General features: G+C 38.1%; 8 protein-coding genes across 15 annotated transcripts; 3 read left to right on the forward strand and 5 right to left on the reverse strand.

The window, feature by feature from the left end:
* Positions 1-9339: 9339 nt before the first annotated feature.
* On the forward strand, positions 9340-49621 carry map3k4 (mitogen-activated protein kinase kinase kinase 4). Of its 5 annotated transcripts, none has more exons than XM_081350191.1 (27): positions 9340-9692; positions 20687-20865; positions 21363-22675; positions 24451-24708; positions 25299-25451; positions 26187-26344; positions 33111-33227; positions 34040-34139; positions 34234-34317; positions 34396-34665; positions 34993-35142; positions 35605-35766; positions 37167-37300; positions 37877-37955; positions 38037-38115; positions 38505-38604; positions 38965-39090; positions 41764-41864; positions 41948-42028; positions 43378-43569; positions 43652-43722; positions 44995-45111; positions 45200-45359; positions 45516-45638; positions 46697-46803; positions 48004-48183; positions 48822-49621. In XM_081350191.1, exons 1-27 carry the CDS (start codon positions 9670-9672, stop codon positions 48840-48842), a joined length of 4638 nt encoding a protein of 1545 aa, XP_081206317.1. In that variant the 5' UTR covers positions 9340-9669; the 3' UTR covers positions 48843-49621. The 5 variants fall into 5 exon arrangements, with proteins under 5 accessions (XP_081206317.1, XP_081206320.1, XP_081206318.1 ...); XM_081350192.1 differs by having other exon boundaries at positions 9485-9692; positions 21366-22675; XM_081350193.1 differs by having other exon boundaries at positions 9532-9692; positions 20687-20814; positions 21366-22675.
* Positions 49070-57934, reverse strand: agpat4 (1-acylglycerol-3-phosphate O-acyltransferase 4 (lysophosphatidic acid acyltransferase, delta)). Of its 2 annotated transcripts, XM_081350197.1 has the most exons (10): positions 57626-57814; positions 55179-55397; positions 54578-54747; positions 53983-54144; positions 53651-53804; positions 53356-53458; positions 53042-53117; positions 51954-52152; positions 51709-51731; positions 50059-50329 (listed from the first exon to the last, which is right to left on the reverse strand). In XM_081350197.1, the coding sequence occupies exons 2-10, from the start codon at positions 55354-55356 to the stop codon at positions 50306-50308; spliced, it is 1089 nt and encodes a 362-aa protein (XP_081206323.1). In that variant the 5' UTR covers positions 55357-55397; positions 57626-57814; the 3' UTR covers positions 50059-50305. The 2 variants fall into 2 exon arrangements, with proteins under 2 accessions (XP_081206322.1, XP_081206323.1); XM_081350196.1 differs by lacking the exon at positions 51709-51731 and having other exon boundaries at positions 49070-50329; positions 57626-57934.
* Positions 57935-60644: 2710 nt separating this feature from the next.
* On the forward strand, positions 60645-67627 carry erlec1 (endoplasmic reticulum lectin 1). 3 transcript variants are annotated; one of them, XM_081350199.1, is made up of 16 exons: positions 60645-60756; positions 60963-61123; positions 61836-61989; positions 62560-62664; positions 62757-62837; positions 63084-63161; positions 64006-64060; positions 64144-64202; positions 64346-64569; positions 65308-65461; positions 65686-65847; positions 65930-65989; positions 66101-66225; positions 66335-66412; positions 66501-66576; positions 66751-67627. In XM_081350199.1, the coding sequence occupies exons 1-16, from the start codon at positions 60649-60651 to the stop codon at positions 66820-66822; spliced, it is 1752 nt and encodes a 583-aa protein (XP_081206325.1). In that variant the 5' UTR covers positions 60645-60648; the 3' UTR covers positions 66823-67627. The 3 variants fall into 3 exon arrangements, with proteins under 3 accessions (XP_081206325.1, XP_081206326.1, XP_081206327.1); XM_081350200.1 differs by lacking the exons at positions 60645-60756; positions 60963-61123 and adding an exon at positions 61663-61745; XM_081350201.1 differs by lacking the exons at positions 60645-60756; positions 60963-61123 and having other exon boundaries at positions 61728-61989; positions 64009-64060.
* On the reverse strand, positions 67208-71160 carry gpr75 (G protein-coupled receptor 75). Its single transcript, XM_081350207.1, has 2 exons — positions 70914-71160; positions 67208-70358 (listed from the first exon to the last, which is right to left on the reverse strand). Exon 2 carries the CDS (start codon positions 70243-70245, stop codon positions 68584-68586), a length of 1662 nt encoding a protein of 553 aa, XP_081206333.1. The 5' UTR covers positions 70246-70358; positions 70914-71160; the 3' UTR covers positions 67208-68583.
* A 203-nt stretch (positions 71161-71363) lies between these two features.
* psme4a (proteasome activator subunit 4a) lies at positions 71364-104954 on the reverse strand. The gene is made up of 48 exons (XM_081350198.1): positions 104415-104954; positions 102692-102832; positions 102344-102460; positions 101073-101129; positions 99150-99194; positions 97692-97841; positions 96853-96916; positions 96680-96754; positions 96406-96528; positions 96214-96306; positions 94873-95138; positions 94518-94704; positions 94015-94104; positions 93864-93928; positions 93626-93776; positions 93289-93387; positions 93135-93204; positions 92969-93036; positions 92448-92663; positions 89702-89859; positions 89182-89277; positions 88509-88564; positions 88344-88400; positions 88130-88185; positions 87930-88028; positions 87792-87854; positions 86935-87030; positions 86709-86840; positions 86378-86587; positions 86016-86152; positions 85849-85902; positions 85531-85660; positions 85329-85437; positions 83674-83827; positions 82841-82910; positions 82559-82684; positions 82208-82360; positions 81952-82056; positions 80632-80723; positions 80370-80501; positions 80041-80249; positions 79850-79935; positions 79642-79770; positions 79374-79529; positions 75948-76110; positions 73289-73422; positions 72944-73078; positions 71364-72509 (listed from the first exon to the last, which is right to left on the reverse strand). Exons 1-47 carry the CDS (start codon positions 104663-104665, stop codon positions 72944-72946), a joined length of 5625 nt encoding a protein of 1874 aa, XP_081206324.1. The 5' UTR covers positions 104666-104954; the 3' UTR covers positions 71364-72509.
* Positions 104955-111966: 7012 nt separating this feature from the next.
* thbs2a (thrombospondin 2a) lies at positions 111967-139998 on the reverse strand. Its single transcript, XM_081350228.1, has 22 exons — positions 139653-139998; positions 138589-138660; positions 137676-138229; positions 136793-136877; positions 134361-134557; positions 132223-132363; positions 132060-132153; positions 130586-130756; positions 125305-125481; positions 124946-125119; positions 122803-122930; positions 122437-122589; positions 120664-120882; positions 119333-119440; positions 119091-119250; positions 118734-118852; positions 118411-118645; positions 116965-117192; positions 116597-116868; positions 116413-116510; positions 116192-116331; positions 111967-113104 (listed from the first exon to the last, which is right to left on the reverse strand). The coding sequence occupies exons 2-22, from the start codon at positions 138653-138655 to the stop codon at positions 113097-113099; spliced, it is 3528 nt and encodes a 1175-aa protein (XP_081206354.1). The 5' UTR covers positions 138656-138660; positions 139653-139998; the 3' UTR covers positions 111967-113096.
* Positions 139999-153368: 13370 nt separating this feature from the next.
* Positions 153369-210754, reverse strand: wdr27 (WD repeat domain 27). The gene is made up of 24 exons (XM_081350569.1): positions 210590-210754; positions 209638-209782; positions 209356-209480; positions 208835-208948; positions 207546-207597; positions 207364-207434; positions 207146-207272; positions 206921-207023; positions 204728-204816; positions 202172-202230; positions 201608-201741; positions 201250-201323; positions 199068-199152; positions 198264-198335; positions 198075-198184; positions 197554-197643; positions 196851-196972; positions 194978-195120; positions 193447-193544; positions 192268-192389; positions 186343-186440; positions 180950-181052; positions 177630-177728; positions 153369-154856 (listed from the first exon to the last, which is right to left on the reverse strand). Exons 1-24 carry the CDS (start codon positions 210743-210745, stop codon positions 154791-154793), a joined length of 2457 nt encoding a protein of 818 aa, XP_081206695.1. The 5' UTR covers positions 210746-210754; the 3' UTR covers positions 153369-154790.
* A 3114-nt stretch (positions 210755-213868) lies between these two features.
* Positions 213869-225549, forward strand: memo1 (mediator of cell motility 1). Its single transcript, XM_081350972.1, has 9 exons — positions 213869-214224; positions 218223-218304; positions 218389-218457; positions 218566-218678; positions 219081-219192; positions 220967-221109; positions 222806-222882; positions 224347-224451; positions 224717-225549. The coding sequence occupies exons 1-9, from the start codon at positions 214164-214166 to the stop codon at positions 224846-224848; spliced, it is 894 nt and encodes a 297-aa protein (XP_081207098.1). The 5' UTR covers positions 213869-214163; the 3' UTR covers positions 224849-225549.
* Positions 225550-232562: the final 7013 nt, after the last annotated feature.

A 232562-nucleotide genomic window follows, 5' to 3' on the forward strand; every position in this document is an offset into this window, starting at 1 on the left:
TGGTCCAGGCACTTCGATGATTTTCAGGTCTACAGGAGGATTTTTATTCTTGATCAAACTTGTATTTCAGCTTACCGAGATCCCTGCAAAGTACAAAATTTACTGTTAGTAAGGTTATTAAACTGATAGTTGTGAAATTTAAATAATTTCCTCAGCCTTGTGACGTTCCAAACCTGTTTGACTGTCTATCTGTGGAACCCAAAAGCAGATCTCAGGCATAATGCAACCCCAGTCACCATTCACTTTCACTGCATGAAACACAAGCAGAAAACAATTGTGTAAATCATTCATGAAACCATTCTTATGCACACTTGTCTAGTTCAATTCAATGCAACAATTTATGTAAAAATGGTTAAGCTCCAAAAATTTCCCAGAAAAGATCCTAAAAATAATCAATGAGTTCACAACTCATGTGTTATGGGTTGTGTTGCAAGTCTTCTGAAGCCTAATTGCTTTTTCCTATTTATTTATTTTTTTTGTCGAAAAAGACTAAACTTGAAGTTATAATTCAGTTAAAATGTCTATAGCATTTTTTGTGAATCAAACCTGTGATATTATTTTTCTGAGTAACATGAATGAGATTTGAGATCATGAGAAAAGATTTTCAGAGAGTATCTGATTAAAAAACACAAGTACACAGTCAAACAATACAATTTCACACAGAGAAAGTTCATAGTAATAAAGTACTTGCATGTGGTGCAGGTAACTTACTGTAATTCAATGTTGCCACTGAAATGTTCAGATTATTTTAGAAATGTAATGGTTGTTCTGGGGAAACAAAAGAACAAAGCTGATTATTCACAACATAATATTTATTGACCAGTAAATGGCTTTAAAATGGTATTTGAGAGAATGAGGGCACCTGTAGTAAAGTTAGGCTAAACAAAAACAGACCAAACTATAACCTGTTTTTGTTATTCATAACAAACGCCAAGAATCAGAGAATTTTCTAAATTAGTTAGGCAATATCAGCAATTTGAATACACAGTTGTACAAAATATGTTGAATTGAATGACTAAATCAATCTAAGACAATAAGTCAATCATTTCCATTTGTTCATTAGATCAACGTAGTTAGCATCGCGGCTAAAACCTTCATACCAGATACTGTGCAATAAACGAGTGGTAAACACTGTAAAAACGTAGTAATGTATAATAAATTTAGTTTATATATATGTGTGTTTAAATATATAGTGAGTAGACTCTGTATTTATATTTATTTGGCGAGTTTACAAACCTTGTAATGGAGAGCCGAATAAACGGCGGAAGCTTTGATGAGAGGAGCCGTTACTTTCCTGATGACGATCAGCTGAGCTTTGTTGCGCGCGAGCAGCGCGAGGATCACTGAAGCGACGACAGCGGAGGAATAGCAGCAGTTTCGTGACAGAATAAACTCTTTATCCTCCTGGTTCTTCTTCTTCATATAATATTATTATTATTTAGTGTTGTTGTTTAAGGTTTAAATGACTTAATAAAATAGGCCTATACTAAATATATGTAAGCTACCCAAGTGAAAAAGACTATAGTTACTGTTAAATGTATTAAAAATGCATTAAAGTATATTTGTATTGTAGGTCTACTAAAAACACACTCAAGTACATTTTTAATACATTTAATAGTACGTCTTTTTCACCTGGGTATGTATACTGAATCAAAATTAAGTAGCCTATAATAATAATAATAATAATAGGATAATAATAATAATAGAATAATAATCTAATTCGGGCCTCACTGAACCATTGGGTTCCTCCAGATGCTGGCTTTAACATAAGAGATCTTCCAGGAACCACTTAAATGTTAAAAGATCTTCCAATAACCCTTTTATCGCATTTAAGTTCCTCTATTTTCCCCCAAAGCACTTCGAGGTCTCATGGTAATGAAAAGGTGACTCCAGAACCTCTGAAGTAAATACAAAGTGCTTAAAGGATCCCATAAGTTCCAGCAAGAACCTCAAAGATTGTCAATGCTCCTCCAGTAACCCTACTATAGGAAAAAGAGCTTTGAGGCACCAAAATTACATTTTGAAGTTCCTTGAGTATCCAACAGGATACTTGAGGCTCCTTTAGTTGTTACAGTGTAGGGTGCTTCTCAATAATCAAATTGAGGTGTACTTGTACTCCAGCCCGTGACCAGGAAACCAATCTAACTCAGCCATCTTGAAGGGCATCTCAAATTGCACCGCGATAAGGTGAGGAGAGAGGCTGCTTACTGCAGCAGAGCAAACGTCTCCCCCTCGCTAGATGTCCAGCGAGGAGGAGAGAATGTAACTTGGGTCTAATGGGTGGAGCTAGAATATTCAACCACACCCCAACCCACAACTCTATCCCTCCATCCCGTCCAGAGAGGTGGAGCTGGACGTCATTTGACTGGTGAGCACCACTTGGGCGAGGAACGGCGAGCAAGGACACTTTCTGAGGAGTCATGAGTGAGGATGCACAGGTGTATCCTTCCTTCGCATCCTAAGGGGGTGGAGCTAAGATGTTTTGGAAAGAAAGCAAAAAAAAAAGGAAAAGAGAATGCGCAAATAAGAAATGAGAAGCACCCTTAGGCTGCATTCGAAGTCGCATACTTTCCTACAATAGTAGGCGAAAAACAGTAAGTTACAAAATAAGTTTGTCCGAATTCAAAGAGTAGGCTAAACCAAACAAAATAATATAGTAGCTACTCATAGTACGTCCGGATTGCATTCATACTACACACATTCATACTAGAACCTATAGTACCTTCCAAAAAAGTATGCGATTTCGGACACAGCCCTATAGAATATTATACTTTCCAGAATCGGACTACATCCGTGGCGCTGCATTTTTGATTCACTAAAATGAACCGACTCGTAAGAGTCATTCTTTCGAGAATCAAACTACTGTAAATCTCTGGCGCTGTGTTTTTGATCTACTCAAATTAACCACCTAATGAGAGTTATTCGTTCAGGAATCGGACTGCATTGGTGGCACATTTAGTTTTAGTCTAACGGTTCAAATTACTCACGGTTCGGTTTGTGCCACTGTTTTAGGATCATGGATTTGTTATGTTATGTTCAGGGGAAAAATGACTAGTGTCAAATAATAAAAAAAGAAAATAAGAACAAAATCTAACTACAAGCAACAGCACAAATAAATACAATAGAGTAATAAAATAAACAGTGATAGGTATAGGTCTAACAGTAGTTTTCAGGTACAGTAATTGATTAAAATAATCAAATGTAAAATGACACCGCATATAATCTTCACTGTATAAATCAAATAAATATGAATCATTGAAATTAAAAAAGCTAGCAGTGGGTAATTTCTTTGTCTTTTGTTGTTTGATTAACATTAAAAACACAGACAGCAGGAATATTAGGCTGCTGTCACTTTAAGAAATAATGCACGGATTCAAAATACTGATACACATGCGTTGTCTTTCTAAACTTTTTACATTAACTTATGTTTGCTAGGATACTCACCAAGACAGGCATGTTGACAATTTTTGTGTGAATTTTTCCATTCAAGCGCAAGACTTGAAAGAGAACTTTATATTGAGTGCACAAATCTTCTCACAGCGCGCCCGAATTCTCTTTCACGTGCGCTCGCCCGCCATCAACACCTGGGTGATGGCATTCCTATTGAACAAAGTTTACAAAGTGACTGTTTGACCTCTCGTTTCACCATTCAGTCTAAACTTTAACCCTATGTGGTAATAAAGATATATAAGTTTAGTGATAAACACAATCTAACCTGTCCCACGCTACAGAATATGGCCCATATTTTCTACACAGTGACAGTTTCATTCTTATATGGCCTTGTTTCTTGAATATGATGTAGACACATGCGGGCGACTGTTTCCAAGGTAACAGCCTGTGTGAAGTTGGTGAGGTAGTGAAATCTGGGCTCTTGTAGGCCAGTTGGGAAAAAGCTTCCCTTTTCATTCACCACTTTTAGTTACACTTTCTCACAGAGGGGTGGACATAATCGTTTTTCAATGCCTTGAAATTAAGTGCATCAATGCAGTGATTTTAAGCTGCTAAATGGCACAGCCACAATGACTTCAGGATAGAATCAGCTTCTTTTGGACTCATTTTTAACAAACACGTTAACTTTATTTCAAATCTGTTTTTCAGAAGCCATTTGTATAAAAGAGATAACCTGCGTAGGACTGCAAAACCAGAGAGACGCATGCAGTACTACTTTCTTGTAACTGATATCTGGCCTTTCACTTCTTTAGTGGAACATGCAGTTTTAAAGTTGGCAGGATTTTACCAAAACTTTAAATCCTGAACAAAAGCAGATATGCCTTCTGTGACTTTTCAATATTGCTTTTTTATATCATCTTGCCAGGCTGTTGAGACTCTGTGTGATATTTCAGAATTCTGAATTGGGAATTTAAACCTCTGAGCAGTAACAGGAGGTGGATTGCTCAATGTTTGTTTACTGCTGGTACAATAAGTACAGATTATCATTTTGCACAAAGCAGGATTTGATCTGTGTGGTGCCATCATAGACTTTGAAGGGGACTCGTATTCAGTAAGAATAGGCTTTATTAGTGACATTAACAATTAGACTGCAACAGTGTTTCTAATAAAGTAGACATATATTGTCTACCTCAAGCAACGTTTATGTAACAGTGTAAAATAGCAGCATGGAAAAATGGCGCCACTTAGTGGGAAAACTTGATACAAGACTTATTGTTATTGACGTATTTTACTTCTGTTAAATAGGTTTTTTTTTTCTGAACAATTTTGAACTCCAATTCAAACCAAAGCAATACGTAATTGTCTTTGATGTGGTGTGGTGATGAAGCAGGAATTCCTTCTCAACTGGTCTGAAATTGTTTTAAAAACTTATTTTTATAGGGATTATGCATGCTTTAAAAGGTCAATATAATTGACTAACAAGGTTGCAATTATTATAGAATTATCAAAGACAAAACAATGGAGCATTCAAAAAAATATTTACATTTATGACCACATTGGTCTGTACACATTTTCCTATTTATTATAGGTTTAGGTAAGTAACCTGGTTGCCTTAAAGTTAAAATTTAAAATTCAGAATGACATAGTTGTGATAACAAATCTTGAAAATAATTTTTTACAGTGTCTATCTCTGTTTTCTCTAACAAGTTTAAGATTTTTCATTTGACCATACATAGTTACAGAATCCAGAGAAATTACAAATATTAGACCTAACGCTCATCAGATACATTGTCAAAATTATTTTCATGATTTATCACAACTTTTTATCTTTTGTCAAATCAGCTTCAATAATTAGTGTGTTTTAGATAACAAAATAGAGTTTTTATTAAACCGATCTCCATTGTATTAATTCACATTTTTTAATTTCAATCACCTCAAAATTAAGGCAACCAGGTAACATTTTGTAAGTTAAACCAACAATAATTTTTTACAGTGTAAAATTGTAAATTCAGTCACATAGTCCTATGATTGGTGAATGATACATCCTACGGATGTGCTGGGACGTATCATCAGTGATGGGTTAACCGGGTGTTTCGGGTCTCACAACATCATACACCCTCACCCAGGCGACCCAGCCGGGGTTGATCAAGCCCCGACTTGCGTCCCAGCAGCGTTAGCCCACGGATCTCCCCTCTTTATCCACAGCCAGCTAGAAGCTCTCTCTGCTGCTTCTGTTGCAGCCCTGATGGCTGTTTTCTTCAACGGCCCACTCATGCCCAGCTGGGTGTAGGCTCTGTAGAGAGAGCGTCCATCAAAACCTCTACATCCTACTTCTACTGGGTGGCAGTGTGCTCTCCAATGCTTCTTCCAAGCGGTCTTCCAAGGACACAGTCAGTTCTATCAGGGCAAGCTGTTTGTGGCCTCTGACAGAATGATGTCAGGTCGCAAAGATAACACTGCGATATGTGTCGGGAACTTGAGTTGTCTGCCTAGATCGACCATCAGCTGCCAGTCCTGTGCTGTAGTGAGCAGGCCTTCAGCAACTCTTGGCAGTGGTTTGGGCTTCTCTCCTGCCTTTATGAATGACATGTACTTTCTGGGGGGTGGTGGTGCCTGCACTTTGTTATGGCTGTGGAGACATACTCGGCCACTACCTTCAGCACCTGGTCGTGCCGCCAGCGGTATCGGCCATCCCCCAGGGCCTTTGGGCAGCTGCTCAGGATGTGCTCAGAGTTCCTCTCCCAGAGCAGAGAGGACAAGATGGTGTGTCAGCCTTGCCCCAGAGCTGGAGGTTTTCCGGGCTAGGAAGGGTATCATAAACGGCTTGGATCAGGAATTTTATGTGCTGGGGCTCTGCTCGCCAGATGTCGGTCGAGGTAAACTTTCACTCCATCGCACTCTCCCATCTCATCCAAGCCCCCTGCTGTCTCATACCTGCCATTCTACTTGATCTTATTTCTCCCACAGCTGCTCTCACTTCCTCCTGAACAAGCCACCTTCTCTCCTTGCCCTGGGCCTTGCTGTACTTAGGCGATGGAAAGCTGCCGAAGCCTGCTCTTCCCTTCGCCACTCTCCCCACCACTGCCTTGTGCCTCAGCCTCACCTCTGCCGCCTCCAGCTCCCTAATGTCCTTCCTAATTTCCTGCCTGTGCAGATTTCAATGCTTGCCGCTGAGACTTTTGGGTCTTTTGAGTCTCGGTACTGCAGTGCCTCTCTAGTGCGGGAGACCTTGAATTCTTCTGTGATGCTTTTAAATGAAAGCTGCAGAATGTTGTCCGTACAAGCTGCGCTGCTGATGCTGCGTGGCAATCCTAGCCACCTGTGAAGGTCCCTGCTGATCTTCCTCTCCATTGCCTCTACTGATGTGACTGGTACATCATACACCAGCAGAGGCCAGAGAATGCGGGGCAGGATGCTGTGTTGGTAAATCCAGGACTTAAATTTTCCTGGCAGCCCTGACTTGTCTACTCTGCTGAGCCAGGTCTCTAACTCTGTATAACTGGACAGCTGCCACATCTCTATGTCTCTGGTCAAAAAGTTTTCCCAAACTCTTGATTGGCTTCTCAGTGATGGATGGTATCGTGGTGCCATCTAGGGCGAAATGGAACTTGTTGGACACCCTGCCTCGCTTCAAGACAAGTGACCTGGATTTCATTGGTTTGAAGCTCATTCACGTCCACTTGTAATCCTCTCAAGACCTTGAAGTATCCATCTACTGCCTGGTACAGAGGATGTAGTGATAGTGAGGTCATCCATAGGCCCTGATAAGGGGCAGCCGCACGCCAGACCTTGTTAAGGGGCCTCTGCTCTCCACCTCTGCAGCCTTCACTACCATGTTCATGGCGAGGGCGAAAAGAGTGACTGATATTGTGTACCCGGTGATAATGCCCTTCTCCAGCTGCTGCCAACTTCATGTTTTTGGCACAGATGTGACTTTCAATCTGAAGTTGTTATAATAGTCCAAGAGGAAGTCCTTGATCTTGCTGGGAACATGGTACCGGTTCAGCGTAGTCTCTACCAACTTGTGTGGTATTGAACCGTAAGTGTTGGCCAGGTCTAGCCACAGCACAACCAGATCTCCTTTCCCTTCGCGTGCGTCTCTGATCAACTGTGTGACTGGCATCCCTGGAGTCCCTCCCTTCTGCATTGATGTGTCGATATAGTTGTTCTTTAGCAGGAATTCTGTCAGCTGTCGAGATACGATGCTGAAGTAAATCTTCAACGCTGAGCAAAGAGATGGATCTGAACTGCTTAAGATTTGTGGAATTTTCTTCCTTAGGAATCCACACCCCTTCAGCATACCTCCATTGCTTGGCAATGACCCCTCTGCGCCATATTGTACACAACAGTTTCCAGAGGCATTGGAGCAGTTCTGGGCAAACCTTGTAAACCTTGTACGATACTCCGCTCGGTACAGGAGCTGAACTGGCTCTGGCTGCTTTCACCACTTCTTGGATTTCTTTCAGGCTCGGCTCCCTCATATCAAAGTCGACTTCTGGGGCTGGTTGATCCAGAAGGGCCCTCTGGTGTTCCAATTCCTGGTTTCGCTGAGGATCCTGCAGTGTGGCGTGGAGATATTGGTCAACCTCCTTCTTGGAGCATGTGAGGCGTCTGTTTCGCTTGCTGCCAAGCAATTCCCTTGTAAAACCAAAGGGGTTAGCTATGAAAGCAGCTCTTTTCCTGGCTCTCTCCCTGCCCCGTCTCCACTCTGTCCTCCGCAGTGTTATGAGCTTTTTCCTGAGGATATCCGCAAGTGGTGGTTTCTCTTCCTCCTCTGCGCTCTTGAACCGCCTTGTGAGGGCCCGGAGCTCTTGTCGCTCTTCGATTCATGATGTAAGGCGCTTTGCCGGATTTCTCCTCCTCCTGTCAAATGCTCTGCTCCATAGCTCACAATGACTGCGGACATAGCTTGCGGGTGGCTGTCGACATCCCCCTTCCACATGCTTGATTTTATACGGGCGGTATCCTCCCCAAATTGTGATTTTATTTACTGGCTGGGGGCCATTTCACTCACGCCTTTTGGACGACTCTGCCCGGTGGAGGAGCTTCTGGTGCTTGGAGGAGCTGGGCTCTGTGGGGTGACTCCGGGCCGGGCTCCTCCTGTGTCTCACCAGGGACAGACCCTGTGCGCTGCACTGTGGGCTCCTGCACCAAACACTTTGTCCGGGCCTGATGTATTTTTAGACCGCGCAGGTTTTGATGCATATGAAAATATTTGCATCAAAATTTAATGGTATTTCTAACTATGTCAGTGTATACTGTAAAAACTTGTAAGACTTATTGCAAGTTTTGCACCCAATTTTTAAAGTAGACTTAGCAACTGTGAAACTAAGTAAAATCTATACTGTTTATTTTAGTAAATTAATCAAAAGTTGTAGGCATTTTTATTTTATTTTACATGTTAAGTAAATCTCAAAATGTGATTATTTAAAATAAATTGGAAGTTATGCATGCATATCATTTGTTAATTTTCTATAAAATTAAAATGTATGAGTAAATGTAATTTGATCATTTTATGAAAAACAAAATCATTAAAAGTGAATAAATCCAACTTTGATAATTTAGCAGTGGCTATAAAACAATCAACCCTTGTTAAAAAAAATTGACGGAAAAATGTCAGATTTTATTCAACCTTTAATGTGAAATAGAAACCAACAAACTACAAATAATAAACTAAAAGAAACTTGTACACATGAAATTAGATCATGTAAAATAATGCGAATGCGTTTCATTAGGCTACAAAATATAATAAAAATTAACTATTATTATTAAAAACAGAAAATAGTTATTACTATTAGTATACATTTTCATCTTGTGTCGCCTACCGAACTTTGAGCAAACGATATGAAACATGTCCTTTAAATGTGTGCTGTATAAAAGTGCATTATTATTATTTTAGCACTCATGCGCCCCATGTCCTAGAAACGTCAAATCTGGGATCTTTTGTGAGGGGTTTTTCTCTGCAGTTCCTGTGTGCGTCTGCACGGGGCGGCCGTGATCCGGTTGGTGGCAGCGGGTCTGGTGTACTGCACGAGCTGCCGTAGAGTGTGTGTGTGTGTGTGTGTCTATGTCACTCCCTCATCAGCGGCTCGCTGCTGGAAACATGGCGTCAGTGCACACACGGGCGAGCCTCAACTCTGCAGACGGATAGAGAAATAAAGTGTGCACCGGGACTCATATCATACACTAGTCTTTGCAAAGTCGACCTCTATTGTCCTGGACATGTTCTGATTCATGCACGGGTGAAAGGAGAGCCATCCCGTCAATTCATAGCCGGTTATGGAGCCTCCGGATGAGATCAGGTAAGAGAAGCGAATCGGAAACAGTGGGTGCGTGTTTGAGTCTGTGTCTGTATGCATATAATATATAAATATATATGTGTGTGTGTGTGTGTGTGAGAGAGAGATCACGCAACTATACAGCCGGGATTCAGGACACGCCGCCAAATAGTGCACCCATTGAGACCGTATCGGAGCGACTAGAGCGCATGCGCGTAACATCTTCAAACCGCTAGTGAGGGGAAAACGAGTCATTTCCGCGAATCGTTAATTTCAACAGAACTAATTTAGAAACTGATTCAGCAGTCTTTTTTATTACACTTTTATATGTTTTATAAACAAGCCATGTTTAATATGTTTTTAAAATAGATTTATTATGTTTATTGCAATTGTACGTATCACAGTTCAGTTTGTTGCTGCCATGATTTAGCTAATCAAAATCTTGGCTTGAAACGTTTTCTCACGTTATAGTAAAATGCTGCTCATTAAAACTTTTTTTTGTATGTGTGTTGACAAAACGGACATAAATTATAATTGTTAACATTTCTGCTATTAAACTTACTTTGTGCTCCATCAGGCGAACCCTCTGTTCATTCCAAATGCTTAAATTCATCTCAGTAGGAATCACTTATTGGGTGCTTCTCATTTCTTATTTGTGCATCCTCGTTTCCTTTCATCGCTTCCTGTCCTCGCGTCTCAGCTTCCAGAAAATATATATTTTTTTACTGAATACAAAATCTGAATACAACAAAATGGTATAAACAGTCAATATACAGAGAAGAAAAAAAAACGCATGGAAGGCTCAACAACACAGAACCATATTGAATGCAAAATAAAATAATAAAATAAATTAATTTCTGAATATAGTAATAAACAAAGATCACTCGAGCGTCACAAACGTTGTAGTTTGGTTATTTTAGAAATTAATACATATTTATTACTATTGTTATTTTTAATTTTTTTTTGTAACAGTTGTAATTTAAAGACAGAGACAGTTGTAAAGGGGGAGGAGAATTTGTCAGGTTTCTTGACAACAAAGACTTCCGCATGCATGAGATAGCCTACACCTGACCTGTGCATCTTCACTCATCGCTCCTCCTGAAGCTTCCTCACTCCTCGCGGTGCACTTGGAGAATTGAGACGTCCTTCAAGATGTCTTTCTTTGATAGGTTTGAAACGAGGAAGCATCAATTTTAGTATTGAGAGGCACCCATTATGTATTGATACCTTACGAATCTGAAAGGTTCAGTTAATTAATGAGTTGACTTGAGAACAGATTCAGTCCAGTTCATATCGGTTTCGTGAGCGGTTCAACCGAATCATTGAAAAGATCCGACTCACTAGAATGATTTGTTCACGAATCGGGCATCGCTGCAAATCGCTTCCTGCCACAAAGTGATCCTCCTTTGCAGCGCAACACTAAGCAGAATTTCACATTAAAGTTGCAAACTTTTATTGAATTGAAAACGGTTACCTCACAGCAAGCGTATGCATGATTACACCTGTTCCTGAGGGGAAAAACTCAGTGTTAATGGAAACAAGCAGACCTGTGGGAAAGGTAAAGAGACTGTGCGTCTATGTGCAAGATCATTGTACTCCGCTAGCGCGCGAGTTATGTACGGCGTCTCTCTCTCTATCTCTCTCTTTCAAATTCGGCAATGTGCCTTTTAAAGTTTCAGGGTTGTGACATTTTTTTTTCAGTGTATTGTTATCCGAACTCGATATCTGGGTGTGATTAGAGATATTGAGACTGTCGGTTCAATGTTTATTTGCATCATTCCTCGAGTGCAGCTTGAGTTGCACAGAACTCTGAACAAACATCACGCACAACGAGTAAAGTTGGAAGTTAATCCCATATCAGGGATGAAGTCTGATTGAAAATAAAACATCCAGTCGGTAAACCACGAGTCCTGGGAGCCAGATTGACACACACTCCCTTAGTGAGTTGGTGAAATGTTTGGTTTGCAATTCCCAGAAATCACCTGTCTGCGCTCAACTGAGCTGAGTTTCTTGGATTTGACGTGCAGCATCTGATTCTGGGAATTGTTTTTTTTTTAAAGCATTATTTATTCACTGATGTTCGTGGTTCTTTTGAGAGAGATATGTGCACTGTACAGATTGTTCTGCCATCTTATTTTCCCACATATCTCTTGTTGGCCTGTGGTCAAATGCCTTTTTTTTCTTTTCTTTTTGCAGTGCATTATTTGCTGTCATAAATGTGTTAAACCTTAATGTCTTCCTGCATTTGAGCCCTTCTGTTTAAGATAAGGTTCAGAAAGTTTTGTTTTCCCACTGCCATGTGCACAAGGCTTTAGCTGATAAAGCCCAGTGGAATGTTCTGGAGCGTTTTCATACTTTTGTCTCTTATGACCCCACGCAACGTCACCGAAAGCGTTTGCCCTGAACGCCCGGCGACAGCTTCTCAAGAATGCCTTGTTGTGTCTCTCTTCCTGCTCTCCCCGCCCTTCCTAGCAATTCTTTGTGATAAACTGCTTTCTTTGGTAACTGTTAAGGATAGAGATAACTTGTTTAAAATGCAAGATCAGAGATTGTGCATTTAATTTCTTGTTTACTGTGTGTGCACTATATATGAACTGGGAGATCTATGAGGTGAACTTTAAAATCAGCATGCATGGCTTTTAGGGTGAAATTGCTTAGTGCGGCAAGAATGTATTTCTTGGCCTTCGGTGGTGACTTAAGGTTAAATTGTTGCCTTGGAACATTTTGGAATCCTTAGTACATAACGTATGTTATTCAGAAATCTCACGGATCACTCTGCAAGTATGCTATTCTTCAGTATGGTTGCTGAACATGCACAGTTGACATTTTGACGTTTTACGTCATTGTATAGCACGCTGTAAATCCTATCCCTGCTCATTTATGACCACAAGCATGCCTCAATTCCAGGATGTGGTGCACTAAAAGAATGTTGACCCCACGTCCTGGTGGCACCCATGGCTGGAACTCATTAATTTATTTCTTTGCACAATCCATGGTCCAATGCTTCAGATTGCTGTCAGTCCCACGTCTTTTCTGACTTTTGTAGAGCTATCATTTCAGCTCTGGTTACCAACAAGATTCATAGATTCATTGGGCCTCATTTACGAAATAAACGCATGACAGAAAAATGCGCAAAACTTGGCATTTATCAATATGGACGTGAGCGGTGATTACGATCAAATCTCACATCAGGTCTCAGCTCGTGTACGCAAGTTTTTAAGTTAATGTGAACTTGCTTGCAGCGTAGTAAATCTGGTGGAGAGTTGTAATGAGAGCATTTTGTTAATTTAGATTGGTGGGTGTCTGTGACACATTAAAAATGACCACAAATGTTTTTTTCCCCAGAGGTTTAGCTTTACATGCACAAATAGCAGCATAAACAGCAGAACATGAGGATTCACAACATCGTCACATCACGCACCTGCAGCGCTTCTGTGAACCGAGAACAGCAGAATAAAAATAACTATAAAAGGAATAAAATAAATAGGACTACACTAAATATTTCACTTAAATAATTTCTAACTTTTATAAGATACTTTGAAAAATATCGATATTCAATGCTGTTTTCGATACCATGGGGAAAACTGCCACACATACTGCCATACAGATAATTTATCTCATGTTTTTTTGATAATTTGGGTAATTTAGCTTACACACAGCAGAGGGGGGCTATATTTGAATCGTTAAACTAAATTGACAAAAAAAAAAAACAGTAGACAGTCTGTAATAAAATAAGAACAAATAAACAAAATGCAAACGATTGCACAAATAAATACAATAGAATAAAGAGACATCTCATGCACGCACGCACACGCACACACACACACAGCATATCAGTTCTAGCGTTGCTTGCTAACTAGACACTACAGATATTCATCATCAAATCTTGCACAAAAAAACCCCATTATATTGCACTTAATTTTAGCGTTTACTCTCCCTTTCGAGCACCATGGGCAAAGCATGCTGGGAAATAGAAATCCCAGCCCAGTTTCAGTTAAAGGTATAGTGGAGGATCTTTCCGAATTTTAGATAAGACCCGCCCTCTCCACTTTTTGAAAAGTTTGATTGATTCACCAGAATGATTGACAATTAGGAGGACCAATAGTATAGGTGATCCACCCGGAAGTAAAAAATTCTCCGCTATACCTTTAAACTTTAGTTCGTCTAAATTAAAAGAAATAATTTCATAAAACTCAAAACAAGAAAACATTAAGAATAATAAGTTGATAATAATGCAAATGATTATTAATAACTTAAGTTTAATTTAAAATATTTAAGTTTACTTCAAATATATCAGTTCTGTGAACTTGAAAGAAAAAGTAAATTTGACTGAACTAGTTAGTTTAAGTTTGTCCTACTCAAGCCAATTTATTATTTTGAACATTAGAGTTTACAGTGTGTAGTTTATAATATAGTGTTATTTCACAGCCAAAATAGTATAGATTATGTACGAAATATTGGAAATGTGATCAGCCCTATTAGCTCACACAGCTGTTCTCTTAAGCCAAATTGGATACACTTTTGGTTTATCTGCGTTTTTCTGATTTTTCTTTCCTCTTTGCAAGGTTAGTATTTTTGGTGTGTATGTTGGCTGAGCACCTGCATCTTTTTGGCCAGCTGAGCTTCAGCCCACTGTGTCCTCTTTTTGACTTCAGGAAGGAAGTGCCGAGATGTAACGCATATCATCCTAAAGCGATCACTTGTCTAGCTAAACTCTCAAAACAGTCTTTAGTTTCTCATGTAATATCTTCAATTATGCTTTCAATTGTCCAGAGAGGGTGTGCACCAGGGGTGGAAGTTAGAATAGTGACTTATGTTGAGTCCTTCATGCAGAGGTATTGGCTAGACAAGGTTGGTGGTTTTTCATTGGTCCCTCATGCAACTCTCACTCTCACTCCATTATGGTCCACATGCTCATATCTTAATGTAACACACACACACACAGTCATTTTGCCTTGCGGCCTCAAATGGTCATTATGTGGACACAGGAAATGACATTGTACAAATCTGTGGCATAGTGATGGGAAATAGAGCAAAGCTTGTTTTAAAATTAGAGGAAGTCTGCTTTAGCATTCCTGGAACTCACTTTTCATAATGTGACTTTGTGCTATTATGCACTTCATTCATCCACAGCCAACATCAGTCACTCCATGCATAAGTTGTATAGGCTGCAATTATAGCAATGAATCATAGATCTAATTTGTGCCTATCGAGATCTTATTTAAGAGGCCAACATTTAACTCAACAAGCAACATTACTTTTATCTAGTTTGAGTCATGCAATTTATAGGAACCATGAAGACGTTTTGTTTTCTTCCAGATATATTCTTAGCATGGAAGTATGCATATGTTGAGACGAGGATGCAAATCAATAAGTCCGAAACCTCAAAGTGCTGCTTTTACAATAAGGAAAATGTGCAGGAATGGATGTCTTCTGGATCTTGATAGGCTTGATAATACAGTTTAGTAATGGCCTGAGTGCATCACTCTTGACTGCGCAGTACAATATAATTCTGGCAGCTAGGTCAGAAACGCCAGTTTACACATTAGTAGACACTTATCCAAAGCAGCAACAGTGCATTCGATTTACATATTATGAATATTCACAAAATAACTGTTTTTGCAATGTTACAAATCTCTAGTGTAATATCTGCACCAAAACACCAGCAAATAAGGTTGATTAAACTTAAACTTCAATCAACAGGTGATCCAATGTTGTTCTCTTACTCTGGTTGTTCAGAAAAATGGTTTGCGATTTAATTTGGTACTGCTAGTGACGCAGAAATTACCCAGCTCACTTTTAAATTTGTTTGTTGGTTCAAAACCAGCATATGCAAAAACCCAAACCAGAACCATTACACTTGTTCCTTACATTGGAGGAGATTGGACCTTCATGTCTATGAGAAAATATTGAATGTCAATTCCAAGAAACCACGAGCTCAGAGAATAACACTCAAGGGAACATCACAGGCCAGTGGAGTTGTTTACCAACAACATTCTGGATACTTTATTTCTAGTGCTTGTGGGGAAAGGTCATACGGGAGCATGTTTGGTGCCTGGGCTGCAACTAACAATTTTGATAATCGATTAAAACATTTTCATTTCAAACTATGCTGTTCTTTCGAACTTTAGTCATCCAAGAAATCTGAAGAAACGATTCACGGTTTCCATGAAAATGTTAAGCAGCACAACTGTCGACATTGATTGTAAGAAGAAATGTTTGAGTGCAAAATCAGAATAATATTTTAAATCGTAATAATATTTCACAATATTGATGTTTTAAACTTCTGAACAATTGTGTAAGTGCTCATTTTACCGGAATAAGAATATACCATTAAAATGTGAGTGCATATGCTATTTCCGTAAAAATTCACTTCATTACTTTAAATCTTTGTGAACAGTGCATAGAATGGTTGATCAATAACATTGTTTTGATTGATAACTTGTTGCAACACCTCTTGGTACCAAACAGAAGTCTGGATGGATGATTGGTCTTCGGTTACCTGTGTGTCAGTGGTGACCTATAGGGTCCAATCAGGCTTTTGTTGTGTTTTGCACGGCCTCAATCAATAAGCTCAGAAGGGTTGTTGTCTGCCTGTTAGAGAAGGAAGTGTGTGTGTGTGTGTGTGTGTGTGTGTGTGTGTGTGTGTGCACATGCCAGCGATACCAAAGCATTGCTCACAAGGCCTCATGTCAAAGGTAGTTTCTGGCATGACTTACTGGTTGTTCCTTGTCATTGGTAACATGATGTCCCTGTGGGTTTTGGCTGAATCTGTGAACATCCTTTGAAAAACTGTTCTATTTATTTCTATTCTCTCCTTTGTTCATTGTTAGTTCATGTTTCCTCTGAAAATTTGTTGTATTTAATTTTTTTTCATGGGAAAACTAGTCAGCTTATTGCTTTTCTGCCTGAGTTAATCTTACAAAATCTTGTCAATAAATGACAAAGGAAAGAAAAGAAAGAAAATTTGAAAGAAAATAAAGCTGATTTTAGGACAATTTATGAAACATTCATTTAAGATGATTTTAGTAAAAAAAACAAATGTGTACAGACAGGATGATTTGTTGCTGTATTACAGTAATAATGAGATTTTTTTATATATATATCATGCATTGCAGTATTAAAGGACAAGTTCGGTATTTTACACTTAAAGCCCTGTTTACAGATCGTTTCTGATGAAATAGAACGGTTAAGATTAAAATTTGGACACATGCTGCTGTCCCGAGAATTTTAGGTTTCTTTCGCATTCCCCCCCACCTACAGAATGGCTGCATAGGTGCACTGGAACAATCCTTCCTAAAACGCATTAAACTTTCGTTTACAAAGATGTGAAACTCACCGAGTGGTCAGGGGTGTTTACTGATATGTTCACACAAAAATCGCTGCAAAAGATGCTTTCCAACAGGTTTTATCGTAGTTTTTGTCCAACTCCATTGACTTGTATTGGATATGCTGTGAGGTACGGTATTACTCCGCCACCAACTGGGCTGGAGTGTCTATTATTCAAGCTCTCAACGGAAGAATCTACGGGTGTGAGGCGTTTGGAAAAATAGGTCCACAGTTTTACAACGAATGGTAAAACACCTGTTGGAAAGCATCTTTTGCAGCGATTTTTGTGTGAGCATATCAGTGAACACCCCTGACCACTCGGTGAGTTTGACGTCTTTGTAATCTAAAGTTTAATGCGTTTTTAGGAAGGATTGTTCCAGTGCACCTATGCAGCCATTCTGTAGGTGGGGGGGAAAGCGAAAGAAACCTAAAATTCTCGGGACAGCAGCATGTGTCCAAATTTTAATCTTAACTGTTCTATTTCATCAGAAACGATCTGTAAACAGGGCTTTAAGTGTAAAATACCGAACTTGTCCTTTAAGAAAATGCTGTCATTTGCAGGAAAGGGTTTGCTCAATTGTAAAATGTTTTTGAAAGAAGTCTCTTATGCTCACCAAGACTGCATTTGTTTGATAAAATGCACAGTAAAAACAATATCATTGTGAAAATTTTAATTTCCAATTATAATAACTCTTTTTCTATTTTAATATATTTTATAGTGCAATTTTATTCCTGTGATGGTAAAGCTGAATTTCCAGCATCATTACTCCAGTCTTTAGGGTCACATGATCCTTCAGAAATCATTCTAATATGCTGATTTGGTGTTCAAGAAACGTTTCTTAATATTATCATTTGTAGCTTAATATTTTTATGGATTTTTTTAATTTTGATGAATAGAAAGTTCAAAAGAAGATAAAAAAAATATATCTATCTAAATAATATAGTCACTTTTGCTCAATTTAATGCACCCTTGATGAATAATAGGATTTCTTTAAATAGCAAAAAAAAAAAAACACTGGACCCAAGCTTTTGATTTTTTAATTCTTTTAATTTTGGGGAGAAATTTTGACTTAACATTGCAAATTCAACTGTCAAGTTCTAATAAAGAGTTATACACATTTTCTTTACTGGGAAACTTCATGGGTCCCGGGACCTTTTTTTATCTTCTTCTTTTTTTTGAGTGGCCCAACTTGTAAAGGGCCTTAGACAATGTTTTCCCCCTGCCTGACAACACTTCTTATTCTGATTTCGGAATAATTACATTAAAATATCTATATACAAAATATGTAGTGTTGTTGTCAAAAGTCTTAAACATATGAATAGTTTCAGCAATATCATCCATTCCTATCACCAGCTGCAACCAGCCATTAGACGTCGAGACAGTTGTTCCACGTGCCGCTCGCACACAATGAAGCGCTGCGGGCTACAACAATGACTCCAGTGGCGGGAGGGGTCAGAGGTCACGGCCCTCTCTTGACTGCAGCGAGGCAGATGTGGTCAGCTCTGTTTATGGCCCTCGTCAAAGGCTGTAACATTCCTCTGCTGTATAGTTTGTTCCTGATAACCTTGGATGAGCTATTCAATGGACCTGAGCTCCATATGCAGCCGTAAATCAACAACATGTATTGCTTTTGTGGGTTATGGGGTTGCACTCGGCACTGCCCTGGTGTTCCTGCGGGTCGGGAGCCTTTGAATGGGGTGATAGCAGCACAGAGGCGGAATTCTCTAGACCTTTCCACTCTAGTGCTCAAGCAGCGTTCAATGAAGATACGTCATGACAACCAACCAAACAAACAGCCAGAGCCTGGGTGATTTCACCATTTCCTGTGTCATTCCTGAAGGGTTTGGTAACAGTTAGACTCTGCCCAGGGCTGCACCTTCAAACACAAACATTCTGTCACTCTCCCAGCAAGCTTTTCAGAGTTTTACTAGGCTGTTTGAGCCTACATTTTTGCACAAAAACAACCTGAAATGCATGCAACTAGTTTGCTTTCTGTAAATGTAACTGCATATATTTACTCTCAGAACTTATGGGAACTCTTATTTCTTGTGTTGGTGGGGTTTTTATGAATTATAACATTTGCAATGTTCATTACTGAAAAACGCACATCAGTTTGCAGTGTCTGTAAATGGTAGGACTGCATAATTGTGATATGACTTAGTGCGACTATCAAATCGTAAAGGTTGCGATTTAATTACATATGTGCTGCATGTTTGATGCATGGTTTACAGTAATTGCTGGTCCACACAAACTCATCTCTGCATGTGCATTTCGGGTTGCTTTATAATGTGCATTTGGGAATGCTATATGCGCCAAACATCTTCCCAAACTCGTATTGAGAAGCGATTAGAAACCACCTGTTGTCTAGTAAAGATAAGGTTTAAGTACTTGCGGTTTTCCATCAAAACAAAAACTCTGTGGTTTAGTGTTTGAAAATGAAGAAATTAAGACGGTCATAAATATTAGTACTGTAATTGTACATTTGTACTGTAAAATAAATTGGTATTATTATTATTATTAATATATTTTCTCAACTCAATTGTTTTTTTTACAGTGAAACGTTACAATAGTAATATTTCAAATTTTAATTATTTTATAGTCATATCTGATATATTATCAGAAAATGTTTGGCCAAATTGTGTAGCCCTATAAATAAGAACGGCAAACATGGAGCTTTAAAATAAAATTCTTTTTTGTGATGTGAGTAAGCTAAATGTAAATGATGGGTCTTGTGGTGGTATCCATATGTTAAGTGGCGGCAACGGTGGGGTGCGGGGAGTCGGGCCGTCTGTGTCTGAATGTTCTGGCACGAGGACCACAATACCCTGCAGCAGGTGTCTGGGAGGACTTTTGGTCTGCCTGGAGACTCCCTGGGGGATTGTGGGGAATTGATGTATGTGTGAGGGGCAGATGGATGACTTGGGCTTTGCTCAGAGTGGTCTTTGTGAGTGAAATCACAGATTAAGTCAACCAAAGTCTGACCCCACTGTGAAAGTGATCCTTTCCTTCTTTGCTTGACAATGGCCCCCGTATCAGTATCATTTTCCTCCCACACAAACACACAGACATGCACGTGTCCAAATACACCTACATACACAGTTTGTCTCAGCATGGTGGGGAGTTTTGCACCAGTTTGCTCCCTCCCACTAGCAAATGCAGTCCTTTTTTGTTTGTTTCATTGTCTATGGGATGCATGTCCTCTACCGATACTTTTTGTAATCCTCTTAAAATACTTTTATTAGCTCATGAATATATTTCTTTTAAACATAGGCCTAACTCAAGTGGTCACCCTCAGAGTTTTTTTTTTTTTTATTAAAATTTGGAGACAGAAGACATTGCACGTTTGTATTTTTTTGTATATCTTGTTGTACATAAGAGCTGCTATTTTGAGGCATTTTTTCCGTTTATATCCAAATCTGTATTTAAGCCTTAGCAATATGAAATGTTAAATGTTGATCTTATGACAGTTTAAAGCGCAGTAATCAATATATTTGAATAATTCTTGCAACTCTAAGGGTCAACTTAGGTTTTCCCTAAGATTTCCTTAGCTATGTAGAGAATATAACTTGCTTCTTGACTTTGCAATGGATATCTGTTCTTAAATTATTCCAATTATTCTGAAATGTGGAGTTTACCAAGGCTATTCATGGCCATAATCATATTTTGGATTGTTCTGATTTCTGTTCAGGCTCAAGGACTCGTCCAAAGATGTGCCCCAGCAGAATACTGAGGTGGATGAGTCTTGGGACGAGCCCAGCCAGGAAGAGGAGAATCTCTACAGCACCTCCCCTCCCCGCACTCCTCGACAGATAAAACGTATGTCCAACAAACACCAGAGAAACAGCCAGGGGTCAGCCAAGGGCAAAGGTGAGAGCCCTTAATGTGCAAATATCTGAAACATATGGTGTTAGGGCCCCATTCTAAAGTGACATTCAAGCGCTTGAGATCACGTTGAATGAAAATCGATGGATTTGACGTTTAAATGAAGAAAAGCCACTGAAGTTAATTCATAAGGGGGAAAAAAAAATATGAATAAAAGATGATATTATTCAAGAATAACAACTTGGGCTAAAACAACTAAGCCAAATTTAAATAGTCAACAAAAATGAAAATTGTCAGTCAATAATTGTCAGGTTTTTGCACTATGCACAGATATATCGGTATATAAATCAGGGGACGGAAAAGTAAACTTTTTTTATATATATATATATAAAATAAAAAAAGGCATGTTATAATTTTATTTAAGTTCTATTGAATTGCTTGTAAAAAAAAAAAAGAGCGGAGTAAATGAAGTAGATATAGAAATAAGATTTATTGTAATAAATGGGTTTGGTTATGTCACCAACTTTCATCTCTTTCATCAGCAGAGAAGCCGTGTTCCTCCAGCCCGTTGTCTCAACGAGAACGTGAAGGAGCCAGATCAGCCGAACCTCCTGAAGAGCACAGCTACAAGCAGGAAAAGAAGCAGCGCTTCAACCAGCGCACCAACGAGCGGGACAGCAAGTTCGAGGGCACCTTCATGCTGGATTCGGTGTCCAAGTCCAGTACCATCGGCTCTAGAAACATGGATCCCCGCAAGCCATACCTGAGCCTGGGCATGCTGCCTGTGCGCACCCACCGGCAGACCTCACGCACAGACTGTCCGGCAGACCGTCTCAAGTTCTTTGAGACTCTGCGGCTGCTGCTTAAACTCACCTCCATGTCATCCAAGAAGAAGGAGAAGGAGCAGCGCGGCCTGGAGAACACTGCCTTCATGGGCCAGAACAACGAGGTCATCTGGCTGGAGTTGCAGGCCTGGCATGCCCGCCGTAGCGTCATGGAGCAGGACCTGTACCTGTACACTGCCCGCCAAGCCATACCTGACATCATCAACGAGGTTCTGCACTTCAAAGTGGATTATAGCAGCCTAGCCGGGCTTGAGAGCAAAGTCTCGGTCGAGGAGAGCTACTCCTGTCCCGGTGAAACCAACTGCAGGAACGATCCGTTTAGCTTTAGCACTTGTTCCATGTCTTGGGGAGAGATTGACGCTGCTGCTCCGCTTTCTTCAGCACTGGAGTGCCGGGAGCACCTGCAAAGGCAGCGAGTAGCTTTCGATCAGGTCAAGCGGGTCATGTCTCTGTTGGAGTCAGTGGAGGCTCTGTTCCCGTCTCTGCAGACCTTGCAGAAGGACTACGAAAAGTACGCAGCTCGGGATTTCCAGGGCAGGGTGCAGGCGCTCTGCTTGTGGCTCAATATCACTCAGGACCTGAACCAGAAGCTGCGTGTGATGGGCACCGTGCTGGGCCTCAGGGACCTTTCCCGCATCGGCTGGCCCATCTTCGAGATCCCCTCTCCTCGCTGTTCCCGCGGCAATGAGGATGACGAGGATGAGACGGAGTCCACGGCTACCTTCACCGCCGACAACGACGGGGAGGAAAGGACCTTGAGTGAGGCGACTAGTGATGGGGAGCAGTCGCCCTGCCTCACGCCAAAGTTTTCACGCCTCATGTCAGAGGAGGAGTTTCTCCCACGGGACAACGAGACCTGCTACTGTCCCACTGCCATATACAGGCCGTTTGTGGATAAGGCACTTAAACAGATGGGACTGCGTAAACTGATCCTCAGACTGCACAAGCTGATGGACCGCTCGCTGCAGAGGTCCAGAACTGCTCTGTTGAGTCACATGCCGGCTCAAGAGGTGAGAGAGCAACTGTGGTGCTGACAGGACTTTAGATTGGTTCTAAATGTGTGGAATATCGGAGGAAAATTCGAAAACGTTCCTTTTGGCTTCATGGCAGTTTGGAAAGAATGAGAGAAGTTCTTTTAAAGAATTAGTTCAACCCAAAATGAGAATACTTTCATCATTACCTCACCTTCATTTTGTTCCAAACCTGTATGACTTTTTTGCTTCTGTGGAGCACAAAAGGAGAACTGTACTGGTTGCTCTTTAATGCAATTGCTATAAATGAGAATTGGAGCTTCAAGTTCCATAAAGGTCAAAAGGTCACTGTAGGGGTGGGCAAAATACCGGTAGACATGATAAACTAGTACAAATTTGACCACCGGTAGAGATTTTGCATTCTCGTCTGTTCGGGGTTATACTCACGTGATGTTGAGGTGCTGTGCCATTTAAGCCTTGCCAGTTTAAACCTTTCTAACAATTTTAAACCTTTCAAGCACAATGAGACACAAACGGAACTCAATTTGGTTCTTGCTTGCTGTTCTGACAGACACCCGAAGAATGTGCACATACATTTCACCAGGCTTGATGCATTGCCAACAGATGATTGCTGTCAAGACCAGCAACATGATAAATCTGATGAAGTACTTGACAGTGCACAAAATAAACTTAAGAGCATAAGGTGGATAAATAGGATACTTGCCCCACAGACATGAAAAATATGCCTATAGAAGCTTGAAATGTCTACTTTTAAACGAACCAATTTGAATCGAAATCTAATACTCTCTGATTATGTAATAATCCAAATGAAAGGTGCAGAAATGCACCTTTCATTTGGATTATTACATAATTACTCTATAGGCGCGCGCATGCGTTCACAATACTGCAGAGATGACGATTAAGCGTCGTCAACTTCATCTTTGCAGCCACCGACTCAGAAAACTAGTTTATTAATAAACAATTAAAATGTCTCCTTGCTATTTTTTCTCGACACATTCATAATCATTAGGCTACTTTTGCCAGTGCTTTAAGGCCAGCTTTATTTGTGCTGAGCGCGATGCATATATCCCGCCCCCAATTAGCCTATATTCAATTCAATGCACATTTATTTGTATAGCGCTTTTCACAATACATATCATTTCAAAGCAGCTTTACAGAAAAGGCATGTCTACATTACAATTTACAGTGATCTGTTATCAGAGGTGACTCTGTAATGCATTTCAGAAATGTACATATACAAATCACGCGAACAATATATTAATTTAAACAATGTATTAATTTAAGGCAGAAACAATGAGCTCATTGAAGTAAAGAATACATGTTGTTAAATGATTAGGATATATATAATGAGAATTAAAATGAAACGATTGTGATATAAGATTTTGTTAATATTGCCCACCCCTAATTCAGTGATTATCTTTTTGCTGTTTACCTCTACTGTGTCAGTGAGTTCGAGAAATTAATTTGTGAATGAATCATCCTAACCAGTTTTGTAAACGGGATCAACGGATTCATAAATATTTATTAACCTACTGTTTTACTCACATTCGAAAAAAGAAAATTGTTTGGGTTTGGAACAACATGAGAGTGAGTGCATAATTACATAATATTTATTTGCATGAACCCTTCCTTTTATGGAATTGATGTCAGTGTTCTGTCTTTTTCATTTTTTATTATCAGTATTGCTGCAATATTTTGTGGTTTTCTGTTTTCTGTTCATATAATTTAATTTTCATGCCCATATTCTCTCTGTTCCTGTTTTCCATGTCCATATTCTGCTTTGTTCCTGTTAGTTGTCAGCGGTCCCAGGTTATTCTTTGCAGCACTGTGACTACCTTCCAGAGCTATCTCGTCACGTATCTGGTCAGGTAGAGGAGGAGGAGGGGTCGGGACGAGTATCGTGGAAGGAGCTAATGGATATGGACCTGCCCTCATTCCGACCAGCTTTCTTGGTGCTTTGCCGTGTGCTGCTAAATGTTATTCACGAGTGCCTAAAACTGCGCCTTGAGCAAAGGCCTGCAGGGGAACCGTCCCTGCTCAGCATCAAGCAGGTCATTACTTGCACACATATTGTACTTACACTGTTTTTCAAAAGTTTGCTGTCAGTAAGATTTAAAATGACAATTAATTACATAACAAATTGCGGTTAATTATTTTTTAATCGGTTGACAGCACTATACATAAATGTGTGTGTGTGTGTGTATATTATTCATTGCCAATATATTATTCATTGGCACTTGACAGCTATTGATTTTGGAAATGACACAACATGAACTACGACTACTGGTCTAGTAGACATGGTTATCAACCAATACAACTGGCAAAGCCAGCATATGAGTCTATCAATAAAATATCTTGGTTTATATGTCATTACTTTTTTGATTGCTTAGTTGTGAAACTAATTGTTAGTGTTTTTTGTTGTAGATTTTGATTTATTGATAATTATGACTTTTAGGAATTATGACTTTTAATTAGGTGTTTTGATCTGTGATGCTTATTGGGGGACGTTATGCTCTACTCTCTTAGAGAAGCATAAATTCTTAAAAGCTATTCTCACATTTGGCATAACTAAATTAAATCCCATGAAATGATTCCTAGAGGCTACAACAATGGCTGAGTTGTGTGTTTATGTGTATTGTAGTTGGTGCGTGAGTGTAAAGAGGTTCTTAAAGGAGGGCTCCTGATGAAACAGTACTACCAGTTCATGCTGCGAGGCGTCGTCACTGACCCCCAGGGTCTGCAGACTAACACCAACATCGACGAGTTTGAGGAGGATCTCCATAAAATGCTAGAGGTGGGATTTGGACTGACTAGTGTTGTAATCTTATCAACTTTTTTTTGTGCAAGTACATTTACATTCGTTACAAAGTGACTGTGATTCATTTAAAAAGTTACTTGTGAAAAGTGAAAAGTTACTTATAGTCAGTAGAGTGACTGTTCGGGGACCATCAAATTAAATTGTTAGCACATACTGTATTAAAGAGAGAGTTCACCCAAAAATAAAAATTCTGTCGTAAAATTCACTCTCAAATTGTTTCAAACCTGTATATATGTCTTTGTTTTGCTGAACACAAAGGAAAAATGTTTGTAACCAAGCAGATCTTGGGCCCCATTGACTACCATAATATTTTTTTCCGCTACTATGATCGTCAATGGGCCCCGAGATCTGTTCTGTTACAAACATTCTTCCAAATATCTTCCTTTGTGTTCAGGAGAACAAAGAAATGTATACAGGTTTGGAACAACTTGAGGGTGAGTAAATGATGACAGAATTTTCATTTTTGGGTGAACTATCCCTTTAAGCAGACAGTTTACTAATACTCTAATGAGAGTTATTTGACATGTAGTTGCAAAGTTACTTTTAGTTAAAAGAATGTCAAAATGTACTGTCTAAAGTGGACTATTGAAACAAAGTGTTAGTCAGAAGAATCCAGCAACATCTCCATCATGAACAGCAGTGATCTGGATGAGCTTGATATAGAAAAATCAAACAGACAAAAACATGTCTTCTGTGTGTCTGTGCATGCAGGTGTACTTTGACTATATGCGCAGCTGGATCCAGATGTTACAGCAGCTGCCTCAAGCCTCCCACAGCCTGAAGAACCTGCTGGAGGAGGAGTGGAACTTCACCAAAGTCATCACTCCATACATCCGGGGTGGAGAAGCCCAGTCTGGGAAACTCTTTTGGTTAGTCTTTTCTCTCTGTGCACTAGCTGTTTCAGTTACATTGCTCACTGGATGTGTTTAAAGAATAGTATTTCTATTAGTGGTGTAATGGTTCAAATTACTCACGGTTAGATTTTTATCACGGTTTCAGGGTCACAGTTTCAGTGCGGTTTGGTATGTGCTATGTTCAGGGGAAAAACTGCTGTCAAATAAAAATAAGAACAAGTAATCAAACTACAAGCAAAAGCACAAATAAATGCAACAGTGCTTTTCAGGTTATTTAGACATCTAGTTCTCTTTCATAGGTTCACTCAACGCTGCGGATAGCGCAGTGGGATATTCTCTGAATGTGCCGATTGTCTGAAGCCCTGTAGAATCACGCCAATTCATTGGCTGATGGCGCTCGCGCAGTCTGGCTCCGCCCCTACGCTCTTACGTTGCATCATTACATATTCGCGCGCGCGCCATCTGTCCTCAGATTTCTCTGCCTTCAGAACGAAGCGGTCACGTTGCCCTTCGCTCTTGATTTTTCTAAGCTCATACGATTTCTGGATTATTCTCGGCGCTTCTGCGACTGTTCAAGCGGAACTCTGTTTCTCCTTACGGTGAAGTTGGCATGGAATACCGACGCTGTTCTCCGCCATGTGCTCGTTACATCGCTAACGACGACCCGCACAGTAAGTGTGTTAAATGTTTGGGTTTTTCACATGCGCGCGAGGCAGTCATAGGATCGTCTAAATGCAAATTCTGTGAAAATTTGTTGCTCAAAACCCTCAAATCGCGGCTCGCGGTTTTTGAGAGGGAATCATTCGTCCCCCCCTGTCGCGCTCCCGAGGCCTCTCGAGGATCCGCGACTTGGGGTTCGGATGTAGAGCTTGAGGATGTGGAGTTCGAGCAGACGAGCCCCGCTCTTTCTCTCCCTCCCTCCCCTCGGCACGCGCGAGGCATGCCAGTCGAATTTTCTTATGATTATTTGCGCCCCAGCCCGGGAGCACGCGACGCGGTTTCTTTCGGGCTGGAAGATGTACTTTTTACCGAGGCTTCTGACTCCGAGGATTTCGGGCCTACTCTCGCCGACGAGGTTATCCCGCCTAGCGGCCAGGAAGCGCGGCCTACTGCGGCCTACGCGGAGCTCGTTGATGTACTTTCGCGCGCTACGGAGAAGCTCGCTATTGATTGGCCCGACGAGCCCCGCGAATCTCAGTCGTCGAAACTCGACGAGAGACTTCTCAGTGGCCCTAATTCTAGGCCTCAACGGAGAAAGCTGCCATTTTTCAGTGATCTGCATCACGAGATTTCCAGATCCTGGAAGCAGCCTTTCTCTGCGCGCCTCACTAATGCGGCAGCTGCTGATTTCACCAACCTAGTAGGTTCTGTGGAACAGGGCTATTCCGCCGTTCCGGCGATTGAGGAGACTTTAGCCGACCATCTTGCTCCGTCCTCGGCGCCGTCCTGGAAATCGCGCCCCCTCCTCCCCTCTAAAGCATGTAGGACTACCTCCTCTCTAATTGGGAAATCCTACATGGCGGCTGGGCAGGCAGGCATGTCCCTGCACACTATGGCCATTCTTCAGGCCTACCAAGCAGACGTCCTGAAGGAAATGGACGAGGGCGATGGCATGACCCCTGAAGCAGTCAAGGAGCTTCGTAAGGCTACGGATTTAGCCTTAAGAGCCACCAAACATACAGCACGTGCTATAGGTCGCTCTATGGCTGGTTCCGTTGCGGTGGAGCGCCACTTGTGGCTTAATCTCACGGAGATCCGTGACAAGGAGAAGGTTTTCCTCCTGGACACCCCCATTTCTCAAACAGGTTTGTTTGGTGAGGCGGTTAACACAGTGGTTGAGAAATTCCGCTCCTCCAAATCCCAATCGGCAGCGTTCAGACAGTTCATGCCCAGGAGGGCTAGGGAACCTTCTGCTCCCTCCCCTGTTCGACCCAGAGAACGTCCCTCTTTTAGACCGGAGTTCTCTTCCAGGAGGAGCGAACCGGTGCATCCCCCACCTACCACGGTTTGGGGAGCCCGCGGTCGCCCGTTTCCCCGTCAACGGCCTCACAAGCGCCTCCAGATGAAGCGGTCCGACAAACCGACCGCTCCGGCGGCCCAGAGCCGTTCCTGACCCTCCGGTCGGAAAAAGGAGAGCTCCTCTGCTTCCTCAAGGTTGGGACAGACCGCGCAAGCGTTTCTGCCCACCTCCCAGCTCTCCTTTCCTTGCCCTGTCACCTTCGCCACTCAGAGTGTCTCGAAGTGCAGGCCATTTTTCACCATCTCGACTCAGCCCGGCGCGGGAGGAAGGAGACGCTTTTTGCTTTCTCCCCTCACCCCCGACACTCTCTATAACTGCCGGTCGCATCCTCGGAGGCACTTTTCGCTTTCCTCCGGAACAGGCGGACCTGGTCACCATGACCCCAGCATCGATGCCTCCCATCACGTGCCAGGACGCCAAGGGCTCTCCTGCACGGTCAGCTTCTCTACCCCACGAACGTCAACACGGCACCCTCACTCAGGTATGTCTTCTGCATTACAACATCCCTCTTCCTCTCTCACATTTCTTTCAAGAGTGGGAGCGCTTACCAGGGGTATCGTCTTGGGTTCTTCGCACAGTTCGGTTCGGCTACACTCTTCAGTTTTGCCGCAATCCCCCTTGTTTCTACGGGGTCTTTCCTACCGTAGTAGACAGCGCCACTCAGGCTTCTGTACTTCAGCAGGAAATTTCATCCCTCCTTCTCAAAGGAGCGATAGAAGAGGTTCCTTCAGGGGAAACCGAACGGGGCTTTTACAGCCGCTATTTCCTGGTCCCGAAGAAGGGCGGCGGTTTGCGTCCCATACTGGACCTCCACCGACTGAACTTCGCCCTTTACAAAGGGAAATTCAAGATGTTGACGCTGAAAGCTATCATATCTCAGATTCGGCCAGGGGATTGGTTCGTGACAGTAGACCTAAAGGATGCTTATTTTCACATCCAGGTTGTACGGCGACACAGGCAGTTCCTCAGGTTCGCCTTTGGAGAAAGAGCGTTCCAGTACAGGGTCCTTCCATTCGGCCTCGCTCTGGCCCCGAGGACATTCACGAAGTGTATGGATGCAGCTCTGGCCCCATTGCGGCTCCAGGGCATCCGTATTCTAAATTACCTGGACGATTGGCTCATTTTAGCCCAATCCAGGGAGTTAGTGACCCACCACAGAGACATCGTCCTGAGTCATATCCAGTCTCTCGGTTTGAGGTTGAACTCGGAGAAGAGTGTTCTTGCTCCGGCTCAGAGCACCGTTTTCTTGGGAGTGAACATGGATTCCGTTCTCATGCAGGCCCGATTGGCTCCTGCACGGATTTCCAGTCTGACGACATGCGTGGCCCGTTTTTTGCTAGGCCACCATGTGTCTGTGGGCACTTGCCGCAGGATGCTGGGCCTTATGGCCGCGGCCTCCTCCGTGCTACCGCTGGGCCTGCTCCACATGAGACCTTTCATGTGGTGGATGAAGCTCTCAGGGGTTCGGCCCTCCGGGCCAACCCTTCGTCTATTGAAGGTATCGCGCAGTTGCTTTCGAGCCCTGTCAGTTTGGCGGGACCCTCTTTTTCTTTGGAAAGGGGTCAGCATGGGTGCGGTATTTCGTCGCCAGATGATTACGACGGATGCCTCTCTCACCGGCTGGGGAGCAGTTTTCGAGGGCAGACCAGCATGTGGCGTCTGGACTGGCGAGACTCTCTCCTGGCACATCAACTGCCTGGAGTTAAGAGCCGTTTTTCTGGCTCTGCATCATTTTCTCCCTCTTCTGGAGGGACACCATGTAATTGTCAGGACAGACAACATGGCAGTGGTGTCTCATGTAAACCGACAGGGGGGTTCTCGGTCACGCACCCTGAACAGGCATGCGCGTCACCTTCTCCTGTGGTCTCAGAGCAGATTCCTTTCTCTGAGAGCAGTTCATGTCCCAGGGATTCTGAACCTCGCAGCATACTTTCTGTCGAGGCAGAAACTCAGGTCGGGAGAATGGATGTTGAACCGCCAGGCAGTGGCCCTGATCTGGGAGGTTTTCGGAGAAGCGGAAGTGGACCTCTTTGCATCTCAAGAGTCGTCCCAATGCCCGCTTTGGTTCTCCCTGAGTCCCCCGGCTCCATTAGGGATAGATGCGTTCGCTCACCCTTGGCCAACGCGGAAACTCTATGCCTTTCCGCCCATCAAACTGATCCAGGCGGTCTTGGCCAGAGTGAGAGAGAGCGGAGTCCGCCTCCTCCTGGTAGCTCCGTTCTGGCCGTCCCAGCCATGGTTTTCGGAGCTAATTCCTCTGCTGGAATCTTCTCCCTGGAAGATCCCGGTCAGGGAGGACCTGCTGTCCCAACTGCAGGGCAGGATATGGCATCCTCGCCCGGACATGTGGAAGCTGTATGTTTGGCCGATCAGAGGCTGTTAGCATTAAGTTCTGATCTCCCATCTGACGTTCAGGAGACCATTGCGAGTGCTAGAGCCCCTTCTACAAGGAGGCTATATTCTTCCAAATGGAGGGTGTTTGAGACATGGTGCTTAGCACATGATAGGAGTCCAGTTAACTGCCCTGTTGGTTCAGTATTGGAATTCCTGCAGGAGAAGTTTGCTTCTGGAGCAGCTGCTACCACTCTCAGAGTTTATGTCGCAGCTATTGCAGCGCATAGGGAATCGGACGAGATTCCCCTGGGGAAACTAAGGTTAGTTTCGGCCTTCATGCGTGGGGTTAAGCGCCTGAAACCGGCTCGCTCCCCTAGAGTTCCCTCATGGGACCTTTCTGTTGTCCTAGAGGGTTTGACGAAGGCTCCCTTTGAGCCCTTAGAGTCAGCTCCGGAGCGGATTCTAACTCTCAAGGTTTCTCTTTTGTTGGCTTTGTCATCATTAAAGCGTGTAGGAGACTTACAAGCTCTTTCTGTTAGCGAGTCTTGCTTGGACTTTGCTCCTGGCTTGGTCAAGGTTTCCTTGAGGCCGAGACCAGGGTATGTTCCCAAAGTTCTTTCCACAACTTTCCGCTCGCAGGTGGTTAACCTTAACGCTTTCCACCCTCCTCCATTTTCTTCTGAGGAAGATAGGAAGCTTAACTTGCTCTGCCCAGTTCGTTCTCTTAAGATATATGTAGACCGCTCAGGCGGTTGGAGGAAATCTAACCAGCTTCTGGTTTGCTTCGGTGCTGGCCGCCGTGGGCTTGCTGCATCAAAGCAGAGGATTTCTCACTGGGTTACAGAAGCTATCTCGTTGGCTTACGAGGTGCGTGGCCTTCCTTCACCTCTTAGCATTAGAGCACATTCCACCAGAAGTGTGGCATCTTCTCAAGCTCTTTTTAGAGGAGCACTTTTGGAGGACATTTGTGTTGCGGCAGGCTGGTCCTCTCCGCACACTTTTGTAAGGTTCTATAATTTGGATCTTGACATGACCCCGGGTTCCCAGGTTCTTTCTGTTTGAACTCCTCTTGGTCGTTGTCTATTTTTGTACCAGTCATGGAAAGCGCTCTAGCTTGGCGAGTTTGGTAGTCCGTTCCCACTGCGCTATCCGCAGCGTTGAGTGAACCTATGAAAGAGAACGTCTCTGGTTACTTGCGTAACCTATGTTCTCTGAATAGGGAACGAGACGCTGCGTTAGCTGCCAAGCTCCTCGCGCTGCTGACAGTTTTCTTTTCGGCAGAGAAATCTGAGGACAGATGGCGCGCGCGCGAATATGTTATGATGCAACGTAAGAGCGTCGGGGCGGAGCCAGACTGCGCGAGCGCCATCAGCCAATGAATTGGCGTGATTCTACAGGGCTTCAGACAATCGGCACATTCAGAGAATATCCCACTGCGCTATCCGCAGCGTCTCGTTCCCTATTCAGAGAACATAGGTTACGCAAGTAACCAGAGACGTTTTCAGGTACAGAAATTCAATAAAGTAGTCAAATGTAAAATAGCATTGCATATTATCCTCACTGTATAAATTAAATAAAGATGAATCATTATTAAAGTTACAAAGCTATTCAGTCAAGAGCAGTGAGTGATTTCCTTGTCTTTTGTTGTTTGATTAACATTAAAGACACATACCGCAGGAATATTAGGTTGCTGTCACTTTAAGAAATAATGCACAGATCTAATATACTGATACTGTACACATGCGTCATCTTTCTCGGCTGTTTAAGTTCACTTAAGACAATAACCTGCTATGTTTGCTAGGATACTCAACAAGATGGGCTTGTTGACATCTTTTTTTGTGTGAATTTGTCCAAGCACATATATTTGTGATTTTTGAGACCAATTTGGTCTGTCTGAGACCCGGCTTTCGCGTGCGTGCATCGGATGAGTGCAAACACAAATCTTCTCACAGTGCACGCGAGTTCTCTTTTGCGTCGTCTTGCGCTTGAATGTTTAAATTGACAAGGCTTAAATGAGTTTAGTTTAAACACAGATAGCAACGTGTGCTGTTCAGGTCTCACCTGCGCAGTAAATGACTCGTCATATTGCACCATATGGCACTCGCATTGAACAAAATTTATAAAGAGTGAGAAGCCAGAATGCTTATCCATCGACAGAAACATTGGCTGAACACTGTCGGTCTGTTTTACATTTATTTTCAACAATCCGTATTGCATATAACCATGCAAGTGCGTGCCGAACCGTGGGTGGAGAACAATACGGTTCGATTTTTTTTAGAGAACCATTACACAACTAATTTCTATGCTATTTTATTGATGAAAGAAGAAAAATTATTAATCCTTGTTGTGTTGGAATTTAGATGCAAATCTACAGCCATAACAAAAGTAAAGTGCACAAAAGCATCACTGTATGCTTGTATTTTTCAGTGATATTGCTGGCATGCTGCTTAAATCCACTGGAGACTTTCTGGATGCGGGCCTTCAGAAGAGTGGCAATGAGTTCTGGGAGTGTGCAGATGATAGCACTGCCTCAGATGAAATCAGGTGTGTATGAGAGAACACCTGAGGAGTAATCTGCATTAAAACAACTATCAAATCTGATGTATTCATTACAGGAAAAAATGTTTCTCATCTGAAATCTGTTGAACATGGGTTTGGTTATAGGGAGAAGTGATAGAATAGAATTTAGATAAAAAATGTAATTCTGTTGGTGCCGCTAGTGTCAAATGTAGGTTTTAATATCTACGGTTGCTTCCACAAAAAAGTAGTTCCCCCACAGGTGACTTGTTTCTGTAAATAGCGAGTTCATATATTGTTCAAAGGTTTGGGGTCAGTAAGACTTTTTTTTTTTTTAAGAAAATAATTTTTTTCAGCAAGGACACATTAATTTGATCAAAAGTGACAGTAAAGACATTTATAATGTTACAAAAGATTTCTATTTCAAATAAAAGCTGCACTTTTGAACTTGAATATTCTTTAAAACAACTGATTTCAAAATTTATAATAAACATTTTTTTTCCCAACATTTTCAATCATGTGACACTGAAGACTGGAGTAATGCCTGCTGAAAATGTTACCATCGAAGTAATGTTATATTTTAAAATAAATATTTTAAGGATATTTTAATATACTTTAAAATAAATTGTAATATTTCACAGTATTACTGTTTTTACTGTATTTTTGATCAAATAAATACAGGTGAGCATTATAGAAAATTCATACCGTCACCTAACTTTTGTATGTATGTATGTGTATATGTATGTGTATATGTGTACCCCAATGATGATACATTTTTCTAAATATTATTTTATATTATATAATATGCATTTATCCCTGTTTTTTTCTTTTTCCTGCAGGCGTTCAGTGATTGAGACAAGTCGCTCGCTCAAAGAGCTCTTCCATGAAGCCAGGGAAAGAGCATCTAAAGCGCTGGGCTTTGCCAAGATGCTGCGTAAGGTGAGTTCACCAGTAGACCCACTTTCACCTGTCTTTACACTGTGGTTTGTCACTGTGACGGACAGTTTTAACATTCTGCTTTACTCCCACTCAGGATCTTGAGATTGCTGCAGAATTCAGCCTAACCAGTGGAGTACCCTCTCTCCTCCAAGCTCTGAAGGCCAAGAATTACGTCAAAGTAATAACATGTTTCTCTATATTAATGATAGGCTTCTATTGACAGATGCTAAATAACTTTGAATGTCTCTTTCCTTAGGTCCAAATCCCAGGACTGGAAGAGCTCCAGGTGTTTGTCCCTTCTGATCTGATGGAGCAGCGGCTGGTTATCTTACAGCTCTTAAATGCAGCAGCTGGAAAGGACTGCTCCAAAGAGCCAGACGAGATCCCAGAAGACGAGGCCTACCTGCTCATGAGCAAGCATGGAGTCGGGGACTCACCCGCCGATGGCGTCTGGGCTGAGTGGGACGGCCCTGTGCTCAAACTGGTGCCTCAGATGGAGACTGTGGACACGTTACGGGCCATGAAGGTATGGCCCGTTTAATATGCATTACATGTAATGTATATTTAGATATGGTCCTGTTTAATGTATTATTCTGTTTTAGGGGGAAATATAAAAAAAACAATTTATATAATATATGTGTATTACATATAAGTATATAATTTAAGAAAAGTATTCGTAAAACATTTTAATGATAAAAAAAAAATCCAAAAACAATAACAAATTAAAAAGGTGTAGTTGTAATTGTAAAATACATTTATGTATTTTTAATCTGTCTTTGGAAGAAAGAAACGTATAGCTCTTCTCAGTTTAACTGTTGAGTTCTGCGTCTAATATGTCATTTATTATTCCTAGGTGGACAATCTCTTGCTGGTTGTGATGCAGTCGGCCCACCTGATGACACAGCGCAAAGCTTTTCAGCTATCAATGGAAGAAATTCTTACCCTCAGCCGAGAGCAGACATCCAGCCAGCCGCTTATCGTCTGCGCCCTGGAACAACTCAAGGTGATGAAAAACAAACTATATTTTGTGGTCCCAGTTTGTTTTCTGACATATCAGCTGATGTGTACTTAATTTGTTACATTTATATAGCGCTTTTCTCTGCACTCAAAGCGCGTTACATATGGAAGGGGGAATCTCCTCAGCCTATTGGTTTTCTGACTCTCATAGGAGTTTTTGGAGACCCACTTTCATATCACATCAAGCAGGAGTTTCATTCTGTGTCACTTGATGCTGATTGCTGATGTAGCAAACAAATGGAGTATGCACTTGAATCTTCTCACACAATACGAAGACACATGGAAATCCCAGGTTTAAGGAGCGCAAAGATCGGTTTGACTCCGTAGACATGAGTAACATTGTTATGTGATGATATGAAAACCCATAACTATGCATCAGCGAACCGGATGTTTGCAAAGCAAATTTTGTTTGAGCTGCTCTTTTAAAGAACATTTTCTGTCCTTTCAGAATGAGGCTCTCCAGCTGTGCATCAAGATCAACACTGCAATCGACCGTGTGGAATACATGTTCATGTCGGAGTTTGAGGCTGAGGTGGAGGAGACCGAGAAGGCCACACTGCAGCAGTATTACAGAGAGGCCATGATTCAGGGCTACAACTTTGCTTTTGAGGTCCGAGTCCAATGGATGTCCGTTTATATTTTTATTTGAAATGCTTCACAGCACCATGAAATCAAAATGGACAATTCTTATTGTTTCATGGAATGTTGCAGTTTATTATAGATGTTTTTTTTCCCATGTGCCCTACATAATCTTTAATCAAAAACATTAATGTCCCCTCCCCCTTGCAATGACATATTTTCTATGATGACATGTGCAACGCCGATAACAATCCAATCAGTAGACCATTTAGGAGCAGACGTCACAGTTATGTCACTGCAGTTGCCTTTGCATTGTGGTGGCAGAAAAACATGGGTAGCAAGTGAAGGAAAACATGCAAGATCAAATAAGAGAAAAAAGGTCTTGTTGTGCTTTTGAATGTCAGAATCGGAATGAAAAAGATGGTCTTTATTTTTACAGAATACCATTGTCGAAGACGCCCTTTAAAGTGAAACAGACATTTATGGTTGCAAGCCATTGAAAACAGACAGACTGGACTGATGAAACCTGTTATGATTAGTCTACTATTAAAGCATTAATTTAATGTAAACAGTAGATTTATATAATATTCACATGCTGTTCATATGAGGGCATAATGTATTAGCCCTAGTTACAGCCTGAAATAATATTTAAACCTAAAACATTTTACATAGATAACATTTAAGCCTATAACATCTCACAATTCTGACTTTTTTTCTCGCAATTGTGAGATATGCTAATTAGTAATTAGCTAGTTAGCCTTAATTCCCTTAAAGGTGCAGTATGTTATTTCTCGAAGTCGTTGCTGAACATTGTTGATATTTGAAATCAATCCAAACAAACACACTCCTCTCTTCACCGCCTCCAAAACTCACCCTCCAATCCTAACCGGCCTCCTCCGAGTCGTTCTTGAACCCCGATCACTGGCATGCGAGGCTGGTGCTCTAACACAGTGGTTCCCAATTCCAGTCCTCGTGACCCACTGCTCTGCACATTTTGTATGTCTCTCTTATCTGACACACTCTTTCCTGATCATTTTCCAGTGATTTTCTTATGAGCTTTTCTCTTTTGTAATGTCTCTCAGCCACCTCTCTCTCTACAGTCTTTCTTGAAATCTCCCTCTTGTTCGTTCTCTCCTCCACCGTCATCCGGCCCCTGGCTACACCTTTGTTGCTGTGTCGGTCCAACCAACTTTCAAACCGTGTTTTTCAAATATCGCTTACCCCACCTTTAAGTGCTGTCTTTATATCAGTGTTTACATTAATTAGGCATGTGAGCTAAAACAACACTGGACAAAAGGAAGTTCAGGGGCGATAAACTTCAAAGCAGTAGCTTCAACTATGAAACAAGCTAACATGATGAACATAGTTTTCTTGAGTCCATCTGTTCAACACGTTTTTTTTTTTTTTTTTTTTTTTTTTGCTATCCTGCAGTACCATAAAGAGGTTGTTCGGCTGATGTCTGGAGAGTTCAGACGACGAATAGGGGAGCGCTACATTGCTTTTGCCCGCAAGTGGATGAACTTTGTCCTCACGAAGTGTGAAAGTGGAAGAGGCACTCGTCCAAGGTGAGTAGGCTCCATTACAAAAAAAAGTAGGGTGTCATGCAGTCTTACTTCCTAGGTAGCTTCCTTTTGAGGAGTCTGTCATTGAGCTCTAACTTGGAATCGACTCTCAATTGAATTTGTTCTGATAAGCCGAGAAAATATAGCACACAAATATTGAGTAAAATTTTTTGTAGACCGATGTACTTTTGATACTTCGCTTTGTTCTCCATCTTGGAATGAATTTTTGAGTTTGTTGCAATGCATTATAGGATTGCATTTTCTGTATTTTCTGAAACATGCAACGTTTCCTTAGAATTTGGCTAAAATAGCCTGATCTTAGAAGCCTGCATTATCGTGCTGCCTACCTTTTGGATCAGCCTTTGCTTAGGAGATGTGTCTATGTTGTCTTAAAATGCTGCATCTTTAGAAAGCTTACTAGGTTTTGGAGCAGAGCCAGTGTATCATCCCACAGAGATACTAATGTTCAAAGTAAACATTTCCAACTGTTTTCTCAATAAATGATATTTCCACCTTGTCCTTTGAAGCATGCTCGCAAATGTTATTTGAAATTATATTTTAATAAAAAAATTTCTCTAGATGGGCGACACAGGGCTTTGATTTTCTTCAAGCGATTGAGGCTGCGTTTATATCAGCCTTGCCAGAAGATGACTTTCTGGTGAGATATCCATGTCCTGCTGTTTTAATATCTGTTTTGGATTGCACTTGAGTCTGGAATCATTAATATTATGTCTTATAGAGTCTGCAAGCCCTGATGAATGAATGTATCGGGCATGTTATCGGCAAACCGCACAGTCCTGTCAGCAGTATGTACTTCGGTAAGTGTTAAAGGTTTCTGTTTATGCTGTCAGTGTCTGTAATTTATATGAAACGGCGCCAATCGCCAGTTGGCCGGTAAAATTTGTATGTATTATAACAATGCAATCTTGTGAGAACGTGAACGAGCCTCGGGACAGATGGCAGGCCAGTGCGGCATCGTCATGAAAGCGCAAGAAGGCGCTAAAGGGAACTCAATTAGTTTCTCACCGTTTCATTTCACAGTCAGCGCACGAACACTGAATTGAGCTCTTTCACGTCGTCTTGCGCTTGAACAGACATATTCAAGTACTGTATTCTTGTAGGAATAAATATCTTGCCTATCTTGACCATTGTATGTTTTTCTTGTATAACAAATTGATCATGACATCTGATGTAACTCTTTCATCAGGCCCACGAAATAGTCCTCGACCTGTCAAAGTCCCCCGTTGCCATAGTGATCCTCCAAACCCATACCTCTTCATCCCTTCCTCTCATGCCGAGGGCTTCAGGTAGGTTATGTTCTGGGTCTTCACCAGTAGCACATCTTGTAATTCTAGTGGTGTTATAATGCTTGTGAATATGTGCTTCCTTTGCATGCCCTTGTGTTTTGTTGTTTTAATCTGGAAGGAGGGTTTAATTAATTGAGTCACGCTTCTATTAATGCTGTAGTGTGTAATAATGCTTTAACCACAATCTGTGCTACAAACCATATAGAGCTTCATATGGGTGTGCGTTGTTGTGTGTTTTGTCTGTATGCTGACATTAGAACATGTGTAAAGCTCTGCCTTATTTAATAATAAACACTTTCACACATGCACACACCATCCAAAGCAGAATGCTGAGGCCATCAGTCTGTTTTTCCATCACAGCTCTCGGAGTCTCCCGTGTGATCTGCGTACCCAGTTGTGTCCCCCAGGTCAACGCCCCCCTCCATTACCCTCAGGGGAACACGGCCACGCCACCAAATCGTCCGGCGGCGTGCCCAATGACATCAGGTAGTCAGGACATCCCGTTCTCAACCCAAAACCGAGCTCTGCAACATTTTCAACGTCTTCAGCATTGCATCCTTGTCAGAACAGCATCTCTCGTGGGTTTTGGGTTCATAAGTGAATTGGCAAAAATCTGAAATGTATTTTGAAGATTTAACAACAAGATGATGTAAAATATTCTGTTTTCTTACCCAAGTCCACGAGAAAAGTATGCACCGTCTGAGTAATGCTGCTTTTACACTGGATGTTGTGATGATAAAGGGTCATATAATCTATAATCAAATTTCTTTGATCGACAGTTATGTACTGTGAAAACGTACTGTTACGACAACTCAATATAAAAAGATATATATTTTTTAAAAACAAATAGCCAAAATAGAAACCGTTTTATGCCATAAACCCAATATATTAAAATGACCGGTTAAATTTACGTATCAGCAATGCCTACTGGGTAATCGGAACAATTACAGTGTGATAATAGGGAGGATATGTCATAGATTATTTTTAAAAACTAGAGGAACTGGCATTAGGAGTAACGTTTGCTCTGTGAATGTGGGAATGTTCACTAAACCTTGTGCTGTGTAATATAGTGAACTAAAAAAAAAAAAAAAAAAAAAAAAAAAAAAATTACTTACTAATGAGATAAATATTAAAAAAAAAATTTTTTAGAATTTCTAATTTTAATTTAGTTTAACTTGTACTAAATTAACTGAAACTAAACGTAATAAAATTATATAGACTAAAAATAAAAAAACACATTACTAAAATTAAACTGAAAATTTAAATTCTAAAAATGAATTCAAAATTTTAATAAAAATGATAAGGATATCAATGATACTAAAATAACACTGGTATGTAGCACCTACTGTTAATAATATTTACTTTAGTACGGAATTGTTTTGTGATCATGTCGCAATGTAAAAGCTGGTGTTGCATTATTGCAGGATGAGGCAGCACAAATTATATTAGACACAACAAACCCGCAATTCATGTGCATGTCAATTCACATGGAAATGGAGCAAAGTCAGTTTGGATGTATAATCAACCCACAGTACTGCCCTACAAAGCAAAAAGGCAGTAACTACGCAGAGTGCAGAACTGAGAAAAATGACTTTAAAGTTATTCTGTCATCCAGTCTAAGTAGTTGTAGGTAGATTATTGGACATGTGGCTGTTTTGTTACTTTATATTAGCTTATTCTTTGTATATATCAATCCTCATATTTAATTTGATATTTTACCCCTATTTTGTAGTTACTGTATTCTTGCTTTGTAAATTTGCTTTGTATTACTTACCAAAAATGTGGCACAATACCAAGGAAAAAGGCAGTAACTACAGATCCTCCAAAAGCTATTACCATTTTTCTCCAAAACGACACACATTTGAGATAAGATGTTTTGTCACATAACAAAGGATGCCTTGAATGTCATGAAAATGATAATAACTCATTTTTGACCAAAAATGCAGTTACTGCCTTTTTGCTTTGTAGGGCAGAGTAATTGTCTGGGTTTCACATGCTGCCCCTGTTTGAACCCTTAGCAGATGATTTGCTTTAATGACAAACGTTTAGTTGACCTATGACCTTTGCAACTTTCACAGTGTCCAGCGCTTCCATATTAATTAGCCTCTGTTGAAACATGCATTAGCATGCGTCATTGGCTTATACACCCTGTCCCGCTGCCATCAGGGGCATTGTTAAAACAAAGATACACATTGATCCAAGTGTATAAAGATTTCAGAGTTCTCAGCTCTATGTGTCTTTGTTCATTAGTATATAAAAAGGTAAAATTGTCTGATCCTAGTTCAGGACTCTGGCATACACTGCCTGTGTATGTCAGTGTGAAGCTTTTAATTTCTTAAACTACCATGTAGAAAGACATCATGGCCATATTCCAGGGTGACGACAATGTCAAGATTCGTCAGGCTCAAATTGTGAAAGAATGGTTGGGAGACCATGGGAGAGAATCATTTTCACACATGAATTATCATCTTTGATAATTAAATTCATTGAAAGTCCTCCAGATGTGCTGGAGTAAACTTAGTTATCCTCTATTATAGTTATCGTCCTTGTTGCGAATAGGCCTTAATAGCTTGACGACAGGAACCTGATTTCACCAATTGTGTACACTTATTGTGTTCCTTGATCAATGTATTTTTTTTATCCTGGAACAACATTCCAATCAACCAATCAGATTTGAGGGACAAGTTTACAGTTTATGTCAAGTGTAGGTTTACAACCAGCTTTAGGTGCTTCTACATCAGTGTTATTCACCTCTGATTTTAGGGATAACATATGGGTATGGTTAGGTTAAGAGGTAGGGATATGGTTAGGATTACATTTTCAGACAGGAATGTTGATCCAGGATCAAGAAAATTTGTTGACCCAGGGCGTGCAGCTTGACGTTTGGTTGACTGGTAACTTGTTTATGAACTTTTATGTTAAAATCAGAGGCAGAGGTTGTTGTATATGGTTTAAAAGAGGTCAATGCTGCTTATTTTGTGACACTAACACTGCTGCGCTTTAATAGAGCTTGCTTTCCCATTCGCTTTTGTGTTCTTATGCTTATCATATCTAACATGTTTCATTTGACCTATTTGGCTGCATGCAATGAGTCTCAACCGGGTTCTTTCCGAATGAAGGTGGTGACTATGTAACATTTAACTCTTTTCTGCCACATAGGGGCTCCAGTGTAAATGAGAATGACCGACTGTCATCTGTGGCGGCAGAGCTGCATTTTAAATCCCTCAGTCGCCACTCCAGCCCGACAGAGGACAGAGAAGGTATTGATGCATTTCTTGACTTTGTGTAAAAAAAGTGTTATGCTTAATAAACTAATTCTGTAAGTTTTCTCTTGTATCTCCAGAGCCCTCGTATCCTAAAGGAGACCCCAGCAGTACGGCCCGCCGCAGCTGGGAGCTCCGCAACTTCATCAGCCAGTCAAAAGGTAGAACACGTCAAAAATAAATGATGATGACGAGTCTGTCATGCAAGATGATAGACGAAATTAGGGCTTGGTTAAATAGATTAAATATATATGTATTTTTCAAATTATTTTTATTCAGCAAGGATGCATCGATTTGATCAAAAGTGATAGCAAATAAATTTATTTTGAATATAAGTTTTGTAGCATTATAAATGTTCTTTTTACTTTCTATTCTTGAAATGTTACTTAAAGGGGTGGTTGATTATGATTTCACTTTTCTAACTTTAGTTAGTGATTATTTGTGTTGTTTGAGCATAAACAACATCTGCAAAGTTACAAAGCTCAAAGCAAAGGAAGATATTTGCTTTTAAAGAAATAGTTTAAGGACTACAACAAATGGCTGGTAGGGACTACACGACATTCCTCCTGGGTTAGTGACATCACTAACCCTAAAATTTACATAAACTTGTGAATTTATGCCCCCGGTAACACGCAAACAGTGTTGAGAAGAGGAAGAGTTGTTGTAGTAGAGCACATTTGTGAGTCTGCTCAAGCTGTCGCATCTGTCTTTTCACATGCAATACAATACAGTACGTAACACAAATGCAATACCATGTCACTCTCTAGGCATCTTACAACAGTTCCCACACGAGCGATTTTATAGATTATCATGACAGAATATGCTGATCAAAGACTTGAAAATAGTTAACTCCACATCAGCAACATAAATTCATCAACTAACCAATCAGAAACATCCTGTTGCATTTTACGTTGTCGCTTCTTCTTGAGTCTCTCCATCATTGTCAGACTCCTGTTTGAACATAAAAGGCAGAACAGTGTCTGACATTTTCAGTGCGTGTCTGCCTGAGGTAATCAGAGCTGCTAACACACAAGCTCTTGTAGCTCCGCCCTCTGTGACGGAAGCAGCAGCTCATTTGCATTTAAAGGGACGCACATGAAACGACGCCTTTTTGATCACCATCAAAAAGGGACAATTTTAACATGCTACAAAAAATGTTCTGTTTGAGCTTAAACATAACATACACACTCTAGGGACAACAGAGACTTATTTTACATTTTGTAAAAAGGGGCAGTATACCACCCCTCTAAGCTCCAAATCAGCATATTAGAGTATAAGAGACTTCTTTCAAAAACATTAAAAGATTTTACTGGCCTCAAACTTTTAAAACGGTCGATTATATTTTAACAAAAATATTTTAATACATGAAATATACCACATTGAGACTTGAGTGATCGCTTAAACCATTTATTGACTGATTCTTACTGTAACAGCATTTTTATTTTTATTTATTATTGCAAATATAATGTGCATATTCAGTATATCAACCACTGCTCTGATTTTCCTACAGACACAGCAGCACGTCAGAGCCCTATGGAGGCCGTCTGGCGCTCCATAAGCACCTTCGACGAGAAGCACTATGCGCTCATGAGACAGCGAAACATCATAGGACAGGTGTGCAACACCCCTAAGTCCTACGATAACGTCATGCATGTGGGCCTGCGCAAGGTCACCTTCAAATGGCAGAGAGGCAACAAGATAGGTGAGTGGTCATCAGAATGTACATTACAAAGCAGAGGCTGTCCCTGTTGCATTTTCTTAACACTTTTTCTCTTTGGTTATAGGCGAAGGGCAGTATGGGAAGGTTTACACATGCATCAATGTGGACACTGGTGAACTGATGGCCATGAAGGAGGTATGTCCCTGAATTGTGATATTTCATGGGTTTTGCATAAGACGGAGTAGGTGGTATGCCCAAAATCTTATTTCATATATACATACCGATGAGCCAACACATTATGACCACCTGCCTAATATGCTGTTGGTCCTCTGCATGCCGCCAAAACAGCGCCAACTCACTGAGGCATGGACTCTACAAGAGCCCTGAAGGTGTGCTGTGGTATCTGGCACCAAGACATTAGCAGCAGATCCTTCAAGTCATGTAGGTTGCAAGGTGGAGCCAATGTGGATCTCGTTCGTCCATCACATCCCACAGATGTTCAGTTGGCTTGAGATCTGGGGGATTTGGAGTCTAGGGCAACACCTTGAACCCTCTTGTTCCTAAAACTATTCTTAAAACATGTGCATTTTCCTGCTGAAAGAGCCACTTCCACCAGGGAACACCATTGTCATGACGGAGTGTACCTTGTTTGAAACAATGTTTTGGTAGGGTGCACGTGTCCAATTTACGTTGACATGAATGACCAGACCCAGGGTTTCCCAGCAGAAAAATTGCAGAGAACATCACACCCCTCCACTGGCTTGTCGTCGTCCCACAGTCACTTCCCCAGGTAAACGGCGTACATGTACACATACATGACGTAAAAGAAAACACGACTTATTGGATCAGGCAACGTTCTTCCACTGCTCCAAGGTCCAGTTCCGACGCTCGTGTGCCCACTGTGTGCGCTTTCCATGGTGGACAGGGGTCATCATAGGCACTCCGATTGGGCTGGTTACAGCAGCATCGTGACACATTCCTCCCATAACCATCATTAAAATTTTGTGTGACTTGTGCCACAGTAGACCTTCTGTTGACTCGGACCAGACGGCATAGCCTCCGTTGCTCTCATGCATCGCTGGTTTGCCCTGCTCAGACCAGTATTGGTAAATTCTCTCCACTGCTGACTGAGAGCAACATACAATCCTTGCAGTTTCAGAGATACTTTGACCCAGTCACCTTGGCATAACAATTTGGCCCTTGTCAAAGTCACTCAGATCTTTTTTCCTGCCCATTTCTCCTGCATACAACATGTTGGTCACAAGAACTGATTGTTTGCTTACCATCTAATGTACCCAGACCATAATATGTGGCCTTGTTAGAGGATCAATGATATTCGCTTCACCTGTGACTGGTCATAATGTTTTGGCTTATCAGTGTATGTATTTATTTATTAGTGTATGTATTTATTTATTAGACACTCTGTGGTATAAGCACTTTGTAAGCTGTAACTAAATTTGCTTCCAGATTCGCTTTCAGCCCAATGACCACAAAACCATAAAGGAAACGGCGGATGAGCTGAAGATCTTTGAAGGAATCAAACATCCCAACCTTGTCCGCTACTTTGGTGTTGAATTGCACAGGGTAAAAGGTTTTGTGTGTTTGCGTTATGTCAATGTCTGCTTAACAGTTTTGGTTTATTCATCTTTGATTCTGTTGTTTGCTCCCGCAGGAGGAGATGTATATCTTTATGGAGTACTGTGACGAGGGGACGCTGGAGGAAGTGTCTAGACTGGGTCTGCAGGAACACGTCATCCGCCTCTACAGCAAGCAGATCACGACGGCGATCAACGTGCTCCATGAACACGGCATTGTCCACCGGGACATTAAAGGTCTTGATTTGTGCCGATATTTCCTTTCCTCAGTTACTCTCTCCTTCATGAGAGAATCAGATGTATATATTGGCTAGTCAGTTGGATGTCTTGGTGTCATTTAAGAATTTTTATTTCATTGCATCACTAATTATTTTTTATTTTTTTACTCCCCAGGAGCCAATATCTTCCTCACATCATCTGGTTTAATAAAGCTGGGGGACTTCGGCTGCTCAGTGAAGCTAAAGAACAATGCTCAGACGATGCCTGGAGAGGTGAACAGCACACTGGGAACAGCAGGTGAGAGGCTCAAAGTTGTGGTTTCCAAGTTTAAACACCAGAGGGCATGGTAAACTTTTTGAACGGGAGTGTGATGTGTCCTGAAGCCACACCTGGCATACCAAAACTCGTTACTGAAGATCTCAAAAGACTTTTTGTTGAAAAGCTCCGGGAAGCATGCAGGCGGTCTAGACTTTCTGGTTTTGACCTTCCGGTCTAGTCCACTGATTTTGCTAGTTTTAATGCGTTGTGTAAAAAAGGGTGTTTTTTTTTTAATCACATGGTGAGGCATCATATCTCATGATAAAGGATCACTTGGTAAACCAAAATGCTTCCTGGATGTCTTGAACAGTTTTACACTGTCTCCAAAAGTTTCTTTACAGTGTTAAGTTTATAGTATTTATTAATATTTTGAATAGGCTTTTATAGTTTCATTTTATTTTATTTTAATTCTGTTCTTTTCTCATTTTTATTAGTTTTAAATTATATTTAGATTTTGTAATTTTTGTACTTCAATTTTTTTTTCAGCTTTATTTCAATTAATGAAAACATTTTTTATAGTTTTAGTTAACTAACAAAACAACAGTTTACTTATAACTAGTAGTTTTAGTAAAATTAATAAGTTTAACAAATGGTAGAAATAGTATGAAATATAATTGTAAATTTGGAATATAAAAAGATATTTAAGTGTTAAATACTGTATAGCTTAAATGCAAACTGTCAACCTAGCATCTGTATGAACTTAACAAAATAAAACTATTTTAAATAGATTTAGTGTTAAACAAAATATAAATATAAATTATAAAATAGATGAAAACTAGAAATGTTGCCTTGACAACTAACTCATAAAAAAAGTTGAATTTCAATTACTTAAACTTAAAAAATAAAGCTAAATAGAACAAAACGACAAAAGCACATTAATTGACAAACTAAAAACATTTTTTTAAATAAAAGCAAATTTAAAATATGAATAAATAATATAATTGTATATAAATAATACTTGAATTACACTGTCTGGCATCTTTAGCATTGTGATGATTACCACAAAAAACATTGTTTTTTCCTCCCGTCATTTCTAGCGTACATGGCTCCTGAGGTCATCACAAGAGCAAAGGGTGAAGGTCACGGTCGTGCTGCTGATATCTGGAGCCTTGGTTGTGTTCTCATAGAAATGGTCACTGGAAAGGTAAAGCCTGCTATAAGTGCATGTTTCATGTCCATATTTGTTTGGTCTAATTCTTTATCCATCCATGTACCAGCATTTCCCCAAACTGGTTTGAGGATAATGTACTGTGAAAACACACCCTCTCGTCACACAGGGAGTGAGCGCCAAATCCTGAAAGGACATTTTTGGGCATGCCTACACATGCCCAAACAATTGTGTGAACAAACACACAGATAGGGTCATTTTAAAATTTGCTGATGATACTGTTATTGTTATTTTGCTGACTAAGGATGAGAATTGTGATGCAGTGGTGAGGGATTTTATGACATTGTGTGACAGTGCCTTTTTGCAAGTAAATGTAAAAAAAGACCAGAGATATGGTAATTGATAATCTAGTTCTTTGCCACCTCATCAACCAGAGAAAGGTCAAATGGTGGAATGGGTTAGCAGTTACAAGTACCTTGTGTTTATCATTGGTAATAAGTGTTGTTGAAGTAGTATGCAAAAAGGCCACCAACGGTTACACAGTCTTCAGAAGCTGTCTACTTTAAATATCACTCTTGTGACCATGTACTATAAATCTTATATTGAATCTGTACTTTGCTGCTTTATATGCTGTTGGTATGGGAATGTCAATGTTAAACATTGAAACTCATTGAATGGCATTGTCAATCAAGGTAGTAAGATTATTGGCATTAAGCAGACTGGGTTATCAAATAGTTTTGAATGGTTAGAGCGATTCTTGCAGATTGTACTCATCGGCTGTTCCATTCATTTAAAATGCTTCCTTCTGGTATACATTATAGTATGTCTAAACTTAAAAGCAATCGGTATAGACATTCTTTCATTCCCACTGCTGTAAGGCTTTTAAACTTGTAAGATTTCAGAACGTTGTTTGTATTTTGTTTGTGTGTTTTGTATGTTACAAATGTTATGCTGCACCAAAAGTCGACCTTTGGGCTCATAATAAACTTTGACCTTGAACTTGAAACAGCTAAACAAGTAATGCTGGAAAGGTCTTCCTGAAACATAATCAAATGTCCACCAATTACGACAAAACAGGATTCAGTTCGGATATTCACCAGTATTGAAGTTTATTCGTCTTGTAACACCATCATTTAGCAACAGTGCTTTTTTAGTGTGTAAACTGTAAAAAAAAAATCTACAAATATCATGTCATCAAGTAACTCATGTTCCTTCCTGTTTGATTGTGTAATTCAGAGACCCTGGCACGAATATGAGCATAACTTCCAGATCATGTATAAAGTGGGAATGGGCCACAAACCGCCCATTCCTGAAAAGCTGAGCACAGAGGGGAAGGACTTCCTGGCCCATTGCCTGGAGAGTGAACCGAAGCGGCGATGGACCGCCAGTGCCCTGTTGGACCACCCCTTTGTCAAGGTATGAACCCGCTCTCACCCAGCTTTCATCCTTAAGCAGATTCACGGGGTCACACATTTCATGGAAATGAGGCACTGCTTTGTGCCAAACTTCCAATCTGTTACTCAAATTAGATGCAAACAGCTCTTGTAGTACATCCACCAACATGTTACACACTCATAAAAGCATGAAACCAAACACTGACGAAACAAAATTCTCATTTTGAGCAATAAACCAGCAATAAACCATTTACTTTTGATATGAAAAGTTCTGCCAATTTTATAACAGGTCACATGTTGTTTAATATCTTTAACAGGCTATAAATCTGTCAAGAAACCAAATTATGACAGCCATTTAAATGTTCATATTTCAACAACGAATTGGAGTAGAAACATTTACATCATTAAAAAACGTTTTTTTTAAACTGCCATGTGTGCAATTTGAATGTTTATATGCAACTCAGATTCGAGTATTAGTTATTAAATACGTTTTACTTTTGGTTTCTGGCCAAATTAATAATTTAATTTTGGTTTGGGTGTAAAAATCATTTTGGATCATCACTACTTTACTTAGACAATCCATCACATGCTGTCACCTGATTGGCTGCTAGAGTGAGGTTGATAGAAATGGCACTAACATGTCAGTCTTTTCAATTGCAGGTCTGCACGGACGAAGAGTGATGGGAGGACCTGCATTCTCTTAACGTTTACAAAAATGCTAGCACTACTTCACACGGCATGGGGAAAGACGAAGGAAAAACAGACGTGCTCTGCTCAATATGAACCCCTTGCGACATTAAAGCAGGGCAAGTCTTACATGTACAGTAACATTAGCAAATGGGATGGAAATGTCGTTCAGACGAGTGTGTTATGTACATACTGTAAGAATAGGGTTAGGGTTTTTCTTTGTACAAAGCATATTGTAAAGCTGAAGTTTAATAGCCATTTTTTTGGTGAATGAGTCACAGGGAATACATGTTAGGAGACCAAGTACATTAATTCAAGGGACGTTCTCCGCACAAAGTATCAGAGAATGGGAGATGGAGGGAGAGTTTGGCATTGACCGTATGTACAATTTCAATGAGTGTTCACTGAAGAAAGCATACAAACCTGGGGCTGAAAGTCACAGTAGAGAAGGTTTTAATTTTTTGTTTTCTTAAAATGGTATTTTTGTTTGCCTTGCTGCAGAGCCCACTGTTAACAAGTCATATTTAAGCCTAAAAGTAGTTGTTGCGTCGGCTCAGCCTCGTGCTGGACAACGCTGTGCCTTTACGGTCTGGGTGTACAAGAGCATAATCAACCAATGAGAGGGGAGAGGCCAGTCTGACTCTGCCTTTCTGCTGCTGCACTCGGACGGGTGGACAAACATGCTCTTACGTTGGCATCAACTGCTGGTTCTCTGCTCCTCCAACAGTGTTTGCAATATTTAAAAAAGAATATTAATAAACAGACAGTTTTTTAAATGGCCTACTTGTCTCTTTAAAAACATGTAAATATAAATGGTGAAATACAAAGTTCTGGCATGAAACTCTAGATGGTGCAGGCTAATAGGTCCCTTTACTCACCTATTCATAATCACATCGGTATCTATAGGGCGCAGCTGATTGGTTCCTACCGTATCAGTAGCCAATAAGCTCGCTGCTCAACCTTCAAATACTTGGGTAGCATTTGCTTTAGCAGTGCAGCACGCTTTCAGAAACCCTCCACCTACCCCAGCTCCACCTGTATAGATCTGCTATGGGTAATTCATGTACTCTATATTGTACAGCAGCAGCTGGTCCATCTTGCTCACAGCAGCCTGTCGTGTATGTATTAGCAGTGTGTCACAGATCTATTCCGCCAAGACCTAACATACAACATTGTCATACCCATTACCATGCCAAACACTCCGAGAGCTGTCATGACAGAAGTGTTTTTAATGATTTAAATGTCTTTCCAAAGGCTTCATGTGACGAGTTCCTCAAATTTCACTTATGAAGGTGGTTTCACTTAGCTAATGCCAGTTCCTGTTGTGAAAGTGCCCTCATCAAAGTACAGTAGCATGATCTTGTTTTCCTGGTGGGTGACAGCAGTCTCTCAGTTATTGTTCAACTGCACCTCTTTATTCCCGTAGTTTGAACCCTTCTCAATCTCTGTCTGTCCGATCATCCAGCGGATTCCAACTGACACTGAAAGTAAAAGCAAAAATTGGTCAGCGCAACAGCCAGTCACATTAGCATGCTCCATAACTAAACTAGGGCTACAAGCACTGTCTATATCATTCATTAGATCAGTGGTTCCCAATCAGGGGGTGTCTGCAATCTTTTAAGGTGGCCACATATATTTGAATTATTTTAATATATTAATATGTTAAAATTCTAAAAAGTACTTTAACTATAGGGATGCATGATATATCGGCCACCATATCGGTATTAGCTGATATATGTTCATTTTTTATGTTATCATTATTGGCCCAATAAGAAAATTTGGCCGATGTATTAAAGCCGAGAAATAATGGATTATTTCCTTCAGCTGAGACACTGTTCGCAATGATGGTTTTGAATTGCTTGAAATATGATTGGAATCACTTCCAAAAAGGAAAATACAGTTACATGCAACATGCAGCGCAAGTCTGTCATAAAGGCTACATAAAATTATAATGAGAACATTATAATTGTGTGCTTGGGACATGGCTTTTAATGGATTTGTTTTTGTAATCAGGCTCTCAAATTATATACAAATTTTGATTTAGCACCCAATATATCGGTTGTATACTGTATATAGAAATGTCGGTTATTAGTATCGGCCAAAGTTTTCATGTCGGTGCATTCCTAATTTTTTTTTTTTAATGAAAAAAAATTTCATGAATCTTCTAGAATCACAAAATGAATATTTAACATGGTGATAATAAAGTTGGAAAACAAGCAGGTATGTCAATTACAGCAGAAATATGCTGAAAATGTTTGTATGGGAGGGACTTCAAATATTGTGTTGGGCAATGGGTGTAATCGAGTCAAAGGTTGAGAACCGCTGCATTAGATCATTGTCATAATAATAACAGGGTTCCCACAGACATGAAAAACCTGGAAACATCAGGGAATTTTAAGCCTGTGATTTTGAAGCCTGGAAAAGTCATGAAAACTTTGTGAATGTGGATGTTTTTAAATTTTATTTATGCTAGAGCACTTCTGAATCAAGTTACGCTTGGCTATCATCTACAAAATCATTTTAAAACACTTTTTGTCAGTAATCATGAAAATTCTTTGGTCAACAGGTGTGGGAACCCTGTACTAATAAGCAAAGGAGAAATGAAAGCTTCATTTGAACAAAATATCAATTATACATGATTTCTCATAGTATAACTAAGTCATGTAGTTCAAGATTTGTTTTTGTGTGCAATTGGTGTTTCAATGAAACTTTTACAGCTGAAATGAATCTCTAAAACTGTTCTCACACACGTGCTATGATATTTAAGGGCACTTTGAATGCATAAACATTTCATTTATCCATGCACTTATGAAGTGACCAGCATGCAGTAAATCCAGATAGAAATGGTTGATATACTTACTGCCATAGAACCTAATCGGCCTCCTTTATATTTTTATTTTTTGAAAGAAAAAACAGATTGGAGGAAAATAACAGCATTATATAATTCCTTAGTTGTTGGACCACAAAAATATCTGCTGCAATTTTAAAGGTCTATTTCTTTATTTTGCTATTTGTTACACCAGCTTTTTTATATCATAGCATTTTTATATAACCCTAACCCTAACCTATATCAGTAGGAAATGCCCATGCCCTTATGCCAAGTACCTGCAAAACAGAAGACAAATGTACAGACGATGGTGGAGATGGACCCTGACAGCAGCAGTTGCAGTAAGAGCCTGAAGAGAGGGTAGACCAGCAAACAGATCCAGAACAGCCAGTTCAGCAGGGCCCAAGGTCGGCGCGGGGGGCTCGTAATGGGACCTGGGAACCGGCCTGTCTGTGTGTAATGCTCTTGGAATTCATCCTGAGTGAGACAACACACACACAAAAAATCCCTTAATTTCCATGTTCAACCCTGATTACTCTAACTGTCCATCCTACTGTTCATGGGCAATTGCTTTACTAGCGCTAGTTTCTAGTTGGCTGTCATATTAATAAGCTTATAATAACTGAAATGCTAATACCAACACTAGGGTTTTTATTATTAAAGGTTTAGTTCACCCAAAAATAATTTAAATTCTGTCATTAATTACTCACCCTCATGTCGTTCCAAACCCGTAATACCTTCGATCATCTTCGGAACACAAATACAATTTTTTTTGATACAACTTTCTGAACCAGCCATAGGCAGCAAAGTATTTGCCACTTTCAAGGCCCAGAAAGGTAGTAAAGACATCGTTAAAATAGTCCATGTGACTACAGTGGTTCAACCTTAATTTTATGAAGTGATGAGACTACTCTTTGTGCGCAAAAACAAAATTAACGACTTTATTCAACAATTTCTTCTGCTGGCGCAGGAGCCGGCCAATAAGAAAGCTCTCGGATTTCATAAAAAATCTTAATTTGTGTTACAAAGATGAACGAAGGTCTAACGGGTTTGGAACGACATGAGGGTTAGTAATTAATGACAGAATTTTAACAACTAAAACAACTATTTTAAAAATGAATTGAAATAAAATATTAGATAAAAAAAGGAATGTTGCCATGGCAACATACTGAAATAAAATAGTTCTTTAAGTACTATAATTACTCAAACTAAAATAAAGCTAAAGAGAAAAATAAAGTAAAACATAAGTTGACAAAAGCATAACAATTATTGAAATAACAAAAATACTGAAACAAATCTAAATATGAATAATAATAATAATAATGCTATATAAATCACCTCCAACTAAGGCAGGTAGTGCACTTACTTTCTCCTGATAGAGTTTGTGGAGCCAGGCCGCACATTCCGACTCCTCCTCTGGGACCGAATCCAGAGGAATTCGCCTACAGACACAAGGAAATCCATGATGGTTTATCTTGATCTCGCAAAGGACCTAAGGTCTTGACTCACAACGCATTCATAAGTGAAACTAAAACATTTATAAATGATTATGGAGATTGCATGTTGAACTTTGTTAGAGCAGGAGACATAATCACAGAGCATTTAATGAACAACATGTTGTTAAATATTGCAGAAGGGCAGTGTTAAATTACTCTGAACGATTGTTTCTTTCATTCTTACCTCACATATAAATCAGCATGGTATTTTTTCCCATTGAGCACCCCTAGTAAAGTTGGCATTTCGTTGTTTCTGAAATTAAGTGTAGAATCGTACACAGCAGTAACTACAGAGGAGACACAAACCAAGTCAGAGAGCCAAATCCTTAGAGGCTTTGTCTGTCAAAAAGACGTTCATTTCATGTATTTACAGTCCTTTAAACAGCATCAAGAGAGTGATATGCCTTAACTCATTGGAAGATCAATAAAAGCACTGCTGTTACGGGTTTGTCATTACTTAATGGCCAAGAAGCTCTCACCTTTTCCCCTGAGGTTCTGGACCGTCATCCAAAAGCCCTTGGTCCGAGGAAGAAGGTGATACTTGAGTTTGGGGAGGCCTTTCTTCTCTGCCACCTCCATACTAATCTTGTGCTTCTTTTCTGTGAACCGTGTGCCCTCACAGTGCAACAGGAACTATAGACGAATCAAAAATGAACATCAGCCACCTTTTGCGGGCGAGTAAATCATTTTTGGGTGAACAGGTGAACTATTCCTTCAACTAATTGTGCATTAAGAAACTGTGAAATCTGAAATGTAATAAAATGTCATTGACACCAGAGCACAATGTGCAATAAGATTTTTACAAATATACCCAAAAGTTTTCTGGGTAATCACGAAGGTTGCGCAGGCTCTGCACTACTTTCTTGCGATCCACTTCCCAATTCCTTTGGCAGAAGACAATCTCCAGGAAGTACCACATCCAGCCAATCACAGGAACAAAGGAAAGTTCCTTTTTTGCCAACACCTTCGAACTCTGAAAACAGAATATGATGAAAAACTGTTGTGTGGCAGCACAACATATGTGTCTTATAACATAATGAAGATATTGAGTCTTAAAAATGAGTAATACTCATGTTTAAAAACATCATTCTCATTTAGAATCACACATCTGTTAACCCTTAAATGCATGAATGTTTTGCCAATCATTATTACATCTTCGGGTCTTTAGCTACCCGGGTCTATATCTAACACAATACAATTTTTACAAAAAATGTATGGAAAAACAGGCCATCTTTTATAATTGTATTCTTTTTTCTTGTTATATTGTTTATAATGAATCAATTGAGGAATACTAAGACGGTTGATGTATTACTTAAATGAAGGAGTGTAGTGAATTTCATATCGGGTCACTAATGACCCGAGGTATTAAAGGGTTAATGTGTGGGAAAGTTATGTTTTTTTCTTACCCCTAAAATACCAAACCTCTCACAGAAGGTCCAGCCGGCCATAAAATCGATTTCAAAGTTATGATTGAGGACAACAATGGCGCTTTCTTTGCCATAGAGTGAATAGCTTTCCGGATCTGTGTAAAGTGAGCATTCTGTCCCAGACCACCACTCCAACAATGCCACCAATTCTGAACAAACAGAAATAATATACAAATTGAATTATAATGCATATATTCATAATGCAGAGGGAATTTACATAATTATGAATCTGCAGTAGTCCAACAAGCTAATCATTCTTGTATGTATGTAAATAGACATTAAGGCAGTTTACAATATGCACTTCCTGTTTTGTTACCCTCATTGCAACACTGAGGTTTTCAAACAGGAAATAATGGTTTCTGGTTATGTATCCATTTGCTAAATAGTACAATACAGATTGGAACCAGGACATGATAATCAAGACTTCCATGACTTATTGACACTATTTTATGTGATTTGATCTCTTCATGCAGTTCAGTGAGGACAAAATAAATACTGGAAACTTGCTTGCATCATGCTTGGTTATGACAGTATCTTTCTTTGGAGGTGAACCCACAGGTGACAGCTTTGCAGGACTTACGACTAGAAATGGAATACCCCAATCTGCAGTTGATCTTGCGTGCGAGCTGCTTGTTAATAGGCCACAGTGGTAGAGTACAAAGCTGCAGCAGGTTGACAATAAACCCACTGACCAGGAACACATAACAGATGATGAGATGGCACAGCAACTGAGTTTTCAGCACTTTAATGATTCCCATCCTTATCGTGTAGTCTTGACTTCACCTGTCCCAAAAAAAACCTGTGCAGAGAGAGAGAGAGAGAGAGAGAGAGAGAAAAACAGATTAATATAAATAACTTTGGCAGCTCTAGCTTATTAACCAGAAGATTGTTTTAATAAATAAAGCTGGATGGTACCTCCCAAGATATAGTGCACATGTGAAAACTGTATTGAAATATGGAAATCTACCTGAGCCAATATTCAAATTGCATGGTTGCAACAACTGGGAATTAAGTTCCTGTTTTTTTTTTTTTTTTTTGGTTTCTTTTTCCACATCAACTCGAATGTTGTAGAAATTGTAAATAGTTTAGTTATTACAATGTTTTTTTTTTTTTTACATCTACATTTCCCTAAGGCTTCCCTAATGGTCGTGGATAGTTCACCAAAAAAGGAAAAGTGTAATTATTTATTCTCCTTCATGTTCTTCCAAACCAATATGCTGTTAAGATTTGTAACAAAAACAGACAAAAAAAGCACCATAAAAGTGGTCCATTTTGACTCAAGAACCTGTGTGAACAGATCATTGAGCCAGCGAACCTTTTATCTGATAAAAAATAAACCTCAGGAAACTTTTGGTTTGTGGTTCGGTTTGTTTTGGTTAGCAAGTTAATAAAATCTTGTAAAAAAAATTCTAGCACAGGACAGTAGCTTCACGTCTTTGTGAGGAATGTGCTCTTTCTTGCTATGTGCGGGATGCTCCATTTTCAAGAGTAAATAGTTCATTCAAAAGCAATGTTTGCAATGAAAACTGAGGAGAATATTAGGATTGCACAAAGAGCAAGATGAATCCTGTCCCTATCATTATTGCAAGCTCTTACACATGAAAGTCTCTCAGGACACAGGCCAAAGGCTGAAACAGAAATGTCACATTGTCACTTATGGGGTTGTATGTCTACTGTGTGTTTTGGCTCTGCTATTGGTGTCAGAAAAAAGTGTGAACTTTGAGTCACTATTACACATATTTGCGGTCAAACGTGTAGAGATGTACCAGATTATTTTTTTAATTTATAAAATGTAAAAACTTTTTTGCATTGGTCGTGAGGATTTGTATCCATTCCAGTGACTTTTGAATCGGTTCATTGATGACACTAATTCAAATTCGTTCACTGATTTAACCCTTTGATAGGATTCCCCATTAAATAAGTACCTGGCAACAAATGATTATTGTGTGAGTTAAAGGATTAGTTCACCCAAAAATGAAAATCATGTTATAATTTTAGTTATAATTATGGATATTTTTCTTACAAAAACGAATCGCTTTGCTTCAAAAGGCCTTTATTAACCCCCTAGAACCGTATGGATTACTTTTATGATGGATGGATGCGCCTTTTTGGGCTTAAAAAACTAGGCTACCATTCACTCCCATTATAAAGCTTGGGAGAGCCAGGATTTTTTTTTTAAATATATATATATGATTATGTTTGATTGAAAGAAGAAAGTCATATACACCTATGGCTTGTGTGTGAGTAGCCTAAATAATGGGATAATTTTCATTTTTGGGTGAACTGGCACTTTAAGTGAGTAATTGAATAATTTATTTGAACGGATTCCTTAACAACACAGAGTGACTGAAACATAATCATTCAGAAATCTTTTTTTTTTTACAATAATAAAATTAGGCTATTAATAAAATAATATCGAAATTCCAAATATCGATTAGATCATTGAAAGTGCGTGTTCGTTCAGTAAATTCAACCAATGTAAGCAAGTATATGTCATTTAAAACCAGTCTTGAAGCTATAGTTCGATAGTCAGTCTCCGAATTGAGCAAACATGACGGCACGCGCTTCAAAAGCGAAAAAAGCGAGAGAGAGTGAACGAAAATTGTGAGTCGAGAGAGAGAGAGAGAGAGAGAGAGAGAGAGAGAGAGAGAGAGAGAGAGAGAGAGAGACCACTAATCTGTTCTGTAAAGGTCTACAATCACTACAGGGTGCGCCTTGGAGAACCAGTTCAACCCAAACTTAAACTCACCAGCAGGTAGGCTACAGCTGTCAGTTAACCAACAAAAAAAGTATCTTAATTTTTTTAAAGAACTGATTCGGTTAGTAACATCTGATGTACATGTATATTTGTTACACTATCAAATAAAACTATCATATTTCTGTATTTCAGTTAAATGTTTCAATTTGTTTGCCTTGAGCATGAGTGAACAGAAAGACATTGAGAACATCGAGCACATGTGGATCGCATGCAAAGAACAGCACTTTATCTTTCAACAGAAGACAAAACCGCTGTTGTGTTAGAATTACCTTTTGTCCCTGGCTCGCGCGGTTAGTAGTAGAGCAGTCGTCTCATCATATGGTGATGATTAGTGAGCGCGTGAGAGATGTGAATCTGAAGGATGTTTAAGTTGGACGGGCTGATGTTAAGTTTTCAAGGTTGGTATATTGAGCTGAATATGAGAAAGACCACACCCAGCTCAGGCACCAAGACGAGACGCTGCCTGTGTGTGCGAAGACTGACTCAAGCGCTGGAGCGTGGCCAGTGTGACTTCAGAAGGTCATTATGTCATTTCCTCTGCTCTGTCCAAGGCCAACTCTTTCACACTGCTTCACACTGTTCACTTTGACCGGCAGATGAACATAATTGCCAAGCACGTTGGCAACCTTAAACGTGGGGTGTACTATTTATACTTATATTTATTTAACACACCATAGGCTACTTCTTATTTACATTCCCTTGCATTAACATATCTGTAGATGGGTCAATGACATGACGTGCATATTTTTGTGTCCAAGTGCATTATTTCCTAAATTCATGACATATATCACTTTATTATATAAAACCTATTTAGTTTTAACTCATTTTAGTATATTTAAATAACATTTGTTTTTGTTATCTTAAACCCCCAAAATGTCAGTTGGTGCAACTGTCCAAACAAATGAACAGACTATAGGGAAACTTTTTAAAATGGTGTCTTATAAAATAAAAAATAAAAAAATAAATACTATGGCATCATTTTAGGCTCGAAACCTTTCATATACATTTTTTTTTCCATATAAATGAGATAATTGAAAACCTTTAGTCCAGCAATCTGTATGTATTCTCAAATGTCAGGGTGGCACAACTTCTAAAATGGCTCTTTTATTAGGAATTGACAAGGTAATAACAGTAAACATGGTAATGTATTAGAATTAGAGGACCTTGTGGATTGAAAAGGTTTGTAGATCTCTCTCAAATACTGGTAAAACTGCTGATTTCAACGTTGGTACACTCTCCATGTCAGGTGGTACAACTACAGTAAATATACAAACAATTATTTAGCTGTACAGCCTGACATAAAATGTCACAAAATTAATTTAAAAACTTTCAATTTTATTTAACAATTGAAACTTATTCAAACACATTGTTCATGACAATATGCATTGCATCAGTTTAGATTTTTTTAAACACCTTTTATGAAGCTTTATTTGTCAGTGTCCCATACACATATATTGTCTATTTTGTATAGTGTGTATTTTGTATATTTTTATATATTTTAATTTTGTATTCACTTAATTATATTTTTTTGTATCTGTCTTGTCTTGCTTTTATGTGTAAACATACTTGGTAATAAAGCTCTTTCTGTACAATCCCAATCATCAGAACAGTTGCGCCCTCTACTGGATATGAAGGGCTAAGCTGGGCTTTATTTCAGAAACAGAAGAAAACACTGTTGAAAAGAAACTCATTGTTTTTTTTGTTTAGTTTTTTTTTATGAGAGAAACATACAGGAATGTTTTCTGAGGAGAGAAACACTTGATAGAATATTAGTACATATATATTTCGCAATAGAGAAAGAATTAACATGCTTTTTTTTTCTTGTCCTAACAAAAAGCCTCATAACACAGCTGTCCGAATTTGTATTCAGGCACAATGATGGCCTAAATATTAGTACAGAGATGAAACCTCAAGAAATACTTCCTGTTTGTCACAAAAAAGCTTCTGAAACAAAGATTCAACCATCAAGATGTAGCCTACCATGATTGCACTATGATTGAAAGCTCATACGTGAATACTGAGGTCCACTTTCCACTCAAAGCTCTTGGCTTTACTTTCCTTTCAAGCATCAAAAGACCTGCTATAACATGAAAATACATTTTACAATTTATTCAGTAATCCAAAAACCATGTGGAAAGGCTATTTAAGTGAGACACAGTCGACAGAAATAGCAACCTCTTCACTAGAAGGGAAATTAAACCAATCTTTGCCTGCCATTATTTTGGATAATAGACTATTCAGATTAAATTGGCTGCTTATGGAATACGTGTTGCAAGAACCAAATGAAAAATGTATTGTAAGGGCCCAAGCACTGAAATCCCAGTGGGTGAAGAAACGGCCCTGCATGGTGCAGATGTGAAAATGGCATGCCCATTTATGCCAGCTTTGAGAGCAATTTTTGCTTGATGGTTTTGAATGAAGACCCAGGAGAAATATGATGGTAGTTACCAAGGATGCCCAATCTGATGTAAGCAATTACTGAGGTTATCTGAAGCCTGTTGAGACAGCAGAGATGAGCAGAAGATCAGAGAATACCTCTTGAGAAGATAGGATTGAAATGCATGGTGCACGTTAAAAAGCTCAAAACGATTAGTCTACACTTATATTTATCATGCTGCATAATAATACAATTAAATTATTTTTAGAGCAAGCAAATACAGACATTTGGGAGCCCGAAAATATTTGAGTCGAAGTTAATCTAAAAGTGACATGCAGCATCCAAAATATTATGTTTTCATACAAGATACAAACTAATTCAAATATGGATAGGCGAATTATTTGAGTCCTAATTTGTTGGAAAACAGCAATAAATCAGGTTTCTGAGACATTTTGTAAAGAGGAAGGCTATGTGATGACTTTGCTTTTTTAAAACTGTATGGGAGCTTATTCTGCCACTCAATTATTGGAGAAAAATAATTTAAGAAATATATTAATGAATTAGGCCTGCTACATTTATAAACGTAAGGGGAAAAATGTAACTCAAAAAAGACGAGAAATTACGAGATTATTTGCTTATGAATACAGTTGTGCGAATTCTTAAAATATTAGTGACTAAGTTAGCACAAATGGACCATCTTACTAAATTTTTTAGGTTTAAAAAATGTTTTCTTAACCCTCTATTGCATAGCGTTGCCATATGGCAACAATTACTTTATCTTAATTTTTTTTAAAAGCTGTGATATAAAATCTATTTTTTTACAGTTAGTTGTGAAAAGGGGGCTTTAACTTTTAAGAAAATACAATTTATGAGGTCACATGACCAGGATATCCTGTTTGCCAGTCCTTTTTGCTCATGGACATTGACATGCAAACATCACTGTCTGGGGCTCCCGAAGATAGCCTTTTATTCAGAATTTTGAAAAAAAAATTATCAAATAAAAAAATTAAATCAGTATCTGGGGTAAGTAAACTTGAATTTTTTAACATTAAATTCAGTTTTGATTTTATAAGTTTTTTGTAATATGCTAAAATACATTTTTTGCCATATGGCAACTATATGCAAATATGGAAACGTCCTGGTGCATTCAACCTAATGGAGTCCCATTGACTTACATAGCATGAAACTACTCTGAGACTATGTTTACAACTTTTGCTTATATTTTAAAGGAAAAAACATTAGACCTTCACAAGCTGTTGTGGTGGGGAAAAATAAAAGAGGGCCCCAAAGCTTTGTCCCGCCAGATCCTGTCCGCAGAGACCGCACAGACCACTGGCCCTTGCATGCATCTGAGAAGGGCAGATGCAAAATGCCAGGATGCAAGGGCATTGTAAGAAGCAAGTGCTCCAAGTGTTTGGGTTTCCTCTGCTTCACTGACTTTCACAAGTCATGAAGAGAATTTAATGAAATGAAACAGCAAAAAAATGACTGAATGAAATGAATGAATAGTGTATTTCAGTGAGACAGGTTCCAGGTTCCTGGTTATTATTACCAGACATTTCAGATAACTGTTGAAATTATATAATGTTTTTACTGTATAAATGTTTGTTTAAACATTTCACTAAGTATGAGATGGATTTGTTGAGTCTTGTTTTAAATAAAATTAGTTTTTTTTAATTTATTTTGATTTTATGGTACTTTCCACGATTGCATATTGTTGCCATATGGCAACAATTTACCAACGACCACCCTTTAAACTTTTTTTTAGATTTTTTTTTATATATATCTGTTATTTAGCTCATGTTAAGTAATATAAACATGCAAAACATTTTTTACCATGTCTAAGTAATAATGCATGCAATAGAGGGTTAATCAGTGTTCAGTTGGTATCTCAGCGTAAACAGCGGCTCGCGCGGCTTCCTCGCGCTATTGGTTGAGCGGAACTTCCGTCTGATACCGGAAATGGACGTGGCAAGCTGCTGTTTCACTCATGTCAAACTATCAGCAGTGCAGTCAGTCATCTATTAGATCTCACTGATTACCTCTAGTAGTTGCGTTTCTGACCCTTCACTCCCTTCTGTCTCTTTCTAATGTCCGGATAGCGCTCTCAGAGGCTCAGCGGAGGCGATGGGGGTGTTTTGGCGCTGGTTTTGGGGCTTGATTTGGTTCGGAGTGTCTGCAAATCGTGCAGGATCTCCTGTGTTTTCTGATGAGATCCCCTTCAAAATCAAATGGCCCGGATCAGACTTCACCCTGGTGAGTCCAAACATCTAATAAACTCAGATACTTCGCATGACAGCTGTAAATACAACCTAACATAATCTGCTGTGTTTAATTGTCAGCTTGTTGGCTAAGGTCGCTTCATAACAGCTGGACGTGTCCTGTTTTGTTTTGAACTGTCTTGTAGTGTGTTAAAGGGATAGTTCACCCCAAAATGAATATGTTGCCATCATTTACTCACCTTCATGTTGTTCCAAACCTGTTTGAGTTTCTCTCTTCTGCTGAACACAAAAGAAGGTATTTTTAAAGAATGTTGGTAACCAGACAGTTGACGGCACCCATTGACTTCAATAGTATTTTTTTCTACTATGGAAGTCAGTGGGTGCCATCAACTGTCTGGATGCCAACAGAATTAAAGAAACCCCTACAGATTTGGAGCAAACTTCATTTTGGGGTGAACTATCCCTATTAGTATTCTCTCCAACAGCATTATGTAGTATTAAAGTATATAAACTGCAACAAGTATAACTGTCTGGTTTATTTCTTTGGTACTTTGGGCATGGATTTTGTTATTGAAATATGCAGTAATATCCCTTATTTCCACAGTCAACATCTGGAGGCCTGTACAGAAAAGATAACTATGTTATCATGACAACTGCGGAAAAAGAAAAGTACAAGTGTTTATTGCCATCTTTGTCCAGCAATCAGGAGGTGTGGTTATGCATGGCAATTTTTTTAAATTACTATTATCTGAAGCTATTCTATCATTTAGTTTAGTTTTATTTGATCAATTTCTTTTGAAGGGTGATGTGAAGGAGTATAGCGGACCGAGTCCAGCCATGCTACTGGAGCCGTTATTCAAACAGAGCAGCTGCTCCTACAGAGTGAGTTTCAGGTCTCACTTTCTGTATATCTGAGTCTGACTTTATAAATATGCTTGACTCTCACATATGTCTTGGTCACATTTCCCCCCAAAATTAGAAAAAGAGAATTGAGCTTGTTTTAACAAAAGGAAAAATGTTTGAATAAATCAACAAAATGAGATATTATGTTGCTTTGCTTTTGTTGACCTTTTCCTAGTCATATGATGTACTTTTATTGTTGCTACAATCAACATGTGTGTCTTGCAGATCGAGTCATACTGGACATATGAAGTGTGCCATGGGAAGCATGTACGGCAGTACCATGAGGAGAAGGAGACGGGGCAGGTAAAAGCACTGTTTTTGATGTATTCTGTTAAAGAACATGGCAGATCCTTATAACGTTCCTTATATTATGTTAGAAATGCGTACATTACCACTCAAAAGTTTGTGAAAGATGTCTCTTATAATCACCAAGGCTGCATTTATTTGATCAAAAATACAGTAGAATCAGTAATATTGTGAAATGGTATTTCAATTTAAAATAACTGTTTTCTATTTAAATATATCTTAAAATGTCATTTATTCAGATTCTTCAGAGATTATTTTAAATATGCAAATTTTGTGATTAATAAACATTTCTTATTAGTATGAATGAATGAGGCATTTATATAGTGCTTTCATATGTACTACTGTACACCCAAAGTGCTTTACAATCATATCAGGGAATCTCTCCTCAACCACTGCCAGTGTGCAGCATTCACTTTGATAATGCAACGGCAGTCACAGTACAACGGCACCAGTGCGCTCACCACACACCAGCAATAGGTGGAGAGGAGAGAGAGTGATTGAGCCAATTCAGGGGATGGGGATTATTAGGAGACCATGATTGGCAAGGGACAAAATACATGAAATATGATTGATAGTATCAATCATATTATCTAAAAATGTAAAAAAAAAAAAAAATTGTAACAATGTGAAATTCTTTACTATCCCTTTTGATCAATTTAATGCTTCCTTGCTGAATAAAATTATATCTATATATATTTAAAATTATATATATAGAATTTTCTTTTTTTTTTCAAACCTTACTGACCCCAAAACTTTTGAATGGTAGTTCATTTGTAGTATTTTAAGATATTTCTAAGTAAGATAAACATTTCAGTGGTCTTAATAGTCTCTGGTCCCTCAGAAGATCAACGTTCAGGAATACTATCTGGGGACCATGAATAAAAAAGAGAGTGCAGGTTGGGCAATTTTTAAGCTTAAGATGGTATTTTTTGCTTTACATGTTCTGTCAATTGTTTCATGTATTTTATCTGCTCCTTAGAATCAGAAACCGATAAATCCGAAGACTCTGAAACAGAAGCATCAGACACAGACACAGAGGTTTGTCACTGTTAGATATGCAGCTGGGGAAATGTGTGTGACATGAAAAAAAAAAAAAAAAAATTATATATATATATATATATATATATATATATATATATATACTTTTTTTTTATTTTTTTTTACTCTCTGTGGGTTCCCAGGTGCCAACAAAGAATATAGAGGGTCAGCTCACGCCATACTTTCCTGTAGAGATGGGACATGGGACTGAATGCTCTGTGAGACAGAATGAACCTCGCACTACCACAGTGCTGTACGTCTGCCACCCGGAGGCAAAGCATGAGATCCTCACAATCGCTGAGGTGGTCAGCTGTCAGTATGAAGTGGTGGTGCTCACACCTCTCCTCTGTCCTCACCCCAATTACAGGTACACACACAAACACTTTCAGCTCAATCAAGAATTCCAGTTTTAAAATCAGTTTTTCATAGTTTATCCTAAATAAGTGCATAAATAAATAGTTATTGATTTCTGTTGACTAGTATGTGCTCGTGAATATGTATGTCATCACTTGGACAAACTATCACAAAAAATATGATAACATAAGGCCTGTTCTCACAAAGAATCAAAGGAAAAAGTGAAACTTATCATTTGAAAGATGATGGAGCACAGAAAGTCAAGTATGATTATATTTCCCTTACTTATAATGTAGTTTAGAAAGCAAAATAATATATATATATTTATATACACATATATGCATACATACACGTACATACACACAGTTCACATAGTTTATCCTCCTACAAAATAAGTGCATTAATATTAGTTATTAATTCATTGTGTCAATGAAATATGATAATTGCATAAAACCTGTTCTCACCAAGAAACAAAGGAACTAGTGAAGCAAATCACAGACACAGTCTTTTCATACAGCAAGTGAAATTATAAAGCACTTAGATGCTCTTTCACATGCTTTAAAGCAAGATAAACCCATTTAACACTATTTTCAATCAATTTAATTCAAAATGCGACCGATATGATGATATAGATTTCACTCATTGTAATGTGTTCTGGCTTTATATGTTCATTGTGCTCCGAGACCAACAGTATTTGTTTCGACGAAAAACGTTGTTCGCAGTTTTAGTCCTTTGTGACACTTCTCCTCAGGTTCAAGTCCTCCCCAGTGAACGACATCTTTTGTCAGGCTCTGGGTGGTTCCCCTCTCAGACCTCAGAGTCTGACCCAGCTGGATCGTGAACAGGAAGAGCTGCTCAAACCACCGTTCAGCTCAAGCATCGAACGGGACTTGAGGGGATCCAGGGTGAGTCTGGACCTGCCCTTTATCTTCTGCATTTACACCAACCCACTTAGGGAATATGGGGGTGGTAATGAATAATTGAAAAATACTCTTCAAGTTGGTCTGTATTAAAGGACATTAACAATTATATGAAAAATGTTGTATGAAAAAAAAACGGTTCTTTATGTAAATTATATTGATGTACAAATGCTTAAAAATGTAATACTCTCTTTGTCTCCTTTGCTAAGGAGGACAAACCTCCAGTGAAGGAAGAGGCGTATACCTCTACCCATAAGCCCCTGACAGTGGGCGGCCAAGCCCAGGTCACCGTTGGCACCACTCACATCTCTCGTCTAACTGATGAACAGCTGATCAAGGAGTTTCTGAGCGGCTCGTACTGTCTGCACGGGGTGAGGATGGATAGATTTCTCTTCTGTTTCTGTTGATCTTTTAGTTGGGTTCCCTGCTCAACATATTTTTGTTTCTGTCTAGGGGGTTGGATGGTGGAAGTATGAATTTTGTTATGGAAAGCATGTACACCAGTATCATGAGGTAAGAGTTGTGAAATCATTGAATTATTTCGAAGATATAACAGTTTCCAGTATAGTGTAAATGTTTGGATTATGAGAGATGGTAAATTGCATGTTGTGCTTTTGGTTGAAGGATAAAGAGCAAGGGAAGAACATTGTGGTGGTGGGCAGCTGGAACACTGAGGATCACATGAACTGGGCCAAGAAAAACGTGGCACGATCTTATTATTTAAAAGACGATGGAGTGCAGAAAGTCAAGTATGACCTCACATTCAAGGGAGCATTTATTTGTTTATATATACTGTGTGTATATATATGTTACAGATTTGAATAATTCATGTATGTTGTCTTGCTGATTCCTCATCAGGATCGTTTCTCACTTTTATGGCCATGGAGATGTTTGCGACCTAACAGGGAAACCGAGACAGGTTGTAGTCAAGCTTAAGTGAGTTACCCACACGTCATGATGCCATGTGATTTTTCCTGTTTTGTGAATGCCGCCACTAACACCTCACCTACCCGTTCTGTCTCAGGTGTAAGGAGTCAGACTCTCCTCATGCTGTTACAGTTTACATGCTGGAACCTCAGACCTGTCAGTATATTCTTGGGGTGAGTGGCAAACAGAATGACATTGAGATTTGACTGCAGTTTTGATTTTAATAATTATGCTGCCCTAGATGTTTACAGTGATGAGCACTTTGTGTTTTGATATTAATGCTAAATGTTACAGAAAGAGATTGTTTCATTTGAATAACCCTTATCCTGATTATCATTCTGCCACAGGTTGAGTCTCCTGTAATATGCAAGATCTTGGACACTGCAGATGAAAATGGTTTTCTTTCAATCCCTAGCTAGCCTGCATGATTGGTACCGAGATGGAGGAATGAACAGTTGCTTAAAGAATGAACAATACAGAAGAAGATGCTCAGAGGGAGAGATAAAGTCTGGTTCAATAGATCATGATAACATGGACATGCTGAACCTCAGACCTCAACCTTTTGAGAAAGTCCCTCACTGACTGCACTTTCTCTTGTGAAGACTTAAGGAGATTTGGGGAAACTTTTAAACCTGGAGATGCAGCTAGGACTGAATTCTCAACGTTTTATCGACAAATCTCAAACCTGTTGACCTTTTTTTTTCATGCTTTGTAACATTTAGATGGCTGGCAGTTCTTTAAAATCTAATCAAATGATTCATTTGTTCTGTTAATCAATTAATTTACAAGATGGTCAGCTGTTTTAAGTATACATTATTTATTTTGTCCAACTTCCCATTAACACTGTGCAGCTGGAGATGGTTATTATAAAGTTTTTAAAAGTGACTGAAGAAGTCATTGGTCAATGCAAACTGCAATGGAAATACACTGTCTTATATGCAAAGGAAATTGAATGTAATTAAACTTTTTTTTTTTTTGGAAATCAAGGGTCATTGAGTTATGTACAGTATTTTTGATTACCCTCACTTAAATGTAATCACTCATGTTTTTCTAAGATTTCCTCTGGTAAGTTTCCTCTGGTAAGTAATAGTGTGCATTGTATTTGGTGAAGGGCTCCTCTTAAACAAATGTATATCAAGACAGATTATTTCATTGCATTGACTGCAATGCTGGTTGTTACTCAGCATGCACATGTTCAGTTGAATAAAATATGATTTCAAGTCATTTCAGAAAAGATTCATACTCCCATATAACATATATTAATGTATACACTTAGTATTTATCTCAAGGTACATTTACTTGAGAAGCATAATGACTTATTTATACTTAAAAAGAAGAAAAACCTGCCAATGAGGCAATAAAAATTAACCTTATTCAAAGGAAAAACAAGATGGCAGATATTTATTTTTTATTTTTTTTATATATCAAAAACGATTATGTTGTCATTTTGCTTCTCAAGAAAATGTATTTTGAAATAAGAATGTTTAGACCCATTTTTGTACAGGACCATTTTTTCAGTATTTTGCAGTGTAAATTAAATACATTCCTTCTTTTTCAATTTATGTTACAATGAAAATTATTTTCCTGGGTAGAATCATTAGGGCATTATTCATAATACAACAAAGAAAAAAAATATTTCTTATGGAGAAATAAACATGCCTCAGCTAAGTATTGGGAACTGGCCAGAAGGTCCATTTACCTACACTAGGTGGCGCTACTGTCTCTTTCTGTGGATAGGCTTTGTTCACAGAGAACTGTTCTTACATAACGTTCATCCTTTGCTTAGACGTGAATACCTAAAAAAAAAGATATGACTGACAAAGCAAACTACAGCATACATTAAATATCTGCTTTCAAAACATAAAGAGGGTGTCAAGATACACTTGCAAAACATTTAATAAGTTCATATATAAAATGTAGGATGTTTCACAAATACATTATCTGAGCGAAGACTATTACATGAAAATGCCATGTCAATGTAAAAATAGAACATCCTTTAGTCCAGAAAACAATAATAACAAATTTGGGGAAAGCGACAACTAGTTGTAAAAGTCCCATTTTCTTTTTATTGGATACTAGATGCACATTGTCTCTTGAGCAAAACACCACTAGCAAACCACAAGCAAACACTATAAATGCTCCCCTTTGGATGCTGAGCAAGCAGTATGACGTTCCACAGCTCACACCGATGGGATGGGGATCTGATGAGCCGACGTGCTGTCAAAGTCCTGCAGCGCCTCCTGGTGGGTGTGGTAGTGCATAGCCACGTAGCTTTTGGCAAAGGCTGTGGTTTGAGAGTTGACCGGCTGCAGGCTGTTGGGGGAGCTTGGTGCTGCTGACGGACTGCTGTTATAGATACTGTAATAGGGCTCTATGCGAGTGTTGATGGGCGTAGATGTGCTCGGGGGTCGGGGCTTGCGTCCAGCGGTGGCACAGGGGCTAGGCATGCTGTCCCGGGAGTGACTGGGTCCACAAGCCTGGTCAACCAGTTTCCTCAGGGGCTTCGGCGAGAGCATGTACGCCGAGTTGGTCTCGTGGTGCGAGGACTTGTTGCGGTTGACTTCCAGACTTCCCTTGCCCATAGCGTGCAGGCGTGTCTTGTGCTTGCAGCACAGGAAGCCCAAGGTCACCCACTGGAGGCAGCAGAGCACACGGCGACGCAGACCAGCACTGTTGCGCGAGTACACGAACGGGTTGATTCCAGACTTCAGGAAAATGAGGGCGAATCCGCAGAGCTCGAACTGGTAGTGGACGAAGCTGCTCTCCGGCGACACCATATCTTGCGCCAAGGAGATACCTAGTGGTAGACAGCACAACAGCACGGAGATGACGATCACCACGCATGTCACCACAGCCTTCGAATCCTTGGCCGTAGCCAAGTTGACGGTGGAGACCAGCTGGCAGCAGGTTGCTCCAGTGGCGGCCCCGGGCACGAGGGGCTGGTTGGTCCTCCTGGTGAAGGGGTGCGTCTGGACATGCTGGAGCTTGTTGTACGTCTGGTTGCGGTACAGCGAGGGCACTTGCACTGTGCACTGCATACCCTCAAAACCAGCTGCGATGAGCGGTGGATGAGAAGCAGGTGGACGCGTCGCATCAACCGTGATGATGGGACACTTCCGTACCTGTGCATTCTTCCTCAAAGCCTGAGCGATCATAAGGTAGGAAATCGACACCACTCCAACACAAAAAGCAAAGTCTGCAATGTATACATACAATACTAACTTGGCCTTGTTGCCAGTAAGACCAAAGTGAGGCAGGCAAGGCCCGGAGCTCCTGGGATACGCTCGCAAGGTGACCAACGCCGCCAGTGTGAAACTGGTGGTCCATAAGAGCGCCGTGAGGGCCAAAGTACAGGGGAACGAGGCCGTACGGTTGGGCTGCTGACCCAGGACCATGCGAAGCCGATGCAGGGCGATCACAGCCACCGTCTCTAGGGACATAATGATGAAGCCCGAGCTGGTGAGGTGGAAGGCAAAGCAGAAGCCTTTGGACACTCCGCCGTTAGCATCTCCAGCATCCAGAAAGAGCACCAGTGCAAACATGGGCGCAGTGACGCAGCAAATGAACAGGTCGCAGAAGGACAGGTTGAGGATCATGAAGTCAAAGTTGGTGCGGAACTTGCGGAACGCCGGGTCGAAGAAGGACAAGAAGACTACCAAGTTGCCATAAGAACCGAGACAAAATATGAGGACCAACAAGAAGGAGCAGGAGGCGAGGGTAGCCGTGTGGATCAAGGCCCAGCCGCTCGCAGAAGCAGACTGGCTCTGGGAGCTGTTGAAGCCCCGAGGTTTCACAAACTCAGCCAGGTCTAAAGGCCAGGCTGTGCTGTTCATGGTACACATGGGGATGCAAAGTGGTCACAGCCTCAGAGTGTTGCCCATCTTGCCTTTAGGTCACACAAGAGCGAGCTAATACTCCCATTGTGCAGTTAGTTCATGACAGACCCTTTGGATTGCTGCAAGGACACAAGGGATGAGGAAATATTGATTAGCAGTAGACAATATGAAGCATTGAGTAAGATAAGATAGGCCTAATTGTAACTCAGTAAATGAACAAAAATGTCAATGGCCAAGTGGCTTTTTATCCATTCGAGGAATTCGTTTTAATCTATGTGATATCTTTATCATCACTTGATGCACACATTATTTGGATTTTCTGACGATGACTATTGTACCCGATATCATCGCGCGCTCCCGTCATACAAATCTATCGATTAAGATGAATAACGTTACATGCTTGCAACAATCTACATAGTATCTGAAAGCTTTTATTATCCCGTTAAGAGTATTACCGCAGGTGAATGTGCAGCGCCTATAAAATCGTGTCAAAAATGCATCAAGCCCCCATCTTTCAAAGAACATACACACAAATAAATAAATAATCGTCATGCGCCATTAAAACAAACGTTCTATATATCTATAATACCAAATACACCGTTCATACACAAGGTCGCACATAATAATCATGCGGCTTTCTTGCTCCACTTGCCGAAAAATTATGAATTCCTTACCATGGATTCCCTATGTGTGCCATTTTTACGACGCCGCGTTTTCCACATTTGTATGAATCTCCAAAGTACATGAACGATAAAAGCATCCTAGGCGGAGAAAGAGTATCACAGCATAAATTGAGAATAAAAAAAAAGTGAATTTAATGCGCAGAAGGAGAGTGGGCGCGCCTCACTGGAAACATATTGAAGCCCTTGAATGGACAGCAAGCGCGTGCCCGCGAGAACAGGATGCTCACTCAGGAAGCACAAAGAGCCTAATTTTGTTTGCGATTAAATGATCTATTTAATGTTTATATAATATTTGAATGATATTTTATCATAAACATGACTCCATTATATTAAGTTTTTATTTATACACACGTCTGTCTGATTCTTATTGTTGATTAAATTGGATTATAATGATGTTCTCAGCATTAACACGGGAAAAGCACAAAAAAGATTGTATCTGCATACTTTGTCACACTTTCTTACAAACATCTCCTGTCTTTATTCAAATATTTGTAAAAGATATCAAGAAAACAACATTAACAACAACAGGTAACCAATTAATCAAGCATTGGCATAGCATTACTGTCTTCTAGTTTACCAACCAAAGTTGAACTCTATATTGGCTTTGGACATGATTTTGACAGCATAATTATACCTATGACACAAGCTTATCAACATAACATTGTATTAAATATAGTCTGCAATTGTTGCTATACTGACAGGTTCATCAGTAGAGCAATGAACAGCTGTAAACAAACACTTGGTAATTTGCATGTGTTGTATTTCTCAACACTGTCCCAGGATTTGCAGACAGTACCTTTAAAAAGCTTCTGATTTCAGGATATGAAAACACCCGGCTTAATGCAAAAAATGACAAACTGCAAACACTAAATGCAAAGGTTGAGCCAACTGACAAATCAGAGTCAAAGTCTCAATCGAATAAATTAATAAATAAACATTTGTTGACTGCAAAAATATGAATAGATAAAACGATGCATGAATTTTAAAATCTCATGGTTTAAACAGACCTAGTATTTTGTAACAGCATCCATTGTGATGATATTCTTACTCCATTTATGTAGGCTTACATAACTGTTCAAAATGCATTATGTCTTTATGAGGCCGGGGGGAAATGTAGTGCTACTTCAAAATATGGTACTATTTTATACACATATGTAATATTTACCAACATTACATGTGTACACATTTCAAATGGACTACTGCAAAAATGTTAAAATGCTAGTATTACAATAAAAACGCAATGCAAAGCAGTGCAGAAAACTGCTTTAACAATCCATACTGCACTCACACAAGCGAAAAATTTAAACTGTACAAGAACATTATAGATGCAGGTCAGCGATACCTGCAATAGGTTCTCCTTAAATATTAAGTGTATTCAAAAACATAAAAAATAAATAGTTTAGTAAAATATTCTAATTGTCTTATACTAGATGATTGCAACTATTGCTACATAAATTGTGTCTTTAAAAACAATCCCAGACATTAAGGGCAAACAAAAATGTAGGTTTCAAGCAGCTTTTTTCTTGTAGCCTTTCCCTCAAGACAAGTGTAAGAAACACTTCCCCTTCCCCAGAGAGTGCCATCATTCTGAAAAACAGAGTAGAAAGTATCATAAGAAGGGTGTGAAGGTGAAATATATCTGAACATGCATGCATGTATGTATGTGAATGAAGTATGTTCCAAAAGAGAGTTAGATTGCTTGCGTAGTCAGTATTTTATGGAGTCAAATTCATTCTAGAGTTTAATATTGAAAAAAATCTATAAAAAGTTGTTTAACCTAAATAATAAACAACTGTTTAACCCAATATTTGTGTGAGCTCCAGTAGGTATAGTGTACAATCTTATTGAATGAGTATTAATGATAGCTATGTGTATAATGCAAAGAGTTGCCTACAGTATGTAGATTGTTCCAAATCATTTATGAGGTTTCAGTTAGGATGCCGACTTGAAAGGCACTGTATGCGGCAAAGAAGCTCACTAGGTTTTGGAAGAGAGCCTGTGTGAGTGTGTATATCACAGACCTAAGCGTAGTAACAGGGGGAGACTAGCAGATCTGTGAGCACCAGCAGCTGGTCATCTGTGAACTTCTGCTTGTGTTCCTGCCAGTTATCATGATGAGTGCGACGGAAATCCGACAGTGTTTTCTTCACAGTCATCTAGAGAGATAGCAATAAATCTGTTAAAGATCTTGTAAGTAGTCTCGCAGTTTCATACATTTCCTTGAGTGCATCAAAATGCAGTTGCTTGATTCATGTTCAACTTCCAGAAATGCTTAAACATTTCATCTTTGCTCAGTCAACGCCTGATCATCCAACCTTCCCTTTCTCAGCATCTAACACACAAGTAAAAGAGATCGGGAGCTGTACCTCTATAGGCTGTGTGTCAGTGAGGTGGGCACTCAGGTCCATGAGGATCTGGGGCATCCAGGTGGGCACATCATACGGGCTGGACAGGATGCAGGCACTCAGACCTAATACACCCGCATGTCGCCGCACCAGGTCTAAACACAGAAAAAAAAAATAAAGAATCATTTATCATAAGGTACTGTATATAAATATATCTAGGGTGAATTTAGGAACATTTAATTCACCCCAAATATAAAATCAGTATTCAGTATTCAGAGCATATAGTCTTTTTTCCATATGTAATTTCTAGATCACTAATTGAATCTAAGATTTTTTCTATCTCTCTATCTACATAATAAAATACTGTATTTATTATACGGTATTAAACTTCTGCTCAGTATTAATTGCCGATATTAAAAATGTAAACTATACAATCTATGCAACAAAAAAACAGTAAAACACTAAAAACTAGAATTGTCTGATATTGCTACAAGTAAATGTAGGCATCAAATCAATGTAGAGTATAAAAAAGGATATTCATTTTAAGATTTGCTAATGGTGTTAAAATATTAACTTTGATCTACGGCAGAAATGGTAATTTAAATGTAAAAATAGGAGAAATGAGCATGCACAATTGAATATCTAAAGTGGACTATATATACACTGCATACGGAATGATACTGATAAATTGAAAATCTCTAAAATCGTCAGGTAACCGATATTACACCAGTATATTGTGCATCCTTAAGCCCAATTTATACTTCTGTGGCGAACTTACGCCGTAGATACGTCGTAGGCTGTGTGTAGCGCGCGTACCCTTCGGCGTACCCTGACGTGCACCTCTCCAAAAATGTAACAACGCGTCAACTCTACGCGGACGCAAGCGCTGTGATTGGTCTGCTAGGACCGCTCCCTCTGCGCGCGTGAACGCGGACAACGACGCAGAAGTATAGACCCCTTTTGCGCCGACGTCACAGTTACGTCACGGCGCTAGCTGGAGGCAAAACAAACGGAAAACTGGAGGCGGCCAATACAAACCAGCACAGATTCGGCGACATAATAAAGAGCTTAAATTATTCTTTTTATTTTTAAATGTCATCTTGTTGTGTTCTTGGGTGCAAGAATCAATGAAAATGAGTATGCTGTATCTGGAATTTTTATTTCTAGAAAATATTCATATCATTAAAATTGCACCGTAGTGTCACTCTTTACATTGTCGTCTTGGCGCTGGCTAGGCAGAACTGCGGATTGAACCACACAAGTCTTTACATGACCATTCAGCACATAGTTATATTAAAGCATCTAAATATATTTCTATGTCCTCAGTTTCTCTTTACCCTCGGTTTCTCTATCGGGTCGGTGTAGAAGTCAGGCCACTCAACCGGAGGGAGCGTTAACGTTAATCCTGTCAGTTCGTCCATTGACTGAGCGTGTATGGTCATCTGGTTCCGTCCGTTAAAATTAACTTTTGCAAATAACAATCGGCGTCCTGGACAGTGAGTGACCTTGCACATTAAGACAAAATCGGATTTTCTCCAGTCATTGTTAAAAAACAAGCTAACAAAACTGGCAAACTAGCGTTAGTGAAGCGGCCAGAGGGATCTTTCTGCCTCCAGCTAAGCTCCGCCCACACAAATACGTCACCGTGTTTACCAACTGTAAAAGGGTCTATAAATGAAAACCAACGCGTTACCTACAGTGTAGAGGCTACGGCGTGAGTTCGACGCAGAAGTATAAAACAGGCTTTAGTTTAGACTTTATGCACCAGAGAAACAAACGCGCAGCCATCTTTAGAATATTGTCTTTGAACTTCCGTTTTTGCGGTCGCTCTCACTGATCTATATAGAATGTCATTATATAGATCAGTGGTCGCTCTGTATATTTCTATGGCATTGCGGTCAAGGAGTAATTAGCTGGTGAAGAGGATTTACTTATTGGAAAGTTAACGAAAGTTATCATGAGGATTGTAATGTTTAAAGCAGATGACTTAACAAATGCCAGTAGAACGGGAAGATTTTAAACGAGCCGTTCATTCATAATATGCAAGATCGCTGTGAAAATACAGACCGGAAGACAAAAGACAACGAGCTCAGCGCTGAAGGGGACGGGGCTACATAAGGTCTTATAGACATAACAGTTCAAAAGTTTGGGGTCAGGAAGTTTTATAAATAAATAGTTTTATTCAGCAAGGATACATTACACTGATGAATAGAAAGCAATTAGCAAAATAACAGCAATTATTTAAAATGGAAATCTTTTGTAAAATTATAAATGTCTTTACGGTCAATTTTAATCAAAGTAAATAAATTATCACCATTTCCACAAAAATATTAAGCAGCACAACTGTTTTCAACATTAATAATAATAATAATAATATTAATAATTATTATTATTTCTTGAGCAGCAAATCAGCATATTAGAATGATTTCTGAAGGATCATGTGACACTAAAGACTGGAGTAATGATGCTGGAAATTCAGCTTTGATCACAGGAATAAATTACATTTAAAAAAATATTCAAATAGAAAATATTTGTTTTAATTTGCAATAATATTATTGAATAATAATATTTCACAGTATTACTGTATTTGTGATTAAATAAATGCAGCCTAGTTGAGCATAAGAGACTTCTTTCAAAAACCCCAAAAGTTTGAACGCTAGTGTACTTGTGTGCTCATTACCAGCAGAAGGGATTGTGTCCACCACGGAGCCCAGCTCTCTCCTCCTACGCTTGGGCAGACGGGTCTTGCTCAGGGACTCAAAATGGGCCTGCATAGGTTCATCAATGCTGAGAAAATTACACTGCAGTAATCCACTCAGAGTGGTGGCCGCCATCTCCCTCACCTAAAAACATGAAGAGAGAGCAAAAATTATTACAGAAGACTGTTACCTTTGCGGCCAAAGGTTCAGACAGTTTTTTCCTTTCAGTTATCTAAAGCGTGGGAGGTGCAGAGCAGGGACAGATGGGGTCTTTTTGTGTCAGAAGAACCTTTCTTTAAATAAAGAAAATACACAGGCCTGAAGAACAGAAGCGGTGGAACTTAAATGTAACGAGGCAAATCGGTGCAAACGGCATCACAGAACAAAACACAATGTTCCAGTCAGGGTGAAATGGGTGAATAAGCAAATTTAGAGCTTATTGCCAGGGATGTGCTAAACAGCTAGTCAACCAACCGGTCTCAAGGAAGCAATAATTAGGCTAAAAACTCCCTACACAGACACCCATAAAAAGCTGACTCAGCAATAACATTCTGTGTGTGTGTGACAAGCATTTGCTCTGACAAAGAATCGACAGCTATTGTTTTGAAGTCCCAAAATCTTGTGATCTTGACCCTATGCTCTGATCCTTAACCTTGAGATCCAGTCACTGTGACGTTCTGATTGGCTAGCACTAATCGACTGACTAGCTGTATTACAGCAGCAGACAGAGGGTCATATGCAACATGGTATCCAAAGTCATGTTTATTAAAGGGTGTAGTTTCCTTCCACTCATAACCCTAATCTTTTCGCCCACTTCTCTCCGTTTGCCGTACACTCCTCTCTGGAAATTTTAACATATATCACCATGGAAACAGAATACTGCTGCAGCTGGGAGTTGCTATGGTAACAGTAAGACGGATAGAGAGAGCATGAGAGAGAGAATAAAGGAAAACAAGAGTGCGCTACATCACTGCAAAGAAAGCATGGTGAAAGAGACACTTTCACCACAGCGGATTCCGACACATTTAACCTCTATGATTATACTCAATCACATTCATGAACAGAAGGATTAACAGAACAGAAAGACTTCAAATAAAGATATACTAAAGATATCTAATCTTATACAGTGATCAGGATTAATTCACTGGAGTCGAGTGAAAAATGTCTAAGGTGTGAACATCTAAGGGTGAAATCAGTATGAAAAGACAGAGCTCTGAAGACACTTGTTAGTTGTGGCATGTGAAGACACTTGTTAGTTGTGGCATGTGTATTTATGTTATGTATTATGAGGACCAAATATTTGTAAAATGTCCTCAAAAATGCACACTACTGTTCATAGATTTGGGGTCGGTAAAATGTTCTTGAAAGAAGTTTCTTATGCTCAACAAAGACTGGATTTATTTGATAAAAAAAATAGTTATACTGTGAAAAGTAAATCTTTTACAATAAAAATGTTTTCTATTTGAATATATTCTAAAATGTAATTTATTCCTGTGATCAAAGCTGAATTTTAGCATTTCAGCATCATTAGTCGGTGCGCAAGAAACATTTCTGAATATTATCAGAATTTCTTTTTAATATTAAATGTTGTGCTTCTTAGTATTTTGTGGAAAACGTGATATCTTTTAAACTCTATTCATCAAAATGTAAGCATTCATTTCAAATAGAATTTTTTGTAAAATAAAAAATCTATAATTTTAGATCAAATTAATGTACTCAAACAAATCTAACCAACTCCGAACGGTTAATTGTATCATAAGACTTTTAAGGACATTTTAAAAAGGTCAACACTAGTAAAACAGTAAATAAAAAAAATAAAAAATTCAATTATAATAATAAACAAATTAATATATGTATACTTGTTAAATAAACATTTGCAGTGCATGTCATGATATTTGTGTTAGAGCTGCACAATTCTGGATAAATTGAGAATCACGATTTTTTTTTGTTTAAAATAGAGATCACAATTCTGAATAGACTGCTAAACAAAATAACATGTATTTTACTAGAGGTTCTGACAAAATGCTAATTGCTGCAGTCTATTTAATTTTTTTTTTAAATTAATTTAAATTAATTATTAAAAAAAAAATCAGTTTAAATGAATGATTCAATGACTCACTCATTTACCGGATGAATCAGACTTTTTGAACGAATCTCTTGAATGAATAATTCAATGACAAATTTAACAGTCACTTGTCGCCATCTACTGGTGAAACGATGCAATTAATACAATATTTATTTAAAGCTACACTGTAATTTTTTAAGTTGATTCTTTGCAAAAAACACTTTGTTCTTTCAAAATGATATGTACTCATTAATGTGTAATTACTTATACCAACTAATCAAGTATTCTCGTAAGCGTAGAATCTGCCATTCAGAATACATACGAGTGAGTCACTCGAATGGCGGCAGCCATGTTGCGCCTCCATCTTGAAAATACATTAGCCAAAGAGGGACATACCTGGAAATCAAAGCTTCGCCTTTCCAGTTTTACACTCAGTGGCACCGTGACGAATGCAAGGGGGAGATTATTACTCGCGACTGCCGGCAGATTTGAAATAATACGGCCACCGTAGGAGTTAAAACGCCCTCGGAATGGGAAGGGCTAGAAAGTAATATTCAGTTGGTAGTCATAAACAATTTCACCGCTAGATGGGAGAAAATCCTATACAGTGTAGTTTTAAAGCGTCAAGTTACTTTCAAAAGCTGATTTACTCTATTTGGATCGCTTCCATAGACATCAATGTTTATATCCGAACTATAAGCTTTTATCCTAGTACTTCTGTGATAATCTGAATTATTGTAACAGCTTCACAACCACACAGTATCATTATTTCTATTTCATTCCTCTACATGACAACATCTCTGTCTGGGTCAGCGGCAACGAGAACACAGATTTGAATGTTCACTGTGATCGTACTAGTCAAAAGGTCTAATAGAAACAGCCGAATCGTTGGCTTTTAGGAAGAATATTGCATGGGTATTTGAATCGAGATCATGATCTTTTAATGATTAATCACACAGCTGATTAATACACTATATAAGATAAAAAAAATAATAAAAAAAGCTTAATCTCTCTTTATGCTAATTACAATGACACTTAATTTATCAACAGCCAGATCTTGACATGAAAGCCTGCCAAGTTTGCTGAATGAGAAATTGTTGTGCATTTCTTCACTTGCGAAGTGCTTTTATTCTAATTCTCGGCTGATTAGCTGTCATAGATGACGTCCTGTTGAATAAGTTCACCCAGTGATTTATAAGATTGTAGTTATAAGAATAGGCGTGGGAAATTATTGACTATATCCCACCAGAAACAAGGAGCCAGAGATGCACCTAGACCTCAGAAATAGTGAAACAAACTGTAATGTATGTGCGTATATCAGTCTGCAGATTTATTCACACACCTCTAGTTGTTCATCCTGTAGCAGGTGTAGTACCAGAGCTCTCACGTCACCGACAGCCTGGGCATCACTGAGGAAAGTGAAAAGATTGTAGAAGACCATAACCTGCAGGTAGGTGAGAACGGTGTAGCGTGCGTGCCACGAGCTGCTCCTTGAGATCTGTAACAAACAGTGCCAACTGCTGGTCAAATCACACATTAAACCCTCACATTCACACATGACTCATACTGTATGTGCTGAGTGTGTGTGCCTTATGGGCACTGACAGTCACCTCTTCAAGTGCACTGAGGACTTGTGGGATCTGTTCTGAGTACAGCAGCCCCTGGGACATGAGAGACAGACATGTCTTAGCGTCTCTCTTCATCTCATCATAGCTGTCGTCATTCTCCACAGGAGCAATCTAGAGAGAGAGTGAGAGACAGGCTTAAAAACACAAGACTTGCAGACAGTGAACTAAACTAGTCAAAACTGGGACTCACTTTGAAGAGGAGAGGGAGGAGACGCAGCTGTTCCGGGACAGCAGAAGAGAAGGAGTGTCCAGTGCTGGTAATCAACCACTTCAACACTAAAACGAACAGAAAACACTGTTACCCCAAATAGCCCTGGACCACAAGCACTTCTGCACACTTGTTCAAACACAAACAGAAAGGTATACAAAATAAATACACACCAGTTTTGAGTAATCTGATGGCCTGTGTCCTCTCATCTTGATCTGACTCCGTGTTTCCCTCCACTATGTGGTTTTGGATCTCCTCCTCGCCCTCGGTTAAAGGCTTGAGTCTGGCCAGCACACGCTCCGTGAACTCTCCGATGCGTGGGGACGTGGTGGGCTGAGTGTGTGGCAGGTTCACATCGATCATGAAGATGTAGGTGAGCACACTGAGAGATAGGAGAAGAAGAGAGAGAGACAATGAGTGGATCTAAATGTGTTGCTATAATACGGAGGGTTTTAATAAAAAATTTGCTCTGAAAAGTCTAAACATATGTTCAAGCACATACCTGCCGATGCGTTCGCGAACGTTCTTGTAGACCTGAGTGAGCTTGGGCTCGAGGTACTGCAGTAACCTGTGAAGCAGCTCTGGGACTCTCCACTGCTGCTGAGCAAGACCTCCCTGCAGCACATACAGACGGCTGAAACACAGAGACACGGACAAACTTAGACATGTAGCAATGAAATATAAAGAAGTCACAGTGATCATTTCCCCTCTTTAAACCATAACATTCAGCTTTCAGGAGATGAAGTGTTGCAGTGATGTCATACCAGGCGTCCATAAGCGAGCCTCCTTTTCCTGTGACCGGTGCTTCCATCAGCAACTCGAACAGCCAGTGGAGCTTTCGTGGGTCTCGGCTCTCCTGTACAACACACACATATGTACACAAGGAATAATTCAGCTGGGAAAATATGAAAGCATATACTACTGTTTAAAAGTTTTGGGAAGGTAAGACTTATTCATGTTTTTGCAAGAAGTCTTATACTCACCAATGCTGCATTTATTTACAAAATATTATTTAGATTTAAAATAACGATTTTTTAGTTTAATATATTTTAAAATGTAATTTATTCCTGTGATGGCAAAGATAAAATATCAGCATCGTTATTCCAGTCTTCAGTGTCACATGCTCCTTCAGAAATAATTCTAATATGATGATTTGATGCTCAAGAAACATTTATTGGTATTATTAATGTTGGGGAAAAAAGTTGTGCTGTTTAAAATTGTGGAAAAATTTTTTTAGGATTCTTTGATGAATAGAAGTTTTTCTTTCTTTTTCTGCTAAGTATTTTTTTTTCAAGAATCTTATATAAATAAAAAGTTCAAAAGAGCAGCATTTATTTGAATAGAAATCTTTTGTAACATTATAGATGTATGTAGAGTCATTTTCAATTTAATGCATCCATGTTGAAAAATTTTTATTCTTTAAAAATAAAAATAAAACTTACTGATGCTGAATTTTTGAATAGTACAGTAAATCCACAGATTGCCTGGTCATTAGCCTCATTTATTGTAGAATATGAGATAAAATTTAATCTACAATCAGTGTTGGGTGTAATGCTTTATCAAGTAATTAATTACTGTAATTTAATTACGTAATTAAGTACTCAATGTTTCTGTAATTTTATTACATTTACTTCTTATGTAACTGCATTAAATACGGTACATACTATAGAACAACTATATATAAAACAATAGTGGATTTAACATCAAAATTTAACATGTAATGTTTAAAATGTATTTTTTTTATGTAATTTTTTCACTTCAAATACTTTGGACAGTTAAAAAATAATTTATGCAATTTTATATTATTTATTTCAGTTTCATGTCTATCATTGTTCAACTGGTCGAGGTTGATATGGAATTTATAATGCAATACGTTTTACAGAGAGCAATTAGTACAGTAATCTACACTGTTGAAGATGTAATTAGTAGCTAGTAATTCATTACTTTTTTAGAGTAACTTACCCAAAACTGTCCACAATTTGAAATAGTTTAGCAAATATTTTTCCCAAAACCAAGTGATGTGAAGCATACCAATAATCATACATCCCAATAAAAGACAAGTACATGGTCAAAAATATCCTTACGCAGGCAGTGGCAATGCAGGTGCCCCAGTCCGCATACGTCTCTATGGTGATATTGGAGAGAGCTTTACGGAGGAGTGGACATAGCAGAGCCCACAGTTTTTCCACCTGAAACACACATATACAGACTCAGGCAAAGGGTGTTTAAACCATCATTCTGGTCCAAAGAGCCAGAGTCCAAAAAGTTGAGACCCAAGTGTTCAGGTGTGTAACAATGCTGATGTTGAGGACTCGTTGAAATGCACATGTGTGCAAATACCTTGCTGTAGCTCCAGTGTTTGGAGCCCCTGATGAGTCCAGAGATGATCTCCGCCACACAGCGCTGGGTGCTTTCATGAGTATCCGCAACCAGACGCTCCATATGAGGCTTCAGCAAGGGCAGGAAGGCATCATCAAAGTTCCGGAAAAGGCCCTTTTACAACACAAGACATTTTTATGAAGCAAGCGATCAATCATTTTTAATTTGGAGAATACTGTTTGTTTGGATGCCACTCAGATATAGACCCAAATTGGTTTGAACAAGCCTGAAAACCTGGCTCATAAACTTCTACAGTCTACATTTCACTGGGTTTGAAAAACAGACTGTAGACGTGCGTCTAAATACTCTCACCTTAAAGAGGCAAAATCGCCGTGGGCTGAATTTATCATTCCCCTTCCTGTCCTCCAGAGACAAATAGTGGATGAACTGATCGATGAACAGCCGGTCTGAGAAATGATCATATATGATCCGTTCACTCTACAACACAGAAAACAGGCATAAACGAACCTAAACAAAAAAGACAGACTGAAATATAAAACCTCTGAAATTATGAGGTGGTACAAGCATATTTTGAGTTTTGAGGAACAAAACTTGGTTTGGTTTAGATGTTACTAGAATTGAAATTGAGTATACCTCATTCATCTCTTCTCTTGTTTTGCCCTGTTTGGGCTGTTCCTCAGGAGGGGCATAGAGCATCAGGTTCCTAAAAAAAGAAATAAAATAATAACATATTTAGCAGTTGTTTTGTCTAGCTTTTGAAGATCAGCACAAAATGTGTTTTATATTATATACTACCATTCAAAAGTTTGGGGTCAGTAAGATTTTTATTTTAAAGAAATTTTTAACTTTTATTCAGTTTTGGATGAAAAGGATAAATTAAAGGATGAAAAGGAAAAATTAGTCATTTATCATGTTACAAAAGATATGAATTTCAAATAAATGATGTTCTTTAAACTTTCAATTCAGTCCTGAAAAAAAAAGGATTATGTGACTGAAGACTTTAAATTGTAATTATATTTTAGAATATTACGGTTTTACTGTATTTTTTTTATCAAATAAATGCAGCCTTGGTGAGCAGGAGAGACTTCTTTCAATAACATTTAAAAAATAATAATATTAAAAATCTTATAATGAAAGGGGAGATCCTTTGGCTTCAGAATGGTTTCAGGCCTTATTCAGAACTTTGCAGAGGGAAAATTCATTAGTAAACAACTTTTAATTTTCTTCACACAAAGCTATTATGTTTGGCTTTGGGAGATGTGAAATATGGTGAATGAGTCATATGGACCACTTTTACTGTGTTTTTTGGAGCTTGACAGCCTCTATGAACTGTTGATATATGGAAAAGAGCTTTGTAATGAGTCAAAACCTCCTCTTTTGTGTTCCACAGAAAAAAATGTATAATAACAGCAAACAGTTATTTTCCATGTGTGGGTAAACTCTTCCTTTAAGCACTGTGTGTGTACCGTGGCCATGTGGAATAACCCCAGTGGGTTTTCTCAATGAAGCAACATTCATCCCAGTCCTGTTGGGAGCGCGGCAACCTGCTGCTGTCATACTGCATCCACTGGTTATCAGGCCTGTCTCCCACCAGCAGAGAGCCTAGAGCTTTACCATCACCTAAATGAAGAACAGGAAATCACAAATCTCAGATATACTTTGATATGTGTCCATCTAGTAAGACTACAGATGGTATTCAACCAGAATGAGTTTTTCTGCCGCCAGGGGTAACGCAGCGGTTGCGGCAGGAAATGCATTTCTGCTCTTGACCGTAAGTGGCGCTATAACCAATAGCTGGAACATTAAGCACTTATATGATAAGTAATTAGGCAAGATTAAACATTATAATACAATATTATATTTCTGTTATTATTATTACCTGTAATTTATTTAAATTACTTTATCTTCATTTACAAGGAAAAACATAACAATTACTGAGCAATGTTACAAACGGTCTCTTTGCGCCATCTGGTGGTGATTTCACGAATGAGTGTCACATGTGACTGGGTTGTATTTAAAGGGTTAGTTCACCCAAAAATGAAAATTCTGTCAATAATTACTCACCCTCATGTTGTTCCAACCCCGTAAGACTTTCGTTCATCTTCGGAACACAAATTAAGATATTTTTGATTGAATCTGAGAGCTGGATCATTCCTTCATAGGCTTCTAAGACATTATAACTTGCTGCAAATGCATTAAAGGAACACTCCGACTTTTTGGGACTTTAGCTTATTCACAGTATCCCCCAGAGTTAGATAAGTCCATACATACCTTTTTCATTTCTGTGCGTTCTGTAAGTGTTATTTGACGCACCCGCTGCTAGCCTAGCTTAGCACAAAGACTGGATGTAAATGGATAAGGTAGCATACTAATCCCAATAAGTGACAAAATAATGCAAACATTTTCCTATTTACATGTTGTGATCTGTATAGTCACAGCGTGTACAAATAACAAGGCTATATGAGACAGAGACCATTTTTAATCGTATAAATACTGGGAACTATATTCTCACTAGGCGTAGGGGCACAGCTACTTGGGCGGAGTACTGTGAATAAGTCCCAAAAAGTCGGAGTGTTCCTTTAAAGATATCGATAATATAGTCCAAGTGACTCCAGTGGCTCAATCTTAAGTTTATAAAGCGACGAGAATACTTTTTGTGCGAAAAAAAAAAAAAAAAAAAACGACTTTATTCCACTTTTCATTTCCTTCTCTCTGGACCTCGAGTTTTTTCACGTAGTGCACATCGTTATTTTTTTTTTTTTCGCACAAAAAGTATTCTCGTCGCTTTATAAACTTAAGATTGAGCCACTGTAGTCACTTGGACTATATTAACGATGTCTTTAATGCATTTTCTGGGGCAGCAAGTTATAATGTCTTAGAAGCCTATGGAGGAGTGATCCAGCTCTCAGATTTAATCAAAAATATCTTAATTTGTGTTCCGAAGATGAACGAAGGTCTTACGGGGTTGGAACAACATGAGGGTGAGTAATTACTGACAGAATTTTCACTTTTGGGTGAACTAACCCTTTAACGTTGCAGTCTCTCAGCGGCGGGAATAGGCATTTTGGTTGACTACCTACTGTATATACTCACTTCTTACTGTACGGTTAAGTGTACTCACATGACTGAAGAGAGGTTTTGAGTTCAGAAATGTCATAGGGATTCACTGCCACTTTCTTGTGAGGTCTCTTGAGCTGCTTTAGAATTCCACTCACTGCGGATATTGCACCCTGAGCAATAAATAGCACAAAACAAGAAACATGTTTTTGTTTTTGCTTTCCTTTCACAGATATGTTCTGAAGTATAATTTTGAACAAACGCACATTGCGAACTAAGAGAGAGTCGTGGTTCAGGCTCTCAATGAAAAAGAGGACTGCAGAGGAAGGCAAGGGCTGGTCATCTCTCAGCATTAGAGAGAGGAAGCCGATCGCTATCTGCTCAAACTTCCAGGGTCTGCAAAATAAACCAGCATGGGATCAATGAACTTCCATTACCATCCAGTCTTTTGTAAATCCTTACAAATAATTCAGAGACTGCAATCACAAAGAACAATTTCAATAACAGCAAAATAAAGATATTTTAGCATAACTATTCCTGTAAACCCTGTAAAACAAAGTGCTGTTCATTCTAACCAGACGTACATGTTTCGGTCGTAAAGGCAGTCCAAAAGATCCACCACTAGCTTCTCATACTTCCTGTTAGGATTGATAAAATAAAAAAAATAGCTCAGTTTTTGAGTATATCCACAACTTAACCGGATATAAACTTGTGAAGCATATTTGTATGCAGTTTTTAAGCATTTACTCACTGCACTGAGTCTTTGTTTTTCTGTTCCTGTCTCTTTCTTCCCTCCAGTTCCTCCTGTTCAGAGGCATCACGTGGGGTCGGTTCTGGATTACTGGATTTCATAATTTTTAGGGCAACATCCACACAACTCTCCGGAATCTGAATACAAAACGAAAGATAAAAGTGTAAAGATACATATGTCACAAGAAAAACGGAGTTTGTATAGAAAGAAAAAGGTCAAGCTGAGGTGTGCAATGTCAACAAACACATTAGCATTTAAAGTTTTTAATTTATATAATTATGTTAATATGTTAACAGGAAAGCCTTTATTTATAATTCAGTTTATGCATCTCATTCATTTAGGCTGCTAATTGCTGAACTCACAGAAAAGTCAAAACCGATGGTCTCGTACTGGCGGTGGATCTTGTCGGCCAGGTCATCGAAGAGCCGCACGATTGAAGGCTTCTCCAGAGACATGGAGGGGCTCATGCCAGAACGAACAATGGCAGGCCATGTCAGAGCGATGGAGTCCCAGTACTGCAGGGTAGCAAGACAGACCCCAGTGTGGTTCCCTAACAGACAGTACAAGGCACCCTGGAGAAGAGTAACACAGACAGATCAAGTATGATCCTATTCAGTTTCCTATATCCTATATCAACAGAAAGAGAACAGATTTTTAGTTTCTTTCAGGGTGTATACATTGTGAGAGACCTACTTTGAATTGCTGCTGGGTGACGTCAGTGCGGCCTGGGTCCAGGTACTCCAGCACGGAAGGGATGATGTCTCTGCAGCAGAAGTTGTAGGTTGACAATGCTGTGAACAGCGCATTCTGAGCTTTACTCCTCACCTGAGGTAAGAGAGAGAGAGGCTATTCATGTTGCATTCATTGCGTTTGAATGTGAATGCATAAGTGTGTGTGTTTGTGTATGGTGTTGTCATACCTGACTGTATCTGCTGGTAGACAGTCTGAGCAGGTCCTTCATCAGGTCCTGATGAACATACCTGTAGCTACACCCATCTATGGTCAGATTTCTTAACTGAAACACAAACAGGCATAAACACACTCAAAACTACTGAAATCATAACTTGGTGAAGTCTTTACGATACACTTTTATCTAATGGGAAGCAAGTTATACATATTATAAAGCATTCCTCTCATAAAAACCTGTCCAGGTCATGCATTTTACCCCAAAATTTAAAGTTTTTTTTATTTTGAAGAAGAAGAGTAAAAAAAATTAAAAAATTTAAAGAAATGAATACTTTACTCCACAAGGATGCACTAAGTGGATAAAAAAATGACAGTTAAGACACTTATTAATGTTACAACAAATATTTCTTGAAAAAAAAAAAAATCCACAAAATATTAAGCAGTGCAACTGATTTGAACATTAATAATAATAATAAGTAATGTTTCTTGAGCATCAAATCAGCATATTAGAATGATTTCTGAAGGATCATGTGACAGTGAAGACTGGGGTAATGAGTGCAAAAAAAAAAATCATCTTTACCATCACAGGAATAAATTACATTTTAAAATATATTAAAAGAGTTATTTTGTAATGATATATTTAACAATATTACTGTATTTTATAATAAAAAAAGCAGCTTTTGGTTAGCATTAAAAACTTTTCAAAAACCTCAATCTTTTGAACGGTAGTTATACAAAACATACAAAATAGTTATTGAAATAAAAGTTATTTTATTGAAAAAAATGACCCAGCAATTTTCTTGACAGGTTTCATAAGATTCACCCAAATGCTCTATAAAATATATTAAGATTATTATTATTATGAGTTACCTCATGTTGCAGCATGACTCTGTCTATGAGTAGAGCTCTAATGTGCTGTTTACTGCCGTGAAGCTGGAATGAAGAGAGAGTGTCAGTATATTGACTACTTGTCAAATATAGAGAAGATGGACATTAAATGTGTCTCACCTTGTTCTCCATAGACCTCTTAATCAGACTGAAACTCTTCCAGCGGGAGTCGAACTCATGTTTGTGTGAGCCTTTAAAGTGGAGCAGGTCATTGATGATCTATCGAGAGAACACCAAACATAGTTCACGCCAATGCTTATTACCAAAAAAATAAATATCACACACACACAAATGTTGGAGAAAACCTGACAGTGGTTCACCTTTATAATGGAGAAGAGGGATTTGATGTCGTCTTCTGAGTGCTCTAGTGTGTAGTCTGTATTGATACATTAAAAACAGCTTTCATTTCACTCAATATGTAAGAACTTTCATTCATTAAATATCTTTATAGATGTTAAAAGGTTTGGAAACAAAACCTTAAAGTTTAAAACTAGAAAGGGTATTTAAGTATCTTAGTATGTTGAAGTAACTTACGTAGTAAAGGTCTAATTGTCTTACAGATGTCCTCTCTGTAGTTCTCTCTAGACAGGTCTGCCAATCAATCAATAATCAATAATCAATATAATCCACTGCAAAGCAATTTATTCATTAATCAATGTAGCTCCAGTACTGATTTAAAACAAGGAAATGCTCACTTACCATAGTCTACTCCAGTGTACACTTTTGTCTCGTTTAGCTGAACCATACTGTTGATCCTAAATGAGAAGCATTAAAAAGTTAAAATATTACCAAATGAATATATTTAAAAAGAAGTTTACCAGAGCATCAAATATAGTTGGACAATCCATGCAATGCTAAAATCACAGATGTTTGCAGATTTGTTGTTTTTAACTGTAGTACACTAGCGTTCAAATGTTTTGGGTCAGCAAGATATTTTTATGTTTTTGAAACAAGTCTCTTATTTTCAACTAGTCTGTATTTATTTGATCAGTAAAAACTGTAATATTGCGAAATATTATTACAATTTAAAATAGCTACTATCTATTTTATTATATTTTAAAATGTATTAAATCCAAATTTTCAGCATCATTACTCCAGTCTTCAGTGTCACATGGTCCTTCAGAAATCATTCTAATACGCTGATTTGATGCTAAAGAAACATTTCTTATTATCAATGTTGATAATCTTTGATTGATGAATAGAAAGTTCAGAAGAACAGCATTTATTTGATATGAATATAAATCTTTTTCAACGTTGTCACTTTTGATCAATTTAATGCATGAATAAGTATTAATTTCTTTAAAAAAACAAAACAATTCTTACTGACCCCAAAAAACGTTGCACGGTAGTGTACATTGTGTGTGTTACTCACAGCTCCGGGACGGGTTCTCCATTCATGGGGGGCAGAAGGGGGCTTGCTCCCAGAAGACAGTTATGAACAATAGACAGACTCTGAAGAACATCATCCCTAAAGAGACATAACACAAATTAGTAGAGCAAATTATTCTTTCTCTGATCTTTTTCCTTGAATGTTCTTTTGTGGATCAATGGCATCAAAATATCATTTGTCCATGAAAGAAACAAAAACATCTATAAGCTAATAAATCATTCTTGAATAATAGTCTTTGACTTCTGTAAATCAGTGAAACATGGTGTGTCTACCACAGGGTCCAGGGAGTATTTAAAAACATTTGGATTAAAAAAAAATATATGTATTTTTTTGCCTAATAAACACCTGAACACATTCAGCCCCCTTCTGAAGAAAGTATAATATGAATTTAAAGGATCAAATTTCTGGTTTGGTGTTGATACATAGGAACTTACTGATGGGGCTGTGTGGGTGCACAAGACAAAAAGAAAGAAGAGTTTTTATGAATTCAAACAAGGCTGACCTGCTCATGTCCTGTTCTCCCTGTGTGTGTTTCTGCAGACGCTGGAGTTCCGGCTTTAACAGCAGATCCAGCAAGTAGAAAACAATCTCTTTCTCTTCTGTGCTGGGTACGTGCCACTGGATGTCCAGCTTCCACAGGTCTCCAGGCCGACCCCAGTCCTGATCCAGAGAGGAGACAGAGATATCAGTGTAATATCAGCCTCCATTACATGATTTTTGAAGAGACAGTATTGAAGAAACAATACTATTGTTTTGTTAAATTAAGTTTACTGAATGTCATCCTTGTTATCTTATCTTGACCTTTCTTTAAACTGCCCATATTATGCTTTTTTGTATGTTACCTTTCAGGAGGTCTGTAATATACCTCTTTGTGAGTGTAAAAAGTCAGCATAGTTTCAGAGTTATTGTCACCCATTCTGAGCTGCCTGAAATGAGTCGCCAGTAATTCCAGTCTTACTTTCTGCACAAACCTACGTAGGTTTGTAACACCTTTGCTGAGAATGCTGAAGCAGAGTCAAGTTCAAATGAACCACGCATTAAGACGTCAGACAGTTAGGAAGAGTGACGTCTGTCTGTCTAAGAAAAGGTGCTTAGGCATACCAAGGCTAAAGAGGGTGACGGAGCTCCACTAATCCGTTCATTTACTCAAACATCTCATCTCTTCCTCTTCAGAGATATTTGATAGGATAAAAGTAAAGCCTGGTCACAGGTGCAAACACAGAAATATCCTAGTGGGGACTTCCCAGTCACTCTGTTGTTGTGAATGGTAATGTGCACATTTTGGAATAAATTTTTTTTTATATATATATATATATATATATATATATATATATATATATATATATAAAAAAAGTAAAAAAACATTTTATATATATTATATAAATTAAATTATAAAATTATAGTAGATGTCAATGAGATATATATAGTCTCATTGACATCTACTATAAAAAAATTTTTATGACTATACCTAATAATAATATTTTATAGAATATACATTTTTACTAACATTAACCCTAAAACATAACATTTGGCATTTTGAAATATAAATTGTTATTAAAACAGAAATTACATTTGATTGATCTCATTTGTTTCTCCTAGACATCACTTCTATTACTGCAAATTGGGAGCAATGGAGACTTGCTTAAATCTCCTTCTGTTTCTCAGATATTTCTCTGAGAAAAGACCTCAGTAATCAAACGCATATCTTCTCTAGAGTTTCAGAAGAGATTTCAATGATATCTCAAACTCAGTTTAGATTTACCAAGATAGATGTCAGAGATGTTTACTTGACATAAAACTGATTTAAGTTACCTGTATGCTTTCCACAAATGGTCTATACCAGGGCTATTCAATTAGTTTCATTCGAGGGCCGCATTATCAAATCGGAAAGTTGAGGTGGGCCGGTGAGTTGGTTTGGGGGTTTATCTTATTTATTGAAACATAACAGTTTCAATAAATAAGCTAAAATAACCCTAAAGAAGTGTGGTATTTACTTGGAAATGTGGTACCCAACAGTATGCAAATATATAAAACCATAATAAATAAAAACTTGATAATTTACAGCTGTGTACAACTATTTTCCTTGGAACAAATAAATTATTTATACAAACTTATAGCTGTTGGTGAGAAATAATAATTATTTTATTTATAATTGTTATGCTTAAATGAAAATATTCTGACAGTGAGACTTGTTAACCACAGGCTCCCACTGTATAAAAAATGCCTAAACACAAGTTAAAAACTGCACCTTTACAAAGAAACTGACATAATTTCATAACAAGCATTAAATATATATTCCTCTACCCACCTAATAAATCTAATGCAATATAAATCACTATATTTACTATTATACTATATAATATTATAGTATATATTTACTATATTTATTTATTACTACATAGTATTCAATATAAATATTGCACATTTCTGCCCAACCATGGTAAATTACTACAGTAAATGTGGTAAATGTTTGTAAGGGTGATTAGGGGATTTAAAGTCTTCTAATTTCGTTCATGCCACAATGTTTCTCCTGCTTTCCTCATCAGTCTTGTTGGGAATGTTGAGGCTGTTTCATCCGATTTAATACTAATTAAATCATCGAGTGATTTGTGGTTTGTAACAGAAATGTTTCTGTCGAACTGAAACGCTTCCACTGGTTGTCGCAACGCTGTTTAATATTAGTGTGTCCGGGACCGGGAGTAAACGCAACTCCGCGCTGGGCCGTGTTTAAACAACTAGTGAAACAACTGAAAACATCGCTATTTGTTGTAACTGTACTGAACGAGAAACCGCTTCAGATGATTCAGTGACGGAGCAGTCCGAATGAATCCGAATAGTTTTAGACCGTTATGCAAGCGCGTTTAGAAAGAATCGAACCAAAAGAATGAATCATTCACGAATGATTGGTAGCCTATCGCTGGTTCAGTCGACATAAATTCGGGACACATATAATAACTGCTGAAATATTCACACGTAAAACGTTTCTCAGGTCAATCGGAGCGAAAAGAGGAGGAGGGAGGTTGGTGCCGTCGGGCCGCATGGAGATGATTGGCGGGCCGCATGTGGCCCGCGGGCCGCCAATTGAATAGCCCTGGTCTATACTCTTACTGTGTCTCAATTTTTTTTTAAACGGACTCTTAAAATGGGTTCTTCAGGATTACAACAGAAGATTTCAGATTTTTTTTCTTAGCAGAGATGAGGCCTGTGTCACTATGAGAGGTTTAATGTTTTTTTCCCTTGAGGCTGACCTTGATTGGTAGGTATGTGTCAGTGTGCTGCTGGGCACCACGAGGAACGCTGCAGTACTCTCTGGGATAGATGAGGGATAGGGAACGCAGGGTGTGATAGAGCATCTTACAAGCCAGACTGTAGCCCGGCTTACATTTCAGGTGCAGAGTCAACTGAAGAATCTGCACTAGCTGAGACCTGTAGAGCAGCAGCTGATCGCCATCCACACGGGTCACCTACAGACAAAGACAAGGACTGTGATCTTATACATCTCTGTCTAGATATGTTTCTCAGAATCTAGAGTCAAGTTACAATTACAAGAGTAAGACAATTAATGTTTTACTTTATTTTTGATCAGATAAATGGTGAACATAAGAGACTTTATTTAAAACATTAAATAATCTTACCGATAGATATATATAAATAGAAATATATATATTTATATTTAAAATAGTAATTTCTAGCTATAGATTTCTATGATTTCAGCATTTACAAAGTTACACAGCTACTTATCTACGAGTTGTAGAATCGAGTGACTGACCTCAGACAACAGCTGGAGGTTCCACATCAGTTCTTTATCAAGCTCCTCTTCATTTAATACCTCTTCATCTGAGAACACATGGTATGTTAACAGGAAACGCACAACACATGTAGCAATCCATATACTGACATTAACACATTAGGTGCATGTGCCATGTGGAACTTACTGGATGAGATTTGTAATATGGCATTACAGCAGTGAGGCAAAAAGAGCTTCAGAGCCTTTGCTGGGTGACACTAAAAAGGAGAATAATCATTTGAAATTGTTTTGAGAAACGCTGTCAGCTGTGAATGTCTGTGAGTTGAGCTCAGGTCACTGACCTTGGTTGCAGCTCGGCACATGTCTGCTACCATTCGTCCAGCAACGTGAGTCTCAAAAATGTTTGTAGTGGCGAAGTTGAAGACTTTTCCAAGAGCCACCTGTGAAAATGAATGAAATATGTTCAGGTATCATCACATAGTCATAGCAGCCCTACAGAAATACACTTCAGTTTAAAAGTTTGGGGTCTATAATATTTTTTTTATGTCTGTAAGATTCAGAAAGGACACATTAAATTGATCAAAAGTGACAGTAAAGACATATATGATACAAAAAACACTTTTGAATGGTAGTGTATGTTATGACTAGCTCTAACTCCATGTGTGTGTTTGTAATGACCTGGAATATTTCCATGGAGCATTGTGTGAGGATAGTATAGAGTGTGGAGGACAGGCCCAGCTCCAACAGACTCTCTAGATGAGTCATTTTCTCTGTCTCCATCTCCTCCCGAGTCTGTTCCAGAGTACTGATGTCAATCAGTGCAAAACACCTAAATACACAAACATAAGAGGGAGAATGAAGATACAGAAAGAAAAAACACATGTACAGTATTTATTCGGTACTCTGAGTTCTGTACCTATCAATAAATTGAAGAACAAAATCCTCAAACTCTGCAGAGGCAGAACACAACTCTTTTTCCACCTGCACAAAGAAAAATCAAAGGAAAGACTGAGTCGCACATGAACTATGGCACGTAAAAATAATATAAGGACGGGAGGATATCTGACCTGCGTGAGGTCATTTCTTGTCTGAACAGCAGCAGAACAGTCCACCAATGGCACAAGAGTAACAAAAGTTGCTAATAACTGGAATGTTATCTGAAAAAAATAAGAGAAATATTTGAAAACATACACACCTCCACATGAAAAGCGAAATTTGTGTTTCGCTATGGGTGTGTAATTTACATTGTAGAACAAAACGCTTTACTTTACTCATCAATTGAAAAACTCTACTATAAAACCCCACAGCAAAATCTCGAGGTGAACCAAAGGGTAATTTTGTTATGTGCTTGCTTTTATTTATTTTTTAATGTTTCTATTTATCTTTAATTTATATTTATTTCATATTAATTTATATTATATTTCTTTTTAGTTTTAATGGTTCAATTTAAGCTCATTTATTTCAGTTCTAATTGTTTAGTTTATCATCTATTATTTATATTTTATTTCAGATTTATTTCCAACCGTTATAGTTTCAGTTGATAGCAACACTGTCTTAAACAGACTCTCACCATACACTTGCTGAAGTCATTGGGGTCGACCCCCGGCAGAGCCCTCATGAGGAGAGGCAGCATGTGTGTGGGGCCCTCTGGAAAACTCTTGCCCCCGGCCACCAGGCTCCGTGCCACACTGATCATACAGCTTAAAGTGGCGGTCAGCTGGTGAGGCTCAGTGAGGGTCTCCATGGCGGGATATGTCCTTAAATTAGAAAAGGGTCCCAAAAATGCTTTTATGTGATAATGATCAAGCAAACCATCAGCTGATCATCAATTTATGTAGTCTTAATGTAATGTAATGTTATTGTAAGTTGTTAACTTAAAAAGACATTAGCATGTGCTTTAAACAAACAAATACACACACACTTACTTCTCCAGCACTGGAGGAATGACCAGCTCGGGTCTGAGCAGGGCAAGGTTTTGCAGGGCCTGGGCAGCATCCAGACTGCCGGTTTTGCTAAACATGGCAAGAAGGACGGGCTCCTTCATGCTCTCGACAAAGTCTGTGATGTCCTGCTCACTGAGATGGTGGCTTTCGGGAACAGGGGTCAGCCACGTTGGCGTCCGGTAACGTTCTCGATGCAGACGTTTCACAACGCTGGCAGGTAAACGCTGAAGGAGTTTCATGAGTTTCATCTGGGGACGGACAGAGCAAAAAAAAATGTTTTTTGATTTTGAACAGGACTTAATATGGAACTTATATTTACATGCAAAATTTAATTATTATTATTTTTCTATTACAGTGAAGGGGAGGAGGAAGGAAATCATTGGGGAGAAAGAGGGGAAATGGCCTGGAAATGGTGCTCTGACCACAATGATATTATTACAACTGGGAAACGGACCGAATGAACAAAATTCCCACCCGGCACCCACATCTGTAATGGGTCTGTAATAATGAGATTTATTTTTCTAAGGAGACAAAGGGTCATTGAAGACTAAAATAAATTAAGCAAACATGGAATCGTGGATGGTTTCACTTTTTTTTTTTTTTTTTTTTTTTGTTCTGAGCATTTACGGTCAAAAAACAAAAACAAAATCCATTTGATGAAAGGGACGGATATTAACTTCAACTTCAGATTCCCATTTCAACAAGTGAGCATGTCGGCCTTCGACACATTCCTCACTGTCATAAAGCGTTCTGTACCCTGTGATGCCCACCACAAACAAAAATCACACAACTCATTTGCATCAAAGGAAGAACACTTTCTGTAAGCTTCTAAAAAACAAATCAGATGTTCTACAGACTGAACATCTCATCAACAATGTGGCGACAATAAAAGGACAAAGCTTTCGCAGGGTTTTACTGTGACAACTAGATGCCTCTCGCAGACAAAGCAAACACGCAACCCTGGAAAGATGAGCTGTCCTCGTCTATGAGGAGATGCTTCCAGGAAAAGAATGGCATGTATTGTTGATAGCAGCAGTGTTTTTGAAACGGACACAGCTGCAGGCTCTTCTAAAGCATTCTGGGAGAACGATTCAAATCTGGATGGCAACCCGACTCATTTTGCTCTTTCTTCTTGGTTTTAAAAATCATGTGGTAATGTCTAGATAATCCAGTGAATTTGTTTATTCTTATATTTTTAATTAGTTTATACTTATAAATACTATTATATCATAATTATACTTTATATTTGATATAACATTTATTTATAATAAAGTAGAAATGAAGCATAAATATCAGAATCAGAAATCCCTAGCAGTAACTCACCAGCCAGCGGCCGTGGTTAGAAGGGTGTAAAAACAAGGTGATACTGCTGAAAAGGCCACTGAGCTGGGTCTGGGTCTGTTTGCTTGGACCTCCCTAAAAACACATTAAATATAAAGCAAATGTATTACATCATAACTTGATGGTATTTCAATAGCATATTTTCATTGGAAGGTGCTTTTATTTAACACTGACCAGCAAAGCAGAAATCCAGGTGACCACATGACCGATGTCATAGGCATTCGTCAGATATCTGGAAACCAGCATCTGACTGGATCCTACAGGAAGATTAAGACTCCTCAAGATCCTGGTGAAGATCTGAAAACAGACACAGAATACAAACTGTAGAACCAGCAACACTGAACTAGCTCTGGATTTAATGGCTTAATGTGTACATGAAAATCACTTAAACAAGAAACCTGTTGGTAAAAACAGACAGCGGACTAAAATTTTGGAGCGATGCTCTCACCTTTGGTATATAAGGGTCCCAATCTATGTAACCAATGTTGTCATTTGCCAGTCGTGCAAAAAGACTGACAAGATTCTGGAAAAGACGAAATCGGGTTAACACTAATGTAATGAATCAATGAGGTTGTGAAAGAGAAATCCACAGATTTAACTTCGATAGTGAGACAATCATACCACTTCCCAGCTTGGAAGGTTCTGCACCGACACCCACAGGCTTATCAACTCATCAAACCAAAGTCTGTGGAAACACATAATTCAAATAAAGGTATTTCAGTGTATTTTTAACTCTGGAAAAAATATTATTTGTATTGAATGTGTGACAGTTACGTATTGTACAGTTTTGTATTTTCCAAAGCCAATATAAGTTCTATGATTTCAGCATTCCTGTTTTTTATGTTTTAACAGAAATTTGAGAAGTATGACAAAGTAAATAAAATTGTGTTTTCTTTAAGTTTTTACATTCTAGTTTGTATGAATGACTTTTCAAATTAAATTTCATTTAAAAAATAACAATGGCTATTCCACTCATCTCCATTCTGCAATATACACTACCATTTTAAAGTTTGGAGCCAGTATGATTTTCTTTAAAGAAAGAAATACTGGAAATTGTTGAAAATTCAGCTTTGCCATCATAGAAATAAATTACATTTTAAAACATATATCACAATAGAAAACAGTTATTTTAAATACAATATATATATATATATATATATATATATATATATATATATATATATATATATATATATATATATATATATATATATATATATATATATATATATATATGTATGTATTTTTTTTTTTTTTACAATATTACCATCACTGTATTTATGATTAAATAAATGTAGCTTCGGAGTACATTGGAGCCTTACTGACCCCAAGTGTTTGAATGATAGTGTGTGTGTACTAAATTAATCTTTTCTATCTATGATTTCAAGTCTAGCAGAAAGACTAATAGCACTGACTTTGCAAGGACTCAAAGTGTGTCATAAGGTTCAGACAGTGCTTACTTGTAGCCCTTATCATGCAGCTCTGGGGGGAGTGTGGTGGGCAGGAAGAGCTCAAAATATCCCATCGCCTTCTGCATGGTCTCGTCAAAAGGGCACATCAAAGGTTTCCACTCATCCAGCATCTCCTGTGTTGCTGATTCTGGGAAATAACTGCATGCATACAAACACAGACAGACAGAGAATGATTTTGTTGTTGCTGACACGTCAAGTGTTATGCACGCATATAACATTACTAAACCTTTGTGATGTTTCTCTTTTTTAATATGAATTTAACAGTACCTAAATATCATGTTAAACTGTATGCAGTACAAGTAAACTCTCATTAACTGAATAACATATGCTTTTGTAAAATGAACGAAGCCACTTCAAGAATCACGACATCCTGTCGATCATCTACTGGCCCATACATGAGCAATCTGCAAACAGTGCGTTATCTGAACAAGCTAAAAGTATGAGCTTCACTGACCGAGCGCATGACAACCTTTTCTGTAATCCAAGTTGAGCCGAGAAGAGCTCTGAACATGCAGCCTCACCTCACCCTAGATAACTTCCATAGAGTCTCTTTCTTTTGTGTCACTGTTTTTAAGTAGAAACAAGCCAATCATACGACTGTCTCTTTCTATGTCACTTACACTGTATTAAAACAGTTTTATCCTCATTTTAATAGTCTGTGGTTAAGTGATATTATGTCTTTTTTGACCTCCTGCTAAGGAACGGATTGCACTGATCCTGGGACACTTCGGTCTCTCAGAGACAGGAAACTCCAACAAAGCCAAATTAAAATAGAATTAAAAAGGATTAAATGACTAAGGAGAAACTGAAGATCTATGTGTATGTCTATGTACATTCCAGTCAAATGTTTGGACACAACTGCTCACTCTTTATTAGTTGTCATATACTAAAGACATGAAAACTATGAAATAACTAAAATGACAGTTTAGGAAGTAGTGATCAAAACTTTACATTTATCAGCAAAGCATGATTTCTTCAAAAATAATGATATTATGCTGCTCAAGAAACCGTCCCTTATTATTATCAATGTTGAAAATAGTTGTGATGGTTAATAATTTTGTGCTTAATAATATTTAAAGAATAGAAAGTCTAATTTCTGAAGATTCCCAAAATACTGATTGGTAGTGCATGTCTGGCATAACAAGTATTTGAGTAAATGTAATTAGTTACTGTACATAAGTATATTTTACTGAGTATCAAAGATATTGCCAAATTTTACCCTCTACTTAACTACATTTTTTTATATTAATTTATGAAGAGTAATGCAATTAAATGCAAAAATGCATCTAAAATACTAAAGTACTTAAAATAAGATACTCTAAGACTTTTACTCAAGTCATATTGGAATTTGTGACTTGAAATGGAGTCATTTTTGCTGTAGGATATCTGTACTCAAGTATGGTTTCCGGGTACTCTTTACACCTCTGAAGATATGCAAGTACTTACGGCCTGCAGTTCTTGATTAAGGCCTTCAGAACTCCTTCCACTGAGCTGCAAAAGGAAGAGAAACTTGAAAGTGTCCAAAACTACATATAATAACACTTTAATTCCATGCAAACAATTCTACAATAAACAAAACCAACACACTAGTGTTTGTTAGACCCATTCATGCATTACAAAAACTCCTCAGTCTCCTGTTATAATCCCCCAAAGGTGGGGATGAGTCTAGTGGTGAGGAACTTTTGGGAAGTAGAGTTTTTATTAGGCTGATTGTCCATCTGTGACCTATATGCTGCTTAAAAGCTGGTCAGCAAAGCTATTTTTAAAGTTTTATCAACCCCTTTATCGTGAGCATCTAAAATAGAGGGACTATTTCATGAGATTCTGTTCTTCAATACCAAAACATCAAATCACATTCATCACTCGCATGAAACCCATCAAACACATGCACCATAAAAATCACACAGCTAAACAAATGTAAAAAAGCCTGTGAGTGTCAACAAAAAATTGCAGATATGCGACACCCAGACAGGGCCTCTGACCCTGATGACCTTGGTTTTGAAATAGGCCATAGTAATCTTTCACCTCTGGACTCATTCAGAGAAAATAATGTGATCCACAGTAGGGATTTACTGCTGTAGAGGGAGCCAACAAGGATACTGGAGTATCAGATGTCTGCATTAAAGAGCATGGGTGAAACAGACGCAACAAACACGCTCGGCACTCAGGAACAACGTACAATACGCCGTGTTCAGTGTTGGCTTGGGAATTCCAATTGAGCAACAGAGTGTTATTGAATAGTGTGAGAGCAATACAGCATTGGATTTCACAGTGTGAGTCCAACAGCCTGTGTCGGGGTGCCAGTATTTTTTTTGTGCAATGTGACAAGCATCTCATTTCGCTGACAATCTAATCTAATCTAATCTAATATATATATATATATATATATATATATATATATATATATATATATATATTAGGGCTGTCAAACGATTAATCGCGATTAATCGCATCCAAAATAAAAGTTTTTGTTTGCATAATTTATGTCTGTGTACAGAGTATAATTATTTTCTATATATAAATACACACACATGCATATATATATTTAAGAAAATGTGTTATTTATATATAAAATATTTATATATAATATAAATTATATATAATATAAATATATATACACAGTATATACATGCAAATATTTCTTAAATATATACATGCATGTGTGTGTATTTATGTATAGAAAATAATTATACACCGTACACACACATGTATTATGTAAAAACAAACTTTTATTTTGGATGCGATTAATCGCGATTAATTGTTTGACAGCCCTAATATAATATGTATATGTATATATATATATATATATATATATATATATATATATATATATATATATATATATATATATATATATATATAATAATTATTATTATTATGTTGCTTTAAACACATTCCAGAATTAAATTACAAAAAACCTAAGTCATCTATAAAAAAAATTCCTGTTTGGTATTTTCTGTAATTTTCCCATTAATAAGGTCAAACACATCTGAAAATATAAGTCAGACAAGGAACCATTTTGGCGTAATTCAATTATTTGGCATAATTCAGTATTTCAACAAACAAATCCTTCAGGTGTCATCTTGTGAAACTTAATTTTTAATAAATCCAAAAACATCCATTTCATTTATGTGTATAGTATGAGATGCAGAATACGCATTGATGATCAACAAGGAACAAAAAGACAAACAGACGTTGTTATTGTACACCAGCAAAAATGTCATGCATCCACAGCAAACAGATGTAAAGACAAAAAGCGAGCGTAAAGCCAAAGACCACTGAGACGAAATGAGAGCCAGCGAAACATTGAGTGCAAAAAAATGATTTAGTGCACCTTTAAATATTAACATAAAATAACATGGTCCTTACCACCTCTGAGCAAGTTTAACGAGAACGTGTTTAGAGGAAGAGCGCGGCCGCAGAGAACTGAATATGAGAGGAGATAAAAAGACAGGCACACTCAGCACTTCCTGTCTACTCAGACAACATTTTTATGAGATTCTCAACATCAGCACCAGTTCTAAGATGTGTGCAAATTCCCTGTGACAGACATCAGGGGCCGTATTCACAAAGCATTTTATCTTACCACTAGGAGTACTCCTAAATCGCACTAAAAGATTTTAGCTAGGAGTTTTCTCTTAAAAGTTATTCACAACGCCTTTCAGACCTACTCTTAGTAAAGAAAAATGACAACTCCTAAACTAAGAGTGAGTCTTTGTTGCTATGGATGACGTCATTACTCATGCACGAGCTTGACTGAAGTGACCACCTTGATTGGCTGATGATTGTAACGCGGGAATGATTCCAAACCCCTCCCCTACGATGATGATTGACAGGTGACAGGTCTGAGAATGCGTGCGCTACACAAGTAGTGCGAAGGACGAAGATGATGAATAACTGAATAAATAGCCTAAATGAATAAAGAGTAAGGAAAAACAAATAGCCTAGTAGCCTAATGAAACATATGGATTGATGCAATATCTTTGCAACGTTATTGAATTAATCTGTCACTATATGCCTCTGCCTACGTTTGCAAAGAGAAGAACATTTTAATTTGATTCACAATCAAACGTTACAATTAGTTTACATGCAATGAATGAGTAGCCTAGTTTTGGTTGTTGTTGGTGGCGTTATTGCATCCCTAGTTATGCCTACAATGCAAAATTGTTCCCTCGCGATTGGAAGCTCCTGTAGCCGCCGCGCACGCATTTCAAAACATCGCAACGTGAAATGCCACAAAAAGCGGTTTGTGAATAGGTCTTAGTGAGTTAGGAGTCCTCTCGACTTCTTTTAAGCTGTCCCAGGCTTAGGTGCTACTTTTAGGGCTAAAATGCTTTGTGAATTACTCTTAGTCAAAAAAATTAGGAGTCCTAAAGTTACGAGTGACACGCCCATTATTTTTAGGAGTTGCTCCTAAATTCGCCAGTTAGGAGCTACTTTTAGCCTTAAAATTCTTTGTGAATACGGCCCCAGAAAAACAAAGCTGGGATGGAAGTTATTAAAGTAACTATATAATCACATTTATTTATCCGTTTTATTGAATTGCAAATATTTGGCAAAAATTATAAACCACAATCCCTTCCGAAATTTTTTAAAAACATGAATCCTCTTTTATAGTCTCTGATGAGATATGCACGTACCTGGGAAACCAGTTCAGGCCAAGGTGCTCGGTCTTTGAGTACAGGATCCTGTCCTGCAACTCATACAAGGGTCGCCATGGCAATTCTATGTCCTCTCTTGAAAGCAGCTCCTTCTTCCTGAAAGACAAAATAGGGGTCTTAGGGGTGGGTGGATATTCAAATCTCAAGAGCTGTTCTGCCAGTCTGCGATTACAAATCTGTGAGGGATAATGTACAGTCATAATTGCATTGATGTGAGGTGAAGAATCAATTATTACATTGCTACATAAATAATTATGTATATTTTAAATATTTAAAATAGTTTATTTTAATTATTGAACTATTGTATTATCTTAAAGTCAATCTTACTTCAGCAGGATGATGAGGAGACGGGCGAAGCTCTGCATCAAACTGGTCTCCAGTTTGGGGATGGTGACCAGCTCGTACAGCAGCTTGACGAAAAGCACATGGTCCTCTTTGCTGAACTTTCTTCCATATAATCGCATGTACCTGAAGGACAAGGATGTATTGTGGGGTTTATTCAAACTATATTGTGTATCTCTCTGATATTAACCGTTATGATGGTGAGTTGTATGATATGAAAAAGATTGGTGGTTATTATCAGTTTTAGAACTGACAGTGTTATTGTGCTAACCTTGTGCTGATTGGTGTAGTCATGTTAGATCATAACATCAACAATGTGCATCTAAAAATGATTCCATTTTTATGCGTTTTCAATTGCTCCATGTTGAAATATGAACATAAAAGCAACATGTGATACCCAAGTAAATCACTTTAGCAGATTTAGGTCAAGCTGCCCAAGCTTGCTTTCAATGAAAAGGAAGTGGACTCGTGGCTGACCTGACACAATCGAATAATCTAGGCCATACCTAGTAGGCCTATCTGTGCTTAGGCTGGCAATGCCAATACCTTACCAAGAGGGTTTTGTGCGGATGCTCTCTGGACTGGCAGTGATAAATAAAGCCATGTCCTTCACACCTAAGTGCACACAGAGACAATTTCTAACACAAACACTACTATGTGTGTCCCAATTTGTGTACTTATGCACTATTATATAACGTTTTGTAGTATAAATAGTGCGAGTAGTGTGTTCACAGTGAAAATAGGCTACCCGGTTGAGTACATAGTGCATACATAGTGTTTAGAGATTGAGTGCGACATTTGGGACACAACTACTGACTCTAAGGACATGTCCAAAACATGGACATACCATGCATTCTTAAAAAGACAGGCAATCTGGAGACCCATGAATAGATTTAGTGAGGAAGAATATGATGTCTTGGCTTACTCAAATGGCTTGGATGACATTGAGAACAATATTTCTCTGAATGTTTACAGACGAGTATTGCATCTCATAGTCACACGCAGTCTGACATCAGTGACAGTTTGTGCTTGTTGTGCTCTTAAAATAGCACTGAGTGGCTAAAACATGACCAACAAGCCATTTTGCAATCACTGACAAAATATGGCTTGTTAAACACCAGTCATTTCCTTACCTTCACTGCAATGAAGGCTCAAACAGGTAACTTAGCTCTATATTTGATACTTTTAACACCAAAACATAACGTTGTTGCCAATTGATTGTATTTGTCAGCAATGGGCTATCATTTATAAAAACTTAAACCTAAACAACTCAAGGTAATGCTTTTATCCTACACGCAGTTAAAATCTCACAAAGTCTTCAAATTGAACGTTATAAATATATATATATTTGAACGTTCTTCCACAACGTTTGTTTGAACAATGACGCAAATGAAACAAAGTTGACTACGCATGCGCATCAGCAGTCAGCGCGCACTCTGATTAGCGCTCTATTTAAAACGCAAGAAAGATATTTTTACCCTAGTCTGCTTTATCCTCCTAAATACAAAGGGGTCATTCGGTGTTCCCGTAATTCAGCTGTCTACAGAACATCACATTTCCTGTTTATGATATTAAGGTTAAGGGAATGTAGGCCCTATTTATGATTCATGATCATGAACAACTCCACAATTTAATTTCGTCGGCAGATCAAACTATCAGGAGGATTCCTGGATAATGTTTGATGAGATAATGCCAGATTTATACTTACGTGGAAAGTTTCCTCGTCCACAACAAGACACCTGGCCATATCTCTCTGAGTTGGACGGCTCGGCCGAGGTTTCCTTTAATCTGTGCCAAAATTTCATTGGACTCTTCGTCTAGTTTGTCCTTGTACGGCAGAAGTTCGTTGTAAACAATATCTTTTTGCGGAACAAACCCTAATAAATTGGATGCTTCTTTTTTCATATTACAGTCCCCCAATTGTGGCTCCTCCACTTCGATTATTTTAGAGATAGTCATGTATAAAATATTCCAGACAGTGATGAGCTTCTGAGATGGGAAGAGAAGTATTAAAAATTATAAAACTAAATAAATGTCAAAACCATAATACAGCCGTGGTCTTTTCTTGTAGGAAGACGCGCACTGTCATCGCTCATGTCGTTTCTGAACTCTCTAGGATAATGATGACTTCTTTTAAGCAGAGCCGCTTGCTGTCATGTATCAAATTTCTACACGAGCGCTCCATGTATTCGTTTCCATTCAGCTGTAGCTAACAAACACACATGCCGCAACTCCACCCTCCTCAGCTTGCGTCACTTCCACCTTGTTTCCAACATAACAGATCCAAGAACAGTTTACTGAGAATGGACTACTTGCACAACTACTTCCGCGTTCTAGTGACCGGAGTTTACGGTTAGAGCGTTCAGCGCACCTACATGCATGAGAATGCAGATTATCACTATGTTTTATGGCTGCCAGTTGATTAAAACAATGAATGATGATCTCTGTATTATCTTGAAATGTGCCTATAAATATATTTTCTTTCCAACTGTGTATTCTGAATAATTAATACATATATGTATCCACTAAATGTAGGCCTACATATTTATATATCCATAGTATGCTCGTCTTCTCATTGACATTATTTTTTTCTCTTTCTGACATTTCATACCTGTTGGGTTTACATTTGAAAATGAAATTGACTATTTAAAGGATTGCTTATGTGCGCTGGTGTTTATTCCAGTCTTTTAAAGTAGTTGAATGAATGAATGAATGCTCGCGAGGTGCCTGTAAGTTAACGATGTTAAATAGGCTATTTAATCAATTACGTAAAGAGCGTAGAGGAGAATGACAGACAACTACTTTGAATATTATAGCATTTTGGGCAAAAATTGTCACATTTTTAAATCTTATTGCGGACACTCATTTTAAGTGGCGTTTGTTCAACTCATTGACCACAGTACATTGAAAGTAAACATAACCGGAAATAAGTGAGACGTACTATTTCAAAACGGAAGTGCGTCACGAAGCTCAGTGCAAGACACTTACGATAGGTCCATAGACACTGGCGAGGTGTGTTTTTGATGTGCTTTTTATATTTAGAATGACAATTTGGAATGTAAAGAACAACATATTATACAGTTATTTATTTTATTAGGAAAATACCATATTCATAAAGAGAAGTGAGCTCAAGGTAAACCAAATTTTCCACATTTTATAAATGACTTTACATTATATGTACATCTTTTGGAACAAACTAAGAACAAATAAGCAATGAAAACATGTATTTTATGTAAAATAGTTTTTTTTTTTTTTTTTTCTGGAAGCTAATGTTAATGTGATATTGTGAATATGTTTTACCTAATTTTTTTATTTACCTAATAAAAATACCTTTTGTTTTTGTGGCATTGAATAAAAAAATAAAGAATAAAAAAATAAAATAAAATAGACACCGGCGAGGAAATCATTCTTCTATGGCAAAAGCGAAGTTCATGAATATTACTTGTGCCATTCAAAAAAAAAAGGGGGGGGGGGGGGGGGGAGGTTATTGAGTTCGCCTAACATCGGATCCGATGTTAGGCAAACTCAATAACCTTCCACCCCCCCCTTTTCAAATTGTTAGCAGGCAATTAAATTATTTCTCTTTGTAACTTATTTCCAATTATTTCTAAGGTTATGTAAAAACAAAGGAAACAAAAAAAAAAAACCTTCTAAGGTTATGTTGAAATCGCATCACGACCTTCCAATGGGAAAGCGTAGCTCATGAATATTAATGAAGTTATGCTGACGGTAGCCTACTTGGTGACCTTCCAAAAAGCATTGGTCATTAGTAGGAGTCGTAAATTAGCCTCTTGATTATTAGATTAAATACACAGCGCTTTTGACACTCTAATTCTAAACAAGCAAACATTGCAGGTTTTCTGTGGGGAAAATCTATTTAGGATTCTGTGTCAACCATTTCGCCATGTAAATAAGCAGGAGCACTATATCTGTCACGATTGCGCAGCTATTATGAGATATATTTAGTGACATCTGCGAAAGTGTGATTACTCAAGAGCTCAGTCCGTGAGATCTGTAAACAAGAGGGTCTTAAAAAAAAACATCGGCATGTGAGCCTGTGCACATGTGACTGTAGGCGACATCTAGATCTACAGTAGCTATAAAAATTCAGCAGATTTGTTTTCATCAAATCTCTCTCTCTCTCTCTCTCTCTCTCTCTCTCTCTCTCTCTCTCTCTCTCTCTCTCTCTCTCTTTCTAATTTCCTTCTTAAATCTTGTAACACATTAGTATAATATTATTTATAACATTTAACAGGTTATAGGCCTACTATTTTCCTTCTTAAATCTTGTAACACATTAGTATAATATTATTTATAACATTTAACAGGTTATACTATTTTCCAGTAGAGGTCGCCATTGTACAAATGATACTTGAATCTGTAACATTCTCAAGCAATTACTAGTTATTTCCCTTGACAGTTGTAGCCTACATTAGTGCAGTTTTGTTTCATCTATCTATCTATCTATCTATCTATCTATCTATCTATCTATCTATCTATCTATCTATCTATCTATCTATCTATCTATCTATCTATCTATCTATCTATCTATCTATCTATCTATCTATCTATCTATCTATCTATCTATCTATCTATCTATCTATCTATCTATCTATCTATCTTAATTCAGTTTAATTTATAAAGTGAACCAACCACTGTATATCATCAACAATATGTAATGCCTAAATGGCAACATCAGACAGTTGGGGGGGAGACTCACAAAATTGTGTCTAGCAGCAGGCCGTATATAAAACTGTGGTTAGGCACAGTGGGAGGTCTGGCTCCTGTGCTGTGAAGACACCCACCCACAACAGTTGGAGAATCATTAAGTTCTGGAAAAATTAGGGATTTGGCATGCCAAACCATAGGAGTAATAATTTACGAGCATTTACAGACTTCTGTTCTTTCCTCAGAGCATGACGCGAGAGATTCATCATCAGAATAATTGGGCCGTACTGATTGTGAACCTGATAAAGGTCAAAGGAGTGGAGTCAGTACAAGACATTAACTCCATGTGCCAACCTGAATGTCAAAGATAAACTCTCCTACTTTCTGTTACTGAGAAAGCTACGGGAAGGCTTTCAGCTGTTAACTCAAGCAGTCACGAGTGCCTGTGTCATTAAGGTGCTGCTTTATGTTGAGGAGCTGAAAGCCTTTTTTTTTTTTTACCTGCCTCAGGACACTGAACTTCCGACCCAGTCTAATGGAAACTACTTTATGTTTTCACATTCACATGTGATTATCCAGAACACTAAGAGATACCGTTCCCAATTCGACTTGCTGTTTGAGCAGCTCTCTGAACCCTGCAAGCAAATATTTCTGACAGTAAACTGAAACTCAACCAGCAATGTCAAGCATAGACATTACCCATTCTGTAGTAACTCAACATTGTAATGAAACACCATTTCAGCCTTTAAAAATGCCCATTTTCTTTAATGAGGAAGTTGGCTGATATGATTTGCAAGATGGTCACAAATTATGAAAAAATACCATTGCCTACTTCAACATACCTCACAAGACAGTGCAGTGATATCATGCAAATAAGCACATTGAAACCTTTCACAGTCCTACATTGCAATGCAGACAACAGCCAAGGGGGACTAGAAGTGAGAATATATCATCTGACAGCTGTATTTAATGACAGCCATATCAGAGAGAGTACAGGCTTAGAAAACAGATCCAGAGCCAATATGGCTGTGGAAAATTAATCAGAGCTATAATTGGCTGTTGGACACAACCATCTATCATATATTTGTATGTAAATAGCTAAATAAAGCATGTAAGGAATAAGGTGTCGGGGTTAATTTTGCGCTATTTGCGATCATTTTCCCGCTTATTACGTTTCTACTCGCCAAACAAATAAACTGTTTCTCACGGTCATTGACTCGTATTGTACGTGTACGCACGCTGTGTTGTATTTTGTGTAGGCCTATATTGCCCGAGTTTACTTTGTTCTAATAAAAAAAAACTTCAATTTGAATCTTCTTCACCATCATTGGACGTTATATTAATACCTCAATCAATCTACAACTGATAAATAGGCTACACAAAATGGTGGCAGTTGTGCTTGTGAATGAATGATGCTGCTGCCTCGCGTGATATGAAAGGCGTTGCGTTTGCGATTGACCAATCAAAATCAAGGATTCCAGATGATTGCTTTTGCTCTGTTGTCATTGAGCAATGTTTTATAATTGTAAACAATTCAGCCAGTCGTATCTTCATCTGGCAGTATATGTGCAGAACTTGAGAACATTTAATTGTTTTTGTTTCCATGGAAAACATGTAATGGGTGCCTGTGGTGCTGGGCCACACTTGTTAACATTTATACTTTTTGGTTGACAGCACTGGCAAACTTAATGTCAGTCACAGAGAAAATTCACAGTAAAAGAAGAATTTACCTTAATGTTTACCAAATGGAGGCCCACGTGTGGATTATTGCTCAAAGCAACATATGGTCCAGGTTTCTATCCAATGTAACATTGTGTTAAACACAATTATTATAAAACTATTAAAGGGATAGTTCATACAAAAAAAGAAAAACCTGTCATCGTTTACTCACCCTAAAGTTGGTCCAAACCTGTATGAATTTATTTCTTCTGCTGAACACATTTCCAATAAGTTGTTTTCCAATACTATGGAAGTCAGTGAGGCTCATCAACAGTTTGATTACCCATATTCATCAAAATATCTTTTGTGTTCAGCAGAAAAAAGAAACTCATAAAAGTTTGGAACAACTTGAGGGTGAGTAAATGATGACAACATTTTTATTTTTGGTTGAACTATCACTTTAAGAAGGCTGCGAATTAAAGAAACCATAGAACTGAAATACATTTGAGTGACGTCTGGAAGAAGAACGATTTAAAACACAACTATTAATTCCTACCATATGGTGGAAGTGGTTTTGTAAAAGAACAGTTGTTTCTGGATATGAACCTGGTAATGTCTCACTTATGGTCCATGAGGGAACACAGGTACTGTAAGAGACTTTTATTTTTGAAGATTGGCGTACTTAAAGCTCCTGGCATGGTGCCTTTATATTTAGTTTTAACAGCGGTAGTTGGAAATGACAGTAGTCTTTTAACTTGTTTATCTCTTAAAGCCAGTTGCTGGCTTGTTAAAATGCACACATTTATGTCTCTTTGGCCCAACCGCATTTACAACATATCAATGGTATCTTGGCTTCGTCTGTAAACCAGCTGCAAGTCCCAAATGTCAGTTTGTGTTTCAAAGCGGACTTTAAAAGTGTGCCTGCTGGAGATCACAAAAGACTTGGGACCTTTAAAATGTAAGCAGAAGGGGATCAACATTTGTGATGAGGTTTACAAATGCATAGGACATGCAAATACAATGTAATCCATGGGAATGGATGTAGCTGCACCTGGCTTTTGTCATTTCATAGAAAATTAAACATTTTCAACAAGGTTATCATATGCAGTCGTGGGATGTTTTCACAACAGCGTGCTTTGTTTGGAGTCATTGGATTTCATTGTAATATTTTGTCATAAAATGTGATTTCACATGCTGAGTAGCCTATTTAATGCTTTCTGTTTGTCACCCCCTACTGCCACTTAAAAAAACAGTGAATGTTAGAAGCCATTTGTAGAATATTACATTGTTGATGCAACAGTCAGTGTATAATTATGTATTATTGTGTGTAAATATGTACTGTATTTAAAGGTACAGTACTAATTACAGTTAATCATTTAATGGCCAGGAGATCATGGCTGAGTCCAAAATCCCATGCTCTCTTGAGTAGGTACTTATTATGAATAAATCATTTCTTAACAACCGCTAAAAAAGTGTGTCCTTTATAGAATGATTGTGTGTCGTATGAATGTAATCTGGACGCACTACGTTCGCCATGTTGTGTCAGTTGTGTCTCGTCACTGCCATTCACAAATCCTACCGTATGCACACTTCAGAATCTCGCTGGAAGTAGGTCATCCGGGTACTTTTTGCCTGCTCTTTTGTGAGTACTGTGAATTCAGACATACTTCTTTTGTTACATACTGTTTTTCGCCTACTATATAGGGAAGTATGCTATTTCGGATGTAGCCCATGTCTGTGTCCACATCCAAAGGGAACTGCCATGCTAGGAAGATAGCATTGAGTGGTGCAGTGATGACATATTTTTGTAGGCCGACCTGGAAGTTTACATCCCCCTGGTTCCCTCGACAAAAACCCATTGATTTTTCCATTAGTTTATGGATTATTACAGAAATTATGATGGTTTTGTTCATCATGATAATCTTCACAAATTAACACACATTTTATACATTTTGAAGCCTAAATCCAATTGCCAGAAGTAAAGCTACACCACGTTCACATGACTTCAACATCACCACCATTAAAGATGAGATCACTGCATGTTTGTTCACTTCCTCGTAGAGCTCGTAATTACAACTTTTTGTAATAATAATAAAGAGCTCCTTTTTGTACCACGTGACCGATGCAGATTAATTTAGGTGTTTAGGTGTATAATTGAACGACTCAGAGTAGAACGTGTTGTCATCTCGAAATTATGGGAATAACGTCATGGCGTGAACGCAGCATACGTTTCCAACTCTTTCAGTTTTTAATTCATTTTCCCTGAAAATTTTTAATAGTTTGCAAAAGCATTAAACACAGTGAGTGTAGGTGGACTAGTGAGTACATGTGTGTTCGGCATGATGATGTTTAATGTCCCCAAAAACATCTGTAATCCCATTTAGCCACTTGTTAGCAACTAGTAAAATATAAAAAAACCCACAAGGGGATATTACAGATGTATTTTTAGAATAAAATGTTGAGCTTGTGTTAATCACACACCTTATTTTAGGCATTTCTCCAAAAACCCTTCAGGACAATGGAACTAGAAGTGGTAAAAAGCTTGTTTCTGGATTTCGGACCAAAAATATATCATCCCTGCAGCACTATATTTTTGTAGTACTTTTTAAACGGATAGCTCATACAAAAATTAATATCACGTCATTGAACTATTGACTGACTGTACATGCTTTACCATGGCACCATAAAATCATATTAAGATCTAAAAACAAATTCATGTCAGTTTTGGAGATAAGTGAATATAGGCCCATGTTGCACCCCTCCAGGACTTTTTGGGCCTCTTTGTGCATGAACAGTTAAAACAGTTGTTTAGTGAAGGACAGGCATGATGCAGGATTTATGGCAGCAGTGATGTCAGTGATAGACATCTTTAAAAACTATCATACATCCCATTATAGTATTTGGAATGATTCCAAAGCACCAGTCCAAATGGAGAACTGTGTAAACCTTTTATTAAAGAAAAAAACGGAAAACACAACAACAACCTGACAACTGTGAGAATAACAATATTAGAAAACTTTACAAGGTTTTCTGGGGATGTGGCATAAAAATCGAAGGCACTTTTTACAAAATATAAAATCATTTTAAAATCAAAAGAAAGACAAAACACTGATGAACATTAAGGCTCAAAAAGATCTGGACGATGAATGACAATTTCTGTTTCTCTGATAAAAACACAACTTTTGTCTTATGTCTTGTCCACTCCATGACAGTTTCTTTGATAAACAGACAAAACATAAGAAACAAAAGAAAAAGTGGTTGATGATCAGCAAATGTGTGTTCAATGCAACAAATGCAGTGTGGCACCAAAGGACAAAAATGAAACGAAACAATAGCACACGCATACTCAGCTAATTTTTTTCTTTTTTAATCTTTATTTCTGCAATAGTCAAATTTTGTCAGTGTAAACAAATAAATTAGTATTTACAATGTCTAGGTTCTGAAAGCATTGCAAAAAAAAAAAAAAAAAAACCTAGACATAACTTGATACTGAATTGCAAGTGTCATATAAATACTTTACACAAGTAATTATGATACAGTCTTAATATAAACATCTTCATCTCAAAGGTCTCTAAAACATGTATATGCTGATCAAACCCAAAGCCCCTGTTAGAATCGAGGGTTGTAGAAAAAGATGTCTCCATTACAACAACAAATCCAAAGAAGAAAAATTCTGCACATTGTAACAATACAGAGGAAGAAAAAAAAAAAATCTTGTGCAAGTAAAGCAGTTGGTGATAAAGTTGGTGATTATTTTTCCTCTAGATTTTGTTACATTTTGTAAAAAAAATTAAATAAGAAAAATACCACAAACATAATGTCTGATTAACATTACCCAAACTTTGGCTAACAATGACTGACTTGAGGACACAAAAAAATCTATACAAAAAATCCCTATAAATGTGCTTGTAGTTTAAGTTCATTATTTCTCCTCAGGAGGAGGTTTGTGGTCTGTTTCCCTTCTGTGTAGTCCACAAAAGTCTTTGGTCTTCTGTGTTTTGTCAGAGAGTGTGAAAATGTGTAGTTGAGATATAGTCTTTAAGGAGGGTAATTTCTTCTCTTGTTCAGTTATCTGAAAAGCAGAAAAAGAATGAAAAAAGTGGCTTTGTTTTTCTGCTTTGCTATTAATGAATCTGCTTTGCTAATATTTTAACAGATAACACTAAACCATAGGTGATGCAGACTCTGTTTTCCAAGCACTTTTACATTATAATATACACTCACCTAAAGGATTATTAGGAACACCTGTTCAATTTCTGATTATTGCAATTATCTAATCAACCAATCACATGGCAGTTGCTTCAATGCATTTAGGGGTGTGGTCCTGGTCAAGACAATCTCCTGAACTCCAAACTGAATGTCAGAATGGGAAAGGCAATTTTGAGCGTGGCATGGTTGTTGGTGCCAGACGGGCCGGTCTGAGTATTTCACAATCTGCTCAGTGACTGGGATTTTCATGCACAACCATTTCTAGGGTTTACAAAGAATGGTGTGAAAAGGGAAAAACATCCAGTATGCGGCAGTCCTGTGGGCGAAAATGCCTTGTTGATGCTAGAGGTCAGAGGAGAATGGGCCGACTGATTCAAGCTGATAGAAGAGCAACTTTGACTGAAATAACCACTCGTTACAACCGAGGTATGCAGCAAAGCATTTGTGAAGCCACAACACGCACAACCTTGAGGCGGATGGGCCACAACAGCAGAAGACCCCACAGGGTATCACTCAACTCCACTACAAATAGGAAAAAGAAGCTACAATTTGCACGAGCTCACCAAAATTGGACCGTTGAAGACTGGAAAAATGTTGCCTGGTCTGATGAGTCTCGATTTCTGTTGAGACATTCAGAATTTGGTGTAAACAGAATGAGAACATGGATCCATCATGCCTTGTTACCACTGTGCAGGCTGGTGGTGGTGGTGGTGGTGGTGGTGTAATGGTGTGGGGGATGTTTTCTTGGCACACTTTAGGCCCCTTAGTGCCAATTGGGCATCGTTTAAATGCCACGGCCTACCTGAGCATTGTTTCTGACCATGTCCATCCTTTTATGACCACCATGTACCCATCCTCTGATGGCTACTTCCAGCAGGATAATGCACCATGTCACAAAGCTCGAATCATTTCAAATTGGTTTCTTGAACATGACAATGAGTTCACTGTACTAAAATGGCCCCCACAGTCTCCAGATCTCAACCCAATAGAGCATCTTTGGGATGTGGTGGAACGGGAGCTTCGTGCCCTGGATGTGCATCCCATAAATCTCCATCAACTGCAAGATGCTATCCTATCAATATGGGCCAACATTTCTAAAGAATGCTTTCAGCACCTTGTTGAATCAATGCCACGTAGAATTAAGGCAGTTCTGAAGGCGAAAGGGGGTCAAACACAGAATTAGTATGGTGTTCCTAATAATCCTTTAGGTGAGTGTATATAATGCTACTGTATTTCAGACAGGTGGAGAAAATGAAGTGGCTGGAGTAGGAAGAACGGAGGAGGGGTTTAGTTTTGACCAGAGCCGGATTAACGCAAAGGCAAACTAGGCACGTGCCTAGGGCCCGATTGGCGGGATGGGGCCCAGACAGAGGGACAAAAAAAAAATAAAAAAATGTACAAATGTCCTATCTACAATTTATTTCAATATTTATTTATTAACTAAAAATAGTGACGATGTTTATCTTAACCATAGACTGTTACATTACTACAGTTAAACCAATTAATGTGTCCGTTACAAAGCGGGTGCCGGCTTCTGAAAGTATGTGTAAAGAACGCATCCATCAGGTGCTGCGAGGCAAAAGCCTAATAAGCACACAAAGAAGCACATCTCATACAGCATGGATGTGTTAGTTGTCGTCATCTATTTTGGAGTGATTGCAATGTATTCTAAATATAAACTTGTACTGTAGATCAGCGTCATTTCTGGAAAAATCATTCACCGCTTTATTACGAGTTTAAAAGAGCGCGAGCGTAACGTGCCCAAGACGCGACGCTTTGAATTTGCGCGTACAATGAATAACATCGCGTCGGGAGCTGACTAGTAAAAAAGCTACACAATTAAAAGACAAGACGTCTGTATTCTAAGTTAAAAAGCCAACACACTACAACATTTTTAAATGTTTCAAATAAAGGATCTCATATCTATGGGTCTATCTTCTAAATTCTGCTGATGATTAGATTCCTGACATTACGCCAATAATATCACTTTATATATTTTTTTCTGCTCAGTAGCGATCGTGTCTTTCTCTTCCACTTTATTTGTGTATAGCATATTTAAGGTAGCAATGCAATATAAAATAACTTATGCTCATCTACTGAAGTGGGATTCTGGAACTGTGAATAAATTGAATAAAACAGCAAAATAACAACAACAACAATAACATCTTCATTAAACAAAAAAGAGATTACCTTAGATAAAGTTTGATTAATATGTACATACAGTACCGGTAAAAGTCTGGACCCATTACTATTTTTAATGTTTTTGAAAGAAGTTTATTATTATGCTCTACAAGCCTGCATTTATTTGATCAAAAATACAGAGAAAAAAAAACAGGAATATTCAGCAAGGATGTGTTAAATATATAAAAAGTGACAGTGAAGACTTTTTTAAAACAACTTTTTAATAATCAAAGATCCTGAAAAAAAGTATCACAGGTTATAAAATAAATATTAAGCACCATTTCTAACATAATAAATCAGAATGATCACGTGGCACTAAATTCAGCTTTGCATCACAGAAATATAAAGTATAGTAAAATAGAAAACCATTATTTTAAATTTTAACTATTTTCACTATATTATTTTTCTGTATTTTTGATCAAATAAATCCAGGCTTGATGAGCATAAGAGACTTCTTTCAAAAACATTAAAAATAGTAATGTGTCCAAACTTATGTACTGTGTAAGTAAAAATATACTGCTTTTAAAATTAAATGTTGTATAAATAAAAAGGTTAGGAATCATATTTGTTTCAAGTGTTTTTTTATTGGGGGTGGGGGGCCTCCAACATGAATTTTGCCTAGGGCCTCCTAATGTCTAGAACCGGCCCTGGTTTTGACGGGCCACAAGTGTAGAAATGGTGTTAGAGACAGTGGTTCGACACACATTACTAATACAACAGGGGTGTGATTTAAACAATTACCCATGTTTTGTTATGATAAACTACTCACCTCGACACTCGTACTTGAGATCAGAGAAGTAAACCAGTTCCTGGGAGAAGACGAACAGTCCTAATCTCCCTCCTGCAAATGTTTGATCATAAACCGGCCCTGAGTCTGACATGATCTGTTTCCCCTCATAAACCACCACTCTGGTGAGAAAGAACATAGATCTGTTAACTCTACATGCTTTATAAGATCACTGTGTCAGTTAAGTCCTTCCTGTTAATCACCTGATGAATCCTGTCTTGGGTCTGTGGATGAGATGCCACCTGTAGGCGGTATAATCCTTCCAGCCGATATTTTTAGGGTCGTGCCACAGTGTGCGGACCTGTCAGACCATACAGCGATTAGTTTGAGCAAAGGTTACCATAAACGCTAACAGATCAATCATATTTGATGAGAAGTCAGCCTTGCCTGTCCAGGAGTGTCACCAGTGTGCCACAGGGCGTTACGCAGGTGCTCCCCTGTGCCCGTGGTAGAGTTGACCACTTTCAGAGAAACCCCTGAGATGCCAAAGGCTTTTGAAGGTTTGTCCTCCCAGTACGTCTGAGTTATCTGCTTCCACATTACTACGTAGAATCGCCCGCTGGACTGATAGCCAAACACAAACCCAGCGTAATCGTCATCTCTGTCAGTGTTGACGTAGAAAGTGCCACTGAAATCCACAGAGTTGAACTCATCGAAACCTGAAGAGCAATTCAAAAGGTTGAAGTCTCATTTCCTCAATGACATCAAGCTAAAATCATGACCAGATGGGCTACTCTGAAAGCTCACATACTCACCCACAGCAATACCAGGGTCAGAATTGGCAGTCTGAACCAACTCTTTGCCTTGATGTCTGACCACCCAGTTGGGATCAATTTGTGTTGTTCCTTTGGGGTCCAAATGCACCATCTGAAACTTCCTGAAGTCTGTGATGCTGATGGCGTCGTTCTCAGGGCACACATCCAAAAAGTCTGGAATGCTGTCATTGTCAAAATCATCTTTGCAGGCGTCGCCTCTTCCATCCCCTGGAAGAAAGTTAGAATAGTTCACAATAAATGTCAGTAGATCTGTTAAATCTGCCATCCACACTTTTTAAGATTTTTAATAACCAAAAAAATGAATTAAAACCAAAAATAATATACACAGATGATAAAAATAATAATAATAGTAATACTAATTCCCATTTTAATATAAATATTATACATTAAGTAAATAATAATAAAAAAAATTATTAATTATTAAATATAATTAATAAATATTTTCTTTATTAATATTTAAATTAATTAAAAATGCAAAATGTAAAATAAAAACTAAGAATTATTAATCAATAAATAAATATACATATTTACTACCTGTTGAAACTGCCTGAGCATGTGCAAATTATATTATATTATTAATTACTTGGTTAATAATTATTACGTTTTTACATTTTAATAATTATTCTTCATAAACGATTTGAATATTAATATAAATGATCTAGAAATGTATTATATCATATTATATTATATTATAGTATATGTTACCCACCCACACTAAATTGTGTGAAATAAAATTGTTAGGGGTTATAGAAATATTTGAACCAAAGGAAGATTTCATCTAAAACCCCAGCTCTCTTCTCCAAGCACAAAGCAATCTCAGCTGTCCTTTCATGTCATGTACATTAACATGTGACTGGCTTCAAATGTGAAATCTATTAAATCCAGACTTTAGCACATCAAATATGAGGGAAAAGTCAAGTAGGCTTTTGCACAGATGCCAGCTCTTGCTATGATGTCTGTTTTTACAGTAGTTGACTTTCTCTCCTTGGAACCATCTTGACTCTATCCAAGAAACTAAATATAATGAAGTGGGAGAAGTATGATAGCATCTGACAGCTTCGACCTCCAGCTGCAACCGGTTTCCATTTTCCCACCAACACAAAAAAAAATCAGTTAGCCTTAACGAAATGCGGCACAGTGGGGCAAATCACACGCACCCTTCAGTAACCACCTGCAACTTATGAGAGTCTGACATCATTTTCCTTGACCCTGGCTACACTAAAGGAAATTTTCCAGTTGTGAATATATCTGAATCTCAACGAATGCAAAAGAGAAAAATGTGTCAAAAAAAAAAAAAAAAAACGTAGACAAAAATGAACGGGTTACAGATGACTGGTGTGTGTGTGTGAACTTTTCTTTTCACAGTCAGTAGAAATACAGAGAATCATTTCTAGATATTTTAATTTGAGCAATAAATTCATTCACCATCAGAGTCTATTTGATCTTTGTTGGGCACCAGTCTGCAGTTGTCCTTGTCATCAGGGATTCCGTCATTATCGTCGTCGAAATCACAAGCATCTCCTTTCCCATCTTTGTCATGGTCGGCCTGGTTGGCGTTGGGAATGTAGGGACAGTTATCCAGGCTGTTCTGGTGGCCGTCCTCATCAATGTCCTGATTGTTGTCGCACTCATCCCCGACTCGGTCATTATCTGAGTCAGCCTGATAAAACATACAAATTACTTTGTTAAAAAACGCTTCAAAACATACCTCTATTTGTGGGTACGTGTGTTTACTACGCCTGTTGTACCTGCTCAGGGTTGTGCAGCAGAGGACAGTTATCACACTGGTCACCCACGCCATCCATATCTGTGTCCTTCTGGTCATTGTTGTACATGTAGGGGCAGTTATCATGCTCATTCAGAACCTCTGAAACACATGCAAACAACAGCATTACACAGAGTTCAATGGACAAATAACTTTTGGGAAATCCAACAAATTTGCACCTGAGATATTTGCATTGTTTTTGGTTTATTATTTATTTACATTAAAAACTGTGCTTGAGTTTAAACCCAGCCTGGGTCTAATCATTACAGAAACCCAAGCTTGTCAAGTCTATAAACAAACAATGAGCACTGTTGACGTAATTTGCGTGAATGTTTCTCACCATCTCCATCGATGTCTGCGGAGCAGGCATCTCCCTCGCCATTTCCGTCGGTGTCGATCTGAGCGGGGTTGTGCTCATATGGGCAGTTATCACAGCGATCACCAACAAGATCTTTATCGTAGTCAAATTGCCTGGGATTATACAGCAGAGGACAGTTGTCCTGGGGCACAGGAGAAACAAATACAAGCTTAGTGTAAATAAATAAAAAGATTTTCCACAATATTATTAAGGAATTTGCTTACCCCCTCATCCATGATTCCATCATTATCATCGTCTTTGTCGCAGGCGTCTCCTTGACCGTCTTTATCAAAGTCCTCTTGGCCTGAGTTTGGAAGGTTGGGACAATTGTCCTGCACAACGAAGGATAAAAAATATTATTTTTAAAATCTGAAATTGAATGTGGACTGTTTAATGTGTTAAAAATGAGCTAATGCAGCATCTGTTTTTTTATCCAGTAGAGGGCTAGATCTACATTAATTTGGGGATTCACTGTATAAATATACACTACCGTTCAAAAGTTTGGGCTAAAGTATGTTTTTTTTTTTAAGTAATCAATGCTTTTATTCAGCAATGGCACATAAAATTGATCAAAAGTAACAGTAAAGACAATAAATGCTGCTCTTTCTAGTTATCAAAGAATGCTGAAAATAAATGTATCATGGTCTCCACAAAAATATTAAAGGAACACTCCACCGTTTTTTTTTACTCAGCATGTCCTGAGTAAAAGTACTATAAAAAAAAACAAAAAAAACACCTAATTACTTCTTGTGGCCTGCGTATTCACAACAGGTACAAATAGTGATGCAGATTAACACTAGGCGATTTCCTAGGCAGATATTGACTTGGGACTATATTAGGGGGAAGCACAGGCGAAGCACTGCTACTTGGGCGCAGAGATATCACGCCCAAGTAGCAGTGCTTCGCCTGTGCTTCCCCCTAATATAGTCCTTAATATATAAGTCAATATCTGCCTAGGAAATCGCCTAGTGTTAATCTGCATCGCTATTTGTACTCGTTGTGAATACGCAGGCCACAAGAAGTAATTAGGTGGGGTTTTTTAATTTTTATATCACTTTTACTCAGGACATGCTAGCTGGCAACAAAGGATTACATTCATTATGCTAAGCTAAGCTAGCGCCGACCCTGTCAAACTTAAACAATGCATGCACTGAGACAAAAATGCATTTGCCCACCTATCTAAATGTAGGAAAGAAGGTGAATAAGCCCTATTTCAAAAAACGGTGGAGTGTTCCTTTAAGTAGCACAACTGTTTTTAACACTGATAACAAGAAATGTTTCTTGAGCACAAAATCAGCAAATTAGAATGATTTCTGAAGGATCATGTGACAAATTCAGCTTTGCCATTACAGAAAAATTAAATTTTAAAATGTATTAAAATAGGAAATAGTTATTCTAATTATATTTTACAATATTACTGTTTTTACTGTATTTTTGATCAAATAAATGCAGCATTGGTGAGCATTAGAGACTTCTTTCAAAAATGCAATTCATTTCAGAAACAAAAGTTATAACAAACTTAATCTTGTAGCCACAGAAAAGAAATCTCTGTTACCTTTTTGCAGTGATAGGATTGGTTGGCTCCACACACCAGGTTCTGATTGGGCCAGCCATCAAGGTCAGAGTCCTCGCCGCAAATGAGACCGTCCCCAGCATAGCCGATTTTACACTCGCATTTAAACATTGGATCACTAAAGTGGCCAAGGTAGATACACTCAGCGGATCTGTGGCAGTTGTGGGTTTTATCCTTGCAGGGGTTTTCTTGCTCACATACCTAAAAAAATGAACAGACTTCAGCAACACTGAATAGCAGTCCAATTATGGGGAATAAAGAACTGGGTTGTCGCCTGCGGGGGACAACTGGGAATAGTGTTGTGAGGGCCGTGTATTGATAATTTCCTTTTATTTTGTTTGTTTCAGCGGTGCACATTTGCACATAACAAGTTTATTTGAAAAAGCTATTGGATCTATAAAATATGAGACAATTCCTTTCAGTCCTTTGTCAATTTACTACTCTTGGGCATTGGATGAAAGAAAGACAAGTTGGAAGTTGGTGACAAACCTATTAGTTGTGGACGTTATGAAACTTTTGGGCAGAAAAGCAAATGACTCAGCTTTCCAAGAAATCTGCTAAATTTATTAATCCAAGAGAAATGGGAGAGTGAGAACAAGATCCATATGGTTGGCCACCATTATGGGCCCAAAGATTTTTTCATTTAGCTGACATGTTTTGTCCAGAATGTCTCAGAATATACTTATTACTCTAAAAGTTTGACACATTCAGCCTATTATCACGACCTCTGACTACCAACCTGAGGCTAGATTTAATAACAGCTTGCGCCAGCGCAAACCCTCTTTTAGAGTTCAAAACCCCTGTCAGGATTTACTAAAGACACGCAGTGAAAAATGAACGCTGAAAAGGCGTGGACCGTTATTTTTGCGGCTGACCTTATTGCATATGCATTTGTATAGGAGTTTCCCTTTCAGAAGCAAAATTTATGGGAGGAGAGTATTTAAATGAATCACGTAACGTTAATTTACTGGAATTTGCACCATTATTACCACCCCAAAAAAGCATTTCTTAAACCAGACGGTAATTTGCGCTGCTCTTGGTAGATTGCGTTGGTCATTATGGAGATGATCCGGCATTGTCTGTAATTTGGGCGTCATTTTTAGATCATGTGCAGAACTTTCCACTTTGCGCTTTCCGCTAAATTTGCCCTGATTAGTAAAATCTGGCCCCTAATGCCTGGTCCACAGCGCCGCTTATTCTGGGTAAGAACCGTCCAATTAGACAGGAAGATACCATCTGACTGATATGCAAACAGCCACAATACTTTTTCTTTTTAGAATGCATTAAAGGGAAGCTTTGTATGAAATAATTGATTCCAAAATAAAATAAAAGAAATGAATTAAATAATAACCTTGACAAAATAACATCCCAGACAGCAAAATAGTGTTGCCCAGATCGGGCCCACATCCACATGTACCAGATGTGGCCCGAACATGGGCCGACACTATGTTTCTGTCTGGGATAAAATGTGCGTATACACTGTGATCAGAATTTGTTAATCTAAAAATAAGTACAGACTATTTAACAGGAATAACTCAAGTTTGAACTCGCCAGATCGAGAAAGTGCTTTCCAGTTTTTTCTGTAATGTGCATCAGACGGCCAGCGAACGGACTGTGGGCGGCACATACTGTAGGCGTGCTGTCACCGGCCCGAGACTTGATTCAGCCAGGCTAATGAGTGTACAACGGGAAACTAACACATTTAAATACTTGTGCAATAATTGATCCAATCTGTCCACAGACTGCATAACTGACCTGTTTATTTAGCTTGGCATCCTCCACTCCCATTCCAAAGGGCTGATTGCCTTTGTATCGAGGAGGGCAAGGCAAACAGTGGAATCCTGGGTCTGTGTTAACACAGCGCTGGGATTCAACGACTTTGAAGCACAGATCAGGGACCATGTCACACTATAGGACACAAAAAACAAACAGACATGTTTAGAAACATATTTGAAATAAGTATTTTTCACTAATCTTCACATTTATTGGTACTTGTTGGGTTACAAAATTTTTGTTTGGCTACGCTTCCCGTGTTGAATTGTGAGTAATATAGTTTAACAATTGCTTGTCACATGGCCCTAACTACATTATGCTTTTTCCCAGATCTCTTTCCCATTGTACCTCATTCACATCCTCACAGAATGTTCCATTGCCACGGAAACCGACAGGGCAGGGCCCGCACTCCCACGAGCCGTCAGGGGAGCTGGTGCATTCAACACCCCCAAAGCATGGGTTGGATAGACAACCATCTGAGGAAGAAGAGAATGCAGAGGGAGAGGCTTACAGTTTACTCATGAAATTGATATGCATTTCATAAATCTCAAGAGATGTTCTGCACAATGTCAGTCAAAAGAGGTCCTTAAATAACAACTACCAGTAAGATTAGTGAATGTACACTACCGTTCAAAAGTTTGAGCTTGGGCAATTTTAGAGTACAAGTATAAAAACAAGAATATTGTGAAAGATTATAAAAATTTGTTTTCTATTTTGGTATATTTTAAAATGTAATTTATTCCTGTGAATTTTCAGCATTATTACTCTTACATTATTAGTCTTCAGTGTCACATGATTCTTCAGAAATCATTCGATGCTTATTTGCTGCTCAAGAAACATTTATTATTATTACCAATGTTGAAAACAGATGAGCTGCTTAATTTTTTTGTTTAAAAAGTTATATTTTGTTGAATAGAAATTTCAAAAGACCAGCATTTATTTAAATTGTTTCCCCATTTTTGTGTCATGGACTATTGTTTTGAAGTGTAATCCTTTTTCCCACTTTTCCTGTGTTTCACCTCCTATGTTTGCTTTAGGCCAAATTCCAGTCGGAAGTGAGGATCCCTATGCCCTAATCATTCCGAAGGGCAAAACATGACCATAAATGACTAAATGACTACCTTGAAGTGACCTGTTTTGGAAAGCAGACACTGAGAGGAAGATGGCCGGTGAACAGTGAGTTTATTGAACAAAAAAGGGACAGTGATAAGGTGAGCAGTTAAGTGAGAGTCCAAAAGGTCTTGATCTTGAGGGAGACACAGAGGAATGGAAGATGCTGGAGACAGGGGGAATAGTCTACATGGCATTAACTAGACCGGACCGTGAACTGTGGTGAAGTGTGTGCTTAAATAGTGGCGGTGATGATGAGGTGCAGGTGTGAGTGATTGGGAAATGGCATGCAGGTGGGAACCGAGGAGAGTGATGAGAAAATGCAGTGCAGCGGATCTGTGACATGACATGTTCCCTTTGCTAACGGACTTGTGGAATGGCCCTTCGTGAAGGGATTCAGTTGTTCACTTTTGTTTGGAATGATCCTACAAATGGCGTCCCCTTCCCGAAGTGCCCTTCAAGGGTGCAGAAATGCCAATTGGAATTCAACGCTTGTTTCCTTAGCTCCCTTGTTTGTTCTCATAGTTACCCTTTTTTGTTGATATGACGATTAATCACCTTTACCTGTCCCTTGTTAGCCCTTGTTATCCTATGAATAAATAGCCTTGGGCTGCATCCAAAATTGCATTCTTCCCTACTATATAGTAGTACTTTAAGTACCTGGATGATCTACTTCTTCAGGCAAGATTCTGAAGTGTGCATACAATGGATACTTTAGGCTACTATCCCATGAGGCCATGGTAGAGGATTTATGAATGGAGGTGAAGCAACATAACTGATGTTGGTAGGTCACATGATAATGACAACATAGCGGATGTAGTACATCCGGATTACATTCATGCTATAGAACATACTTTTTTAGCGTTAGTGAAGTACTTACTCAAAATAAGTACCTACTCAAGAGAGTATGCGATTTCGGACTCAGCGCTTGTGTTTCCTTGTTCCTATGTCGTTGTTTGCTGCAACATGTAGATGGTCTGTGTTCTTTTGTCCCCTAGCACTTTGTGTTCCTTAGCTCTTAGTTCTTTGTTTATATTTTGTTTGTTTGCATTCATCCGCTCTACACCTGCCACCTCTCTTTTGTTCCTGCCAGTGTTATAACAAATGTCTTTACTGTCACTTTGGATCAAGTTAATACATCTTTGCTGAATCCTTGCCTTTATGCTTTATTGTATTTATTGTGATAAAAAGCCAACATAAAAATGGACATCTAAATAAACAACAGAGAGTTTTGGCAGCTGCTAGTTTTATTTCAACCACCAGACTGAGCTGAGGCAGAAGGTTTAATAGTGGCTCAGCGATGGGAACAAGAGGGTGTCCAAGGTTTGGCAAAGAGTCAAAGAGTGAGAATATGTGAAAAGAAAGTGAAAAGGTAACATACCCACAGGGCAGTCCTGTTTGTTGCAGGAATCAGTGTCCTTGGACTCTCCTGGGCATTTCTTGCCACCATACTGCGGACGAGGGCTGTTACACACGCGTGTTCGTGTCCTTGTTCCTCCTCCACAGGTGGCGGAGCAGATCGCCCAAGGAGACCACGGGCCCCAGGCTCCATCCACTACGAGAAGAAGAGAGTACAGTGAAGATCACAGTATTAAGCTGAGTTTACTGAGACATATTGCTGTATGTAAATCGTGTTATTCTAAGATCACTCAATGCAAATAGGTCTAATATTACCTCAGTCTCATTTCACAAGACTAAGTCTAGTTTAAATAAGAGAAACGCATGACTCTCAGCACTCACTCGGACAGGGTTTGGCTTCACACTTTTGCGTCTCTCTCCCGCTGCCCTCACAGTCCTTTCCTCCCAGTTGAGGGACGGGGGCATTGCAGTGGCGAATTCGTGTGATCTGTCCCTCTCCACATGTCACAGAGCATGATGACCAAGGGGACCACAAACTCCAACCACCGTCTTGTCGGACTGTAACAACATTCAGAAAACTGGCATGATTACCAAAGCCATATACAATAGCATATGCTGCCTTGTGGAAGATCCTACTTTTAAGTTTGTAATTACGAAAAAAAGTTATCACGCTTTCCACAAAAATATTAAGCAGCACAACTGTTTGGAACATTGATAATACGTAATAATAAATGTTTCTTGAAGGATCATGTGACACTGAAGACTGGAATAATGATGCTGAAAATTCAGATTTGCCATCACAGGAATAAAGTACTTTTTAATGTATATTAAAATAGAAAACACTTATTTGAAATTGTAATAATATTTCAACATATTACTTATTTTTTACTGTATTTTTGATCAAATAAATTCAGCTTTGGTGAGCATAAGAGATTTTCAAAAACATGAAAAAAATCCTAAAGACCCCAAACTTTTGAACAGTGGTGTATTTCTCTCTTCTTTCTTACACTTTATTGGCAAATTTATGGCATTTTTACGCCTAATAATTAAAGAATATTCATTAGATATACATACATAATGCTTTGCTTCAGTAGTTTATTATAATAAATGTTTTCTGGCAAGATGTATCGCTATGAATAGCACAGTAAACATTCACAAGTGAAACTTAACAATGACAAAAACAAATCAGCCAACGGAAAGTTGGGGCTAAAACAAAATTGCGGAGGCATTCATGTGCACTCATCTAATTCAGACATGACCTGAATGCAGTGTTAAAGCAGCAAACAAACCCACACAAACAATGACATCTTTCATTTACATTAGTAAGTACAGAGGCATGAAGCCCAGGAATGACACAGGGTGGGACAGCCAAAAACTTGATGAAGCGATGACCACCTGGCCCATAATTCTGGACCCGCCACCCCATCGTCTCTTTGGGATTCAGCATGGGAGAGACCCGATGGTGTATTCAGGCCAGGGGTGACGCAATGAGCATTAAAGGGAGCGTTCACCCAAAAATGAAAATTTTGTCATCACTTACTCACCCTCATGTTGATCCAATCCTGTGTGAGTTTCTTTCTTCTGTTGAACACAAAAGAAGATATTTTGAAGAATGTTGGTAATCAAACAGTTGATGGACCCATTGACTTCCATAGTAGGAAAGAAAATACAATGGAAGTATTTGGACCATCAACTGTCTGGTTACCAACATTCTTCAAAATATCTTCTTTTGTGTTCAACAGAAGAAAGAAACTCACACAGGATTGGATCAACATGAGGGTATGTGATGGCAACATTTTTGGATGACCACATGGGTCTGAGTACACGGGCCCACATTATGAGGAGCAGAGAGACTGGAATTAATTTGATATAAATCTAAAAAGCTCTGAAGAGTGTGGATTTTGGAATAAACTGCTGCTTCAATGTGTATGTAATAAGTGATTATAATCAAGGTATTCATCAATATTTTTCCCCTAAATGTCACATGAGTTGAATGACTTCTCTAGGCTTGTGAGATTTTACTTTGTTATAGAAGTTACCAGTGTGATTACTGAAATGTTCTTTTCATGTATTCTCTAATGTCTGCATTTGATATCTGAATGCAGTAACAGTGCTTGCTCATTCATCCCGGCTTCCAGAAATGAAATATGGAAAGATGTTTTGTTTTATTAAGAACAGAATTTGTCAATATATATATATATGTTTTTCTAGGGTACCCTGCCAACTATAAGTCACAGTTCAGTTAAAGCCTTACTTTCCAGTTAGACTAAAGTGTAGCTATCCTTGAGAGAAAGAACGCATTATATTGATGTTTTGAGACGAGACTCCTGTTTATAGTTAGAGCCTGGCCAAATCCAACCTTGGAAAAGCTGTGTGTCAGTGTGTGTGTTAGTCTTTTTGATTGCAGGTTAAGGAACCACTGGCATTATTAGAGATTGACTGAGTTGTTGTTCTGGACATGCTGGCGCCCAGCAACCCAAATCTGAGAACTGGAAGGTCACGACGTGCCTAACTTCAGGGTCCGAGTGTCAGCTGCATAATTGATGGAGATATGCTTCAGTCTATCTGTATATGTGTGGAAAATTATATGTTTATCTATTTCTTAGCCAATGAGAATCATTCAACCTGAAGCAAGGACGTAGCTTAGACCTTGAAGAAGATCTTTATTGCTGTGATCTTTGTAACTGTAAGAGGGGCGGCCTACGAACTCCTGTGTGAGTCTTGAAGCTGACTTCTGCTGATGAAACTGCAAACTATCTTCAGTAAATCTTTTCTTTAATTTATTATAATTCTGACTTCGGGTCTTCATTCATCATATCTGGTTCTGGGTCTTTGACTGTAAAACCCCTTACAGCTCAATGTATTGATATTGTTTTCGCGGAAATTGTAACAAAGGCCAGTTTGGCCATTGCTGTCCAAGATACCAGCTGGTAACATTTGTCAGTTATAAAAAACATTTGAGTCAGCCGTAAGCCAGAGTTAGCACTGGTACACCACAAAGAGCCATATGCCGCTGATTAAAGCCTCACTGAGCATAAGTGATGACTACCAGCTCGTTCCCTTGCTGATGGAAAGGAGTTTGTCTATTAGCCCACGCTCCATAAATATTTACAACAGATGATGAAAGAAAACACCCATGTTGTTACAAAATCTTCCGCCTGCCACAAAATCAGGTCAATAATATCATGTTGGATTCTTCAAGGGAATTGACTGGCTTGAAATCACAGGCTCAGTATATGGCTAATGAATATTAATTAGGTGATGTAACATTCCATCAGTAGCAATAACCGATTTGATGAAATGTAGGTAAGTGGGTGCCAGCCAGTAGATTACTGCTTACCGCTTAAGTGTGTGTTCAGCCTAATGCCAATTCAAACGCTTGGCAAGGGGCTTCTGTAGTTATTATATTACTTCAGCCCTGCATTAAAAATCAATGATATTTGATTGATATGGCCTACTTCAAAGGATTAGTTGCCCCCAAAATTAAAAATCTCTTATTATTTTTTTATGCTTTCTTTTCCAAACTCATTTGAATTTATTTCTTCTGAAGAACATAAAATGAGAAACTCTGACAAATCGTACTGGTTGCTGCTCTTTTTCCTGCCATTACAATAAGTGGCGACTGAAGCTTTCAACCTTCATAAAGTGCAAAAAAATCATAAATGTGATCTATATGATTTCTGCACTATATTGAAAGTGTTCTGAAGTCCTCACACAAAGCAAGTGGATGGTTTCAGAAAATGTTCAGAAAAATTACCAATATAATTGACAAATTGTATAAACTACTTTATACAAGTACTTTATACTAGTACTAATAGTACTATAAACTATTTGTGACCAACATGGGCTCATTACGTGCATGTACCTAATTTTTTTTTGCAAAACTCCAGAAACGTATCTATACATACAATTTACTGCAGTTTCCAGCTAAAATGAACATTAGTAAAACTTTTGTTCACACTTTAGATTAGGGTCCAATTCTCATTAACCAACTATTAACTATGACTTTTGCCTCAATAAACTCCTAATTACTGCTTATTAATAGTAAGGAAGTTGTTAAGTTTAGGTATTGTGTATAGAATATGGTCATGCAGAATAAGGCATTAATATGTGCTTTATAACTAAGTACTAATAAACAGCTAATATCCTAGTAATACGCATGCTAATAAGCAACTAATAGTGAGAATTGGAGAAGTGTTACCAAACTTTTATTCTTTTTTACACAAATTATGATTAGAGTGACAGATTATCGAATGAACAAAGACTTATTTTCACATGGTTATGTTCTGCCATTTTATTTCAATTCCAAACTGCCACGATAACCAACATAATAGAACGTTGCACGATTCAAGTTCATCCGTTTCGGATAAAACTAAATACGATTTTAGTGGCACTCACTGGACATTTCACTTTTAAAGTGTCACGAAACGTGCAGGAACAACTCCACTTGTACAGCTTTCCAATGATCCTGGGTTGTTTGATCCTGAGCACTTTTATTGTGCTTTTGCATCTTTTTTAAGCTTAAAGGAGAACTCCGGTCAATTTTAACATTGAGCTCATTTTTTTGTACATTTTTTTGTGTCGAGTTCACGCGCATGATCATAGGCACTAAACCTATGCGCGTGAACTCGACAATCGATTACTATGGCCTTCCACCGAAAACAGGATGTAAACAGAGGTATGAGCGCTGGCTGAATTAACTTCATTTTTATTAATATCTCTAACATCTACTGCAGTCAGATTCACCCGTGTTCACTCGGAAGGAATCACTCACATTTTCTGTGCACTTGTAATGACACTTAAAGGATGTTAAGAGGCTAAAAAGCAGGCTTACTACTTGCCCCATTGAAGTCAATAGGGTGCAAATTTTAAAAATAGAATAACTCGGTGTAGGCAACACCGATTTTTGTCGTTGTTCTCTGTATTGACAGCACTCCAAATGTACAAAAAAATGAGCTCAATGTTAAAATTGACCGGAGTTCTCCTTTAAAAGCATCAGACCTCCTTTATTGTAATTGCATTAAAAGAGCAACGAGTACTTTCTCAATTTGTCTTCCTTGGAAGAAGAAGTCATACAAGTATGGAATGACACGACTAAATCAGTGAATTGTCATTTTTGGACGAACTATTCCTTTGAAAGCTCAAAACTATTTTTAAACAACAAAAACAGCCAAAATAAATATTTTTTCCCCATAAAGATTTAGAGATTCTGGTTAAAAGTAACCTGAGAACCAGCGATTCTTTTTCTTCCATTTTCATTATTTTTAACAGCTGTTTAGATAATATGACAGCTGCATTTGAGACCTCTCTTTCTACTCTGTTTCAAACACAGCCGTGGTCTGCGGAGACTTTACAGATGAGTGCATTATTTCACTATCACGATAGACTGTGATGCACTGATACAACTGAAACAAATCAGTGAGAGAACCAACTGTGCACTTGCAGTTATAAGGTGACGGACCACATTTCATAAGGCCACAAGCAAGAGGAATGAATCAAATCCCACTTAAACCGCTGTTATGTGGTTTTCGTCCAAGATTTTAGACTTTTTGGACAAAACAGGCAATAAAATGGTGTCCAAAATGTCTCTATGTGACCGAAGAACAGGTTTTCAGAGAAAGAGTGCAGTTAATAACGGTCAAACAAAGACTGGCTGGCTCACCACGACTGTCGCATTTTCCCAAGCTGCATCTGCGGGTTTGGATGGAGGGGCCGCTGCAGGGGTTACTTGTGGCATCACACGACCTGCCTCTTTGCTGGGTGCCTGTTCCACATGTGACGGTACACTCCGTCCATTCAGACCAAGGCGACCAGCCGTCCTCGCTGTCTTTAGCTATACACACATGAACACACAAGCACATTTAGCACTGGTTACTTCAAGCACAATTCACCCCGTTCTAACCCCACCACACCCATCATGGTGCTCCTTGCTGTTAATATATTTACACAGCAAAGGCAACATTGTTCTTCAGCTCTGATGTTTTGGAGCTTAAGTTATACATGACATCATCTTTCTCAACCCACTTCAGAGCATGGGAACATACAGTAATGCTTGTTACTCATGGATAATAAAAAATGTGTGGTTGGCAAACACAAGCACTTTTATCATTTGAGAAAAGAAAAAGTCTGCCTGTTTATAAACTTCTGTTCAAAAGTCTGGGGTTGGTAAAATTCTCCAAAAAAACGTTTTCTTTTTTTAAAGAAGTCCCTTATGCTCACTGAGGCTGCATTTAAGATACAGTAAAAACAGTAATATTGAGAAATATTATATAAATATATTTTAAAATAACTGTTCTATTTTAATATACATTAAAATGTAATTTAATGCTTGTGATGGCAAAGCTGAATTTCCGGCCATTACTCAAGTCTTCAGTGTCACATGAAATTATTCTAATATGCTGATTAGCTGCTCATTTATTATTATCATTTATTATTTTTGACCACCCGGCAACAAGGCTAGCTTCACCGTGATAACAAATTGAACAATTCACTTTCCAAAAAGTTATATAAGATAAGACAAAAATTCCAAAATACATTCAGGTGATACATTTTTAAAATACATCAGTTAAAAATTTATCTGAATAAAAACATTGTCTATTTACATTAAAAAGCACAATAAAATATGTTTAACAGTAATTGGAGTTTAAAAAGGAGATTAGCTTCACAAGAAACATTTCATATTATTATTAGTTCAAAATGATTGCGCTGCAGCATTTATTTAAAATAGAAATCTTTTGTAACATTATAAATGTCTTTAACGTCACTTTGGATCAATTTAATGCATCCTTGCTGAATAAAAGTATAATTTTCTTTAAAAAAATCTTACTTTCCCCACTTTTGAACAGTCGTGTATGTGCGCATGTACTGTAACGGTGTCTACACTCAAAGTGCCTGATGACATGAACAACTTTGTATCCTACTTTGTATCCTACCCAAACTATTTCAGGTTACCATGAGAAACATCACAAGCTGGCTTTAAATGTAATATTCAAGCATTTAAATACAACACACACAAAACATATTAGTGAATAACATAATTTGATTTCAATTATGTCTCTAAATTGAATGCGAGACCCCTTGCATCCAGTGTAGACATGTTGGGAAAATTGTGAATATCAGCAATGTACGTTACTCACGCAGACACACAGGACAGCATTCACCATCTAGGAAAGTGGGGCTGGCACAGGCTACTGGAGGACATGTGATTTGATGGCACACAATCTTTGATTCCTGCAAGATAAAGCCGTAAGACAGAGTCCTCAGAACAAAAGCAGAATCCCATTAGCTGTTTTTTCTTACCTGACAGGTGCACTTGGTGCAGCTGTCCACAACCCAGTCCTCCTTATCCTCAAAGAGACGGCCGTCTTGCCAGCACATGCGCTTGTCTTTGATGTTCTTCATATTCCCCAGCACCTCCTTCATCACAGTGTTCTCCTCAGTCTAACCGACAGATGCACAGCAAGACAGATGGACAAACGGTCAAGAGGTGGCAATACTTTCTGCCAATGTCTTCCACATGTAGATAAATAGAGGTGATGTAAACTACAATGACATGAGCGACTTCTGTATAGCAGGGAAATTATGCCTTTAAGAACAGGAAGATCTGCCTCCGCCAATCTTGGATGGCTTTCTTTTTAAATATATTTTAAAATATAATTTATTCCTGTGATATGATTTTTTTTTGGCATCATAACTCCAGTCTTCAGTTACATAATCCTTCAGAAATCATTCTTATATGCTGATTTGGTGCTCAAGAAACATTTCTTTCTTAAATAGAAAGTTCAAAAGAACAGCATTTATTTGAAATAAAAACATTAAAAACGTCTTAACTGTCCAGCAGACACCTAAAGCCCTTTAAATCCCTACAGGGCCCCAAATTACATTTCTGGTTAAACGCCATGCTGAAGGAAAATTGTCCTCAAGTGACTTTTGACTTACATGTAATTTACTTGTCTTACAATTATGATTTGTGCTTTTAATGTTGACATTTGTAACATCAATCTAGGTTCTGTAATGTTTGAATGCAAAAAAATCCTCTTTGTGTTATTTTGTTAGTCTTTGCTAGTTTTTTCAATTTTCTGGTTTTCTTTTTCTCTCTTTTTTAATAAAAGAATGAAATGAAAAAAGAACACCCAAACCAGAAAGTCTTGAGAGCTACAGTATTAGCAAATCATGAATTCGTGGCCACGAGTAAAGAGTTGAGAAAGAGGAAAGAGACAGAACAAGAGGTTGAGGGAGGGGAAAAATAACAAGAAAAATGTAAGGGAAGGAAAGGTTATTAACTTCTGAAGCACATTAAGAACATAAAATAACACACACACACACACACACACATACAAAAAAACGAACCACAGTTTGTGCTGATGAATTAATTTGTGCATGTGTGAGTGAGAAAAAAAAAAGCATAGGTAGTAGCCATGAGTGTTAGGCTGTGAAACAGAACACCACATGGTCTGGAAGAGCCTCTGGGACCCGCAGCATCCAACGGCAGGATTTCCCAGAGATTATGCCCAGACTCCCTCATCGCTGGGAAGCTCCCAGTGGAGGATAAAGGGGCTGTTTAAACACTGCCAGACACGACTCGGTTCCTATTCACACTTCCTATCTCCCTCTAAAACAAACCATAAAACCCCAGCCCACATCTTCACGTTTTCCACTGCCTCTTCAGCCCTGTTTTCCTTTAATGGTTCTGTTTAGACTACAAGAATTTTAGCTTGCATGGTCAGATTTAATCTGTAATAAAATTCTCCAAATCAGAGATGGCCACCAACCTGAACAATGGAGCTTTATGAAATACAATTTACATTTCAGATAAACCAAACTAACATTATTTATTCACCCTCTTTTTGTTCCAAATCTGATTGACTTTTCCCCCCTGTGGAACACAAAAGGAGAAATTTGATGGCCACTCTTTTCCATGCAATTACAACGAATGAGAACTGAGGCTTTCAAGGTGTTTTTCTCACATAAAGCTATCAGACTTCACATAAAGACTTCAGAAGACCTGGTGTATAGTGTACAAGTCGTATGGACTGCTTTTATGAGACTTTTATGGTGCTGTTGTGACCTTCTCGAGGCTTGAAATCCTCTAATCCTGTAGTCCCTAATCATTGCAATTGCATGGGGAAAACAGTTTTTATTTTGTGTTCTTTTTCAGGTTGAATAAACTAATCTTTCAAACAAAACACATTCCCCAGGTTTCACAGACAAGACTTAAGTTTAGTCCCAGACTAAAATGCATGTTTGAGCTGTTTTAACTGAAAGCAACTTGCACTGACATCTTAAATATGTCAGATTGTTTGGTCACAAGACGCACACCAATAATGTTTTTCAAAGGCAGATTTATAAAAGCTATATGTCCAAATTGAACTAAGGCCTAATCCTGGCTTAATCTAAACCCTGTCTGTAAAACCAGACATTAAGTAAAGCAACTTTACCACTTTCTGCAAGCCATCGATGAGATTGCCCACAATGATACGAAGACCTTTCAGTTCCTGCACCATGTTGCTGAGCTCCTCACAGGAACGCTCGCACACGTCCGATGCCAGTTTCTCCTTCTGCCCAATGAAGTTGGTGGAGATAGCCGTGCTGACAGACACAGTCTCTATACTCTCATTTACCACGTTGACTTCCTCTGAAAGGGATAAGAATGCAGTGGATCAGTGTTAAAGAACGTTACTTGAGAGTACCCAACAGACAACTTGTGATTTCTGACCCTAAAGATAAAGAGCAAGCAAAAAGACTTCACTTTTGAAATGGTACATGTGATACAAAGTGGCCTCATGAATACAATCAGAATACAGCAGCTATGTTTGAGATTTTATAGGGGTGCATGGATTATAAAACATTTAACCGATGTGTAGGATATTCCACACCCCACAGATTTCAGATATATCATTCTCTCCCTATATTTCTGACATAACTATAATAAATGTGCAGAAGCTACCCCAGAAGTAACATTTAAAGAAAGATAGTGATTTTTCAAAGCACATCTTGGAAAAGGAGGAAGGTGGTGTGGTTGGGGGATACGCAACAGCAGAGGAATGCTGTCCATTATGCCAAAACTCCCATTAGATATCTGCAGCCATTTTGGGGTCATTTGCGTATATTTTCTCCAGATTAATGGCGAACAGAAGACACTAAATCAGGGAGCCATGTTGATACCTCCAGAGGTTCCTTTGAGACTCATGCAGGGTTAGCAGCTTTTTAGAGACTGTTGAACTCGTTCAAATCTCTTTGGGGTTTCAGTCAACGCTGGGAAAATAAGTGTGTGTGTGTGTGTCTGTTTCAGCAACTTTCTAGGCAGGCTTTTGTGCACTTCAGTTTAGCTTTTATTTAGCAATACGTGGCACTCCTAAACTGGGGCACTAGAGAGTTTAGAGGGACCTCTGTACTGGCATCCTAACGTTCAGCAGTTGGCATGCATTTGTCCTGGCAATGGAAATGGAAGCCTTTTTGACTGCCATATCCTATGCATACTTATTCAGTTATAATTACAAGGAACTGAGACAGCAGTGATGGAGAAATGCTCACACTCGCACATCTCACACAAGGCTTAGTTTTGCCAGGGTCTCAAACTATTTATTTCAGCACAAAAGTCAGCCAGGTCCAGGGATGAGTTTATTTACTGGTTAAATAGACTATCTCAGTACTCTTCTCTGCAATAAACTGGAAACAGTGGAATCTGATGCAGAACATTCCAGATTGGTTTGTTGTTTAAAGGCCCTGACACACCAAGCCGATGGTCGGCCAACGCCGGGCCGTCGTTGATCCAGTTTTTGCAGTGTGTTCCGCACTGTTGGAACTTGTCTGACCCCTTCTGGGTTTTTATGACCGATTAAAGAGAGATCACCAAAGAGAGAGAGAACTCTGATTGTATATCTCAGTGTTCAAGCGTAGCTTTTTCGCTGAGACGCAGCTGACGTGAGGTGACAACACAGTCAGCTTTCATCGCCACTAGTTCTTTTATGTCGGTTTGGTGTCTCATGACCTTAACACATTCTTATGCTTCCAACACTATCACAAGTCATTTTTGTAAATTTGACAAAAGCTCATTCATGTTAGCCAGTTAGATAACATTATTGTGGTGATAAATCTGCAGAAATTGCAGCAGAAATGTAGAATACCAAATGTTTCCGAGGCAGTTTGCCAGGCATAAAAATGGATGTAGACCATCATAAAGTAAGACTGTCACTGGCAATGATGCACTGGACTACTGGTGACTGTTTCATAAACTGGCGTGAAACTCTCTGGGCCAGCGGGCCGTTCTTAAGGTTGGGCCCTGCCAACCAAAGCTTTACGTAACAGTCGGTCAAACCAGCCAGTTTGTGATCCGACCATGTGCATGTATAGAATTATGAGTATGTACTTCTTCCATTTTTCCACCTTCTCTTAAAGTATGAACTCCCTGCCAATGTATATTAATCAATGTATATTAATCCTCTTTATGGCATGTGCAAACTGGTTAACCCTTATACCACCACACTAACATGAGCGTTTCCCGTAAACATGATGTAATACGGTCAGAAATTTCCACAGCTCTGATCAGCAGATTTTGTGACCCACTTAGGTGAAAGCCAGAAGAGCTTAAAATGAAAACTGAATCCAACGGAAAACATACCAACCCTCTAAAAACAAATTTGATCATGACCTGCACAGAATAAATCCATATGGAGCTCCTGAAACCTTTTAGAAGTCCATGCCTTTTGAGTGCCTAATCTGACACCTAAAAATCAGTTCAAAATAAGCCAGAGATCATGAAAGCAAACAATTAAGGTGAAATTTCGGGAATTACTGCAAGAACTTTCTGTGGTTTTCCCATGCTGACCTTTATAGTTTTCATATTTAAGAGATATGAATGAATTCTTACCAGGTTTAGCGATCTCACAACCTTTGTTTCTCAAGATAATCTCTATCGGGGTGTCAAAAAGGAACTTCACATTCTGTAGCAAACCCTGTGGAATGACAGAGATTCATTATAAAAAAGTCCATTATAATGTTAAAATGGGGAGATTTATGGTTATTTTCTTTAATCGTATTCAAATCTCCACAACAGTGGTGAATTTGTAGCATATCTAGGCAAAAGTCAATAGAACATGGTTCCTTAAAAGGTCCTTAGATGACTTCTACTTAAATTAACTTTATATTTATATTTTTACGACTTTTTACTACATAATATATATATAATTTCCCCATTTGGTTTAAAATACATTTTTAACTTTCAGACACTCAAAAAAGGATTATCCTTCCCTATTTGGGGTTTATTAGACACTGCATATTCAGTAATATTATCAGTTTGACTGCACTGACACTATTGGATGTGAACAAAACTTTACAGCTGATTCATAATTGACAAATTTTGCAACGTCGACACTGTAATTGAACACTGTCTTCTGTAGAGCTGCTTACAACCGAGTAATTTTAGTAATTTTATAATTGTTGAACTGTTCAGTTATTGAACTAAACTGAATCAACAATGAACTGACATCAGCTGAATAATGATACATTAATCTTTTTTAAAGTTGCTCTACAGGAGAATATGAATTTGTCTCATGTTTGATGAAGTTTTCAAAAATTGATTTTTATTTTTCCTATTACTGTGAAGCTGCTTTGTAACAATCTGTATTGTATAAAGCACTATAAAAAATAAAGCTGACTTGACTATTTCACAGCACAGGAAATCATTACGCAGAAATAGCATAACAAGCATGGAATGAAGTACAGATGATGTTCATGGAGAAGAACTGGTTTACCCTGAAGTGGTTTTCCCTGATAGATCCCTTAGCCACAAACATCTGACTGCTCTCCGGCCGCAAGTGCTCATAGAAAGGCTCGTCCAGGATCACGCTGTCAATCAGGCTACAGCCTACGTACAGATGAGCATTCTCTCCGTGAACGTACAGCGTGATGTTCTTCCACTGCGAATCCGACAAGTCCACATCCTCAAAGGACACCACATTTTGAGATCCCTCGACCATGTAGATCAGATCAAGCGTGTTGGCGCGTCCATTGGACACAATCTCAAACTGACGGCTCCCACTGGGACCCTCCAGACCAATCAGGGTGCCCCTTGAGCTCTTGTCCTGTCGCATGGTGGCCACAAACACAAAACCCTCATTGTTCTGGACCTGCTTTAGGATCTGATGGAGGGCCAGGGTGCTCACAGCAGGGATGTGGTCAAAGCGGATGAAGCGGTATGCCGGCGAGTCCCAGTCGTGGCCCTTGAAGAGCTTGGCACCAATCGTCTTTCTGCTGATGCTGCTGATTTTGAAAAGGTCGAAGATGGATTCATCTTCCACATGGCCATCTTTGAATGAGTCGACATAAGCATTTCAGCAAAGTGCGGATGATTATGTGAAAATACACAATGCATTTTATGTGATGATTATGTAAGCCCATTAAAGATTTTCAGGAAAACATTACATCATCTCAGGTCAAAATCATTCAAAAGCTGTTTTGCATTGAATACCACATAGAGACTCTGTTAATAAATCAAACACAGATGTGCTTGGAGGCACAAAGAATAATGGGCAAATTGTGTAATATGGAAATCTCAAATTCAGAATTAGATATAAAGACAAGTGGGTAAATGTCAATGGCAACAGAAAAATAGGTTAACCCTAAATATTTAGAAACAATTTAGGAACAGGTGCATCATGGATTTACCTTGAGGTAGTGCTCTGATGCATAGTAACAGCAAGGGCAGAAAGTAGAGATTTCTCCTGAGTATCATAACTCCTTCAAAATACACATATACATATATAAAAACATAAAATATTAATAACCCATTTATTACCAAATATCACTATGAAACATTCCACATGCCTCAGTTAGGCTACAGGACATAATTGAAAATCGCAAATAAATAAATAAATAATGTACATTTTTTATTGTTATCAGGCAGTTGGAAAAAAATGGAATAATAGCACAAATATATTATTTAATGTAACAATACTTCAACAAATGGACTCTGGGTTTTACTACTATATATCACTCTCAGAAAAAAAGGTATAAAACTGGGACAGTACCCTTCAAAAGAGTTCTAATATGTACCATTTAGGTACTAATATGTACACTTTTGGTACCAATATGCACCTTTGAGGGACTAACATGCACTCTTTAGGTACAAAGGTGCACCTTTTGAAAAGGTACCGCCACAGTGACAGCTTTTGTACCTTTTTTTCTGAGAGTTTGACCATTCCTGGGTTTTATATGCATTTATATAAGACAGAGCAATATTAGTAAGAGATTAATGTTAGACCCTTTATCCATTTTTTGTATCTCAATTATGACATTTTAAGGAGAACTGACACAGACTTCATCTTCCAGAGGGGCAAACTGTAGGCTAATTAAACAGCTGTGGTCATGTGACTATTTAAACAAGCCAAGTAAAAGTTCACATAAAATCAAGACAGTCGGAACGTAAAAGTAAATGGACACACCAGTGGGGGCTAAATTACTTTTCAAGTTGATAAGATATTAAACATACATTACGCATCATCATCAGAATGACATCCCAAACACTTTAGCTGATTGCAGTAGTAACAGGTCTTTAAAAGCGTTTAACTGTAGCAAGCTTACTAAATAAAGACATCTGTAACAATCTGTCAAACGTGGTTTTGGAGGAAAGAATGTGTAATTAATTATTATTCTCATAGAGAAAATTAGTCAAGTCTAGGGAGCCAATTTATATAAATAGGCTATAAATGCCCCAAAACAAAAAAACTCACCTGTTGTGATGTGCAATCCAACTGAAACAGCACAAGTTTATTTGTCCTCTAAATCTTCAAGATAAATATGCGATACGCAAGGACTAAAATCCACAGTGTCTATAACATCCACACGGCTCCGAGTTTCAGTTCAATGGCCGGAGAACTACTGGACTGAAGCCCTTTATACGGTTCAGTCCGAACCATGTCAGTCAGGTTCGGATATAAAGCTGGACCTGCTGAGGGGGCTGAATTATAAGTTTCCCATCATATAATGTCATGCCGGTAGCCTACCAATGCAGTGAAACCTCCTGTCCTCCCCTGCAGTGACGTCTCCGCGTCCATATCCCGATCCAGAGACTGAGCCTGAGAGGAGGAGGAACAGAGATGTGGAGAAGAGACGCATATGCTCGCGCAAGATGCTAGACACTCGAGAATACAACCACTCATTGTCAAATACAGTGTAAATTATATTATAAATAATCTTTGTTTACATCTATTTAAGTTGTAGCCTACTGGCAATACATATTTATGTCAACATCTGGCTAATTAAATCGAGGTTGTAAAAGAGCAATGACCTTCACAGGTTCAGACTCAGGTAGTATGCTAATTAAACTTCACTTTCAGTTGCTTGAAATTATTTACTGTCCACTGACTGATATATCGATTGTAAACATGTCTCTTAGTACCACTTTAAGTCTATGAAGTTGTTCTTTTGCTATTTCTTCAGGGGCGTCTGTCACGTGATCCTGCAGCGTTGAGTATTGTAGACAATCGCAATTTCAAGCAAGGCTTTTGTGACCTTTCCTTTAAATATATGTGACAAAAATAGGCTATACAAAAACAAAAACAATTGCTTTTTAGTGTTATAGGCCTAATAGAAAATATGGTTTTCTGAAGACTTTTTGCCAATGTGTGTCATTCTGAGAAATCTCATATATTTCACTAGTTTAAGAATAGCCTGTAATTTAATTTAGAGGTTTCTATGGTTTTAAAGAATGGGGCAAAAATGTGTCATGCAATGACATATGTTGTCTCAAAGAAACCAGAGAGAAGGACAAACCAAATAACTTGATATCTTATATTCATAACTTACCAATCTCAAAGTTGGAGACAAACATAACTCTCCATGTCACATTGGTCATTCAGTGCACAAGCAAAGATATTGCGTGACAAGACTTAATCATCTGAGCAAATTGGTTTGTTTTAGATATTGTGCCATCTTTGTAAAAAATTCTTCTAGAAGTACCACTTGGCCAATTCAAAATGCTTATTTTTTGTCATTTAATCGTAAGAGTCTGTCGGTCTCATGTGGTTCCACTCAAGCCCCAGAGAGTGATATTTCATCCAAAGCCGAGCAAACATGCACGCTATCAAAACACATCACAGCAGAACATACTGAATATCACTTTGGTTGTTGACAGTTCTACCAGCTTCCATTAGATGAATGTGTGCGTTTCTAAATTGGGTTAGTGTGACATGGACAGGACTTACCGTCTCTAGTCCCATTATACTTCTCTATGATGCCTCTGTCATGCTAATGCTGTCATCTCTGTCTTCATGTCTCCGATTTCAGTAATGTCTTTATGCTGGTCCATTCTTGTGCACCCAAACTTTTAGCAAGACAGTTTCATAAATCAAATTTTAGTGGACATACTTCTTCACTTGTTTTCATATATGATGTTTATATCATGCATTTATTCTTTTTTTGATGGTTGATAATTGTTGAATCTAAATCAGAGAACAGCATTACATCTTCCACACATATTGGTTTCATATTTGAATATGATTTCATTTATCTTAATCATATCAACATATTTCTTTCAGGGAAAAAAAAAAAACTCACTGATTTTCTTTAATTACAACTAGAGTATGCTGAGGTTATGTAAACCAGACTTCTTTAATCTGTATTTTATTACCATCGTTCTGCCTCCAGAATCTGTGGTATTCGATAAAATACTTTGCTTATTTGATGGCAGGTTACGCAAGTTTTGAAGAACCCACAGGAGGTGGAATGTTCCATTATGATGTTGGAGAGATAAGCGTCGGAGCAGAGATGGAAGAATCTTACCAAAACACAGATAAATAGACCTCTGATTTCATGCTGCTGGATGTCCATCTGTCAAAAAATCACACAGTGTGCCATACAACTAAACTAAAGTGTCTCATAAGGAACTCTTTTCACAATGTTGGACTGTAAAATGGATAATGTCAGGGGAAAAAAACATTGTCTTTTTGAAGAGTCACAAAAATTAAAAATGTTAAGACTTTCCTACTAAAATTATACATTTGCACAAATAAAACTGATGGTAAGAACATGGAAATTCATTACATACAATTCATTTTTAGTAAGACTTTAATCTTCCAATTGCAGTTTATATATCACTTACCAGATCATAATAAATCTGTGACACTCTAAGTTTGCATTTTCTTGCATGCACAAAACAAGCAAAACACTTTAAAGGGTTAATTAACCAATAGAGAAACAGCTGTTCAGCATTTTTCAATTATATGCAGTATGAGACACAAAGGAGTCAAGCTGATTGGTCACATTTGTGACCCATGATGCTGAATGCATCTAAATGCCATCCAGTTGTTGATTTCCTTTTTCTTTTGCACAGAAACACAACCATGCCTGAAGACAGACAAAACGCTGAGGAAAGTTACTGTATTTATGAGAAACAATAGCATAATAAAATGAACCCGAGTCAGAACTTTCTAACTCTGTTTAAAACAAAAAGAGGCAAAAGAGAGCAAGACAGAGAGAGTGAGAGAATAGGCCGTTTAGGGAGGGAGGAGCTCTGGCCCTGGGTCCCTGGGCACAGAAGGTGCTGCAATGCTGCTTTACTAACAGTCGGAATGGGAAGCACCTCTCAGCTCCATTTCCTCTTTTTTCTCTCTCTCCCCCCACTAAAAAAACCTCTCCAAGTCTACAACACAAATGCAACACAGACGTGTACCTCCGTCTCTCGTTCTCAGACTTTGAAGATCCAGTGCAAAAATCCACACTACTTCCTTTACCATAGCTTATCATAATAACATTCATGTCAGATGCATTTCAGCATTCAGCTCAACTCTTTCAATGTCCAATAGTTCCATGATCATATTTAGGTTTGTTCTCATTTATAGTTTGAAGAATGAATTGCTCTTGAACGATTATCTCTCTATGAATACCTAGAAAGTCTAAAAAAAGTGTGCAAATATATAAAAGTCTAAGGTAGATCAATGTGGGTTTTTCAGTTTTTAATACACTGAAAAATATATAGACTAAATATGTTAATGTACAGTATAAGAAATAAACATAAATATTTTTGAATGAATTATTTTTCACCTCATTGGGAACAAGATTAGATTAAAATAAGTATGTTCCATAAACATTGCAGTAATATATTGAAACATTAAGTTTAAGTACAAGTACACTTAAGTACACTTTAAAAAAAAGTTGCTGCCTTAAATTTTAAGTACAATCAACTTTAAATGACATAAAACTGACAAAAAAAAATTATAAAACAGTTGCAAATTGCTTAACTTATTTTGATGAGTTAAAGCAATGTAAAAACATATGTTGTCATAACTTATAATTTCATTTTTTACAGTGTAATTTAACAATATTTTTCCCAATGAGGCAAGAAAATATTTCTTTCAAAAAATATCTTATGTTTATTTCTTATGTTTTCTTTTTAAAGATTGACAGATATGTTGATTAATTCATTTTTATTTTATTTTTATTATAATTTGCATCATTACAGCTTCTTTTTAAAGTTTAGTATGTTTTCTCCCTTTCTTTAGAACTGACAAGTAAAACGTCTTGATTACGAACGTAACCTTAATTTCCTGAAGAGGGAACGAGACGCTGCGTCAAAACAGTGTGGGAACGCCTCTGTGTGATTGTGTCGTGAAGCACGTATGAAATCAGTCCAATGGCGTTATGAAACGTCATAGGCGGGTGACGTCATCAACCAGGAAACTATAAAGCAAACCCAAACCAAACAGTGTTAGCTTCTGATAGACCTGAAGCAAGTCGGTCACGGGCATGCCAGGAGTATAGCAGGGCGATGCAGCGCCTTGTTCCCTCTTCATGGAACTAAGTTTACAAATGTAACCAAGACGTTCCCTTTCAAGGGAACTCACACTACATTGAAACGCTGTGGAAAAGCTAAACCCACACCGCCATATGAGCAAGTGTCCATCCGTGTGAAATATATGCGCACACTAAGACGGAAGCATCTGCGCCCCTGAAGTGGAGCCAATGTCAAGGTCATAGAACCTCACGAATGTGTGCGGCGAGTACCATCCAGCCGCATCACAAACATCTCGGAGGAAAACTCCAGACAGTAATGCTTTGGAAATAGCCATACTCCTAGTAGAGTGGGTCGGTACACCGGCCGACTCATAAGCAAGTGAGATGGCTCGACCACCCACTTGTTCATCCTCTGCTTAGGTGCCGAGGACCCCTTGTGGCAAACAAGAGAATCTGCCCCACAACATTGTTTACTTTCACTTTCATTTTAGCTTGTTTATGGGGGGAGTGTGTAAATTAAACGACGGAAGGGAATTGTATTTAAAGGGAGTGTGTCGTACCTGAATCAGAAGCGTCATCCGTTTGTTTGCACATGATGTTGCCCGTATGAGTGAGGTTATGGTGGAAAGACGGCTGCGTGTCAATCAGCTGTTTCACGTGTATGTTTGGTGCGTGACTGAAGCATTGCACTTCCAGACCAACTGTCATGAGCTGTCCTGAAGACAAGGCAAAAACCGCTTATCCACTTATCTTGGTGTCTGGTGACTCACAATACTCATTGGTGCCTTCAATACCTGCAAACGTGGTCAGTACCTCTGCGCCGCCATTACACACACTGCAACACACGCACGCACCCACTCGCATAGCTTTCATATTCGCACATTCTGTGTGCTTAGTGTTTTGTTTATAATTGTTGTTGGCCGTTAAAATTATTGTTGCTGTTGATTTAATGTTGGTGATTTACCACAAGATTTATGAGATGTTTATCCAATGTTTTCTTTGTTCTCTCTTTTCTTTTTTTATGGACATTTTTTGTGAATGAATGTGGACACGAATCTGCGAGCGTGGATTAGCGTGACGCGGTCGGTTTCCGGCACGGGGCTCGGATCTCACAGACCAGAGACCGCTGAGAACTTCATTTCTTATTTTGTTTTATTTTTTTGTCCATTTCGTTTTCTGTGTGATTATGATTTTGAACATATGGAAGAATAAATATTCCTTGTGAAATGACCTTTTTTCTGGGATTATTATTATTATTTGTTGTGTAACAGGTGGTTACATTTTCTGCTATCCTGGGTTAAGTTAATTTTTGACAGGTTTAATCCTGTCTGGCGCCCGAAGGTTTTCTTTAAAATAATTAATTTAGGTTAGGGCGGCCACCACCGTTACACCCTTCCTGGGTGACCAAAAGCAAACAAACAGTTTTTCAGACTTTCTCCACAGGACAGCTCTGTGGACATAAGCATCTAAAGTCCTAACTGGGCAGAGCAGATTTAGTTTCTCTTGGTCTGACGTCCGGAAGGGAGGAGGACAGAAGGCCTGCAGTATACGATAGGTCTTACAGTATTAGTAGGACCCTTAGGAACAGCCCGGTCTAAGGTGAAGAAAAGCCTTTATCATACCAGGTGCAAATTCCAGGCACGAGGGAGAAACCGAGAGGGTTTGTATATCTCCAATTCTTTTGAGAGACGAGATAGTGAGGATAAAGACAGTTTTTAGCGTGTGAAATTTCTCAGGAACCTCCTCAATATGCTCAAAGGGAGCGAAGGAAAGGCCTTCAAAAACTATGGCCAACGGACTGCAGATCTAAGTCTCAAGGTGCCACGAAGGAAACGGGTTACTAGGGGGTGTCTTCCCAAAGACACATCACATAGAGGAGTGTGGTAAGCAGGCCGCCACATACACCTTTATTGTGGAGGGGGATAACCCTGCGTAGAATCACTCTGGCAGAAACTCCAGAACTGCACCCACTGGGCAGTTAACTGGGTAACTACTATTAGAAGACGGACCCCGTCCCGGCGAACTCTCTCCAGAACTCTTGGGAGTAGAGCGATTGGGGGAAAAGTGTACAGACGTGGTCTTAGCTATGTCTGTACCATTGCATCCAGCCCAAGAGGAGCTGAAAGACTGAGAAAGAACCATAGTGGACAGTGTGTCGTAGAGGCGCGAACAGATCTACTTCTGCTCAACCGAAGTTCTCCTATAGGAGCTCCACCACTTCGGGGTGAAGTCTCCATTCCCCGGGCCTCAGCCCCCGCCTCAAAAGGATGTCTGCTACCTGATTAAGATACCCCAGAATGTAAACTGCCCTGATAAGAGAGCAGTTTCCCTTGGGCCCACAGGAGGATCTGGTGAGCCAGCTTGTATAAGGGGCACGACCGCAGGCCCCCCTGATGGTTTATGTAAGAGATCACCGATGTGTTGTCGGATGACTGGCCTCTGCTGTATTTTGAACAGCAAGCACAGTGCCTTGAAGCGGAGAACCAGCAGGGACCAACTGGCTTAACTGTTCTAGAGCCCTCCTCGGAGGGAGCGAGCAACCCTCTGGTAAAAACTTGCTGGGAACCTCTGCGCCCCAGCAAGGTTGGCGAGGTTGGCAGAATGGCCCTGTGAAGAGGCGTGTTGGTAAAAGGCTCTCGGCACAAGAATTATGGCTCAGCCACTATAGCACTTCAGTGCAAGGATTCTTTATTTTCAGTCCAAACCGTCCCAAAGTGTACAAAAATCCAAAGAAACAACAATAAAAAATAAAATAAACAAATAAATAAAAAATATAAATAAATATATTTACACCGAGTTCTTGGCTGAATTTCCTTCAACTAAAAAAGGATCTCAATAGTCCCCAATTGCACTTCAAATTGCACTCCATAACTTCCACACCTCCACCACCTTGTGAGAAAGAGCTGCCCTTATATATTAAAGGCCCAGCCTATTGGGGTGAAACCATCAAGGTAAGTACAAGGTAAGTATCCATTTTACAACTTTATACAAACAGTCAAACGTGTTATACACATCTTGTTTGTCTTGTTTAATACCATGTATACATTATACTTCATTAATAATACGAAATAAACATAGTTAATACAAAAAATATAAAAGACATTTCCCCACTTCCCCCTCCCCACACATCATCACTAAAAAACGTCTAGCCGTGGACGACTCACACATGGGCAGCACGGGCAAGCTACGTTTTATGCTTTTACAAATCGCCACCGGCGTTTTGAACCTTTTCACTTGCCGTGCTTACGGCTGATCAACCAGGAAGACGCCACACGCAAGACACTTCACAGCACGAACAAAGACACCGACTAACAAATATATAGATAAGTAAATAAAGATGTTAGTCTTTAAAATTTGTCTGGTGTGTATGTGTGATTTTGGAAATGATGATAGCGGGGATATTTGATGTATAATGGCTATACAGCTGAAAATGTGTAACATAACATGTAAAGTATTAGATGGGGATGGGAGTGCAAGTGCTGTCCCGGCCAGTGACAGAGAGCTGTCACAGGCCCCTTGAGGGCACAGAGGAGAGACGGGCACCGTATAATGAGGTGGGATCCACCTTCAGACAGAATAACGGTCCTCAGATCCACCTTGCCCTTCGAGGACTTCGACTGAGTGTGTCGCGCCACCTCCCAGTCTTTCTGTGGTGGAGCACGGGACGTGACGTTCTGCTTTTGCTGCGCCCTATGTGAGGAGCTGGTAGCAGCTGGGGCTCCCGCCCTGCAGCCCCAGAGACATGAGCTCAGCACGGAAGGAATTTCTGGAGCGCCTCCGCCTGCTTTTTGGCTTCTGAAACCTCTCGGTGACTGAATTTACTGCATCACCGAAGAGCCCAGCAGGAGAAAGCGGGGTGTCCAGTGCCTGACCTGCAGCCGAATACGCTTTATCCACCAAAGCCGATGTAGCTAAGAGGCTTGGTGGGTAATGCCGGTGCTTTAAGGGACGATGCTGACTCAGGGGAGAGATGGCTCGCAAACATCTCTTCAGCCCTGGGCATAGCCCCATAACCGTGCTGTTTAAGCCCATGGATGTTAGAGTATGTAGATGTCTGTGGGCAAAACACACAGTATGAAACCGGTCTATTCCACAACCTCGACACCTCGGTGTGGAGGTCTGGAAAGAACGGTAAGCACCGGCGTGGAGTTTGAACACAAGAAAGCAGGAAGCGTTCATCTAGCTTGCTTTTCTGCCTAGTCTCTTGTTTGTCTGCAGGCCACTCAATGTTTAATTTAGTGACCAAACAAGTGATCACCTCCACAAGCTCCTCGCATGCAGGAGACTGAAGTGATGAGTCTTCAGTTTCTCCTGTTTCGATACTTACAACATCCAGCTCCTCAAAACTAGATAATTGCAGTACCGGTGTCTCATTCGGGAAGGAAGTAACTGCAGCGCATGCTTCCAAACCCTGAGATGAGGCAATGGACCTGGCAGGTGTAGGCAGAGAAAGGGCGAAGCCCATCTCGAACCCCTTTGCCAGATCCATTTGCGAACCTTACGACTTGAGCCGCCGCTCTGCTTCCCTCATCAGAGAGTAATCGCTCACAATGCTCACATTCAGCCCTCCCGAGGGCTGACTGAGCATGCTGCGCTCCCAAACAAACAACACACAATTCATGTGCATCCCCACCCGTAATGTATGTGGGCAGGGATGAACACAATTCTTGAACTGTTGTTCGCTCTCCATTATAATGCTTTTTTTATATAGGTGAAAAATTCCTGCCAAGCATCTTTCTAAAGACAGACTGAAGACACAGAAGCTCACACTCTTTGGGTCTCTTATGCTTATGCACACTCTTATGCTTTATAGTTTCCTGGTCGATGACGTCACCCGCCTATGTAGTTCTGTCATGCCTATGTAATTCTGTGCTTCACAACGCAATCATGCAGAGGCGTTCCCACAGCGTCTCGACGCAGCACGAGTTCCCTTGAAAGGAAACTTGCATGTTGTTGGAGAGAATCTGACAAGTTTAAAAAATATTTTCTGGCAAAGGTCACACAATCAAATGACTTCAGTTACAAGAAACATCCCGCAGCTGCCTTCCGCACACTCTGACCGACCGTACTGTTTCCCTCACCATATGGACAATATGAATAAGAAGAACAGAAATTTTCATTGTAAGTCTAGTGAGAGTCTTGAACTCTGGGAACTGGATGGCCTAACCTCACACTGCTCAATGTAAAACCAACCTAAACTAACATGCTATTATTTGAAAAGAGCAATAAAGAATCTAAGGGTCTGACTGTTTTCTCTTACAGTGGGGTCCAAAATTCAGAGACCACATTGAAAGTCTGGATTTTTTCCCATTTAAACCTGGAAATAATGGAAACTTACAGGGATTGTTCATCCAAAAATGAAAATTCTGCCATAATTTACTCACGCTCACATCATTGTAACCTATCTTTGTCTTTGTTTTCCATACAATGAAAGTCAATAGGGTCCAATATTGTTTGTCTTCTTTTGTGTTCCACATCAAACTCTAAAGGTAAAGTGTAAAAGCATTTGGGTAGATTTTTTTTTGACTTAAACTTAAATTTAATGCATAAAAAAATAAAATAAAAAATAAAAAAATTAAATGATGAAATGACCTCTTTAAAGTCTGGTAGTCTATGTGTCATTAACACACACACACACACACACACACACACACACACACACACACACACACACACACACACACACACACACACACACACACACACACACACACACACACACACACACTCATGGTTATGTCTTTGTTCTGACTTCCCACATGTCAAGTTCAGCAGCTGCGTCCAATTTCAGTGTCAGTCACTGTCTGCAGGAAAAGCAAGGAAACCGGCCTGATCCAGTGTTCCGTTTGGCCGTCAGGCGATCATTTTATCAATGTAACCCAGCATCCAGACTTCAGAGAGTTCAGATGGTTCTCAGAGTTCTCTCCAAAGCGTTGCATGCAATATAAAGCTAAAATATCAGAACAGGACTGTGTTAGAAATGACAAGCAGTAAATATTGTATGTTGGTGGAGAAAATCTAAAAGCAAGAGTCTTAAAAATATTTTGTGGCAGAGGTCACACAATCAAATGACTTCAGTTATGAGAAACGTCTCACAGCTGCCTTCCGTGTCCACTGACTGTAGTTTAGCACACCATATGATTAATATGAACAATAACTGAAGTGAAGGTCTTGAACTCTCTGAGCTTCCTGTGACTTACGATCTAACCTGTAAAACCACTCATCATTTTATCTAATCTGTAAAACCACTCATCATTTTCAGAAAATTTTAATTTTCAGTACAAATATCCTTAAACCTAGACATATAAATAAAAATAAAGTAAAAAACAATTCACACAGTATCAGCACTGGAACCGTTTCACCGTTTGTATCAGTCAGCTTGTGGTGACTGTCATGGTGGATGAGCAAATCCACCATATTTCTTTTTACAAATGCCAATGTTGTTGTCACTAATGTAGTTTTAAGAGTTTTTTAGGCGAGAATGTAGTTATTTAGACCCCAAATATGTGACTCATATATAAACATAGCTTCTATTTTACAATTTGTTTAGACGCTTTCGCAGATGTGAGCTCCAGCGCTCACGTACCCGCAGACAACAGCTTCTTCATTTGGTCTTTATGTAGTTGGACGTTCGTCTAATGTTTTTTAAATTTTACTACTTGCTGTTCCATTAATGTTTGAAGAATGATCAAATGGAGTGTTCCCTTAACAATTGCATAACCAAGAAAAAACGGGGTGAATTCGGGTTGATTAGGACACTTTTCCCCCAGTCATCTCGATAGCAAAATGTGTCCCAATCAACCCGAATTTACCCTATATAAAATGGCAACACTTTACAAAAGGTCTCATTTTTTAACATTAGTTAATGCATTTAAGTAACACAAACTAACAATGAGCATAAAAATTTTCATGTTTATGTTAGTTCACAGTGCATTAAAGGGATAGTTCACCCAAAAATGAAAATTCTGTCATCATTTACTCACCCTCAAGTTGTTCCAAACCTGTATGATTTCCTTTCTTCTGCTAAACACAAAAGAAGATATTTTAAAGAAGGTTGGTAATTAAACAGTTGCTGGTCTCCATTGACATCCACAGTATTTTTTTTTCCTACTATGGAAATCAATGGAGTCCATCAGTCGTTTGGTTACCGACTTTCTTCAAAATATCTTCTTTTGTGTTCAGCAGAAGAAAGAAAGTCATACAGGTTTGGAACAACTTGAGGGAGAGTAGGCTAAATGATGACAGAGTTTTCATTTTTGGGTGAACTATCCCTTTAACTACTAACAGATACAACTTTGGATCTTAAAAGATCTTTTAAGTTCATGTTAACTAAATGTAAACAAATGAAACCTTATTGTAAAGTGTTATAAAACAATCAAAAGTACTAACATATAAAATGAAAAGCGTTGAATTAAATGGATCTGACAGTCAAAGATCTAGCACATGAAAATGAACTAATGTGTTTAAAAAATAAATAAACTTGTGTTTGGCAGAGCCATGCATAAGCAAACCCACACATAAAAATCTGTCATTCTCTAATCATTAATATGTGTACACCTCCTTTGATAAAGCACTCCTCTCTCTCTCCCCCATCAACAATAGATGAATTACATCCTGTTCTGACAGACTGAAGGAACATCCTTTGAATGAACTTTCAGATATAAAGCTAATGTGGGAAAGTCTGTTTTATTCTTGAGTCCTTCAGTTTGTTAACTGGTTAGGGAAATAACGCACCAAAAACAGTTTACAAATCACATAAACCTGGCACAATCTTTAAAGACAATGAAGTGGACAAAACAAAAGTCTTTAATGCGCACTTGGGTTATCTAAATGTAAGTCTAATTCAGGGGTCGGGAACCTTTTTTGACCAAAGAGCCATTTTTTCATTTTTGGTTAATGCATTTTTCCAAAAGAGCCACAGTAGGAAAAAAAATTGCCTATATATATATATATTATTAAAGTTAATATTAAAGACGTGCTTTTTTCAATAAAAAATTCAACCGTAGTAATTATTATTAATATTATTTAATTATTAATATTATTAACAAATATTCAGCAAACAATAAATAAGTTGGAATATGGAATTAATTCTGCAGGGCTTTCACTGTGAGGTTGAGTACCAAGTGATGAGCATATACCCTTTTGTGTGCGTGTGAGAGAGAATGAATGCACACAGTACTATCTGCTGTGTTTATGTGAATACTCGACTTAGCATTTTGATATATTTCTGTGTTTATTTGGCCGTTTAGGCGCGCAACCGAAGACAAAGGCTGCTTGTCCGTGTTGCGCTCGGAGCGCGCGCACAGTATCCTGTCAGTTCTCTTTCGCGACTTATCGCGCTTTTAATATTTCTTTTCAATATAAAGCACATCCTGTTCTTTTCTTTCTCATTCATTCATGTTTTGTTTTTAATAACTTTAAACAGAATCGTCAACTGAAATCTGCGCGGATTATCAAAAATACGACACATTTATAGGACATAAAGGGTCTCTGCGGCAAAAGTGAAAGTAGCATACCAGCGGGTGAAATGTCTCTATGCGCAGCAAAGCACCCGTTTCAATAAAATGTTATATTAAAGTTTATAAAGTCTACTTTTACATTTTTGCTGCTGTTCTAGAATGGTTTTCGCCAGCTTGAATCCCAGTGCAGGAGCTGTAGGTTACCACAGAAACGTAAGCGGTTAGTTGATTGCTGTGGTGACTCGTGACACTCGCGAACAGCACTGAACACGCACTTTTGCCGGTACAACTTTAATATTATTATTATCATAAACTTTTCATTAACTTCAGTAGGCTGTACTACAACAAGGGAATTGTAATTGGTTGCTTTTTCTGCAGAGAGCCGATCTCTGTTGATGTGTTTTAATTGTTTTTCATCGATGGTTTGTTGGTAAAGGGTTAGAGACCTCGCGAGCCACATGATTTTTGCCAAAGAGCCAGATGTGGCTCGCGAGCCATAGGTTCCCGACCTCTGGTCTAATTGGACTGAGAATGCCAACTAAGCCGTGGACAACTGCATTTTTTATACAGTAAGACAACAGAGGTCTTGAACAATTGATCGAATGAAGAACTGGTTTATCGTCTTTCTGATGTTTTTATAATTAATAATTGTCCTAAATCAATAGTCCACACTGGGAGCTCTAATAGGAAGAGTTCTGAAACAACATTGTGGCCAATTCAGTAATTTCAATTTATTCTCCATTTGTTTTTGACAGCTTATTTCACATATTGCCAAGCAAGATTGCAGCATCCTGTCATGAACTTGGAGCCGTTAAGAACATATCTTTAAAAATGAGGTCTCTGAAAGCAGCTCGCACACAGACTATTCACAGAAACAGGCTATCATGAGGTAGTTAAGTGCATCCATATTTGACATCGCTCTGTTTAGCATTATAAGTGCACAGCTTCTTTGTTTAGGAAAAGCAGCCAAACCCAATTATAAGAGAGAAGTTGAAGCGTTATTGTTTTTCTTTAATTCAAAAGTAAAGATCAAACGTGAAACCACTGCATAACTTCCTCAGCTATTGCTTGAAGTCATGGGTTGAAAATGTTTTCCTGTAATGGCTCATGACAATGAACAAAAAACTGCTGAATTGTTTCCATTCACATTTAGAACTTGTGCCAAAATAAAACATTAAAAAGTGTACTTTTCTTAACAGTTTTATCTTGGTATTTCATATACTGTTGTAAAATGAATGCATATCTTGTCATTTTTATGCAAACTTATTTAATGCCATTCGATTTTAATTGTATAACATTAACAGTTAGGAGAGTCTATTGTAGAACATGCTCTACTGAAGGTTAGTTTCTAAACGGGCAGAGAACAGAATGACCTCAGAAAAGTTATTGGTGCAGAAATGCAGCCAGCCATTGTAGTGGACACCACCCATCATTAAAGACTCCAACATTACTCTCTATCACTTACATGAACATCTATTGGCGCCAGATAGACACAATACATGTATTGCTTTCAGACGAGCATCCTGTCTCTGCATTTAAAAATCTAACCACATCTTGGTGAGGTTTTTGTTCTAAACCCCAAACCGTATGTTTTAAAACTGTGCAAATAATTCAGCCCAAACCATTTAATGTACAGAGGTCACTCAAGATTAGTTTCATAGATAATGTCAGTCTTCAGTCTGCTGTCTATTTTTAATTTTGGAAAGTGGAAAGTTCTCCGCATGATCTACTGACGACGCGCAAATTAAAGAACAGACACAGCCGGATAATTTCAATAATGACCAACACAATCTACCAAGAGCAGCACAAATTAGAGTCTGGTTTAAGACATGCTTTTTTGTGTTCAAAATGTGTCCAAGCCTTTTCAGCATTAATTTTAAATGCGTGTCTTTAGTCAATTCCTGACAGTAGTTTTTTTAACACCAGAAGAGTATTTACACTGGCGCAAGCTGTTAGTATATCCGACCCTAAATTGCCAATAGCCTTCTTTCTTACTTCCATTTACATACTGAATCATGATTGGTCCCTTGCATACATGCATTCCATCAATTATAGCCGCCTTCAAACTACTGTTGATTCTTGAGAGAAGCCGACTGAAAGATAATGAGAAGGCTAAAGTGCCTCGGATATATAGCGTTTCATTTATGCGAAACCAAACCTAAAACCAACTTACCTAAACATGATATCCTTATATCCATCTTCATTTCATTTTCTTCATTACAAACTGCTGCAAAATGGGCTGTAATTCAACACACAGATAAAACATTTTAAAAATGAATCATTTTGGGTCTGAAATTGTAAAGTATATATAAAAAAGTATTTTTTACTTTTTCACTCTCAAAATAAGATTTACATTCACAATTTAGGTCTACTTTAATATCCTTTTGCTGCAAAGAATATTACATATCAGATGAACCAGTGCATAATACTGCATGGTGTGTGTATGTGTATCTGTGCATGGGAACGTGTTGCTATGTAATGTTCAAATGGACTTTTCTCTGAGGGTGTCATCTGTAGGTTGTCAACAGCGGCTGAAATGATGAAATCACAGATCCCGTCCATGATGTAGGTCTCAGAGGTGGCACGCCAGCATCTCAATGCGACTGATGTAAGACTTTCATTAGTCTGCAGTATCGGTGGACTTGGGGCAAGAACTGAGCCATAGGGTAAATTCCACACTTAAGGGAGAAGAGATTTGGCCGGATGAAACAAAGCCAGTTTTCCATCGAGTGTTCCAGTCAACAGCTGTGAACAAAAAAAAAAAAAAACTTCACTCATGAAACATCCTCTTGCAGCGTAAATTAGTTCATGGTAAAACTCTCTATTGTAACTATGAGGTCCTGAATGATTCAAATGAACTAAAGTGTTTGATTCCAAAAGTACCGTTTCACTTAATCAATGGCATAGTTTTCGTGATCAATTATTAAAACAAAACCACAGACAAAACAGGAACATAACAACACATCTGCCATCTTAATGACAGAGTTAAGGGGTTGATGGTTTTCATTTATTTATATTTGCCAATAAAAATGTTCTGAAGCTTTTATGTCCTGCACTTTGAATTGTGCTCTCCTGAAGACAATTAGCCAGTTATGTAACCCCATTTATTCAGCAGTTTGTTTACTGAAATCCCACCAACTCTGGATTTTCTACTGACTCTCTAGGCCTATATCTTTTAACGTTTTGACAGGCACAAATCAGAAGCAAAACTTCAGAAGTGTGTTGTGACATGCAGACTCACAGGGTGAAGGATCTAACCAACACATGGTGCCTGGGAGGGTTATAGACTTGGGATGGCAACAAAGACCTCATTGCTTTGTCATAGGTGGGAAATTGTCCAGTCAGCTTTTACAGAGTGACATGAAACTTGGCAGTGACCTGGAGTGCATTCTGAACAGAGAATATCACATACCTGCCTTTACACACACAGTAAAGTATTTTGAAAGGCAATTTAAAGACATTTGAAAGTCAAATAATACAAATTTGAAAAGAATTTGAAAGAAAATCAATAAAAAACAAATTCAGTTCCAAACTTTTTCAGTCACACAGAGAGATAGACCATCTTCACACAGCAAATGCTTTGTCAGAGCAATCACCTGAATTAAGCATTTCATTATTTGTTCAACTCTTTTTACAATTAATGCTAAATTCATTTTTAGATAATTCTATTATATAATTAAATAATTTCATAATAGTGTGTAAACTACTGTTGCACTTCACTGTGGCGTTTACCCATGTACATATTATTGTCCTTGTACATTTAAAGGCGCAGTAAGTGATTTCTGAGAAACAATGTTGATAACATTCCCAGTCCTTTTTAAAATAAGTTTCTAGAGACTACACTCACAATTTCTAACAAATTGTGTGGTTGCACTTTATTTTACAGTACTTAGTTATCAAAAAAGTACTGGTAATATAAGATTAGGGTTAAAGTTAGGTTTAGGGATAGGTTCAGTGTTAGTATCTAGTTATAACCCAGTTATTGTAATTGATATAATAAGTGCATAGTATGTACAAGCGGAACAGGACTGTTAAATAAAGTGCTACCAATTGAGCTATAAATTAAATTGACTACAGACATTTCCATGACTTTTAAAGATTGTATTGATTTTCTTAATGTTTCCAGGCTTCCAGGAAACAACAATCATCTTCAAAAAGTGCTTTTTTTCATGATTTGCTCATCTGAATAAAAAACTATTCAAAAAAAATATCTGTTGTAACCTATTGAATATAACAAATAAAATACATCTTTAAGTGTAAATGAAAAAAAAGATATTAAAGCAAAAGCAGCAAAATAAAAAGCACAGTATTATTATTACTTATTTACGAAGATTTCAATGAGTTGGATGAGATGTTTTTTTTTGTTTTGAAGAAGGCAGAAAGAAGTATCCGTCATAAAATCTACATAAAAAATAATGAGTTATTAGAGAAGAATTCCCTGTCCCATGTATCCTGATCTTCCTTTCATTGAGTATTTCTACCATAGGAGTATAGCTAAGCCTAAATGGTTTTACAAGCAACTTAACGATAAATCAGAATGCAAAATATTGTACTTTCTGACGCAGGTTTCATAACCTGATTTACTGCAATGTTCCCTGGCTGAAAGCTAAGGAAGGAAGAAACACAAATCAAAGCTTCAAAAAGAAAGCTGAAGAATAAATAACTTGTAGACATGTTTACATGTTTGTTTTTAGCTCATAGGGGGATCATTTAATATGATTAGAATAGCCTCCTCAGGATATAAAGCTTTTAGTCATCTAGTCTATGTTTGCAGTGACCCAAGAAAAGCCTGTATTTTCATTAAAATCCCATTTAAATCCCAGATTACCCTGAAGTCACAGGGAAAATCCTTGAAGCTGAAGCTGTGATTTTGAAGACTCAATTACTCAATTTAATTGCTCAGTATCTCTAAACCTGTCTTTGAATAAAAAATTATTAGAATTATGAGCACATATTACATGCCCTCCTTCTTCTGCCAATAATAGCCTGGCATAACAGTGAGTTGCTTTAAATTGGCTGCTTTAGGCGGGTGTCAGTAGAGGTGTCTCCAAAAAATGTGTTGACCTTCAGAGGGAAAAGCTGAGAGCAGAGACAAAGCAAACTGACAGAGCCACTGCCACTGCCCAAAGCCACAAGAGTTATACAAGCAGGAAAATATGCCATCCTGCTGGGCTCACAGTTTTTTTTTACCATAGAAATAAGCTTCTTAAGAATGGCCCACACTTAAAGGTTTTTTAAATGTTCTTCCGAGCACATTCAATCACTCTTAACACACCTCACACCACAGGAATATCTGATAACATAATCTGTAGAACCTTCAAGATAATCTGGACTTTACCTAGGATTGTCGTAGATGGAGGCCCAAAATCGACCAGCTTATTATCATGTGTGGGTGCCTTTACTTAGGAAAAACTGGATGAGAGAATTGATTTAGTATACCAGTACAGTGTATACAGTATATATTTATGAATTATACAGAATTAACAACTGTTAAATCATGATGCACTGTGAATCCAAAGATGAATGACTTATTATACTGTTAACACGTGGCCTGACAGCCTCTTCAGTCTGTATTACAGTTACAGCCCAAAAGCTCCCAAAGCTGTCAAGAAAAAGCAATTTTCCAGACACATTCAAATGCAACCTCAAGACAGACCTATTTAGGTCAGATCACCATCCCTGTCCTCATATGAATCCCTTAATTAAACTTAACTTCCATCCCTTGCATCTTCACTTATGAAACATTTTGATTTGATAATGCTTTGAGATACCAAAAAAAATGTAGGACATCACTGTTATCTGTTTTATCATATTTTAATCCATTTAGCAAATTTTACCCCCAAAAGTCAGCATAGAAAATGTGAACATTTACAGACTATGGGCCCTATTTTAACGATCTGAAACACAAGTGTCAAAGCGCAAAGCGCAAGTAACTTTGTGGGCGGGTCTTGGCGCTGTTGCTATTTTCCCGGCGGGATAAATGACTCTTGCGCCAGGCGCAAATCTAAAATGGGTTGGTCTGAAGTAGCTTCATTATTCATAGGTGTGGTTTGGGCGTAACGTGAAATAAACCAATCAGAGCGTCATCTCACATTCCCTTTAAGAGCAGGCGTGCTTGTTCTAAAGCGGATTCCTATTATAACGGCGGATTTGCCAGGCGCGCGCCAGGAGCGGTTCACAGCCGAGGAGAGCAACGCTCTCGTCAGGGACGTTGGGGATGGAGAAACCCACCCAAATTAACTTCGGTTAAAAAGGCGTATGATAATTTGGGTAAATGTGCAAGCTAGATGTATGCTTTTATAATAAATTGTCTATCTATCTATCTATCTATCTATCTATCTATCTATCTATCTATCTATCTATCTATCTATCTATCTATCTATCTATCTATCTATCTATCTATCTATCTATCTATCTATCTATCTATCTACCTATCTACCTATCTATCTATCTATCTATCTATCTATCTATCTATCTATCTATCTATCTATCTATCTATCCATCTATCTATCGTAATAATGTATGATTTGCAAAAATGAAAAATGCTGTTTCTGTGTAGATGAGAGAATCAAAGTGTATGCGCGTTGTGCACACGCTACATTGATTATGGCCATTGGCCAAGCATGCGCCCTTAAAATAGCATATGAATAACATGCGCAACGCGCCACTGACTTTAAACAATTTTTTCCTGGTTAGTGGCGCAATTGTTTTCTAAACCTGCAAAATAGCATGAAGGAACGTTTGCGCTGGAACACGCCTCCTTTTTTGCGCTGAACCGCCCTGGGAGCGCAAGTTCATTCCCAAGTTTAGCGACGTGCTTCTGTGGAGGGAAAAGCGCGCTTTGCGCGGGTGCAAAATAGGAATGATACATGCGTCGGTGTACAAAGTAAATTGCGCTGGGTGCAAGATAGGGCCCTATGTGTGTCTTTAAAGGGTTAGTTCACCCAAAAATGAAACTTCTATCATCATTTACACACCCTTGTGTTGTTCCAAACCCGTAAGACTTTCACTTCATCACAAATGAAGATCTTTTTGATGAAATCTAAGAGATTTCTGCCCCTCCGCTGACAGTTCACGCAACTACCACTTTGACGCTTCATAAAGTTCATAAAGAAATCGTAAAACTAACTCTGAAGAGACTTAATCACTTTATATGATGCACAGATTTAATTTAGGCTTTTATTCACATATTAACATTGATCAGTGAACATAAACAGAAGCTCAACCGAACCTGCTTGACTCGTGAGAAAAAACCTCATTGGTTATTGCGGAAGCTCAATCGTGCTGTGAAACACGAGAACGAACCTCATTGGTTCTTGCGGAAGCTCAAACGTGCTGCGTAATACACTAAAATGAACCTCATTGGTTCTTGCGGAAGCTCAAACGTGCTGCGAAACATGAGAATGAACCTCATTGGTTGTTGCGGAAGCTCAAACGTGCTGCGAAACATGAGATTGAACCTCATTGGTTGTTGCGGAAGCTCAAACTGCTGCGTAATATGAGAATGAACCTCATTGCTTATTGCAGAAGCTCAAACGTGCTGTGAAACACGAGAATGAACCTCATTGGTTGTTGTGGAAGCTCAAACGTGCTGTGAAACACGAGAATGAACCTCATTGGTTGTTGCGGAAGCTCAAACGTGCTGCGAAACACAAGAATGAACCTCATTGGTTGTTGCGGAAGCTCAAACATGCTGTGAAACACGAGAATGAACCTCATTGGTTCGTGAGGAAGCTCAAACGTGCTGCAAAACACCAGAATGAACCTCATTGGTTCTTGCTGAAGCTCAAACGTGCTACGAAACACACGAGAATGAGCCTCATTGGTTCTTCCACGTCAAGAGAACATGCTTGAGCTTCCATTTATCATAACTGATGTGTGAGTTGATGAATGTTTACATGTGAACAAAAGCCTAAATTAAATCTGTTCATCATATGAAGCGATCAAGTCTCTTCAGAAAATTTGGACTAAACCGCTCAATTCATATGGATTAGTTTTACGATCTCTTTATCAACTTTTTGAAGCGTCAAAGTGGAAGTTGCGTAGCTGTCAACGGAGGGACAGAAATCGCTCAGATTTCATCAATGTTCCGAAGATGAATGAAAGTCTTACGGATATGGAATGACATAAGGGTGAGTAATTAATGATAGGGTTTTCATTTGTGGGTGAACTATCCCATTAATTCTGTTAAAAAAAGTCTCTCCTTTCTTAACAAAGTTTGGGGTCAAGTTGGAATTTTTTATATTTTTGAAAGAAGACTTACACTCACCAAGGCTGCATTTATTTGATTAAAATACAGTAAAACAGTAATATTGTCAAATATTATTACAATTTGAAATAACTGCTTTCTTTTAAAATAGATTTTAATGTATAATCCTGTGATGGCAAAGGTGAATTTACAGCATTATTACTCCAGTCTTCAGTGTCACATGATCCTTAAGAAATCATTCTAATATGCTGATTTGCTGCTCAAGAAAAATGTCTTAATTTTATCATTATTGAAAAACAGTTGTGCTGCTTAAAGCTAAACTGTGTAATATTTTAAGCTGATTCTTAGCAAAAAACACTTTGTTCTTTCAAAATGATATGTGCTCATTAATGTGTAATTACTTCTACCAACTAATCAAGTATTCTCGTAAGCGTAGAATCTGGCATTTAGAATACATACGAGCGAGTCGCTCGAATGGCGGCAGCCATGTTGCGCCTCCATCTTGAAAATACATTAGCCAAAGAGGGACATACCTGGAAATTCAAGCTTCGCCTTTCGCGTTTTTACACTCAGTGGCACCGGGACGAATGCGAGGAGGAGATTACTCGCGACTGCCGGCAGATTTGAAATAATAAGGCCACCGTAGGAGTTAAAACGCCCTCGGGATGGGAGGGGTTAGAAAGTAATATTCAGTTGGTAGTCATTTCATCGCTAGATGGGAGAAAATCCTACACAGTGTAGCTTTAATATTTTTGTGGAAACCGTGATTGATAAATTATTATTAGGACTCTTTGATGAATAGAAAACTTAAAAGAGTAGCATTTATTTGAAGTATAATTTTTTTTGTAACATTATAAATGTCTTTACTGTTAGTTTTGATCAATTTAATGCATGCTTGCTGAATAAAAGTATTAATTTCTTCCCCCAACTTTTAAATTAAATGTTGAAGGGATATTTATTTAGTATGATTTAGTAGACCTACAATTTTAATTAATAATAACACCTTTAATCATACAAAATATCACAAAAGAAAGACTTAAGCAAGTAGACAGGGAGAGCTGAATGATTTAGGGCTTTTCAAGTATGCAGACCTGCATTGATTTTCTGTTAGTACTGTTCTCATTGTTGCTCTTCCCTAAAAGGCATAGGTAAGATGCAAGCAACCCTTCTGGAGAACAAAGAACCTGCGCAATATCACACATCTGTAAATGTCACAGAAGGGTCACACCTCTGCACTAACTTCCACAAGAACGTCTCAGACTTGGCTTATGGGTAGTGTCTGCCTGAACGGAAAGTCTCTCTCACTCTCTGAAGCCCGTTAGGTGGTAAAACTGAGAGCATTTGAAGCAGGAGACATCAAGGCCAAGGATTATACTTTCAGAATTATACATAGTAGTTGTGCTATTTGGACGCCAAGGGTGTGAGTCACAAACTGATATCTTCATGTGCGCAAACCACTGTTTTAAATGACTTATTATCTGCCAGCAATGACTCATCCTTAAATGTCCTAATAAAACAAAAAGCCAGTGTTTTGAAAAGAGGAACTTAACTTGAATAATTGAATTAAATATAATACACAGTGACTATTCACAATAGGAACTTCTGTAAGTGGCTGAATAACAAGCAAAAGTAGGTTACATGGACTGGCTGCAATATCTTCCCTTGTGTTATTATGTGAATAATAGGTCAAACATAAACACAAAAGGCTACTTTTTGACATCACATTGCTTTACATTACAAAAGTTAGTGAGACAGACAATTGTATAAGCAGTGGAAAAAGCGACTGTTAGGAGAATCTTACACCAGAAATGCATTAAAACAGGGGAATGTCCTGGAATGAGGATGACATCTCCTTTGGCAGAGACCAGTAAAGCATTACAGAGAGCATCTGCCGCACAAAATGGGCTAATAACCTCAATGTAAATTATATAAAGTGCCCAACCAACCACTGCTGACCATGTATTTCTTACATATAATTTAATAAAAATATATAAATATAAAATAAATAAATATAAATAAATAAATAACATAAAAATACATTTTATGTCAACATCACAAAATGCTTGCCCATTGTAAGAATGCAAATATATTTTAAAGCATTTATTTTATTTATTAATTTACATTGTGAAAGAATACAAAGTTGAAAAGATGACCTCAGGGTTCTGTACAGTTTTATGCAACATGGCATCCATAGCACTGGATCTCTCCAAACTTATGACCACAAAGCAGCCAAGAGATACAGCTACAGCTGTTTATGCAATAAAATCCGGCCTCTGCCTTAGGATATAACTCTTTCTCGTCACACATAGCTTCCAAAGTCCATGTGCTGCAACTTAAAGACAAATACAGCCCAATGTGCAGAAATAATATACAGTGGCCTCCAAAAGTATTTGGTCACTTAATTCAAATAAAAATGTCTGAATACCATTGTATTATATAACAAAATATCAAAGCAAGCGCATTGCAACCAAATGCTACTCTGTATGGTTTCAATATTAAATTCATTTTTCTGAGCCATTTTTATAGTAACATTTTTTTTGTCCCAAATGGTGATTTTTAGTGGATGCACTATATGAATTCACAACTATGTTCCACTAAGTGCCCAAATACATTTTGTCTTAATCTGGAACCGTCTGTCTGTTTATCTGTCATCCATCCATCAACCCAATCCCAAAGAAAATGTGTGGATGAAAAGTGCACTTTTATGGTTTAAGGCCACTGTATGTTATAAAGAGCATCTAGTGCAAAAAAGAGTTGCAGTAAACACTTTGGGAAAGAAACTCTAGCATACTTCACTCTTTGAGTGAGTAACAACAATAAATGCAGATTTGACTGATGGAGTACATATTAAAAATTGTCCACTATGTCTGAATGAAACGAGACCTGAGAGTTAATGCATGTTGACTTGATCTCTGTATCTCAGCCAGTACAACAGCGACCACTAAGACTTTCCACTTCCAGTCTTGGAAATCTGAATGAATAAGAGTTTGGAACAGGACAAAGAAAAAGAGCAAAACAGTGCATGCAAATCCCAAGGCCATGTGCATATTAATACCAGCTCAAAACACAAGGACTAATTCACGCTGGAGAGTTTAAGACATAATATGGGACTGGATGTGATTACACCTATCAAAGCGAATGAACAATGAACCACTCTGTGGATAGGAGACTGCCAAAAATGAAGACAGCCAAAGATGCGTTTATATTTTCCCCAAAAAATAGGTGGGAAAATAAGCTTTTAAGCTTCCAAAATGAAGCAAAAGCACCATAAGTCTCATAAAAGTCTTCGATTAATCAAGATTCAACTTAAAAGAACGATTCTCTCATGAAATGGTCTGTACTTCTTTCATGAATGCAAGAAGATAGGGCAGAAGATAGGATTCAGTGAATTATGACTTTAATTTTGGTTTGTCCTTCATGCAAACCTGCTTCAGAAGACAGCTGTATTGTGTTGTATATTATACTTTTATGGTGCAATTGCATCCTTTTTGAAGCTTGAAAAGCTTCAGTTCTCAGTCATTGCAATCCCATGGAAAAGAGATTGAAAAATAGTCTTCAAAAATAGCTCTTTTTGTGTTCTGTAGAAGAAGAAAAAAGTCATATCGTTTTGGAACAACATGAGGGTGCAATAATTTTGAGTGAATTATTATTTTAAGTGATGGCTGAAGACTTCTTCCAGAGGACATTTAATTTCCTTCTCAAGAACAGACAGGCTATAATTGAACATCTGCTGTGTGTACTTGAAAAATAAAGAGTACTACCAAAGCAAAACAAGCTGATCTGATCAGCCATTGTAGTGAACAGCCATGGCCAAGATCTCTGATATCCAGACCCGTAAACAACAAAACAGCTAAGAAGTTGACCTTGTTAGGTAAGAGATGACACTACAGACATGTGTTAGTATGGACAATAAACACTCAAATACAGAACCATCAAAGGACTGCGTTAATTTTTTTGGCTCATAGGATGCCCTAAATCAGGGGTCTTCATTTTTTTCAAGTCAAGGACCCCTATACAGTGGATAGACAAACTAAGCAGGAACTCACTGTGACACACTCTGGCCAGTTGATAATACTTAGAATATCAAAATCAACTGCTGGCGGTAAATCCTTTTCCTATTTAGCACCTAAACTCTGGAACATTCTTCCTAACATTGTCTGGGAAGCAGACACACTCTGTCAGTTTTAAATCTAGACTAAAAACACATTTCTTTAACCTGGCATACACATAGAAAATTATACATTCCTATTATTCAAATCAGTTAAATGATTATTAGGCTGCATAAATTAGGTCAGTCGGAACCGGGAACACTTCCTTTAACACCCAATGTACTCGATACATCATAAGAAGAATGGCATCTACGCTAGTGCTAGTCTTTCTGCTTATTCCGAGGTTTACTGTAATCAGTTGGATCCAGGCCGTATCCAGACCAGATGGAGGACCTGTGCCTAGACACGACCACAACGCATGATGTAGTCAGCCGGATCCGGGCCGTATCCAGAGCAGATGCAGGACCTGCACCTAGACATGACCACAACGCATCCCTGAAGTGATAGCAGAGATTGTGTCAAATAGACTCTCATCGAAGGCCTCATCGACACGACAGCCATCAGCACTGATCCTCAACAAACCCGTCTCCATACCGACGTGATGACTCTGATCTTAAACCAGATGGAACTGGATAATATTCTGACTGTTTCAAACCAATCTGACTTCTGACCTATAATGTTGCCTGAATCATAATCATATACTGTTTGTTCATTAGCCAGAGGAGAAATGGCCCCCCGACTGAGCCTGGGTTCTCCCAAGGTTTTTTTCTCCATTCTGCCACCTGATGGAGTTTTGGTTCCTTGCCACTGTCGCCTTTTTCCACCTTTGTTGTCATTGGCTTGGCTTGCTTAGTTGGGGACATTAAATTTAACATTAAATTTAATATTCAACAATAATATTGATCTGCCTGCAGTGACACTATTATACAAGAACTGAACTGAGCTGGACGATGACATCACGGATATATATATATATATATATATATATGAACTAAATTAATAACTTTTTTAAAACAAAAATGAAACATCACCGAACTTACTTAAGCTGTTACTCTTCTGGAAACAAACTTTTTTGCATTTTTTTTCTGTTATCTCTGTAAAACTGCTTTGAAACAATCTGTATTGTAAAAAGCGCTATATAAATGTGACTTGACTTGACATACAGTACTATATAAAATGTGCTGCATTTTGAATCCTGGCCTATAATAATGTGCATACATTAAAGCACTTGCATGTATGCTTAAATTGCAAAGCCTTTAAAATAACCATTATAGAGTCATATACTTAAATATATTACTGTTCCACAATAAAGTTTGGGGTCTGTAATATATTTCTTTTTATGTGTTTGAACAAAGTCTCTTATGTTTACCAATGACGCATTTATTTGATAAAAAAAAACAGAAAAAAAACAGTAATATTGTGAAAAATTATTACAATTAAAAATAACTGTTTTCTATTTGAATATATTTTAAAATGTAATTTATTGTAATGCCACGCCAACAGAGGGAGCCCTCTCCTGAATACTGACTGTGTGCAACTCCCTCTGCTCACTCTATGGTTACTTCCTGTTTGGCGGCCATTAAAAGCATGGCATGACCAAACAAGCCTTGCGAAGTATTGCCAGTCCTACTGCCTTACCAAGCATTCTCTATTCATTGTCTGATTACCTTGTGTATGACCTTTGCCTGCCTTGACTTATATCTGTCTCTAGGATTACCCTTTGGATTTTGACTGCCTGTTGGACTGTTTCTGGAGTTTGACCCTCTCGCCTGCCTTCTCATCTTCTGCCTTTGGATACCCCTTGGTTTTGTTGCCCTTTGGACATTTACCAGTGTTTTTGCACATTGCCTTTTCCCACTCAGTCTGCTGCCTACACTTAATAAACTTCAGCACATGGATTCTAATACTGCCTCTGACTCCTCCTTACAGAATACTTCGCCTCCTATGAATCCAGCAGAAGTTTCAGAGCTTCAAACAGCGTTTGCTTATCAAAGTGAGATGCTGAGGGAATACCGGGAACAGCTTGGGAAACTCCAGTCTACCAATGAATATCTGACCCACTATCTTCGATCGCTCCCTCCACCTGCGCCTCAAACAGTAAGCTTTGCTATGCCTGATAAATTTGACGGTTCAGCTGACCATTGCAAAGGATTTATTCGCCAGGTGGAGATATTTTTTGATAACCAGAAAGACAAGTTCACTGATGGGAAAAAATGTGCTTTTCTGATGACATTACTCTCTGGGAAAGCGATTGAGTGGGCTTCAGCAGTTTGGGACACTGACTTGAATTTTAGAACGTCCTATGATTATTTCATTCAGCAGCTCAGAGATGTGTTCGAATATCCTGCGGGAGGTAAAGATATTTCCACACAGCTGCTTCACATGTCTCAGGGAAATCGTACTGTTGCAGAGTATGCCATTGAATTCAGAACGCTCGCAGCTCAGAGTGGGTGGAATGATGTTTCTCTGAAAGCTGTGTTTCAACAAAGCCTCAATCCTGAACTACAAGCCGAACTGGCCTGCAAGGGTGAGAATTCTTCATTTTCTGATTATGTAACACTTGCTATCAAAATTGATAATTTGATGAGAACAGCTCCCAAGAAGAAGTCTGCTCGATGGTCACAACCCAATACTCCTTCCATACGTCAACCTTATGTCCTGCAGTCTATCCCTTCATCTGAATCTAACCTCAGTCAAGAACCTATGCAACTGGGTTTCTCCAGACTCTCAGAGGAGGAGAGAACTCGACGGAGACGGCTCAACCTGTGCTTCTACTGCGGTGAATCCGGACACCATAACCTGGACTGCTCACACAAGACTCGGATAACCACCAAACCCACCCGGGTAAATGCTGAACAGTTTTCTTTCCTCCCTATCAAGTCTGTTACTTTTCCTGTTCGACTAACTTCAGACAATATTTCTATGGATTTAACAGCATTGATTGACTCTGGAGCAGCACTGAACCTGATCCACAAGGACCTCATCACCAAATTCAACATTCCTACTGTACTGTGCACACCGCCTATCCGAATCAGTGCTGTTAACGATGCACCCATAGGAGATGGAATTACTCTACAGACGCAACCCCTTCAACTACGTATCGGTATATTTCATCAAGAGGCTATCTCTTTTTACGTCATAGATTCACCTAGACAGGAAATCATCCTTGGCTTTCCCTGGTTATCTGCCCACGACCCAGTTATCTCCTGGCGTCATGGTGAACTCACTCATTGGTCTGAATTCTGCCAGAACCATTGTATGCACTCCGCAATCCAACCATGTTTCACTACAAGCATCGAAAGCCCAGACACCAAGCAAACTACGAAGATTCCCACCTGTTATAATGATCTCGTTGAAGTATTTAGCAAGACTAAGGCCACACAACTTCCACCTCATCGACAATGGGACTGCGCCATTGACCTATTACCCAATGCCATGCCCCCTAAAAGCAAAGTGTATCCATTGTCACGCAACGAAACTCAAGCTATGGAAGACTATATTGAAGAAGCCTTGAACTCAGGGTTTATCCGTCCCTCCACTTCTCCAGCTGCTGCAGGTTTCTTTTTTGTAGAAAAGAAGGATGGGGGCTTACGCCCCTGTATTGATTACAGGGGACTAAACAACGTCACTGTCAAATTCCGTTACCCCCTTCCTTTGATTCCTGCCGCTCTCGAACAGCTACGTGAAGCCAAGATCTACACGAAACTGGATCTCAGGAGTGCCTATAACTTGATCCGAATTCGTGAAGGGGATGAGTGGAAAACAGCCTTTCTCACCACTAGGGGGCACTACGAATACCAGGTTATGCCCTATGGTCTGTCAAACTCACCTGCCGTATTTCAGTCCTTCATCAATGAGATTTTTCGTGACCTATTAAACCAATATGTCGTGGCCTACATCGATGACATATTAATATATTCCAAGTCTGAAGCTGACCACATTTGTCATGTCAGGACTGTTCTCACTCGTCTCTTAGAAAACCAACTATATGTCAAAGCTGAGAAATGTGAGTTTCATGTTAAACGCACGACCTTCCTGGGATATGACATCAGCCACCAAGGGGTAGAGATGAACGACTCCAAGGTCCAAGCAGTCACTGAATGGCCCCAACCTGCCACGATAAAGGAATTACAGAGATTCCTAGGCTTTGCAAATTTCTACAGGCGCTTCATAAGAAACTACAGTCTGATTGCTTCCCCCTTGACTTCTCTACTCAAGGGCAAACCTACTAAGGTTAAATGGTCTGAAGAAGCCGCTCAAGCTTTCGCTACACTTAAAGACAGTTTTACCTCAGCCCCCATCCTCAAACATCCTGATCCCAGTCTCCCCTTTGTGGTTGAGGTTGACGCCTCAGATTGTGGAATCGGAGCCGTGCTATCCCAGCGTCACGGGCAGCCAGGTAAACTGTACCCTTGTGCCTTTTTCTCAAGAAAGTTAACTTCAGCCGAACGAAATTATGATGTAGGAAATAAGGAACTGTTATCCATGAAGGCTGCCATTGAAGAGTGGAGACATTGGCTAGAGGGGGCAATTCATCCGTTTCTAGTCATCACAGATCACAAAAACCTTGAATATATTAAGAGTGCCAAACGCCTGAACCCTCGTCAAGCTCGCTGGTCCCTGTTCTTCAGTCGTTTCCAATTCACAGTGACTTACAGACCTGGCTGCAAGAACAGTAAGGCTGATGCCTTGTCCAGACGCTATGATCCCCCTTCTGAATGTAATTCACCCGAACCTATTCTGCCTCCATCCATCATCATAGCTCCAGTCACTTGGGACCTGATGGAAGAGATCCAGCTAGCCCATCAACAGGAACCACCCCCCATTAACAATCCTCACAATAAACTATATGTACCTCAAACTCTCCGTCAAAGAGTCATGCAGTGGGTCCACACCTCTCTAAGTTCGGGTCACCCAGGAATCTCCCGTACACTCCATCTGTTACAAAACTCCTTCTGGTGGCCATCAATGACAAGAGATGTTGCAATTTATGTTAAATCCTGCCCTGTCTGCGCACAATCCAAGACCCCCAAGGAATTGCCCTCAGGCCTCCTCCAACCACTACCCATTCCACAACGTCCATGGTCACACTTATCCATAGACTTCATCACAGATCTACCCCTATCGAACGGTTTCACGACTATACTCGTAATCATTGATCGCTTCTCTAAGTCCTGTCGCCTGGTTCCCTTGAAGGGCCTCCCTACGGCCATGGAGACGGCTCAGACTCTATTCCATCATGTATTTCGGGTCTATGGCATCCCAGATGATATTGTCACTGACAGAGGAACCCAGTTCACATCTCAAGTCTGGAAAGCCTTTTGCAAACACCTTGATATCAATGTGAGCCTCACGTCAGGTTACCACCCCCAGTCTAACGGACAAGTAGAACGTCTTAACCAAGAGATTGGCAGGTACCTCAGAAGCTACTGCAGTCACGAACAACACCGTTGGGCAGATTTCCTTCCATGGGCTGAGTACGCCCAAAATTCCTTGACTCACTCCTCCACTAACATGACACCTTTCCAATGTGTCCTGGGGTATCAACCTCCGTTATTCCCGTGGTCTGGTGAACCCTCGTCAGTCCCGGCTGTGGACGACTGGATCAGACGAAGTGAGAGGGTATGGGACAGCGCTCATGTCCGTCTACAGAGAGCAGTCAGAAAACAGGAATTCCAGGCCAATAGACGTCGTCGCCCACATCCCTCCTACCAACCTGGACAGCGGGTCTGGCTCTCCACAAGGGACCTCAAGTTGCGGCTGCCAAGCAGGAAGCTCAGTCCCAAATATGTCGGTCCCTTCAGGATTCTCAGACAAATTAATGAGGTTACGTACAAGATTGAGCTTCCCCTTAACTACCGCATCTCCCCATCCTTCCATGTCTCGCTGCTCAAACCGGTCCACCTGAATGATGACCCCAATGCCGAGAACCAGGAGCCACCACCACCACTGGATGTAGACGGAGTACCTGCCTACAAGGTGAAAGAGCTACTAGATTCAAGACGCAGAGGGGGTCAGATCGAATACTTGGTGGACTGGGAAGGCTATGGACCTGAGGAGAGATCATGGGTAGCCGCCCACGATATCCTAGATCCCTCTCTCATTAAAGACTTTCATCGAGCCAGACCCGATCGTCCAGCCCCCCGACCACGGGGACGTCCACGTAGAGCGCCAGGAGGCGCTTCTAGGGGAGGGGATTCTGTAATGCCACGCCAACAGAGGGAGCCCTCTCCTGAATACTGACTGTGTGCAACTCCCTCTGCTCACTCTATGGTTACTTCCTGTTTGGCGGCCATTAAAAGCATGGCATGACCAAACAAGCCTTGCGAAGTATTGCCAGTCCTACTGCCTTACCAAGCATTCTCTATTCATTGTCTGATTACCTTGTGTATGACCTTTGCCTGCCTTGACTTATATCTGTCTCTAGGATTACCCTTTGGATTTTGACTGCCTGTTGGACTGTTTCTGGAGTTTGACCCTCTCGCCTGCCTTCTCATCTTCTGCCTTTGGATACCCCTTGGTTTTGTTGCCCTTTGGACATTTACCAGTGTTTTTGCACATTGCCTTTTCCCACTCAGTCTGCTGCCTACACTTAATAAACTTCAGCACATGGATTCTAATACTGCCTCTGACTCCTCCTTACATTTATTCCTGTGATCACAAAAACTGAATTTTTTTAGCATCCATTACTCCAGTCTTCAGTGTCAGAAATCATTTTTATATGCTGATTTGGTGCCCAAGAAACATTTTTTGTTCATTGAAAAAAGTTGTGCTCCTTAATATTTTTTTGTGGAAATCGTGATGCATTATTTTCCAGGATTCTTCTGCTTAAAAGAACAGCTTTTATTTCAAATCTTTTGTAAAAATGTCTTTACTGTCGTTTTGATCAATTTAACGCATTCTTGCTGAATAAAAGCATTAATTAAAAAAATCTCACAAAAGTTAGTTCAAACAATAATTGGTGGACCCTCTGCAGCACCGCCGTGGACCCCTTTTGAAGACCCCTGATCTAAAGAAATGCAAGTTTTAATGGTGAGACCTTCAATCTAACAACTGATGTCCTTTCACATCATTCCAGAAAGACATACTGTTGTGTTGAGCACCTAATGCAGAGCAGGTGCATGACATTCTCTTTTGTCAGGGCTAATACATAACCATGAAATTAGAGTTCCTACTTCAGTGTGGAAGGGTTTTTCAAGGCCATCTCTACGAAATATGATCCTGCATCTGTTTCTGGCCTCAGACAAGTAATTCCATCAAAAGCTCAGGCTGATCAGTTAAAGTGCTACATCCTGACTTCCTACACACACTCCAATGTATAAACAGATGCTCCAATGGATCATTCAGAGCATGCCCTGTCAAAGCCTGTAATTCAGTTTTATATTTTCTATGTGCTAACATGAAACTGAGTTAAATAATTTGGGAATCTCTGAAAGATGACATTATGTGGCTTTGTACAAGACCCGCAGTTATATTTACAATACAGACTCCCCAGAAAGCTGTGATTGGTGTTACCAATTAATGTCATCTACACAACCACAATGTCTGTAAATCATTAATGGGCTTTTAAATAGTTGATACCTTTCAGCCCGATGTGTGGTCACACATTGATGGACTGCTCACAAAAGTTCTCATTTTTCACAAAGATAAATTTTGACCCAGATTTGGACTTGGTTTTCTATTCTCATTATTTTTCTTAGACTCATCCGTCTATAATCCTTCTGTTTTAATGAGTTTTGCAGGACACTATGCCTTATGGAAGAATGGTAAAACTATCAAAAAACAACTAAACCAAAAAACAACACAACAAAATAAAACATGCTTTTAAATCATTTACAATAATTCCTCTCATACATCTCATTCAAAAGCATAAAGCGGCCATGTGCAAATATGATCTGCTTTTCTTGTTTGTGGGGTAACATTAGAAAAATAACTCAATGCCCTCAGTCTTCTGGAATGCTTTACATAAAAGCCAGAGGATCCACAAAGAATGTAATACAGGTTTAAAACGACATGAGGGTGAGTAAATGGCAGAATTTTTATATTGGTGTGAACAACCACTTTAAAATCAGTGTCATAAACTAACATGATGCAGCCTGTATGTTATTCTGTTTTTACAACTGCTCATCTCTCAAATATTTCCCATTTCTTATTCATAAACAGAGCACACACTTTTTCCGCTCTGATAAGGAATGCTCTGTAGATGACAGATAGTTGAGTTATGGAGCAGAAGTACTGGCACCACAACTAGTGCTAGGGATCCAAAAGGTGTCAGTCTGAGTGCAAGACGATTTGGGAAGTTGTGACATGGACAGGGGAAGAGTTGAAGTCATGATAAAGGAGCTGATGAGCTAAGGCACATGGGTCAGAAAGTCAAGACGCAAGACAGCCAGAGTGGAGAAGATTGGCTACTAAAAAAAACCCTAGTCCAAAAACCACTATTTGGGCACTTATAGGAATAGTTCATGAAATGAAACTTTCACATGAAACGAAATCAAAAATCTGTCATTATTTGCAAAAAACCCTTAAAACAAGTTAGCTCTGAGATACGCTCTAGAATAATTTGTTCGCAGAGACCACTTGGTTTGATATTTTGTTATCTAATTGTTATCAATGTAATTAATGTACTGTAATTGTGGCATTTCTGGGTCACTGTATTTGATATCACACTAGAGTCTCAATCTGAACTATCCAAATATGTACCTGTAAATGCTGGTAAAGTATTTGATCTGATTGTTTAAATCACTAGAGTTTGTCTGCCAAAGATGTCATAGCCCTGGGGTTTCAATGCACCGAATCCCTTAATGGAAAGCACAAAAGTCTTTCAGAGGATCATTTGCTCCAAGGGCCAAAGACAAGGCAAGACTTCAGACAGCTTCAGCTCTTCAGTTGATATACTGACCAGATGATGACCGAGCATCTATTCCCCAACAAGGAAGATCTCCCTGCCGATCACGTCTCTCTCTCATGGCCCAGAGAATCAGAGATGTGAGCACACGCTGAACTCACTCCAGAGCGCTTTATAAATCCCACACATTTGCAATGCATGAATCACACTTTCCCTCGCAAAAACGTCCTGTAGCACTAAACCAAATAATACATTTTACAGCCCTGTAAATTACCACTCTCTCCTCCCTACGTTCCACTGTCCAAGGTTACAGCACGTTCGTATCCACCGCTGATCAAAAACGGTTAGTGAGATTGCTAATTTGTAGTTTAAAGACATAGTTCACCCAAAAATAAAAGTCCTCTCACTATTTACTCATTCTCATATTGTTCGTAAGTAACATATGACTTTCTTTCCTGAATTACATTATAACGAATGAGGAATACACTGAAATAACGCTTTCATTTAAATCTATTTGTCACACAAAGCTATTATATTACTTCAGAAGACTTGAAATATATCAGTATATGAGTCGTATGGATTGCTTTTATGACTGGTTTTGTATGGAAGCTTGTTTCTGCCACAGAAGAAACCATTTTAAAAGACAATTGCGACTTTTTCTCACAATTTTGAGTTGTAAAGTGAATTGCGTGATATAAAGTCACAATTGTGAGAAAAAACGTGCAATTCTGACTTTATATATAGCAATTCTGACTATTTTCACGCAATTGCGAGTTTATGGGCCCAATTTTAACGATCTGAAACGCAAGTGTCAAAGCGCAAAGCGCAAGTAACTTTGTGGGCGGGTCTTGGCGCTGTTGCTATTTTCCCGGCGGGATAAATGACTCTTGCGCCAGGCGCAAATCTAAAATGGGTTGGTCTGAAGTAGCTTCATTATTCATAGGTGTGGTTTGGGCGTAACGTGAAATAAACCAATCAGAGCGTCATCTCACATTCCCTTTAAGAGCAGGCGTGCTTGTTCAAAAGCGGATTCCTATCATAACGGCGGATTTGCCAGGCGCGCGCCAGGAGCGGTTCACAGCCGAGGAGAGCAACGCTCTCGTCAGGGACGTTGGGGATGGAGAAACCCACCAAAATTAACTTCGGTAAAAAAGGCGTATGATAATTTGGGTAAATGTGTAAGCTAGATGTATGCTTTTATAATAAATTGTCTATCTATCTATCTATCTATCTATCTATCTATCTATCTATCTATCTATCTATCTATCTATCTATCTATCTATCTATCTATCTATCTATCTATCTATCTATCTATCTATCTATCTATCTATCTATCTATCTATCTATCTATCTATCTATCTATCTATCTATCTATCGTAATAATGTATGATTTCCAAAAATGAAAACTGCTGCTTCTGTGTAGATGAGAGAATCAAAGTGTATGCGCGTTGTGCACACGCTACATTGATTATTGCCAAGCATGCGCCCTTAAAATAGCATATGAATAACATGCGCAACGCACCACTGACTTTAAACTATTTTTTCCTGGTTAGTGGCGCAATTGTTTTCTAAACCTGCAAAATAGCATGAAGGAACGTTTGCGCCAGAACACGCCTCCTCTTTGCGCTGAACCGCCTTGGGGAGCGCAAGTTCATTCCCAAGTTTAGCGACGTGCTTCTGTGGAGGGAAAAGCGCGCTTTGCGCGGGTGCAAAATAGGAATGATACATGCGTTGCTGTACAAAGTCAATTGCGCTGGGTGCAAGATAGGGCCCCGTATCTCACAATTCTGACTTTATAACACGCAATTGCGATTTTATATCACACAATTCTGGCCTTATATCTTGCAATTGCGTGTTATAGTCAGAATTGCGAGATATAAACTAACAATTCTGAGAAAAAAAGGCAGAATTGTGAGATAAAAAGTCACAATTAACTTTTTTATTTTTTATCCTGTGGCTTTATCCTACAAGCTTCCATAGTTTTGCATCCTTTTTGAAACATCAAATCCTCAGTCCTAATTCATTTTCTATGCAAACTGAAAAACTGAAAAAGGTCTCCTTTTGAAAAACTTAAAATGTTTCCTTTAAAAAAAAAAAGCACAAATATATACATACAGTATATACATACAAAAGGAAACCTATAAATAAATAAATAAATATATATATATATATATATATATATAAATGATATATATGTATATATATATATATATATATATTTTTTTTTTTACATTTTTTGTCATTTTTTTATTTTTGAAGTTGACATTAAATGGAATTCCACCCTATCTATTTCCTATATGCATGTTATTGTATGCACGTTATTGATCTTATTGTGAATTATTCATCCATGTATTTTATCCATGTATGTATTTTAAATTGATTAATCAAGTAATTAATAAAAACGTAATAACTCAATCTACCAGTAAAATAACATTTCTCTAGTGATATACGCCAGACTTCTCCAATCATTTCGTCTGCATAAAACCTGACCCTTTCTTAAAATCGACTGCAAGCTCGCATTCAGATCTGCCTTGATCCAAACAACATCCAGTGGATTAAACCAAGTCCCCGCCCTACATTTCTTCTTTTCAATAATGTTTCACTTGGATGTACATCACAAAACAGGAGGAAGGATCTGTCGCTGCTTCCATAACCTCGATGGATTTCTCAATTCATATTTATTATATCAGTCCTAACTCACTGGACTCTTAAACCTATTGTGCTTTCCATGGCAACACACAAAAAACTTTTTAAGAGCTCTCTTGTGCCTAAAGTAACAACCTTAGCAGAGTACATATACTTGATTCACAGCCCGCCATACACCAGGGAACAAAACATATATCTCAGATCCTTCCTCAAAACATACCTTAAGCACAGTTGGCAAAATCATTCATGTGAACATGACAATGAAACAGATATTTGTTGGAGTGTATCTGACTAACATTCGATATGAGGACACTGTTTATTAAAACAGCAGTATGATGGCTGTAACAGGCCCATCTGAGTGATGTGTTGAGTTGTGTTGGAGACCGGGGACTGAGGTGAGGATACACTGGACCGAGTGAGGGGTGTAGAGGCTCGTGCTGTGTCTCACAGCGATCTCCCCACACAACCTTTGATTCGCTGCGTGAAACCCCCCTGTGGAAGCTTTTTCTGTGGATTCATTTAACGGTGAAAGGAAGATGGGGTTTCTCATATGTCCCACAGTAAGGCAGCGGGACAAAACACACACTGTAAAACATATTCAGCTGCACTCAACGAGAAAGGCTGTAATAAAAGAATCTTATTCAGTAGTCGAAGAGATTCTTCTTTTCAGTACCTTCGTACCTTATGTTATTGTAATCAATGTCATGAGGTATTTGAGAAAATAATCTTTCTGTCATTTATAGTCTTTGTGGTTAGAAGCAAAATTCAAGAGTATAGTACAAAAAAACAAGTACACACAAACAATTCCAGTCATTTCAACAGGAATCCACATGACCAGGAATATCTCATGAGAGTGAAACATTTCCCCATGCAGATATAACTTGGGTTCAAGTTTCTCTCACAAATTTTCTGTGACAGAAAGCGACCTTGTGGACTCCACTATTGACAATGGACCTTTTTTGCAGGCAAAAATCTGCTTATGTGACCGCATCTTAATTCTAATTAAGGCAGGATAGCATGCATGCTTTGTTGGGAAGCATCCCAGAATGTACAACAATAGAAAAAAACAAGCCTGCAGACAAAGTGAAAGAAATGCAGTATAATTCAGTACTGAAAAATATTGGTAAAAATTGTGTAGTGCAATTAAAATGGATTATTTTACCCAATAGCTTAATGTCAAACATAACTGAAATTAATAATGAATCATGCCTTATAGGTAGCTGCCTATGTAGGTAATGCACAGCAAGGCAGCTCAATTTGTTAGACAGAGATAGATTATAATGCTTGCAAGGCAGCATTGTATTGATATTTGCCACATTTTATATTTATCAGTATGGTTTGAACATGTTCTAAACTCCCTACTTTTAATTTTTATAAATAAGTCCTATACACTATAAAAAAAAGGTTGTTTAAGTCATTTAAATTTTGTTAAACTGACTAACTGAAAATTGCTTAACTGATTTTGATGAGTTAAAGCAAAGTAAAAACATGTTGTCCTAATTTATTGATCATATATTTTTTTACAGTGTAATTAATTCACCTCAAATCATGTACAAAAACAGTTTTGTTATAATTTCAGTCTTAGGTTGTGCAATTGGTCTTATTTTCTTACACCTATTCGCACACTGAATAAATGCAATTGGAGACATTAAACCAAAGCCTAAAATGCCCTAAAACTTTAAAACTAGCTGCTTTGTAAGAACTGGTATAGTTTCAGTAAAATTAAGAGTTATCATTTAATGAGATATTGTTTTAATGTTGTTTACCTCTGGATTTGCAGGGTTGAAAGCCACATTTAGGACCGTTTCAGAGTGTCTCTGGAGCTTATGGAGAAAGTTGCTGCTGCGTATGTCATATATATAGGCCTGGAAGAAAGGTTAAAGGACAGGTTGAAGGTTGAAGTCTCAGCACAGCACATGAAACACATATTATCAACATCAATATAAGCAAAAAATGCTTGCCTCATTATGCATTCACACTCTTTGTAAAGAAACTTTCATACACTGGCTTCAGTGTCTGAGAGAAAAAAGTGAAAAATGTTGAAGAGGCCAAACACGCTACCTCATGTTGCATGCTGTATTTGTGTTACCTTGTAAATGTGCAAATCTAGGGATTACAAATGTACTGTGTGAAATCTTAAAACCTAACTATACAGGTAACAGAGATAAACAGTATGCATGGGTGCATGTCTAACTATGGAATCTTCTTGATAGCATTTTGGCAGTATTTATAGCTAAAAAAGGCAGATCAGCAATCAGCAGATCTGCACTATTTCCAAGCTCAGTTCTATGTAGTGTTTGTAGCACAAAGCTACAAACACTTCGATTTAAAAAAAGAAATGAATAATTATTCAGCAAGGATGATCAAGACTGACAGTAAAGACATTTATAATGCTATACAATTGTTTATTTTCAAATAAAATTCTGTTCATCACAGGAATAAATAATAAAAAAAGGTAACACTTTACAATAAGGTTTCATTAGTTAACATTAGTTGACTACATTAGTTAACATTCACTAATGATGAACTGAGCTTCCACAGAATTTATTAATCGTTGTTCATGTTAATTTCAACATTTACTAATACATTATAAAATCAAAAGTTGTATTTGATAACATTAATTCATACACTGTGAAGTAACATGAACAAACAATGAACAACTGTATTTTTTTATTAACTAACTTTAACAAAGATTAACAAATACAGTAACAACTGTATTACTCATGGTTAGTTCATGTTAGTTAATACATTAACTAATGTTAACAAATGAAACCTTATTGTAAAGTGTTACCAATTGTAATAATATTTCACAATATTAATGTATTTTTTGATCAAATAAATGTAGCTTGTGTGAGACTGAAAATCTTAAAGACCCCATACTTTTGAACGGTAGTATAATTTTCTTCAGCCGGGGTTTACAGCATCATTTACAGCATTAACAAATGAATGAAAAGGTAAATAATGCCATAGATGAGGCAGAGAAAACCGGCCATTAAAAAATGTGCAATATAGATAAAAACATGAGACCTATCACAGCAGACTGTTTGGGTTTCTACATTATGTTTCTTGCTCAGTCCTCGGAAATACATTGAGAGTGTTCTGGAAAAGACACGGGTCTCTGTGCCAGAAAGAAGCCAGAAATCGCTAACAGGTTTTTAAAACATTAAATTATGTGTATATTTAAGGCATTTAAAAGATGGCCTTATCTAGAACAACTTACAAATCAACTTCAGCATCACGTGCAAAGATAAATTTGATTTATTTTCTCTTGACATTTCTCTACTTATTTTTGTTTTTTAAATGGATAGCTCACCTAAAATTCCAAATCTATCTTTATTTCTTTTGTGGAACACAAAATAAATATTTTGAAAAACGTCTCAGTGCTATATTTTGTCCATACAATGAAAGTCAATAGGGTCCAGAGTTGATTTGGACACAGCAAAAAAGATTTTCCACTGAAGAAAATTGACAAAGATAAATGATTTTATTTTTTATTTTTTTGGGTGAACTATCCCCTTAAATTACTAATAGGTAATGGCAACGCAGTTAAAAGCACAATTTACAATGTGGTTAAAAGCACAATTTGCCATGTTTTCCATGTCCTCACTCCTATCAAAATCAATCACTTTTTGTTGATCATACTTGTATTTGTTACTTATGGCTTAAAATAAGGCTTGGGATTAATGCAGTAATGAGATGGCGATGAAGTTCTTTTTTTTCTGTGATTGTCTTGTGAAATATAAAATGCATCAACAAATTCATCTGGCTTATCGAAGTCTCAAGACAAAACTACTGTTCTCTCCATTCGGCTTCCAGGAAACACTGGAAAGCAGGCGGTGCTGTGGAGATCTTCTCAAAACTGCTTTACCCAGTGCCGGCGATTAATAACAGCTATCAACACGCACATATTATTCCACTGACTTAAGCAAAGACTAAACACACATACACAAACAGAGCAGAGACGGCAGTCCTCCCACACTGGCAACGAGACACATGTGGAAAAGTAATTTGATTGATTCAAAAAGACAAAAATAAACATTCAGTTCAAAATATGGATTATAAGAAAAGAGGTGGCTGCTTTAAATGGTAAGTTTGTATAAAACCTGATGATCATGCTATCCAGCTATGTTTGAGAATAAACCAAAGAGCATCTTGTGCTTCATTGGAAGCAAGAACATCTGACCATCTGTATAAAGACATCAACGATCAATTTTATTTGATTAGTTACCTAAGAAATATTGCTGAATCTTAAACATTTCTCTTTGAATCCTAAATCTAGGTCATTCATGAGCATTCGCATAAGCCAAAACCCACTATCGCGAGTCACTTTTCATGAAATTGTTGAGTAACATCCACAGTAAAAAATGTAAGGTCAATGGGACAATAGCTCTGTAAAATACTATTTATTTTTCTCAGAGCTCTTTTAACAACAGAACACCATGAAAGTATGGATATCCCACTGTTTTCCTCATATGAGTGAATTGTTTTGACAATCCTGGCAAAGGACACAAGACATGGAGAAGCTCAGCAGTAAATGTGATGCAGCTGCTGGATATGATAAGAGATACTCAGAGAGGGAGAAATAAAGAGGTCACTGGAAAAAATGGTCTGTCTGTCTATCTATAACTATTAACAAAGAAATAATTTACTTTTGGCAGTTGAACTAGAACATTGTTCTAAATTTGAAACTGTCTTTATATATTCAAAGCATTTTCATAACTACAATAAGAGAAAAGAAAAAAGTACTGACTAGAAAACCTGTTCTTACCTATAATGTGAGAAATGTGGTGTTCAGTGGTCCTGAATGGCGGTTTTATTACCTCTGTCAAGATACACAGGTTCGCACTGGGCCAGAACAGGATTATCTGATTTACAATTATGCTGTACATTCTGTACAATGCTTGTGAAAAATGTAGAGGCACTATGAATTATAGGTCTTATGAATTCTATTACACCTTGTGCTTATTATGACACCATAAAACACTCCACTTAAGCAAGAAGAAACTATTCTCAATAAACACAGCTGAAAGAGACAGAGACGAGGGTTACAGGACATTGTAGCAGGAGATGTATTAAATGTACTCACACAATGGTCCTCCGAGCCAGTAGCTATGTAGCGACCACAGGGTGAGAAGGCCGCAGTGCAGTGATGACAGCGGTTAACATGGCTCTCATAGCGGCGAACACACCTGACAGAGATGGACAGAAAGAAAGAAAGAAAGAAAGAAAGAAAGAGATTTTAACTAGTTGAGTTTTGTGAATAATTCTACAATGTGCCACATTTGCATTTTTGAAGCTGCCGAAACTGGTTTGCTGGCGCTTTGTGAATAATATGCAAGTGTTTGACAAATAAATACCATACGCTAAAGCGGCCCAACTTTGCCCATTATGCTTTAATTCAAAGATTTATCCAATAGGATCCACTTCTTTGTCTGTAAAGCAGCTGGAAAATACATATCTAGTCAGTATAAATGACTATTACCAAATTTGAACACATTCACAATATTCACATTTGACTTGACCAGTCAGAAATGGTTATCTAAAAAAAAAAAAAAAAAAAAACACTCAGGAAAGACATCATTCCTTAAAGTGGATCTGTTTAAAATCAGCTTTTCATTTCCAGGCCTTCTTTTGTCTCTCTCTGTAGACATCACCTCCTTTAGAATGTAAATATTAATTTAGCAGATACCACTCATCCATAGCAACATACAGGACCATCTTCTGGAACACTGTGATGACTAAGAAAACATCAAGTATGTCCAAATACACAAAATAATTTTCAGTGGAGTAGGGCAACACATCTGGAGCCAGTGATTTCTCTGAAGGTGCTATCAAACAGTCAGGATCCATGTTTCATCATGTGGTCTAGAGGGACTATGTAAACTAATGTGAGACGATGCTTCACTTCATTACTCCCATGCTAGGGGCTGTGTTTGCAATTGCTAGACCACATTTCCCTGCATTCTTTCAGTTTATGCTAAATGATGGAGGTAACATTACATACTTATATATATTTAATTATTTCCTTATTGAATTCCATATTGACCTACCATTTGTCAATATGTATACTGTATAGATTTAAAGGCTAATCATAGGACAGCTTTCTGGGTCAATGTGGGTAAGATGTAATAACATGGCATTCAAACACATGCACATTCATTGGGAACTTAGGGTCTGCACTTTGAGCATCCACAAATTAAAAAGTGCTATTTCAAAATCCACAGATGGGAAATTATCCGTAGAGCTTAACCCTAATGAGATCATTATGCCATTATGGAAGTCACAAAAGGGGAATATAAATTGATTTAATGCTAGCAATAGCATCAGCCTTTATGGAGAAGCACAACCATAATAAATGAACTCTTTTTACGAGACTACATAGACTGCCAAAGCATGCTGTTTCTGTGTATGCAATAAAAAAAAGCTAAAAAAACAAACAAACAAAAAAACCAGCATAGACATAACCAGGTTAAAATAAATTGGACTGCAACAGAAAAAGCATCATGGCACATCATGGAAGAGCTTGCCTTTCTTGCTCATCACATGAGGTCGGTTGTTATGTTCACTCTGATTGCTTTGCACGCCTTAATGAATCTAGAGTGTTTTTTTTGAGGATCTGGGTCTCAATTCCCATTCTGTACAAGCAAGGTTAATCTGCTTCTCATTACGAGGAAAGATTATGCTTTAAGAGAAAGAATAAACAAATTTATTGTGTAAAGCCCACATATTTTCTTCACATTTAGTCAACCACCAGAGCGGAAACAAACAGAATGCCAACTGGAGAGCCACCACAGACTCTGTAAGCACCTTTAAAAATCAGAATGAAAATACCAATCAGTAACCACCAACAGTCACCTAAAACACTCTAGCAACTACATAGAAGCGTGCTAACAACCACATAACAGCATCTTCTCTGACTTTGGTTATAAAAGCTGGGACATCGCCATGATGGCTGCTGAGTGAAAAATAATCAACTCTGAGGCACAAGAGTCGATTTTAAAGGTCGCAGTTGTTTATATTCATTCACTGATTGATTTGAGTATTCTTTCTGTAGGTTACATCATAATACCTGTATTTACTTGTACAATGTAAAAAAAATATTGTTGTAATTAGCTATCACAACTTAAAATTTAGCGTTGGAGTAACTTCCCTGAATTTAACTTGAGATAACTCAAATATCCAAGTTGTCATTTATCCACATTTCAAGTTGACTAAACTTAAAATTGTAAGGCAGTATGAACACTTACTTAAAAAAACCTATAAATAACCAATAAAGCTTTTTAAAAGATGGCAGCTATGACAGAAATAAATTTAGGATGTACAAACACTGAAAAATGCTTTAACAGTGTGTTGACTGAGTACCAGGGTCCCACCGGCGGTGCCCTGACCTCCTGTGCAGCTGAAGACAGAGTGATGCTTCATAAAAAGATTTTAGAAAGTCTTCATGAAGCACTTCAGAGTATTTCTCATACATAATTCAAAATCCAGAGGGCTGCTGCTCCCCTCTTAGTCTGAAATTCAATATACTACTATATACCTATAAAGGAAGCATTTTCATTGTCATATGCAAAACATACAGTCCCAGAACAGGTAGAGAAGGGTGATGTGGAAGATCACAAGCCTCAGTCTTCCAGAGCTCCTTGGCTTTTGGCTGAAGGTTTTGTCTTGGCCCGTGGAATGATGTCACTTGTGCTTTAAATGAAGTCTTGGGGAGATAAATCCGTTTCACGTGCTTGAAGTTGGAGCACTGCTAAAGAGCCAGCCATTGGAAAAATGGAAAATACACATAAAATGGCTTGCGCCGAAAGGCTTCATTGCCAGACCTCAGTTTGTCAATGACTGCAGACAAATCATGTCACTAATTCTCACATATGCTCCCGTCCATGTTTCCCGTGTTTGACCTGCATTTATCTTTAGTATTTTGTCATAAGTGTTTTTCATGGTTTCCTCCCTGTGACAATTTTCCTTTCTCTTTTCCACTGGAACTAATCCTTCACAACTAATATTCTATCCAGCAAGGTTGTTTTTAGGCAATCAGTGTGATGACACCATTTTCCTGCGATTCAAGAGTGATTAGTCACATACAACTAAGGTGATTGGCTCAAAAACATTTTGTGATTTCATGGGTAAAAATGGCAGAATTCGACTTAGCAATAGCAGAGTTCGTACTTCAGGGGGGTCATGTGGCAGGAGAAAAGCTGCCATTGAGATGAATGGGAATGCTATCGGATAGCTTTCTCTAGGTATTACAAACCTCCTTGGGGAGGAAAGTGTCAGTTGTGAAACGTAAAGCATGTTTGCGTAACATATCAAACTCATGTATTTTAAAGCAGAGAATTCATGCTTCGTTAAAGACGTTAGTTTCTGCAGGGATGGATGAAGTTGTTATATACGCTCCTGACCAGAACTTGACCTGGAACTCTGTAAAAATATTTATCAAGGCAAGTAAAATGTATTTGACACTTTCTTGAGTTTTCAAGTAAGAGCAGGAAGATCTAAGATCCAAGCATAATAGAATAAAGGATGTATAAGTATAGAAGCAATTCATACCATTTCACAAAGTGAAGGAATTAAAAGTCAAGACAAGCCTTTCATCACTTACTTCAGCTGTCCTTATAAGGCAGGGTTTCTCAAACTCGGTCCTGGAGGGCCACTGTCCTGCACAGTTTAGCTCCAACCCTGATCAAACACACCTAGCTGTGAGTTTCTAGTGATCCTGAAGACATTGATTAGCTTGCTCAGGTGTGTTTGATCAGGGTTGGAGCTAAACTGTGCAGGACAGTGGCCCTCCAGGACCGAGTTTGAGAAACCCTGTTATAAGGGAAATAAAACTGAATGGAGAGGATCAGGTGCAGAATATCACTACGTTCCGGCAAAAAATATGTTCAGAGTCTGGAACTTTCTGCAGATTCCTGTACCTGCAGTTGCTGTCTCTGTTCTAGTTTTGTTTCTACCTTCACAGGACGACAAATGAGTCCAAAATGCTTTTTCCATCCTGATGCATTTATGGAGTAAAGGAACAGGCCACTCAAAAATACAAATCTGTCAACATTAATCTCCCACTCCATCACTAATCTCTGTTTTTCCAAGCCAGTGTGGAACAGTAGATTTTTTTTTTTTTTTAAATATCCTGACCACTCTTTTCCATATAATGAAAGCGAATGGGGCTGGGTATGTCAAGAGGATTTGATAGCTAATAGTCTAAAAAAGATGACAAGTTAGTAGAAACTAATAAAAGCTACAAGAAAAACATCTATGTTAGCTATGTTATGTTAATATATGTATACACACATACAGTCTTAGGCATGTTAATGACACACTACAGCAAACGATATAAATAACTGACTTAAAACCTTTTTTTTGGGGGGGGGGGGGTGTTAACAGACTTTTGCACAGTACTGTATCTATGTATAAAATTGATACAAGATGAGGGTGCGTAAATTATGACAAAATAATTTGAGTGAACTGTTCTTTTAAGAGCACTCTGGAAAAACATCAAGTTAAAGAAATAATTTCTCACTAATCTGTCCTCCTACAAGGAAAGAAACAAAACTAGGACAGAGACAGAAGCTACAAGTACAAGAATATGTGCTTAAAGTTCCAGACTCTAAAAACTTTGAAAAATGTGTTTGCAACATCATGGGTGAAAAGATGACATTATGTTCTATTACTTTCAAATGATAAATGGACAAGAAAACACTAGCACTATACAAGCAGAAAATGTATTTTAAACTTTAATTAATTCAATTAATATTAAATTTAGAAGTACTACAAGGTTTATTTTTCAGATAGCGTTGGTTTCGCTGTCTATTTATCTATATATTTAACTTGGTCGTATACAGAAACTGTAAAAGAAACAGCATTGCTGAATTCACTCCACATAAAGCAGAGTGGTTACTGTTAGGTCAACTGCAGGGAGGGAATTCTTTCCAGAGTCCTTTTGGCAGAGGGCCGGGCAGGCTCAGCTTCTAGAGAATCTGGAAATTTTGGATTCTTCATTTAAATGATGTATGTACCTTTCTGACTGCCCCTAATCCTGGTTGTTCTGAACGATCTTAAGGGCATTATGTAATGGTAGTATCCCGCAAGCCTATAAACAACCTGGGATTTGACTGTTATTCACTTCTCTGAAGGATATGTAATCAGCGATTTACTGAGGTGAGGGCATGAAAATGTATGCTGGAAAAAACATAACTTGAGCAACATTTGTAGAAGGCCAGTTACTCAATAGCCAATTTTAAATCATCATAAATTTTAAAATGGCATGAAGTAGACATTTCATCGTCAGCTCAAAGGTAATTTATAATAATGTTCTGTAAGCCTAAGCAAGGCAGCTTACTAAATCTTTAGAATATTGTAATATTTATTAAAAGATAATTGCATAATTCAACATTTAGGTGTTGGTAAATGGGGTGAACTGTATGCAGTCTTGCCCTCTAAAGGTCTCAGAAAGCCAGGGAAAGGAGATGAAGGGCCTACCTAGCTGTGCGCAGGTCCCACAATTTCAGACCGTCCGTTATGGCACTGCTCAGGAAGAGATTGTATGATTCCAGGGCCTGTGAACAGAACAAGGACCCCTGCAATAAAAGAAAGGAGGAAAGAATCACACCAAAAGAAACTGGCACGATAAAATTGCCATTCAATATCCTGAATTGGGAAACATTGGCAAAACGGCCAATAACTAATAAGGATACAATGAGGAACTACAGAAGATACTAAAGGTCATTGTCTTATAAAAGCCTTTAATTAGCCTGAAATTCAGAGAGAATAAAGCAGCTTTTTTTACTTGTGGTTTAATCAATCTGTCAGCTGCAATATCACATCAGTCTTTAAATATACACAACTGTTCAAAAGTTTGTGATTTTCAATGTTTTTGAAAGAAGACTTTTATGCTCAACAAGGCTGCATTTATTTGATCAAATTACAATAAAAAATAATATCGTGAAATAATATTATAATATAAAACATTTCTGTTTTAACATATTTTAAAATGTAATTTATTCCTGTGATCACGGCACAGCTGAATTTTCAGCATCAGTGTCTAGTCTTCAGTGTCACATGATCCTTCAGAAATCATTGTAATATGCTGATTTGGTGCTCAAGAAACATTTCTTATTATAATCAATGCTGATAATAAAATAGTTGTGCTACTTAAAATGTTTTGTGACAAACGTGATCAATTTTATTACATAAATGCATCCTTGCTGAATAAAAATATCAATGATATTATTTTAAAAAATCTTACTGATCTCAAACTTTTGAATGGTGGTGTACCTGATTGCAAGGAATATGAGCACATGACATTTATTTAGTCTAAAGTACCTAAAGTATATAAAACTACTATCCTAAATAAATACATGCTTGCAGCATCCTTGTTAAATTTAGTTGTCATAGCTGTTGACCGGTCATAGAAAGAGACATGAATTTGGCAGGAGATTGCAAACAAGCTGCACGTGTACGCTGAAAGAGTGCAGACTTTCCAGAGCTGAAGTTCTCTCGAAAAGCCAGAAAAGTCCACAGAATGGAAATGTTTGTCATACATTGTGGAAGACCAGTCAAACCATCTCTCTCCTGCCCTTACACAAATAAAGATGGTTTAAAGTGTCCTGCGTGATTACTTACACACAATTCATCAGAAATATTCTCTACGAATGTAGCTTTAGAAAGAGGAACATGTTGCACACGGAGGAGAATGTAGAGTAGCTGAGAAGAGAAAAGGTTTGTTGTAGCTAATTCACAGTTGGCAGGAATTCCCAGTGATCAGCTCTCTTGATCCCTCTAGGCGTTTCTAATGCATGGGCTTCTTGTTGGAGGATCCCATATGTATGTAAGAGCCAGGTTGTGTTATTGTGTAGAGATCAGACTCACAAGTACAGCAGACAATGTGTAGCGTGACTGAAGGTTGGTATGCTGGTTTGGAAAGTGGCTGCTCAGGGAACGTGGGAGAGTGCCCGCTAGCTAAAACCATTATACTGAATGTATAGATTAGATTAGTTATTCCAGTCCACTGTCCACTTGTGTACCCAACTAATCTCAGTTGACCCTCTCAAACTGGCGAGTATCTGGGGCAGTGAATCTGCAAATCACGTGATACACTGCTCTCACGTCATACAAGACATGAGACCGGAGGTCGGTGAGGGCAATATACCCTACAAAAGCCTTAGTTTAACCTGTTGCATCTCACATGTCTGGTAGTATGAATTTTCTGATACTCAATATTTGAATATACAAATATAAAAGAATGTTTCAGTACATTTTGTAGCAACCATCGCAGCAGTAATTCATCAAGTCAGAACATTAGTGTAATTAGTAAGTAGTAATTCAGAAATAATGGCTGTTTTTTAAAAGAAATTAATACTTTTAATAATTAAACTGATCAAAAGGGACAGTAAAGACTTTTTCTGTAATTGTTACAAAGAATCCTAATTGTTTCATGGTTTCCACAATAATATTAAGCAGCACAACCATTTTCAATTGCCATTTTCAACTTTTGTGATAAAAATAATAATAAGAAGAAATGTTTCTTGAGCATCAAATCAGCATATTAGAATAATTTCTGAAGGATCATGTGACACTGAAGACTGGAGTAATGATGCTGAAAATTCATTCAGCTTTGATCACAGGAATACATTTAATTTTACAAATATTAAAATAGAAAATAGTTATTTTAAATTGTAATAATATTTCACAATATTACTATATTTTTGATGAAATAAATGCAGCCTTCGTGAGCATAAGCGACTTAATCTTACTTTTAGGTGAATGGAGTGCAATAGTGGAGTCCATGTCAGTCCAACACAGTTTCACAGATGCAAAGGGATAGTATGCAGATGTTCATAAAACATCACCCTCTACAGACAGAATATGCTTACCCAACATGCTTGGCTTAAGCGAGATCCTCCCTCAACTTATTTCATGTTTCCGTCCTAATCTGTAAACCTGAGGGATTTAGACCAAGATACTCAGCATGATAAATGGGACACGCGAGGCCTACAACTTAGGCCCACCTTGGAAAACCTCACACAACTGTGGTTTGGATTATCCCAACTAAAACGGTGAACTTTTATCCTTCAAAGAAGAAGACATGATTTCTTGCATAACGTTCCGAAAGGCCTTATATAATGGGAGGATGGGAGTGCCAAACTGCAGAGAAAATGAACTTGTTAAGCAACTCCAAACACGAGCTGAATCCGTTCATTATCTTTCACTCCCTTCAAGGATGCCACACATTAAGGTTGAGGTCGAATTTGGATATTCAGAATAATCTACTTCTTCCTGACTACACTGAGCTCCTGTTCAAAGAAGCCTGACTAAAGTAATATCTGGGTGTGGACGGTAGTATTAGTATGGGCCCCATTTCCCCTCAGTATGATTTCCCAGCAAACAAAACTCATCCAATCAGCTTCATTAACTATAATTATCTTTAAGATGAGGGCTCAGTCAGTATTTCCTTGGTACTGTTTCTGAAAGTGACTTCATCAAGGTTGCCATGGATATGAGGTTAACAAGAGCAAAGTGAGTCAGAAGCAAAGCATATTAATTTTGGTTCACAACAAACCCAGAGCACAGTCCAGACACACAACAAAAATACATACACAAACCACAAACAGCCTAAGTGGTTTGTAATTCCAATTTTAGTGTTGTAACTCAAGGGTCACCACCAGTATTGAGTCGTGTGTATCTTGTAAATGACCACTGAGGTCAGAAAATTCTGAGTGAAAAGCGCACTGGTCTCTCTGCAGCATCAGTGTCACTGCTTTGTTTTTAAAATGGTGGTCACAACAAAACAAGCTTTAGAGGGTTGAGAAAAAGGCTGGTTGTTACGGAAGCGTATTGCATTCACTTGAGGAAAAAAATCTACTCTGTTTTTCTGAATTAATGAGTTAATTATCTCAGAATTACGAGATAATTTTACATGAATAAAAAGTTTTTGCTCTGTTTTTCTGAATTAATGACTTAATTATCTCAGAATTCTGAGATAATTTTTTCTTGAAATAAAAATATTTGCTCTGTTTTTCTGAATTAATGACTTAATTATCTCAGAATTATGAGATCATTTTTCATAAAAAAATATTTTGTTCTGTTTTTCTGAATTAACGACTTAATTATCTCAGAATTCTGAGATAATTAAGTCATTAATTCAGAAAAACAGAGCAATTTTTTTTAAATGAAAAATCATCTCATAATTCTGAGATAATTAAGTCGTTAATTCAGAAAAACAGAACAAAATATTTTTTTATGAAAAATGATCTCATAATTCTGAGATAATTAAGTCATTAATTCAGAAAAACAGAGCAAATATTTTTATTTCAAGAAAAAAATAAGTCATTAATTCAGAAAAACAGAGCAAAAAAAATTTATTCATGAAAAATTATCTCATAATTCTGAGATAATTAAGTCATTAATTCAGAAAAACAGAGCAAATATTTTTATTTCAAGAAAAAATTATCTCAGAATTCTGAGATAATTAAGTCATTAATTCAGAAAAACAGAGCAAAAAAATTTTATTCATGAAAAATGATCTCGTAATTCTGAGATAATTAACTCGTTAATTCAGAAAAACATAGCAAAACAATTTTTTCATGAAAAATTATCGTGTAATTCTGAGATAATTAACTCGTTAATTCAGAAAAACAGAGTAGATTTTTTTTCCTCAAGTGAATGCAATACGCTTCCGTAGGTTGTACATACTTGCCCTTGATATATAATATACACGGGTTAGCCAGTAAATAATGATTTGAAAGAAGTTTCTTATGCTCACCAAGACTGTATTAATGTGATAAAAATACAGTAAAAACAGTAATATTCTGAAATATTATTACTATTTTGAAGAACTTAACTTATTCCTGTGATCATGGCAAAGCTGAATTTTTCGCATCATTACTCCAGTCTTCAGTGTCACATGATCCTTCAGAAATCAATCAATCAATATGCTAATTTCGTGAAAACGGTTGTGCTGCTTAATATTTTTGTGGAAACTTTTTTTTTCAGTATTCTTTGATGAATAGAAGGCTCAAAAGAACAGCATTTATTTGAATTGTTTTGAGCATTTGCTCATTTTCAAGTCAAAACTGCAAGGACAATATTTTTCAGTAATATACGATTACAAATAAAACATACCAAATAATTTAAATCACTTTAATAGCTAAATTCCTCACTCATTTTATAAATATAATATAACAGGACTGGCTCCTAAAATAATTTTTTTAGTCGTTAAACTGTTTTTTAGTTGCCAAATAAGAAAACTTTAAGGATGATTTTAAAAGGTAGTAACATATTTGTATTATTCGGGAAACTACACATTTTGGGGAACTGTATAAATAGGCCGGTTTACACGCGGTCACTTCATGCATTTTTACTGATTGGATAGCTATCTGATTTGTTAATAGAGTGACGCTGCCATGTAGAATTAATTCACACTTGTAGAATCTTTCTCGTTTCGGAGGGCATTTACAACTGGTCTTTTCACGATCGGATAGCTATCCGATCAGAAAAAAACGCATAAAATGAAAAAGTGTAAACGGGCCCTACACTACCAGTCAAAAGTTTTGGATCGGTAAGATTTTTAATGTTTTTTGTGCTCACCAAGGATGCATTTATTTGATTAAAAATAAAATAAAAACTTTAATATTGTGAAATATTATTATAATTTAATATATATACAATAACAATTTTCGATGTGAATATATAGTAAAGTGTAATTTATTCCTGTGATCAAAGCAGAATTTTCAGCATCATTACTCTAGTCTTCAGTGTCACATGACCCTTCAGAAATCATTCTAATATGATGATTTGATGCTCACAAAACATTTCTCATTATTATCAATGTTGAAAACTGTTATTTACATTTAATTTCAGGATTCTTTGATGAACAGAAGGTTCAAAAGAATAGCATTTATCTGAAACAGAAAGCTTTTGTAACATTAACCACTACCGTTCAAAAGTTTGGGGTCAGTAAGAAATTGTATTTTATTTTTTGGGGAAAAGAAATAAAATAAATCAATACTTTTATTCATCAAGGATGAATTAAATTGATCAAAAGTTACAGTAAAGACATTTATAATGTTACTAAAGATTCTACTTCAAATAAATGCTGTTCTTTTGAACTCTCTATTCAACAAAGAATCCTGAAAATAAATTGTACACAACTGTTTTCAACATTGATAATAATTATGAATGTTTTTTGAGCATCAAATCCGCATATTAGAATGATTTCTGAAGAATCATGTGACACTGAAGACTCATCGTACCAATCCAAAACTTTTGAACGGCAGTGTATGTCTCCCTTATTTGACACACCTGTTTTAGGTCTTGGAGTCTTTACTAATGATCTGATGAGTAGAATAAAGTATGTTTGAATAGGGAGTGATAAAAATGTGTACAAAATGTGTCTTATTCTCTTACCTTGTTCTGGGTGAGGTGGTGGACAGCTCTACTGTGGGCATCAGGGATCTGAGTAGCTATACAGCCCTGGTTCATATCAAACACCTGGATGCTGTGGTCAGCGCCAGCAGTCAAGATCATATCTGATATCCTGCGGTTAAAGAGGTACACTGAACTTACACTTCAGCTTTAGTCCTGTCACCTTTAAAAAAATCCAATATGGTTAAATAACAATTTTACCAAAGAGGGTATGAGATTACCCTCTACATTATATATTATAATCTGTACAAGCTTTAGTATTTCATAATGCAAAGTACACGCAGAAAAACTTTAACAACATTTTATCATTACGCTGATGTGTTCCCCTGCAAAATAAGGCCTACTACATTACCTTACTCAAGGACAGGCTAAACTGAACAGACTGCAGTGTTCAAAACATTTATTGCTTAATAAATTAAATGTAAAACATTTAATAAGGAAAAGGTTTGGACACACTTCTCCAGAGCTTAAAAAACTTTAGATCTACAGGCATATGCTTAAATGCTTGAAATTCAGTTTGTTGACAAATATAAAATGTGTATGTAAATTTATGTTATAGGTATTCATATCTAGCCTGACTACGTCAGACTTCGTACTTCCGCTCAATTTCATTTCGCTTCTGTACTCAGTCTGAGACAGCGTAATAGCTTTCCGTTTTCCTCCGGCCTGAAAACAGCCGGCCAATCAACGAACAGAGGGCGGGCTGAGAGCCGTGATGACGTAGACACTGACTGTACCGTGGATGCATAGATTTACTTCACATAATCTGCAAAAGTCGTTCACAGCCATGTTCACTTCGGTATTTCGCTCGATGGTTTTGTTTTTGCATCATACATGTGTTTACAGTGGAAGTTAGATGCGGCTGAGCATGCGCATAACACACGCCATAACCAAATGTCATGTGATTGGCTTACGGGTAACCAATGATTTTAAACTTCAGACAAGCGCCCCCCGCGAGAAAGAAAGCGCTTTTCTATTATGCCATTCCAGACTCTGTCTACGAAGCAAAGCGAAGTAGCAGAGTTTGGTATTACCAGGCTAATTCATATCTACCAAAATATTCAGAATGAGTATTCTTCTATTGCTCATGCAATGACACCTTCATCTATCGCTTTTTGAATTGTGCAAGGCATATATTCTCCGTCAGTTTTTTTAGGATACAGGAGTAGAAGTCATTGATCGCTGACATTGAAGTGATGTCTGTTCCTGACTTCATGCTTAATTTACTGGCCAGTTTGGACTTGCTTCTTTGCGTATACCTGTGTTATAGGAGAAGGAAGAGCAAAAAAAAAAAAGAAAGAAATTAAACGCAGTCCATAAAGCTAATTATTCTGAAATATAAATGTTTCTATAGATAATAACAAAGAATTGCAGTAGCAGTGTGGACATGAGCCTGATGTGCAAATATTGTAAGCACACTCCTTTTAATCCTGAAGTGAAATAATACACTACCATTCAGAAGTTTATATTAAAGGAGAACTCTGGTCAATTTTAACATTGAGCTCATTTTTTTTGTAAATTTGGAGTGCTGTCACAAAAATCGGTGTTGCCTACACCGTGTTATCCTCTTTTTAAAATTTGCACCCTGTTGACTTCAATGGGGCAAGTTTTAAACCTGCTTTTAGCCTCTTAACATCCTTGATGTGTCATTACAAGTGCCCAGCCAATGTGAGTGATTCCTTCAGAGTGAACACGGGTGAATCTGACTGCAGTAGATGTGAAAGATATGTATAAAAATGATGTTATTTATAGGTATTGACAGCACTCCAAATTTACAAAAAAATGAGCTCAATGTTAAAATTGACCGGAGTTCTCCTTTAAGCAGCAAACTGCTTTCAAGATAAATAATAAGAATAATAAGAAATTATTTCTGTAGGATTATACTGAAGACTGGAGTAATGCCTGCTGACAATTCAGTTTTGCCGTTACAGGAATAAATGACAATATATATTAAAATAGGAAACAGTTATTTTAAATTGTAATAATATCTCATGGAAAGTCAGGCAAAAACTAAACATAACCCTTACACAACAATATTATTGTATTTATGAACAAATAAATGCAGCCTCGGTGAGTAGACTTTTCAAAAACATTATAAATTCTTACCGACTCCCAAATTTCTTTAAACAGTATCAACTGTGATTGCATATGAACTGTTTTAGAGAAATATGAAGGAAAAAAGAAAGATACAGTCTTTATATGAGTAGCATAATGCTGAAAAAGGTCTTGTGCACATAATTATTCTCTGTAAGAGGGATAGAAGATGTTCCATCATAAATAGAATATGATGTGCTATATCTGGCTCATGTTTTATTTCCATCTCTTCCAGGGATTCCCCAACACTTATGTTTAAGCATATAAAGACAGGGTTTCTTCTCTGATTCTTCAGCAATAATTCAGGGATTCTCCACTGACGAGAACTCACCCCTCTAGAACAGACCTCCATACTGTGACCATGACCACAACCAAAAAATACACAGAAATTCTACACAGCAGTGTTAACTAGAGTTTAAATTAGGATTTTGATATATGGCTATAAATCTGATCGCCTGGCATACTTCCAGTTTTTACATCCCTCAAACTGAACCTTGCTTTTGTCAGACCAGATCTTCAGTTATTGTACGGTCATCATCAGTACCCTGCGTTTACCCTAGCTCACTGTCTATTAACTGCTTGTGTGTGTGTCCCGTACCTCTTGATGTCATCTCTTGTGGTGTCCAGATGGTAAAGGTACAGCATTAGATTCGATCCTGACGCCAGCAGTAAAAACTTGTCCAGATAATAAAACTGAGCCGTTCTGATAGGCTTTGTGAACTGAAAAAGCATGAAGTTAAACTAACAGTGCATAAACAGACAGTCAGTAATTCACATCAACATCGCAGTTTATTAATAGCTTTTAAATGAGTGCTAAGTGCATTCATGTGTCACATCGTATAAATTACAGCACCATATCAGTTTAAAATATCAAAATCTTAGTCATTCTCTCTTTTTCCCAAAGATGGAGTGTGAAGAGATAAATGAAGATAGAGGAACATAGGAATGTTGTTTTTTCTGTCTGGAAAATGTGAGATTATTGAAAGTCAATGAGAGACAATTTGGTGAGTGTAATATGAGTGCTACTGGATATTTAGGCCCCGTCCACACTACTGCGTTTTCGTTTAAAAACGGAGACCTTTTGCTAAGTTTGCACCTCCCGTCCACACTAAAACGGCAAAAACGGAGACCCAAAACGGAGAAGTTTAGAAACGCTGCTGACCCGTTTTTCGTTTTGAATCTCCGGAGGGCGTTTTAGTGTGGATGGGGGTCAAAACGGAGGACTTTAGAAACGATGACGTAGTAGAGGCTCACGCTCGGCTCTATGATTGGGTGTCATCAGTCATGGCGTATATCTTTGCTAGCAGCTGTTGTCCAAGTAAATTCTGCATTTTACAATGCTATAACTGCCTACATGCGCCGGAGCCAGGCTATTATTCGAGCGTTCTGTGACAATTCCCGTGTGCAGCGGCGGTATCAACCGTACATGGAGCGTCGGTTTTGGGTTAACCCGGGAAGAACCAGCGCATGGTGGGATAATTTTATCAATGAAGTTGTGTTTACACCGGCACGCGCATGCCCAGTGTTGGTGAATGGTCACGTGATCCGCGTTTTCAGTCGTTTTAATGTGGACGGAGATCAATTCTAATACGCAGCTAAAACGCTGGTGTGGACGGAGATCGTATTCGTTTTAATTCTCCGTTTCTAAACGAAAACGCAGTAGTGTGGACGGGGCCTTAGTGTATGCAAGTACGTGAATGTATGTAGTTTCTAGCTCATGATTTAATGCATCGTTGCCTTCCGAAATGTCATCACTACCACAAGGGCCGATATTAGTGTAAACTGTCTGCTTTTATTATGCTTCTTACTTTTTACTTATTTTTATGCTACCAGTCAAACCTTGACTCCTTGTCTGCAGTGTGCTTGCCAAACATTTGTCCTCGTTTGTTTGCATATTTACTTGAGTGTTTTTCTGGCCAAAATGCCTAAAATGTATTTATACTCTGCTTTCAACATTAAGTAGCCCTGTTTCTTATTGCATTCTTTTTAATATAAATGACACAAACACTGATACATTGGGTCATATTTGGCTCCACAGATACACACACAGGTGCACAGGTCTTGAAGACTGGGTGGGAAGACACCAGAGAGAAACTGTAAGCCAGAATATGACTGAATAAAACTGATTTGAATGAACTTCAGTTGTGTTGGGAGTTCTGGGAAAGAAGGAAATTAGGGTTTAGAGAGGTCTGCAAGTGTTTAGAGCACTGATGTGCTGACCAGGGGACTGCACAGATGCCTTTGATGTTCCAACAGAGGAAAACTGCCAAGAGAAACACTTCTCACAGGAGTACGCATTCAAATGCAAATGATTTTCTTAAGACTTTTCTTCACATACTTTGCTCATTTGTTCACTCTGAGCTGGGCTTGACTATAATTATAGGTACTGCAAAAGCTCAGAACTAATGTAACCTTTTAAATTGCTCATGTCAGAGCAAGGACTGTATTTGGCTTAATTGTTGATACGTTACCATGGTCAGAACAGGTTCAGAAGCACTTGCAGTCCAGATGCAAAGGGTGGGGTCCTCAGACGTACTCAAAAACCACTGCCTACTATGACTCCAGCATACAGTGTTCACAGCCTTACTGTGCCCTGCAAACCGAGAACAACAGTCAATTGAGGAACAACATTTCTCTAGTTTAAAATTCTGATGCCAAGGTCCCCAAAAATGATGATGCCCTTGCAAGGAACCCTCTACTAAAACTATGCAGGCAGTTATGAAACTATATTAGACTAATTTATACTGTTTAAAAAAAAAAATAGGAAGCCTGAAATTATAAAGACAACATTTCATTTCAGTGCATTCCTGTCTAAAACTCTTCACAAAAGCATATGAGGACCGGAAATCTGTTACAGGAGCTGAAAACACAAAAATATGTAGGCATAATTTGATATATATGTAAATCGCAACATATGTGTGAACTGTTGTTACGCTCTTCCTCGTTTATAACAATCCTTAGTCCAATGAAAAGAACGTCTATTTCAGGGACAAGAAGGGCCTCCAAATATCAGAATTCCCCAACTGTCAGTTTCAGCTGTGCTGTCAGAATGGCATGTAAAAATTCAAATACTGAATCAATTCCTTTGCGCCACTCATTCAGGAAATGAAAATAATAGACATGCGAAGGAATTTTACAAAAATAAACACTACAGATCTGAAGCTCTCCCACTACCTGTGTAGACAGCTGGGTTACCGGTGAGTGAAGAGTTATACAACAAAACCGAACTGTCTCCAAGACCACACACAAGCTGCTTTCCATCTCCTAGACGCAAAAATAGAAAGTTAACAGACAAAAACGAAGGCATAATTAGTTCAAAAATGACGCTCCTGAGGCGAAAGTCTAAAACTAAAGCACTACAGCACTCTTAAAAACAGGCGTGCACAACTTTATTGTTTAACTTCATGAGTCCACCCTGCTTTGCTGCTGCTGCTACAGTATATTGCATCTTTATGTGAGACCACAGGAGAACCAAAAATGCAAATAATCAACAGGCAAATGATTGTTAGTTACTGCTATTAAGCGCTGTTGGTCATGCATGAAGTTGGAAAAGAAACTGTGTGCTATGCAATGTTAAGCCAATAAAATTACAGAAGGTTACTATAGTGCTATAGGGTTACACTTTGTGTAGAAGAAGTTTGACCATAAAAAAACCTCACATGCTTGAAGCCTAGTGTGACCATACCGTTACTCACCTGAGTACTGTAGAGAGTTGACTGTGGTTGGAGTTGTGGAAACCATCAAATGAGTGTAAGGCATACTTGGTGCTTCAAAATGTGATGGATATTCATTTAAGAGGCCTTTTCTGTTGAAAAACAGCACATAGATTTCAGCAGAAGCTATGCATTCTTGAGACTCTATACTTAAAATGGCAAATAACTTACGTATTTGTGCTAGTTGTTGAGGCAGAGTGGGTCTTCTTCTTAACTTTGGTCTTTGGTCTAAACATTGTCCTACTATAAAAGAGATATATGCTATAGTTTATAGTCTAATTCCTGAAAAGACCCAATATAACATACCCTAGTTTTTCATACACAAGGTACTTGAACTGGCCACAAGCAATGCAGAAACTACATTTGTGATCGGCTTTGAGGTGAGAGCGATTCTACTAAGATAGTCCTTAAATACATCATGAAGATTCTTTCCCAAGGTCCTCTTGTTCCTTCACTACATAATATTGCAACAACAAAAAAATCTTAAGACAAAAAAGCCTTTCAGTAAAGTGAGTCTGAGCAGGCCTGTAGGTTCCGTGGAAACGGAATTAAACAGTGTTTAAATGAATATCGTGCAATTGACCTCAGATTAAACTCCAAAGTTACAGGATGGAAGATATTAGGTATGAGTACAATTAGAGTAATTTGCTGTAAGTCACATTTCAAAGCTACCAGAACACAGCCTGAGTAATATTTTTTATTATAATTCTATAGAACTTCTTAGTCTATATTAATGTTGTTCCTAAAAGAAAGTTTTGACATATGCACCATTTTATAAATATATAAAACTCTCATTACACACACTGAAGGGATGAATTTCACACATTTTCTAAATGTTGTACTCAACAGGGACCTTGATAGCTTGCAACTTTCAAAGCCTGAAACCGTGCAAACTATATGCACACAAACCTGAGAGTTTGTTAGACTTCTGTTCTGACCCTAAAATGCGTTTCTCTGTGTCGTCTACTGACTTACTGAGGAGCTGCATTGTATCCTGATGACTTCACTTGTGTGTGAAAAACTAAGGCCTGATCCTTCACACTCTTCTGAGAGCTCACACCTAGAAGACAAAAAGAGAACAAGTCAGTCATATAATTAAGATCTACATATATGTAGTCTGAACATTATCATAATCGTGTGGCACCAACACTATAATTTGAAATACGTTTGATAGATGGTTACTAAAGCGTGCAATAACCAAACTGCTGTTTAGCTATTTTCATAACTCTCATTTCACTCTTCAGTCTCTTTCCACTCACATAACAAAATAATTTTTTCTTGCCCATATATTTATTTATTTGGTAAGAAGCTCGGCTTGATACTGTTCAGTCAGTTGGTTATTATGGCAAAATATACCCCTTCAGGATGACATTTTATTTGGGTTTATTTTGTGATACTGCACAGTTGACTGTACATTTTACCTCACTAAAGATTTATTGACCACACAATTTATACTAATAGGAACTTATTCAAATAAAAAGTCATATTACAGTAAAAAAGATGTCATATGATACAAATCACAACCTGAAGAACTGACATTTTTCCAAGTTTCCTTCTCTTCAGTGAACTAATTTTTTCCAGTTCCATTAAATCTAATGCACACTTTTCCAAAAACGGTTCCTGTGTCAACCACAGACTAAACGTATATTCAAAAAAATGGCTTATAAATGCAACTACTTCCTAAAGCAGGGGTGTCCAGTCCTGCTCCTGGAGGGCCAATGTCCTGATGAGTTTAGCTCCAACATGCCCCAACACACTTGCCTGGAAGTTTCTAGTAATCCTGAAAACCTTGATTTGCTGCTTCAGATGTGTTTAATTAAGATTGGAGCTAAACTCTGCAGTGTAGTGGCCCTCCAAAGCAAGACTGGACACCCCTGTCCTAAAGGATTAAAATCAGTTAAATTTGATATTGTGCAAAAGTTCCTGTAATCAGTTCAGTCAATAAGGAATCATGTACAGTATTCTTTCATAGCTCATACTTGTTTCTGTGGTATCCCAAATTGTTTCATTTTACATTGGCAAATGGTACAGAAACAGTTTACCAAAGAGAAGAAGTGGTTTCGGTTCATTGTCAACAAACCACATCTTGACATAACCCATTCTTCAAGAATGTTACTCTGTTCTGAGAACAGTGATCAGCCTGTTATCAGACCTTTAATCACACAGACTAAACTGCTGGATCCTGACTAGTGCATGTCAAACCCCAGCAGTAGGAGGAAAATGAGTTGTCCTAGTTATGGTATTGACTTAGGCCCCAGAAAGAGCTATGGAATAAATTTAAACCTCTGAGGATATGTAACTCTAGTAAGGAAGAGAAATAATGCCCAGATGGAGATGGAAGAAGAGCCTCCCTTAAGGGAAAAAGAGAAATGATGATGATGGATTGCTTTTACATCTATGAAACATATAAGAATCATTATTCAGTTAAAACACACACACAAAAAAAAAACTGTTTGCAATGAAATAAAAGAGCTTTAAAAAGTATTTTAGAATTTCTTTGATTCATTTTAATTTTGAGAATAGGAGAAAGAATGGAAGTACTACTGTAGGTCAGTATGTGGGCCACGTATATTACTGTTTTTGCTGTATTTTTTTATCAAATAAATGCAGCCATGGTCAGCATAAAGGCCCGACCCCAAACTTTTAAATGCTTATACTGTAGTATAAATGAATATTGTCAGTTTATTTAATTTCAAACTTTACAAATACGCTACCACATTTATTTTTAATGGTACATTTTTAGTCTTTTGAATAATATGCAGTTATGAATCATGCAAATTAAGAGCATGATGATGTGATTGTTAAGAAAATAAATAGGGTACATTCTGATTTGATGTTGGACATGATGTTGATGAGTGACATTTTTATCGGACTGTTTCCTTTCCATGTATTTCAAAAGTATTTCAAATAAACCCAAATATCTCAAACTGCAGTCTATAAAGAACGCTGCTGTCCCTAATGACAACTTTCTTTTGAAAAGTTATATTGTGGTAAAGACCTTTCGCCAGGCTAGAAAGATTAACATCTTGAACAGTAATTCATCAGCGTCATAAATTTTACCTTAGAGGGGTGTCAATAACACTAAAACGCCACCAAAGGTGGTGATTTATTTATTTGGCAAAAATGTGTGTGTGTGTGTGGTTTTGTGAACTCCAACCTATTTTTCTCTGAGGTTTTGGGTCCTGTTTTGCCAGCTCAGCATTCAGAGGGGACATAGTCATCAGAGGAGAGCTGAAAAATGGTGAATATAAAGGAAAAAATGTCAGAAAATCAAGCGGGGAAAAACAACATAAATAAACTTCTATTACTGGAAATAATAAAATACAGAATTTTCCATTGTGGTAGTTGACTCATCAAGAACAAGAACAGACAATTTATATATACTAAAGATAGTTCTAGCTAAAACCAAAATCAAACAATGAGTAAATTATTCTTGGATGTTGTTTAAAATTATACCCTGCATATCCTTAATCCAAGAACCTCCTGACCAGTGGCTGAAAGATATGTTTTGCTACCTGGGCATGACTGAAAGATGCTCTTCCACAGAGAAGCTCTTCGCCATCCTAAAGCAGAGCTCGTCCAGCCAGGCACTGTTAACCTCAAAAAGGATGACTGAATTCCCAAATAGAGAGGACACCAAACAACACATCTAACCAGAAAGAGAGAGAGGATGAGGGTAGTCCTAATGTCACACTGTGTCGTACACAGGCAACTTTCCTCCCAGAATGCAAACCACAGTCAAACCTTGTAAAAACTTTACATCTTAAATAATCCAGGCTTTTAGAAACTGTAAACTGCTAATTGCAGGGCTATAAAAATACCAAAGGTGCTACACATGTGAGCTCTAGAGTGGCTTAAGGTTAACTACGGGAATCTTTAAAAAAATTAGCAAGTATAGGACTTCTACGAAGGTGATCCTCACAGTTTGCCTTTATTATGGAAATTTATTCTGTTAAAAAAAAATCATAAGAATCTATCAAGAGCTGTACAGACATGGAATACTGTAAATCAATAAAATATTGTATGTGTAAACACGATGCATTCTTTTACAGACACCAAATATTTAACACAGTACGTACATTGCCACCATGTCCATGGGTGATGGCCCATGATTCTGCTATTGAAATGCTAAGCCCACCTGTCAGGGGAAAATACAAAACTTCAAAAGATCTGAAACTAATTTAGATTAAGAGATAACCAGGCAAAATACTACTGTATTTCTGAGTGTTTAACCAGGGGCCAGTTGCATCAACATAGTCATTATATGTTAAGTATAAAGAAATGGGATCTCTAGCGCAAATTCTACCGGGCAGACTGCCTGGTTCAGATTAGACGATTTTAGCCCGATTTTGGCACGATCCGTTTGACGTAGGGTGTCGTGGGGATTCGTAAACGACAACGGGCGTCAGAATGCAAGATTTGATCGTTTCATCTCGTATAGCGTGTAATATTAGGCAACAACAGACGTAGCGTCTGCGATGCTTCGACACCACGATAAAAAGACTAGCATGTTTAATTTTTTTTTCGGTCCTCCCTGACGGGTTGCGTCAAGTGTGTGTGTATGCGTGCGTGAGTGAGTGAGCGAGCGAGCGAGCGTGTGTGTGTGCGAATGAGTGAGTGTGTGTCTATAATATGTCCGAACACAGCAATAATTAGTCATCAATTAAAATTAAAAACAGCTTTATTTCAAAAATATTGTTTAACAAATTAATAACAGAGGCACGGTGTAGATACATCGCTGGTTGCTTGGAAGACATGGGTAATGGTTAATCCAACAGCAATTTGTAGCTAGTTTGAACTACAGAACTTAGATATCCCTCTTTTCGTTTTTTTTTTTTTTTTTTTAGAGATGAAATATGGTTAAACTCAGAATTGCGAGATATAAAGTCGTAATTGCGTGAAATAAAGTCGCAATTGCGTGTTATAAAGTCACAATTGCGATATATAAAGTCACAATTGCGTGAAATAAAGTCGCAATTGCGTGTTATAAAGTCAGAATTCTGACTTTTTTTCTCGCAATTGCGACTTTATATCTCGCAATTCTGACTTTATAACACATAATTGCGAGTTTATATCTCGCAATTCTGACATCTTTTCTCAGAATTGTGAGATATAAACTCACAATTGTGAGATATAAACTCACAATTGTGAGATATAAAGTCCAATTCGGGGGAAAAAAGACAGGCTTTTTTTTTAACCTCAGAATAGTTTATATCTCACAATTCTGACTTTTTAACACGCAATTGCGACTTTATATCATGCAATTCTGACTTTATATCTCCCAATTGCGACTTCATATCTCGCAATTGTGAGAAAAAAAGTCACAATTCTGACTTGATATATCGCAATTGTGAGAAAAAAAGTCAGAATTGTGAGATAAAAAGTCGCAATTATTGTTATTTATTTATTATTCAGTGGCGGAAACAAGCTTCCATAGTTAGCTTTGCTTCAACTGTTCGATATAAAATTTCTGACATGCCAGAATTCATCCGTCAGATTGCCGGTCGGGAGAGGTTAATAGCCTCTCGTTTACCCCTGTACACTGCACTAATACTGCACGACAAACGACGCATGACAAAGCTGAAAATCGGCCCGACCCGAAAAAGAGTCGCACAAGTCAGAATTCGGCTCAAAATCGGACGAAAATCGCACAGTGTATGCCCGCATTTAAGAGTCAAAATTGCGTATCTGACACAGTGACTATTGTAACAGACAAAAAACATTGTGTAATCTGAACCAGGCATAAATGTCACGTCATTAATTAACCACAGATCTATCTAGCCAATCATCACTCCACATATGGAGTATAAATCCGGTTAACACCCATTACTGCGTTCGCAGATACAGGTGTTGTGCCGAAATTTCGACCCTGCATCTATTGCATCTATTTGATACTAATTTGCATACAACTATATAAATCTTATTCATTCTTTCTTTTACCTCCTGAGTCTTTCTGGTAGAACTAATTTGGACCAACTAGCAGTTAATTAGGGGTAATCAGTATATTTTTCAGTAGGCTATAGTTTTTTATGTAACTGACATAATTTTTTTTTTTTTTTGCAGTTTGCAAATGCAGTTTACGCAACCAGCCACAGGAGAAATGAGTGTATTTGAAAGAAGACAAACAGACATTCTTAACCCTCAGAAACCCAAGCATTTATATTGATGGTGACTTTTTCACCGTTTGAATGTATTCCTAGGAAGCCCCTTGTTATAAAACAAATCATGATGTTTATACATATTTTTGAGGTGAATTTTGTTTTGAGGTTGCAAGATTTTACCAATGTTATCATTAAGTGTACAAGTACTTACGCACTGACTTTCTAAAGTGGTTTTCTCATAGCAACCCACAGACACTCTAAAGTTTTGTTAGGTTATGCTGAAAATTACTGAACGTGCCTTGTTGTACAATGCATAACATTCAAATGGTTGATCACTATGACCTACTGTTGCATTTATTTGTATTATATTTATGCTATTTAAGTGTAATGTTTTTAATATGTTGCCATTTTCTACTAATAAACACCAGGAACTGAGATCAAAAATAAAAACAGGTCAAATAGGTGACAAATGGGTAAATTTGAACCTAAAACATGTTTAGGTATCTCCAAGAGTTAAGTGAAAACAGATTATGCCTTTGAGTGGAAGAATCTTGAGAAGCTCTGAAGTATCCAGGTCAAGCAGATAAAGTCCATCAGAACTTCCGATCCACACACAACTTTCTCTATGGAAAAAGTACAAAGAAGAGACTGTTTGCCAAAAGACACTAAAAGGAACTAAGGCCTGGTTAATGTAACTGAGTACAACAGAAAAGAAAAGACAAGAAAAAAAGATCTCTATTGTATAGGCCTACTGTAATCATTCAAACCCACAAAGTCTAGAGAACATCTATATGAAAGCCTGTAATGTTTAATTGAGACTACAGTGGCAGACTCTATGATTTGAGATTGCACAAGCTTGCTCTAAAGGACAACTGCACTAAAGCTTGATTTAAATCAGTGTTCAAACCTGTCGTATTGCAGTGCAAATCATAAAGTGGCAGGGGTCAAGGGTCATCTCTCCTGTCTAATAAACTAGAGTTGTTGAGGTAACATGTTTTCTAAGAATCACTGGGACAATGTGAAGAATTCATTCACAGTTACACTAAGCATGAGTGTGTAAAATAAGAAATTCAATTAAAATATTTTAAATTGTAATAAAATTAAAGTTTTTTTTTTTTCCAAGTTGAAAATGGTTAGTATTAATGCTTTAGAAAACAAAGTAATTTTTGTGACCTTGCCTATTCCAGTAAAGACTATTAGGGTCTGCAGACATTCCTCCAACAGTATTTATAAAATTTCATATAATGACATGATTTTCATGTCATGCTAAAGCACTTATGTTCACCTCTGAAGTCAGCAGGGCCGTCCCAGGCTCTGTTGGTGCCATAGACGAGAGTTTAGATACTCTGACTAACTTAAAGGAGAACTCCAGTCAATTTTAACATTGAGCTAATTTTTGTGTACATTTGGAGTGTTGTCAGTACAGAGAACAACGACAAAAATCGGTGTTGCCTACACCGTGTTATCCTCTTTTTAAAATTTGCACCCTGTTGACTTCAATGGGGCAAGTTTTAAACATCCTTGATGTGTCGTTACAAGTGCGCAGCCATTGTGAGTGATTCCTTCAGAGTGAACACATGTGAATCTGACTGCAGTAGTTATGAAAGATATGAATAAAAATGATGTTATTTCAGCCAGCGCACATACCTGTATTTACATCCTGTTTTCAGTAGAAGTCCATAGTAATCGATTGTCGAGTTCACACGCATAGGTTTAGTTACCTATGATCACACGCGTGAACTCGACAATCGATTACTATGGACTTCGACTGAAAACAGGAAGAAAATACAGGTATGTGCGCTGGCTGAAATAACATCATTTTTAATATCTTTCACATCTACTGCAGTCAGATTCACCCGTGATCACTCTGAAGGAATCACTCACATTAGCTGTGCACTTGTAATGACACATCAAGGATGTTAAGAGACTAAAAGCAGGTTTAAAACTTGCCCCATTGAAGTCAACAGGGTGCAAATTTTAAAAAGAGGATAACATGGTGTAGGCAACACCGATTTGTGTCGTTGTTCTCTGTACTGACAGCACTCCAAATTTACAAAAAAATGAGCTCAATGTTAAAATTGACCGGAGTTCTCCTTTAAACACCTATGATTGGCCATTGTGTTCAAGAGATCAACAGACATGTCAGTGATTGGCTTCATTGCTCAACACTGCAAAAACACGTAAATAGATGCTCCCTTTGATGCTCTCCTGAGCGCAAACACACATACGCACTGGGGCGATTTCCAAATCTGTTCCGCCAATGTGCTATTATTACAGTATCATGCAGTATCAACTAAGGGGTGCTCTTGCTTTCGTTTGAGTGGCATGCACATGGGGCGGGGGGTGGGGGTTTGGGTTTAAGCCCCTGCCCCTTTAATTGCTTATGATAAAGTGCCCTTTCGGTCGTATTGCAGTGCCCCCCGGTGTGATTTCAACCAACCACCCAAGGAAACAACATATGTCGCCTATGCCACGGGCCGGCCCTGGAAGTCAGGGACTAAATGTATTACATAACCTGCAAACCTTCCAGCTGTCCTGTGCTTCCATCTTGTCATAGCTGTAACTGTATATTGGACAGCATGAAACCAAACAGGGGTATAATGACTTCTTATTGTGGTATGTGCATTCTAACCTTCCCATGTCAGCCTTACATAATTTCTCACCACTGAAATTCCACAACTACACAACCAGATAAAGGTGAACAACAAAAACGGGCCAAATACATACCCCTGCTGTAGGCTAGCATGGCTGGACTGTGGTCTCTGTGCCCAGATTCTCAGAACAGGCTTTGTTGTCTCCACTGTTCCTCTCACATCATTACAAGTCGTTCCTAGCAAAGCACACAGATGAAGCTTATATTGAAGCAGATGTATCGTTTTCCACAGTGAGGTAGGCACATGAAAAGCAGGAGTCATTCGCAGTCTGAATTGTGGCTTGTGGGTTTTTTCTGACCATCTGTTCCATTTTGAGGTGGGTTAATTTTCCTGAGGTTTCTCTCATGCCTCTGTTCAAGCTTCGAAAGGTCCAGTTTTGTCACCAAGCGACATTTGTGGTCCACAGGGAGAGTGTAGCACCAAAGCTTGAATCACAGACATTCCAACATAAATAAAGCGATATATGGGTTACACAAAAGAGGCTTGAAAGTGTTTGTGTGTGTGTATATGACTCACCTGTCCATCACCAGACCCTGTGATGAACTGACTGTTTTGCTCCATGAAGAACAGACTAAGCAGTGGATACGCTGTGAAACAGAAACATCTTCATTACATATTCTCTACATTTACAGGCTATAATGAGTGAAGAATTTCAATTTATGTTGTATAAATATTGGTGTTAGAAATTATACACCAACCTGATAGAACAGCAGATTCATAGAGAATATCCCCCTTCCTCACATCCCATATCTGATACAAAAAAAGAAAGCCATATATAAAAATAACTATACAGTTTATATATATATATGGGTACAATAAGCTGTTATGCCCCCGGTTTCACAGACAAGGCTTAAGCCTAGCCCTGTACTAAAATAAATGTTTGAGCTGTTTTAACTAAAAGCAACTTGCACTGACATATCTTAATATATTGGGCAGGCGCAAGTGCAGTTAGAGCGCATCCGAATCCACTTTTGCTAGTTTAACGACAGGAAAAATGGTCGGTGTGGGTGTGTTATGGGCTCCCAATCCCTTTAAATGCCAGTTGCGCTCGCGCCATGGCGGATTTGCTATATACATGACAGAATTTTATAGTGGAAAGACCGAACACGTCTCCAGAGCGCAAACGGATCTGCTAGTGCGCGAGGTAAAAGTGTGCAAGCAGACCATCTACGGGACAAGCCGGATTCATTCCACCATATCTCTATGTACACAATAATAATCTTTTACACTGTAATCCTTTTATTTTCAATATTTGGCATGTTTGTGTGCTGCTGTGCGTCCCTGTGTGTGTAATAAGCAGAATGTACGCACGTTGTGGACCCGCCACAACGGCGGGTAATGGATAATGGCCCGATTTATTTTTGTTATTTAAAGAGCGCATTAGTAATGTTGCCTCAAAATAGCAACGAGCCAGCAATGCGCCCGAACACACCTCGTTTTCAAACCAGCACGTGCACAAATCGAGCAAATGCATTTGCTATTTAAACAACGTGTCGCAGGACGTGAAAATGATAACTGCGTCAGGCTGAAACTAGCAAAAAACACTTGCGTCGCGCTTGGTGCTGCATTGCGCTGGGTGTAAGATAGTGCCCATTGTCTAAAGATGCACACCAGTAATGTTTTTTTCTAAGGCATGTTTATAAAAGCTACTTAAATATCCTAATTGAACTAAGGCCTAATCCTGGCTTAATTTAAGCCCTGTCTGTAAAGGTTTAATGCAGAAGACATTACTGCAAGTCTATGTTGATTTGGAGCCCAAGAAAAATGTCCTATTATTATCAATGTTTAAAACATTTTTGTTGTTATTTATTTTTAACATCTATATCTATATCTATATTTCTTTAATAATTCTTTGATGAATTAAAAAAAATCTTTCTGACCCCAAACTTTTGAATGATAGTGTGTGTAAACACAATAATAAACACTAAGAAAATCCATAATTAGTACTGGCTTAGTCATGCTGTTCCGGTTGGTATCGTATCTGTACCTTGAATGTTCTGTCTTCTGAGATTGAGATGAGAAGATTAGCATCCCATGGACAGAACTCTGATGCAGTCACAGGACCAAGATGAGCTTTCAGCACTCCAAGCACTTCCTCTTTCTATAGGAAACAGATATACAGTGGCCTCAAGTTTTGTGTCTTTATTTATCTTAATGGAAAATATGTTTATTGTTTTACATTGAAAGGTGTTTTAGTACATACAGCAAAGACAATCATATATTTGTAAGCTTATACAATTTTTTTTTTTTTAAGTCTTATATACAAGTTGATGAGGGGCTTATTCTGATTTTTCTGTACACTGATTTACTGCTGGTTTCATGTGAGTTTTAATGTTATCTCTCATCTTTATGGGCTGGTCAATCACAGCTTGAGTAACGGAATGTTCTGCATGCAGTATTTGTTCAGCGTTTCATCTGGAGATGGGTCAAAAAGGCATTTTTTCCCCCTCTTTTACCGTTTCAGCATAACTGCTTTTGAACAAAAACGGTGTGCACCTTATTTCATACCTTTGCATTCAATAGAACCACTCTGGAGCCTGAGCATGCTGCCACTTTCCAGCTCAGTGGACATAGTGACAGATGCACCACCCTGCCGAGCAATGTGCCAACAACTCTACCTGAGGCAATTACACCTGGAACACAGATGTCATGGTTGTAATATAAAAAAAATGACAGACAGAGAACAATGGCTACATTCTTGAGAGGCACCATTTATATTTCTGGATGTTTTTGACTCCAGATGAGCAGATTTTTTTTATGTATTTTTATAGGTCTATGGGCGCTTATTACCTTCTTTGATTTGTCTGTAGCAGCGATGGATGTCCCAGACAATCACATAATCGTTAGAAGCACTACAGAGGATGAGACGATCACTCACTGTCCCAAACACCATAGCAGACACATCGCAATGGTGACCAGTAAGTTCCAAGGGAGACTACAGGAAACATTCAAATTAGTTGCAGGTTTAATTTGATAAAAAATACAGTATTATTATAATAACGTGAAATATTATTAAAATTTAAGCAAACTTAATTATTTTTTTTTAAACATTTTAAATTTTTTTTGAATTCATTCCTGTGATGGCAAAGCTGAATTTTCAGTAGCCATTACTTCAGTCTTCAGTGTCACATGATCCTTCAAAAATCATTCTAATATGCTGATTTGGTGCTTAATTTTTAATAATAGTTCATATTATCAATGTTGAAAAAAGCTGTTGCTGCTTAATATTTTGGTGGAAATTGTGACACATTTTTCAGGATTCTTTGATGAATAGAAAGTTAAAAATAACTGCATTTATTCTAAATCTTTTGTAACATTATAAATGTCTTTTGTGTCACGTTTGATAAATTCAATGCATCCTTTTTGTATAAAAGTATTAATTTAATTTATTTTTTAAAATATATATATAAAAAATGACAATCCAAACTTCTTAGAGTATCACAGTTTTTACAAAAATAAGCAGCACAACTGTTTTCGACATTGATAATAATAAGAAATGTTTCTTAAGCAGCATATTAGAATGATTTCTAAAGGATCATGTGACACTGACGACTGGAGTAATGGTAACGTTGCCATCGCAGGAATAATGTACATTTATAAATATATTATTTTAAATTGTAATAATATTGCATATTATTTTTTACTGGATTTGAAATGCAGCGAGAGAGAGACTTAGACTTGGACAAAAACATCCAAGTCTAATTTTGGCATTTGTTGAAAATAAATATAAGTGCACAAAGACCTCCAGGTTGTTGTTTTCATAAATCCTTATATTCTTGCCCTGCCATGGGACAGCACAGTGGGAAGGGCAGCAGGTCAGCTGCAGGTGGGACACTGGATTATTGCAAGTTACAGCGAACCTCTCAGTAAAATACTGCTCTGAGGTCACAGCAGCCATGGAGTCCCCAATAGTCACCTGTAACAACACACAATGAGAAGTCTGAAAAGAAAACATTGCTTAAGTGTTTAGCAGGGAAGGATGACATCTAACAGGCCTAGTAAAAATGCAGTATTAGTAGTGTTACTGGATGGAGGTTTTAAAATAACAGGCAATTGCCAAGCACACAGCTGAGTGCACATGACGGATTAATGTAACATCACCCAACATGTTGCCTGTAAATTTGACAATGCTCAACACAATTGGATCAGAGCCCTGTCAGTGCTTTGGCAATGTAAAGCCTTTTTACCATGCCATACCATACCATGAACCTAGGGGCCTGTGTAGACCTTAATCTGCCCCTGATGGTGTCCCATGAGATTTTTATATAGCATTAGTAGATAAGAAGATAAGAAAAATAAGAAGTGGATTTTTTTAGACCTAGTATGTTTGATAAATTAACATATAACATTAAATTAATCAAACTATCAACGCTGAAATGAGTCGGCAGCAGTCATGTGGTACAAGTAAGAGCACTGTAAGTTGTTCATGTTCATTATTATTTTAATGTTATGTGCTTAGAGATATGCCGTCTCTTATGACACTGCTGAATCTGCTCTGGCTGTGTGCGACCTGCGCGTTCACTTTAATGTGTTTAATAGTGGAAACTGAAAAACGTGAGTAAAACAAACGATTATCAGTTTAAACTAAAGGTTGGACTCAGTATAGTGTTCCATACAACTTACCAAATATCCAGTGATCCATGGATATTGACATGGAGCCAGGAATCGTGTTTCCTGACATTTGGATGTGCCTGATTTCGATGCAGGGGAAATACATTAAGCAAATTTGCCTGTGAACGCTTTATTTAAATACAATATAGGTAGGTCTAAATCCGGATCACTTATATCAATGTTATATATATCATCAGATCATCCACCGCTAAAACTTAAAAACATCCAATTATGCAGAATATATAATGGTAAATATTTAATTGATGAGTTGATACAATATATAGAGTATGATTTTACCCCTAAATTCAGCATATTGACACAAAATGATAACTGCAAATCCACCTTTCGCTGCCTGGAGTCCAGTTTATATAGTTATATAGTATTGTTTTTCAACGGCTCTGGCTAGTGCTATGCTAGCCACAACGAAATTGTTAACCCTACCTTTAATATTCAATTCATTAGAACAAAAATGTTATATTAATTATTAACTTTAATTAACACAAGTGTAATATTCAATTGTGTCCCACATTTTACATTCCTATTAAGTTACCGCATTATTTTCCCCCAATATTTTTTTTAAACATTCCTTACAATTGTGACGACACAGAAGTAACATCATGTAGAAATTTGAACCAATGATAGAGAATGCAGGAAGTAAATAATTTAATTCAATATATATATATTATATATATATATATATATATATATATATATATATATATATATATATATATATATATATATATATATATATGTATATAATTTTATTTTTTTTACAATTTTTACACAAATTGTAATTTTGACTGTATTTATCAAAGTCATATTAACCAAGTTACTGTACAAAAAATATATTTTTCTTTAATGAATAATAACGTTACGCTTAGTTATAACTGTAAAATAGCAAACTGGTCCCAAACTAGCTAAAGTTAGCCCTTGAGAGAAAGCTTAATTTACTCTTTAAAAAACTCAACACCTGCTTTCACTGACCATTTGTTGAAAACTAACGTTAGCTCTAACGTTACGTTTTTTGAGTTATAGGCCATGTTTTATACACTGAATTAAGTGGCAATGACATCAGCTTCAAAAGTAAGTTTATTCCGTTCATCACTCACCTGAAAGTAAATTGCGTTGTTGGTTAAGTATTACGAATGTGACCATACATATGGTTTAATCATATATGTGTAAGTAGTAACAGAAGTTCAAACATTCGTGCATTTCAGTTTTTGGCCTGTGATCCAGTAGCAATTGCGTCCTTGTTGCTTTGGAAACGGGATCTTTTCGGGACGGCACACCAGAAGGAACAATTGCTAACGTTTGTACGATTTGTACTGTAGGTTTAGGCGATTTTCAATCATTTGTGATTATAGTCAGTGTACAGTGAAGAAAAAAAAACAAAAACAAAAAAAAAACCTTCCTGATACGACACTGTAGATTTGTGGGATTGTTTGTGTCTCCGGCTTATTCCAAATATTTTTTTATGTCTATAATAACAATTCACGTTGTTAAAGTCTAATATGAAGAAGAATAACTGAGGAGTTGACTGATTGATCATTCTTGGATACATCCGTATTATTTGTCGCGCAGCAGATCTGTAGCCTCTGATTTTACACAAACGGCCCAAACTAACACAAACTTATTGGAAACCGTAGAGTTGGAAAACAGTATTAATCTTCTATGCAATAGTGCCCTCTGGTGGTAAAACTGCAGTCAGTCAGTCAGTCAGTCAAGTCAATGCACATTGAAATTAAGTTATAAAGAACAATAATAAATGAAAGCAAAAAGAAAACATGAATAGTAAGAAAACGTCAAAGATTAACAGGCTATTTTTTGTAAAATAATATATAAAACATGGAATTTGGCTGGTTAGGTTATTGTATTTCTATATCTTAATCTAAACTCACTGAAAAACCTTTATAAAATGGGATACATTTAGACAATCCACATTTGTGAAAAAAAATTATACATGTTAGCATGTTGTCAATACTTTTATCATTATTCACAATAACAAACGCCGTCTTTCATAAAGTTATACAAAAGAGATATTACATTTTTCCAATTTTTTAGTACAATTTGACAACCATAAAACAAATGACATATTCTATGACTCTTCTGGCGTTTCACGTAAAAAACAAAAGCACATTTCTTCAGCACAAAATGTATTTAATCCTATTTGAACGTTACAAATGCTGAATGGTGTTTTAGCAACAAAACGTCTGCGAGTCCACGCCCACATAGGTTTTCCGCCAATGAGTCTCAGCCGAACACACTGAGCTATCCAATAATCAAAGCTTTATCTACATATGCGTCCTCTTGGACACGCCTTTAATCGCCATCGACCAATCAGTCTATTGCTTTAGTCAGTCAATCAACTCTCCCCGCCCAGTTTTTCTGACGGAACGGAAGCCGACATGGGCCAAACCAGCCCATCCGGATAACATAGACAAACTTGGCAGCGAGCGGATGAACTGGTTGGATCTTTGTTCTTCACAGCTAGACTATCAACCTCTTTATATATTTTTGTGTATTGTCACTCATATGTACCACATTTATATCAAGATATAAAATAAGTTACTCCTTCTTTGGGCACGCAGCTTCAGCACAGGCAGATACTTTTTGGGCTAGCATATTTTCCTAGTGTTTTTAGTTCATTCTTCCCCCCACCGACGAGGTTTTATTGGACCAAGATAGGCGGCGCGGGCACCAAGATGTCGAACCGGATGGTGTGCAGAGAAGCGAGCCACGCCGGCAGCTGGTACACGGCCTCAGGTAGAGCCAGAGCGACAGCGGCCCGGGCCTGAGGTCCGGTGTCCTGCTTAACACCAATGTATGTGTATGTCTGGCGGTGTCTCAAAACCTGGTGGGCTGCCTACCTAGACAGCGTAACTGGGATGTTCAGCACGCTCATATGATAGCCAAAAATGCTGCCTACATAGGCAGCTCACTACGTTTTCTGACACAGCCTGTGCGATCAGCTGGGAATTATTAAATAGCCGAGATTAAAATGGTTTAATGACCACAGAGCGCGTTTCTTTACATTTATACCTTTTTTCCTTTTTTCCCTGAGCTGACATCCTTTTAAAAAACGAACTGGCTTTGTTTTAAATGCAAACTAAAACATGTCAGCTTAATTTAGTTAAAATATACTATAAAATTCTGCATCCCAATTATTCTAATTCTGTTAACAAAAGTGCGGCATTTACTTTGCCTTAGCATTTAAATGGCCATTTCATGAATTAGTTTATATGTTAGAAATCATTTTGAGTAATTATTTCTTTTTTTCAGGGAGTAAACTAAAACCACTTGCATTTAAATTCATGGGCCAATATTTAAATCGACCAGACTCTTGTGTTTCTCTCGTATTTGCCTGTTGTGTATTTTTGTGTCTCTATTGTGTGTAGCTTCTCTGTGTATATCAGCAGCTGAGAACAAAAACAGGCCAGCAGTTAGCGGGTTAGCTTATAGCCTGTGTGTGTGTGTGTGTGTGTGTGTGTGAATCTCCTCTAATACACACCAACTACACGAACTAACACCACAGATTAATATAGCATCCACACTAACTTTACCCAGCCCTACTTTGCCGGATCAGTAAATCCAGATAGATAAACTGCCGCGACGGCTGGATTGACCCTGCTAACGGCTAAAGCTATTTGATGAAGTTCATATAACAGCTGTACATGACAGCTATGTTTTTATGGAAAATCAAACCCTATGTTTCATTAATACTGATGTCAGGTAATACTGTTTATTGTTATATCGGTCAGCATTTAGTTGCTCAGTTCCATTCCAGCAAATACAGTGAGCACAGTCAGCACATGAAAGTCTTTAGATGGCCGATGGTGTTTTTTCTCTCTCTCATGCAGTAACAAAGGATGCATGACAAAAGCCCAGTGCTACACACACACACACACACACACACACACACACACACACACACACACACACACACACACACACACACACACACACACACACACACACACACACACACACACACACACACACACACACACACACACACACACACACACACACACACACACACACACACACACACACACACACACACACACACACACACACACACACACACACACACACACACACACACACACACACACACACACACACACACACACACACACACACACACACACACACACACACACACACACACACACACACACACACACACACACACACACACACACACACACACACACACACACACACACACACACACACACACACACACACACACACACACACACACACACACACACACACACACACACACACACACACACACACACACACACACACACACACACACACACACACACACACACACACACACACACACACACACACACACACACACACACACACACACACACACACACACACACACACACACACACACACACACACACACACACACACACACACACACACACACACACACAAGATCACATATATTTATACTGTACAGAAGACGGCTGGCCTTTACATTATGACCTGTGTTCTGCAAGCTGCCAACATATTTAGAGATATTGTTTTGTAAAACAACAACAAGTCTTATGCATGTGTATTCTACAAGGTCTATTTCCTGCAAATAATATCTAATGTAAGTTATTTAAAACAGTCTAGTGAGTCCTTATGTTTTGTTGATGGTTTCCCAGATACAGAGGTTTACTGTGGCACACACGACCATAAACATCCTTAGATTATTATGTCTTCGGTTACAGATTTTAGATCATAACTGTGCCCGACTGGCCAATAACAGGAAGGTGACAGTTTCAGAATGTACAGACAATGTTGTCAATGAATGAATCTCTCTCTCTCTCTCTCTCTCTCTCTCTCTCTCTCTCTCTCTCTCTCTCTCTCTCTCTCTCTCTCTCTCTCTCTCTCTCTCTCTCTCTCTCTCTCTCTCTCTCTCTCTCTCTCTCTCCCCCTCTCCCTCTCCCTCTCCCTCTCCCTCTCCCTCTCTCTCTCCCTCTCTGCTGGGTAGTAACTGATTACATTTAATCTAGGTTACACAATTAGATTTCAAAAATAGTACTTGGAAAAAGTACTTGAAATTAGATTATATTACTTTTTAAAATACTCACAATCAGCCTACAGTTGCTTTTTTTTATTGATTACATATTCACATAATGGCAGTAAATCATTCATAATTTAGTGATTCTCCCCAATTCTTCTATTTCATGTTTTACATTTTTTTATATAAAAAAAGCATATCGCTTATATACATTCAAAAAGTCTCCTAGTTTTGTGAAATTACACACACAGACATGGCAAATTGAAAGGCCACAAAGCATTTGACTGCTGGATTTACAGAAATCATTTCACTTTTAAGGAGTTTTCTCAACATTGTAACATTGCATATCGAACTCCTGATGAAAACATGAATTATTATTTGAATTATCACTCAGTAAGTCATTAACACTGTATTACTATGTCTTTGGAAGGCATTTGTCTTTAAAACACCTTTTTATTGTAATTTTCATTATTTTTAAATTATTTTAATTTGACATTTTTTATGATTTATAAAACCTGACATAATGTTTAATGCACTTTATGTTGAAAAAAAAAATGATAAAGAATATATTTGTCTCTTTGTATTTTTATATCAATATGGTACAATATTATCCTATTCAGTTCAATGTGTTAAACGAGTTAGGTCAAAAGTAATCTGAAAGTAATCAAAAAGTAGTCAGATTATATTACCTAAAATGTACCTAAATCATTACATTGTATAAAAACAGCACTGTAGATATTAGTGTCCTCATCAGCCATTAAAATCCATATCGGTTCAACACTAAAATAAATACATTTGCACTTTCATCTATATACAGATGCGCTTGGGAATATCATTCGTGATAATATTATGATTCATTACAGTTTAGAGATTTGATTAACAACAACTGTTAAAATTTGACCAATTTGGTTGTATTGTTGCTATGCCTTTCACAGAATCAGCTGAAGTTCATCTGTTCACTGGTTCTCATAACTGTTATCTTGTCCTGTCAGACTCTGATACGAATTTCATTAGAATTGGGACAATGGCACTGTCTGAGACTGAAATATTGCTGAAATCAACATTCAGGACAGCAATTTTAGCTATTGATTCATTTTTGTTTGAAGGATTGAAGTAGAGGAGGAATCCACAGGTGAATGCTTTATTATAAAATTGTTTAGCATGTCGTGGTACTGAGGTGATACTATGATGAATGAATATTAAATAATATACATTTTTTACTGCATTGCAGTAATTGGATTTTTTTTTTCTTTTTTTTTTGTATTACGCCAATGGAAATTAGGGATGAAAATATGCTTAATGACAATCAAGCGGATTTTTATACTGCTGTTTTTATTTATTCTTTTTATTTCTACTTGATCAACTTATTCTACACAATATTTGTCATGAATACAATGCATTAAAAAAATCACGATTTTCCTAAATAGGCTTAATTTTCTTAATGCCTTGAAATATTGTGGTCCAATGAAAGCACTCACCGCGCTCTCCCAGCTAATAAGGTGCTAAGATCTACAAGATCTTGAACATTGTCTTGACAGATTTTGTGGGTTTCACCCTTACATTTTATGTTGTAGATTGTAAAGGGAGACTTGTAATACTTCTGTTGATTGAATAAAAATATTTCTACATAGTGAGAATGGTACCGTACAAACTACATCCTTGCTGTCAAATTATGTCTGTATCTCTCATATTTGCTAATAAGGTTTTCTTCTATCTTTGCGTTTAGGATCCCAGCTTAACGCACAACTCGAGGGCTGGTTATCTCAAGCACAATCTACAGTGGGTCCAGCTAGAGCCATAATAGCACCGTATGTGGAGTCAAACCAGACAGACATCTTTTTTGCTTCAGTTTTCGTTGTGTTTTTGCATTCCTAAACAACTGTGTTTTGCAGGCACGCCGGCTACACCTACTGCGGCGCGTGTGCTGCTCACGCCTACAAGCAGGTGGACCCCTCAATCACGTAAGTGTCCCTCCTGTCATCAGAGCTTCCTTAAATTCTCTGGAAGTAGCCGTAATGTTGAGTTTGCCGTGGGGAGAGAGGTAACCGCAGCACTCTCTTATTCATCAGTCGGAGGGTGTTCATTCTCGGCCCCTCTCACCATGTGCCGCTGTCTCGCTGTGCCCTCTCCCCCGCCGAGGTCTACAGAACGCCACTGTATGACCTGAGGATCGACCAGAAGGGTAAGGAATCTCATTTCCTCCCTGCCCAGTCTCAAAACAGAAACCTTGGGAGGATTAAAACGGATTGAATTAGAATGCACAGAAAGGTGTTCACCCAGATTGTTTTTACTTCCGGCTCATTTGCTCTCAAACTGAGCTTTGCAGAAGTGATTGCAACATTTTCAACTTGTAAATGACTATATTTGTTATTACGCAATAGTTTTCTAGCTGTTGTCTTTGACTATAACCATGACGAATGTGCAACATAGAAATATGAGGGATAATCTTTTTATTTCCTGGTGTTCATGTTAATGAGGGTTTGTGTAATTATCATAAAGTACCTGTTCTGTTTGTAACTCATCAATGAAAGCCTATAAGTGAAAACACAAGGGCTTTAAATCCCCCCGTTTCTCTCTCACGCAGTTTACGGTGATCTGTGGAAAACGGGCATGTTTGAGAGGATGAGTCTGCAGACAGACGAAGATGAACACAGCATTGAGATGCACCTGCCTTATACCGCTAAAGCCATGGAGAGGTAACGACCAGACAATGAACATCTTCATCTGGACCGTTAAAGGAACAGTTCATCCAAAACAGAAAATTATGTCATCATTTAGTCACCCTGTATGCATTTCTTTCTTCTGTGGAACACAAAGTCACTGATGTTTCAGTGTGTTGTTTTGAAACCTATTGACTTTAATATATGGATAAAAGCAGTGGAAACATTTTTCAAAATATCTTCTTTTGTGTTCCACTGAAGACAGTCAGTCATATAGGCTTGGAACAACATGAACTATCCCTTGAATACATCAGATTCTGCGAAGATACATTTGAATTTATTTATGTATTTATTTATTGTTTGCCCTACATTTTTTACAGAAGTTGTTTCACTCAGATATACCTAACAATAGGCAAAAAAAAGACAATCGCAACTTCCATTTCATGCTAATTTTAAGTGACTGAATGCCAGCCAGTGGGCGGGACCTATGATGCGATGATTTATAACTATTCACTGTTGTCTTGCTATAGAGGCAGTCATATGCAAATGTATATCGTCTTTGGAGCTTGATTACATAAATTCTTTTTTTTTTTTTATAATGAGGATGATGTTTTAAATTATAAAAAACCTGCAGGATGCTTTAATGGTACAAAGACCTCGTCTTATATGTCAAACGATCAAAGAATATTTGATTTCTCGTGTCATGAACGCTTTACACTTTTTAGTAGTGTATATAACTTGGGTCACATTTTAGATTAGGGTCCAATACTCACTATTAACTAAACCTTTTGCCTCAATAAACTCCTAATTAATGCTTATTAATAGTTAGTAAGGTAGTTGTTAAGTTTAGGTATTGGGTAAGATTAAGAGATGTAGAATATGGTCATGCAGAATAAGGCATTCATTTGTGATTTATAAGTACTAATAAACTGCCAATATCCTAGTAATATGCATGATAATAAGCATAGTGAGAATTGGACCCTAAACTAAAGTGTTACCGTAACTTTTGTCTGGATAAAAATCTAAAATGTAAGTGATTTCTTTGAAGGAACCAAGAATATTAGTGTTACTGGACATATTAACATATTTAACATCATCATCGTTTTTATAAAATTACACAAGTCTCACCCTTTGCTTTTTAACATTGTGTCAATGTTGCGTTCTAGCAAATGCGTGATATTTGATATAGTTTTCTGTGGTTTCCTCAATGTACCTGGTTTTTACATTGGCAAGAATCTATCAAAGTTTCACCTCATCTCTATGCAGAAGCCATGAGCAGCATTATTGACCCATAGTCCCACTCTAACGCTCATTCATCTCTGCCAGATCCACTAATTATGTTGTCAGGATCTGTTTACCTAGTGCTGTGCCTCCTAATTAGTTTGCAGTGATGGATGTTCTGTTATTTTTTAAAACGTTTTTTTTTTTTTTTTTTTTTTTTTTTTTTATTAATGCAGAAGCCACCAGCCACTTCTGTTATGCCATTAAAACATGACAGTATGTGGGCATAGGAACGTTAACATCCCCTCAATTAGTTTGATTAGACATTTGGGTATTTTTTTCCAAGCAGCACAATTAGTTGCTGAGCAACTGTAATATGTAAAAAAAAAAATTCCTCCACATTATACTCTCACCTTAGAAATTTGGGGTACTGAAAACCTTTGCTGAGCTATTTATTTGGCATGGCCACTGTTTTAATGAATGATGCTAATAATTTGAATTTTAATAAACATGCAAATGTCAAATCTCCATCTGGGACTTGACAAATGGGACAAATGATTATCTGCTGTGCTTTGTTTCTCATAAACAGCCATAAAGATGAATTCAGCATCGTTCCTGTGCTGGTGGGAGCTCTGAGTGAATCTAAAGAGCAGGAATATGGCAAGCTGCTAAGCAAATACCTGGCTGACCCCTCCAATCTCTTCATCATCTCCTCTGACTTTTGCCACTGGGGTTTGTGTCCACTCACACTGTCAAAAAACGTCAATAAATTACAGTCAGTAATCTGTGAAGAATTTCCTGTTAGTTGAAATGAGATGTGCTGCTGACATCTTTTCAGCTGTAAATCTACTAGGGTTTGCACCGACTAGTCATTTAGTTCTGGCACAGGTCAGCGCATTGGATCTGTTATTGATTATTCAACTGACTCAACTGACTAGTTCTCGTTTGCGTGTACCAATTTTTGGTAACACTTCAGTTTAGGGTCCAATTCTCACTATTAAAGGGATAGTTCACTTCGTTGAACTATCGTTTTTACCTCTTATACACAGCCACGTCCAAGTGATCTGAGGGCGTGCGCGCATCCTGCTGTGTGACATGTACGCAGACTGGTGCATAGAGATATACAATTGTCGCCTTGTCTACAGCAGTTCATTGGAACGGATGTCTTTAAGGCGACATCTAGTGTATATTTCTATGCACCAGTCTGCGTACATGTCACACACCAGAATGCGCGCGCGCCCTCAGATCACTTGGACGTGGCTGTGTATAAGAGGTAAAAACGATATAAATACTGTTCGTTTTCTCACACAAACCGCTCGTTTCGTGTCTTAGGCCATCAATGTGTACTTGCGATGGGGAATTGTTTAATTTGGACGATGGGGAATTGTTTTAATTTGGACTCTGTGCATGCTCTTTGAGACCGTGACCATAGACCTGCATTATACGACTGACAGACAAGAACGATTTGACCTAAAAATATCAAAATTGAAACTACTGCGGAAAAAAAGACACCTACATCTTGGATGCCCTTGAGGTAAGCTAAAACATACCAAAATGTTATTTCAAAGTGAACTATCCCTTTAACTAGTTGGTTATTAGCATGCATATTACTAGGATATTGGCTGTTTATTAGTACTTATAAAGCACATTAATGCCTTATCCTCCATGACCAGATTCTACATCCCTTAATCCTACACAATACCTAAACTCAACAACTACCTTCCTAACTATTAATAAGCGGTAATTAGGAGTTTGAGGCAAAAGTCATAGTTAATATGTAGTTAATAGTGAGAATTAGACCCTAATCTAAAGTGTGACCCAATATTGTTTGTGAAAAACACACCAATTTTGTTGTATGCAACATGCATGTAACAGTAACATGTGCATATTTATGCATATAATACGAAAAGCAGCACTTAAAACAAACTTTATACAATTGTCAACTATTACATATAATGTATTTATTAATTTAAAAATGTGTATATATATATATATATATATATATATATATATATATATATATATATATATATATATATATTACAGTAATCCTAAAAGTGGAGAGTGAAGTCATGATATTAGTTTGGTATAGCAAACCGCCCTAAATCAAGTGTCGCTCAAATTAATGATAACAAAAGCAGTATGTAATCTGTTGAGGAAGGTACAGTATGCAAGCTTTCATTTCTCACTCACCTCGGGAGCACAGACTCTCATTCTCCGTCAATGTGCTGGACTTGCCAGAAACACAAGCTGCCTGCTTCCTACATAGACTTGGCAGCATCCAAACGGAAATAAACCTTGTAACTTAAGTGAGTGTTTTGAAATGCTCTACATAGGTAGGAATTCGTACAAATATTCCAGATGGAGATTTTTTTGGTGCCTCCTTTGGTTAAATGATTCATTTGAACTCTTTTCGTCTATTCTGCAGGTCAACGTTTCCGTTACACCTACTACGATGAAAGTCAAGGGGAGATCTACAGATCTATCGAGCACCTTGACAAAATGGTAAACCTATGCCCTTTCCTTTTGGTACCCCACTTAAACGTACAGTATGGAATTTTTCGCCGCTAGGGGTCGCTAACCTCTTTACAATAACAAAGGCGTAGCCGATTTAATAATGTTTATGGATGAGTAAATACATCAATGTTTTTATCATGACTGTGATATGAAGCAGTTCGGGATTGCTAAGAGACAGCTATCAGCTCCACACGCGACGTGAGTCCCGCGGATATAAAAGGAATATGGACATGCAAGTGCAGAATTACAACTCACAGGTCAATTTATTAGACAAATTAAACTTGTGAGGTAACGCAGCGCTGTTTCACTTGGTCTAACATTACACTATCACACTAAACTGCATTTGAAATGAATGTGTTAGTTTGTCTGTATGAGACTAGCAGTAAGCTAGATTCTAACATTAGAATAACATACAGATCATATTCTATAATTTTTTTATTGTTGAACTATATAACATTGATTAGTTTTATGTACATGTGCTCACCTGTTTAATAAAGTACATGTAGGAGTGGTCAAAGTCTCGGACGTGGAGCTCACGGCATCTCGAAAACGCCACGCTGATATTGATTCTCGTTTTAGTTCTCCTTTTTTATCCAAAGTCTGCTTGCCATGGTCCATAATGTTTGAACGAAACAACAACAGCGTGCAGATAGACATTACGAACTACACAGTTGTCCACGTCTGTCGCCTTGGTTACTATCAAAGGGCTCTGGTTACTATGGCAGTACGAGCGGAAACCAGGGACAACGCGGATATGACGCCATTGACGGCGACAAAACGGAAATAAAGAAACGGGACGTGTCTTCGAATTAAATTACAAATTTCTCCTGGTTTGAAAGTTGTTGGAAGCAGTCGGGATAATGTAAGTACACAACTAAAAAAAATATATAACATAGATATAGTGATTTTTGCTATTTTTAAAGCAAAAAAGTTACATATTGTGCCTTTAATGTCTGACATATGAGGTTTACATGCAAGTGGCCTATTCTGCTTTGGGATACACAATGTGCTAATCCTATTGCTGGTACCAGAAAATTGTTCTCCAAGCTACAGAGTCATTGTTATGGTTACTTTGGCATTGAAGTCTGTGATTCAAAGACTGACTTTAATACTTTCCAGCCATGACAGTGTGTCAAATAGCAGATGTTCTTAGCAACCCAAACCTCATTAAAGGCCTGCCAACTGGGCAAAGTACTTTTGCCTCGGTAGGGTCATGTCCTATACAAAGATCTCGTTTGATCTGGAGCTCCTTTGAGGAAATATCCATTAATTACTTTTAATTAAAATTCATCTTGCTTTTTGAAAGTTGAATATTTTCTATCATGATTTTGTGTTGTACAATTAAACAACAGCAAATGTCTAATTCAGAAATAAAATCACATTATTAATCTCAGTAATGAGAATGTTTTGTTGATGTCAGTAAAATATATCCATATTCATTTCTTTTTTTAGGGAATGGGAATTATAGAACAATTGGACCCCATCTCCTTTAGCAATTATTTGAAGAAATATCATAATACTATTTGTGGTCGCCATCCCATCGGCGTTCTTCTTAATGTAAGTACCTAATGAATGATTCATATGAATTTCCCCAGGGACATTTTATTTAGCAAACCATTGATGACTCAATAAAGCAGAAGCAGGATAACGTGAATAATGGCTAGTCCGTAAGCATGGTAATTAGTCTAGCACTTAACAGTCGCAGAGCTTTTATTAATGTCTTTTTCCCCCTCCAACTAATGTCTTGTCAGCTTTCTAGTCTTTCATCATGAAGCTTTTAAGATTACCGTTAACTCTCCAATGATTCTCCTCGCTCCACCAGGCCGTGGCGGAACTGAAAAAGAACGGCATAGACATGAACTTCTCTTTCCTAAACTATGCGCAGTCGAGCCAGTGCCGAAGCTGGTCCGACAGCTCAGTGAGTTACGCTGCTGGAGCTCTCATCGTTCATTGAGGTGAACTCTCCAAGGAGCCACGGAGCCTCCTAGAAGACCCCATCCCTTCCCACCTGCCCTGTTCCTGACCACCTATCCCCATCCCTTCCCACCTCTTCTTATAGGAAGGACATGCAAAGCTTGTCCCAGATGGGAATCCTCACACACACACACCCCGAATCCAGATGTAACGTTAGATACTAACCTCCTCTTCCTACAGCTTTCCCTGTACCCTGTTTTCCACGTGAGGCAACCCGGATGATGCTATAGCTTGAAGTTCAGCCGCAGTTTTTTTGGGTGTTGCAAGGTCAGATGTTTGGTTGGTTTTGTTGTTGTTGTTTGTTGGGGGTCTTAATGAGGCAGAATCGGCTTTTGACCCTCCCTCCGAGGACTTTAGGTATCCAACGTGTAATTTAAAAGCAAGACACACTTAAAGTTTAAATAAAGTAAAAGAAATAAAACCATCGACATTTCACTCTTTTTGCAAGTCTGATAAATGACATCTCACCAAATGATAAATAATTTGAAAAAGGAAGTTGACAAGACTGCAACATGCCCATGTACACCCTGAGAATTGCATTGGTCCTGTTGTAGTTTTTAAAGGGCTACACAATACCCACTAACCCTCCACTGTACTGGTTATACCAAAAAAAAAAAAAAGTTTTTCTTTCATTTAATCTTTATTGTAGTCAAATTAAAGTCTTTTTTTTTCTGATTCTTATATTTTGTTCTGTTTATTTTTCCTTTGTGATTTACCATTATTTAGTTTTCTAGTTTTACTGTGTTTGATATATAATCTCAAACTGTGTGGAAACATTTAGTAGTATATGAAGTATACAGAAGTGCAGTACATTTTTGATTTAATGCTGGTTCAGTTTCAGACTGCCTCAAAGTAGCCATGCTTTCCCATCAACCCTGAAGCTTTTAAATGCTATTTTTGGGGTTATTCTTAAACAGTTTTATTATCTCATGCAAGTTAGCAGCCATGTTTAACAGCTGACTAGTAGTTAGTGATGCACACCCGTACAAGGAACTGCCAGAAGGGAATTTTCTGAACGGCGTAGGCATTTTGTCTTGCTTTCCTCTTTAACGCGTCTACTCCAGGCCTCCCAAAGAGCACAATGCAGCAAGATTTTTCCTGGGTAACCATCGGAAGGAAAACCGCAAGGCTCGTGTACATCCCCACCAAGGTTTGAATGTCTCAAACCGGATCCTCAAAACAGACAAAGCATGTCATACCATACAGATGTGCCTTGGGTCAGTGTTAAACATGATTTTTTTTTTTTTTTTTTTTTGTCCTTCACCTGTACTTGATTTAATCAGTTGTCACTGTTTTTAAAGTAGGGGAAGAGAATCATTAGCTTCACCCATCACAACTCCTGTTCTTGTACTGTTTAAATTTTTTATGTTAGTGCCGTTTATTATTATTCTAACTATTATTGTGGGGAAAATAACAGTTCACACGTTGTCAAATCTATGTCAAAAATGAATCAAAGTGCTCCTTAGCGGAGTCATTTTTGAATCTCAGGTTACATTTAAGCATTACAGAATTCTCGCCAGAAATGACAAGGGTCATGGCTGATGTTGCAAAGAAACAATAAAGTGTAATGACAAAAGTTACTATGCTGTGGTGTTTCTTTTACTCGTCTTAGTGTTTGTGATTCCTTTTAGTGTTTGTGACATGTTTACGAGCAGTTTGTTATTGAAGTGAGAGCTGGGCAAGATTCATTTAACCCTCTGGGCTTCTTCGCCCGAAAACGGGCGAAAACTTGAACGTTTCGAATTGTTTAATTTTTTTGCTTCATCGGATGGGGGTGAAACTTAATTATCGATTTTTCTTTTATGCCTAAAATCATTAGGATATTAAGTAAAGATGAAGATATTTTGTAAATTTCCTACCGTAAATATATAAAACATTTATTTTTGTGAGTGGATGCAGCACAATCGCGAACATAAATGGACAACTTTAAAGGCGATTTTCTCAATGTTTAGATTTGTTTGCATCCTCAGATACCAGATTTTCAAATAGTTGTATCTCGGCCAAATATTGTCATATCCTAACAAACCATACATCAATGGAAAGCTTATGTATACATCTTAATTTAAAAAAATTGACCCATGTGACTGGTTTTGTGGTCCAGTGTCACATATATTATAACATGAGTTATGTGCTTCTCTCCCAAGATGTAGTCTCTCTGTCTTTCCTTTCTAATCGAAAGTTAGCAGAATCTTGGGTGTGTGAGTTTAAACCACATTCTACTCTGAAGTAAGTGAAATAATAAAGGATTTATTAAGTAAAGCAATCCTTAACATGTTTCACAGTCATTATGAGCATATGAACAGTACATCTGCTATGGCTACCATTTGAATTTTGCATTCGTTGGTAAATGTAACCATGTTTAACTACTCTTGACACTTGCAGAACATAATGACATTACTGCTGTTCAAAAGTGTGGAGTCGGTACGAATTTTTTTAATATTTTTTTTTAAAGAAATGTATACTTTTATTCATCAAGGACATACTAAATTGATCTAAAGTAAAGACATTTATAAAATTAAGAAAGATATTTAGTTTCAAATATGTTCTTTGGAACATTCTATTCATCAAAGAACCATTAAGGAAAAACACAAGTTTCCATATAATGCAGCAAATCAGCATATTAGAATGATTTCTGAAGGATCATGTGACACTGAAGACTGGAGTAACGATGCTGAAAGTTCAGCTTTGCATTGCAATCAGGAATAAGGTACATTATAACATACATTATTACAGTTTCTACAGTATTGTCGATTCAAAAGTTTTTAATATTTGTATGGTAGTGTCAAGCTTTAAATTAATAAAAGTGGACTCGCATGAAAAACCTTTTCCTTAATTGCTTTTGCAGACTAACTTTTATATTGAAAACAGACCTGCCTTGCAAGCCAGCCTCGTGTGATCGTCACATTATTGTGGATTTATTTTAAATGGGAAGAGCACACGCAGTATAGTGCATCTGCATGGCAGACCAGTTTAACTTTTAATTCTGTGTGCCATGCAGCTAAATTCCTGTGGGACGAGAACTTCCTGTTAATTTTATTTTTTCTTTAGATAGATATTGTTTAATACCATTAAACAATCCCAGGTTCTTAGTCAAGGAGATTTTGACTGAGGCAGGAACTGAGGAAATTAAAACAAATCAAGAAAATCTGAATCTGCCTGTGATGTGTTAATTCTCTGTCACAGACAAAAGTACAAAGAAAATATGTTCAAAGTTTTCACTGACCACTGAATTGTATTATGTAAAAATAAACAAATTTTGATGTTGATGGCTGCAAAAAAGTTGGGACAGTTTGGGAATCTGTCTGTTGCAATATTGCCAGTGGAATATTTGCCCAATATCGCCAGATACAAGACAGCTGCTCAACAGTCCGTGGACGTCGTCTGATTCTCCTTTTCATGATGGGTCATACACAGGGCCGTTTGAAGGAATTTGGGGGCCCTTTTGATCTGACTCAGCATGATGTGTCACTGACATTATTGGCATGTGCCAGTGTTTTTTTTTTTTTTTTTTTTTTTTTTTAATTGAATTGCTAAGAACATACAAAATCAATGCCAGGGGTAAATACAATTGCGAGTACAGCTACAAATTATATATTCAGGAGAATATTATGCAAATGACACAGTGAGACAGTTTTAAGGGCTTTGGAATTGCTGGATGTACTGAGAGTGTCCAGGTAGGATTTAAGTTCCTTATAGAAAATAAAAAAGTAGGGCTTAGCATCCTGAAATTTACATTTGTGTAAAAAGAATTTTGCTAGAAAAATAAAGAGGTTTATCAAAAAATATTGGTCCTTTACATCTTTATCAAAGTTGTGTTGACCAAATAAAACATCTTTGTATAACAAAGAGAAGCTCTGTGATGAAAATGTGCGAACAAAGATAGAAAAATCCTTCCAGAACAGACTTGTATATGTGCATTCCCAGAAGAGATGAGAAATGGATTCGTGTTCAGCACCACAAAAAGAACATAAAGTGTCAATATCAGGAAACATCTTTTTTAAGTAAAGCTTCACAGGATAAAAAAGATGAAGTAATTTGTAAGACACATCCTTAACCTTATTGGTTATTAAATATTTAGATGACAAAGTCCACACTTTCTTCCATGGAATATTGACAAATTGACCATTCCAGTACGACACAATGTATGGGAGAGAAACAATCTCATTTTGAAATAGCTGTCTAATTTTTTTGTTCCGACTACAAGAGTTAGATAAAAAACAAATATTTCCAATCATTGTATCAAAAGGATGAGCAACTGATAAAGAAATCTGGGATCTAGCTGAATCTCTGAGAAGAGTTATTGCTCCATAAGGGATGGCATCCATTACAATAGCAAACTCTCGTGGAGTGACAGGTATATTGTACTTGTTCAAAAACTCTGAATATGAATACAGGTATCCATCAGAATTGATTAATTGAGAAACCAAAATAAAATTATTTTTAACCCAGTTTGGGAAAAACAATGACTTATTTTTATAGATAATATCACAATTATTCCAAATAAAGTACCGGTGAGGACTAAAATTGTGTTTATAAATTAGGTGCCAGGCCAAAAGCGCTTGTTTATGAAAATTTGACAATTTAAGGGGCAATTTGGTGATATTATAATTACATAACAATAGGAAAGGGAGACCACCCACCTTAGAGAAAACAAGACTAGGAAGAGTATTCCAGAATGAATCAGGGTTAGTTAAATACTGTTTTAACCAATTTATCTTGAAAGTGTTATTTAAAGAAGTAAAATCTAGAAAGTTTAGACCACCACATTCATAATTATTAATAACCACAGACTTTTTAATATAATGCCTCTTATGCTTCCACAGAAAATCAAATAGCATTCTATCAATATCTGCACATGCAGCTTTATCCACATATAAGGAGAGAGCAGGGTAAGTCATTCTTGAGATACCCTCAGCTTTAGCAATAAGAGTTCGTCCTCTCAGAGATAAATCTCTCTGTAACCATGAATTGAATTTCCTTTTAGCTTTCTCAACAACTGGGTTAAAGTTCAGTCTGCATCTGACTTTGTCATCCTTACATATGGATATACCCAGATAGGTCACCTGTGACTTAACTGGAATACCATAAAGAGAAAGAGAAGGACAGGTTTTAATAGCTAACAACTCACATTTATTAAGATTTAAGTTTAAACCGGAAGCTTTGGAGAAAAATTGAATGTGTTGGATTGCAATCGGAATCTGTAATTCGTTTTTTAAGAACAGGGTAGTGTCGTCAGCTAGCTGACTAATAAGAATATGTTTGTTGGCAATAGTAATACCTTGCAGATGAGTACTCAGAAGAAAGGAAGAAAGAAGTTGTGCAGCCACAAGAAATAAATAAGGGGATACAGGGCAGCCCTGACGAACTCCTCTTGACAATTGAAATCTAGGCGAGGTACCTGATTTAAGGTTGATGGAACAGTTGGCATTATTATAAAGAGTTCTTATAAACTTGCAGAATGGATCACCAAACCCAAGCTTTTGGAGAGCTAGAAAAATAAACTCGTGTTCAAGAGAGTCAAAAGCTTTGTAAAAATCTACAAAAAGAATAAGACTGTCATCATCAACTAATTCGCTATAGTCTAATAAATCTAGAACAAGTCGGATATTGTTTGCTATATGTCTTTTTGGCATAAATCCTGATTGAGTCTCATCAATAACTGAACTCAGAACACACTTAAGTCTTTTGGCCAAAGCCCAAGCTAATATTTTATAATCATTATTAAGAAGACAGATGGGTCGCCAATTATCTATCAATGTTGTATCTTTTTTAGGTTTAGGTATCAGAGTTAAAAGCCCTTGAGTTAAGCTAGAAGGCAAAGTTTCTGACTGAATACTCTCCAAAAACATATTTAGCAGGAACGGTGCCAATTCTTTAGCAAAGCTTTTATAAAACTCGGCCGTTAGGCCATCGGTTCCAGGAGATTTGTTATTTTTAAGGCCCTCAATCCCCTCAATTACTTCAGTGATTGTTATAGTTTTATCACAGGCAAGCTGCTCATCTTTAGATATAAATTTAACCTCCTTTAATGACTGAAAAAAAAGGGAGGCTGAGTCGTTACAGTAATTAGATGTATATAGTTTTGAATAGAAGTTACTACAAAAAGATGCAATATCCTTAGAATTATCAGTCAACATGCCATTGATTTGCAGAGAACTAATAGAAAGATTCCTAGAGTTGTGTTTTTCCATTCTAAAAAAATAAGCAGAGCTCTGTTCACCTTGTTCTAGCCAATTCCTCCTTGAACGAACATAAGAGCCTTCAGCTTTGTATTTATAAATATTGTCTAATTTAGATTGGAGCTCTGCAAGTTCTGATAAATCAGTTTCGGATAAGCTTACCTGAATTTTGCTCTGAAGTGTTATAATCTTTGATGTGACCTTCTCTTCTTCATACCTTCTCTGTTTTGCCAAATTGCTGCTAAAATGTCTAATACATATTCCTACTTCATATTTTAACAAATCCCAATTTAAGCTAAATTTATTTTCAGAAGAAGCTTTCACCCAGTAATATCGAATCAGAAAGGAAATTCTTTTTTTCAGATCATCATGCTTAAGTACAGATGAATTCATTTTCCAATAAGAGGCTCTGGAATTTATATTTGAGTGTCCTGTGGATAGAGGAGTAGAAAGAAGAATAGTGTGGTGATCCGTTAAAGGAGAGGGAAGAATACTAACCGAAACATTATAATCTTTGAAAGAGTATGGTACAAGCCAATAATCTAAACGAGAAAGTCTTGAGCGATTCTTGTTACCCCATGTATAAGATTTAGTATTTGGGAACTTCTCCCTCCAAATATCAACTAAATCCAACTTCTCCATGAACATTTTCAATTTTAAATTAGGAGAAGTAGACTGCCTAGGAGGAAATCTATCAAGATTATTATCAGGAGTGATGTTAAAATCTCCACCAATACAAATTACAGCATCAGGAAATTTATTAGACCATAATAAAATTTTGTCTCCTATCTCATCAAGTAACAAGTCATTTTCTCTAGAGGTATTATACCCATAAATGTTTACCAATAAAACAAATATATTATTAATACAAATGACCAAAATAAGAAAGTGTCCCATAGGATCTATATAACTCTGTAACACTGAACCTGCAAAATGTTTTTTCACTATCATAACACCAGCAGAATGTTCTGAACCATGGGCCATCCAAACCTCATTGCCCCATTGGCTTTTCCAAAAAGAAATGTCATTGGAAACAGAGTGAGACTCCTGGAAAAAACAAAAGTCAGTTTTAAAAGATTTAGCATACAAAAACAATGCTTTGCGCTTTACATTGTCACGCAACCCCCTGGCATTGAGAGAAACAATTGAAATAGACATTTAAAAGAACAGAACAAGAGAAATAACAAAAATACCAGTAGTAGAACCCTCAAGGGAAAAAAAGTGCATCAATAGGCAGCTGACTAATAGTGTCGGGTAAATCTTCGGCATGAACTCAGTCAATCAAGTTAGTGAGCTTTCTTAAAATGAAATCTGTTACACCCACTAAAAATAAACTGGTTAACCTTAAGGTGGATGAATTTCAGATCCATCAACAAAGGCACGACCCCCAATGAAGTGAGCTTTCTTTCCCTCCTTTCGAGCCTTATCTACAGCAGGCCAAAGCAGCTGTCTTCTTTCTCGATCAGTCGCGATGAGATCCTCAGTGAAGCGAAGTTGATTGGCACGAACAAACTC

This window comes from Scardinius erythrophthalmus (assembly GCF_964197995.2).
Source record: "Scardinius erythrophthalmus genome assembly, chromosome: 21".
Lineage (NCBI taxonomy): Eukaryota > Metazoa > Chordata > Actinopteri > Cypriniformes > Leuciscidae > Scardinius > Scardinius erythrophthalmus.

Excerpts from the sequence above, each read along its gene's own strand:
- map3k4 (XM_081350191.1), top strand. The coding sequence starts at position 9,670 with ATGGAGCCTCCGGATGAGATCAG. Across the intron at positions 20,866-21,362 it reads GGGGTCAGCCAAGGGCAAAG|CAGAGAAGCCGTGTTCCTCC; the intron begins GTGAGAGCCCTT and ends CTCTTTCATCAG. Across the intron at positions 43,723-44,994 it reads AACTGATGGCCATGAAGGAG|ATTCGCTTTCAGCCCAATGA; the intron begins GTATGTCCCTGA and ends ATTTGCTTCCAG.
- agpat4 (XM_081350196.1), bottom strand. The coding sequence starts at position 55,356 with ATGGGAATCATTAAAGTGCTGAAAACTCAGTTGCTGTGCCATCTCATC. Across the intron at positions 53,459-53,650 it reads CCAGAACCTCAGGGGAAAAG|TTACTGCTGTGTACGATTCT; the intron begins GTGAGAGCTTCT and ends TCTCCTCTGTAG. Across the intron at positions 53,118-53,355 it reads CATGCTGATTTATATGTGAG|GCGAATTCCTCTGGATTCGG; the intron begins GTAAGAATGAAA and ends TTGTGTCTGTAG.
- erlec1 (XM_081350199.1), top strand. The coding sequence starts at position 60,649 with ATGGACATTGACATGCAAACATCACTGTCTGGGGCTCCCGAAGATAGC. Across the intron at positions 64,570-65,307 it reads TGTCCTCACCCCAATTACAG|GTTCAAGTCCTCCCCAGTGA; the intron begins GTACACACACAA and ends ACTTCTCCTCAG. Across the intron at positions 65,462-65,685 it reads GGGACTTGAGGGGATCCAGG|GAGGACAAACCTCCAGTGAA; the intron begins GTGAGTCTGGAC and ends TCCTTTGCTAAG.
- gpr75 (XM_081350207.1), bottom strand. The coding sequence starts at position 70,245 with ATGTGTACCATGAACAGCACAGCCTGGCCTTTAGACCTGGCTGAGTTT.
- psme4a (XM_081350198.1), bottom strand. The coding sequence starts at position 104,665 with ATGACTATCTCTAAAATAATCGAAGTGGAGGAGCCACAATTGGGGGAC. Across the intron at positions 95,139-96,213 it reads CTAACCACGGCCGCTGGCTG|ATGAAACTCATGAAACTCCT; the intron begins GTGAGTTACTGC and ends GTCCGTCCCCAG. Across the intron at positions 73,423-75,947 it reads GGACACAATCCCTTCTGCTG|ACCTGGTGCGGCGACATGCG; the intron begins GTAATGAGCACA and ends TTCTGTGTTTAG.
- thbs2a (XM_081350228.1), bottom strand. The coding sequence starts at position 138,655 with ATGATACTCAGGAGAAATCTCTACTTTCTGCCCTTGCTGTTACTATGC. Across the intron at positions 119,441-120,663 it reads AATCCTATCACTGCAAAAAG|GACAATTGTCCCAACCTTCC; the intron begins GTAACAGAGATT and ends TTCGTTGTGCAG. Across the intron at positions 119,251-119,332 it reads ATGGAATCATGGATGAGGGG|GACAACTGTCCTCTGCTGTA; the intron begins GTAAGCAAATTC and ends CCTGTGCCCCAG.
- wdr27 (XM_081350569.1), bottom strand. The coding sequence starts at position 210,745 with ATGGCTGCTGTGACCTCAGAGCAGTATTTTACTGAGAGGTTCGCTGTA. Across the intron at positions 209,481-209,637 it reads CTACAGACAAATCAAAGAAG|GTGTAATTGCCTCAGGTAGA; the intron begins GTAATAAGCGCC and ends TCTGTGTTCCAG. Across the intron at positions 199,153-201,249 it reads AAAACCTCAGAGAAAAATAG|GTGTGAGCTCTCAGAAGAGT; the intron begins GTTGGAGTTCAC and ends TTTGTCTTCTAG.
- memo1 (XM_081350972.1), top strand. The coding sequence starts at position 214,164 with ATGTCGAACCGGATGGTGTGCAGAGAAGCGAGCCACGCCGGCAGCTGG. Across the intron at positions 214,225-218,222 it reads CAGCTGGTACACGGCCTCAG|GATCCCAGCTTAACGCACAA; the intron begins GTAGAGCCAGAG and ends CTTTGCGTTTAG. Across the intron at positions 218,679-219,080 it reads CCTGAGGATCGACCAGAAGG|TTTACGGTGATCTGTGGAAA; the intron begins GTAAGGAATCTC and ends TCTCTCACGCAG.